Source organism: Aquila chrysaetos, chromosome Z (assembly GCF_900496995.4).
Source record: "Aquila chrysaetos chrysaetos chromosome Z, bAquChr1.4, whole genome shotgun sequence".
NCBI classification, from domain to species: Eukaryota; Metazoa; Chordata; class Aves; order Accipitriformes; family Accipitridae; genus Aquila; species Aquila chrysaetos.
In genome coordinates, this window is record NC_044030.1 from 20,247,242 (window position 1) to 20,535,599 (window position 288,358).

Sequence of the window (288,358 nt, forward strand, 5' to 3'; positions counted from 1 at the left end):
GGCAACAGGATGCTGCGTGTGATTCCCACAGCATTGCAGCTCCCACACAGTGGTGCTGGCTGCGTGTGGGCATGAGCTGGGTACTTGTCAGAGGTTTCCTGCAAAGCTAAAATGAACATACCAAAATTTATACAGGGAGATTGTGTGTTTCATCCCCAGAGCCAGCCTCAGATTTTCAGCATAGCGGTTGGCCTGACTTGTTTTTTATTTTTTAAGAATTGCTAACAAAATGTCTCTGCTTAAGACACTATTCACTCTTCCAACAGCAAGGACTCTGTTGAGTATCTGAGTAGAAGCATCTGCCTTTTCATAATTCTGTTTAGGTAGTTCAGTCAATCAAGTACAGTGACAAGTACACTGACCAGCTTTAGTAATCTTTATTTTTGTATAGATTTTTTAGTAATTTTAGGTTCATTAATTTACATGTTTATTGTTTCAGTATTCTTTTGAGAAGAGAGTTATCCAGTAAGTAAAGAAAAACCATACTTAGGCAATGTTACCAAAACCCAAATAAAAAGTAACTGTTTTGTTTAATCCTGAAAATAAAATAAAATTTAAAAAAATACAGACTGGACTTTTATAAAGCCTCTGTTTTACTATTTCCTACTTTCTGCCTACTTTGGACATAATTTCCTTCTGACCTGTTTTATAACTGAGGTCTGATCCTTCAAACCATTAATACCTGGAATGAGGTTAACTTTTGCACAGGCTTATTTTGAGGATCAGGCCACTTTGCAATGGTCAAAAGGCAAATTGCTGCTTGAGCCTTTAGTTGCATCTGTTCATTCCTCTCTCTTTTGTGGTAAATCATGCATATAATGTTATGTAAGAAACCATTAATTAATAACAGATGCCTATCCAGACCATACATTTTGTTAAGCACTGCTGCCTTCACCATACAGCATTGACAGGAGATGACCAAGAAGATAACTTGCCCTTGACACCTTACATGCTCATTCTCAGTCCATTATCCTAAATGCTGGAAGAGCCTGGACTGAGACCTCTTTGCCATCTGGCTGTCTTTCAATGTTTTCTCCTGTGACACCTACCTCCATTCTATTTATGGACTGAAGGACATATATGGAGCTGGCTCATCACCCCACAAACCCTTCTTGTATCTATGTCAGCACGTGGAAATATCTCATAACACAGACTCTGTGTACGCGCAGCAACAGTAATCCTAGCAATACTTTTAATACATATGTGCAAACAAAATTGAAAGCCAGAGAGACCCCTTCAATCTAGAGTCCCTGTTGTTCCCAAATGCAGAAAACAACCTGCAGCAGAGAATAATTCAGCTCATAAGCCCAAACAGTAAAGTCAAAAAAATCCCAGTATACAGACACATTTTGAGTTAAGCTGCACACAGTAGAGTTATTTCCACTTTTTTCCATTGGTAGTATGTTATCAGTAAACTCACAAATAAAAGTATATCACACTGTCATCAGCCTTTTCTTAATGTACTTTGAAAATATTCATCATCTAAATCTGTTTTTCTCTCAAGCACAGCTCTGGAAGTGAATCAAAAAGATTAAACAGAGTTCTCCCAGCTCAGGCTTTATCATAGCAGACTGACAGCAACGCTCCCTATTCTTCCTGTATCTTGCTTTTAAATGTTTTCATAAGTGAATTTATTGTTATTAGTTCTCATTAGCACTGCCAGTTTGGGGAAACACATTGCTCCTATTAAAATGCAGGCTGTCCACATGTTCCTTTCTGGGACTGGTGTAAGAGGTTTTTGTAAGGATTGTGTCAGTGAAAGGAAGAGAGTATATCAGCATTCTTCTTTTCTTGGCCAAGAAATTTCCCCAAGATTTTTTCAGCGTGCAATTTGCAAAAAATAGCTGTAATGCAGCTGTTGCATCAGACAAATGTTGTCTTCTCACAATGGATACTCTGTGTCTCGCTATTCTGTGCTTCCATCTTAGACCAGCCTAATCCCACATCATACAAATCTCAGCAGACTTCCAAGTGTCAGAAGTCTACAGGTACTCTACATTCGCCCTCCTATTTACATTAAATTGTTCAACACCGACCCACACATTGTCCACACAAAATATTTCTTTGCCTGTTCAGCATACAGCAATGTATTGGGGTCAAATAATGATCACTTGCAAATTATTAGTATTATACTGTTTTCATACATTTTTTATCTTCCCCTCAGAAAAATAATTTTTAAGCAATTTTACTCCATAGTGAGTTTGACTACTCTCAACATCTGTGTCTTTTGCCATTGTGTCATGTAAACTACTCAATATTACTACATAATATTGTCCTCTGTCAGAATCATCATATTTTCTCTCACTTAACAAGTAAGTTGATAATTAAAAGCTGCACTTGTCCCTTAGCTCATAGCAAGCTTTTTCCATTTATTTTAAAACAATGAAACTCATACGACAGCACTCAGAAATCAAAGTCTGTTTCTTAAATGGAAAAAAGTTATAGCTTGGAGCACTGATTTGCTAATTCAAGTTTTCTGTCATTATTAGACAAGTGGGTCATTAAATACAACACAGAAAAAGAAATTCTGTATCTTCAAAGGAATATTCTGAACATGGATTTAAGAAAATTAACTGAGGGCTATGTATCCTTTTGGGAAAGCACAGACATTTTCAAAGAAGTAAAAGAAGCAAATACTCCTGATTTCTAATGGCATGTCAGAAACTTTAAACAATAATCAGACTCAATTAGGTGACAAGGTAAATTATTATTTTCCTCCTTTTTTTTGTGTTTAACACTTACCTATGTTTTACATCAGAGGATTTTTGCTGTACTGACAGCTTTACAAATCCAGTCATTGTAAACCAGGAAATTCAGACTTGGGATGGGGACCCATGAAACCTTACCTCTCGTCCCTGGTATTGACACTGGCCAATTTTTCACACACACACCAGCATTGGCCAGTGAATAGCTGAGTTACAGAGATGGGAGTGTAAGCTGGACCAGTTTGTCACAGCAGTGGTATACAGCTAGTGTAGCCCGGCCAGAGAGATCTGCCCAGGAGACTGCCAGTGGTAGCATAAGTGTGTTATGTCCTGTGTTGATGGCAAATAAATGAATTAGAAAGTAAGCCAGCAGCATCCAAAGCTACCACTTTGCAAAATGCAGGAGTTATGCTGTTCTTGTCTATGGGGTAAAGAGGTAAGAAGCTCTGACACAGCCAGGGACCTATCAAACTCCCCCTTACTGTGTTGGCATTTCCTAGCAAAGCTTAGCCTTCCTTCCTTAGCAAACAGGTAATGGACATGATGAACTAACAGCAGCAAATATTAAACAACTGAGATCCTCTGGGAAAATCTCGTTGCTGTGATTTAATTCCCTGAATGTGTCCAATGCTAGTAGCATCTCTTGTCCTTAAAAATGTTTTCTTTAGGAGCTGTGTTCCAGGAAGCTCTAGCTCAAATGGTTTCAGTTTGCCTTACTGACTATATGAGGAATCTCATCACGGAGTCTAAGGAATTATCAGAAGAATGAGCTTTTACGCTGAAAATGAAAGTCAATTATAATTTAGCTGTCACCAAAAATGGTGTATACTCTTAAAGGCCTAATCCCTCATTGCTCTGTATATATTTCACCCATTTTTTACCAGAACTCAGAAAGTGTAAAATGCTACCTGACTTGTTTGCACTGCACTTGGGTAAACTCTAATATATTTGGAAGCAAGTGATTCATATACTGTGTACACACATTTGAGTCCTGACACTCAACTTCTTCCCTTACAGTCACACCCAGCAGCTGAAATGTCTTGTCCCAGCCATGGGGAGTAAAAACACCCTTTTCCACTGTTCGCTGTTTTGTGATCACCCCTGGCTGTTGAATTCGCTGTCCTTCCCTCTCCTTTTTCCTCTCCTGGAAATCAAACTGGATATTTAGTCACCAAATCTTCTTCCTGCTTTCATGTAATCTAAGAGCTGCCCTTCTAAGGACGTAAACCACACTCAGGCAGCTATTGACTTTAGCAGAAGGTTGCAGAGTTGAGTCTGAAATCTGAAAGGCGCAGTGTCTTTCCAGGTTTTTCTCCCTGTTTGAGCAACATCAAGAATTTTTCATTCTATGTTTCTGATGAGTGGTATGATCTGAATGTCTGAAGAGCAAACCACTCCATCCCTGGTGCTGCAACAAAGCTCTTATAAAGAGATACTGTAATATCAGCCTGTGAAGACACTGAGAAGGTTGGCATCCTTAGTGCTTTTAACATCCCTGCTCTGATATGAGATCCTGTACTAGTCTGCAAGCATCTGGCTGCTGGGGGAAAATGTGCAGACATCCTAAGAGATTAGATATGCCCATCTGAGCTTCAAAGAAATGGAACCTAAATGTGACTGAAACATGTCAAAGTCTTCAGCTTCTGTCCCTTCTCAGGGGGCTCATCCCATACCCGGGCACTGGCATTTCAGCAGGCTCAAGCCGTGGCGAGGAGCAGGCCCCCATCCGCCTTCCCCCTCTGCCCCACGTGGTGCTGCTGACCCCAAGCCCTGTCTTCCCTGCACGGTGTCACCATCCAGGGCACGAGGCAGTGCTGGGTCCATGGGGAGATAAGGGCTGATGGATGGCATGGATGGCCTGGGGGACGAGATAACAGCCTGGGACCTACCCAGCAAGTATGCGGTGGGAGGAGATGCTCCCTGCTGCTGCCACGGCCCTATCTCCCACTGCTGTTTGGGAAGGAGGTGAGGGCCTGACCCTGTGTTTATTGTTACAAGAACATTTCCACCTTCTTCTTACCTGAGAAAAAGGTTGGAAAGTGAGCTCATACCTTCAAAAGCCTTTACCGGGCTTCCCGACCCACACATGTACTCCTCCATCACACTTCTGTGGTTCCTCGTCTTCCTGCTTGTGCAAGCACAAGGTGCCTGATGACCACAGGTGTGTTTGGCAGGTTATTCCCCTGCCTCACTGCCACTTCACACATATCTAATTTCACCTCTTCTTCGTATTGTGATCCAGGGAAGTCTTCCATCCCTTGTTTGGTGTTTTAACATCTTCAAGAGAAGCCATTGGTTCTCAGTGTTTTATAATATCCAAGTCATTCTTGCAACTGGCAAAATTCCAGATAACCAAACAGGAGAAAAGATGTTCTGTAACTCTTTTGAAAAAACAGTGCAAAAGGAGATTTCCACAGCTGTGCTTTCACCTTTTTTAATTACACAATTCTATCATCTGGTACATTTAAAAAAAAAAAGCCAAACCAACCCAAAAAACAACCTTCCCAAACTTGAGAGTAATCCTTTGGACCTTACTAATAGGTTGTTAATGTTGCTGCTGTCACAAAGATATCTGCAAAGATGAGGTGGGGGGGTTTAATGAAGTTGAAAAAAACAGGTGTTTATAAAAATGTGAGGGCATGGAATGTGGGAAATAAGAGCAGACCAAATTTATTGTTCTTTGAAGAGAATTTTAACATTATCAACTAAAGCCAGTTGACGGTCTCTTTTCAGCAGTGAAGTCTCTTCAGCAAATGAGTGTTTAATAATCCTCATGCTCTTATTTTTGTAATCATTTCAGTCTGATATTAAATACAACTTGTTCAGATGTCTCTCCGATACAAGGTATGTGTGTCAGTGTTTGGACAGAGAATAATTGGATTCATATCTCTGTTATGCTTTCAAATTGCTAGGTCAGATTTGGGTCTCTGGCTGTAAATTCTTCAATTCAATTCTAAGTCAAAGGAATGTGACGGATTTAATACCTTGAATAAGTTATTAACTGCAATGATGCATAAACCAGTGGCACTTTCAGAAATAGTAGTCCATACTGCTTCTGTTTTCTAAAGAAAAAATTAAAATATAATCTTATTTCTTTGTTTCTTGCAGTTCTTGTAAATATTTTTCTTGATTAATCCATGAAGAACTTGAAACTGATGTGCCCATAAATACAATCTTCTGTGACTTTTTTTATTGCAGTAATAATTTCTGTTGGGATTAGTTTTCCTTTCAAAATTTCAAAATACACACACATGCCTACCATGAACTGTTTATAAAAGGCTAATATAGAATTACAGGCTGTGTGGAAAGAAATCAAGAAAGATTGGGCGAGTAGGGAACTTTGCCAGCCTGTGCATGTGCTCAGCTGAAAAATAGATAAAAAGTGACCTGTTGACTTTGTAAGACTGAAAATTCTTGAGTTCGCTTCTTCTATAGGCTGATTAGTTATGGTGTGCTCCATGCTTTCCAAGCCAGCCTGTTTTACCCCTGCTGTTGCAGAGACTGTGGTATGGACCTTTGAGGCGGAAGCTGTGGTTCCTATAGACAATTTTGCCACAATTCCCTCGGGCTTGTGGCTTGAGGGATATCTTTTTCTAACTCTCCTAACTGGCATTGTTTATAAGGATAGGTTGTTACACTTCCCTCTTTAGGTAATGGATGATCATCTTTGGTGATTACTGAGGGCTTAGGAGAAGGCAACCTACTATTCTTGCCAATAAGTATGTTTTCGTTTTAAGATATTGTCTTAAGGAATTTGTCCCTATGTAATGGTCTAAAGGATCACTGGGCTACTCTGAATTACTGTATTTGGAAGAAGGACTGTGGGAAAATGTAGTCATTTTTTACTGCCTAAGCTGATATAACCAGAAGAAAAGAATAGAGTAGCACTCCAGCACACAAACCAGGTCTGGGAATTTTGATACATGAAATGTAGCTGTATCTCTCTACAGTTGGTATTTGCATAATGTAAGCTAAAAAACAACCACCATACATCACATTCCGCATCCTGATATCCCCAGAAATTGGCTAGAGGACTGTGCATATCATTATTGCCAGATATCTGTGTTCTCTTTGCAGCTATTTGCATGAATAACTTCAGAAACAAGCCAATTTTTAATTTTTGAGGAAATAAGGTATTTTTTTCAACCAGGATGATATTGTCTTCCTTTGTTGTCAAAATGTTGGAACTGGTCTTTCCTAAGTTAAAGAGAAATGATGTAGAGTGTGGACTTGAACTTAGGGCTCCTATGTCCCAGAAGAACAGCATAATTTGAGAATTACGTCTCTCACTTTGACTGTAAAATTTACCCTAGACCTGAAAAAATTATGTTTTTCTAAAAAGTTTGCATCCCAGTATCTGCTTTCAGAAAAAGCTTTTACTGAAATGTTGCCAATGAGCCCTAACTAGAATACAGAATATAGTATATAGCATAGAGCAACTCTAGAAGAAATCAACTTTTATGAGTGTTATATCGTTTCTTCTGCAACTGTGGTGCTTTGGGAAAACTGCCTACGAGGCTAGAGACAAGAGAATTTATAAAGCTGTCATGAAAGCCTACAAGAACTAGCCCGATTTACCTATAAAGGACAATTCTGCTTATTAAGTAGCATAATAATCACAAGACATGATGACAATGTATTGTCCTTTCAGGAGTGCTCTCATGACAGTCTTCATCCTTCCCATTCAGAAGCCATGTTTAACAAGTATTAAATATTTTCCCTGAGGCAGGCAGTGCCAGAAGGTCTAACAGCTGTTAGCTACTACCCAGCTAAGCACTAGTGAGGAGGGCAAATGATTGGGAGATACACTACTTAATATTTTTATGATCGTGGTAATGTCTTTATATCCTTTTAATCGTGCTGATAGTCTTTCTGCAATATTATGCAAAGTAATTTAATATATATATGACATCATCATGGCTAAGTGCTTGGGCCAAAGTGATAAATTATAGGAAATCTTGAAGCTGAGACTGCTGTGCTATCTTTAATTCACCATGTTGTGTCTAGTTACAGCCTGGACCCCAAAGCAGTGGGGAACATTCTGTACTTATAAATCACAACCAGTCATGTGCACACTTATGTCCTCACTCTTATTTTGTTATGAGAATCACTTTCTGCTGGTTTAGGTACCCTTGGCATTTCTGAAGGTTTATGAATAGTTACTTTTATACCGAATAATATATTCTGCTGTGACAGTGCAATGAGAGACAGTTTGGCATTCACACATTACACCAGGTCATTGCATGGGGCACAATTTACGCGTGGTGTCAATACTGCTCTACCACCAACAGCCAGTATGAAAGTAGGAAGTACACAGAATGGTGGAAACAACTGTAAAGGAGTTTATTAGAACTGCTTTAATATTTTGCATAATCAAAAACTGTAGCTGCTATAGGGAGGCAATAGGTGGACTGGAGTCCATAAGGAATGATGGAAATCTGTCAGTGAGTTGACTTAGATGTAAAGGTCCACAAAATGCAGGAATGAGAATCATCAGTGTGAAAGAAAAGGGAGCACACAGTTCAGAAAATTGGTACTAGGATCCTTCAATTGCTATTTTGTACTACGCACAAAGCTACTATGGTGAACTTGATGATTTGAATGTTCTGTTTGGTTTTTTTAAAGAGTGCGAAAAAATCCAGTAACCTGGGAGGTACGGCCAACTGAATTGAAATTAATTCAGTAAGTATTGAGGTTCCAAATTTTGTTTTTTAGAAAAAAGTAGCAAAACCAAGTCATATCTTGGAATAAATGTTGAAACGGGCTTTCATTTCTTCCTATTTTTGATGTATTGAGGGTAGTTTTCATGATGTCATCCAGATAGTTTAAATAAACTGTTTGCATATAAGGTTAACAAGCTGCAGTGGTAGCAGGGTCTGTGTGGGATTATATTAGAATTAATTTGATCAATTACTTTTAGTTCCAGAGGTCTCCAGATGAGACAGAAGCCAGCATATGCAGTTTGGCAGATGAAGAATCAGTGCAGTCAACACATGCCGTGAAGGTAATGAACATTCTTTCAAACTTCATTTTTCATCCTGAGCAGAGAAGACAACTAAGCCAAGACACTGCTGCTCAGAGCAGCCAAAATGATAACCATAAATAATCATAATAGAAAGCCTGTGGCTTAAATGCAATTGAGAAGGATAAAATAAGTATTTTGCCATTAAAATGATGTTGTTAAACCTGGAATTTTCATTATGATTTGCCCTGGAGCACATAGAGATTCCTCTACCTTGAGATGCAGCTTCTGAATTAAAAGATTGCTGAGCATTTTCTTTTGATAAACTGCTTGCAAGAAGAAGCTGGGATAAATAACATTTAGTCAAATCAGGGGAAATCTCTACGACAATGTATTTCATTTCCACAGCTGAACTGAAACTCAGGAGGATCGATTCTGCTGGCCAGCTCTCATGGAAGATAGTGGGAGGCCTGTGAAAGGATGCCATGGTTCAATTCTGTCTGACACTCACACTCTGATATACACAAAACTGATGATTCATTAGGAGTTTTTAACTGGGTTAGAACTATAAAATAGGATCACATATTTGCAACATTCAGCAACAGCAGCAAACTGCCTGCAGTCCATATCCTGAATCTGTTTCATCCTAATGAGTGAAATTTGTTAGATTCTGAGCATAACTAAAATGATACCTCAGTGAAAATTGAAAATCATGATAACAAATGCAAAAATGTAATCTGTCATGCATTGCATTATACATATAGACTCTATTTTCTATCAAGGCCATTTTCTGTATTTTCTTTCTTTTCCTGGCTCTCACTAATGACTTCTCTCTATGAGCAAGCTTGATGTACTTACACCAAGTCATCCATAGGCCCATGAATACCAAACAGTTTGATTTTTTTTTTTAATAAATATAATAATGTTGCTCTTCTAAAAGAAGGCCATTATATATTAAGTGCCTAAGTGTAGATTTAGAATGTTATACCTTATTTACATGGGAACCTGCTATAAATTTTCATTTAACTGTAGGTGCCCAGTTTCACGTTAAGTTGAAATTGTCAGGTGGCTTGTATGTGTTAAAACTGTGAAAGTTCAGGATTCAAGTTTCATGTTATGTAAGATTAAGACAGAAGTTAATACAGTTTTAAAAATCTGTCTTCATTATAAATCTGATGTATCTGTTGGAAAAGAGAAATAGTCTTACTGTTTCAATGCAATTTTTTAAAATGACCACATTTAAAAGTAAGATAATGCAGAAATGAAGCACATTAGCTCTGCTCAAAATTTTGCTGATTGGAATTTCTTATACCTTCAATTTCTTTCCAAAAAATCTGTGATAGCAGAGCTTGCAATCCAGTAATTTTTTTATTTAAAGGTATTTAGAGAACTTTATCTTTTTTTTAAATATCACAGGTAGTTAAATTCACTGCAAGCCATACTGCTCTGATTTTTAAATTCGGAGATTTACAGTCTTGCAGTATTTTTGCTTTACCTGCACAAAAGCAAATTTCAATCAACCAAGTTTTGATGGCCAGATGTCCTGTTTCTCTCACTTCTCAGTACAGTCCACTCATCCATATGCAGCTATTACCAAGTGATTCACTTCACATTCATACCTTGGCATTTCTCAGCCATGCAGCCATTGCACTTTGTTACCTTTGAACAGAGATTCTGGGCAGAAATCCTGCAGTTCACCTGGCACATTGATTACTGTCGAGTAAGTTTTAATCTGCACTGTAAGAGTAAAGATGGCCTTATTAGAGGTTGTATTATCCCTGTCTTCTTCCCTCACATCTCCCACTGTTTTCTCAATAGCTCAAATAAATGCTTTCTCAGCCTCTTCCATCTGCAGCTCCTCGAAGAAGCGGCAAGCTGTACATAGCCCAAGCATACCCGGCAGCAGGTGGCCATCAGGTATACAGCAAACCAGGTCATTAAGATTTGCAGTTTGCAGGGAGAGCAGGGAGCTTGGTGTGTGTAATCAACACCCACAGTTCTTTAAATGCCTCTCAGTTGTCATAGGTGATGTTGCCTGCCAAGTGGTAGCAACCCACTGCAGTCAATTTTGATAACATTATTTCCCTGTTGAAAATTTGGCTATCACAGATATAATGAAATGTTGACAGTAGGTGGTTTTAAATGTTTTCAGTGTTCAGGTACTGGATGATACCACTCACAAGAGACAGTTGCTTTCACTATAGCTTTTACTAGATAGGAAACTCTACCTTCACCCTGCGTCAGCAGCGTTATTGGCTGTCAGGACATGCTCCTTTAGGCTGTCTTGCTTGCTCTGTCCTATCTGGATACATAAGAATGCACATCTGAAGAAATGTTTATTGACTTCAGTGAGATTAGAGTTTATATGTATGGCAACACTCAAGAAAACTAATTCAAATTAACTAAAGGTGTGAATTTAAAGTTGCGATTGCTTTAGCTGCATTATGTGCACATTCTCATTCAAAATTAAAGTGGCCCTAATTTGATTTAACTATATTTACTTCCAAAGTAAATTAATACATTCTAAATGAGAGCTGGCTACACAGAAATTTAAAGTGGTTTAGCCAATCCATTTAAAAAGTTAATTCAGATTGATTTTTCTGCATGTTCTAGACAAAACCATCAGCTCTTAAATCAGCTCTGAAATGGAATGTGAAATCCTATTTCATTTAGATGTGTAGTCTAAAATGTTACTTGCTAGCTCCTCTACGAATTATTCTGCATGACTGAAGCCTATGCATTATACCTAGAGATATTTTTTAAGAATCAAAATACTACTTTTGTCATTTGAAGAGTTTCTATGTTACAATTACTCTGCAACAGAGGATTCCTACAGGAATGCCACTCAATCTCTCTGGACCTTACATCAGTTATTATTGAGTGTTTTTAAAATACATGTTTTCATGTCAGGCTTTGAGGGCTGTTGTAAGTCTTCATAAGGAAGAGAAATTAACAAATTTTTGTTATATCATGAACCAGTGCAGAACAGAACTCAGGACCATAAACAGTACGTACGTAAAAGAAGGCATACCTGGCTGAATTAGAGGAGTTGTTCTGAAGTTAATACAGCACACCTACATACAAACCCAAGCTCTCCATAAATTAAAAGATAATGGTTATGGACTATAATGTGTAACTCCAAAGATCTACATTAACTGCTGGGCCACTGTCAGAATGTCACATGCTTATTTGCTGGCTCTCGTAACAGTGGAATGAAATGTAGCAAGAAAGATGGTTGCAGATGTTTCTTGATAACATTAATACAGAGGTAGTTAATGGTATTTTCTTAGAGCATGGTATCATGTAGTATGTTTTACCTAGTTATCAAATTCAGAGCAGGAAAGGCACTATTATTTTTTACAAAGCTGAAGCATGCTTTATTCTTCTGGAGAAAACCGTTAGTATATCATTAGTTCACCATTAGCTCAAACAAACCCATTTATTGATTGATTGATTGATGGATGGACAGAAGAACAATATTTATTATATGTATAACCTGTAAAGATAAGTTAGAGGAAGACTTATGAAGTGCCTCTGAGTTAGTATAACAAATTTTACTGGCAGTCAATAAAGATTTGTGCTCCTAACCTTCTTGGTGATTTTGATGAGAAAGTAAAGATATGTCTGCCTAGGGAAGTGCAGTTGTACCACATCCTAGTATACCACTTCTAATTTAATTAAGGGTCCCTGGAGAGTTTCTTTTCTGATAGTGCACACCAAGACTGTGCTGCTGCAATGACTGTTACTGTTATCAGTGCTTGCCCTATGAGGTTGGTGTGGATAAACTGTGTAGGAGCCATACAAAAATTTAAGCTCTCAGTGTGTGCACAAGCTGCATTCAGAAACTAAAGCCAGCTCTTGTGTTTTCAACACTGCATTTTCATACTTATTTGTGGCTATTTATGAAAGGGATGTTCCATATTTGAGGAACTTCCTACCACCTCTTGCAAAGACTCATGGGAACAGGAAAAATGAAATTATGTATGATAAAGAATGTACACATGATAAACCTGTTGTTCACATTCATGTCATATTTTGTGTCCTACCTCAAAGCACCTCATGGAGTGCATGCCTTCTCCAGAATTCCTTCTTACGTTGATAAGATGAGGATAATTTGATACACAATAAAACACACTGAACAAATGAAAAAGTTTTAAGTAACTAGGGAGTAAATTGATTCAATTTTCTATTTGGTAAATATTCCTCCCTGAACATACAAAGATTTATCTGGAACTACTTAAGCAAAATACTAATAAGCAGGGCACATTCACTGAAACGTCTAAACAGCACTACCAACTCCATGACACAGAAGGTTTATTTAAAGTACTGTTGGTTACGTGATCTGCTAAGGGTATGGCTGTATGAGCAGCCAGCATGGTCTGGTTCAAAAACATTTGCAAGCCTTATATCTAGTGTATACTGTAGGTGTGTAAACTGTAGTTAAGCTGCAATAAAGCTGCACAAAAAGAAGTTAAAATTAGAGCTCCATTTGTGAAACCGAGCCTGCAGTTCTGATTGTGAAAGTGCAAAGAGGTCGGGGCTGGCAGCTCAGTGGTTGCAAAAAGAGCTCCCTGATCTCTCCCTGAACAGTGTCTTACTGTTTAGACTCTGCTTCAGTGCAAGGGTGTTAGTTTAAACCACTGCCAAATACAATGATTTATCAGATTAGCACATATCACAGGACTGAGCTCAAGATCATGTTGCAGCTGCACAGCTAGTGCTGTCCCTGAGGAATGAACGGCACCATTACTGCAGCGATGGCATGGAGTAAAATTATCTTTTGTGACACGTGAAGTCTAACTACAGAGTAAGTCATTAGCAATGACAAAATTAAGAATGAGGAACACATTCTCATTAGGATCAGTGAAAAAATGTAGGGATACTGAGCTTTGAACTTCCTCTAGATTTTGCTACTTAACATATTATAACAAAGGAAAGGAAGATGTATTAATTCCTCCTATCTCTGACATCTGTGAATAAAATTTAGGCCTAATTACCATTCTTCTTCAAAGAGAACTAATCAGTGGGATAAAGCTTGTTTACATCCAATTGTACCGCAAGCAACCACTTGCTCCGTTTGTGGCATCTTAAACACTGAACTTAACAATTTCCTACTTATGTGAGTTTTATAATTTTTGGATCATAAATGGATTTGGGGGTAACTCCATGAAGCAAGCAATTATTTTAAGGTCACTGTTCCCTTAGTCATCTGGGAGGCATGCATATACATTGGACCACCAAGGAGTACTCCTCAATATCAGCTGTAGGTGCTCTGTCTTGCAGCTCGCTGGCTCTTGGCCCTGTGTAAAGTCTGGCCCTTCCTGGCAGGCTCTCACCACATTTCTCTGATGCTGCTGCAGCTGCTCTCAGTTCCTGGGCCACTGACAGAAAAGGAACGGGGTTCTTCCACTCTAAACTTCAAAAGCACATTTTATTTTGTAGCTCGGGGATGCAGCAAGTAACTTCTGATGTGTCCACTTGCTCCTCAGCATGCTCTCTCCTGCTGACCCTCCTTTCTCTATGCCATGTGTGTACATCCCAAGTTCTTCTTCAGTATAGCCAAATATTTCAAAAAGGTTCAAGAGGGTATTTCTAGATTGCTCTACAACACTCAGCCTCCCTCAGGACCTTTTATTAAGGGGTCTCTCTCCAGGCAGATATCTTACTCTGTGTCAGAGGGTTTAATTCCTGTACTAAATAACAGAAATGCAAGCATACCACGGTAAGTTCTTCTCCTCCAGTAGAATTCACAGCACCTGTAAAAGTTTTCTTGCTGGGTTTCAAGTTCATTTTTCAAATCCTAAAGTTGGCAGCAGATTAGTTTGGTTATCTTTTTATTATTTTTCAGGATGGAAGGAGTCATTACCATAATGCAGTACAGCAGTCCCTCTGATAGCAGGTTCTGTAAGAACCAGGTATCTTCTATCTGAGTCACAGCAAATCTTCCACAAAGGTATCTTATAGTACTTTGAGTGCCTAGTCATAGATAGCAAGTCATAGCTCTTTTGGCACTGGATGAGTGCATAGAGCACAGAAAGATATCCACTGAGTTTAAGACAAGAAACAATAGGTAGTTTAAACAAATGCAAAAGGCTAATGAAATGGTACAGTAAACCTGACAGACATGAAACATTAAAAAAAAATAGAAACATTATACACCTGTTTTCCTGAATGTCTTCATGACATCAAAAAACTTGTGGATTGTGTCAAGGGGCTAGTGTTGTAGTATACATAATTCCTGGCTAAAGAAATGGTAAAGGGTCATCTCTGAGGAGGAGCAGACTTTATTAAACCTGAGGCTTCATTTAAGGTACTGTAGCTGCACTCTCCAGCTTGCCTTCTGTTAGGAAGCCTGATTTGTTCTCTACATCCCTTCAGTCATTCACACATAGACACAAATTCTTACACACTGAGAACAAAAACTTCCCTGTATTGATTTTTAGTATGATTCAAAACTCATTCAATGTACCTATCCAAACAAGCACCATTAGGAAATCAGAATTAAATAATAGCCCCTAACAGTTGTGTTCAAATATACACAGAAATTTTTTAATATGATAGTTCTACTCATCAAAATAGAACTTAACCTAAGCACTGAAAGAGACTACTGGAGTTTTAAAGGTGTTCTTATGCCAGATGTACATTTTCTGACTTCCTAGGCTTCAGTGTTAAATCTGGTAAGAAAGAACACCCAAGTGTTTTCTTTACAGTAGCAGCAGAAATACAATTTTATTTTATTCTTCTTAAAAGTGCATATGTTGATTTTGTTCAAATTTCCAAGAAAACCTGACTGTTCATAAGAGAACAGAATATTTCCGCCTAAAAGGTAAGAATTTGATATTGTTAAGGAAGAAAATACCTCTCCAATTAAAGGCTGCTAGGAAGTTTATTTGTCTTAGAAGAATTCCTGCTCCAAGATGTTTGCAGACAGGGGAATGTATATTTGCATGTTATATACAGCACAGACTTAGAAGGTTACCTATGTCATTTCAAGGACTAGACAGCCTGGTCTAAATCTGTGACTGTGGCTGAAGAACATACCCACTGGTTCAAAGGAGCTGGTGGTCTCATTAAGGTGGCCTCTACACTCTTGTGTTTTGGACCAGGCACCTAAAAGTCTTCTCTCCTGGTACTTTTTGAAGCTGAATTAGCTCTTAGCAGACCTTAGGGATGAAGACAGCAGCCAAAGTTTGCAGGCACAAACAGTGGCCATCCTTGTGTGCTATCAGTCAACCAGAGGCTGACACCAGAGTTTCTCTGCTGGCTCTGTGCTGCCAGATGGTGCTTACATTGGGGCACTCCACTCATGACAGACAACTCTACCGTTAAGAAGCTATCCACACTAAGAGTGGAGCAATAAAGACACTTACTGTAAAGGAAAAATGAGCCTTGTTGTCTCAAATGCTGCTTACATTCTGAGGCAGAGTTATGCAGCAAGTCCCAGAAGGTGTGGAGTTACATGGGAAGTTGACAGCCTCAAAAAAAGCCCTTTCTGGCTCAGCCTTGCTCACTTAGACTGTAAGACCTTTGGGATGGAGCCAAAACATACGGTGTTTGTACAGGACCTAACCCAGTGGGCTCCCAGTGGATGATGTGGGCTCATATATGCTATTGCACTGCAAAATACTAAGAAGCTATTTGGTTATATTATTATTATTCAGTGGATGCCAGAAAGTGCAAATGGTGCTTTTGAAAAGCCTCGGAAAAACTTAATCTAGCTCTGTAGTGTTGCAGCGTAATGAACAGTCACTTTCCAGCTAGTCAGAAGTCTAATTACAGCTCACTCCAAGCAGACAAATGAATTTATCTCAGTGCACTCAGTTTGCAGTGGAGGCACACACATGTACATCGAAGTACTTGATGAATGATGATGAATCCATGATCCCCTTCTATATTCCTTTCTCAAAGCAAGGGATCTGATATCTGTCCAAAGCACAAAAGAGATGACAAACAAGCATCAGTCATTTTTAACAAGAGAAGTTCAGTAAAGGGGAAGCAAACAAAATCTGTCCTCAGTTTATGCTACCCATAAAAGAAACAAATTCAAATGTTGAGCTTTTGAGGGAAAGCAATGAGAAAAAAACAATCTTTAAGTATAAAAAAACGCAGACCAAACCAACAAAAAAACCCACCACATCTTGACAGAGTCTTTTTGGAGAGGGAAATAGAGAAAAATAGATGGAGAAAATCACTTTGCTGTATCCTCCACAAACAGAGCTAGACAAAATAGCCTGTTAGCTCCAAACCCTCCCTTCTCTGGTCTGTAGAGGGAAGTGCCATTCATATCAGAATGACCTTTGCGGGTACAGGCAGAGCAACCTCTCTGCCCAGCCACTTCACCCTGCTGAGATGCATTCCAGATGCAGCTGCCTAACGCCAGGCTTACTCCTCACTCGGTAGCAGTCAGTGCATTCAGACTGAAGTATTTTGACAGGTAGGAGGATCCATGGCACAAAGCCATAGTACCGGTGCTGAAGAGAGAGGGGAGAGGCCTTGACAAAATATACTCCCTCAAAGCTAGCTGCTTACTGTAATCGCACATAATTTATTGAACATGAAAGACAGGCTGATACAGGCAGGGTGTGATGACCTTGCAATTTATTTCACTTTTCTTTGTCACAGACAAGACACAGCTGGGTCAGACCAAGGTTCTTATCTACTCTGTGACCAATATATGCTTTTTTCCCCACCTAACATTAGTTTTCTTTACACAAACCAATTAGGAGAAATTCCTATTCAGAAGTTAGCAGCTCAGATACAGTGCAGGTGTTTACACTGACCAGGCTCAACTGCTCACTGCCAAATCTGTCCAGAGCACTATCCAGTATCTCTGTGGTCTCCAGATACCGTAGGGACCCTGCCTTGCTAACCCTGCCTGTGCTTGCTCGGAGAGGGAGGGGAGACCACCAGGCCTCCTCCCACAGCCATTGTAAATAGCGCTTGTCCTTGCTTGGTGCATCCTGACACTTACCAGCTTGGACCACCAGAAAAGCAGTGTTGAGGTTTTTTTCAGATACCATTTTGGGAACATCTTAGGGTATCACTCTGAGTTTCTCACTATTGGAATGTACAGCCCTTATTACATATGTCTATGTGATTCCAGGCATTGGATGGTTTTCCTGAATTCTAACAGGTTCATTTCTTTTGTCGCAAACAACATTACCACGTGTAAGATATTTATACAGAGTAAGACGGAACATGTATAAAAATACTAGTCTTGTCTGAGCTCTCCTCTTTTGTTTAAATAATTAGTGTGTTTTGTTGACATTGTTAGGCTTGAATGACTTAGAAAGTTTAAAAGTATACATTCACCTTCTTTCACTACACCCAAATTCCCTTGCACTCTTTTCATAGCATACAAACAGTGCTATACTCCTTAGAAACTTGACTGACTTCATTTAACTGTAGACAACTAGGATAAGTATATTATTGACACATAGGCAGATAACAGGGTATGAGCAACTTTTGGCAGGTGACTACCTAGTGACATGACAAATATGCTGCTTTCATGCCAAGTGCCATAAACAACCATGTATGAGCTCTCTTTTTATAATCCACAGGGCAGGTTACATAGATAGGACAGTTCAGAGATCTATTCTTATGAAATACATATGCTGTAGGTAGTAAACATAGATTTACTTACTTAATGGGCTTACCCGCAGAAGGTCACTAACTCTTAACACACATAGCAGCTTAGGATGAGAATGCACTGTACATGTATTCATTTAGCAGGTACTGCAGTACTCCTGTGGCAAATATCCCTTTGTTCCAAGTATACTGTAATTTTTTTTGTTTAGTTCTGCTAATTAATATTCAGACAGTGCTTACTATTATTCTCCCAGGAAAGCACTGTATTATTTCCTTTTGCCTGAACAGATCTTCCCCATTTGTTAATGTACTCTTTTCTCTTTGTGTTTTACAGGTCATTAATATGGTTCACCTGTACTTGCCTGATCTCTTGATCTGATGCTACAAAATTTCATAGTGCAAAATGCAGTCCAAGGTTTTTTTCCTCATAAATGAAAATGAAAGCAAAATATTCAGCTCTGTAGTGCTTTCACAAATCAAAGAGTAAGTGAAGGATTTGGGATTCTCTCTGATAAAAAAAAGCTTGCAGATAGTACTAAGAGTCAGGGATAAAGTCACATAAGGCAAAGGCAAATAAGATAAGAAAAAAGTTGTGTCTTCCTCCCAGTCTTCACAACCTTTTCTCCCAGGCACTTGGGATGCTGTTAAACCATAACAAGAAGCAGCAGATTATTTCACCTTATGATGGTCTTGCAAGAACGAAAGGAGACTAGCTTCAACAGTATTAGAGTCATCCAGTCACTTCTGCGTTCCCTAGCGAGTTGGGATCCAACCAGTTTGAGGGCTTTCCCAGATATCACATGGTGGATGTGGCAGAACACAGTGTATAGGTCCCTCCAGAGTCCCTTCTATGTTTCGTAACATTTAAAGCCATGCAAAGAGATGTAATGCTCAAAGAGTTGGAAAAATAAACCCAAACTGATGTGAGAATGTGGCTGGGGAAAATCAGCTCATGAAAGCCAAATCTGACATTAGTTTTGGACTTCATTGAATTTATTTTTTGCACAATCATAACCTCAGCAGGTTGCTCTGGGAATTATAATGTAATGTTTTTCTTCATAGCCTTTAGGCCATCAGTTAATGAATTCTTGGCGATTGTTACTATTTGTATAACATAAAATATATCAAGTTTATCTATTTTCCCATGGTGTCCAATGAGAGGATGATGGAGCCGTTCTCCTAACTGAACTTTAATTCTAACATCAACGAACTAAATCCTGATTCACAGGCACTGCTGGTGTAGATGTCCTGAGTACACTCCATGTCAACTCACAGTGCTTCTTAGAGAAAAGCTTGCTAGAAATTATATTTCTAGCTGCTTGCTGATGAACTAGCTCATTACTTTCATCAGTGGAGCCTTTGACTCCTCTACTTATTTTCATCTCTGTTTTAGCATATACATTTATAGACCTTTTTGGATGGATGTTGTGGAGACAATATAAGACTGGTGAGAATCCTTTCTTAGCATAAAAGCTGGCTAACAGCTCTGAAACAGATCCACCTCCTAGGAATGATGGGAGGCCCTGCATATAAAGAGAATTCCTGTGAATTTTTTAGATTGGGGAAATACAGAACATTTTTATATTTATCAATTTGTCTTCCTCAAGGGCCTACACGCTTTCTTTGTGGTAACTATTGGAGTTCCTTGTTACTGCATCTGACTTTTCTTGCCTACTGAAAAGAAAGGTACCCTACATAAGTCCCAATATTTTGGGGGAATTCCCCAGAATCTTCACTGAAATGGATGGGTGTCACCCACACAACTGCTCAGAGCAGATCAACATAGATTTTCCATTTATACAAGCAAATGTCACATGGCAAGTTACTATATGTGCACTAAGCTCTCTCTTGTTCCCTACTTTCAGGGCAAATGAATCTTTTCTATCAGACGTTCAGAAATACAACACATTTCTCAACTATTTTAATTCTTTTTCTTGAAAATAGAGTATAAAATTAAACATAAAGGTCCAAGTCTAATGAGTTATGTTATAAATAACCCAGTGCTTGACATTTCTTCTTTGTGCATAAACTTTTTTTCTTCTTTTCCATTTTAAATCATGATTTATAAACTGAGTTTCACAATCCAGCTGCTAGCCTTGGGGATCCATTCCAGAACAGTACTGGAAAGGACAGCAGGTCATCTGGAGCAGAGGCTGTCATCAGTTCTTCCAGCTGGTCCATAACCTGACAATAGCACTAGCTGCAGAACAATGCAGATGTAGTAATAGTTACTGAAAGAGAGTAAGAGAGAAAAAAAAAAATCACAAAGGAGGCTGAAAATTGATTACAAAAAACTCTGCAAGAATTTACATTATTGAAATCCAACTTTAGCATATCTAAACAGCTTTGGTAACACATGGGTAGCCTGTACTGCATCATCACGGAGTTTAGAAAAATGGGATTCTATTCTTCAGGCAGATTTCATTAATTTTAAAAAACATTCTGATTTACAGAGTTATTTCCTGCCTTCAGGTTTACATCGGGTGTGTGAGCACCTTCCAAGAAACAGGCTGGATTTTTCACTAGGAGTTTTTTTTCCAGCAGATCAGATTCCCACAAGAAGTACCCAGGTGGGAGGTCAGCCATGACTTTTGGCCCAGCTTTCAGTCACGCTCCTGGCATCAGGTCCATGCTGAAAGAGCGGAGAAGGGAATCTGATGTCCAGGGGAAACAACAAGCAGCTGCCAGAGAACTGAGGGCAGGAAAGAGCTGCTTGGATGCAACACAGAGTAATCATTGTGTCCTTATGTGGCATGTCCAGACCACAACATAAATGCAATCAAAGCAGGGAAAAATGGACTGGGAAAGTTTTGAGATTATTATCAACAATTACCAGCATCATTTCTGTGCTTATCGCATTTCCATTTTCTTCCGTGGAAAGATACAGTGCTGCTGATGGCTCTTCTATAGCAAGTCGTTTCATTCAGTTCTTTTTGCACCACCATCTGTGAAGATAACAGAGGAAATAAAGGCAAAAGAAGGACAGAAGCTAGAAAGCAACAATTCTAGAAAAATAAGCTGTAAAACAGCATAAGGAGGAAAAGGAAAACAAACCACATAATTTAATAATTTAATAGAGCAAAATATTGGAAGGCAGGCAGGGAGGATCACCATATTGTCCCAGGTTCTGTTTAGGCATGCAGTATTTTTTCCTCTACCTTGAAGGTTTCATGACAGTTTGTTCCAAAAATTAGAATGAAAAACAAAAGATAGTATGTTCTAAAAATGGATCTGTGCATTTTGTCAGATAGGAGACAGATGAGCATAAGGCAGTGGGATGAACCAGAAATATCTTGAGCTCCATTCCAACTCCATCTCCTATGATACTATGATAAGGCAGAATGTTATTACAGACAGATACATAACTGACAAAAATAACTGATCAGGTTGAATGAATGTGAGAGACAAGATAATTTTTTAAAGAATTCTTAAGAAAATACTGTATACAGGATTTATATTGTGACAGAATGATCTAAGTGATTTTGGTGTATGTTTCAGGATTACTATCTTGCTTCACATGAATTGGAACACTTGTTTGTGTTGGATGCTTCCCTTTTAAAAAATCCCCTGTGGCTTCTTTTTCAGATATAAATAAAGTTGAAAAAAACATGTGAAGTGTGGATGAAGGAGTAAAAACAACCAATCCAGACTCCCTGGTACCATTCAGTGGCAGCAGATGCCAAACATAACAAATAAGTTTTACAACAAGCTTTATGCACTAGTCACCTTTTTCAAAAAAACTCTGAGGCAAGAAAAAATGAGAGTTTAATTCTGTGCCCCTTGATAAGGACTTTTCAACAATCCATGAAACATGGGTATCTCCAGTGCAATGAGAGAATCCAGTACTTGTTCTTACGTTTATGGCTACGGTCAAAAACCAAGCAAAAGGAACCAGTCTACAGAAACTGTGTAGGTCCAAAGGTAACAGATGTCACCCTGCAACCTAGAAGAAAGGAAGTCACCCGGTCTTCTCCCTATTCTGACTAAGATCACATATATACAGACCACTCTTGAAAGACATTGTTCAGACTAGTGCATAGTGTCTCATGAAAGAGTTGATCCACACATGATCAACTCTGCATGTATTAGAAAGCTTTCTTATTATCTGCCCAAAATTTGCCCATATGCAAATAAGCTTTTACCTCTTGCCGCATTATGAGGGAAATGCAGAATGGTTCACGATCACTTTTCTTTACACCATTCTTTACAAATTCTCATAGATTAGTATCATGTCCCTCATTGTTTTCTCGGCTTTTCCTCACAGATCATGTTATTTAGCCTCTTATCCTTCTTCTTGCTGTCCCTTGAAGTCCCTTTAGTTTGTCTACACCTTTCTTACTGTGCTCTGCAGACACAATGTTCTTGACCTGGGGCCTGAGCACTGAGTTGAGATAAAAAAAACCCTAATCTGTTTCTCATGCCTCACATAAAACGCTCCTGTTAATATTCCCAGAATGAAAATTGCCTGTTTTGCAGGTGATGCCCTCAGGATCAATCTGTGGTCTGCTCTACACTCTCAATTTCCTGATACAGTTTTGTTTCTTCACCAGTTAGTCCTTGTTTTGTATTTGTGCATTTCATATTTGCTTCCTGACTGTGATACTTATTTTTTTTAATTCTAACAGACAATTCTCAAGCTCTTTAATTTCAGAATTTAATCCTCTTTCAGCTCCTCTCACTTATTTATAAAGCATCTACAAATTTATTAAGTCTAAATCTGTTTCATCAACTAAATCACAGTTGAAGGACTGACCCAGAATAGATACCTGTGGTATCAACTTACAACGTCTTTGCATTTTGGCTGTGAAGCATTGACTATTCCTTTTTGATATGGCTTGTTGACTCCTGTTGTGGTAGATGGATGAGATAACAACTTGCTGCCACTTCCCATCAGTTTCAGATAGCTTCTCTGGGAAGCAGTTGTGTCTTTGAAATTGCATATTATGGTAATTACTCAAAGCTATCAAGTGAAATGCTTTTTCTAAAGACAACAAACTACTTAGGGTTGCTGGTCAGTGATGTGCAATGGCTTTGATTCAGTAGATTAGCATTTTTCAATATTGCAAGTCATTTCTTACTCTTTTGTTTGTTCATATATTCCTCATCTACTTGGATGGACAATGTGTGAAGCATTTTTTATCTAAGTGGTGCACAGGCTTTATGATGCTTTTCTGGTGTACATCTCTGTGACTTTTGTGACTGAATTTGGTGTCAACCTTATAAACAAGCATGAAGACAAGCTCCAGTCGCATTACTTTCACAGTAAGTTTTCATGCACATAGTTCTCTACCAATGTAGCTACTTAACCAACCTAGAGAAACGGTGGTCCCTGGACAGTCGAGATTTGAAGTTAGCCACCAGAGGGAGTCTACCTTGCTCCAAATGTCACACAAAATACTCTGTGATCTCATAAGGAAAAGACAATTTCAGACCATAAATTTTAAAAGTCTGAGAATATGGAACATAAGGACATGAGTGGCAACCTTGAACTACGTTCTGGGTATAAACTGTGTTTCCAAGCGTAGTTTACACACCTGTGTTAGAAAAGGAAGTCTCTTAATTTACTGAATTCATAAAGTAACATGTTCCTTATGCCAGCTTTGACATAAATGTCTCAGAAAAATTAAATCCAATGCATTGTTTTTCTTTGAGGAAGAAAAATACAAAATCCTTTGACTGAGACCAATTAACTTTTCCAGAAGTAACATGCTCATCTAAAATAATAGGTTCCATGTCAACATACTGCCTTAGCAAAGAGAAATATATTCTTGGCAATAGCTTAGAGCTGTTATAAGAGAACAAAAAGCTCACTAGTTCAAAATAGCATTTGGTTCATTTTTTTATACTTCTGGTTAAATAACAGTATGGGAATTTCCTAAGGCTGATCGTTTATGTTCATGATTTTTTAAGAAAAGTGGCTTCTAAATAACATTTGCTGTCTAAACCAGAAAACCCGCAATGCATTCTTGTCATACTGAAGTCATAATTACAAATCCACTAATGTTTTCCATTTGACTTAATTTGGATATTCTAATGCTTGGATGTAATAAAGAGTACAATGTCAGCATTTAAGTTTTTCATCCATCAGAACCTCAGAGAAGACCTTAATTTCCTCTATGTTTTAAAAGGCTTAAGTAAAAATATATTAGCCCCTGAAAAAAAAAATCAAAGGAATTTATCCCACGTAATTTCAAATGGGTTACACTAATCATGATCTTGACTCAGTATCATATATTGCGTAGATCATAGTGAAAGATGAAGATACATTAAATACTTTTAATTCTACCCTGAATCCCACATTGCCTCAGGGCATACAGAAAAACTAAGCAAATGGCCATACCTTTATATACCTGCCTATGTCCTCATTGCCAGCTTTCAAGATACCTCCTGAATGCTCCAGCCGTATCCACAGTATGACACAAGTACAGGGGAGAGTGTACACAGTGCCTCAAGATATGCCACCCTCCCCCAATCCCCATCCACTCCTCTGTACCCAGTGGAGGGATGTAAGGACCGTTGCCAGACTGTTTCTTGAAGCCTGGAACAGGGACAGTGCTGAGCAGGGGTCGGATCCAGTTCTTTGAGAGATGCTTAGCATTCCTCGTCCTTTCTCCATGACCAGTCAGTGCCTGGACCTGGCAACCTGTATTGGATAGCACAGCAAACATCTGTCTTCATAGGTTCCTGCTGCCTAAACACCTGCACAAAAACATTGGTGCCAGTGCTGTGCTTGCATTTCTCCCAGTCCTCCCAGTCTTCACCAGTCCTTCAGGTAATGTTGCCTCTGGGACGAGCCCTGCTACATGAGCAGCCTGCTCACAAAAAGGATGTGCCAGCATAATTTTTTCAGCCATTCCTTGATGAATAGGTACACAGAAGTCAGCCTGGCACACGGACTGGCTCAATGACAGTAAATGCTGGGGCACATACCAGAGTCACAAAATGAATAAACTGCAGCTGCCAGATGTATACTCCTGACAAAATGCTGTCAGGGACAGCAGTGATGGTGAGGACCACACAGACTGCCCCAAAGTCTGTTTCTGGACCACGCACCCGCAACCACCAGCATCCTTTCCTGTGGGGTCACACCGTATCCTGTCGCTGCATGGGCTGTGCTCCATCCTCTCCTCCTCCATGTTACCTGTCATCTGGAGAGGGGATGGGACATCTCCTGTGCTCCAGACAGCATGGATGAGGCAGCTGCTTACTCTGGTCATGGCTCCTACTGCTCTGAGAGCCCCAAGTGGATTTTTTTCCTTGATGGAGGCAGGCACCTTCCCAGCAGCTGCCTATTGCTAGCACAGTAGTGTGCACTTCTAGGAATTCTCTGGAGTGTTTAATTAAAAGCCAAAGAATAACTAAACCTCAACCCACACAGGTGTGCAAGTGTCCAACTCTTTTGATCTCATTAGAAAACAGGTACCTGAATGATCCTGGGGATGTGAGGTAAATTTTTAGATAACTAAAAGCATGCAGATAGTTGCTGGTCTCACTTCACGTCTGTGCAAATCAGAGTTGTATGCACTGCCTTTCTGTCTATTCTGCTGAAAAAACTTAGCCAAATGTAGGAACAGAGGAATCACCACAATAAAGCAGAACTACGGTCCTATCCCAACCACTGAAAAAAATTCTTCTCCCACATAATAAAATGAATATAGGGTAAATCTTCCAAATGTCAAGAAGCAGATTATTTATATTTTAAAACATGAAGACTAATTAACCTTATAAATATTTAAGTTAGTTTAACTATGGGTGACACTACACCATATGAATGTCTAAGCCTTTCTCAAGGTTTCAACTAGCATGTCTACATTCAGATTTTTGTGCTGAACCAGATTTATTTAATTTTTATAGATCAAAAAGTACTGCAACTGAATAGTAGTTTAATCATTTGGTATGACAAAATAAATATTCTCTAAACAGGAAACTTAATTCTTAACTATTGTTCCAAAACCATCATGTTTTCTTCACCACTTCTTACATGTGCTATTCATTACTTATTTGCCATGCAAGACCTGTTTAATAATTTTAGTCCTGTATTTCTGTCACCAAGTATGTGGGAGTTGTTTCCAGGCCACCTGGGGCAAAATCAGCCAGGCTCGTTCAGATGGCAAACCCAGCTGGATCCTGCCTGGGCTGGAAAAAACCACTTCTGACTGCTCATCTCAGCTGGTTGGTTGGAGGATCAGCACAGCAATAACCTCCCGTTGGACACGGCAACAAAAAACAGAGCACAATTGCATCCTCTGCTAACACAGAGGGAACGGAGCTAGACTTTTGGGCAGAGCCAGGTGACCCATCTGCATTGAGCAGGTACTGCTCCCAACACACACCCTGTACTGCCCATTGGCACCAAGCAGTTCCCAGCATGTTGATCTTACTCATTTGGCTGTTCATCTGATGGCTTCCAACAGCGATCACTCCCAACGGTACTGCAGGCAGGTCTGCTGTGGCAAGAGGTCAGCAACCATCGACAGCCAGGTGAGCAGCTGGGAAAACATAGTGTCCTGGTTTCAGCTGGGATAGAGTTAATTTTCTTTCTAGTAGCTGGTACAGTGCTATGTTTTAGATTTAGTATGAGAAGAATGTTGATAACACTGATGTTTTCAGTTGTTGCTAAGTAGTGTTTAGACTAAGTCAAGGATTTTTCAGCTTTTCATGTCCAGACAGCAAGAAGGCTGGAGGGGCACAAGAAGCTGGGAGGGGACACAGCCAGGACAGCTGACCCAAACTGGCCAGAGGGGTATTCCATACCATGTGATGTCATGCCTTGTGTATAAACTGGGGGGTGTTGGCCAGGGCAGAGGGGGCGCGGATCACTCCTTGGGAACTGACTGGGCATCAGTCAGTGAGTGGTGAGCAATTGCATTGTGCATCACTTGTTTTGTATATTCCAATTATTTTATTATTAGTATTGTCATATTATTATTATCATTATCATTATCTTCTTCCTTTCTGTCCTATTAAACTGTCTTTATCTCAACCCACAAGTTTTACTTTTTTTATAATTCCCTCCCCCATCCCACTGGGTGCGAGCAAGTGAAAGAACGGCTGCATGGTGCTTGGTTGCTGGCTAGGGTTAAACCATGACACATAGCTTTGAAACACCACAAATATGAACATCTTTTGAAAACAAATGCTTCAAAATAGCACATATTTTGTAGAAACTGAATTGGTCTATGATGAGGAAGGCGGGTACATTTGTTGGAGGAAATTACTCAAAATAATTCAAAGAGCTCAAATATGTTGAAATAATTAATTCCGTGGACTTGATGTGTTTGTTGTTGTGGATAAATCATCTTGTCAGCTATATATGATCTGTATTCCTAGCATCAGGCAGGAAGTGGAAGGCTGTTCTTCCTTCTTCCGTTTTAATCTGTAGAACTGCAAACAAAAAGGAGGAACCGAGACATCAGTCCACTATCCTTACATTAATGTGCCAGTATACTAGCAGCCACAGGAAAAGAACTTAGTGATCTCCAGGACAAACAAACTTTTTTTGTTATACACTAAAAAATTTGCTTTTCAAATGTTTGACTGAGAGAGAGAGAGAGAGAGACTGATAGATATATATACACTGATATATATATACAGTCTGTATATAGAGTACCAATAGATATAGACAGAGTATATATATAGACAGAGAATAAATATATTCTGTTTAGAGTATATATAGAGTGTATATATATAGTCTTTATATACCACATATATATACTATATATCTATATATATAAATACCCTATCTATATATCCTGAGATATATATATTCTATCTTCCCACCTTTCCACTCTCTATGTATTGTTTTATAGTGGCTTTTTCTGTGTGGATCAAAGAGGACATCCACCTGAGTTGCCCAAGATAAGAGCCAAACGTAAGGTAAGACTCGCTATAGGTTTCCTGTATGGTCAATAGAAAGAGATAAGAGAGATAAATGGGGGTGGTCTACAGTAAATTGGAATTGCTCTCTGAAGGTGTGTATCTCCTGCCAACTAAACAGGGAACATAGAAATGAGGATGCTTGCATTACAGGCAATTTAATATCACGCTTAAAATTAGGTAAGACAAAGCTCTTTACAATCTGGCTTTATCTGAAAGGGAAAACGTGCCTAGGATAGAAAGTCTTTCCTTACAATAGTGCTAGGTTTTTTAAGGAGGACTGTCTAGGTGAAGTTAAGGCAATCCCACCATGTGCCACTCTGGAATGCTTATGTAGAATTTCATTAGTATCACTTTATGTTCATACTAAATTCATCCTGAACAAGTTCAGCAATTCACTCATTAACTTACTGCCAGAATCATACTTGTAATTTATAGATTGAAATGAGATGCTTGATGCCCTGATTTTTGACATACACAACACTAGGTTAATCAAAGCAAAGAAAATATATTGTAGGATACAACATAAACTAGATAAATAGAAGATTAGAAAACCTCATGCACTTTTCTGTAGCTAAATTTCTAGTTTATCTGGGTCAAGCACTCGAAAAATCCCTTCTAAGACATCAAGTGAATCTCAACAGTTTGTTTCTGAAGCTCCCACCTCTTTACCAATGGATTCCTCACTGTCTTATGACTGCATGCTCCTCTAAGGACTTCCATGAGGTCTTGAAGATGTTTTCTTACAAAAAAATTTGAAAATGTGAGTATTAACTTATTTAGACAATATGTTGATTGCCTTCTCAATGCTCTTGAGAGATTAATCTTTTTTTCTTACTCTGTGTTTAGCAACTGTTATCACTTGAAGCAGAAACTTGAAGGAAATAGATTTTCCAAGCCCAAACTTATGCCCCCACAGGATAAATTTAGCTGGAGCATTGTGAAATAAAATTTGTCAAAGAAAGACAATCTTGTAAAGCCAGATTTTGGCTTAACATGTCTGAAAATACCTTAAAGAAAACCAAATATGTGTATTAGATATGCAAACATATGTATTAGATACTGTATTAGCTCTAGTGGCAACAGTGCCAGACTTTTGCACTGTTGTTCAGTAGATGTTTGCAAGCTTTCCTGTTACTTACTGGGAAAGCTGTAATCAACATTAAATTGATAAACTAATTGTTATAACAGTCAGAGACAGTACTATTTGGTGGAAATCAATTATGTTAGAAGTTTTTCATTTTTCCTACTTATCTTCTGCCTGGTCTGGCTATAATGTAGACAGATGCCCCAAGTCAGTTTACAGCAAAATTGTAAATGATGCAAATTACAGCTGCATTTGGGCTATGGAACTTTGAATTAAAGCAAATACTGGTTCGTGCATACTCACTGCACAATTTTCAATGAAAAATTGCTTTCACATGCCCTTATCCTATATGTTCACAAAGTGGGAAAAAAATCTCAGTGGATTGTAGATTATGCTCCGAAAAAAATGACTGGAGACATTTGAAACAACTTCTTCTGGCACCTAGTTCTCTCAATCCATGCAAATGCAAACATTTTGAGAAATATTTTTAAGTCTGAGTGTGGTGTTTGTTTTCTTTAATTTTAGGGCTCTGATTTTTCTAAAGCAGCAGCAGTACATGTGCCAGTGCATCTGCAGGGGAGGGAAATAATTTTTTCTCAGACTAATTTTGGATTGAGTATTATTAATAGTATTTTGTGTCAGGTTAATTCTACAACCACTTTATAATTTTTATGATGATAAATACCATAATCAGCCAACAAGCCACATTTAAGATTAAGGCTCAATAACTTAGAAAGTTTATAATTTAGGATATATGTGTATGCTTTGTTGAATGAGATTTTCTCACCTAACCGCAGCTGTCCTGAAGTCAAACATCTATCTATGTATTTGTATAAGCATGCTGTCTAGGAAATGGAAATAAGCACTCATCAGGCAATCCATCCTAGTGCAAGAGTTAAAGACAGGTAGGATTCTAGAGACATCGTCTTTTCCTTTGACTGTCTCCTGTAGCCTACAAATTGAGCTGCATAGCTTAGACTAGATTCTTGCCTTTTAGCCAGCTAAAGTTATGAGGGGTAAGCTGTACCCAAAATGCATATGAAAATGCTAAGGGAGAACCAAAGGGCAGGGTTTTGGAGCTATGTGTTGGATGTGCATGTTCTTAAAATTCCAACAGTGGTCTCAGAGAGATTTACGTTTTCTTACTTTCTGTTTTAAAATCAAAGTGAATTACCTCAAATGAACCACACACAGCAAGCTGAGAGGGGCAAACTATTTTAAAGCACTGAGCACCTCTGTAAGAGCAGACGCAAAACTTCCCTCCTTTCGCAGATACGTAATTCCAGCAGAGGAATGGCTGGAACCCGAAACACCAACCCTCCACAAGCTCTTTGGAGACCCTCGCGACAACTCCCTAGCAATGGCTTCAAAGTCATGAGAACATACAAAATACATTGTCTCCAGTGTCTGAAACATAAATAACAAATATTGCTCCTTATCTATCCCAAAGAACTAGTTGCAATGTCACCCTTGCCTTTTAAGCACATTTTATAAATGGATGAATCAGCCAGCACTACAGTTTTATGTTTTAAGAATACAGCTCTTCTTTCAGAAAAGTCCTGTGATCAGTAAAACCTGCTTTTGTTCCTATGGTAACAACAGAAAACTCTCAGCCACCTTAGGATTTAGCAAGGCCCCCATCACTGGGATCCCACAGAATAGGAGTAGGGTGCTGTACGCGAGTATCACAGCCTCTGCTTTGCGCCAAGCAAGCAGGAAAATAAACTTCCTTCCCACAGGCTCAAGACTTGGCAGAACAATGCAGTGCTCCCAAGGTTTATGTTTATGATGGTGAGCTGGAGGGGCGGTTACACTGATTTTTGCTGCATGTCGCTTCCACTTTCTTCCATGATGCCATCTTCTCTACCTTCAGGCTTTTGCCATGATTCTCCATAAGGTTCTCACACATGCAAAAAGCTTTCTCTTCATTCACATTCTCCCCTACTCCCTCCTCAAATCTTCTAAATGAAGATTAGCTGGAGAATTGTAACTCTTTGAAAGAGAAAGACAATATAAACTTTCTTCACCTACCAAGTGATAACACATAACTATTTTGAGCTCTCATCTTACAAAGTCCTACACTAGATGGGGATAGTACTGCTGGCTAAAAGACATACACTGAGATACAGCTCTGGTTACAGGATTTTTTTAACAAAGTGTGTGCTTTCAGCAGGTGATTTTTTTTATTCTTCTAAAAATGGACATTTGGAAAGGGATTTGTTTGGTTTTTTTTTCCCCTGAAACTGTCTTCATTATGGTTCTGACCCTAATGTTCTCACTAGATTAAATTTCCCCTGGAGAAATTAGATAAAAATAAATGGTAATGTTAAATTGTCCCCTGGTGAAGCAGAGATGGTAAGAGTTAGGAGGCATTTCTGAGCAGTTCCTAATACAATACCAGAAACTAGCTGCAGAAAAAGAGGATTACCTCTGACCCTGTTTCCCAGTTGAGGAATAGAAAATGGCTCACAGTTGAAGAAACTTGGAATCTGTTAAAGAAAAATGGCATAATAGCTACATGAAACCTTTTCTCCGACTGGAGGGATTTTCAAATGGTAACACTTGATGTGCCACACAGGGATGGCACCAACAGAGACTGTGCACTTACTCATCTCTGAGACTGGGCTGAAGGTCCAGACTCATTCCCCACACTGTTCTGTTATTCTAGGTACCCTTGCATTGTCCAGTATTGGTTGAAAGAATGAAGACAATTCAAAACATCAATATAAACAGATAGCTCTAAAAAAGGAGTCAAAGAATATGTATTGAAATTAATTGCTACCCAGCAGCTAAGATTGCATATGAATCTTTAAGCAGACTGACCACTTCTAGTGCTTCTACCTCTAACTGAAAGTCTTAGCAAGTTAGAGAATAGTAAAAAATAGATGTTGACTTTATTGATTTGTCGTCAAAAAAACTTGTAAAAATTTATCCCTCATAAAATGAGATAAAATTGATTAATAAAATGCTGTGAAAGTTTATACCTTATGTGGGACCAGCTGCAGACTTTACATGATTTCCTTACATTCTCTGAAAGTAGGAAAGCAGGTCAAGACAGCTTTATACTTATAGAAATATATCAAACTGACTTATGCATGGACCATGGGCTTGCAGTTACATGACCCAAAAATTTTGCTGGGCTGCAGTTGAACAAATAATTACTCGTCATTTAAGAACCCTTAGCACACTTTGATGTGATTAAGACTATACTTCTCTCTGTGGCCATAAGCAGATGCTTAAAGAAGGGCTTGCTTCAGGCAAGTGCATATGATGCTTCTTCCAAGTATTGTCCCACCTCCAACCATTCTGGGGCTTTTTAGATGCACAGCTTCTCCTTTGGCAAGGAATGCCTCAGGTCTACCACCTACTAACATCCTTATATTTGTTTTCAGCATGACGTCTGTTTTGGGACGCAACTCCTTATGGGCTTTGAGAGACAGTGGTCAGTGAACAGGTGACTGAAGCCCGAAGCAAATCAGGATATCTCAGAGGTTGCTGTGTGTCTCTCATCAAGTTGCAATGGCCCAGTTTAGATTTAAGGCTAGTAGTGCCAAAATAAAAACAAAGCTTTGCTGGAAGGCATTCTTTCCTTTGTGAAGCATAAGCAGTGAAGGACAATCCTGATAGCAGATAAATGCATGTCAAAGTAACCAATATTTCTTGCTCAGTACTCACCTGCCACCAATGCTTACGAAGATGGAAAAAAATTACTATTCTTCTACATCATCTTATTATTGTAACAGGATAAACATACCCAACTAATGTTACTAGAGCTTTATATTTTAGTGTACTGCAACATTAGATGAACTGGGGACCAGAAATTCCCATCCCATTAATTGATTGAGGGCACTACCTGTCACTACTCCAAAGGTGAATGAAGTTTCTAAGTGGTAAAAGAACTGGCCTCTTTCACATACATAAAGATTATTTTTCTCTAATAAGTGAAAAAAACCTGACCACTCACTGGCAAAGAATAATACAAAGGTGACAGAACAAATTAATTTTTTTGTAAAATATGCAGTTAAATACTCAGATGGAAAGATGGCATATGTTTCACAGAAGAACAATCATCTTGATCTGAAGTGTAATGTTCATTTGGCTGACTGGATGAGTGGGCATATGTGTCAAATGCACAGACTTTGCAAATATTAGCATTTTGTAATTTTTCTTAGGAAGGCTGACTCACTGAGGACCTTTACTGCTGTGTGCAAGTGCAGGCACCACACAGCTTTACTGCTGTGTGCAAGTCCAGGCACTACACAGTATCACATTATTCCTTTTTAAATATTTTATAAATGGGAAAAATCAAATCTCCAAAATTCATCTACTCTAATTCTAAGCACTCTAGTGGTTGTTGTTCCCTCACTGCACTTAGCCATTTTCTTACAATACCTCTTAGTGAGGAAATATTCCTTTAGTATTTCTTGAACATTCATCTTTTATGACATTTTCATAAGGAAGCTAATGAAACATTATATGTTAAGCTAACATAGAGTAGGTACAAAATTGGTTAAAAAACAAAGTCGAAGACTATTTTTCAGTGATTACCATTTTTATGGAAGGATGCATTGAATGAAAGATGACAGTGGTCTACCGTAGGCCTGATATGATTTAATATTCACATCAGTGATGGAACAGGGAGATTGCATATTGCATTTGCAAGTGATACCAAACAGCTGTAGCATAGCAAGAGAATTCAAATGGTCAAAACAGATTGGAGTAAATGTCGGCAAAAATAAAGACAATATTCAGCAGGGAATGTGAGATTTTACTCTGAAGTCTGACTAAACCACTTCATAGATGCAAAATTAGGCCAGTATCAGTTCTGAATATGATCACAAACTGAAGGAATCCCAACAGCACCATGCTGCTACAAAGTCATACTTCATATGAGGATGTATAACTGGCAGCATAGCGGTGGAATTTTAGGTTAGGGATGAGGAATATCTTTTCTGGTGCTAGATAGCAAAGCACTAAAGCAGCTTGCCTGCAGAGGTTTTGGGTCTTCATCATTGGAGATGTTTAAGAAAAGGTTTGACAAACATTTTCCAGCAAATGGACTAGAAAACCTCCTGTGGCTCCCTGCAGATCCAAACCACAGGGGCTGACCTAGAGATTGTATAACTCACTATCACTCTCTTCTCCAAAATAGCTTCTTCTTAGTCTTGAGTTTCTTTCAGTTTCATTGATATTTTCATTATTGAAATGACATGATACTGCAGTGGCTATTACATTAGTACAATACTAAGACAGAGTCAGTGAAGTCTGACACATGTAAGAAGTTACAAAAATCTGACATGTTTCATTACAAAACCTTGATTCACATTGCTTAAAACTTTGTCATCTTTATTTTGCATGTAATCTAAGTTGTTTTGGACAGATGGACAGAAGTATATCCAAGCTAAGCAATAAATGGTATATTGCCTCCCTCCAAATAACTTCTTGTAACTATTTCACCACTTCAGCATCTCTGTGGCCTGAGCTACGGAAATGATGTGGAGCCCTAACACTGTTGTATTGCTCCTTTTAAAAGCCATTTAAAATGGACAAGATTATAGTCCTCAATGAAACTTGTTTCTGCATGATGAAAGGAAGGGGGGTTTTGCGTTACAACTCCCAAGAGTGATTATGCAGAAGATATTTTTGATTTCCACATCTCCTCTGAAGGGCTGGACTGCAAAGGCTCGCAGAGCCCACAGATGCTGCAGGCAGAAGCAGGAGAGGTATAGTGAAAGTTTTGTGCAGCAGATGTATTGACTTGAAGGAACTGCTGGCTGGTGGGCCAAAACCAGAAATGACCATTTTTGGAGGATTCTCAACTTCTCTCAAGGCTAATCAAGAAAGTGTGGAACTGACAAGGGCTAACAAAAGGAAAGGAAGGGACAGAATAGAGAAGGAAAGAAACAAAAGTTCACCCCTAAAGATGGGTGTGGGTAAGGCTAGTACTGTGATATTGAGGCTTGCTGCCTAGGTGAAGAAACTGTTGAAATGTTAGGTACTCTAGAAAAAAACAAATCCTAGCTGCCTCAGGTCAGGCATCCAAATCAGTAAACGCTTTAGGTTTTAAATTTTCAGTCTCTGCTCATTGCCTGTGTAATGGGCAATATACTCCCACAGGAATATTCTGAAGATAAAATTCATCAGTGCCTGTGAAACGCTTAGATTTTGTAGTGACGAGCCTCAGAGAAAAGCTCATGAGGAGACAAATCTTTTTGTCTTCAGAGTAGGGTTGGAACTGCATATAACAAATTAAGTAAGGAGCTAACTGTAAGGAAACAATAAGGAAAAACAGTGTCTGTAACTGTGCAGTCACTCTTCTTGGGAAGAAGGCTCCTATAGAAACGTTAGCATGTAACCAGGTAATTAAAGCAGGCACACCACATATACACAAAGGGCTGAAACAAGTTCCACGTGTAAATTTAGCCTTGATGTTTCTACTCTTCATGTTCTTGACTTTGCAACCTTAATATCCTTCTCATGTAGCATTAGAGGTGGCTTTATTGGCTGCAATGGAATGGGTGGCTGCAGTTTCCGTTAGGATATGTGGGCAGCTTCCTCTCCTCTCCCTTAGATTCTCACTTACTAGCATGAGGTAGAGTTGACAGCTATTACGTATTTGTTGAATAACACACATATTAATACCCACATTGACAGGGGTGAGGCTTGGCTTTAAACTGAGGGGGTTTTTGCAGTAACACATCACAATCTCATGTGTGATTGGCTTTTTGCAATCATCCTAAGTTTTCCTGCAGCATTAATGGTTTTCCAATTTTTTTCCTTGATTGGCTTTCTCTATTTTAGATTATTTTTCCACCCAGATTTACTAATCCACAGTTTTTCAAACTGAAATCTCAATTAGTTAAAAATCGAGGTCCTGTAGTTACCTTTGTATTACTCCTTGACCCCACTGCCACAAAAATATCTGTAATAGATTTCTGTGGCCACACATCCCAGAAGCATTAGAAAAGTAAGTTAAAAAACCCCAACCTATAAATACACTGTTACTTTGAATCAGAGGAGCTAAACTCCTTATATACCTTTCTTAATGAGTCACAAAAAAAAAAAAAAAAAAAAAAAAAAAAGCAAACCACCACAGCTGCCACCTTGTTTGCTTTTTGCTTTATTCTGCTTCTGTAGCATACTCAACTGGTGTGATAGACGACTACTTCAAGGTATTTGAGAGAGCTGATCTAGCCACAAGAGTGTTGAAAGCATGGGTGTGAATCCTGATGAAGTCAGAAAACTAGTCAGCCTAGTGGAAAACTATTAAACACCTAAGTACTATGCTAGATTAGTACACTTGCCAGAAATCTAAAAAATTTAATACATATCATATGATCTTTCTAATCACAGCAAATAAAATTATGATGACATAGCTTAACGTATAATGTCAAAGGACACAGAATTGTTACTGAGGTGATTGTATCATAATTTCTAGATAAAGTGTGCACGTGCCAGTTATTTGAAAAGCTTCCAGGAGCAGCATAGTGGAACAGGAATACCACAAGAAATTAGAAAAGCAGTAAGCATGTAATGATAGTGCCATCCACAAAAATGTAGATGCCAGAGAACTGCACTTCTGGATAGAAAATGTTTGCATATTTTGAATAGATTTTTTTCAGTTTCTTACTCTGCATTTTTAAATCTTAAAAAGACCTCTGAATGTTATGCAGAGATATACTGAACAGCAATGGGCTGAGTTAAGGAATGGAGTAAATATGTGAATAGAATATATTACATCTCATAGTCACTGCAGACAACCTTAGCATCAGTACTGTTCTTGTTATGTACAGAAAAAGGAAACATGGATATGCTGGAAAATGTCCCATTCCCATGAAACTTAAAAATACTATTCAACCCTGTAAATGACATGCAAGTTATTACAGCTTCTAGTAACAGTGATATTGTAGCTATGTTGGTCTCAAAATACATCTTTTACTCCAGTAGCAGACAACTTTTTTTGACCTGAGGAAAACGAGAAAGCTTGGCTGTTCCTTCTCCATCTACTTCTATATGTCTAAGAAGACAAATTGTTATTTTCAATTGAACTTTTGCTCATAAATCTCCTCTGTTTGATAACTTCTTTGTTATTTGCAAGCGGAAACTTGGAGTTCTTGAGCCTCAACACAAATTTAGCTCTCCTGAGTGGGAGATTTACAAGGTCTCACTCAAAGCACTGAGGCATGAAATGTCCTCAGACATCAGCGGGGACAAGGGACATTCTCTCTTAACTCAGCAGTTCACATATCCGACGAGAGAGCTCTCCACAATTTCTGATGTCTTGAGCTTCAACAGTACAGGTAAAATTATGCACGGCACTTACATGTTTCTAAGATGACATGTATTTCTGTTACATATTTACAACTTTCTCATGATGTGATTGGCAAGAGGCCAAAGGAAAACAGTATGTAAGACTGTATTCTTTCCATTTAGCCTTTACTAGGCACTCTGCAAACACTAGAGAGGTGCCACCCTTGCCCCAAAAAGCTTACAGTCTGTAGAAACAGACTCATTTTTCTACGTGAAGAGTGCTGTCCCCATTAGAGACAGTTTAGAAATTAACTTCAACACAGCAAACATTAACAAAGTTCTTACGAAGCATGAGCGTGCTGAGCGGATGAAACCTGTGGTTTATCAATGTGGAAGATCAAGATACTTTTTGAAACTTGTATTCAATATAGAAGAAGCAACAATAACATCTCAAATCAAGTGTAAGTGCCCTAGGTAATGCTTACTATATAGACAGTGTTGACATCCGACTTGGTCTTTTTTAAAATGAGTATTAGAACTTAGAATTTTGAAAGAATTGGTATCATTTGTGAGCTAACTCCCAAATGGAGGGAGGGAAGAAAAGCAATTCGGGAATAGTAACTTAGGGAACAGGCTGGCAAACACTTCATTTGCATGAGACATTACTTCAGTGGTCGTCAATAGTACTGCACCTGACCAAACGACAGCAAGAGCGGGGCATAACACTTCTAATCCTCACTCCCTAAGATCTCGTCTGAAACAGTGTGATGAGTGGAGTTTCCTCATGGAAAACCTGTTCTTAATTCAACGACTGACACGAGACGGAACATCAAATTTCTTGGAAGTTCCTCCCAGGCCCGTGGTGCAGGGCAGGGGATGGAGGGTCGCAATGGCGCCAGCGTGCCGGCTCCTCGCGAAAGGGGGACAAAGTAAAACGCCCCGCAGGGTTTCAGCGGGGGGGCGGCGTGGGGAGGGACGGGAGCTTCCCCAGGCTTCGTTCCCAGCAGGGACCTCACGTCCAGGGCTCACGGCTACCTCAGGCTGCACCCACGCCGCCCCGCTGCAAGCAGGGGGACCCCCGGGACAGCCAGCTTTCCACGCCGGGGCGGGTCGCCTAAAGCACAGACACGCGTGGACGCTGCCTCCGTGGGACGCAGGCTTTGAGGGGTTCCGCAGACAGCGACCGACTTCACGGAACTATTTCACGGCGACGGCGGACCCCGCTGCCCCGGGAAAGGGAAGCTCCCGTCCTCCCGCCGCCGCCCCCGGCCCCGCTCGCTCCCGCCGCCTGCCGGCCCCCTCCAGTCACGTGGCTGCAGGGGGCGGTGCGGCCGTCACGTGAGCGAGGGGCTGGCGGCCGGGCTGGAAGGGAAGATGGCGGCGGAGAGGGAGCCCCCGCCGCTGGGGGAGGCGCGGCCCGCCGACTTCGAGGAGCTGGAGGAAGGCGAGGACCTCTTTACCAGCACCGTGTCCACCCTGGAGGTGAGAGCCCGCCCGTCCACCGCGGGGCCCGAACGCTGCGGCCGCGCCGGCGCCTGCCGGGCCCTCCCCTTCCCGCCAGGCCGCCGGTGCCGCGCTCCTGGCCGGGGCCCCCGGCCCTGACCGGCCCGGCCCCCGGCTGCGGCCCCGCCGCCTGCCTCTGTTCCGGTAGCGGCGACTCCTCGGCGCTTTCCTTCCGGCGGGCGAGTGGCCTCGGCCCCGCGGGGGCTCGGTGGTCCCCCTCAGGTCTTCTCCTGCCAAAAGAAACCCGAAACTCTTTCTCCAAGTACTGCTGTGCCAGGTCGCCGCTTTCCTTCGTCTTACCCCCTTCTCGTACAGCCGGGGAAATAAATATTTCCACCTTTCCTCTTCACACAACGCCAGTTTTGCTGGTCCTGTCGTGTCCCGTCCCCCCCCCGCCCCCTTAGCCTTTGTGTGGATTGATAACAACCCATTTTCTGTCCGAGGCTTCACCCCCTTCCCGTTTGCAAAAAAAAAAAAAAAAAAAAAAACCAAACTTGCAGAAACTTCTTATTTCTCTCTAAGCCTTCTGCCGCCGGAGCCGGCGCAGCGCGGGGCTGCCGGTGGCTGAGCCTGCCGTCGCCGGGTGGCCGGTGACTGCCGTGCCGCCCCGCCTGCCGCCGGTGCTCCCCCCACCGCCTGCCGCCGCCGCCTCCGAGCAGGAAGGGCCGTTACGGGCGGCTGAAGGCAGGAGGCATGCATGCGTGTAAGGCGTTGTGAAACGTGCAGTTGGTCAGAGAAACCAGAGTCTGGAAGGTCTGAAAACTGGGGGTGAACGCATCTCCAAACCGTGGTTGCTTTCCGTGCGTGCAAGGCAAAAAAAACAAACCAAAAACCGGAACAACTGGATGCGTAAATAGGTCCTCGTTCTGAAAAATGCTTCTGCGTTCATTCACTACAGCGGGAGCTTTTCTTGATGAGTTGTTGTGGTCATGTTTCACCTGTGTGTTTTGCCAGTACCTTGTGGAACAACTTTGTTCTTCCTGTATGCAGTTGCCCTTTTAAAAGGAAAATTGTTCCTGTTCCTCCTTTCCTAGAGATTTTCCTGTCCCTGACCTTTACAGTAATAGGATCAGTGCGTGGTTCTTTGTTTTACGCTGGCTGTTGCTTGTCCTTAACAAAAAAGGCCTGTATACAAAGAGGCTCTTAGAAGGCAAGTGACTTTAAAATACATTTCTCAAGTCACTTTTTTTTTTTTTTTCTTTTTATCGATGCATAATCTGTGCATTGGTAGAAAAAGACCTGTGGAAATATGCTGTGAAGGAATAGCAAATGATGTGAACCTGCAGTTGACAAGAATTGTATCAATAGATTTCTGTGTATCTCTGTGTGATACAGTGTGTGTTATTGGAGTCTTGGTCTCTGTGCTAAGAAAGGCTGCAGTATAACATAAACGTCTTTACTGATGTGGTCTGGAATTAAAGCTGGAAGAGATAAGATAGATTTAGAGTTTAAATCACAGTTACAATGAGAAGTCCTCATCTTAATGATTAAAAATATTTACTGAAAACTTCTCTAACTGCAAAAACTGGCAAAGAAATGCACTTTGTTTTGGGTGGTTTGGCTGACAGTTATGTTGTGCTGCTTTGTGTTTGCAGACAGTCTATTTGAAAGAAAGGAGCTAAGTAGAAAGGGGAAGCATCTTTGCTTAAAGAGAAGCTTTGAAAACCTTTGTCAGTAAAGCTTTTTTTGATGTCTAATCAGCTACAGCATTTAGGGAAGAGCCTTAATCTCGTGATTTTCCTGCAAATTTGGAAGGAAGAGATCATGAAAATTGAACTTCTCACTAGCTTGAATGTAGATTATTTAACTCAAGTGTATAGGACACCTTAGTCCAGAGAAGAACAATTATCTCTTGGTGTGGGCCTAATTAAACTTCTGTCTTGAGTGTTGTTTTAGTCCTGTAAATATTCATGAAGTAGCTGTTTCTAAATGGCAATAGAAGTTCTATAGTAAAAACAGAATGGCATCCTGCTTTTCATAGTTGATCAGGTATTTGTTTGCTGACACCAGAGGAGAGAGCATGGCAAGGGACGGTGAGGTCCAAAGCCAACTTAGATGAAGGCTATGGTACTTTGAAAGGGTTCCCAACTGGTTTATCTTGGAGCTGTCTATTTGCTTTTTGCATGATTAATTTCAGCCCCCCTCCTATTTTTTCTTGTTTTCATTCTCTTTGCAGCTCACAAAAGGCTGTTCCTTTTTTACCTATGATTTTGTTGTGCAGTAGAGAAGCTACAAGATTTCTAACATGTCTTCCAAATAGCTTCCATGTTAACGAAGTCTCCATTTAGAAAACACATGCTAACTCATCTAAGTTTCACCTGACAAAATACAAGTTCAGTGTATATTATGAACAGCAAATATGAAATATTTAAATACAGGAAGGCTGACTGACTTCAGTGGCTTATCTGTATAATGAAATGGAGAATATTGTTTATTTCGAGTTGAATTCTCTGATGCAAAGAAAAAGAAGCTGGAGTTTTAACTTTGTGCACTTACTAAAAGTTAGTGACTTAAATTTAACCCTCTTAATTCTAGAATGTAAAACACACTGAGCTGTAACACCTGGCATTTCTGGGGTGCGGTGGGAACACGTTTTAGGACTTGAAAGCTTGTTGGATGTAAGAGGATGAGAACGCTTCCCTTTCTGTGAACGTAGGGCACCTATGAACTCGGCACCTGGCTGAGCAGCAGCTTGTCTGAGCTGGTGGGGTGCTTATTTCCTCATCAGATACCCACAGTGCCTAAGAGCAGTAGAAGGATTGTTTGGTTTTCATTGTGCCAACCATATTGTAATGTCTGGAGGACTGCCTCCATTAAATTCGTGGTCACTGAGTGGTCTCCCTTTAGCTGTCAGAGTTGGTTTCATCAGTGGGAACAGCCAGACTGAATCAGAAAAATAGTCTCAGCCAAGATTGCATTTACAACGATACTCAGTGGTGGATGCCGTGTGAAGAATATTGCTGATGATTGTATGTATGTGCTGGTGGTCACCTGCAGTGCTCTCTCAGATACCAGTTTTTTGTAGCTCAGGGACCTCCTGAGCCCTAGGTAGCATTACAATATTAATAATCTTCCAAGGACTTACCTACTTGCTGAATTTTTAAGTGCATGGGGTTTTGTTTTGGTTTGGTTTGGTTTGGGGTTTTTTGTTTAAAAAAAAAAAGTGTCTATGACACACACAGCAAGAAGTTCTGGAAGTTAACTGTGCATTATGAGAAGAATCATCCTGTTACAAGTTTGTAATCAACAAATTGCTGATTTGCTGTCCATGTCCTCTGCCGCTCTTAGGAGGGACCACAAACAACTGTATGAAAGTCACTTTTGGCAACATATATGAAAAAAGAGTATGTTAGATTTTCTGAAAAATTGTATGTTTAGTGTTACTCTCACTTCATCAGTTCCCCCTCCTCCTTCCTCCTTGCCCTAGTCTGTGTTTCTGCCACCTTCCTTGCTGCACCACTTCTTACTTCATTTCCCCTAAACTTCTCACTCATTTCTGTACTGTCTGTCTCTGTTTTGTAAAGCAGGTGTCGTGTGAACATGTAGCTAAGCTGCCACATATTAATTTCAACTGGTATTTATATTCCTGGGTTTTTTTCTAATGGAAGAATACATGGAGGCACTTGAAACCAATCAGTAAGCAGTAGATGTGGTAATCTATCAAGGACTGTCATTTAGGGCAGGGTGTGTATATAATCTCATTGCCAGTTTATCAGTTTATGTCAAAGATCTGCAATATGCATTTGGTTTTTGCACAGAAGGCAAAACATTAGATAGACACAGAAGTCCAGATGTCTTTAATGATATCCATTGAATTTAACAGTGACAATTATAGAGGAAGCAGTAAAGATCCCGTTGGAATATCTGAGAGGAAAATATTAAGTCCTTCAACACTGTACTCGACCTCTGCACAAAACTAACTCTGTATCCAAGATTGATTGGTGTAATTCTACTGGAAATGTGTGTCTTGTTCCTTGGTGTTAAATCCAGGCTGTAATGGAAGTACGTAGGCATTCGTTCTAGTGTGATTGCTTGTGTCCTCTTACTTTCTGCTGAAAATGTTACTGTCCTGCTGTTGAGTCTATTCTGTCTGCCCATGCTGTGATGTGTGAGCTTCTGTAACCCTGTTTCAGACAATGAGCCTGGTTAACTTGAACAATTAGAATAGTATGCTGGTTAGCTTTTGTCAGCCTATTATTGTGTTCTGACCGAAGGAGGCTAGGAGGGGTTCAGACAAGTAGTTCAACTGGTTTGGGGGGGACTCTACTATTAAGAGAAGGGAGGATGTCCAAGCATCTAGGGCTGTAATTTCAGCCAACAGAAAATGTGAGAAGTTGTTCTTGTTTCTTCATAAGTCAAAGCTATAAAACAGTTATTGCAGCTGAATGTAATGCACAATAAAAGAGGAGAAAATTGAGCTTGTTGTTGCCGTTACAAATTGGAATGGGCCTGTAGACTTCTCACCAGAAACTTGTTTTCTAGGAAACAAGTAAAGCAGGATCCTGACTGCCCTGCATATCTGAAAGTCCTGGACATTGGGTATCTTTGTTGTTGGATGCTTCACCTGACTTACTTTCAGCTCAGGAGTCTCCCAGAAATTTCACAGGCCTGTACCTTTCAGGAAATGGACATGTTTGTGACATCTCATGAATTGCTGGCGTCAAGTCAGTTTAAAATCTCTAAACAGCTATGCCATCCATGTGTGTCTGGGCCATGAGGTTTTTTGTTAGGCTCATCTTCCATTTCTTGTCTGATACTCAGATTTTCACTGCGCTAACTACTAACTCTTCTAACAGCTATTTTAATCACCTTAATCACCTTTTATTTTAATCACCTTTACTCCACAGAGATAAAAGAGCAAAGTTGGGGTCCTGTCTTTTAGCTTGTACCTGTAGTAGGGTGTAACTGGAATAGCTTAATATGTTAGTAGTTGTTTGGGTGCATGGTTGCTTTTTTTGAGAAGCTGAATAGTACTCTCTGACCCACTGACTATGTAAAATAATCAGATTATTAGGAATTAATTGACTGTAGTTTCTGATACATTCAGAGCTGTGGCTTTCTGGGTTTTCATAGTTCCCTGAGGACTATGTCTGTTCTGAAGATAACTTTTGAAGATAATGAACTGAACTTTGTTGCAAAACTCTTAAAAACAAGCTGATGCTGTGTTCAGACCAGTAATGTTTTTTAGTAAGTTTCTACACATTATCTTTTTCATATAAAACCCCAACTGTCTGTGAAGTTATTTAACCCCATCCTTAATTTATCTTGTTTGAGAATGACAGCTGTTTAAAAATACCAAAGAGCCACTGAAAAATTAATAGGCCAGGAAATACCTTGTCAGCTTTTTGCGGTTGAACTCCAGCTGGCAGCTGAGCCCTGCACAGCTGCTCACTCACTCCCCCCTGCAGGATGGGGGAGAGAATTGGAAGAGTAAAAGTCAGAAAACTTGCAGGTCGAGATAAAGAAAACTTAATAGGTAAAGAAAAAGCTGCGCGCACAAGCAATATGTAATGAATTCATTCACTTCTTCCCATTGGCAGGCAACTGTTCAGCCATCTCCAGGAAAGCAGGGCTTCACCACACGTAATGGTTACTTGGGAAGACAAATGCCATTAACCTCAAATATCCTCTCCATCCTCCTTCTTCCTCACAGCTTTTATTGCTGAGCATGGTGTTACATGGTATGGGATATTCCTTTGGTCAGTTGGGGTCAGCTGTCCTGGCTGTGTCCCCTCCCAGGTTCTTGTCCTCCCTCAGCCTTCTCTCTGCAGGGCAGTGAGAAACAGAGAAGGCCTTCATGCTGTGTAAGCACTGATCAGTAATAACTAAAACATCCCTGTGTTGTCAACACTGTGTGCTCACAAATCCAAACTGTGGAACTATACAAGCCATTATGAAGAAAATCTATCCCAGCCAAAACCAGTACACTGAAAGGGTATTTCAAAGGAAAGACATTTTACTTGTAAATCATCCACATAACTAAACTAATATCCCCGATTCTTAAAAACAAAACTTGAGTTTTATAACAAATATAAATTTATTATATCTTTATAAAACAAATAACACACAGACAGAACTTCTGTTTCACTGGAAATCTTCCTGAAAGAGTCACTTCTAGACTTTGTATCTTCTATACAAATTATACCAGCTGCATGAATAAGCTTTGCCTCTTGAGCTTTCTGAGGTGCTCCTAAGGTCTGTTTGAGTCCTTTCCTTTTGCAAGTATCCTCCAGTTGTGGTTTGTGGAAGTGGAGGTGTGTGAAATTTGGAGAAAGCCATCTGTAACCGGTACGCTAACAACAGCTGTGAAGCCAGGTATCCAGAGCAGAATTCTTGGCTTTCTTTAATTGTGCCAATGGACAGGCTCTTTCCCATCTGTTTTGGGTTTGTGTGGTGGGGTTTTGGTAGTGGGGGAGGGGCTGCAGGGGTGGCTCCTGTGAGAAGCTGCTAGAAGCTTCCCCGGCTCCAAGTCGGACCTGCCGCTGGCCAAGGCTGAGCCCATCAGCGACGGTGGCAGTGCCCCTGGGAGAACAGATTTAGGAAGGGGAACCAGTAGTGAGTAGTGGGGTTGGAATGTGAGAGGAGCCCCTCTGCAGACACCGAGGTCAGTGAGGAAGGAGGGGAGGAGGAGCGGGGGAGGAGGGGATGCCCCTGCAGCCCATGGTGAGACGGCAGGCTGTCCCGCCCCAGCCCATGGAGGGGAGCGGGGGAGCAGATGCCCACCTGCAGCCAGAGCAGGTGGATGCCCCCAAAGGTGGCATGACTCCATGGGAAAGCCCGTGCTGGAGCAGTCTGTGCTGGAGGGACTGCAGCCCCTGGAAAGGACTCATGTTGGAGGAGTTCATAAAGGACTGTCTCCCGTGGGAGGGACCCCACGCTGGAGCAGGGGAAGAGTGAGGAGTCCTCCCCCTGAGGAGGAAGGAGCGGCAGAGACAACGTGTGGTGAGCTGACCCCAACCCCCATTCCCTGTCCCCCTGTGCTGCTGGGGGGAGGAGGTAGAGAAAAGCGGGAGGGGAGTTGAGCCAGGAAGGAGGGAGAGCTGGGGGGAAGGTGTTTCAAGATTTGGGTTTTACTTCTCATTATCCTTGGTTTGATATGATTGGTAGTAAATCAAATGGATTTTTTTTTTTCCCCAAGTTGTCTTTTGCCCATGACCATAAGTGGTGAGTGTTCCCTCCCTGTCCTTGTCTCGACACATGAGCTTTTCTTCATATTTTCTCCTACTCATCGCACCCCGGGGCGGGGAGGGGGTGAGTGAGCAAGTGGCCTCGTGTTGCTTTGTTGCTGGCTGGGCTGAAACCACAACACCAGCTCAGTGATAGAAAGGGATCCATAATCCTACGGACCTGGTGGCATGTATTTATAGCTATTCCTAGAACGAATCTGTTCCTTTTTTCAAAGTGGGAATAGCTTTGTATTGGCCTTGGTTAACTTGTTGCTTTAGGCACGTAAATGTTTAGTTTTTCATATTATGCCATATGTTGATCAGGTTTAAATGTTCAAGGTGAATTTTGTGTCTTGTAGGGTTTCTTTTTGTGATTAGAAGCCAGGTATAGTCAAAAATAACCATCAGTAATGAAAATAGCTACCTCAGATAAAACTGAGAAGATAGACTGAGGGAATAGCTTGAAGATGTTAGTCTTCTCTAAGGGCTCTTTTCCACCACTTGTTAATCAAGAGCACAATTAAGGGATAAAACAGAAAGCCCTTTGCTATGTGCAAGTGTGCAGGAAGGCTTTTGTTCCCTATGTCTGGCTGTATTACAGCTGTTTTTCATGGAGGTGAATTGACAAGCATGAGCTACATGCCATTCTGCATGTCGTAAGGTGGGGTCCCCACTATGTCCTAAACCTCAGAGCTATCAAAATGTAAGTGGGCTGCTGTTCAAAGTTGAGTAGCAGCAAAACTGGCTTGGAATCAGTATCTGTAACGTTTTTGTGAAGAGTTGCTTTTGCTGATAAAACTTTAAACTGCTTGAAACTCACAGGGAAATCAAGCATTTCCATGCTTTGCTGTTCTAGCTGAAGTACAAGATCTTGAACTTGCAGCTCTGTGCAGCACTGCCTAGAGAGACAGACTTGTTTCTTCTGGAATATGCCACTTCTGAGTTCTGAAATCACTTAAAACTATCGAGTATTACATGTGACATACTATCTGTAGTATCATTTGTAGAATAATAAAGCATGTCAAGTGGTGAGGTTTTCTTACATTTCCTAGTTAATTTTGTCTAAATTAGTTGCAAATCTTGTGATACAACTTAAGGATCATACTTCACAGAGTGAACAAATAGACCTTTATTACCTGAGAGCACTCTATTTGCTGTGGGATCACTTCAGCCTTGGTTTAGTATATGAGATGAGAAGTGTACGTGTGGCTAGTGGATTGGTTCCTTGTAAGGTTATAAACTCTACTACCTACATACAGTTCCCAAGTGTTTCTGCTTTGACTTTCTTTGCAGGCTCTAGGGCAAAATCCAACAAGCAGTCTGAAATGCTGCTCTTTCATTGCTCATCACTTTGATTTGTTTATTGGTTTCCCCACTTTACATATGGGCTTTTCAGAGAGTGGCAGCCTTTGGCAAAGGGAAGGGGGTATAACCTCTTCTGTCATTTGAATGGAGCGGTTCCTTGTTGCAACCATAATCTTGTTTAAGAAATATAAATTTTCTGGTGTTCTCGTATTTGCTTTCATCTTCCTTCTGTCCTCAGCAGGGAAAACCTTGAGCTAACACCTTTCCAGGTCAACAGAGCTTTGATTTCATATGTCCTCTGAAAAAACATTTTGTACTGTGTCTGAATTTGTCTGGCAGGATTTTTACTGTTTCTTGCTTAATTCCTCTGCGCCAGAATTTCAGGCGGCTGAGGTCTGGATAGATGCGGGGGCGAGGATCTTGCTCTCTGCTGCTTGAAGTAAAGCAGCAGTGCCATACTCTGTGTCAGGACATACACTGTTCTTGGACAGGCAGCTATAAGAAAGGCCTTCCCTTAGAACTGCTGCCTTGCTACATTTATGAATGTGAAAATACAATCTGGACAGACTTTTTCAGTGGCTTTTCAGTATTTTTCAAGCTTTTTTAAATCTTTCGTAGCCTGTGGCATTTGTTGCCACAGACATGTAGCCTGAAACATTTACTACCTGTTTTGAATTCTGGTTATGAACTTAAATTATGACAACTCTATGCAAAAACTAGGAAGCAAGTAGTGACACGGTTTACAAATGCTCCTTTTAAAGTGGATGCATTAATGAATAAATATGCTGTTGTTGAAAACTCCTTAGCTAGCTGTCTTGGATGAAGTTGTGAGAAGTAAGTCTTGCAAATTTTCTAGTCCTATGCAGTAAACATAGTTGATACTTGTATTCAACAAGGATTTTCTAACTGAAGCACTGATCTTCAGTCAGATGTTTATTTATTTTGTGAGTAAGCTATAAATTGCTTTAATTTTCCTGAGCATCTGCAAATATTTCTCTTTTTCACAGGGCAAGTTCTAGTCTTCAGTGAATTAAAAGAACTGTATCTATGGCAAGCCTAGCTTCCATGTACAGTACAACGTGACCCTCTGGCAATAATCCCCAAGTTCAACCTGTTGCAAAGCTATCAAAATTTCTTACGGCCACAAGCTGCCTTGAATTGTTTGGATGGCATTAACGAGTTATTTTATCTCTGAAAAACTGGTATAGAGCTCTTGGAGATTTCTTTATTAATTTTTTTCTATGTATAAATCCAGATTTAAATCTAAGCCTTTCCAAAAGGAACTTAATCAAATTACATTCAGCAATACTAATATAATTATTCTATATATTTCTGTAGCAGCTTTTGTTTCATGTTACTTAAACCTGAGGAAACGGGTGACTTTTTTTCTCTCTGACAAAGAAATGAAAAGAGCTGTTGACTAGCTCATATCCTTTGTTCATTGTTACCACGCTAGGAGTAGGAAATGGAAATAGCTGGCAGGGTTTCCTTTCTGTACATCTTGCCTTGTTTCTTTGCAATGAAAGAATGTTTGTTCCAGTAATTCTCATATACTGACACGTGGCAGCTGGTTCTCTGCTAATTACTTCACTTTTTTTTTTAAACAGTCAAGTCCTTCATCTCCAGAGCCAGCAAGTCTTCCTGCAGAAGACCTCAGCACAAACTCCAATGGTCCAAAGCCAGCAGAAATCATGCTAGATGATGACAGAGAAGACCTCTTTGCTGGTAATTGCTCTTTGCTTCTAATGTGTCTGCATAAACTCTTTTGCTCTTGGACTGAAAGAAATGTGCTTTTCTGTGAAGGAGCGTTAAAACCTTTTAAATAGTTTGACAATGATGTACAGTTTTTTTCTTGTGGTACTTCGTAACATTAGTTAAGTTTGTTTACTAAATGCAAGTTTCTCAGTGGTGTGTACTGTCAGTGGCAGTGTGGCAGTGTTAGCTGGTTAGTAATGTGTTCTGCTGACTATAATAATAGTATTTGTCATTATGTAATTAACAATATTCAAATCTGTGTGTAAAAAGTGACTTAAGTTGCATCCTTGTTTTCTACTTAACCACACACAACCTGTCCCAGTCTTTTCCAATTACAAAGATAATTGAGGTCGTATTGCAAGCTGGAGGGTATTTCCTTTTTCCTGAGACTCTTTTGTTACAATGAAAGGGTAACAAACTGGTGTATGGGACCAGTCATATCATTTCACTAGGGCATGATTCTGTCTTTGATACTTGACAGATTGCATGTTTTGGAGAAAGATGTGTGAAAGTTCTGATAAGTAATCAGTCAATAGACAACACATTTCTAGTGCTTCATTAATCAGTCACTACTCTGGTGTTGGTTTTCGACTGTCTTAACATGGGTTATGGTTGCTGTCAATTACAGGTGTAGGAGCATTAACTATTCAAGAAAGGAGATGTAATATTTGAAGTATATTTTGTACGTCAAAAGATAGTTTTGAGTGCTGCTTCTCAATACTAACACTTTACCTATTCCTACCTATTGAGTGAGTCAGTTGGCAGTCTGCTTTGAATACAGTCCTCATCTCAGTTGATTCCCTGATGTAATTGTTTGAAAATAAACTTCATAGCCTTTAGTTCTGGGCTATTTTGTATAGATACACGTATATACATGCCTATTACCTTTGTTCTGAAATTACTAAATTTGTATTTGCATATATTTGAACTTGTATTTGCTCATGACAGTGTTAGAACGTATTGACTAGTTTAACTCTCTGAAAGGGTTTTAAGAGAAAAAGTGAATAAAGAATAGAGGGGTAATCTTACTTCTTTTGTATTTATATTACCTAATCTTATGACTTGCAAAGACCAGCAATGCTTTAGTTATGAAACTTTCTAGTACCAGTAATTTAGTTATTTAGCTTCAGTATATAAAACCAGCTTTTTATAACCATAGAGCCATCTGGAATGTATATTTTAGGAAAGCCAATTCTCATTTGGATGATATTAAGAAAAAAAGTGGCTGGAGTAAATATTGAGGGGAACCAGACAGAAGGAGCAAATGTTAGCAGCCAGATTGTTTCAACTGAAATGAATGCTGCGAGGAAAACACACAGAACTGATTTAATGAGTTTGAGTTTTGCTATGGAAGACATTCTCTTAAATGCATGCAGCACTGAACTAAAAACATCTAACATACTGCATGTCTAACACAACCAAGACTGGTCTTTAAAAGGTCAATTTATATAGAGACAGAGGTTAGTACAGATGCTCAAAGAGGGGAAAAAAACAAGAGTGATTTATGCAGCCTAAGACAGAATATGACATCTTTCACGGTGTACTGTTCTAAGCAGGAAGTTTGCGTACTACAGTTGTACCCTAGTGATGAACTTCTGTCTTTGTATCACTGTCAGCATAGGCGTTCTCAAAAACAACATCTAATTTGTGTTCCAGTGCTGTGCACTCACAAGTATAACTATTCTTTTCTTTCTTAGGACTGTTTTGCTAGACAATGATATTAATCCATCTGATTAAGTTTCTGATACTGATTTGCAATGAATAGAAACAATGTGAGAAGGCAACATGAGATACCTATTTTCTTGCTTCCAGCATGATTGCATAAGCCTGGCTTTCTATGAAAGCAGGACTTAATTAACAAGTGAGCATGACTGGGTTTTTTTCTTCAACATGTTGAAATTCCAGAGGAACCTATCTTGGCACAGCTTGTAGGAATGCTTAACCGGAGAGGAAGAGAACAAAGTTCCACAGGTTTCTAACTTATGTTGTTCCTTCATACTGAATTATTAGACCCTATAAAATCCAGGTAAAGGAAATCCTATGGGTGGCTCCTGAAAGGAGGGACTCTGATGCTTTGGGGGCATAAACAATTCTAGTTTTGCAGACTTATTTGTAAAAAATATGATGGTATGCTTCTCTAGCTATTGTAGGCTTGATAAATCCTTTTCATTATTCCATCTAATATTGCAACCTAATAGAAAAGGAGGTAAGGGAGAACAAATTATATGATTTCCTATATTGTTTTAATGCAGTTCAGAACCTGGGATTTTTTTAGGCTATTTGACTATGCTTAAAGCTTCTTTGCTATTGTGTTTCTGCGGCAGCTACAGGATAGTATGTGCAATAAAATGTTTTAGGTATTCATTACCTTGTCTCTGGTGACTCATAAGTACTTTGGCTGAACTATTAAAACTGGGTTTCAAAGGTGAACGAAAATGAGTTTTCCAGCTGTCATTGGAGACCAGTAAATTTTGCTGCTGCATTTATTAGTATTGTGGTTCTTAGTTCTGGAAAAAAGCAAACTGTCTTGCTAAACCCACTTAAGCACTTTTACCCTTAGAATAAAAGTCAGTGTGTTGATTATTTGGCCAAAAAAGAATTACTTTATCTTACCTTGTAGAGCTTTTACATGTGGAGGCAGTAATGGTCAATGCTCCAAACCAGGTAGTTGTCGTGGTTTAACCCCAGCGGGTAACTGAGCACCACGCAGTTGCTCACTCACTACCGCTGCCCCCACCCGGTGGGATGGGGGAGAGAATTGGGAAGAAACAAGTAAGACTCATGGGTTCAGATAAGAACAGTTTAGTTGAACAGAAAGGAAGAAAATAATAATGGTAATAATGACAATAATAAAATGACAAGAATAATAATAATAAAATAACTGGAATATACAAAACAAGTGATGCACAACAGAATTGCTCACCACTCGCTCACCGATGCCCAGTTAGTTCCCGAGCAGTGATCCCCCAGGCCAACTCCCCCAGTTTATATACTGGATGTGACATCACATGGTATGGAATATCCCTTTGGCCAGTTTGGGTCAGCTGTCCTGGCTGTGTCTCCTCCCAGCTTCTTGTGCCCCTCCAGCCTTCTTGCTGTCTGGGCATGAGAAGCTGAAAAATACTTGACTTAGTCTAAACACTACTTAGCAACAACTGAAAACATCAGTGTGTTAGCAACATTCTTCTCATACTAAATCCAAAACATAGCACTGTACCAGCTACTAGAAAGAAAATTAACTCTATCACAGCCAAAACCAGGACAGTAGTCTTAAGAGTGTCTATGAGGCTTTGGGTTGTGTCTTAAAACCTGGCTGTCCATAAGCTTCTGCTGTAGAGTGAAGAACTAAATTTTGAATTAGTCTTCTAAAATCTTGGCCTAAAGTTCTGTGTGTAGCTGCAGAAATGTGCCATGGACTGCCTGTGCATGACATAGCTGTCTGTGCCTTCTCACTGTAGTGCTCATAGATGATGAGCAGGTCTATAAAGTTATGTCAGTGCTCTGTCACCATTTTCAGAAAAATGGAAAATTATGATTTTTTCCTCTCCCTTAGTCTGGTAAAAGATTAGTTTTTATGTTCTTTTATTTTTTCAGCTCTGAAAGGTGTTTGGGAATGGATCATCTTATGCAAGTATCTAGTTACTGTGTCCTGGGGGAAAGTCGATGAGGTGGAGGGGGGTGATGTTTGTTTTTATTAGGTTTTTGTTTTGTTTTTCTTCAGGTCCTGATAGGTTTGTCTTACGCTTTTTTCCTGGGAGTTGATACAGAAAAGGAGATGCTAATTCTGTGGACCAGACAAGACATGTACTTAAAGACCAGCTGAACAGCAAAAGTTTCTACCTGATGTTGTCTGTCAGGCTGCTGTCATGGGGTGTGTCTGATCAGAAGAGATTGGTGCAGATGCCTCACTGCTTTATAGAAGCTGGTTGTTCAGTTCTAGATCTCTTCTGCAAGAAACAAATGCACAAAAGCACGTGAACCTGCAGTTTTGAAGTCAGAAGGCAGCCTTATTAGTGGCTGACTGTTCTGTTAAAACTATTTCTGTTCTCATTAAGATTATCCTTAGTACTCCTGGTGTAACAGTAAGGGTCATGGGCTATGACTTAGGTGTAGTAGTTCTCACAGTTCTGTTAGGGTATCTGTCTCTGAAATGTTGCTACACCTGGAGAAGCCTTTTTTTAATAACTTGTCCTCTGTTATGGACAACAGTTTCTACTTCAGCTTACTTCCACATTTATGTGATCACCTGAGTAAACTTTCAAAGATAATCAGCCAATTTAAACAGTCAAGCCATGTCAGAATGTTAGAGGTCTGACATTTAGAAGTGTGACCCGTAAAAATAACTTAGCTGAAGTGAGCTGCTAGTGAGGAATTGCAAACTTGCACTTTCTAAGATGATGTTTGACAAATACTAGTGGTGAAACGTAAAGAAACAAGAGCTGTCTAATGCTGAGATTGAGCCCCATGCTTAAGTGCTGATTAGAAACTTGATGTAGTTGGCTGTAGAATGTTAATTAAGCATAAATAGTTGTCTTCTGCAGCAGGATGAGATGTTTCATATTCTTTTGGAGTTAAGCATCTTGACAGTGATCCATAACAAAGACTGTTTATGGATTGTAGAGTAGATATTTATGTGTAGAAGTCTTACAGCATTAGATTGGTGGGAGTGCTTAACATGTGCTGATAACTGCCATGGCTGATGTGAGTGTTGGATCTCAATGTTTTCCTCCTAAAAGTGGGGTAGAGCAGTTGCCTCTCTTTATGCAAGAAGAGCTCGTGCTTTTGAGAACTTTCCAAGACAGCAAGACATCTAGATTTCATTTTTCATGCAAATATTAATACAGAATATTTAAAAAACAAACCAAACAAAAAAATGCCCACAAAACCACAACCTAATACCGAAGTTTCCAGGGAAAAATCTAAAATGAATAAATCAAGCAAATGTTTCTGAAAGTGCCATAGCTTCTACTCTGAAACCTACCAAATTCATCTTTCCATGAAAAAAATACCAACAAAAAGTAAACAGAAGAATTTTCAATGACACTTTTTAATCTAGACCATGTAATCTGATTTCTCAAAGTGAAAGAATGTGAGTAAGAAGCATAAATGCCAGAGTTCATCAGAACAATCTATTTCTTGCAAAATAGATCTTCAGCTTATGTACTACTCAAAGACTGCTTTTCTGATGGGGAAAAAAATAGAAAACGTAAGAGCCTGCTGTTGTTATATAAAGCTAATACTTCTTCTTCCCTTCAGAATCTTTTAATACTTTTGTTTTAAACACAAAGTACAACATCCATGTCTCTGTCCTGCTCTGTCCCATCACCCCCTTCCACTATCTTTTGCATTTCACTCTTCTAGATTTATGTAAAAGTTCAGGATGCATGAAAACTTGGGGGTGAGAGGTAACAGGAGGGGGGGTGGCATAAATTCTCTTTTCTTCTTCCTAAAAGAACTGACCTGCTGCTGTCAATCAAACAGGTACTATTTTCTCTGGGTAAGTTCCTCCAGGAAAATAGAAAAGGAGGGCTGATAGGCAGCACCTTTAAAAATTTGCTAATGCCCAACCAACATGGGGTTGCACAGCTTTAAAAATACTGGTGTGGACGAAGTCTAATGTTGCTGGTCTTGCTGAAAAGAAACCTCCTTGCCTTTCCAGCTGCTTTTTCCTGCTGCTTCCTCTTTTACAGAAATAATGCACCAGCTCAGCAGTAGCTTCAGCTATCTGCTGAACAGTAGCAGGGGGCTAATCCTGGTTGGAGTTCATGTGATACACAACCTGGATCAGTTCATGATATTAATGGGTGTGTAGATACAAGTCTGAAAAAGAGGTGTGCTGGGAAGGAGTGTGCTTCTGTTTCATCAGATAGCAGTGCTGGTTTGTTACATTGAATTCTCGCTTTTTTCATGAAGTCATGATTTTACAGTAACAGGAATGTTTTTTCAGCTGATGAAAGTGAGAAATCTGGGTGCTTTGAATTGTTTCATGGCTTGTTTTATAAGCCTGTCTAAAATTTGAAGGTACAGAGAAGTACTTAGTGGTGATTAGTAGTTTGTTTCCCAAACACACATGCTGGAATATAGCTGGTGATAGAAAAAGGAAGAATTGAAGTGGAATGGCTTTATTTTATAATTTTTAAAATATTTTATATTATATCATATTACATATATGACATGTTACATGTGTATATATAATTTTTTCTGTTTCTGTGACATAGTCATTTGTATAACACATGTTGAATGCTGTTAGCCACTAAAGGAGAGAATTACCTCTTTTCCATGTTTAAATATTGTTCTTCTCCCAATCTAAAAGCTTTTTTTGCAACTACCTCAGCATGACTTCCCACCTGATTTGAGGTTTTGAAATAAAGTTCTTTATTGGTGTAAGATGCCTCCTGTGGCATCTGAGGGCAGGAAGATTCAGCAGGATTCTTCAGAAAGATTTAGAAGTAAGAATAAAGCAATGGTAGGAAAATAAATGTTTTCAAAGAAAGCTTTAGGTACTTGTTTTAAAGTTTAGTTTGAAAATACTATGGAAATTTGTAACTCGAAATTAGGAAGAGGATTGCCAGCAGATTGAGGGAAGTGATTATTCCCCTCTGCTCAGCCCTGGTGAGGCCACGGCTGGAGTGCTGAGTCCAGGTCTGAGCTACCCAATATAAGAGAGACACTGACAGGCTGGAGTGAGTCCAGTGGAGGGCCATGAAGATGATTAAGGGCTTGAAGTGTATGACATATGAGTAGAGACTGAGAGAGCTGGGGCTGTTCAGCATGGAGAAGAGCAGGCTTGGGGGGAATCCTACAATGTGTATGAATACATGATGGGAGGGAATGGAGAAGAGGGACCCAGACTTCTCTGTGGTCCCCACTGACAGGACAAGAGGCGATAGGCACAAATGGAAATACAGATAATACATAAGAAAAAAACGTTGGGTTTGTTTTGTTTTGTTTTGTTTTTTTTTAATGGTGCGGGTGGTCAAGCACTGACACAGGTTGTCCAAGGAGGAGGTGGATTCTCCATCCTTGGAGACGCTCAAAACCCATCCGGATGTGGTCTAGCACAGCCTGCTGTAGCTGACTCTGCTTGAACCAGAGGGGTTAGGCTAGATGATCTGCAGAGATCTTTTCCAAGCTCAGCAATTCTGATATACTCCAAAACAAAGTGATGACAGCAAACTTTTGTCAGCCTCAAGCCAGAATGAGCATCTGCTTCAAACCAGGTTAAGGCATAGTGACCTTGAAGTTTGGTTTTCAATTTATTTTGAGCTTTGGTATTAAACAAATTTTAGGTACAGAGTAATTTTCATCCCTGAAATAGAGAAGTGTGGTTTTGTTCATTTATGAAAAAAATCAGGGACTGGCAAAAAAAGTGTTACAGAAGAACGGGAAACAGAATTGACTAACAGAGTATCTCTAAGCAGCAGCAGGGATAAAGCTGAGTGGTTCTGATGTATTGGTTATGAAAGATCATAATACTACTTTTTGCAGTAATAAATGATACGGTTCATTGGATGCTATTCCCAGTTCTATTTTTACATTGCTAGTAGATTACAGGCTGTTCTGGAGAAGCAAACAGTCGTCCATGGGACAAAAATTGGACTTTTTTTTACACACAATGTAACTATCTCACAAATTTTAAAGTAGATCTGACCTTTAAAGCTCCTCTTTTCTTAACTGTTGAGTAAGGAGTAGTTCTATGCACCAGGCTTTAAAAAAGTTTGGAAGAAAGATGGCGTATTTTCTCTTGAAAATGTAGTGGTTCACACAGACAGAAGTTGCAAGGACAGGTCTTTTCCAAATTGCATTGTGAACCTTTTTGGTAACTTTGTGTAACTTAGAGAGGATCTATTTTAGTGCCTTTTACCTGCTTGGCAAAGTAGTTGCCACAGGAAGTCTAGTTTGTAACAAGACTTGAGATCAGTTGGGAAGTCAATTTTGGTATCAAATGACTGTTCTGTGGTCAATGTTATCTTCTAAGGAACTAGAATTCTTGAAAATGCACATTTAGTGACAACAGCAGCATTAGTTGTTTAAACTAGAACAGGAACTTCTCTATACCCAGGAAGTGTGTAGTTTGCCAGTGGTCAAAAACAGTGGAGAAAAGCCCGTGGGATTTGTAGAGCAGAGATTTACCACCTCTTTAAAGATAGATGAACTGTCTGAAGAAAGTATTCAGTTTCAAGTGAGTAGTTTTAAGCCCCAAAGAGACTGAAGATAGATAGAGGCTAAAGGTAGTTAGTCTTACTAGTTGGAATGTCTCACCTGCTAATATTTCTATTTTACAGGTTGTGGGCTTTTGGCAGGGGTCTGGGCGTGTTATGCTTATGTAATTTCATTTAACACATGGCTTGGTCTGCTCAGTTATCAGCCTATATGACTAAATCAGCTGTTGTTCAGAGTGCAAAAACTAAAATTGGTACAGGTGCCGAAAAAGAGCTGCTTGTGGTAAAAAAAAAAAAATCATTAGTTTTCACAGTAACTCATGCAGAAATAAATGACTTATCACTTGTGACTACTTTAAAAGGCTCTTTACCAAACAGTATATATATTAAAAAAAAAAAAAGGGGGGGGCAATATTAATCTTACTTTAACCCGTTATGCACTACAAGCTCAAATGTTTAGCTATGTATTGAAAGAAATTATCTGGCACAAATGGATGCTGTTTACAGATGATCTTATTAAACTTGTATATCTTTATTTTTTAGTGTGCATATGTGTTATCTTTGTGATGCATATCCATCTCTCTTGCACAAAAACTTCTTTGCTAACTCAAAATGTTTATCTAGAAGCAACAGAAGAAGTTTCACTGGACAGTCCAGAGAGGGATCCAATACTTTCACCAGAACCTACTCCTGCAATCACTCCTGTAACACCTACTACATTAGTAGCTCCCAGAATGGAATCGAAAAGTGTAACAGCCCCTGTGATTTTTGATAGATCCAGAGAAGAGGTACACAGTAAACTTCTAAAATATGAAAATGCCTTGTTTGTTTTTTGAAGTTTTTTCTTCTTTTAAAATCACAGTTCCTAAATGTTGACTCACGATCATCCTTTGCTAAGAAGTATGTAAAAGAAGACCTATTCTGTTTATTTTGCATATAAAGTTTAGTGTGAATTTGACTCATGAAAATACCATAAGATTTCATTACTTAGGTGATTATATTGGAGATCTGTAGTGTGAGGAGTAAGAAGCTTCATTCCTTCAGAATAGATATTGTAAAGGTGTATGTTACAGCAAGCCGTGAGCTCGATACAGCAGAAATGTTTATGATGTATAATAACTCTTACTAGCATGTTACAGGTTTCAGCTTGGATTTCTAAAGCTGCTGTTAATGGGGAAATGGAGGAAGCACTTTCTAGCATTATCCTGCATGCTAACAAACAGCTGAGGCTAATGGTGGTTTTAACATTGCTATTTACATTTGGCATTCCATTCAAAGCCTGGGCATTGCCGAATGCCATTTATCCTGGAGTGTTTTCTTACTAGACAGTGCCTCTGCTAAATGAGTTTACAAACAAGACTTGCCTGTCACTCAGTGACGGCTGCTTCCCCAGATACCACAAGATGCCATTTTATTCTGATTTTCCTCCCCTTTAGCCCTGGTACACTGTCCCTTCTTCCACAGTGTTTCTTAATATCTCTGGTTTTATCAGTCTTCTGTGTATTACGTGAAAGATTATGAAATTCTGCATGATTAGAGCTCAGGCAAGTATCAGAAAATTCTGTTACTTTTCCCTTCCCAAGTTGTTCTGCTACAGGTACCATTAATAAAAAGGAATATCTGTCCTTTCATTAGAGGCATATGGAAACATCGCAAACGAGAGTGGTTTTTGAACCATTGTATCTGTTGGCATTGTAGGAGATACAATGAACATACCCCTAAGATAAGTATTTACTAAAAATTTTGAAGCCAACAAGTCCTGTGAAAAGGCTGCCATACTAAAAGCTTTTGCAGAAAGGCTTAAAACTAAAATCATAGAATCATAGATCATTTAGGTTGGCAAAGACTTTTAAGATCATTGAGTCCAACCGTAAACCTAACTCCGCCAGGTCCACCACATGAACTTTGTTGCAGTGACAGTCAATGTTAGAAATTATATTTACTTAGCACTGGACGGTGGGTCTGGAATGGTTTTTTAGTTATACAAACGTACTGACTTCCTCCTTCCTCTATACCCTTATCCTTGTAACCATACATAATATGAATGCATATTACCTGATTATATATGGCATATCTTTTTCCTAGATTGAAGAGGAAGCAAATGGAGATTTATTTGATATAGAAATCAATGTATCTGACCCAGAGAAAGTTGGTAAGTTCCTTGAGCCTAGTAAGTCAGATGGTAGACTGTCTTATCCCTTGAAGACTATTCTGAGATTTTAGCATGATTTCTTATTCTGTTATCTTTTGGCATTTTTAAGTATCTAAATGGAAAGCTATTTAATGTATATTTTGGAATAAAAAGTGTGTGGAGGGATTAAAATAACTTGACCTAGGATAAGTATCTTAATTTTCTTACAGGAGATGGCATGAATGCTTATATGGCATACAGAGTAACAACAAAGGTAACTAGTGCAACAAACGTTTGCAGATAACTTTATCGTAGCTAAGTAGATGGATCAGTAATTTATAACGAATGTTTTTTTTTTTTTTTAAGACGTCACTTTCCATGTTCCACAAAAATGAATTCTCCGTTAAAAGGAGGTTCAGTGATTTTCTTGGCTTGCACAGCAAATTAGCAACAAAGTACATGCATATTGGTTACATTGTGCCTCCAGCTCCAGAAAAAAGTATTGTAGGTAAGTGTAGTGCCTGTAAAGTTGAATTTAAGCATGTCATTTAAGTACTGTAATACAAATTAAGTATTTTAATACCTGTTGGGCTTGTAAAATAAATACATTTCTCTACAAATGTTACTTGCTGCTTATCAGGTGGTCCAAACTATTAAATACTCTTCCTGTTCTGTATTTTTAAAAAGTTCAGGTTAATTTGGAAAGGTATGTACCAGCCTTTTCCCAGCTCAGGCTGGCATTGATAATAATAAGGACATTTGTCTTAATACGTGGCTGCCTGTTTCTTACCTATCATTCTTTCTTCACTGTAGCCCTTCAAGAGCTGATTAGTCTATCAAAACAAAGACATTAAAAGAAAGTTTTTTAACTTGTGCTGTTACCAGTTGCCTGCAATATGCAAAGCTTCATACATACTCTACCTTTCAAATACTTCAGTTTGTTTCTTTTGGTTATGGTGAACACTAAAGCCCCTAGTTAATTCTTCAAACTTCTAATTCAGAAAACACTTTTGAGTGATGCTGGTCTTCGTGAATGCCTTGAAGGATCAGATCCTTTCTTCATGAACTAAGAAGCACGCCAGATGCATTGAAGCAACTTCAGTTTTATAAGCTCTAAGTAGTAGAGGTTCTTTCAAAATAACTGAACATTTAAAACCGTAAAACCTGTTGAAGTCTTTTGGCTTACCTCTATAAATAAGTGATTGGACTGTAGAATGCTGTTTGATATGTAGGGAATGGCAGGACTTCTTTTTTGGTAGTTTGTCTGTAAAGCTAATTGAAGCAGCAGCTTTTCATATGAGTAGGAATAGCCAGACTGAGTAGATGTAGGCAGCAGAAAGCTTGCGAAAATCATGCTTTTAATTCTGTGGAAAAGCACTGCATTTTTCAGTCTGCAAGATTGAAAATTTGATCAGAATTTTTGGTACTTCTTGAAAGTAATGTATGATTCTGTAATAACCAATTTTTCATGTAACAAGAATAAGTTTAATTACAAATGCTAATAGGGCTTATAAAGATGGAATGAGGCTTCTAGTCATGTCCTTTGGATGATACAACATTTAAGGCATTTATGACAGTGTGCAGTTACATGGAAATACAGTACTTGCATCACAGTCAAAGTCATCTGTAAGACCAAGCTTGGACTGGATTTGAAGTACCACTTGAACAAAACCAGCATAAATATTGATAGACCTGGAAGTGTGTAAAATGGTGGGACTTACTGCAGTGTAAGCAAGCACTGGCTGTCACTTCAGAACCTCATATAGAGACTTTGTAAAGCTATGGATAAGTTGGGAAAACTCACAGACTCTGTAGGACATTTTCCAAAGAGCATGAAACTCCTGCTTTAAACCTGGAACTTCAGTGCATCTGTGGTATCTAGTTCTGCCCCAAAATATGTAGTCCGTACCTTTCTAGTTCTGGAGAAAATAAGGAATTCTAGGCTGATTTAAAATGTGGCACCCTAAAGCAGAGAGCTGGCAAAACAGCTGAAAGTGAGATGACATATTGTGTTTACATCACAGGTGTATATTTTTAAAGTCTTAATACAAAATATCATACATTCAGTGTTATGGAGTGTGTATTGTACAAAAGCCCTTAATCTGTTCATTCTTTTACACTGTTGATAACACCTGGAGTTTTAAGCTCCAAGTTTATTTTGGTGACTGGTGGGAGCAGCTCGCACTTCAGACCTTAGCCACGAATTCAAGTCTTTAATTACTGGCTATGGAGCAACAGGATAAAACTGAGTCAGTGGTGAGCTAGAGTTGGACGTTCATCCAAACTGATGAACTCACTACTTACATATATGTGTTGGAAAATCACATTTTCTGTTTTTAAGAAAATAATCTATTAAGTCATGGATCCTTTCCTGCAAAGGATTAGAATGTTTGGGCTACCAAAACTGCCTTTACACTTGCATTTAAATAGGCTTATATTAGCAGCAAAAGAAACCTGACATGATATCTAGAAATAACTGCCAATATCACAAGCTAGGAATCCCTCATATTGGTCATTTGATTACATATTCAGGTTTTTTCCTATGAACTTCTGTTGCTATCAAATGTGAAGGATCTTTTGAATTAAACTGCAGCATTTCGTGCTTTCTGCAGTGAAATATTAATGAATAGTAATACTCTAATGCAAAATGATGAGGCATGTGAATTACCTCACCTTTGTTTCAATACTTTAATCCTTGTAGTTAAAGACACACTCAATTTTACAGATAAATTTGTGGATTTACAGCTACATTACACTGTGTAGTATACCTTTGGGAAAAAAAAAGTCCGATCGGATTTATTTTTATCATGTTACAGAGAAGGGGAAAAACTAAGGCTTCACTGAGAGGTTAAGGGTCCCTCCTTGTTCCTGTAGGGATGCTGTTTGTCCCCTCCGTGGGTTACTCTGTGAAACTTCTAAAGCCAGAAGGGAGATCGGGTGAGGAACAACTTTGGGAACTGTTGACCTAGCAGATCACAGAGTACATATTCAGAATCTCAGACTTAAGAATTTTTACTGGAGAAGCACAGAACTAACAGAGCAGGAATACACTACAGGTAGAAATAAGATGTTTGGACTGTATCATAACATACCTCTCCAGTGTTTTAGGAAACAATAATTATGAATGTTCAGTGTTTCATGGTGGCTTTTAATAGGACTCAGGTTCCTAATCTCTCTGAGTTTGGGTCTTTAGCATGAAAAATATTGACCTCAGTCTGACAGTTTTAGAGTTCTTCCATTGCTGAGGTTGAATGTATTTCCCATACCACGATCCATTAGTAACTCTGGCTCCACTGTCATAGGTTTTTGGCCACTCTTGACTTGGGCAGAGGAAGTGATGTAAAGCTGCATACATGTTATACTGCTAATTTTATTCTCCATTTGGTTTGTAGTTGTTCATATGCTTCAGAATTTTCAGAGCTGGTTAGTTTGCCTTGGTTGACTGAAAAACTCTTAAAGAACTTAAAAAAGTAATAGAATGAAATTATTGGTAATAAGCTTACCAATTAACAGGCTCATAACCTGAGCTTTATTTTCCTATTCTGCTTTATTTGGGTAACTGTTGTCTTCTTCTGAACATAAGTGACCAGTAAGACTCTGATCTTCATTTAGATTGTCTTAAAAAACGCAAATTAAACTAGTTTTGTGTAACTTATAGTCACAATTAATATATTACAGGAAATTGCATATTTCACAGAGCTGCTTCCACAAAACCATGCAGCATGCAGTGTTGATATTTCTTCTGTTCCTGTCTAGTGTTTTTCATTGTAATTTGACTTAAATACATAAACTTAGGTGAGCTATATCTTCTAATCACATCAATTATGTTCATGATTTATTTATGATAAAATAAAATCAATATGATGCTATTTTCTTCAAAGGCATGACCAAGGTTAAAGTAGGCAAGGAAGATTCTTCTTCTACTGAATTCGTAGAGAAAAGAAGAGCAGCTCTAGAAAGGTAATGTATATATCTAACCAAAACTTGTTTAGCCTCAGAATGACTTGTAATACACTACATGGGCTCTGTATTTGGGCTCTGGGCCATCTGTGCTTAGAAGGACACTGGGGGTTGTATGCTGCTGCCAAATTTCTCTGTAGAAATGGAGTAATTCCCATTAGTAATGGGAAATGTAGCCTTATTCATTGAGAGGATTATAGCTAATTCTTTCCAAACTGGTTGGTGCTTAAAATTAAGATTGCAGAGATTCAGTAAGTAAAACTTTATCAGCTTACTTAGGCATCTTGGGTTTAAGGAATTAGGGCACTTCAGTATATCTGTGTTGTGGTTTAACCCCAGCCAGCAACTAAGCACCGTGCACCTGCTCACTCACTCCACCCACCACCCAGTGGGATGGGGGAGAGAAAACAGTAAAACTGGTGGGTTCAGATAAGAACAGTTTAGTTGAACAGAAAGGAAGAAAATAATAATAACAGTAATAAAATGACAATAATAATAATAAAATAATTGGAATATACAAAACAAGTGATGCACAACAGAATTGCTCACCACTCACTCACCAATGCCCAGTTAGTTCCCGAGCAGTGATCCCCCAGGCCAACTCCCCCCAGTTTATATACTGGATGTGACATCACATGGTATGGAATATCCCTTTGGCCAATTTGGGTCAGCTGTCCTGGCTGTGTCCCCTCCCAGCTTCTTGTGCCCCTCCAGCCTTCTTGCTGTCTGGACATGAGAAGCTGAAAAATCCTTGACTTAGTCTAAACACTACTTAGCAACAACTGAAAACATCAGTGTGTTAGCAACATTCTTCTCATACTAAATCCAAAACATAGCACTGTACCAGCTACTAGAAAGAAAATTAACTCTATCACAGCTGAAACCAGGACAATCTGTTACATAGAAAATCAACTGTTGGGCAGAGAGATGGGAGAAAGAGACCTTCAGTCACTTGGAAGTAAAATGGCCTTCTGATACTTACAGTACATTGATGTGACTAGCTGAATTTTGGCATGAGAGAGACTGACATATTGAACATATTCAGCTCATTTCTCCAAGATTTCCTTTAATTCTAAAACAAGTCAGCCAGAATTATCTGTAACAAAAAGCCTGTCCACTGCACTGTACAAGAATGTTTTAACAAGCTCATCTGTTTTTTTCTGGCATAAATTGGCTTTTATTAGGGGAGGAGGACTTCACTCAGCTGTTGAAAATATGAAGTACAGTATTTTACCACTGTGCAACATACAATTATGGCAGGCCCCACTTTAAGGAGTTTCTGGTATAAACAAACTATATTAGAAACCACTGCCCACACCTCTGGTGTGTTATGTTGTGGTATGGAGTGCATGGGGCTGCATCACTTTCAGTCAAAAGTTCCAGGTTTTGTGGCAGCCTTACTGGAGTAAGGCTTCAGTGAATGTTTCAACGGATTAGTGGTCCTAGCTTGTAACTCTGTGTAGGACTTAGCCTAAGTGTTTGTTGGAGGAAGGTGACAGATTGCATACATATGGTTTGAAGAGTCAGCAGAGAGGCAAAGGATTGAAGGGGCATGGAGACTGAAGTATAATCTTCAGTCTTTAGGGTCTTCAGACCCTTTAGAGGTGACTTTTTAAGAGTATTCAAGCCCCATTAGATAACGAGGGAAATTGTGTGCTGCATTGTACCCGTTTTTTAGATGAAGGACACTTTTCAATGCTGTCAGGCATATTAAATCTGTTTTGTTATCTAATATTTTAATTTTTAAAATCACAGGTATCTACAACGAACAGTAAAACACCCAACCTTGTTACAGGATCCAGATTTAAGACAGTTCTTGGAAAGTTCCGAGGTATTTAAGTTTGTTTAAGTTGTCCTATTTGTTTCTAGATATGGTAACCTACAAAGCAATATATTCTCTTTGTACTGAGACCCAATCCCCTAAACTCATATGAAATGAAATTGGATTGTACCCTTCATGGGATAGAATGGCAGAGGCTACTTAGGTAATGGTGTGCCTCTGCCTCGGATAAAACTTGGAGTGGTAATGACCAAAAGCTATTTGCTGTTCAGCGATTTATCAAGTGAGTTGGTCTGTCCAGTTCTGAGTGAAGCTTGTCATACATGGTGAAAACCCATAATTGATGTTACTGATTGTTAAATAAGATCAAGAATTAAACTGGCTTGGAAGCAGCTCTCTTGCCTCTAGGAGTCCAACCTGAGGTGTATTGGTAGGATAATGTGAAAGCGCTAGCAATGCTGCAGGCCAGGCTAGATGTTTTGTGAATAGAGGACTTCAGTCTCCTGTGCTATCAGTTTGGCACCTTTCGCAATATTAAATATATTGTTAAAGATACATAATATCTCTTTATAAATGTACATAGCGGATTCAGTGTAATACTGAACTGACCTTTGGCCAACATCAGTATCTTAGTTATACTAATAAGTCACAGAGACCTCGATACTGACAAAAACATCGTTGATAGATAACTTACAGTGGATTTGTCAATGCTCCTGACAGAGAAGACGTCTCATGGAGGGTAAATGGTCTGACATAGGGGCCACCTTGTATGGCGTATTCAGACTAGCCTGAATAACAATATCAATTAAATTTAAAGTTTGTTAACTTACCCCTGAGGATTTCTAAGTACCTAAGCAAATACAGAGGTCTCTTGATATGCATGAGGTAGGTTTTGAAATCTGGCCTATATTGAAAAGCAAAAAGATACTAACCTTTTATAATCAGCACTCAGTGCAAATCTTGCATTACAATTAAATGTGTTACAGAATTTCTTTCGTCTAATTTGTTGTAAATCTAAGCTTTTCTGTTCCTGTAGTGGCAGTTTGTTCTCTGTAGTGTATAGGTGGCTAGTTAGGACCTTTGGCTAGTGCATAATAACTTTGGACAAGTGGGTTGTTTGTTCCATTTAAATGTAAAAATGTAGAAGAAAAGTAAATAGTCTATATTTTTAAGTTTTCCTCTTGAGAATGTAAAAGTAGTAAATCTGAGAAATTAGATTCCACTATATTGAAACACATAGGAGTAAAGAAAACCCTATATCCTTTTCTTTCCCCCTTGTGCCCAGTTAAACCTCCATCCTTTTAACCAGTCTGTTTGCCCTTATTTGTCATTCAATTCCAGCTGCCGAGAGCGGTTAACACCCAGGCTCTGAGTGGAGCAGGAATATTGAGGATGGTGAACAAGGCTGCCGACGCTGTCAACAAAATGACAATCAAGATGAATGAATCGGATGCAGTAAGAGCTGATTTTTTGGCTTGAATAATGAGACAAATTAATGAGCCACAACAATTGCATTTTAAAGCTGTAGAAGTAGAAAATGGGTTATTAATTTGCTTATTGGCTGGAATTCTTAGCTGTATCAGTTGACCACCCTGGCAGTATGTGGATAATTTGCTTCTTTAAAACCAGAAATGTTCTTGGTAATCTAATTTGTAATGCTTGACTCTTTCATCTTTTGTCAGTGGTTTGAAGAAAAACAGCAGCAATTTGAGAATCTGGATCAGCAACTTAGGAAACTTCATGCCAGTGTCGAAGCATTAGTCTGCCACAGAAAAGGTAACTTTACTTTTATGTGGCTGCATGAACTGAAGTGCTTAGAACTTTAGGAAATGGTGATGAAACAAGAGCTTAGTATGTCAGAGCTCTTAACTAATTGGTTATGCAGTATATTTTAATGCTAAAATATTCTAATTGTACCTTTTAGTTTACACTGCCCTAGCATTTTTCTATACCTGTTTTTAATCTTAATTTTAACCAGAATATCTGCCATTCCTAAAGTCACTGTATTGATTTAGCATATTTATCTTTTTTTGCAGAGATTCAGTACCATATCTAGCAAGTAATTCTACTAGAGTAGACATCCATAAATGTATCTGTAGGTCTCATGGCAAGAGTAGTTTCCTTCTGAACAAAAAGTGGCTGTGTAAATCCATTTAAATATCCTTTGGTTCAGTGTTGTTCTGTTAACTGAGTTTAAGCTCTCAAACAGGAATTTACTATTCTTAACTTGGTCCACATAATGATGCATCATCAAGTTACTGTTAAGGTAAACTTTTCTGGAAAGATAACTAGTCTCAGAATGTCGGCTTTTGGTTTACTTATTTTAGAGAGAAGCAAAGCCTGTAAGTTTATATTTTAATCACCTGTGCTGCTGTTTTGTCAAAGATTGCTTTCCATCAGATGATTTTAAAAAAAACTAAAACACCAAAACTTTGACTTGTAGTTCAAGGGAGACCATAAATGTGCCTTCTGACACTACTGTGTTATGTTAAACTATGGGGTCACCTTCCAGCTCTGCACTTTCAAAAGTATATGAAAATGTCACAAGTTGCTTTCTCATAACTCTGTCAGGAATTATTCTCCATAGTAAAAATCTTTGGCCAGATGTCGTCAAGGCTAAGGAGTATTTTAAGAAGAAATGGAAAATGGAAGTGTTTGTTTACTGTTGATTTAACACCTGCTTATAGATCTGAAGAATTGGTTTTGCTTTGGGTTGTTTTTGAAGAGTTGTGCTTAAATTGTAAGGGTTTTAAATATTTGAAGACATTTTGCTTCTACAAACATTTCAGGTGTTCTAATGATTCCACAGAAGCAGCATGGTTGCAAACAAACCTGCACTTTTAATTCTGAAGCAATTTGGATTAAACATTTGCTCAAAGTTCCTTTATAGGACTTAACTTTGTACAGGATGACTTACATGGGATTTGATGAGACAATTGCCCTAGTATTTGTTAATAAATAAGCTCAAAACTTGACATTCATAGATGCCAAACATGCTGGTGTGTAGGTTTTTTTTTTTTTTCTTTTAAGGCATGTCAGAATGTGGCAATACATTACAGTATGCACAGTTAAAGGTACTTTAGTCAATAAAAAAGTCCAACAGAAATAAATTCCATTCATGGGGGTTGTGGTTTTGTGAAATAGTTAGGTTTTTTCACACTCTGAACTGCATGGAACAACTGTGCTGTAGACCTGTTAAAATTTTTTCGGATTTGCTATGTAGGTGACTTGGCTTTTGTTTTGTGGGCTTGCTTTTTCTCTGAACTAGGCAGTTGGATAATAGCAAAGTAACAGTTTTTTCCATATCTTTTGGTAGACAGAGTAGGCATGACATTAACAGGTTCAGCAAAACATTTACTTGTGCAGATTTTTTTTGTGCAGGAGTTGTTCTCCTACATGTGGTTTCATTGTGATCTCCTTGTGTATTTTATCATGAGCTTCAGGAAATGCAGCTAGTATTTTCCAGTTGGTGAAGTTAGGGTTGAAATAGGGCAGAGGTCTCTGCTCCACTGATCTATGCTACAGAGTAATGTAACAAATTAACTATATTGTACTGAACATTACTTCTGTATTTCAGAGCTTTCAGCCAACATAGCTGCCTTTGCTAAAAGTGCTGCCATGTTAGGTAATTCTGAGGACCACACTGCTCTGTCTAGAGCTTTGTCTCAGCTTGCAGAGGTTGAGGAGAAGATAGATCAATTGCATCAAGAACAAGCTTTTGCTGATTTCTATGTGTTCGCAGAACTTCTTGGTGATTACATTCGTCTCATTGCTGCAGTAAAAGTGAGTACTACTAGGAAAAATACTGATTTTTGTGTTTAAAGTCATATTCCTCAACTAGTACATTTAGGGTAAATGAATGTGTGCATTTGCACACATCATAACACAGTCAGGACTAAGTTTTTGCCTGAAGTTCTAGCTGAGTAAAATGAATGCATCCATGATCAGTTATTCCAATGATAAAAATGGTTGTGATCAAAATTGGGAGTGGATTAATAACATACAGACAAAATGTAAGTGGTGAACACCTTCTACGTTGAGCAGTACTAATTGTACACAGTATTTGGGGATGCCATACACTGCTGTGACTAAGCATAATGTACTTGTTTCTTTCAGGTTACTTATTTTTACAGTATGCCCATAACTTTTCAAGAACGTAATTTGGCTGTATTCGGTAGATAGCCAATAGTTTCTGTAAATAAGAAACAAATACAATTTGTGGATCTACATGTCATTAAAGAAAATACTCAATTTTGGTGTAAGTTATGCTGCACAACATAATTAGGTTTTGACATGGGAAGGTGTGTCTATGACTTCTGTCCAGAAATAGCTTTGAACTTGCCAGGTTGCTGGGAGTATATATTTTTCTTCCTAGTTTCCCCCTTTTTTTTTTTTTTTTTTTTTTCCCATATGTGTACTTTAATTCTGCTGCATTAGTCCATTGCTAACAAAAATGTATTGCTGAATATGCATGTAATCTATATGCATGAAAAGTTCGCTAGAATCTGCATTTAGAGAAGTATTTGCATAATAGAGCACTTTGTAGTTGTTGTTTTGGTAGTGTTTTGATGGAATGAGGAACATAAAATGGTCTGGAGCACTAAGGTGACTGCTCTGAAAAGGCTTCTTGAATACCCTGTTATTTGTGGAAGGTATTGAGCTGTGCAAGCATGCCGTCAAATGAAATGCAAGACGACATGTGGTAGGCGTAGTGACGTTTCTTTGAGTATACTTGTTCCAGCTTTATCCAGAATTACCTTTTCCTACTAGGAATTTAGCTGTAACAATTCCAGTTGTTTAATAAATTTGTCTATCCTTGCAGGGTGTGTTTGATCATCGAATGAAATGCTGGCAGAAGTGGCAAGATGCTCAGGTCACTTTACAAAAAAAACGTGAAGCTGAAGCAAAGCTCCAACTTGCCAACAAACCTGATAAATTGCAGCAAGCTAAAGATGAGATAAAGGAGGTAATGTCTGTTATCAAACATTATTTTGGAGGTCAGACTTTCTGCATTAACTCATTCATTCTGCATTAATGCACTACTTTATAGCATTTTTATTTACAAATCACTTACTCATTTGCTGTTTTCCATATTTACTGAAATTGTTAAAAGGAATTTATTTAAAATATTAAATGTATGCAATTGTTACTCATAAGATCTGTAACGCAGTTAATACTGTCTCTACAGAGTCTGGGAGATGGGAGGAGGGGAACATGGACAAGTTAAATAATGCTTTTAACTGTTAACAGAATGCTTGGGTAGGCAGAGAAACATCTCTTGGCTTCTAAAGCTAAAATCCAGCTAAGATAACTAATGGAGAACTGTTCCCATGTTTTGCTTAATTATGCAGCATATCTACCCATATATATATATATGTATGTATATATGGTGTAATTTCAGTAAAAATAAATCTAACATGTTGAAGTGTCATAATTTATACATTTTTTCTATCATGCTTCACTAAGGAAATTGAAGAGGTAGGACAACTTAATTATTTAACATTAATGCATTCTAATTACACACCAGTATTCTCCCATTAAATAATGGGAGAACATCATTACAGATTTTAAGCTCTCTTACACAGTTACTTTGTTTGGCTTCTTCATTGGTCACTAACCACATGCTGCTTTGTTCATTCTGCCCTTCAATATATTTTGCATACAGTGTTGAAGTTACTCATTAACTTGGCTTTCTTTTTCTTAAAAAAGGCCTTTGTTTACTGGGAAAACTTAGTGTCACTCTTGTGTGACCACGTTCTTGCTGGTTGCCCCTCTTGATGTCACCCATCCATCCACAATACAAGTGAGCTGGAATGCCTTGCTGAAAATACTTCCCGAGTATTGGAAGTAGTAGGAAATACTTGGCGATCCTTTCCTAGTCCCAGTATTAAAGAATTAATTATGTTGTTCCTGAAGATTTATTTTTCCTACTTTATTGGATGATTACAGAAGGTTGTTAGTAAACCCACAGTTTGAATGTGCTGATTGAAGTTATTGCTGCCATTGAAATATGTTCAGAGTTGCTGAATTCTGTAATAGTAGTCCCTTCTGGCAGAGAAACTGCAGAGTGGAAGCCTACACAGCTTGAGCTTCATCCATGACTTTGTTGCTTTTTGCCGATAAAAGGCCAAAGAACAGTCCTAGAAACAGCATATTGAATAAGGAGAAATTTCTTTTTGTCAGGAACTGTAAGATGGCAGACTATTATCTAGTGATAATTCATCTAGGACCTGGCATTTGGACATGATGAAACTGTGGGATGTTGGATCCATTAGGCCTACAGAAGCTTTCACTGAAGTCGTAGGCGCCTCTAGTTGCTGTGGTAGGAAGACACAGGCAGTCTTAATCTACCTTTTCCTTGGCTGAGTTTTGTATTGTTTCAGTTATTAGATAACTCTTCAGGCTGTTCTTTCGTGAAGGACATCCTATTATGACTTACTGCATAGCTTCATAATTGTCGTGGTTTAACCCCAGCCAGCAACTAAGCACCACGCAGCCGCTCACTCACTCCCCCCCCCACCCAGTGGGATGGGGGAGAAAATCGGGAAAAAGAAGCAAAACCCACAGGTTGAGATAAGAACGGTTTAATAGAACAGAAAAGAAGAAACGAATAAAGATAATGATAACACTAATAAAATGACAACAGCAATAATGAAAGGATTGGAATGTACAAATGATGCGCAGTGCAATTGCTCACCACCCACCGACCGGCACCCAGCTAGTCCCCCGAGCGGCGATTCCCCCGCCCCCACTTCCCAGTTCCTATACTAGATGGGACGTCACATGGTGTGGAATACCCTGTTGGCCAGTTTGGGTCAGGTGCCCTGGCTGTGTCCTGTGCCAACTTCTTGTGCCCCTCCAGCTTTGTCGCTGGCTGGGCATGAGAAGCTGAAAAATCCTTGACTTTAGTCTAAACACTACTAGCAACAACTGAAAACATCAGAGTTATCAACATTCTTCACATACTGAACTCAAAACATAGCACCGTACCAGCTGCTAGGAAGACAGTTAACTCTATCCCAGCTGAAACTAGGACAATAATGTATATCTGAAAAGGCAGTAAGGGGACTCTTAATAAATATAAACTAAAAATATAAATACATAGAAATCTGTTGGAACATAGATGATGTTCATCTCATACCACAATAGTAACTTGGCACTGCACCACAAAATGCTGTTGTGAATAAGTAGCACCCCTGGACTGCTAACAGGAATATGGTATATTGAAGTATGTTGCTTCCCTGCTGCCTTTTTCTGAGGAAGATAAGTGTTACTGGATATATTGGCTCCCATGACTCGGTTAGTATATTGAGGTGAACAAATACAACTGCATTTTAAATATGGTAGCCTGCATGCGTATGAAGTGTGAGGCTCATAGCTTAAATTCAACAATATTAATAGGTGTATAAAAGCAGTTATAAGGTAGTGTAGATGATGATGATCTCTTATTGTGTAGCTGGATGTCTTTTCCCATAAACTAAGGAGAAACATAACCTAGTGTCATATGTTGTTACATGAATGCCACACTCCCAATATGGCAAAACCCCACAAGCAGCATCACTTCCTCTGAATTTTCCTTTTGTGCTCTTCTTAACTGCAATAACTTTTGTACTCCTGCTTTCTATGAAAACAGTTCCCACAGAACAAGAAAGCATGTGCTTTGGCTTGCTTAAGCAACGTGCATTTGTTCTGACTGGAAAGCCAATAAACACATTCTCAATAGCTTGTCACCTGCAACAGAAACATGATAATCATATACTTGACTATAGGCAGAGATGAAGATCTAATCATCTCTTCTGGGATTAGGAAAGTACAGGGAACTGACTTTTGAGACTCTTCCACACTTGATGGGACAGGTAGTCACAGAAAACTTACAGGTTTAGATTCCTTTTATAGTGGTGTTTGTAAATGGAATAGCAGGTAAAGCATTAGAGATCCTTTTTCCTTTCTAATGAATCTTTAAAGAAATGTTACTAAGTGTTTCTGAACAGCAATACTAAGATATTTTCACATTTCATCTACAGATAGCATTACCTTAGAGATACTATTGTTCTAACTGATTTGATTACATCCTATTACACAAATTGTTACTTTGAAATTGTTATTTTAAGACTCCCTTAAGTATGCCAAAAAAACCAAATATGTCCTTTTCAGCTCTTGAGTGACTATCACTGATATACTAAAAAAAGTTCAGATACTGATAGACTGAATGGACAACACAAAGTCTTATTATCTCTGCATGTCTTTCCTTTGCCAGTGGGAGACAAAAGTTCAGCAAGGGGAAAAAGATTTTGAACAGATCTCCAAAACCATTCGCAAGGAAGTGGGAAGATTTGAGGCACGTATAATTTTGTCCAAGTAAATGACAGTTTTACTTTAGATAATATTGACATTCCAAGTAAAATTGGTTAAGAGGTTAATATGCCATAATTTATTTATTAACAGAAGGAACGAGTGAAAGACTTTAAAACTGTTATTATCGAGTACTTAGAGTCGTTAGTGCAAACACAACAGCAGGTAAGATAAATTTTAAGTTTTGTACAAGTTAATATTTAATACCTTCCATATTAGGTTAGTTAAAAAAAGACAGGCTTTAAGTATAGCAGTTTCTAAAACACAAAGAACTACTTCTAGTCTGTACTGTATTGGAGAATAACAGTGATTGCAGTTTCCCAGCTATTGCCATGCTCCCTTGCACAGCTCTAATTCAGGGAAGCAAGGGAGAAGCTCCCGTAGGGATACATACGGGCAAGTGGAGGGTCTTGTCGTCTTCTGAAACTGAAGTAATAATTTCACTTGTAGATTGGAGTAAATTGTAATGAATATGTACTTAGACTGACTGAAGAGACTTGAATACTTAAATGTTTAATGCTCTTTTTTAAAAGTATAAAATATCACTGAATATTGTGAAGCAGTAAAACAGTTTCCAATGACTCAGAAGTAGACCTTGTTCTCAAAAGAGTGTCTGGAGGTTTTCCTTTGTTCTTTCAGGGAATATAACCCTCTAGCTTTGTTTAATTTAAAAAAAAAAAAAAAAAAAAGTGGTACCCTTAGAGGTACGAATAGCAAACTGAGCTTGCAAACAAATTCTGTGTAACTGTATTCTATAGCATTGTGTTCAACGTGTGGTAACGCCTCTGTTGCTATGAGCAGATTTGTCTATTTATTACTCGTATTTTTTCTTGCATTATGTAATAATGTAAATGGGTAATATGAAGCACCTGTGTTGTTACTTTGTCCAGTGGAGACAAGTTTACCACAGGAGGAAGAAGGTATATGTGTTTTCTTTTCCAACATTTAGTACTTAATAATGAGTGGTTTTCCCTTCTCTTCAAGCTAATAAAATACTGGGAGGCATTCCTACCTGAAGCCAAAGCCATCGCCTAAAAGAAGAATATTCCAAATGGCAAGACACTCTGGATGTTTGTCCTGGATAAAACTAAAATCCACAGTGAAATCACTTTAAATCATCCAAATAAACTACTATATATTTTATGAATTAACATGTGGCTTTTTTATATACTACAGCATTTTATTAACAAGCTGCACGTCCTGACCCTCTTTGAAGTGGACTGTGGCATGATGTTCTGCAATACATTGCTGAATTGAACACTATTGTGTCTTAATACTTGCACTAAAATGTGCACTGCAAGGCCAGAAAGCTGATATTTTTTTCTTTACAATACAATGTTCTGTAGTATGTTTACCTGATCTTTATGAAACAAATTTAATTGCATTGATTAATGTTCACTTAAACATTCCTGTACAAAATCATGTTTTTGTGATTACAATAATAAAGGGATGTACCTTGTGAAACATTGAACACTCTGGGTTTGTGTCTGTAGATATTTACTGTTGTTCTTAGAAGTAGCATTTAAAACAAATTGAGATTATATCAAAGGCAGAAACAACATTTAGTAAAAAATGCTGGAGATGGTACTAAAGATCCACAAAAAAGTATTTGTGGTAAATTATTCTGGTTTTTAATTCTGAATCTCTTCATTACAGGTATTCTTTTCACCTGCAGTTATCACTGCTTTGGTAAACTGTAATGTGTTAATACTCATAGGGTCAAAAGACTGATGCTTGGACAACAGACAGGCATAAACCAAAATCTCTTCCGAGTGTTTTACAGAGCTTCTGAAGGGCTAAGATCACCAGCATGGTCAAATACTGATGTCCTACTGGACTCATAAATTTCTTCAGTCGTCTCAAGATACAAAAAGAAAAAAAATCTTGCAATAATTCTGGTAATTGGGGAGTAAGAAAAGTAGGTAATTCAGCTGAGTGTTGTAAGCTAGTTATAAGAGCTAGCATTCTGCTTGGATTTTCTTGAGTAGAAAATACATTCGCAGGGACCAGTTATATCTTTTTAAGAAATCAGAGCAGCTAAACATCTTTCTGAAATATACCATCTTAACATAGGATGTGCCTCCCTGACAGTTTAATGACATACTGAGCTTGTAAATGGTGTGTATTAATATTGGTGGAAGGTATTAATATTAACAAATTTTAGATAAATGTCAATCATATAAAATGCAAGAGAACCTGTTGCTTTCAGCTAATCTAAGACTGTAGGATAAGCCCATGAATTTGGATTGTTTGTGGTCAAGCATAAAGAAACACCCAATACTAATTCTGAACAGAATGGAAACCTAAATTCAGCTAGAAGATCATACACTGATTTATGCAATGAAACTAGTGTAAACTTTCCAGCTTAGAGTCTCCTATTGTTTCTCTACAGAGTTCTGTTGACTCAGTATTTCTAGGAATTTTCGAGGAAACTAGTACAGAAACTTGTTATTTTTAAAAAACATTTATCAACCCTTTATCAAGCATCTTTTTAAATGGTGAAATGCTAAAACCTTAAGCTTGTAATACCTTGTGCATTAGTGTTTAAGTCATTTAGCTTGTAACTGCTTTTTGCAAAGCTCAAGTATGCAACAGGTTTATGATGAAGAAATGGATCTAGGTGTAACACTCTAAGTGTTACGATACACTTGACTGTGGCTTGCTGGGTGCAAATGAAAATTGACCAACAGCTCAACATTAAACTTCAGATTTGTTCCAGTGAGAGTGAAAGTGGGTACTTCCAGAATTAAAGACTCAATTTGGACATGCAGAGCTCAAAATGGGTAAAGATAAACTTTCATGATCTTTTTTCTTTAAGTATTTTATCTAACTTTCTTAGCTGTTGATCTTTTTTTTTTTCCTTCTAGCAGGATTGTAATTCAGTTGAATTATGGATCAGATTTCTTCTCTCTGTGATGAGAGAATGGGAAATAGCTTTTACATTAGTCTCCTAGCAGGGATTCGTGTGACTTTCTTTGTGTATACTAGACAACTGAAAATGAGAATGAGTTTTGTAGGTTTTTTTGTTTCTTAAAACGAGAAGCCTGTTGGAGAACAAAAGGATAATACCATTTCTAGAGTTCAGTGTCACAGAGGGTTGCTAATACAAAAAAATTGTAGGTTTTTTTGCATCACAGGTGATTTTTTGAAAAGAAGACCCAGATCAGCTGTCACGTTAGGCTAGCATACGACTCTTGCTGTTTCAAGCAGGTGTTAATTTATTTTGTGTATATTCCCCTACATTATGAAGACTGAAGGTTTGCTTATTGTCTTTCCTAGTACAATTAACATCCGTATTAGCAGATGTTTCTCAAACAAGTGAATGGAGGTGTTGCTGAACTGTTTTCTCTGTGGAGCTCACTACAGGATCTTGTACCAAGTTTAAGTGTTTCTCTGAAACAACAAGCCAGCATACCACTGAATAATCATAGCGTGAGCAAAATGAATGTTTGCAAAATGGTGAACTACTTTTGGAATACTGTATAAAAGACAAGGTGCTACTGAAGTCTATTTTAGTTTTTAGGTTAAAATAAACTCTGTAGATGTTTACAACAATTTTAAATCATCCCCATTCTTGTATCCATCATGTCCATGGTGCTTTTTGAATTAAAAATATATGACGTGATGTGGCTCAAATTGAAGACATTGTTCCCTCTTTCTTAAACTCACATTCAGTCTGCAATAAGTCTCTGATTCTTTAGTCACTGTCCCTTTTAAAATGGAATATTCTGCTTCCCTATCAATTATTCCTCCTTTTACCTCTCCTAAGATATTTCCCTCTGAATGCCTCAGATGGGAGTTTTTGTTCTGGCATCTCTGGAATTCATGCCCCAGATACATCAGTTTCTTTCAAATTCTGGTGGAGATGAGCTGCTGGCTAGTATATCCTATGCATTTAAGTGAACAGCCAACATCCACTAAAATGATGTGTACAGTGAAATGATTGTCTTAAAGAAAAACAAAAATTAAAAAAAACCCAACTTTTTTTATCTCTGTCGTTCCACTTTATAGTAGAACAGGCTGTGTAATAATTTGAATCTTTGGCTAAGTATGAGTCCCTTACAACCTGTGAGGGGAAAAAAGTTCAATATTAAAACATGTAAGGAGCTGAAGTTTCAGGTTGTTCACAGTGTTACTTGTTGTCTGCTAAGGGGATTCTTCCCTTTTTTTTAAATTCTTGTCTTCCATAGTTGAATGGGGGGTGAGCTTGCTAGTAAGTAAAATAACTTTTAACTTCACTGCTCGAACACCACTTTTTTTTTTTTTTCCAAATCAGCAAGGAAATGACTAACATAGGGAAGGGATATAAAATAATCCAAATCTGTTTTCTGTCATAATGACAGATTTTCTTTAAGAAAATCTTGTAAGAGTATGCAAGGCAGCTTAGGCAGAATACTTCTAGGAGGATATTTGTATGAAAACTAAAGTAAAAGAAATATGCAATGAAAATGGAAGGGCCAGAAAAGACTTGAGGTAAACCATGTATCTATGGCTTAGAGAGATCAAGATAAGAAGAGCACAAGGAAGGAAGATAGCACAGATCATGAGAAAAGAAATGCTTTATCTTAGCCTCACATCTGATGTGGAACTTCCAGGGAAGGTCTCAGCATGGTAGAGGTGCACAGCACCATATGAAAACCTGCAGTTATCATACATCGTACTAATACATTAATTTCCCCCCCTTGCCCCACCCACCCATGTGCACACACACTCGAGCTGTGCAGGAAACTACCTACTTATCAGCTCCAAATGTTGTGGCTGTTAGAAGTATTGAGGTTTTTATTTGATTCTGCGCACTCATGTAGAAAATTGACTAACCTTTCTGGAGTTAAGATTCAGCCTTGTCTTCTTTCCAAGTGGTCTTATACTCGCTGGCTGATGAAAGTGCTTTGTGATGTTTTAGAAACAACTACACTGCTTTAAAAAAAATGCAACTAAATTTTTAGAGGAATGAGGAAGACATGAACGCCTTAAAAAGCAAATGCTGTTTTACTCAAAAGTTTTATCAAGTATGTTGAATTTTGCTACTATTTACTTAGGAGACCACCATCTGTAGGAGTGCAGTAAGGTGAGGTGCAAGTTTACATAAAACCAGTCTTTCTGGCAGGAACTGAAAAATCAGCAAACTGAGGTTGTGATCTTATAAGGACTACCTTTTTTTTTTAATCCGACCTCTTGTTTTGATGTGTACTTTACTTATCACTTTGATTAAAATTTTTATATGCATTTCTTTGCCTACTTCTGGAAGCTAGCTGTTCAGAAAGTCCTTGAATCATGACAATTAGGGGAAACTGATCTTTCAGAGTTGCCTATGTTAATTCCTTTTTCTCTCTCACGAATCATTCCAGCACGATGAATGCTGAATCCCACCCTATAGGAGGAATTGCACAGTGACAACTTTGGAAAAAAGGAAAAACGGCAGTGGCCAACAAAGAGGGAGTTTGGGGTTTTTTTGTTTTCAAAAATATGTTTCATTTTTCATCAGGTAGTCTGAAAGATTGGTTGTGAAAATGCCACATTCTTATTCAATTATTTAAGTGTGGCATACTTCACTGATTGGACCTGATTCTAAACAGTGATGATTCATAGCTTCTCTAATGGAAGGTTAACCTGGAGTCTAATGACAGGTAACAGTTAAAACTGGAGTATATTTATTCATTGATTTTTACATTCTGGATCAAGTTAGCTTAATGATATAAACCAAGATACTGATAGCTGTAACAAAAACCAGCATTGAAGGCAAATACCGACAGTTCCTAGAGGACCTTTTGGGGCCTGCTTAACAGGTGAATTTGACAGCAGCCTATGTAATTGTTACCAGTAGAGCTCAACCCCTTTACAGTTTTGCTTTAAGATTACTGGCATGATTTTAATACATGTAACGCCAGTTCAAATCAAGCGACATTTAAAATCTATTCTTGCTTTGTTGTTTGTGGGAATCATTGGATTATTTGTGCAATTAGCTTTCAAAAAGAGGAATCCTGAATGGTTTTCAACACATGTTGATAGAATTTTATGAATTAATGTTTCTTAAATTTTTGCTCCTCAAAGTATGAGACAGAAAGACAATGTTGGCCAGCCAGCCATGTGGAGAAATCCTATTTTTTCTTCAGATGTAACTTTAAAGATTAGCCAACTAATCATGATATATATTGTGCAAATTAAGTATTTAACATTCCAAAACATATTGACGTATTTGAATTCAGCTCACCATGTAATCCTCCTGGTTCCTCTTGGCTGATGCACAGTCAAAAGTTCCATTATGTACTATTGAATTTGAAACCAGATTAATGTCTCAAACTTTTCTTTGTTAATAGGTTATATGATTTTAGGGAGAAAAGTAACTTTTTGTAATAATTGGTTATGAGATTGCAAGCAACCACAAATAGTGCCCCTATGCAATTTTCTGCTGGCTTCTCGTCAGCATAAATGCATTATGGCATAAATGGTGTCATTAGAATTGTCCATACATTTTGTATTAGGGGAAGAACAGAAACTAAGGTTAAAGACTGGAATCTTAACCAGAAACTAACAATAATGATGGCACAATAATTATTCTGTAGCATGCCCACATTTACCAGACTGATTAAATGATTATTATATGGCCTGTCTTTCCTTGGGATATTTGTAATGTATTTATCAAGAGTATGCTTTGGGGGAAAATGGGCCTCCTTATTCACTCCCTTCAGTCATCACCGTGTTCCAAGGACATAGTCCCTACAGTGAGAGCACATGGGCACTGGAAATCTGTTTGCTGTTGTCACCGCTACCACGGACCAGCGCTGGGACTGTCCTGCTGGTCATCAGCAGTTGAGGACACTGGCAGAGGAGCAGGGTTGTGCAGAAACAAATGTCAGAGGACTATCATGCTTTGATTTCAGGTAATTTTTTATTATGCATGTTTGTTACTTTGCTTTCATTTAGCAAAGTGAACTACTGTTAGTTTGCTTTAGTCTTCTTGGTTTTAGTCAAAAGCCTTCTATTTTGTATTGAATTCTTCAGGTCACAGGTCTTTGCTTAGAGCAAAATATAATTAAATTTAGCTGGCAGTAAAACAAAGAAATGTAGGGGAAAAAAAGCTTGTAATGTTTTTCTCCTGATGTTACTAGTCTGGAAGGAAGCAGGTTAGTTTTCAGAAGACGTTTCAAAAAGCTGATCTTAGAAGCACTGAGATAACGTAACCGCAGAGGTCAGATAAAAGTAATCATTTGTTTTCTGTCCATTTTTGAGGTATATTTTTATACTTGACTCTGCTTATGCAAAATCAAACCCTGCATACACATGAATTTATGATGGTAGCTACTCTTTAAAAGGTCTGTGAGAGATGGTTCAGTTGCACATCTTAACCATTTAGCCTCTGAGACTCTCCAGCATTCAGAAAACCTTACAAGGTGAGGTTTAAATTACTGCTATCTAATTAATAGAGTTGTGGTTTGTTGTGATCTTGTAGGGCTTCCAAACGGTTTGAAGCTTGGGGTCAGCAAATTCCTGTGAGGTTGGAGTACTACCGTGTGCAACAGCATTGCCTACGAAACGCATGTAGTATTCCACCTTCTGTTGCTGCCTCCATTGCTTTTTAAGTCATCAACACAGCTGCTTATTTGGGGGAGTAAGAAGTTTTTATTTCATTTCCCCAATGACTAGAAATCACCTGCACTTCGCTGAAAGGGTTTGGTTCGCTCTGCTAAGTAACGAACTGAGAGGCAGCTTCTCGGGAATAACCACAGTACGGGCAACTTTCCTCAGCGCTGAACTTTTTTTTTTCTTTTTCCTCCTCGATTTCACGTTTCGGTTCCCAACGGGCACTGTGAACGGTGCTCTCTTTGCACGGGAGTTTGTTGGCCAAGCAGGCACTGGAAGTGGTTCGAGCGGCGGTGTGCACTTTGGACTGGGTAAATCCATCCCTGCGGAAGTTTCTTTTTTTCCTCCGGGTTCTCCTGCGCTCCAAAGCAACGCTGCTGCCCCGGCACAGTAGAGCGGGTGCTCCCACCCTCCTGTTTTTGAAGATGCCTGCGCCCTTCCTGCCGCACACCCCACCCACCAGGCCCTCCGTAACGGGGGCGCAGCCACTCTCTGGCCGGCGGGCAGCCCCCCGACCCGCCCCGGCGGAAGGCGGCGGCCCCGGCCCTTCGCGCCGGCGGCACCGTTTCCTCGCACCCCCTCCCGGCGGGTTTCCCACCCCCGGCGCGCCCCGTCGCTTCCCTTCCCGGCCGGTGGGAGGCGGGACCCGCCGGCCCCGCGCCCGGGCTGGGGGGGAGGGGCCGCAGCGGCCGAAGCCCAGCGGCCGGGCCGCGCCCCGCCGCCGCCGCCGTCACGTGCGCGGCGTTACGTGCTGCGTGCCGAGGGCCGCGGCGGCGGCGCCGCTGGCGAGGAGCCCGCGGCCCTGAGGGAGAGCCGGCGCCCCCGGCCCGGCCCGCCATGGAGGTGTACATCCCCTCCTTCCGCTACGAGGAGAGCGAGCTGGAGCGGGGCTACACGGTGAGGGGCGGCGGGGCGGGAGACCCCCGCGCCTCGGGGGGGCGATGTGGCGGCGGCGGCGGCCGCGAGCGGGTCCGCGGCGGGGGCCGGGCCGCCGTGCAGGTGCCGGCCTGAGGGGCCCGCGGGGCGGGGCCGCCCTGCCCTGCCCCCTTCTGCGCAGGAGGGGTGGTCTGCTTCGGCCCGCCGGGCGTCTGCTGTCCCACGCGAGCTTCGTGTCGTGGAGCGGTGGCGGTTGCGACAGCAGCTAATGCAGCGTGGCCAGCGGGTGGGGAGAGGTGGTGCTTCCTTGCCGCTCGGCCCTGCTGAGAGAGGCACATTTGAGCCTCTCAAATGTGGGAGGTCTGGGCTCCCCAGCGTAGAGGTTGGAGCAAGTCCAGTGCAGGGCCAAGTATGATGCAAGGAGTGGAGCATCTCTTCCATGAGGAAGGGCTGAGAGAGCTGAGACTGTTTAGCCTGGAGAAGAGAAGGCTCAGGGGGATCTCATCACTATGTACAATAATCTGAATGCATTGAGTGAGGAAGAGGGAGCCAGGCTCTTCTTGGTAGTGCCCACTGACAGGACAAGCAGCAATGGGCACGCATCAAAATACAGGGAGTACCATTTAAACATAAGACGGAACTCTTTTGTCACCGTGAAGGTAGTCAAGCACTGGCACAGATTGCCCAGAGGACGGCGAAGCCTCCATCTTTGGAGGTTCTCACAAACCTGACTGGACATGGTCCTGGGCAGCCTGCGCTAGCTGACCCTGCTTGAGCAGACGAGTTAGTCTACACAATTTTCAGAGGTCTTTTTTGACGTCAGTGGCTTTCTCATCCAGTGGAGCTGTTGAGCTGTAACACTTTTCCACATGTTGCTGGCTGGAGACAGGGGATGCTCTGGGCTAAAGCCCAAGGCGTTTGACTGAAGGCGGATATTCAAAGCTAGCTTCTCTTATTAAATCTGAACGTTCAATAGTTCTGAGCTGTTAAGAAATACCAGGAAAAAATCTAATCCTGTAGAACTGCCAGAAGATTCATTCATGTAGGCATAGTTGCATGAGGCAAGTGCATCTGCCTGATGCTAATGCTGTATATTCTTTGGTCCTCAGTACTGGCAAGTATTTAGAAGCTTTGTAAACCACTTTAGATGTGCTAATGTGGGAGTGTAACTGCACTAATGTTTCTGCCCCTCAGTTGAACTTAAATGCAAGTGGCCCCCTACAACATGTCTTTGTGATTTTGGGGAATGAAACTGGCTTTAAAACATTCCGATTTAGTGTGGTTACAATAGCACATACTGATCCCAGCATGTCCCAGTTGGGCAGGCTAGTTAGGTGGCAGAGTGATTTCTAAGGTGTGCATATCACACTAATAGGATTTTTCATGGCAATATATATTTTTAGTATTTGCTTTTAGTGTGTTTTTTATTTCTTTAATAGTAATTCTGTCAGTGAATCCTGCTATCTGGAGGATTTGTTTTTTTAAATTTTATAAATGTTAAGCTATATAAGCTTCAAAGAAACCAGAAATGAAACTGCGTCTTTCTAGAAGTCTTTCAAGAAAATGATCTTGAAAGTGAAAATTTTCGATTATTACAACCCTGTCGGTTATTACAGCACTGTTCCTCTCTGGTCACTGGTGATGAGTCAAACTCATATATGTGAAACTTGCTGTACCTCAGTAGAGTATGGTAGTTGTTCCTGTGTGATTACTTTGCCTCTTCAATCAGATGAGGGGGGTTCTATACCACATTCCATACAAAAATTATTATGCTCTATGCTGTCAGGTGGATCAGTTCAGGGATTTCCCTGACCACGAAACTGCTAGAAGCCATAGCTAACGTTCCTCTGGGTTAGGCATGCTTGTGGGAGAGGGTATGGAAGTCTGTTCTGATAACATGGTGCATTTCCTTTATGTTTTAAAGAGCTTATGGGCTATGCATGAGCAAGGCTTATTCTAATGTAATTGTCAATTTGTTACATTGCCAAATAATTTGCATAAGTATTGTTCCAAGCATAAAAATTCCTGGTCAGTGCAAATGAGTACACTATAAGCCCTCCCTCCAGCAAAACTGAGGTTAATGAGAGCTTACCATTGCTCTGTACTAGCTAGGAAGATACTGTGTAGGCAGAGATATTTACCTAAGAAGAAACAGTAACACAGGAATTATTTTGCATTGAACAAAAAGGTGATTTTACATGGACGGTTGGAGTTTGTGAATATTTCCGTGTCCAGACCACATCAGCTGTCATTCTTTTGAACCCCATTATGTGAGGGTTAACAGTCAGAAGCTGTGGTTTTGGTAGATACCACTATAAAATACGGGGGTTGCAGGGTCTTGAAGACTTTGTGATTAAGTAGATGTTTCACCAGTTCTGTGCTACCTGAATCTGATGAATTAGAAAAGTTGAGATAAGCAGAGGAAGTGACACTGTGAAGTATTGAATCTCTTCGAAATGTAACCTTCAAATCAAAGGGGATGGGTACAATCCTGGAATAGTGCAGTGTGTCTCAGTGAGGTATGGTTTTCTTCTATGAAATTATATAGATAATTCAATTTCATGTATTTTGCATCATGAGGCTTATATATAGTATTAACATTTAAAACAGTATGCTGATAAAGGTCAGAGAAAGTGTACCTGCCTGGTGAACATGACTGGCAAACTTGTAACAATGGCTGAGGAGAAGGCTGAGGTACTTGAAAATTTCTTTGCCTCAGTCTTCACTGGCAACCTCTCTTCCCACACCTCTTGAGTGGATGGACTTCAAGATGGGGACTAGGGGAGCAAAGTCCCTCCCACTGTAAGAGAAGATCAGGTTTGAGATCACCTGAGGAACCTGAACATACATAAGTCTATGGAACCCAACAAGATGCATCCCAGAGTCCTGAGGGAATTGGCTGATGCAGTTGCCAGGCCACTCTCCATGATATTTGAAAAGTTGTGGCAGTCAGGTGAAGTCCCCAGTGACTGGAAAAAGGGAAACATCGCACCCATTTTTAAAAAGGGTAGAAAGGAAGACCCTGGGAACTACTGACCTGTCAGCCTCCCCTCTGTGCCTGGGAATATCATGGAACAGATCCTCCTGGAAGCTGTGCTAAGGCACACAGAGGACAGGGAGGTAATTCAAGACAGCCAGCATGGCTTCACCAAAGGCAAGTCTTGTCTGACCAACCTAGTGGCCTTCAGTGATGGAGTGACTACATCAGGGGACAATGAAAGAGCCACGGAAGTCATCTGTCTGGACTTCTCTAAGGCATTTGACACGGTTCCCCACAACATCCTTCTCTCTAAATTGGAGAGATATCGATTTGATGGATGGACTGTTTAGTGGATGAGGAATTGGTTGGATGGTCGCATCCAGAGGGTAGTGGTAAACAGCTCAACGTCCAGATGGAGATCAGTGACGAGTAGTGTCCCTCAGAGGTCCATATTGGGACAAGTACTGTTTAGTATCTTTGTCAATGACACAGACAGTGGGATCAAGTGCACCCTCAATAAGTATGCAGATGACACCAAGCTGACTGGTGCAGATGATTCACTAGAGGGATGGCATGCCATCCAGGGGGACCTTGACAGGCTTGAGAGGTGGGCCCATGTGAACTTCATGAAGTTCAACAAGGCCAAGCACAAGGTCCTGCACCTTGTCAGGGCAACGCCCTGTATCAATACAGGCTGGGGGATGAAGGGATTGAGAGCAGCCCTGCGGAGAATGACTTGGGGATACCGGCAGATGAAAAGCTGGACATGAGCCAGCAATGTGTGCTCACAACCCAGAAAGCCAACGGTATCCTGGGCTGCATCAAAAGAAGGGTGGCCAGCAGGTCGAGGGATTCTCCCCTCTACTCTGCTCTCGTGAGACCCCACTTGGGAGTAATGAATCCTGCTCTGGGGACCTCAGTACAAGAAAGACATGGACCTGCTGGAGTGGGTCCAGAGGAGGGCCACAAAAATTATGAGAGGGCTGGAGCACCTCTCCTATGAAGACAGGCTGAGAGAGTTGGAGTTTTTCAGCCTGGACAAGAGAAGGCTCCAGGGAGACATCATTGCGGCCTTTCGATATGTAAGGAGGCCTATAAGAAAGATGGAGAGAGACTTTTTAATAGAGCCTGTAGTGACAGGAGAAGTGGCAATGGTTGTAAACAAAAAGATGGGAGATTTAGATTGGAGCTAAGGAAGAATTTTTTTATGATGAGGGTGGTGAGACCCTGGAACAGGCTGCCCAGGGAACTGGTAGATGTCCCATCCCTGGAAGCATTCAAGGTCAGGTTGGACAGGGCTCTGAGCAGCCTGATCTAGTTGAAGATGTCCCTGCTCATTGCAGGGAGGGTTGGACTAGATGAACTTTAAAGGTCTCTTTCCAACCCAAACCATTGTGTAACTGGTCACAGTGATCAGGATCACAGTGTCCTGGTTTCAGCTGGGATAGAGTTAATTTTCTTTCTAGTAGCTTGTATAGTATTTTGTTCTGGATTTAGTATGAGAATAATGTTTTTAGTTGTTGCTATGTAGTGTTCAGATGAAGTCAAGGATTTTTCAGCTTCTTATGCCCAGCCAGCAGGAAGGCTGAAGGGGCACAAGAAGTTGGGAGGGGACACAGCCAGGGCAGCTGACCCAAACTGGCCAAAGGGATGTTCCATACCATGTGACATCCTGTCTAGTATATAAACTGGGGGGAGTTTGCCTGGGGCAATTGCTGCTCAGGAACTAACTGGGCATCGGTCGGCAAGTGGTGAGCAATTCTGTTGTGCATCACTTGTTTTGTATATCCCAATTGTTTTGTTGTGCATCACTTGTTTTGTATATCCCAATTGTTTTGTTATTATTATTGTCATTTTATTATTGTTATTATTACCATTATTATTTTCTTCCTTTCTGTTCTATTAAACTGTTCTTACCTCAACCCACGAGTTTTAGCTTTTTCTTTTTTTTCTTGATTCTCTCCCCCATCCCACTGGGTGGTGGGGGAAGTGAGTGAGCAGCTGCGTGGTGCTTAGTTGTTGGCTGGGGTTAAGCCACGACACAGGAGTACTGCTTTACACAGTTGATCTTTTACTATTCTCTTTCCCACAAGTGCTAACTTGCTTAGATTTAAATTGTTTTCTTTGAGTAGCTGAAACAAGGAACTATCAGAGATTATTTGATTAGTTGCAGAAGAGGATGATGGAGCTTGGGGCAGGTAGAAGATTGTTCACATGCTGGCTTCCCACCAGCCCAGTAACCTGCCAGAGGGTTATAGAGGGTATCTTCTGCACTGTGACTGTCAGGGGCCATTGGAGAGAAACAGTGCTGAAGAAGGGTTTTTCTGAGAAGTGTGGTGATGGTTGTCCTAGTTTCTTTGCTAGAAACAGTGGTAGTGGTGACCTCCTGCATGAAATGAGAGACTGGAAGGGGACCGCTTCCTCTCTATGGTGGGTCTGCATGGCTACCAAAAAACACTCTTTCTGCACATTTCTGGTTCCTTTCTTTAGCAGAACAGAATACAGTTGTTCTTGGATTCAGCCTGCCACTATGTATTCTCACTGCCTGGAAAGTCACAAAGACAGTGTTTGTCCTTTCCTTTAAGGAAGCTCATTACCAACTTGCTCATTGATTTTCAGCTTGCTTTCCCTCAAACCTGTTGTTTCAGATGGTTTTCTTTTTCTCCTTAGTATGGCTAGGCAGCATTGGGAAGCGGAATGGACAGAGACCCATCAGCCACCAGCTAGCTGTAGAAGCAGTATGCAGTTCAGGGAAGAGGGTGGAAGTGACTTGCCACAGAAACTGGAAACTTCTCCCTAGCTTCAAAGGGAAAACTACAGAGAAATTAAGAAATAGAAAGGGTGGGGTCTAGACCAGTGAAAGATCAGTTTAGGGAAATAAAAGATTAGAAAGAAAAATGAGGGAAAAGTCTATAATGCAACACTTGAGATAGGGCTCTGTCAACAAAGTAAATGGGAAGCACTCTCAGTCCTTGTTTCAGGAGCTCAGCTTTACTAAAGCACTATTCCTCTGATATAAAACCTTGAAAGCCTTTTTTCCACCAGCACCAGCCCCCGCAAAAAAAATACAGAGTAAACTTGCACTTCCAGTTCCAGTTTGAGGTATATATAAAATGATGAAACACAGAATAAGGAAAATGTCTGTTTTCCTTGTGGACAATTAGATTTCATTGTCAGTTTAAATTGATGACATGAGCTTCCAAACTATTGAGCCTGTGCTAATAAATGCAACAGTTGTTCATAATTTGGCAGTGAATGACCTTTAAATGTAGACGCTTACTAAGGATGTCCCTAGGGAACAATTCAACTTCGAAATGACACCCATGTGTTCTTGTTATCATTTAAATATGCTCCCTTTGTCAATAACAGAATAATAAATACTAGTTAGATTTCTAATGTTGATTCAGATGCTAGGAAACTTACTGAATAAATTAGTGTACATTTGATTTATATTGACCAAAAAAATTTTACAGTGGTATATTGCAGGTCAAGGTGACATACATTTAAATGTGTTGTAGAGCAGAGGGCATACTTGACTGACACATGTGCTTACTACGTTTTTAATTAACGCTTCCAATACTACTCCCCAAATTTCTCCTGGAGTTGCAAATGTTGTGGAAGTAAGATATGACATGTAAGATCCTAAAGTACTGTGGATTCTGTGAAAGCCCATAGACTTTACCTCTGTAGAAGAAGCAGTTTAATAGGTTTTACTCTTGTTTGTGGAAGTACAAAGCTAGAAGGACTTAAAGTCTGGTATAGCTTATGTATTTCAGCATTTTTTACTGTTAAAGTAAATGTGCATAGAGTGAAAAAGGTTAGATGTTCTTCCATATGAAGCCTGAGAGTAAGCCACAATAGCAAGTGATAACTGTGAAAAATAAAGTGGGAATATTTATAAGTATTGTAGTTATAAAGCATGAAGGGAGTAATTATGTGAATGAGTTTATGTAAAAAACACTTCGAATTACTATGCTAATCCTTTCACTGAGTCTCTGGACGGTGTGAACTTGGTATTTTTAAAACATCTGAACAGGCTCTGTGCGCCTTGGGTATGAAATCTGCCAGTATGAAGACTTCTTGCTTACCCATCTGGCTTGTACAAGCCCACCATGTGTTACCTTGTGTCACAAGTCCTGTTGAAATCAGTGACAGACCAGTTACTCCAAGTTCAAGGAAATTAAACAGAAATATTAGGTCTGTTAGATAAATTAGACTTTTTTATTGTCTTATTGTCTTCATAGAGAATTTTTAAATGTCCTGGTTATTCTACAAGGGAGTCAGAGTAGGTCTGTACAGCCACTTTTCTCTCCTACTTGGGAAGACGAAGAGGATAAAGATAATTTGACAGATGCCAATGATTCTGTAATGTCAGAAAAATGCTACTTCGACCATTGGTTTTTTCATTTCCAGTGAAGGAGCATGTATTAGTGGAAGAAATAGATCTGATAGTTTAGGCCAAAGATAGCCCTTGGTATGCAACAGGAACTTGAGGAGTTTAAAGTAAGACACAGAGGATTTTGCAGTGCACATGAAGGCAGCTAAGGCAGAAACCAGAAAAAGGTAAAACCAAAGTAAAAAACTGACTGAATGTATACATAACAATCAGTTAAAACTGTTTCCTTTTTTGTGTGTTTGATCTGCTTTCGGGTGTAGACAGATTAGACAGAGACATATAGCTCCAGTGATCTCTGATTGTTGTGCAATTGCTCAAAGCCCCCCTGATTCAGAGTCAGGAAATCCTAGTGGAAAGGGCCATGTAAGATTTCTCTGAGCAAGGAATCACTTATGCTGTATTCCTGAGCGTGGGTCAGCAGTAGGATAAAGAAGCAGCAGCATGATTGCCTATATCAGTTTACCGTCTGAAAGACCAAAAGTTGACACATTCTGTCAGTAAACCATAACTGCAAAACATGCATTACCCAATTCTCTCCCAAAATCTACGGATTTATGGTTTTGATGAGGAAGTTACATTTTCAGAAAGATAGTGGGTAGCAGAGCATTCAAACATGCATCACAATAAAGATATATTTTAATTCCATTGAATCTTTGAGAGGTAGTAGTGTGTCATGGTTTAAGCCCAGCCAGCAACAAAGCAACACGAAGCCACTCGCTCACTCTTCCCCACCCTGGCCCTGGTGGGATGAGGAGCAGAAAATATAAAGAAATGTTCGTGGGTCGAGACAAGGACAGGGAGGGAATACTCACCACTTATGGTCATGGGCAAAAGACAGACTCAACTTGGGGAAGAAACAAAATTAATTTAATTTACTACAAATCATATCAAACCAAGGATAATGAGAAGTAAACCCCAAATCTTGAAACACCTTCCCCCCAGCTCTCCCTCCTTCCTGGCTCAACTCCCCTCCCGCTTTTCTCTACCTCCTCCCCCCAGCAGCACAGGGAGATGGGGAATGGGGGTTGGGGTCAGCTCACCACACGTTGTCTCTGCCGCTCCTTCCTCCTCAGGGGGAGGACTCCTCACTCTTCCCCTGCTCCAGCGTGGGGTCCCTCCCACGGGAGACAGTCCTTCATTAACTCCTCCAACGTGAGTCCTTTCCAGGGGCTGCAGTCCCTCCAGCACAGACTGCTCCAGCACGGGCTTTCCCATGGAGTCATGCCACCTTTGGGGGCATCCACCTGCTCTGGCTGCAGGTGGGCATCTGCTCCCCCGCTCCCCTCCATGGGCTGGGGCGGGACAGCCTGCCGTCTCACCATGGGCTGCAGGGGCATCCCCTCCTCCCCCGCTCCTCCTCCCCTCCTTCCTCACTGACCTCGGTGTCTGCAGAGGGGCTCCTCTCACATTCCAATCCTACTACTCACTGCAGGTTCCCCTTCTTAAATCTGTTCTCCCAGGGGCACTGCCACCGTCGCTGATGGGCTCAGCCTTGGCCAGCGGCAGGTCCGACTTGGAGCCGGGGAAGCTTCTAGCAGCTTCTCACAGGAGCCACCCCTGCAGCCCCTCCCCCACTACCAAAACCCCACCACACAAACCCAATACATAGTGGCAAAACTTTATTAATAATATAATGCTACCAATGGAGTTATTTCATCAGAGGATTCATGCTTAACTGCTCCTGCTGGTGTTTTCTGTCCGTATAGCATCAAGTCGTGATACTTGTAAAATCTTGTCAACAAAGATGGTGTTAAGCATACATGCGTTCTTTACTTCCCAGGAGTGAGAATACACCAGGCTTTAAAATGCAACATGAGGGAAGATGTAATAGATCTCTCCCTTTTTTATTACTGTAATGCATATTTTAATTCCTGATGTGTGGACACATGTTTAGCTAACATCGGTCGCAAGAGCATTCCAGAGGCCTTTAGAAGACCTTGAACAGAATAAACAAGAAGACTAAAAAAGAAAGATGCCAATTAGAAGAACACAGGTGCGCATTCCACGATAAAGGGAACTTGGCACAAAGAACCTCAATTCGGCAGTTTATCTTGACCAATTAGACTGAGACAAGTTTCGCGTGTTTTAATTGGTATAACCAATTATGTCCTATGTTTATGCGCGTGTACAGAGTTAGTATAACCAATTATATCTTATGTTTATGCGCGTGTACAGTGTTGATATAACCAATCATATTTTATGCTTGTGCGCGTGTACAGTGACTTTGCAGAATATGTGACTATAAGTATGTGTGTGTTTTAGCAATAAAGTGTCGTCTGTTGTCTGCTCTCAAGATTACAGGCGTCCGTCTATTTCAATCTCCTCACTGATGTAATTCATTCCAGGTTTAATTGATAATTAGTCATCATTGTCATGGCATTTATGAAGATATCTTGGAATTTCAGTATATGATACCATTTTTATGTTAGGTGGCTGGTGAGTCCTGAAGAAGTTGAAGTTATGTTTTTCATCTACAGCAGTGACTAGGTTATTAAATAAACTAAGTTAGGACTGCAGGAGCAGTTTTAGAAAGCTGTCTTTTTAATATCAGGTATTTATTTTTAGAATAACTGAAAAGTTTAAATGACAATTCTTCAAACCATTACAATTCAAAATTATCCATTGGAAAATACCACCAGATATCCACCCACTTACAGATTTTAATTTTTGCAGTCTTTGTGAAGAATGTTGTCTGTGCTGCTAATTTAGATGAATGCATTCTTAGCCTTAGCTGTCTCTCTTAAGTTCCTTTGTGAATTTTTTATATGGAGGAATTTAAAGGATTGCTTCTATGGTGGCTGAATAGATGTAAATCTTAGTGGTTCTTGCAATGATTATCTTTGAATTCACAAGAAATAGGAAAGAAATTTGATGGGACTTTGTACTGCAGCTTAGTGACCTAATTGTGTTTCTTACTCAATAGGCCACTGAGGACAAAGTTTAGTCTGCCTGAAGCTAGCTCTGCCAAGGTGGAGAAAGGTCTTTCTGGCGCCCTGGCAGTGAGGAGAACATAGAGAAGACGGGCTTGCATGGCAGGGTGCTTGGTGGTAGAATTTCAGTGCTGCGTCTGGGTACAGTGGAAGTACTTACATTAGGTATGCACCATGGAAGTGTGCTAATGGAGGCTTTCCAGCTACTGCATTTTGATTGCTGTCATTGTAAGCAACCATTATTTCTCCTGTTTACAAGAGTTACATGAGCACTTTTATCAGCTTTTCATTTTCACTTTTCTAGAAGTCTGAACTTTCTGTGGCTTGGGGAAGGCTAAAATAGCATTTTGTAGAGCATTCTGGAAGGGGATTTTGGTGATGAAGCATTAAGTATCATCATTACCTTTGAAAGTGGCATTGTATTTTTAATGGGAAATGAAAGGAGAAGTGTGTGTAGTATGTTAACAAACTATTTATTCATAGATGTCGGGATGATAAAGATATTGTGGCTAGAACACAGATACTCTCTGGGAGCAGCCTTTTTTTTTTTTTTTTTTTTTTTATTATTTCAACCTATGTATCATGTTATAAACATTTCACATTTCATAAACCAATGAACATTGTGTGGTTGTTGGGTCTTTTTAAAATAAATATTTGGGCACAACAGTAATGCTTGGATACTTTTAGGCATTGAAGTAAGACGGGACAGAAAGAGCATACCATGAGAAAGGAGCACTATCTCTACAAGTTCTAAAGAAAATATGTTTCCGCTCATTCCTCCTCTCCTGGTGTAGTGAGAGCTCCACCTCCTGTTCAAAACAACCTTCAGTTCTAAAAATGTATAAATAGGAAATCTGAGAAGATGCTTTTGGATGTTGAAGCTGCCACCAGTGTAGCTAGAGTAAGTAGTTTATAAGAAATGACAGCCAAACCTCCACTGCATCTTCCATTTTGTATATTATTTATTTGTATGTCACAGTGTTTGTGGGTCCTAGTTAAGACCAGGGCCTCTAGGTGACAGTTGTTGAATTGTGTACATGGTACACAAAGTTTCAAAAATCGGTCTTGAAAGGGGTTGTCTACAGTTGGTGATAGTTGTTTGCCTGATGAGATGCTGTGAAAAGTAATGTCTATCCAAAATGGTATTACTCTTGTTTTACTTTAATTCTTTAATATAGTGAAAATGGTATAAAACTTCTGTGAAAATCTTTTCTCCCACTAGTCTACCTTGAAAACTGTGAGATAAGAATTACCGATCTTCATTATTTTATTTTTTATATTCCTTGTGTCTCGTGTAATTGATTCACTTTTTAAAAATGGATTCCCTTTTTATACCCTGGCAGAAGGTACTCATGTGCTGCAGTATCTCTAAATTGGAAAATAATGAAATCTAAAGCTTTTACTACCATCTTTTACATAAGGACAAACAAAGAATCTTGATGACGTGGTGAAACAATCAATTGTTCAGCAGCAAGTTTGTATTGATTACAATGAACTGCTTTTATGAAAAGTGACCATATGTACTTCAGCTAACTGCCTTTACTTTTGGTCTTGCACAGGACTCTGTTTCATTGCATGTAGATTCCCTTCCATACTCTTTACTTAGTAATCAAGCCCTTTCCAGGAATAGGACTCCCTGGTCATGCGTCTTCCTTGCAGTCAAGCTGTGATGGTAATTACAATCTAACTTTCTTGTTCTTTTGAGATGTGGAAACATAAGAAATGTGTCTTCAGTTTAACCATAAATTAATGGACTAATAGATTTATAGTAATGTCAGGGAATGTTATAAAAATATTTACTTTGCTTGAAAGATGTGAAGAAATTAATATTCAGGAAAAAAATAAAAACCCAAATTTGGAGTTGAGTCCTACGCCAGTAAAGAATCAGAAAATATATTAGCCTGTTGTTTTTCTGATTTCTTCCGAATTCTAAGGAAAATTATGTCCCACGATGACATATGCTACATGAAACTCCAAAACACTCCATTCTTAAAAGCAAGTTAGAGAACATTTAAAGGCTAGGTTTTAATTAAAGATCCATTCTCACTCTAAAAGCCAAAGACCTAGCTTCAATTTTTATGTTGCGGTGAGGGAGCATAAAAAGTTAGTAAATACTGAAAACATCTATTTTTGGTACTGAATAGAAAATGTCAGAGGCCTTTCCTTTTGCTGAGTGTTCAGAATGTGGATGTGGATGTGTGATTGGTAGGAGCACAATCTTTGCACTATTTCATGTTTTAAAAGTTCCTGCTTGACACAGAGTTTGAAAAGCTCAAGTAGATTCTGAAGTACGGCTGAGTATGCTTTTTTCTTCCTTTCCATATTTCTCCTCTATATCAAAATTTCTTCCTTTGGTAGTTTTGGTTTTACCTTCCCTTGGCAGAAATGTTACGATCTCAGACTTCCAGGTTTTGCCATAAATTCCTAGTGCCAGCTGGGAAGAGGGAAAGAATATTTTTAGATGTGTTTTAAAACAGCTTGGTAAGAACTTGTTAGGAGTGTTATTGAGGATAGTAATTGTCTCCTTTCAAATAAGACCATCCTTATGTTGACCTGAATTAGAGACAAAGTAGGAGACTATACTGTAAGTTCAGCACTTGCAGTTAAGAAGTCCTTTAACATTCTCTCTTTACCTTTTGGTGCCTGCTTACTACTATATGTTTATCTGGAAAATAAACATAAGGAGAATACATTAATGGGAATCAGAAACAGTTTTAAGGTACTTCGTAGAATCATTTTTTTCTCTACATGCATTTAGTGTTTGTATTTGAATTTTTCCTTTACTGCTAGATGGTTTGTATCTAATTGCAGCTTTAGAAGACCTCTAAACATAGGTTTAAGGCTGAAAAAAACTGGTACCATCTGATGTGTAATATGGAATTCTAAATTAAAAGCCTGATTTTTGCCTAGACCATGGGAGAAAGAGGGAATTGTTCTGTAAACTAAGAAAATATGACTAGAAGTTAGTTCCGTAAACCATGAAAGCCACTGCTTTTTCTTTTGCCTTTGTTTTGTTTGGTTTTTTTTGAAGTGTGAATGTTATGAATGTCATTACTCTTTTTAAATTCAGTGGCTAGGATAATACCACAAATGCAAAACTTTCCTAACTGCATAGGTGTTTAAATAATACATTTTGTGAACTGATACAGAAAATGCAGTTACTTTAGTTTCGAAGTGTATTTGGTGTTTGGGAAAGAACTGGCAACATGCTGCACATTCAAAACTATTTTTTGCTACTCGCCAACTAAATTGTCAAAAATTGCTGATGTGAAAGGGGGTAAAAACCTGCTTAAAGTAATCACAGATATAACTGTTATCTGTTACAGGCTAAGAACTTAATGCCCCATTTCTCAAATGAGTTTTTACAGTAACGAGATAGCTGTATCACACTCCTAAGTGAAAAGCTCATGAACTTGCCTGCATGGTTATTTCCAACCTCTACTCTTTTAACAAGCTCCCAAAGTTGTTGCTTATAAAAGTGGAAAATGGACCTGATAAAAATGTTTAGTCTGCAGGGCTGTGTTTTATTTATCATATCACAAAAGAACAATGTTTTGTTGCATCATGGTCAAAATAGAAGCGACCTTGCTTGTTCATGAGTGCTCAAAGCCTAGAGATAAGAGGCAAAGTAATAGAGTACAATAGAAAGAGTGTAGTGTAATTATTTGTGGCTTGTCAAGTGAAGCCCTCTCAGGCCCCAAGTGATTCAAATCTGGGAACTCTGCACAATTCTGTACACTAACCGTAGCCAGCATCAGAGAAATCTCACCCAGCTTCTCCGACAGTACTGAAATTGCATCAGTTTGTCATGCACTGAGCATGCCAGCTTCACACAATACCATTTGCTTGCAAATGGGCCTGGCCCCAATGCCCTGAGACACATTCTTTGGTATCTGACTCTTGGCCTGTGATTTGTCATGTCTCTAGTGCTATCGGCGTAAAGTAATTTTAATAGATTCTGATGGTTTGCTTGTGGAAGGTAAAGAATGCACTACAGATTGTGTCAGGTAGCTTTCTATGGTATGTAGCATGGTAGAGGCCCTCATGATGGCGATAAGCCAAACAAAGAGTATGGAGAAATGAGAACCCTATTTTGAGTGGAATTTTAACGCTCCCCTTCTCAACACCCTGCTGTGGACATCCTTGCTAATTCAGCAGGTTCAAGAACTTAGCAGCTCAACAAAGCAGTGTTATTTGTGCTTAAGAGTTGTTTATGGATGGAACATATAGCCAAAAATCAGTGGCTTTGTTTCTCCCTATTCAAAAGGAAAAGTGTGTAAGATGTCTAAAAATGTTAATTAATTTCCAGGGACTAAACTGTATATATTTTTTTCTTTGTGTTTAACTCTGTATTAATTGTTTGGGGTTTAGCATTCTCTAAATAAAATCACTGGATTTTTTAGCAAGTATGTTCTTTAATACTGTAAAAAAAAACCCCAAATTTGTGTAATTTATACTGAAATGTATCTTATATGAAATTACATAAATATGGTCTAGAATATAGATCCCTGATGAATTTCTTCATAGATTTTAATTGCAATAGTTATTTGACAGTTACTGGATTACTGAATCTTTGGAATAGTTTTCTTGCATTATGAAGTATGTGGCATTTTTTTACTCTTCCTTTGACACCACTGAGATGAGATTATTTTGCCATTGACAACTCTGATCTTTGCATCATTTTTTTCAGCTGACTTCCTTAATTGATTACTACTTTGGTGTTGGAGCCTGCAGCATAGCTCTCCAGAATTCTGCTGACACTAATCGATTAATGTGAAGGTGTTAATGTTAGTGATTTCATCTAAGAACCATTCAAAACCATGTCAGTAATCTGTTCTTAAAATCTGCCAGATCATTGAATCTTGTTATTTTGAACATGTTAGTTTAGGTTAACAAGGATTTCTCTGGAGAGCCAAAAAAAAAAAAAAAATTAGTGAATCCTGTGGGAAAAGCAGATTTTTATTCAATTGTTGTACATTAGTATAACATACATGCACATGCCTTAATACTTAACTGACTTTTAAAATATGTTCTTATTAATATTTATGGTATCTCTGAGGAATTTATAAAAATGCTTGAGCACAAACTATTTCTTTTTAGTTTTACCTAGGGAATTTCTGACAGCAGTGTAACTCTGGGCACCCCGCTAGCAAGTCTGTGCAAGTCTGCCACTTTCTTTCCCACTGTAGCTTCCACATTTGCTTAGCAGTTTTGCATAGCTAAGCAAAATTTTAAAATGAGCCTGCATTTTTTCCTTTTCTGTTCTAAATATATTCAGGAAAACACTGTTGTGTTACACAGTTCCTCAGATAAATTCTGGGTTAGGATCAGAAGTCGCTGTTCAGTATTGCACATAAAAAGAAAGAAGGAAAGTTTCTTCTTAAGCTTGACGTAGAACAAGTTTTGAAAGTATGTTTTACTTTTATTTCTTGGTGGAGTTTTTTGTAGGACGACTTCTTAAAACAATGTAGATTTTTGCAATGTGCTAGCTTATGTGTATGTTATTTGTGCATCAGTAAAGCACCTCTGCTTATTTCCTAGTTAAAAAATGTGGTTGGTTGTGGAAAGTACAAGTTAGTTGAATCCAGTGAGCATGCTGTTAACACAAGTTTTGTTTGTACTGAAGGTAGTCTAAATCCGTTGCCACTAAGCATACATCAAAACCAACAAAGTACTGTGGTCAGTGTAATCTCCTTATGTTCAGATAGGGGCAGAACATAGACGTGCATACGCACGCGTGTTTGTACGTATGTGGGTGCAGGTACACAGAAGCACGAGCATATGTCAACAATGGAAGGATTTATTGGGCTGTATTGCAGAGGGGTCTGTTTGTGGTCCTGTATGAGTTGATGTTTTAATGACCTGGATGATAGAGTAAGAGTGTCCTGATTTAAATTTGCCATCAACACCAAGGTGGAAGTGACTGTGAACGTGCTGGAGAACAAGAGTGGAATTAAAAATAATTTTGGTGAATTGGAAAGATTTTTTAAGAAAGGAAATTGGGGTGCTAATTCAATAGGAACTGATGTCAAGTGCTGTATTTATAAAAAATAATCAGTAACACAGAGTAAGATCCAACAGGTTAGGTAACACATATTCCTGAAAGGATCAGGGGCTTATCATGCATTGCAGGATGGCCATGTCACTGACGTCATGCTATTGCAGAAAAGTCAAATGCCTGTTGGGGTCTCGAAAGATGAATATAAAAAAGAGGTCAATGATGAGGAGTGTATGCTAAGCATGGAGTACCATATCCAATTTTATTTACTGCACTCTAAAAAACATATGAGTGTACAGGAGAAGGCAGTGTAGGAGATGTGATGTGTTACACAGCTTTCTGGATCTCTGATCAGTGTGAGGAATGCAATACACCGAGGGCTGTTTAGATCAAAAAGAAAACACTGAGCAGGAACTTCATAACAATCCTCAGTAACATAAAAGGCTGTTGAAAAAGGAAAGAAGGCAATCAGTCTGTGGACTGGAGATGCTGTGGTCCTGTGCTGTGCAATTTCCTGTCTTACCCACCAGAAGCAGGAGAGACTAATTACGAAATGGTGCTGAATAATAAAGATACTGCAGCACCAGAACACCCTTCAAGAGTAGGGTATGGAAACTCTCTATGAGGCTTAGATGTTTCTGTCAAGAGTAAGAAGTGTAGTTGGTCCTGCCTGGAGGCAGCAGGGTGAGCCAGATACCTCCCAGAAATACAGAGCCAGAATAGACCTGAGGTCTTTCAGTACTGGGAGGTAATATGCAGAAAACACATGTAAGAAAATTCTGTGGGTGTTCTGAAGCGCAGCTGTCCATCTCCCAGCAAGCCTTCCTCAAGCTTCTTTTTGTGAGCCTCCCTTGACACTCAGCAATTGTCCTTTGCATTATTTCAAAAAATTTACCTATATCCATTCCCTAACCTCTTATTACTTATAAATTTTGTGGCTTTCTAAAACTCCTGGGAGTTCACCCAAAGTAGCTCTGTTCTCTTCTCCTGGGAACTGTAGGAGCATCCCATAGTGGAACAGTTGCTGAAACAATCGTGAGCTGCTTCATCTCTTGTCTCTCCATGCAGGAGAAGAAACATCATTTGTTAGTTTGCTCAAGAGAGCCTTTTGCAAGGTCTTCCTGGGAGGTAATCATTCTTTTCTGCTCCCAGCTTTAAATTTTGAGATGACAGCAGTGCTTGGAGCAGACTTGTTACATGAGGTTTTTTTGTTTTTTTCAAAACACTGCTAATATTATTCAGTAAAGCATTTGTGTTCAGTATGTATCTTTAGTACTTCAGAATTGGACCACTAGTACCTGTTTCCATAACTGTAAATGCATGTAGCAATGAAGGGAGGTGCAGAAAGAACATTAGGGACAGCATCTCCCAGTATAAGCTAGTCGAGAAACTGCAAAAATTCAGTGCCACTCTTACTCAGAACACCTCTTCCTGAGTGTAATATCTGCCATAAAACAAAATCTTTCTAAATGTTTAAACTGCTAGATGGGTAGCTTATTAAGAGGTGGCTAGATTGGTGGCTTAGCTGTGAGGCAGAAAGCAGCACAGGTACAGGAGTGACAGGAATCCTGATCAGAGCTCTGGGTCTCCAACCCCAGTCCAGCCCTTTGTCCTCATCCGTCTGTTAAAAAAAGGAGACAGGCACATTTTTGTAGGAGAGGAAAGCCATGCAGGCGCCGTTCCCAGAGTTAACACCTGAAGAGCACAGACATGTTCCACCTCAATCCTGTCTCATCTGAAGGGGCATGAAGGTAGACTGCACAAGTTTGAAAAGTTAGAAGGCTCTTCAGGTTTACTAATGACAGAGATAACAGAACAATGACCAAGTGGTTTGTGCCACTGACTCCCTAATATTTTCAGGACCTGATCAAAGAATTGTATTTTTTAAAAGAGTATTTCGGGGGGATTTGTAGGGCAACCATTGTTGCCAAGTTATATACCTTTATCTGCAGAACTTGCTGTAGATATCACCTAATCTTGTATTTGGTTAATGAATTAGTCAAGCACATATTTTTAACTTTGTGGGATGAACTGCTGCTTGTCAGTGAGCTTTGGTGCTCAAAGATCACTGTCATCTCCTTTTCCTGATGTTTCTTGCATGTTCACTAGTAACGCAGACCTTGTCTCTGCCCTGGTGCAGGAGGCATTACATGATGACTTGGTAAAGTTCTTGTGTGCTTGTTGCCATGTGCTTTCTGTCGAGCACCGATGTGCTCCATTGTCACAGACTGTATATTTTGCCAAAAGTTGCAGACAGAGCAAGGCAATACAATAGTGCTCTGCCATATGCTACTCTGGTCCTCTCTTGCTCTTCTTAGCCAGAGAAATCTACAGATACGTTAGCTTCACTTAATTCTTGATGTATGTCATTCTTTTATTGCTGGTGATTAGATGTAGCTTTTTGCCCTTAACACCAAGGAAATGACCAAAGAATCTTCTGCAGCTCGTGCGAGAGTAATACCTTAAAACAGAAGACTTGGTACAAAATACAGGGTGTACAGCAGTTTGGTGATGTGCCTCTGTGCAGAACACTAAATATAAACCCCTTGTATTTCACTGCTGTCCTTGGCATGTTTGATGTTTGATGCTGGCTGATTTAAAAATCCCTGGTATGCAAGAATCATGGTCACTAACAAGGAATACGATTATAGTGAAAATTTTTTATTTCTCATGACTGAGGCAGACAATTTCTGTAATTCTTAAGGTAGCAGGGTGAGATTATGGTGGGCAGTGTGATAAGTAGGCAACATGAGTCAACGTTTACTCAGTCCCCAGTTACAAACCCATGTTTACCTCCTACATTACAACAGTTCTTTTCTAGTTTGTAGATAGTAAAACATGATTCCATTTACAAATCATGAGCAGACTTGCAGAAGAGCATTGGGGACTAATCTATCATTCCCCAGCAACGGCAAGTTAGTAGCCAGGTAAACTATCTGATGGCTGACATACACTGACTGTCAGCCTTTTGGAGGCCTCAGTGCTGGATCACCCAAGCACTGGAGACAGAAGATTTAACTTTGATTACTGACTAATGTCCTCATGGGTGGTTTTAACCTGAGAGCTCAGTAGGTGCACGGACTGCCCAGCCACTAGCAGGGGGCAGAAGAGACAAGGTGTCATGAGATCATACTCTGAGGAGGAGTTGAGTGTGGTAATCCCCAAGTCAGCCAAATATGCTCTTACACCCATGCTGTCACACTGTGGCATTGCACTGCTGTACAGAGATCAGGGCTTTGAAACTAATACAGATAAAAAGCTGTAGTTTGATCAGAGCAGCCTACTGATGTAGTAGTATGTCTGGTACTGAAGCTGACTTGGCAATACCTTTGGCATTGTGTTACTTCCTACTACCACAGAGAGGGAATCTGGGTTTCTGACAGACTTAGGGCCCTTCTCTTGGTGTAGACAGCTTGGAAGTGTAAAAAGTCCCCTTTCATAGAAACATAGAATGGTTTGGGTTGAAAGGGACCTTTAAAGTTCATCTAGTCCAACCCCTGCCATGGGCAGAGAAATCTTTCACTAGATCAGGTTGCTGATTAGATCCAACCTCATCTTTAGCACTTCCAGTGATGGGACATCTACCAGTTCCCTGGGCAGCCTGTTCCAGGGTCTCACCACCCTCATCATAAAAAAATTCTTCCTTAGCTCCAATCTAAATCTCCCATCTTTTTGTTTACAACCATTGCCACTTCTCCTGTCACTACAGGCTCTATTAAAAAGTCTCTCTCCATCTTTCTTATAGGCCTCCTTACATATCGAAAGGCCGCAATGATGTCTCCCTGGAGCCTTCTCTTGTCCAGGCTGAAAAACTCCAACTCTCTCAGCCTGTCTTCATAGGAGAGGTGCTCCAGCCCTCTCATAATTTTTGTGGCCCTCCTCTGGACCCACTCCAGCAGGTCCATGTCTTTCTTGTACTGAGGTCCCCAGAGCAGGATTCATTACTCCCAAGTGGGGTCTCACGAGAGCAGAGTAGAGGGGAGAATCCCTCGACCTGCTGGCCACCCTTCTTTTGATGCAGCCCAGGATACCGTTGGCTTTCTGGGTTGTGAGCACACATTGCTGGCTCATGTCCAGCTTTTCATCTGCCGGTATCCCCAAGTCATTCTCCGCAGGGCTGCTCTCAATCCCTTCATCCCCCAGCCTGTATTGATACAGGGCGTTGCCCTGACAAGGTGCAGGACCTTGTGCTTGGCCTTGTTGAACTTCATGAAGTTCACATGGGCCCACCTCTCAAGCCTGTCAAGGTCCCCCTGGATGGCATGCCATCCCTCTAGTGAATCAACTGCACCAGTCAGCTTGGTGTTTGGCTCAGTTTTGTGGTTAGATGGTACTTAGAAGGTCTGGGATCAAACACGAGCAAGACTGACCACAACAATGCTAGAACACTTGCTCACTGAATAGCGCCAAGATCTTGAGAAAAAAAATTTTAATTATCTCTTGAGGCATTCAGCCCAAAGGGATTGATTAAGTTTTGCATGGACAGCATTATTTCATTAATTCCCTGAGTTTGGAGTGCTTGACTTTTAACCTCAGTGTTCTTTTGTTGTATTTTTTTTTGATGTAATAATGTCTAAGTTTATACTTTTACGGAGGATGTCGTAGTACTCAGTATTTCAGTGAAAACAATAGCAAAGTTCACTGTATAGTTTTTTTTTGGGGGGGAAGCCAAGTTACAGGCTTCTTAAATGTTTTATAGCATGTCACTGTTTTTTTCTTTTATTCTCCTTTGTGTAACATTGTAAATATTTAAATATGGCTCCCAAAAATAAAATCTCTATAAAATGTTGAGCTCCTGTTGAAGGCTCTAGGGATTTGGTGTGCTAAGTTAGAGCTGGTTGAATGCATTTTAAAAATAACTTCTGGCTGTAATTGTTCGCTTCAACAACTTCGACTAGTGGTCAGAAGTAAGAGGCTGGGCGTAGGCCAGCCGGCCGGTGACCATGGATAATCTCCAAGGTCCAGGTTCTGCCTCTGAGTTCCAGCTACTTCTGAGCAGCTGGGACAAGGGATTTCTTTTGTAAGCTCTGTGTATGAGCACATATTGAGCAACACTGGACTGACTTGGTTTAGACGCAGTGGAAACTTGCAGTCGCTACAGAATATTCCTTTTAATTTGCAGGGATTGTGAAGCAGAGAGAGGAGTGGACTTCTGTTGCTTCAGCTTTCTAAGCAAAGGTTTCCTTCAGGAGTGGGAATTTGCACTGCTTTCTCTTACTAGATTCTTGTAATTAATCCTGGCTGAAATGAAGTCAGAAGCAAATGTTTGCTTTGTTTGGTCAGTCTCCTCCACACTTTATGTTGTAATCATATGTGTATCATTAAAAAGCCCAATGGTCAAAGAAATGCACTTGGAATTCACACTTAGCATAAGCTTTGCTGCTTTCTAGTTGTTAATCCTAGCTGGGTACTGATTTCACACGTAAGTGTATGTATGTGTGTGTCTAATATATATATTTATAAAAAATAAGAGAACATTCAGTATGTCAAATACACAGCCATACTCTTGTTTTATTAATCTGTGAGTGTACTCATATTAGTGTTAAGATCTTGATTCTCCTACAACATTAATTGTTTAAATTAATAAAATAGTGTATTAGGTGATAAAGTGTGTGTATTACAGAGCACATTATTGGTTACCTGGCTTATTAGTTAGTTTTGTATTAAAGCAGACAGTATTTAGACAAATAATTAGATACTTTTGTGACCTTGCTTTTTATGTATAAAATAAAAGAGTAGCAAGCACAGTCTGATTCATGGGGGCTTATTGTCATAGTTGCTATTCATGTTTAATTGGGAAAGTACAGGAAGTATGCATTTTTCTCATTTAAAACCTCTAGTAGACTGACGTTTGTTTCTCCTGGGTGTTTTTTAAGAAAATTTTTGGAAAAAATTGAAACTCTTCATAATAATGTGGCTCCCAGCTATAGATACTGGTATATGTTAAGTGTTCTTTACAAGCTGTTCACTTGGTTATTTTGTTATTTGTAATAACAAGAAGAATGAATGTTTAAAAGTCCATAGAATGCACTGGAGTATTTTTGCCTCTACTTACTTATTAGTATTAGTCATTCTGTAACTTGAATAAAGTATGCATGCTCTTTATCTGAGGATTGTCCACGTAAGTTATCTCAGGTTTGCTCCTTAAAGTGATGGTTTTTGTCTGTTTGTATCTTTGCTGGGGTGCCTAGCAGGCCAGTAGGGGTCACTCTATGCATTGAATTTAGGAAATATATAAGTCATTTTAATTACTTTTTTTAATTGCATACGCTAGCACACTTGTAAATAATAAATCCTAGACAAAATTTGTACTCATTATTTATTGTATTATTCTATTGTCTTTGAGTTGGGAGTATCTGTACAAAACATATATATACTAGTTAACATTTTATAAGCTAACTGCAAAGCATGGGTATGTCAGAGACTGGATGTCTAACAATACAGTTTCAGGAGGGTCTGACTTTGAGAGAATCTTTTCAGCTTGCTGAAAAACAGAGTGTGCTGAAAAGAAAGTGGTTCTGGTTGGAGCTGCCGTATTTCCATGCCCTAACACAATAAAAGAGGCTGGAAAATCTGGTGAGGCAGATGGATGGGCCACGTAAATGCTTCAGTAATGTTTTCTTCCATTTCACTCAAAACCCCAAACTTTTAAGGCCATTTTAACAAGCCTAGTGGAAAGATACCAAGCATGTTTTTCCTTCTAAAATATGCATTTACTAAATGAAATAGATGGCTGGTAATATCCTGCCTTTCTAAGTTGGGTAGTTTATTGTGCAACTGGTTGATAATCAATATGGTCACTTTCAACCAATATATGAGATCCATCTGTTCCCAGTTTTTCTGTAGTGGCAATGTTGTGAAAGATCTCCTTCCCTCCTGCCCTCCCCTAAAATCTATATCTTTGGATTTGAAATATTTTCTATATAAGGTTGAAGAAAGATGAGGGGATATAAGCATCTTAATCCTTTCTTAAATGGGGCATTTATCCAGTTTTAAATTAAGTATGAAGACTGAGATTTGTTGTTTGTAATACTTTCATTACTGAGATTTCTTAATGAGGGATGTATTGCACATAATTAGATGGAACTAGCTATGCTGTTTATTTTCATATCCTTCCCATGATCTCCTCTTCCAGACTAATTGTGGTACATGTGTTATTTCTGTACATGGGTTATTCTGTGCCACAGTTGTGCCTTCAGGAGCTCACATATGGATCTTGAGCCTTATTTGAAAATATTTTGAAGCCATTGAGAATCTTCACTGTAAACGGTCTGTGGAGAAAGCCCTGTTTTCCAGGAGAAACCACCCCAGTCTGGTGCCCTAGCTGAGATGTAGGACCTGAGAGTTCAGTGCCTGATTCAGGCAAATCACAGTGGTCTGGTAGTTTGCTTCAGAAAAGCATGCAGAACCATGTGGAGTCAGGTGAAACTGATACAGAGAATAAGAGCCTATTTGGAATACTCATAGTCTTTGCTTCAGAGGCTGCCTGTAAGGATGAAGTGATTAATTTCTGTAATACTGGTACAACAGCAGATGGGAGCAGAAAGAGGTAATAGCAAGATAGTAGGGAGCAGCATTGCTTATTTTGCTGTGCGTGCTGAGATTTGCTTAATTTGATTGATGAGCAGGATCTGAAAACTTGTGCTGATCACTTTTGCACACATTCCGCTCTGACCCGAGAACCAAAGCTCTGCACAAGTGTGTGTCTTTCTCCCTTTTTTCAGTGAATTGATTGAAATTCTAGTTATATTGGTAATTTGTGCATTATAATAAAGAATATCTTTGTTTATACCTTTCCTTAACTGTCATCTCTTTACTAAGAGTTGTATAGTATGGGAGAGAGGGAGTGGTGGAAAAACAAGTGGTGAAAAAGAGTGTCAATCTTTTCCTTGTATTTTTATTTTATAAAATTGATAATTTGCTTGATTAAGTAGTCTAAAAAGTGGTATCTTACAATCAGAGCAATGTCTTCAAATGACTATGATACGTTTTTGATCGGAATAGAATAAGAAATTCAGTAATCATGTTATGAGCATCTTTTCAGCAAATCTTATTTGAATTAACAAAAGAACTTCAGCTTCAGTGTATTTTTTAGTGTAGCATTAGACTACTTGTTTTTCCTTCTTCTAATGTTTGTTCTCTGCATCTCCAGTGAACTCATTGTTGCTTAAGTGAATCACAGCTTTTCTTGATTCTCTCTGCCCCTAGGTACAGTGGTTGTTCTGGTCATCTAAGCCTAACCTATTTCAACACCTTTATATGTAGCCTTTATTTCTTCAAAACTGATCTTTGAAACAAAAAGTTGCTCTCCTTTTCATTTCAAATACATTATTATCTTCTATTATGCTTATCCAAACCTTAAAACATTGAACATGTGAATATTTCCACCTCTTCAGTTGATGTGTATGTAGCAAAATTCTGCAGTGGCTCAGGTTAATGGTATGTAGCTAACATGATAGCAACTGAGACTATTACTTTCAGTTAGGTAACACTAATAGTTACCATAGCATGTACTACTTAACATGACCTACATAAGATTTATTCTGATGGTTGATGATAAATGAGTAGTGCTAATTGGGAGATTATAGTATGGGGTTTTTAAAAGGCAGTATTTGGATAGGGCAAATGATTGTTGTATTACTCAGTGATTAATTTTATTACTTCTTGCAATTTTTTTCTTCAGAAAAGCTATCCTTTCTGAGGTAGATTGAAATAAGGCTTTCCAGGAGACTTCAGGGTTTTGATGTGAATTAGGAATATGATAAAATGTCAGCATACTGAACTACACTTTCAAACAGCAACTTGGTGAATGAGATACCAGAAGAAAAAAAAAAAGAAGATAAATCCTTTTGCTTCTTCATCTATGGGGGGAAAATACACTCATCTCTCTTCCAAATATATCCAAAGAATGGTTTTTGAAGTATGTTGACAAGATCCCAAACTTGTATGTTCAGACCAGATAAAGGGAACAGGTTCCAGCATCTGAGAAGATAAAAATATTTTATCACTTTATTGACTGAAACAATGTTTCTGTGGTTTTAAATGAACCTGTGATTCTTTTTTAATTTATGTACTGCTTTTCTGTACATACATTTTAAATTTTGATTGTATATGGGCTTTTTTTTTCTTAAATCACAGATGTACCTTTTTAAAACTCAATCTCATTTTCAGGTATACTTGTATTTAACGTAAAAAACTTAAAACTTAACTTTAAAAAAAGTTAAAATTAGTAAAAAAAATAAAAACAGTTCACAGGCCCAAACAGTTAGTAGTATAACTGAGAGTTGCTAACAGTGGAGCCACCTGGGCAGGGTGAAAAGACTTGTTACATGGTATAGTAATAAATGTCGTATTCATTTTGGAAGTTACTGCTTGTACACTGAAATTTGTACAGAACACAAATCGGTCGTTTTGCCAAGGAGCAGAGTAAGAGCAGTGAAGCTGGAGGAGGGAGCAAAAAGTGACATGGAAGTGCCCTGCAGAAGTTGTCACAGATCCTCAGTGTGGAACCCTTTTGAATGATGTGTATTCAGTGCAAAGATGAACCCCTGCTCAAAGGAGCCCTCTTACGAGATGTGTTTTCCAGTGGGAAGATCTGGCTATATGATGCAGTTTGTAGTGTCTTATGCTCTGGGATTCAAGACAGAGGAGAGAGAACTATAAATTACTGCAAATTAGTAAGCACTGTAAGTGTTTGTGACTACATGCACTTGTTTTTCTTAGTCTTTCAGGATTCCTTTTAAAAATGTTAGGTTCTTGGTTTATTGTAAACCTTTTATAAGACAACAGCCAATGGGACTAAAATCTATACTTATCCACTAACAAAGAAAGATGCCTCTAATGCATAATGAATCCAAATATTAGTTTTTCTTTTGACTTTGACTTTAACTCCATTGAGTTTAACTAGGAAAACAGAAAAGTCATTGCTTCAGCTTAGTGTGCCTGTCTAGAAAGAAGCGATGATACTGCTACAGGCATGCTTTGAGCAATGGCTTGGGCATTTACCCAGTTCATATATCCCTGTCATAAAGAGTCAGTTTCTGTTCTTTTGAAGTCAGATGCAGTGATGTAGGCTTTCTGTGAATTATTCACAGGGAAGAAAAAGTCTTCTGTCTCTTCTAAAATGGAAAGAAATGCCTGTGATGGTTTTTGTGTAATGAAATAAAGGAATATTAAAATAATGCCTAAATATGAGCAAATAATTTAGATTACTGCATGTTGCAGTTAGGATCTGCTTTAGGAAAATAAAAGCTGAATCTGAAAGGAATTAAGTAGTAACATCATCTGATGTGAAAGTCATTTTATGTTATCTAAAGATTGAAAGAGCAAAGTATGTTTATTATAATTCACTTTAAAATTCTGCACGTCCTCTATGCATCCATATGTCAGCAGCCTGTCATACAGTCTCTGTTTCCAGTCCTCTTAGCTTCTATTCTGTTGCAGTGGAAATGTATGGCTTCTTGCTTTTCCTGAGAGAACTCACTCCAAGATATGTCCAGCAAAACTTGGGAACAATTAATACCAAGTAGTGTATCCTTGATTTTCAGGGTGTCTCAAAATAGATTAACTTCATTGAATGAAGAGAGATGTTTCTTGTGCTTTGGTTAGATCCTTTGCACTTCAAATAAAGCAAACAGTTCTAGATCCAGGGTTCATTTAAAAGTAGGTTCACTTGGGTTTTTTGTTTTTTTCATAACTGGTTATGAATTGCTGCCATCATCAGTATCAGTGTCAAGGCTTTGAGCCCAGATATTTATGCATATCAGACAACTGAGATGAAGAGAATTTCCTGTTTTCTGTATAAGCACAAAGTACAAGAACCAGACTTGGAAAGGACAAAATGTAATTTGTCTGCAACTTCTTTTCTAAAGATATTCTTCCTGATAATTTTGAGTTCTTATGAATAAAAGTTTATGTAATAAAGGATTTTATGGCAGAATGCAGAACACTTCTTTGTCTTGATTTTCTTTGTTTAAAAAAATAAGTCAGTGCTAAAATAAGTTTCTTGAATATACATAAAATAGCATTATATCTATACTGTCCCTTGTCTGGAGTACTTCTTCCCTTCCCACTAACTTCAAGAAGATTACAGAAAGTTCACTTTTCAGACATTTGGCATCACAGACATTGAATGTGTGACTGTTTCTTTATCTTCTGTTTTCCCCTTAGATCTGTACATATTAAAAATGCATGATTTTGTGTATGTGCAAACAAATGCTGACAGCTAACCATAGTATCTGAGATGACACAGTTTCTGTCAGATGTATACCAAGCTAGCTGTGGAAAAGCATTGAAGACATTTTTGAAAGCCATTTGGTAAGATCAAGTCCTTGGTTTCATTTTCCTGAATCATTGTAAATATTGGCTTCTGGGCTGAAATCTTCCATCCCAAGTAATTAGTACACATTGAAATTCTTCTTAGGTTTCAGTGAGATCAATTCATCTGCTTCTGAGAAAAAAGAACAAAGGGGGGAAAAAAGTGTTTTGCCAGGGTTAATAAAATAAATTCAGTTTTGTAACTGTTGTGCTGCTGCTTTCTTTTTTTTTTTTTTTTTTTTTTTTTTTTTTAATAGAAATTGGGAAGCTTTATTAGAGTTGGGTTTTATTAGAGTGGGAAAAGTAATTGCTCTGTACCTGAAACTTGATCCAAAATTAGCCAGATGTCCCCTGAAAATCTCGGTTTACCCCAACGTTTTTTTCAGTCTGAAAGCAAAATTCTTCTAGACTTCCTGCAAGTGTGTTACAAGAACACCAAGAAAAGAACGAGACATTTCTAACAGTTACTCTTTTTGTCTGAAAGAAGTTTCAGTGATACAATTGAACTGAAAATAGCAAGACTGCTGTCATTTTTTTCCTTTGTTGTAAGTCATATGTGATAGTCCATGTTGTTTCTACAGAGAAATAGCAAAAAATGTGCTCTGCTTAAGACATTATTCACCTGCATTTCTCTGTTATTTTTAAACCTTGGATTTCTTTAGTTATGTAGGACTCGATTTAGTCAGCCTCTGGTCTCATGCTGCTTGTCTAGGTCAAGGGATAGGAAACGCCTTCTCTGAGAACTAAGTCTTTTATCTCTTTCCCCTTGAAATGGAAAGAATTTTCTGAGTGTCTGAAGTGGCCAACAGTTTTGTTTTGAATCTGAAAACTGTTTTCAATTATAAGTAGTTAACCTGAATGCAAGGCTTAACTTAGGCTGAGCAACACTTCCCCATTGTGAAGAGCGACTTTTGGACCATCAGCATCTTTTCCCCCTCTGGATTTTTTTCTTTGAAACAAAGACCTACTGCTCCTGTCTGCTCTAAGATATGAAATAGAAAGCAAGTTCTACTGAGGTCTGTGCTGTGATCAGTGTACCCCTAGAAGTTTCATGATTTCAAGTTATTCAGGTACTTTTTGTAACATGCTGGCTTTTTGGAATCACTGCAGTTTACTTGGTGCTAAAACTGCTTTGAGTTTTCCAGTTAGACTGCTAATGCAAACATAGATTCTGTAACGAATGGTTGTATACTGTAATTATATCCTTACAGGTTCCTCTGTGTAAAATGAGTTTACACTGATGTGGTTTTCTACTCAAGATAACAAAAAGAAGAAAGTAATAAAAATAAGAAAATTAATATTTTAGCTGCAGGGCAGTTTGTAGGGAGAGCCTCTGCCCAAGAACTCTTCAGCATTTAAATCAATAGTGTTTGAAAGACTCTCATGCAAGTTGATATAATAACCTCTGAAATACTAATGATCAGTTATCACTTCCATTGGGAAACTGTACCAGTCCCAAGCATAAAAATGGTCATTTAAAATGTCTTTACTAAGCAGCACAGAATTCTGCAGAACTAAATCTCGAGTAGGTCTGGCTCCCTAAATGGTAATTCCATCTTTTTTTAAAAGGTCAGCTCAATTAGATTTTGGCAAGATTGAGTCTTCAGTGTCTCTTAGTGTATTCATCAGGACACATTGGCTGGTAGTTTGCAAGTGTTCATGAGCAAAACAGGTTAGTAATACATTGGTACCAGTACAAATAGATTGTCCTCATCACCGCATAGACAAAACACTCATGAGAACTGTGCAATTCTTTAAGCACTAGTGGCATGATATAATGAAGTTGTATTCCATTAAGCACTTGTATACAAGGGAGCAAAATGTCATCACCTGAGTGTGGCTGCATTTCTGTGATACAACCTCATCTGTTCCATCAACTAGTTTTGCTCTGATCAATAAGCAGTTTTCTGTGGCCTTTCACTACTGTCAGATGTCATTGAATGATGTAAATACACGTCAGAAACTAGAAACTTGACAGCTCACCTAGACTAAAGAGGGAAGTGTGGGAGGGGGTGTACTGCTGGGATAGACAGAAATGACAGCTGATGTCTGCTGTGTATAAATGATTTGATGTTGCTACAGACAAGATTTTTCATTTTCCATAAGCATGCAACAAAATGACCGTGGCTTGTACAAGTCAAATCATTCAAAAATACTGAAGAGGAAAAAAAAGGCTTTTTATATTACAGGACAGCTTTGAACACAGTGTTTTAAATGGCCCACTTACAAGTTACCTCTTATTTTATTCTTGTCTTTTAATACTAAGTCTTGGGTCCTACTTGCTCTTAAAATGAAGGAAGATTAAATAAATATTGTAAATGTTCTCGTAGGCAGTGTACAATCAGTAAAATGTCTATTCATGCTAGCATACTCTTTCAAAGCATCAGAGAATTCAATTCTTCAATATTTCACCACAGAATCAAGAAATGGAGGGGTTTTGGTTGGTTGGGTTTTTTTTCATTTGTGAAGAAACTTAAAAAAACTTTCAAAATTGACAATAGGGGAGTAAAGAAGAAAACAGTTACATTCCATAGTGGGGTGGGGAATTGTAGCTGAAATGTGCAATATTTTTCTAATTTGAATTTTTTTGGTTATACTTCATGATTCCAGTGAGGATCAACTGTCATAGGAGTTAGTACAAAGAGAGGAGAGGTTAGTACTATTCAGTATTTCATTTACAGTTGCTGTATTATGGGTCTTACACTGTGGAACAGACTCGTGCTCCAATTTTACCATAAGGAGTTTACAACGCAAGTTCCAGACCACAATTTTCTGGGAGGAGAGGAAGTTTCTGTAATAGATCATTGGGGCTAGATAAACATTTAAGCTGTTTGAACAGGAGCATGGTATTTGGCTTTTCGTCTTGAGGGTTGGTTTAATCTTTCCTATGCAGCATAGACATCTTTACTATATTTGCTACAGCATAAGACGGAAAATGTGGAAGTTGTGATTTTGAAGAGAAAGTAAATACATTAGTAAAATGAAATATGTTTCTAAAAAATCCATGGTTTTAGTAATCTAAATTAACACCTGGTGGTGTATTAACAAAGAGATCTGTACTCTAGTCTACTTACAATAGCAATCTCACTGATACTAGGTTGCCCTCCACCCTGCTTTCCTGGCCACTGGCAAAACTGCTGAGAAGGTAGGGATGATATCTTTGTGTGATGGTGCATGCTTATGTATACAGGTGTATAGTGAAGCTACCTATCTGTCATATCCAGTTGAGTCTTCACTACCATAGTGCCATTACAATGAAGCATGATTTTCATGAAGAAAAGCTCAAGAGCCCTCAGATTTGGTACTGTGCTTCCACTGCTACCGGCTTTGGGTGTGTGCCATGTGGCCAGTGCTTACGTACTGGAGATTTGGTCCTCACCAGTCACTTGCTGTGCTGCCCATGTGTACCAGGATGTCCCAGCTGCAAGGCCTGGTCTGAAGAGCAGGAGTCACAATTTCCCTTGACTTCTGGTCACCTCTGCGTCTCTAAGGGGTTTTCTACAGGCCTTTCAAATAGTTGTCCTCAGCTGGAAAACTTAGACCAGCTTTCTTGAGAGGGGCATGAATCTTGGTTAAGAATAGCCAAGAGCCAAGAAAAACCACTGTGATTGTATTCCCTATTTTCTCAGACAGCAGGTCTTACCTCTACTTTTCCTTTATATTGGTAATTATTTGGTGCAACTTAACTTTGTGTTGTATACAAGGAATGGCTAGGTGCTCATCTGCTGTTACACATATGTAATGAGTACAATGGAGAGTAAAGTAGGTGATGCTAAGTCATTAATTGCTACTCTGCTAGCACACTTGAATTAATTTACTGCGTATGATGAACTATTGTGATGAAAGGGAGGCTGCTGGAGAGCTCTGTGATGTTTAGTTTAAATGAGAAAATTATTTTGAGTTGATTTCTAATTTGGCTTATGAACTCACTCAGAGCCAGTAGTGTTGCCTTGCAAATGAGAAACGTCACTCTTTCTGATACCTAAAATGACCAAAATGATTTTACAACAAAGTTAGTGTGTGTAGAATAATTGTCACAAAACCAGAGTGGTGTCAAGGTGTAGCTGTTAAGTGGGACTTCTGTTACTGACTTCATTGTGGCCAGGATATTACCCACTTTTATGTGGGGGAGAAAGGGAGATGATCGACTTGTGGGGTAAGGGAATTCATTACACAGAAGGAAAATATTCTAGCTGCAGTCTTGTGTGTCTGGACTCAAATCTTGAGAATGGTTATTGAAATTCTCTAGAATATAGCAAGAGGCTCTCCTGCAACTTAGTGCTTTCCTGTGCTTTAGGATACTTTTTAGGTTTAAAACAATCTACTGTGTATTTTCTACCTATTAATTATTTTTTTTGCAAAAGCACCTTTATTTTACTTTGAATACTTGGTTGCCTGTACTGGCAAGTGAGATTAGGTATCTCATAGTCCTGTATAACGCCTCCAAATATTTTAACCTCCAGAATACATTGAAAATCCCCAAATGAAGAGGTGAAGTGCCGCTTTCCCATTGTTCACAATCCCACTCTTTGTATGATATTTTTAAAATGCTTTCTAGAGCTATTTCTGCAACAGTTCTGAAATACACTTGCAATCCTAATACACTGCACAGTGATATAAAGATTAAAACTAATTTGTGACAACAGGGAGTTATGTGGTCACCCCAGACTTATACTGATCATAGCAATTTTCCATACCAGTCTGGTTTTTCTCTTTGTGTATTATATATATTAAAGTAAACACATAGCCAGGTTTGTTTGTTGTTTTTTTTTATTTACAGCTTTTGCAGTGTTTCTGTCACTTCAACTTCTTGTTCCTTATTAAGACTTCAGAGATACAAACCAGTAGCTCAGTAATTGCTTTCTTGAATCTGCCTTTAATAATTACATTTAGTAAAGCTGTATCGAAAATTAGAAAGGCAGAGACTAATGGAAAACTAGATTTTTCACTGAATTAGAAAGCAAGACAATCTATATATTGACAACATTTCAAGTTGAAACAGATCAGGAAAACTGTTTTGGACTGTCTGTGCAAAGAGGCAAACACATGCCTGATGTGCAGTGGCATCTGCATTTTATACAGGCTGAGAAACTATAAGAGATTTCATGTAAATAGGTGTCTTGAGAGGGGACAGTACAAATCTGATTTGGAAGCAAGTCACTTGAGGTTTTTTTCAGTCAGAGAACCTCTTTTTTCTTAGCATTAACAAAAAGTCTAGAAAGTACAACTTTTCACTGATTAAAATACCTTGAGATGGGAGGTGGGGAAAAGAGGAGACATGTTTTAAGTTCTTATTTTAGACTGGACCATAATCTGTGGAAGAATGTTTGTTGAGGCTGGTATGACAGCACTGTGAGCCAGCTTGTATGAAGGGGGTAGAAGAGAGAAGGTATTGGGTCATTGTTTAGTCATTACTGGGACTTTTCACCAAAAATTTAAGGCATTTGAATTCCCATTTCAAGAACAAGCAAAAACATGAAAACTATTTTCAGACTTCTTTTCCTGATATGTTGAATATTTTAAATGCCTCTCTTACAGGCAGGAAATGTACTTATTTATTTATTTATTTATTTATTAGCGCAGTGTGCTCATTGAATAAATGAATGCTCTGTGCTACCTTAAAATTTAAGAAAAAAACAAACCAAACAACTTTAAAATATATACAGATCTTGCAGTGTATTGTGCTTACAAGATTTGTGTTTTAAAGCAGGTTTATTTACTGTTCTCTCTCCACATGCTTTCCCTTTTCATGTAGTAACTGAGGTGTTTTGTTGATAATGATCATTCAGGTATCTTTGCATCTTCTGTAGTATTTTGAGATTGGGCTTGGCTTCAGTTGTCCTCTAAATAGGCACTGTGCCTAACAAAGGTTATTTTAATATCTTCAGCATTTTTGGAGAACCTTACTTTTACCCAACAGTACAGTCCCACTTACATGCTACACATGTAATAATAGTTTGCTTTGACAGCATAATGCTTTCTTCTGCTGCTTTTTAGGACATATTCACAGAATTGGGCACATGTCTTGCCTGAATCTTTGTGAGATTTGGATCAGTGTGCATCAATAGAGCATAGATCCTGTGATTTTATGACACTGTGGACCAATTTCAATAAACAAGAAAAAAGAGAGTTTTGCTTATGTAAATTTATACAGATTATTTATTGCATAGTAAATTCATTTTACTGTAAATTGCTGCTGAATTTTCAATTTTCAGTATGTTTCATTGAACATGCATTGATGGTTTGAAGGCTTCTGAACATAGAAAAGCATTGATCTTCTCTTACTAGAAACTTCACCTTAAGTCCTAATCACATAAGATAGAATTTAAATAGTAACTTTCATTGTGTTATATACATGTGTTAATCATTATGTAATTTTAAATGCATGATTAATACATGTTGGTAATCTGATAAGCTGCTTTATTAATCCAGCAACTTTTATGACATACAGAGAGTGCTTGTTGTTGCTAGTTAGCTTTTGAACTTTTTTTGAGGCAGTGTGCTATACTGTTCAGTGATAACAACAAAGACGACACTATTATATCACCAGCAATCTGAGAAATTTCTTGTTTGTAGAACCCGTAAAAGCTAATATTATCCTTGTTTGGAATGGAAATAATGAATGTATAAGAAAGCACTGCTGGAGTCACAGAGGAAATTGAGAGAACCGCAAAGGTGAGGAGGCATGCTTGAGACTCTCTCCTGGCTCTCTGGAATTGTTCTTTGTGCAAACCAGCATTATTTGTAATTTAGGAATGATTTTGTCAGTTGTAAATAAATTACAGTTTGAACAGTGACTTTTGGACCTGACTTTTTTTTCCTGTACCTGGTGGGAAAGTTGAAAGGCTCTTAAGAAGAGAAATAGTGTGAAGCTAATGGGAATATCCATCATCTCTCATCCCACACACCTTCTTCAAAATATTGCAACAGGATCTTCAGAGAAACAACAGGTTGAGGATATCATTTGATAAATCAGAATAAATTTAACTTTTCAGGGTAGTTACTCTGCAAAGCTGAAGGGCAAATTGCTGCTCAATAGCACAAAAATGTACAAATTTGTGATGGAGGAAGAGTTGTGAATGTTTAACTGGATCTTCTGTCTTCCAAACAACAAGCACAGAAAAGGAAGCAATTTTTTTTTTTTTCTTTTTACTTTTCCTCCTGACTTGGAAGGAGCTTTCATAGGATCATAGAGTCATTTAGGTTGGCAGGGGCCCATGGAGATCCAGGCATCCCCCCACCCCACCCCTGCTCAAAGCAGGGCCAACACAGATCAGATTGCACAGGGTCTTGTCCTATCATGTTTCAACTTTCTTCACCATCTCTCTGGGCCCCAGCTCCAGTGTTTATTTAATGTAGACTCTCTGATGAAACTATTAAATAGACTAGATTTGGCACTAGATCTGGTGATAGTCTTACTTTTCTAGAAAAGCTAAGTGAGCTTTGCATGCAGTAATTTTGCTTTGGTTCTTTTAAAAAAATGGATAGAAGGAGATTTGATAGAAAATGTTGTTTTCAGTGCAAAGAAAGATTTGGGAATAGTATTATACATTTTACAATATTTATTTCTATTTCTGATGGGTAGAATTTTACAAGCTATTTATTTTACAGATTGATGTGGTGATACATCTTGGGGGAAGACTTTTTTGAAACCCAACATACTGGGTAATACATACATAAAGCAACAACTGTCCTAAACCATTCAAGTCCTAGTTTTTTTCTGAAATTATTCTATAACTATTATCTTGTCACTGTAAACTACGGTAATACTTCATATCTTCCTTTAAGTCAGTTAGAAATCCTATTGGTCTTTATTGTCAGAAATGCTATGTCCAGTTTTAGTAGGGCATTACAATTTCATGTAGAATTAATGGTCAAGATCTTGCAGAGCTAACATGTAATACAGGAATAAGAAAATGTCACCCTTTTAACACAAGCAGTTTTTTACCTACACATTTTAATGAATTTGTTTGCTCTATTTTCTATGGTCTTAAAGAATAAGTAGAGGAGTTTGTTCTACTTAAAAATCCTCCACTGTTTTCATTCAGTATTTGTTAGTAATTGCAGTGATTAAGAAGTTTTGAGGAAAAATAACTTTTTTTCTTTTATGTATTTCAAGAATACCTGAAGTATGAATACTATTTGATGATTTTTCAGTTACATAGTGTCAATGTATGCCAAAAACACTGGCTAGAGCAAAATTCTGCAGTGGTTCGTGGTTTTGCTGGTTAATGTCTTTTTTGAGACTTTTCTTCTCTCATGAGGTAGAAGAGCAAAGAGGTGTTTTTCACTCAGAGTCTCTTTCCTCAGGTAGAAAAATCAATACTGCATTTTGTGGAATAGCTCTTCTATTTCCTCCTCCACCTCTTTAATATACCCTGGAAGGAGGAGTTGAGAAATGTTGGATATACGTGTAGAACAACAGTGGTCCCTGCAGCAATACAACTTCTCATGTTAAATCAGCTAGATGCCAGCACTGGCAGTGCATGGAGGAGCTGACTTTAGGAGATATTTGGGCTTGTGTGTGCACTTGCCAAGTTTGGTGGTGGGGTTTTTTGTGTTTTTCTTGTTTTTTTCCCCCACATTTTACATGCAATCTTTATTGAAAAGCCTTCCTGACAAAATGAGAAAGAAGCAAGTAAGTGCCAGGGTTAGTTTCTCATGTCCTGAAATAGGGACCTATACAACAGTATGCAAGGTGGGATGAGTTTGCTGTCTGTGTGGGTGTAAGCACATTGTACATCTCTGCTCTGCATGTGCTGGGTCTCTCTGAGGGCTTGGGCTTTTAACCTTGGGCCCCTGAATCATTCCCAAGTGGGTTCTCTAAGTAGGTTTTCCTAGGAAAACGCATTAAATAAGTTGTTCAGCATTGCAGAAGTACTTGGATTTTAGATCTAAATTTTCCAAAGTGGCCATGGTGTTACCATTTGCCTTAATTTCGAGGCCATACTTTCCGTACATACGGTTTTCCTCCCTTTTTAAATGGTTTTTAGTTCTTACATGGAAAGAGCACCTAAGGACATTGTCCTTTGCTCATTTGTTTCCATGACACTGTCAGTCCCACATGCTGAGCTAAGCAGACACTAAGGGGAGAAAAGTAACATGGGCCAGACTGCTGCAAGTAAGTATGTTCAGGGATGCTGGATTGCATTGGGTGAAAAGCTTAAATTACACTATGAGTACTTAAATTCACAACCATTGTTTCTTAATGGTTTCCCCTTTTTTCTACTTTTTACCCCTGAGCAGGCAAATGGGAATAAAGGGAAGGGGATATATCATTTGGATCGGTACTGCCCCAGACATACGACTGGTGGACATGGAGCTTTTAGATCCCTAGTATAGACCTCTAGATGAAGAGGCGCTTGAGTTTTTATCATCCAGCTGCCGCACCAGCAGTGGAGGGAGGGAGAGGGATACCATGCGTTACCAATGGGTTTTCACAGCAAGCAGATGCAGTGACATACGTTTCTGATTCATACACGATGAAATCGTGGGTTTCCTTCAAGGTTACGGGAGCCCAAGTGATTTAGACTAGAAGGCCCTTCTCCTGCTCTTCGTTGGCCTGCTTATTTTAATGGTAACGCAGCATGGTCTTTTCAGGTGGTGGTCCCCCATGCCATAGTGTAGATTCCTGTCCAGCATCTCTATCTTACAAAAACTTAAAACCATCTTCCAGTCTTTTTTCTGCTCCCTAACATCATAGTGGCTCCTGAACCATACAAAAGTATTCTGTAGGCCTGAAATTTTCCCTGACTTTGTGGAGATGCCATAAACTTTCAGTCAGTACGCATGCACTGTACAAGTAACAGAGCACCAGCAGCACTGATGCCATTGGAAAACCTGCATTATGCACATAGTCTGTGCAAAGTTTTGTTAGGAGTTATCCTTTTTTCCAGAAGTTTATGGGTTGGCCAAATTTGCCTCCCAGCTATCTTCCTGGTCTTCTTGTCCATGTCTTGGGGGAATTTGTTTGAAATGGTTTGGGTTTTGGTTTGGGTTGGGTTTCAGGTTTTTGATTGGGTTTTTTGGCATGGGTAAAGTAGAATATATTTTTCTTTAAGTATGTGTTTGGACTGTCTCAGCTGTAACTTTCTAAAAATATTTTCTGTCTGAATCACTTACCTGGTATGGAAAATCTAAGCCCAAAAATTAAAGGTTGGCAAAACTGTAAGTAACTGAGAACAGTCTTGTAATGGAAAATATGAGATTATTCTAATTAATCCTAGTACTGCCGTTAACTCCTATGATAAATTTTATTAAATTAACTCCATCTCAGGTCCTCTTCAAATGTTACTGAGAAGTTAATTAAAAATAGCAGTAGTGCAAGTGAGCTGTAGCGTGAAGCAGGAAGGTGAAGAATCGGCTGATGGAATGTGAATGTCCCTTCGTTACCCCTTCACATTTCTTACCTGTGGAAAACATATGTGGGTGGAAGAACAGGTAAGTAGGAACAGAAGCTGTACAGAAAGATGAGCAGTTGCTTGTTGAGGCAGTTGGAGATAAGATGGCACCTCATCACATACAGGATGAGGTAAGTTGCATTTTCTCTGCCCTGTAAATAGAGAAGTGGCACTTTCTGTAAATACACAGAAGAATCAACTTTTGCTGCAACTAAGAACTTAAAGTAAACTAAGCAAAGTTTACATTCCTTCTGCAGGGAGGCACTGGAAACTCCAATAATAGAGCCTTTGTAACAAAAAAAATATTTGAAGAAGTTATATATGGCAGTGTTTTGTGTGAATAGAAATGGCAAAAGTTTTTCTATTCAGTACAAAAGGTGAGAACCAGGAAAATGCCAAGATTTGATGAGGTTTGCCTACGGGAGTGAAGTTTTCAATAACTTCATAATAAGGCAAAAAGAAAATTTGAAGCCTCAGAATGAGGGAAGGAGTGATATCTATGGCAGTATCACATTGTATCTGTAATGACATCTTATTGTTATCTTTCTTTTTTTTTCTTGATAGTACTTTTGAATTTATCCAACTGAGTTTAGGGGTTTAAGTCTGTATGTATTTAAATAGGAGACTTGGTTGGTATCTGCAGGTGATGAACATCCAGAATTTTCTAGAACAGTAAATGATTTCTTTTACACCCAAGAACCAGGACTTGAAATGTGATTTTCAAATTTCAGCTAAAAATTAGTATATGGATATTGTTTCCTCACAGTGCTGTGTTCAGGAATCTACTAGCTTTTATTACTGAAGTGTTCAAGGCAAGTTAGTTCTTAGGCAGTCTGTGCTTGGCTCTGTCTTTAATTTTTTTCTTCCTTGAGGAAAACAGTGGCAGATTTTTAGACCTGTGAATGATACTTTTTTACTCTGATGCTTCTAGTTAACATTTGAAGAGATTGGTACATTGTGTCATCTTCAGTTCAAGCAACAGTCAGTAATTAAACATTTAGCACAATTTTCAATCATCTGTTGCCTATCGCTTTGTTTGCAGTATGCACACTTTTATTTCCATGTTTCCAGCATCAGACTCAATTTATAACAACTTACTTAAAATCTTTCTGAAATGTGTTGGAAACATAATACTTCATCTGCCTGAATACATGTGCAGGCATGTAATTACTTGATGTTTGCCTCACTATCTTCCAAGTGATGGAGAGGCAAGTTGCCAATTAACATAATTCTCACTGAATCAATTTTCATTGTCTTTGAAATGATAAATATTTAATTGTACAACCAGTGTTCTCTGATAGGTTATTCAATCTTTTATCGCAAAATTGCTAATAGGATACTTTAGTTATATATATTATTGTGGATATTGGTTTGTATTAGTATTTCTACTGCCTTTGAACCTATACAATATCTTGACATAATTGCACTGGATGTAGTATCCATAAGCAGTTTAGATGTTGCCTTTTCTCAGACCTGGGTGTTTGAGTCAAATTCTGTGCTGCCTTAGCTCTTCCACTAATGCCAGTACAGTTCTGCGTGAAGTGTCTACATCCAGCTACTTGCTGTGTTTTATACTGTAACTCTAAGGAAAGCAAATTAGGAAATATTTTTCTCTCTTCCCTGCATTCTTCCGTTGTGTTGAAGTCAAATCCGAACCCTGCATCCCCCTCAACTTGACACTCCCTCTGCTCCCTTTTATGGGACACCTGCACCTCGCTGACTGCAACTCCTGCAGATGTACCCGGGATAGAGCCAGGATCGCCCCCTTTGCACTTGGCTTTGTTCAGCCTTTGCCATGAGTTTTGCAGCTTGTGCTGCCCACGCTGCTGCTACTGTTATGCTGCCAGCAGTACCTGAACTAGTTTAAATCTGGCTCGGGCATACCTGCGATCACTGTGGCCACCAAGCCAACTACAACATACACACTGTGACTAACAGAGCATTTAAATTCAGAAGCTTAAAGACTTAAATCTTAGTTTGGGCACAATATTTTATTATTTGGGGCACTGTTTGTGGTAGCTGCTCTTGCATTTTCTTCAGTAGCTGCGCAGAGTTTGTTGCTCCCATTCTCTCCACCTTCCTTGCACATGAAGAACCACCTGGTTTTCTGCCGATGGATGTATCAATAACCACATCCTGGTAATCTGTTTCAGGTCTTGTCTCAGTCACAGCAGGCTTAGTCCAATAAGAAATGAAACTGCCTTACAGCTATTTGAGCTTACTTCTTCTTCCCACTTTGAATTACCATTCAGAAGAGATTAACCTGGCAAGGGAAGCCTTTGGTGAGCAGGATGGTATTCTTTGATAAACTGATACAATGACTCTTATTTTCAGAAATGAGTGCTGATGTTTGAATAGTGCTGTCAGTTGCATGTAAGAATAACGCAGATGGGAGGCAATAGCAGAAGTAATTAGGTTTCCATTTTGGAAGGCAGACCAATGCTAATTTAGTGAAAGTTTGGATGAGTTAACTCCTTGAAGTGCCAGAAAACATTGCATGCATCCTGACTGCTCATCTTCGTTATTAACAGAATAGCATTTGAATCCTCCATTTTGGGGCTGAAGACAGGCTGATCCCAATATTTAAATGTAATATATGAAGGATCTTTGCTAAGCTGCACAGACATTTGGAAAAGCAACCTCCTGTGACTACAGGTAAAGAGGAGCAGTCTTCTCAGATGGATTAATGCAGAGACCCTAGTAAGAAAAGATGCAAGGTGGATATACAGTATTTCTTTCCTCTGGTATTTACTAACCATGAGGAATGTGGAGCTGATTTTTAATAGCTTGTGTATACTGTAACCTGACTAAATACTGTTGTGTTTCCTGTTCATATGTCTTTAGTTAGTCACTAGCAGAGGAAAAGGCTAAATTCACATACCATGGTAGACATACCATGGAATATGAAACAGTACAAAGCCAGCTCCTTTGAAGTGTAGTGCTCATCACCCTGCTGCATGTATACTTTTTTAACGTGTTCTTTGACACCATTTGATGTTTTTGTTTGTAAACAAAACATCTGTGCTTTGGAGGTGTTAGGTGGCCCAGGTGTTCTCCAGATAGCAAATACAAGTTCAAACAAAGTAACATAGACTTAAAGTTTCTGGAAAAAACTTAGTCTTGTGTCTAGCTTTTCACAAAAAAGAGTTTATTGCAGCTAGTTGGCTGCAATATGGGGGCACTTCCATTGTGGCTAGGAGTTGCATCCTGCCTTGGGAAGTGAGAGGACTCTTTATAGACTCTCCAAAGGATTTTGTGACAAAACAGAAGAGTCCTTATTTTTCATCAAACTTAGAATTCATCTTTTTCATGTAAATACACTTTTGCCATCAGTTATTTTTTTGTAATATTCATGTATTTTATCCTGATGTACTATTTCATTGGAAAGTTCATCTTTTCCATAAAAAGGCCCATCGTTGTTCTATTAGTAGAACACTTCCGATAAGAGACATTGAGATGATCCAGATGAACAAATAGAGCAGAGCAGGCTAATTTTTTTGTGTCTGTGTAACTGTAGGCATTAGCATGTGTTAGGAACTTTTTCCTTTTTCAGTAAAAGATCAACACATTTTTCCTTAAGTTTCATTCTAAGGAAGTTAGCCAAATAGTTGACCACAGCGACAATGAGATTTTAAAAGGGTGTCATCTGTGTAACACTTGTGCTCTGCAGGGCTAATAAAGAAAAATATCAAAAGCAAGTCAGACCTCGTAGCTTCTTGGTTTGGTTACAAATTAGATTTCCATAGTCAGTGTTTCACTGGCAAGGGAGAGGCTTTTTAGCTTGGAAAGCCAAGTAAGTTATTTTTCAGGAAATGACAGAGAAGTTCCTATGGGATTTTATGAACCATGTGTTTGGAAAAGATTGGTTTAAAGAGAGTTTGAAAAAATCAGAAAACTACTTACTCTTATATGTCAGCTACTCTTTCATTCAACAGTGACAGCTCCGTAGAAGCCTCCCTCGAGCTTCCCATGTTGTAGGAATTACAAAACTGTCTGACTGGGTTGCAGTATAAATTGTTTTACTAACTCTTCCTATAAACCCTAGGAAATACGACATACAATTCTCAAAGGCCATCTTCAGAAAGAATACCACTGAGTCATATGCATGCCTTTTGTGCCTAATTCCTATCAACACTGTGCCATTTTATCAGTGGAAGAGGCTCATACTGCAAAAGAGCATAGGAGGGGGAATACCCTTAATTATTTTGTAATACTGGTGGGAAAGAAAAACTGCATGCTGAATGGTTCTTGAAGAGACTGTAGTCTGGTTTAGGTAGGTACTGGTACCAGTAGCACTGGTAAGTGTTAGTGAAGAGGCAGCTTTTTCAGTAAATAAATCGTTGAAGGTTACATAAAATTAGTAAGGAGACATTTGAAGTCGGAGCCGCATTTATAAGAACATGTCCTTGTGATTGTTCTCAGGTACGCATCTTTTTTTTTAGTAATGAAGGTCCAAGTTAGATTGCAGTAACATGAGATTTAACAGAAGGAGTCAGTGAAACAACATACTTGTCCTCTCAATGGGCTTATATCACAGCAGAAAATCTATTTATTGTATTATAAAAACAGTAAGGCTGCTTCTCCAGGCCAGGAGGCATCAGGTAACTGCTTCACACAGACTGAAGCTGTTGGGAATACTCGCTGGAAATCCTGCAGGGAATGTTTCACTTCTCTGACATGGTCTTTCTCCTTCACAGAGTCTGGACAAAGCAATGTCATAATTTCATAATGTCAAGGCTTGATATCCATAGTTAATAAAACTAGGTACTTTTTCTCTTGTGCTGTAACTTAATATTGTACATTGTAATTGGGACTAAGTGGAACAGTCTGATTTCATATAACAAACATGACAGTGCTTGGGGTGGGGGAAAGGGCCTGTTTGTGGGTCCAACCCAACTTTTGAGCTGACTTACGTAAGATAAGCCCATCTTGTAATGGATAACGTAATGGATTTGAATGTCTTTGGGGCCCTTCCGTGCAAGCAAAACACTTGTGCTGAGCAGAGCTGTACTGCTGGAGGTCGAAGCACAGGCGGTACGAGCGGTGGCCCAGGTCAGCGGCGGTAGCTGTGGGCCCATTGCCCGCCTGTGAGGAGGACTGGTGCTCCAAATGCCTGCGCTAGCTGAGCTGCCCGTCTGCAGCTCCTGCTTTCTGCCTGCTCGCGTGGCCATCAGGAAGGAGGGTTCAGCATGTGTGAGGACTGCTGCTAGAAAGGAGGGATGACTCTCAGCTCTGTCGCTGTTCATCCTCCCCCCCAACACTCTGATTGCTTTCCGTTTCTAATACCTAATCTTTCACTTCTTTTCCTTTACTGCCTCTTGCAGCCACTTTCATCCCTTCTTAGGGCCCTAGTGAAACCAAGCGGAGCAAACTGAGCTCTTCAGGGCTGACCTGTTCCTTTCTTTGCTGTGCCCCAACTTGTTTCCCACTTTTGCAGCAGGAAGGGGGCCCTTTCCTTATGGGAAGATGGTGCAGGAGCTTGTGTAGGGGCTGCTTGGGTAGAGTGGGGAGAGCAGTTGCTACAGAGAGGAGGCAAAGATGTGACTATAAGCAACCTACCTAAGGCACAGAAAGTCTTAAGTCTCGGCAAGTGGACATCGTGGGGATGACCCAAAGTAAATAGTGGGTGCAAGACGGGGGGAACTGGAACAGGAGGGAATGTGGTTGGAGAGGAGAGAAAAAGGGAGATTTCCCTCGCCTCATGCCTCCGTGACCCATGTCAGCCTGTCTCTGCACCCTTGAGCTGCCCTGTGCCCACTGCAGAACTGAGTTTTGCTGCACCCCCTTCCAGAGGATGAAGTCAGAATAAGTTAATTTGTTTTCATTTGGGGGATAGCGAGATTCAGTTTTATCAAGGCTGTTCTGAAGTTTGAGTTGGCTCTGAATACTGTCCTCGTCTACGTCCCTGCTGTGGAGGGCATTCAGAAGCATGGAGCATTGCCATGAGGCTATTACACCCCTGAGATACCAAATTGCTGCTATGTACAGTTCTGGTTACCGCCACCACGCAGGTGCTCTTACGAATTCTGTGGAATAATTTTTTCCCCTGGATCAGGTGGGTGAGAATAGGTTTAAAGTCATCTTTTGATCTCTACTATATGCCGTGGTCTTGTTCTAGTCATAGCACAACTGAGACAGAAAATGTGCCATTGTGTGAACAATAATGAAACACTAAACACGTGGAAATCCTATTACTGTTTCGTGGACCATAGCTGTCATTTCATTTGCTCTGGAATTCCTTCCATATGGCCAGGACAAAGGTTTAAGGTTGAGTTTCTTGACACTTTTGAATGCATTAGCTGTTCCTCAGACAAAAGTCTGTCAAGCATACTGAATCATCTGAAGGGATGTATTTATTTCTGTAAGTAATATGTTAAATAGAACTAGTGTTGGTAAGCTTGGTCTTGAGAGAGAGAAGCACAGTACTAGAATTTTGTGGGGTTTTCTTTCCTGGTGAATGTTAGACAAATGTATCTGTTTTTTGTAAACTTCTCTTTTTCTGCTGCTGGTTTTTGTATCTCCTCATTCTAAACAAGGCTGCCCCAAATCTCTTTCTCATCTGTAATTTTTCAGAAGTTTATGTACTTTGCAATTCATTTTTCCATATATAAATATACACAACATGATAGTATTAATTTACCATAATTATGAACTCTGTGGTTAATGTAATTTCCATGAGTTAATATAAAAGTGCCATCTGTGTATTCCTTACGTAATAGAAAACCAAGCTGAGAGGTTACTATTCTCTGTAGTTTTCCTCCCTATTCCTGGTCATGTTTGTCATTCTTGTCTGTATTTTTTGTTAAACTGGTCATTCAGGGGTTTTTGAGACAAAGGTACTGGAGATGTATGTTTTCGTATCAAATTATCAGATAAAATATGTCTTTTTGTATCCAGTGTAAGCATTTGACATAGGTAAGATCTGAAGGGGGGCAGTACCAATGTTATTTACCACACAGTTCTTGATGTGCGCTTATAACACCGGTGGGTTTACAGGAAGACATGGGTGGTTCTTGTATGTCTTATTGGTTCCTGTTTTCTTCCATTTGTGCTTTCTGTCTTGGAAATTCACAGTGATATAGTACCAATTATTTGCCTGTATATAATCCAATTTAGTTACTACGTAGTACTGTCCAGTTTCTGCAGCAAGAAGAGAAATGTTAAGTATTCTTCTTGAAAACAGTGAAAAAGGATCATTCAGTTAGAGGTTTGCTAACAATCAGAAATGGATAAATTCAGGGAAATGGCAAAATTAGGCTTGCTAACAATAAGAAATGAAGAAAATGGTTTCCAAGATCTGAATATAATCCATACCACTGGAACAAAGTGAAGGCAAAGAAGAGGGACAAAAAAATTTTGCGTTGTTTTTTTTTTAAAGTCATATGTAAATCTCTTTTGTAGTTGGACCTGAAAATTTTTACTGTCTTATTAACAAAAACATTAGGAATTCTTCTAGAAGACTTTCCTTCACAGGTTTGATGGTTATGAATTGTAGTGGCAGATCTGCAGTTCTGCTAGGCAGATCAACATTATTCATACTGATATCCAATCCAAAGGTGTTTGTCCCATACATCACTTGTGCAGGTTAAATTCTGTTGGAAGAATGCTTTTAATGGATAATGATCTTCTGGCTTTGTGCAAACATTGTTGATAACTGTTGTGGTAGTAACCAAGAAAGGTGAGACATTTCTACTTTCAGAGTACTTGTAAAGAGTTTTCTAATTGGTGTCTTCAAATCTATGGTTCCTTGTGTCCTAGTCAGGATGAACTGCAAAGCTTTCAGTGCAGTGTAATTTCTGGTATTTCAATGACTATGGGAAAAGCATTTTACTTGTCTTATTCAGTGATTAATTGTTGCATTTTTCATTTAACTAACTGTCACTTATACAAAGTCATATGTCTTTCCAGAGTTATCTGTTCATAGAACATGAACATTTTTACAAGAAAAGTAATTTCCTTGCAGTGTTGCATTTTTTCCCCGTCTTTATTTTGGCACTTTCATCTATGTTCACCAGTTTCCTTACATTGTTTTTCTGTCAGGGCCTGCAGTTGCTCAGTTAAATTTGTGTGAGATTTGTCTATAGCTATTTTGAATCCATGAAGAGATCCTATCTCTCTCATAAGCTAATGTATCTTTCTGTCTTTCACACAAAGCCATGTCGTTATATGAAATAATGGCACAGAAACTCACTGCTGTGCTTATAGTTTGCTCTTGTGAATTGTGATCTGGTAAACAGTGATGAGGCAAACTTGGAATTTATGCTGTCTAAATAAAGTCATTTAATAATATGAAGTTCATAAGCACAATATGTGTTATTTCACTCACTTGCATTTCTGCTTTATAAGTTACTTTGTAAATCAGTTTAGTATTTAGTTTTGTATTAAACTAAAGCATTTACAGATTGTCCCTTTATTTATCACAAGTTGCTTTATATTTCTGGAATATAGGTGCCACAGGGAGTAGATTAGAAATGCCATTTGCAGCATTTTGTTTTCAAACAGTAATTTTCACTTCAAGCATAGCAGATCTGTTGTCCAGCTTTTCAAATTTTAGATGGCTGCTAAAGCTGGATCCAAGGTCTGTGGACGGTAGGAGGCAAAGTTGAAGCCTCTATACTAGTACAACCAGTTGAGGGTGTAAAGCTAGCAGATATGTGGTTTTGGAAATGACATCAGTGTGCATGGGAAACTGTGGTTCTCTCTTCTCACATCTTCTGCGAAAGGGACTGGCAAATGTATTCTTTAGTGTCATGTTGTTAGCAAAAATTATGAAACAGTAATTAAAACTTCACTAAGATTAAAAAGGAGGATGAATAAATGCTGTATACTTTTTAGTGTTCTGAAGCCATTTCTGTAATTCCTTAACCAGTGATGAAACACAGAACAAAATAGGTAGATGCTTTGAAAAGAAGGTCCACAGAGGGATTTATATTTCCTTTCTTCCCCATATTCCAACTATTTTCCTTTGTGAAATGACATGTTTATAGACTTCAGAAGGAAAGACATTTCTCTGAAGTGGCACATATATGACTAAAACCAAAATGGGACTGCACAAGCCAAGCCATGATTCACAAGAAAGTTACCTGTCAAGGCAGTGCTTATAGCTGAGGCAGGAGCCCCTTAGACTTCTCCGAATTGTTTGGCAAATCTTGTAGCCAACAGAAGTGCTGAACTAACAGTGGTGCAGTGGCTGTTAGCTGACTGAGGTGTAAGAGGGTGTTATGAGTTGCTCTTAATTCCTGGAGATTTAATATCGAGTTAATTCAAAACTGTTGCAACACCTTAACTAGTGACTTATGGTCACTTCTAACTTAACTAGTTTCATATTCTGTTATCCATTCTTCCCACCAAGTTATCCTTGAAACTCGTAGTGGCTTTCCTGTGCAATCCAGAGTATTTTGTTCCTTGCAGAACTATTTCTTCATACAGTGTGTAGAATATAATACGTAAATAATGTTTTCCTCTCATATAATTAGGATGTTAAGTCTCAACTAAAGAAAAAAGCCTACATTGATTTTTCTTTGCATGTGATTCTCTTTACAACTCTAAACTTGCAACATATTCCTACGGGTGCCTTGGAGTTTTTTCATGTATAGAGGAAAATTGTTCAATAGCCAATAGCTGTTCTCCCAAAATAGTCTAAATAGATAGGAGGGGAAAAAAAAATCAATGCACCCAAATAAGGTCATCTGCACACCATGAGTGGGACACAGAAATAGTCCTTTTCAAAGAGGTAGAATGTAGCATAAGTTATTACAATGATCTGAACTAATTTTGGTAATGTAAACATTGGTGTGAAATGACTGCAGTCCCATCCATACTGCATTCAAGCAAAGGTAGATGCATTTCAGTCTGGATTAAATAAAATGCTGTCTGTTTCTAATGTGGTTTGGCTAGCCGGTGAAAACCATAGCATTTTGACCTGTTTGAAAGGCAGGTTCTAGTGGACAATAGAAAGTGTTTATTCAGCATGGTTTCTGTGTGTTTGCTCTGATCAATGCTAGCTGGGCATGTTGTGACAGAAACCCCTTTTTTCTGCATTCAGGCATAAACACTGTTTGTAAATTTATTTCAAAGAACTTTTTATTTGGCCTGAGTCTTGGGTCTTGATGTAATCGTCTGTCCTGAACATCGTCTCTCATTGTCCTGGAAATAATTATTTCCAGCATTTTCTGAGCAAAACAGAAAACAAAGAACTCCTAGATAGACCAGGCACCTTTTCTGTATTTCTTTTCTGCTGATTTTGTCTTCATTTAATAGACTGTGTTTTCTTGAGTACTTCAAAATATTTCTCATCACTTGCCCTCAGAACTGACCCAGTGACCTGAGAATCAAGAAAATGTCACGTTAGTGACTGCTAATTAGTGGATCCAGAGAGCTGCTTCTCCTGGCCTTTCAACCTTCCAGAGGCAGCAACAAAAGCTGTCACATGTATCATACAAAGAAAATAAGCATTTGCCATGTTTGTTTGTTTTTTTTTTCCTAGGGTGTAGATAGTAGCACAAGCTCAATTAAGACTACAGATGAATTTGTAGGTTAGGAGGAAATTAACCCACAATATAGTGTTTGCATTTATTTCTTCTTTTCCATGCATAACATACTGCATCTGTTATCCAGTTCTTACTGAACATTTATGAGTGTGTTAGTGTGCCATATTGTAAGAGGAAAAAAGAATGAATCTTTATTTCTTTTCTCTCTTTTTTGTTTGTTCTTACCATCCTTTTTTTTAATATTTTTAAACTACTTCAAAATGTATTAAATGTTTCTAAAAGGGAATATTTTAATGCTTAGTTTTTAATGTACACTATACAGTCCAAGCTTAACTTGTCTTTTTGTATGTTTGTTGAGCAAACTTGTTAACAAAAGATTCAGCCATATTTCCCATTAATCACTGCACTTCTGTGCCTCATGAGTCATCACGGGTTTTTTGGGACCACCTACTGGAATGGCTGTGGTAAAATGTGCAGTCACAGCCATGTCACAGAACTGTTTGTGCAAGTAACGTTAATCTCCTTTTTATTATTTATAATTTTCAGGTCTTTAAGATAGAAGTGCTAATGAGTGGAAGGAAACATTTTGTGGAGAAGAGGTATAGTGAATTCCATGCACTTCATAAAAAGGTAGTGATCTCTTTCTTTGTAAAATGTAACTTTGTTTTGCCTTAGCTGTGATGTTTTCCTCTCTCTTGAAATTGTTACTATACATGGTTTATCTTAAATGCATCTTGTGATTCATGTCTCTGGAAATGAGTTCCCAACTAACTCAGTTTCTTCTCTATTTTGTGGAATGGGATGATGACTTCTCAGTTATTACTAACTCTCCTTTTCTTTTTGATTATTGTTTACATGCTGTATTGCTTAAATGCTGTCTGTAGTATGTTTTTTTCTTCTTGTAAAATCACAAAATAAGACACATTCCTATAGCAAATAAATACGTTTTTGGTTTTTATCCAATTAGACAAATAATTTGTTAGTTCTATAAATTGTGTTGCTAACCGGCTATACGTAAAGCTGAGCAAACAACTTGTATACACCAGGAAACTAGACAAGAAAAAGACGGAATAGACCATCTCACTCTGCTGCGCTTCATACAATGAATGTGATATAAAATATCTGCTAAGCTTGTTTACTAATCATCTTTCTAATATATAGACCAAAACTCTGTACTTTCAAGATTGGTTATCCACTAAGTGTTCTTTAAATTGTTTTGATCACTGTTAAAGGAAAAGTATGATTTCTTCTCTCCAAGCTGAACTGGACGCTGCTATACAGTTGTGCAGCTGAAAGGCAAGTTTTACATTTTTTCTGCCTTAGGGAGGCCAAGTATTGTGAAAAAGAATTCTGGAAAAGCACTGCAGCCAGTTGCCAGTGGTGGGGCTGCAATGAAGGGCTTCAGTCTGTTCCTAGGACCTGGGTCAGCTGAACATTTGTTGGTTTGTAGCTCTCAGTGGTAGTGGAGCTTGTGCACATTCAACTGCTTTGACTGGTGCTGCTTGCCTTCAGTGTGGAAAAGCTTCCTCTGCAAACAACACAGAGGAGCACGAACATTTACAGCTTCTGCCATTGCAGTGTCAGAAGAGCTTAGCCACACCAGCATGTTTGCTGGTGACCCCAAATCAGCTCAGGAGTCATCTCATTCAGGGAAGAAGCATTAGCCTGGTGGCAGAGAGGATGGATTTTGCCAGCCTTATATGGATATAAGCAAACCTGGGTCAACAAAAGGCAACTATTGACCCATCTGCATGTTGGCCCTCAAAGTCCAAAGAACAAGAATGTATTTTGCTTTACTGCACCATAATTAAGATGTGCTAGTATTTCTTGCCTTTTTGCTTCTTGCTCCAGTTGTGGTATCAGCTGCCACTTTTTAATACTCATTTCCATGTTTATTGTGTTAATTCAGATATGTCTCAGATATTTGCCCCCTTGTATTCACATCTAATATGATGCCACATAAGCAACAGTGTCAGAATCAGTAGTACAATTCACTCACCCACCACCAAGCCTTGCAATACATGTGTGCTTTATTTAACGTATGAGGATAATCCTGCAGTTGGAAGTAAAGCAGATGAGTAGAGATTATACAACTAAATAAGTTAGGAAACATTAAGAGGGGAAAATCAGGATTTATATGCTTAAAACACACCCTACCCTAGTAAACCATCTCCTGTAGTTAGAATAGAATAGAATAGAATAGAATAGAATAGAATAATTTCAGTTGGAAGGGACCTACAACGATCATCTAGTCTGACTGCCTGACCACTTCAGGACTGACCAAAAGTAAAAGCATTGTCCAAATGCCTCTTGAACACTGACAGGCATGGGGCATTGACCACCTCTCTAGGAAGCCTCTTCCAGTGTTTGACTACCCTCTCAGTAAGGAAATGCTTCCTAATGTCCAGTCTGAACCTCCCCTGGCTCAGCTTTGAGCCATTCCCAGGCGTCCTGTCACTGGATCCCAGGGAGAAGAGCTCAGCACCTCCCTCTCCACTTCCCCTCCTTGGGAGCTGTAGAGAGCAATGGGGTCACCCCTCAGACTCCTTTTCTCCAAACTAGACAAACCCAAAGTCCTCAGCCACTCCTTACAGGACTTGCCTTCCAGCCCTTTCACCAGCTTTGTTGTCCTCCTCTGGACACATTCAAGGACCTTCACGTCCTTCTTAAATTGTGGGGCCCAGAACTGCACACAGTATTCAAGGTGAGGCTGCACCATCACTGAATACAGTGGGATAATCACCTCTTTTGCCCAGCTGGTTATCCTGTGCTTGATGCACCTCGGGATGCAGTTTGCCCTCTTGGCTGCCAGGGCACACTGCTGACTCATGTTGAGCCGGCCATCAACCACCACCCCAGATCCCTTTCTGCAGGGCTGCTCCACAGCCACTCCTCTCCCAAGTTATACTTGTGCCCGGCATTACTCCATCCCAGGTGCAAAATCTGGCATTTGCAAGATGCAAATAAAAAATAAAATACAATTGCACGACTAATTTACTTGTGCATGCTTTTTCACAAGCTTAGAAATTATACATTAATTAAAATGATAAATAAATAAGCTATAAATGAAGAGGACTGGCCATTTACAGGTGCAGTTCTTCACATTGCACTTAAATCACTGAAATTGTGCATTCAGCCTAAGGACTTTTTCAGATCTGAACATTTTATAATATATATCTTAAAAATTGCAAGGTTAAAGAACTAGGGAGTCACTATCTATTTAAGGCTATCTACCAGGAGCATTTCAGGAGAAATAACTTCTATATCTAGAAATGCAATTTTGTATTTAAATTGATCACACTCAAGGTCACGTTGGCTTTAGCTTCTTTAGCACAAAGAAAATATTTTTAGCAAATAAGCACAGTTAGCAAGGAAAGACAATTTGCTGTCAGTTTACAAAAGAAGAGTAGAAGTCTTTTAAACTGGTATGTCATTCTAGGGATTATATGCTTTTTTATTACAGAAAATCTGGCCACCAGAAAAGCAGGTGGATTTGATCAGCATCTACATCCTTTTCATAATGCTGCATACCGATAAGATTTTAAATGTTAAAATATAAAACTGAAAATGCTGTGTTTATTTCCCTGCAGTCTGCTGTGTATCAATAACTGCAGTATAAAATAGATGAAATCAGATAGGATGAGGGATACGCTGGATGTGATCTAAAATTTGTCATAGCTAATTCCCTTGCTTAGTATGTCCAAGAGAAGTTCAGAGTTCTAGGCAAGGTGCTTCCTATTCATGCCAATGATGATTGTCCAATGCTCCAATCTATGTAGATCCCTCTGCAAGGCCTCTTGTCCCTTGAGAGAGTCAACAGCATCTCCCAGTTTGTTATCATCAGCAAACTTGCTAATGGTGCATTCAACTGCTGCATCCAGGTCATTGACAAATGTATTGAACAGAACTGGCCCTAGAATTGAGCCCTGAGGAGCACTGCTGGTGACCAGTCACCAGCCAGATGTAGCCCCACTCATGACAACCCTTTGAGCTCTCCCAACCAGCCTGTTCTTCACCCAGCACAGCGTGTACCTGCTCATCCCACACATGGACAGCTTGTCCAGAAGGATGCTGTGAGGACAGCATCAAAAGCCATACTAAAATCCAGAAAAACTATGTCCACCGCTTGCCCTTCATCCACTGGGTGGGTGACCTTATTGTAGAAGGATATCAAATTAGTTATACAGGACTTCCCCTTTGTGAACCCATGTTGACTGTGCCTGATGATTGCATTGTTCTTTAAATGCCTTTCAGTAGTATCCAGTGTGATCTTCTCCATAATTTTTCCAGGTACTGGGGTTAGACTACCAGGTCTGCAGTTTCTTGTGTCATCCCTCATGCCCTTCTTATAAACTGGACTAACGCTGGCTAGCTTCCAGTCAGCAGGGGCCTCCCCAGACTCCCAAGACCTTGGTAGATGATAGAGCGGGGTCCTGCTGTAACATCTGCTAGCTCCTTCAGTACCCTGGCACGAATCCCATCAGGGTCCATGGACTTGTGAACATTCAGCTGATACAGCTGATCCCTTATAATTTCAGTGTCCATGAATGGGAAGTCACTGTTCCCACACTCGTGGTCCTCCGACTCAGGGGACTGGGCAGCCCAAGGTCTATCAATATTATTAAAGACTGAGGCAAAAAAAAGCATTGAATGCCTCTGCTTTTTCTTCTTCCCTTTGTTGTTGTCTAATTTCACTGTAATTTCTGGAGTTGCACAGCTACTCCACACAGAAGTCACAAATTACTACAGTCTCCCTCTCAGATTTGTCTCGTACACTGCTTCCTCTGCAGTAACTCCCATTGCAGGGATTTCTCCTTGGAACACCCGAAAAAACATAAATGATGGTCCCTTACTATTTCTCCAGAAATAGCAGCAAAATAAACAAACCTGAAAAACAGGTATTCTAACCAGACTCTTTGCACCACTCTTCAACTTGTTTCATCTTACTCCTCATCTGCTTGCTGTCTGTTTATATCACTCTGCAAACTTGATAGTGACTTTTTCTTATTTGTTCCCCGTACAGATGCAAAGCACCCAGCGTATTTTGGCAACAATATACTTCTTTTCTTAAGTCTTATTTTTTGAAGTTGTAGTAAAATTTCAGTAAACATGGTTGAACAGATAGTGCTCTGAACCTTTCAGTGTTACAGAAATCCTGAAGAAAGCATTCTCTGGTAATACAGTATGCAGTTTCACCCTTTATTCTCCTCTCTGTTTTGTGTTAGAGCAGAAAATCTCAACGCCCTTAAAAAAAGTAGGATGTGTATTTGAACAGTTTTTACTGGAGAAGAATATTTCGAACTTGTATCTGGATTGTTCTTTGTGAACAATTTGTTCACATCCCGTGACACTGTTTATACTCAGGTCCAGATACCAGTTTGCTTTCAGCATGCCAATAGGGTATTTATTTTTTTGTTCCTCTCTTCCCCTTTAATTTAAAATGTAAGTTCCACTCTAGACTGCTGTGAGTACATGGCAATTGGAAAGGTATCTTTAGACTTAATGCATATTCAAGGTGCCCTTAGTGCTGGAGTTGTCCGTAGTGAGCAGGAGAAGCAAAGCTTCTGTAAAGAGCAACCATGGTAGAAAATGGGAATAGAGGCTGAAAGGGAGATTGTGCCTTTCACCGGAGATCGACATGCTATACTGGCATTGTATGGAGGAAGGACGACTCCATTGCCGTATAGGACATTATTCATTCATCAGAATGCCAACCAAGGTTTTGATTAATTTTGATTTTTTTTTCTTTTTTTTAAACAAAGCCATTTCCAGGAACATGGCTGGATTTGTCTCCTTCCTGGGTTCAACCTTTCTTACATTCCAGTGGTGTAAAAAAGTAAAGCCCCACCTCCTGTGCAATCTGGCTGCAGTGGAAAAGGTTTACAGTCTTTTCAAGACTGTCATGCTACACCAGAAGTACAAATTATTCCCTTGAGAGAGACCATCCACTGCTGTTGGCTTTTTTGAAATAGTTTGCATAGGCCATTATACTTTGCCCTGCATATGAGTGACAAACCAGACCTTTCAGGCTATGCACCACTCACATTACAGTATGGTATTCAAATCTGAACAAAAGTTTTATTATTCTCATATGGAGAGTTTTTGAGAAAGAATTAAATTCATTCAATGTATATAACATAGTACAACCATTTATTCATATTATTCCCTAATTCCTTTTTATACTTCTTTTCCTTTACATTTTTAAATATTGGTAGTTCTTTTTAAGCACCAGAATGCTAGAAGGTGACAGCATTACACTACTGCAGTGAAATCTGCAAAAACCTTAAGTTCTATACATCTTGTTTGCAAGCTATTTATAATTTTAGAATAATTAGTGTACACTCTAAATCATACTGACATGACACTTGAACAAATAATTCTTTACTTGATAATTTGAGCCATCTTTTAGTCTTGCAGGAGATAGAGACTACAGTATGTCAAATAGGCGTTAGGTCAATGTTATGGACAGGAAGGTATTACAGACAATAATTGTCCTCAGATAAATATTTCTTGTATAGGGACAGGTCTGAAGCAATATAGCTAACACATACGTAGATTTGCTTAATATTCTTTGGCATTGTAATAATTATTTGTTGCAATACATTATTAGATTATTGTAAGCGTAAGAAAGTGGATTTATCCTTTATTCTTTGTATATCTGTATAGCATGTGCTTTATACCTACACACAGCACCTATGCTTGCACATTTAAACAATTGGGTTTTGGATGCTTTGTATAACAGGGCCACAGAACACAAAAGGATTGCTACTCATCAGCTGAGGTACCAGCCACAGAGTATTTATCTTGTAAGCAGCTAGGCCTTGGTGGATGCTTGTATTGTTTCAGATTTGTCTCCCCTCATCTGGAGCATTCTCCTCATTTGTTACTCATCTGCAGGTGCTGTCATAGTTCACAACAGCTGTGACCATAGCTTCTTCAACATTCTCAACCAATTTAGAGGAAAAAATGGGGTTTCATATTCTGGCTTTAAGATCAGTCAGTAAAAGTAGATGGGTTTGGGGTTTTGTTTTGGTGGGTTGTTTTTTTCACTTCACGTTTAATTGTAATTTAGCACTATTAAGGAAGTTGCAAAATGTTTCCAGAGCAATTGAGGTGTCCTAGCTGCAGCTTCGTTACTTGTGATTGTAGAGACGTTGATATGTTGGCACTGCTTTTTCCTATAGTGACATCTCAGCAAGCTCAAAGATGAAATGTAAATTCTCAAGTCTCCCATGGGTATGCATGTCAAAGTCAATTTTGAGTTTCTTTTCTTGCATTCCTTGCCTCGGATTTACTCAGAGGCAATATCCAACAGAAGGAATGTCTAATGTCACCTTCTATTAAATTGCAATGGAGTCTATTCCAGTTATTATTTTTGCTCTGTAGTTTTGAGGAAAACAGTAATATTTTTTTGGTTTTGGAAAAAAATGTTGCTCCAGCAAGAGGATTCTTAGTGTTGTCAGATTGTGTGCTTGTGTCTATGTACATGTAGTTGTGTATGCATATACACATTTCTGTATATATTTATAAATATAAATATATACAGCTTTCCTGTATATATTTATATATAAATTAAATATATAAAAGCTTTCCTGTGGGAATCTTTAGAGGAATAGTTATGGAGATGTCTTGGAAATACATTCAGTGGCGATCTTGCTATTTCTCTGTATAAGATATTAAACACAACCGTCAATATCTTGGTGCAGTTTGAGAGCATGGATATTTTGCTGTCTTGATTGCCAACTCTCCAGAGAAATGGTTAGCTCTCCTCCCTGTATTTCTCCCACCTGTTCATAGTTGCCTAAATCTAGAGTTAGAAATCATCATGGTGTTTTGCCACTGCACTTAGCAAGGTAGTATCTGGGTACATTGTGGTGACATTGTGTGGTATCATCCCAGGTTGACTAACGGGGAGCTCATTTCAAGTATTCTCATGTAGTTGTTGCTGTTTTGTTTCAAGGCTGTTAGTCACAACAAATTGTTTGTAGCATCTTCACTGTCCAGGGCAGCTAGACATGGAGATTTTTAACTGCAGCCTATAGGTATGAAGTCTGCTGTTACTTCCGTGAGCTGATGGTGACTTCATTGCCGTGTTGTTGTCCTTTATACGTGGTTATTTTACCTGTACTGCCTCATCTCTAACATAAACATGTTTACTTTAAAAGGATGCTATTATACTGTGTTTCTGTCTGCATTTCTTTTCATTTGCAGCTCAAGAAGTTCATAAGAACTCCAGAGATCCCCTCAAAGCATGTGAGAAACTGGGTCCCCAAGGTCCTGGAGCAGCGACGGCAAGGCTTGGAGTTGTACTTGCAAGTGAGTCTCTCTTAGCACTATGAAAGTAAAAGCGGCATCCATTTTCAGAGTGGTAGTATCCAAAGCATTTGAAGGTATGAAGTGGGGTGTTTTACTGATAGGCAATTTTAGAGGTGGGAAATGAGCTGGATACTTACCAGCAGTGATGATCTCTGTTCACTTAGCAAGACTAGCAGCTAGAAATCCAGACTGTTTTGCATTTTTTCTTGATTCTGGCAAAAGGTGCTGACTGACTTTGGCAAACATACTAGTACCCTCATTTCCCTGTGCCTAAAATGGGGAAAATAATGTTATTCTTTCCACAGTTGTTGTGCCTGTACCAATCAAAAGTATTGCAGAAGAGATCCAAGGAGGCTTTATTTAATTAACATCTATTTAGACAGGCTAGGGAAGAATCAGCTCGTCAAATTCATATACGTCTACTGTACATGCCTGTATCTGAACTGTTCATCTAGTTGAAATAAGCACCTGTCATCCCATATTCATCTCAGTTGGTTTGGAAACTTGCATTTGAAGTCCCAGATCCTACCTATTTGGGTTCTGATTTTGCTACAGGCTGTAAAAGGAGTCTTCAGGAATGACTCAGACATGTAGACATCTAAATATACCAGTGATAAATCCAAGGCTTTTTTAATAAATGGAATTTCTACTCTCACCATGATTGCTTTAAAAATGCCCTGTGGTGTAGTTTCACAGCTGTTTCTCTGGTGACAAAGCCAGATTAAGGTGTTCCTCTAGACATGTTCCCAGTTCACTGCACCTTCAGCTGTACTGAACAGCAAGTGCTGTTTTATTGAAGGGGATCATAGAAATGATCTGAGTCAAAAAATAATTTACTCAGATCAGAGTAGTAAAAATAGTAAAAATTTCAGAGCTCTGATTTATGTCATCATCCACAGCTGCAGTGGCACAACTGAAAGAATGATGAACTGCAAAGTAATAGACAGTGAGCTGCATTCATAGAAAAAAGATGGTAACCTGCACTGCTCAGGAACCTCCCTAATTCTCAGGAAGATTTGTAAAAGAAAACTGCTTAAGGAGGAGAACAGAATTATAGTGTGACACAAGACAGTATTATTTCTACCATTGAACTTTTTAAAAGAAATTTGGAAATGAGGAGGAAAACGCAGCTTGGATTTTGTTCTGAGACATAAGGAGCATTTCAGGCAACATAGTTTATTTTTTATTTTTAAATATTTAGTTGATGTTGTTAAATTAAAAAAACTAATCCTTTTTTCCTTCTTGCTCTGTGATATTTATAGCATCTTTGTCATCTAAAAATTACATTTATTGTGTGGGTGAAAAAATATTGCTGTTGGAGAGTCTTTGGTTTTGATGGCGGTCAGCACAGCTGCTCAATCATCAATATGTTTTTCTTTTACAGCCATTTGCTGTGAATTTTTTTTTTTTTTCTGATTTTCATACAACTGCCTTTTGGAGGATATCACTCCTAAGGCACATGTACCAATTTCTTTTATGAGGTTGATTTTGTTAAAAAGATACAGGGGTAAATTGGTTAGCACTTTTTAATTGCTGATAAACTTTAAAAGAACATCTCCCCCTACTGGAAAAGTTAGTCAACTCTTGTTCTTGTAACAGCCTTGTACATTCTTCAATCACCATTGGCTATCATAGGAACATGCAATGGTTTAGGTTGGAAGGGAGTACTGAACACCATCTGATTAAAACATGACAAGCGTCTAAGTTGCATCTATACTGACGTGCATACTGAATTAAAACAAGAGCAAAAGTCATTAATATTCTTGTCAAAGTCATTAATTTTTGTTCCTGCTAACAGAAAGCAGAACTAATCATCAGTGAAATTTTAACTTTTCAAATAATGAGAGCCTGATTTTAGACAATTAAAAGTTCATATTAAGGCACTTCAGTTATCAGAAGGTTTTTAATAGTGCCAGGCATTTTCCAAGACACAGTGTAGTAACATGCTACAATTCCAGAAGACATGATCAGTTTTTAATTTAACAGCATGTATATAAAATATTGCAAACATATTTTCAGGTGATACTAATGAGAGTTAATCTGGAAGAGCAGTTTGGCTACTACCATCACTAGTCAGTGGTGGTACTAGTAGCCAGCCATTTGTGCAGCTGGTAAACTATTATAGAGTCATGGTAGTCGTTAACTGTTTTTTCAAAACCAGCCAGAATCTCATGCAGAGATTGAGCGTTTAGACAGGTGTTACATTCAAATAATTTGTTTTATGCAATACATATTAATTTCTCATTATTGGACTTTGCACCTTGAAAACCTGTACAGGCAAGAAGTAACATGCCATACAGATAGCAGTCAAATACAGACCTGCATCTGACATGGTCTAATCATATTGGGTTCTTAATATATTTTCAATTAAGTAGTCTTCTATAGTTAAATGCAGATAAAAATAATGATATGAAATTAGAATAGTAGAATCAGTCTGTATCAAGTAATAAAGAAAGCAAGAAATTCCCCTGTCTGAGCTGGAAAGTGCTGCAGTTGCCAGTACCTTGTTACTTCTTTGTGACCTTTTCATGGTGAAACTGCCTCCTTAAATCCTTTCAGCACAGGTTGGTTGTTTCTTGGAGTGGATGGACAGGAGCTCAGAAACATTGCATTACATCTTTCTGAAGAATAGCAAAATTATGAATAAATCAAATCTTATTAAATTGTGAGATACAGATAGTCTTTTTCTTAAATTTATCAATATCCACTGTCAGCTAATATTCATCAGATGGCTTTATTTTCTCTTGTTTTTGAAAGGTTGAGTGGGGATTTTTTTCTTGTTATAATAGACCGATTTTCATGGAATTGTGAAAGAATGATTTATCTATATTATTTTTAAGTGACTTTCATAGTTTACAAGTTTGACCAGAATTTACAACTTACGTTTTTCATACTGTGGAACAATTGACTAGTAAGCACTAGTATGTGTAGTAATTCGACTGCATGTATAATAACACAGAGCCCTTGTGAATACTAAGGACAATCAACTGACTGACGAGAGGAAAGAAGGATTATGTTTAATTTATTAATGAGGAAACAGATGCAAAGATAAGTGAATGTCAGAGTGTGGCCCCAAACATTCAAGCAGATTAGTATGAAGCAATAAGCTGTTGCTCCTCTGCTGATCTGTGGTAACCGTCTTTCTGCGTGATCTTAACCTACAGCACACAGGACTTAAGTTGAGCTGGTTTAGTCTTTGCTAAATAAGAAAATGCCTGTTACTGACAGTGGAAGATGACTAAACCAGCTTTAATTACCTTGTGGTGGCTATCAGCTAAGAGGCACTATAAATCAATTAGTGTGTGATATAAATTCTGACTTAATAGTTACTGCTTTGTATATCTGAGCTTGTAGCTTGTAATACAGCAGAGATGAGAATCCAGGTGGTTTTGATTTAAAATTTGTAAAATAAATCACTGGATTACACTACTGCTGACAAAATCTCTATGATAGTAGTATTAGATGGCAGCAAGATTTTTGAATTTCGCTATGATTTGTTTATGGCTACGAAATGTTTTCTCTTTATATGATTCCTGAAGAGTTTGGTGTTGAGAAAAGCTAGAAGATACAGATTTGAGGTAGCTGGTTGTGTAGGGGGCTTCTAATTTGAGAAAGGCTGCCAAGTGGACATGCACTGAAAGTCTATGACTCCTGATAGTATGTTTGTGAGCCTGGAGAAATATGTTTGTTTGAGAGTACCAGAAGGTGAAGGTACATGTGGAAGATGATAGGGCAGACTGTTAATCAGCGTTGTAGCTTCTCAGTGGTGGTTGGTTGTTTTTTTAAATCCACTGTATAATCTTGGACTGACTGTTTATCACGAAGCAATACAGAAATATAGTCCGCTTTGGAAGTGTATTTAAAGGAGTTATAGATCACTTGAAATACTCCCTCTTGCACAATTATTATTGTGTATGAGTTCAGTAAGTCATCTTGTGGATGGACCAACTGAACAGGTAGTTGGGGTTTTATTTTGGACATTGAAAACATTGCTGGGATTCCTAAGGGCAGCACTGAGGGACATTATCTAATTGGTTATCGAAGTGGCTGCAGCTGTGTTGTCAATCTGATCAGTGTTTGTTACAAATAGATTTTATATGATGTACTTTTGGAGGAGCAGTTTTTATGAAGCTTATTTCCAGTGAATTGGTAATGGGGAAGAATTTGATCTAGGCACCTGCTCTCTCCTGATTTGGAGTTAGGTCATATCCTTGTCCCAGCAAGCTGACACTGGATGTTATTGCCATCCAGTCTCTCTGCCCCAGGGACTTGCCCTTTGACAGGTCTGCCTTTTAAAGTTCAATGGAATAGATATTTTTTAACCCCCTTGGGCAGAAGAAATCTCATCATTTGCTGATATCATCAGTCCAACAAGATAACAGGCATCGTTAACAGAATTCACTGTGAAATGGCACCCACACCTCAGCATGAGTCTGTGTAGCTGCTGCTAGTCTTCACTGACATGATTTGGTTATGGCAAGAGATTTTGGAGGAGGCCTATATTTTTGATGAGCTTCAGGATACTAACTATTTTCTTGTGGTCTGGGTGACCTGAAGAAATTCTTCTGACTGGCAAGACTCTAATAAAAAACAGAGGGCTGTAAACCTTCTGAGCTGCTCTGTATGTATGTAGGGTCTGTATGTATGTATGTCTCTAACCAGAGTTAATATGTAGAGCTAATATTTCTCTCTCGGCTGAGGTCAAGAAAACATATTTGCCTTTTATTTATTCTTGAACTTTTTACAAAAAGAACAGTCCTGATTCCTGGAGATAAGATTGGTTAAAGTGCTGCTTGGCTGTGAGACTTGAAGACTTGATGAACTTGAACATTCCAAAAGTTTCAGGAATCCAAATCTTCAAAATAAATTATGGAGTTTATGAAACTGGACGAGAGATTTGTTTTCCATTTAAGGAAATAATCTGGAGATCTGAGAAGCACTTTGACCTATATTTCAGTATTCTTCAAAATGCAATTCTCTTTAAAAATATTTTAACTACCAATCCTTCCTGAAAAAGATAAATAAAACCATATCTGTTATGATTTTGTTCTTAAGAAAGTAGAATCCAATCCTATACTCCTTAGCTGTCTTAATTTCCAGCAGGGTGGAGTTAGGAAAACAGTGGATGGGGTGATGAATAATATGTAGTTGCTTTATGAGTAAGTTAATCAGAAGTATAAAGGAGAAAATCTCCCATTATTATATTGCATTTTTTTACTCTTTTTTGGAGAACAGTTCAACAGCAACTGTAAAACAATGAAGACAAATGAGCTACTTCTGCAGTTAGTGACTGCAGAAGAAAAACTATCTTACAGAATATTTGGCTCAATGTGTCATTTCTTCATGGGCCATGACGATTTTCTTTAACTACTTCAATAACTGTTGATAGTAAATTCCTTGTGGTAAAGTTTAAATAAATAAATAAATAGCCTTTTCTGACTGGACAATGGGTATGAGCAAATCAATAAATCTGGATAGAAGGATTAAATAACCTTCCCTAGCCCCAGAAAAAAACCTTCTGATTTTAGTCATCAATCCAAATTGTATTCTGAAGCTTTTGAACTGTCTTCTTTTAAGTTGATCTAGTTGTGTGCTGTTGCTTCATAGAAGTTTTAGATTCAATTTAAAAAATTAAAATACTGAGAGGATCTTTTTGTTGATTTGGTAACACTGTTGCAGAGCATTTCAGAGCTAATACAGTGTTTCATATTGCAACTGAGGATAAGAATCTTCTGCTTTCTTTGTCAGTCATTGCCCCTTTTCGCTATCATTCTGGGGAGTGAAATAATTTGATTTCTCAGGCTTTTTTATCTAATTGTGAAGAAAAGGAGTTTTCCATCACCCAGTGGGAGGTTTCATTAGTTCTTCACTGCTTAACTGATTCAATTTCTGTTGGCCTCTTGCTATTCTAACAAGGAGGAATGTGAACTCAAGTCACTTATAACCTTGTCCATCCTCAAAAGGACTGGAGAAGGCTCTGCTCTAAGAAAAGCCATCTAGACTCCTGATGCCAGTCTGCAAGTACTCCACATTGTTCATTGGCTAGAGCTTTGCCTTTCCGTAGCCAAACACTCCCCTGTAACTGTAGCTGAAATACTGCTTCACTGCTGTGTTGGCTGGAGTAAGATCAGAAAGTGGGGAAAACAAATTCTTGGTGATGCACAGGATTTTTCACTGTTTTCTTTTCTCTTTGTGAATTGGAGGAAAAAGTGTCCCATGGTAGTATATAAAAGTCAGCCTGAGCTCTGCTAGGCGGAACAAAAGCTAGGATTTCATTTAAAGACAGGGAGATCTTGTTTTGTGGGTTGGTTGAAGCTGATGTAGTTCTCTGGGATCAGAAGCAATCTGTAAGTGCTTTCCAAATGGAACAGTTCTTGACATTCCATTATCAATATTAAAGAAGAAAAAAAATGTAATGTCTGTAGAGGTAGACGTTTTTGAACCAGTGCTCTTAGAGCTATTTAGAAATATTGAGATCTCTGTGTGTGATACGTGCATTTTTATGAGATGTGTGATATGTGCACTTTTATGAGACATTTGTTTGCTTTTGCCCAATAAAAATAAATCAAGTTGGTTACTATTTAATTCTGGAAATGTAATGGCAAAATGATCTTAGAACTATTCAATGATAGTTCAGCTATTCAAATTTTATTTCTGTGCAGTTCACATTCATCACATTTATGCACTCTGTCAATGTTAATATTCATTACAATTGTTCTTCCTTTATAGTCTCAGAAATGCACTCTGTGTCAAGCATTAGTTATTCCTATATACCTGTGTGTCTTTGTCAAAGGGTGTTGTGAATGCAAAATTTCAAATTGGTTCAAGGGAAGGCTGGAAAGGTTCATGGAAGAGCAGTTTATATCAAGCATAGAAGGTCCTCAAGCTGGAAATAACTATTGAGGCTGCTAGAGTATTGAAGGAAAATGTCTCATATGTTACTCTTGCTCATTTATACTCTTCCTTGGCATCCATTTATAGCCATTTTTGGAGACAGGATACAGTGCTAAATGGACTTTTGGTCTGAACCTTTCTTATATAGTCTTTAAAGTAATTAAACACATACTTGTGCTTCAGCTTGTTATTAGATTTGATTAAACATGAATGTGTTTTCATGAACTGAGCCCTGTATGTATCATGAACACTGTTCTTAAAAGAAAAAAGATGGAATCATATGTCTCAGAAGACATGGGGTTGAATCATGTTGATAAAATGAAGATGTATGCAGGTCAGATGCCACTGTGCAAAGCAGCTTGTAAAGGCTAATGCCTTTTAAGACCAAATGCTTTATACATAGGGGGTAATTGGGTGTATATTTAAAAGCTGAGCTCAGAGAAAGAAATTTTAAGCTATAAAACTTTTGTGCAAAATGTGCGCCTGTTTTTGTTCTTCTCCACCTTATTCTGTGCATGCCTGACCTGGGGTTTTTTTCCCACTAGGCTTCTGTTTAACCATTCCCCATATCTGAGAGCAGGAGCTGGATAGAAATCACTTTGACTTCCTTCTGTCATTCATTAACCACCAGAAAGATTTCTGCAGAGGCAGTCGTTCCCTTTGTCCTATGTACACATTCGCTGTTGGGATCTATTTCTAACTAATTTAAGACCAAATTGGCTTATTTGCAGAAAAAAAAAAATTCCCATCAAGTTCAGAACAGATGCTTATCTTCCTGATTGCTGTTTCTGGAAACAGTTTTGTTTTAAATGCAGGTGAATACGTTGGGAATGAGTCTAGCCTTAGAAAGTTGCAAGCAAACATTGGATACAGTGAAATAAGATTTAAGTGATGTTTTGCTGGAAAGTCTGTCGAATCACCCACATCTATTAATCACATTGAAAATTCTCTCCATTATCCAAAATTATTCAGTGTCTTCATTCTCTAACTCCATTTAGTCTGCAGTAATCAAGGTTGAACTGTACCTGTAAGGAGCTCTAAAAGCAATGGTATGATAAGTAAAAAAAGACAAAATGTTCTTTGTCCTCATTAAAGATTGTAAGCAGAGTGTTAAATAATATTAATGGCTGGGATTGTCAGTACTTAACAGTACTTTCCTAGTACAAGTGATTTTATTGATCGATACAGTCTCAATGTAACAGGGCAGATTATTCTACTGATTTTATCGAAACCTTAACTAAGTTTGTTAGTGTACCACATATCTTTAAATAGATCTAGATGATGATGTAGATTAAGAAAAGCAGACCACCATCCATCTTTTTTTGATCGGTTAATAACTTAAATCCATCATTGCTGCGACCAGCTTTTTTAAGATTCTGTTGTGCATACATCTTTCTTTCTAAAACCAGATACATAGCTGGTTCTAGGTGGCTGTGGATTTTAAAGAAGTGTGCTTGACACATACAGGATTGCGTATTTATTAAGAATAGGCAGAAAGCAAGAGAAAATGGGAAAGCAAAATAATTTTGTAGATAATTTAAAGGAGAGCCATTTATTAAGAGTGTCTGTTTGCAGAGGTGTTCCCTGCAGAAATATTCCAAGCATTTTTCAAGCATTCTTAGGAAAATTACCTGGTTTATGTTTTAAGAGTTACATTTTTTGCTTTTCAAGTGGTGCTGCATTGTGATTTATGATTCATATTTTTTCCTTCATCTTCAATAATCTGTTTGGGTTTTGTGTATAGAATTGTGCTGCATGAACTTCTCTCTCATTTCACTCTTACATGTTAGAGCTCATCAAAATAAATTTTGCTGAGTTAAAAGCAGTATTTATGTTAGAATTCATGACAGGTTTAGAAAATGTCTAAGTCCTCGTTCTCTTTTCATTATACTGTATATCATAATGGTATTGTATCACATACTTTTGCCCAAGTTAAGATGAACATCGAACTGTACTAATTGTGCATTTCTATACAGTGAGAAATGGTCTCTGTCATGACCTGCATATGCTCAGAATAACTGTAAGATATTTTAAGAGGAGGGAGAAAGAAATTAAGTCCTTTGCCTAAGATATCACAGCCTGTTAAAGCAGAACTAGGGATATTAAAATTCGAGTGTTGGTGCATTGCTGTAGTCACTATAGTCTGCTGATGGCCAGTTGTTCTAATAGCCATGATTCCTTCTAGAGCAATACCAAGTGTGAGATACTTATTTAATTTAGCCATGATGAAAGAAAAAATGGTCACCTTCCTTATCTTGAAAGCAACTCTTCATTTGATATGTACGCATTAAATTTTCTTTTTCCTTAATAAATATTTAATAGATTTTCTTGAGCTTCTTGGCGGGACGGGGCGAAGTCAAACAATTTTTGTCCATTATAGTAAAGGAAGGAAGGAGGGAGCTGTAATTCCTGCAAAGAGTCTTTATTATTACCACCTGATGTATGGTAGAAAGACTCAGTTTCCCCCATCTTTTTACTCGATCTACAGCATTTTAAACATAGTTTCGTTTCCTACTCTGTGTTGTTTTACATATATTTTTTGGTGTACAAGTAAGTATTGCTTTTTTAAATTGGCCTTTCAAGGCAAGTTAAGTCTTAGGGGCTTTTTCTTCAAAATTAATCTGTAATTGTACTTAATGAATTGCCAATGAAGGGAAAAACTTATTTTCTAGTGAAAGAGTATTTTATTATTGCATGTGTAGTGCAACACACTGTGTTCTGTTATGGTTGTTCAGTAGTGTACAGCACTAAATTAGCATGTAGTTTAGACCTAGGGCTAGCAAATCATTGCCTTTATGCAATCTGATAGTATTCTTTTGCCTACACTCGTTGTGTGACTAAAGACCAATCATTAATATTCTTTATGCATTTATAAACTGCATATGAGGGCTGGGGAAAAAAGTTCATGAAGAAGTGAACAATTTTGTCTTTATAGCAGGATCTGAATTTGCACATAAGACACAGGCCACATTTGGAGGTGAGAGGAAGAAAACTAAATAGTGAATATATGCTGAATAACTGAATACCATCCCTTTTGTGCTTTGGATGAAGAACTGATTGTGGGGGAAAAAGTAGTATGGGATCATACTACATAGGTAAGCAACATTAAATAAATCCTTACACATAAGGAAGCTGAGTTAAAGTTTGATTGATACTTAACCTGACTTCTTCATTTTGAAGTGTGCCATAATAACTTTAAAGTTTTTATCTAACATTATTTGTATCATTTAGTGTAGACCATTCTGAAGGGACAGAAAAAAAACAACAAAAGAAAAAACAAACAAACAAACAAAAAAAAACCCCACAAACTGTGGAACTAATCACAGGGTTTTACCAGAAAGATACTGAATTAAATAAGCAGTAATTCTTGAGCTTCTGCTTTAGAGATGTTGCAAGGAAAGAGCACAGGAACAGAAAAATTATTTTCAAGAAGAGCTGCTTCAGCAAGAAGAGCTATTCCATCAGTAGCTAAGAGAGGTGAGCAGAGGAGGAGATGACTAGTCTTCCTCAGATTGGTTGTGTGAAGGTGGTCAGTGAGCCTTCTCCTTTGGTGCTGCAGTAAATTGGACTCTCCTGCATTAGATACAATTCCCTTGTGTGTGTTCCCTTTTCTTGGCTTTTATGCATCTTGCACATCTCCTTTCTGAAGGATATGTTGAAGGATTTCAGAGTGAGCTAAGGGGAGAAGGTCCTGTGCTCATGGGTAGCCTAGGAGAGTAACAAATGCTTGTTATCTTCTGCTAACGTCTATCTCCACACACATCAGCACTGCTTGCCTTTATTTTTATTTTCACCTGCTTATTGTCCCTGTAATCTGAATATAATACTGATTTACCTAAGTGTAAAAAAGCTTATTTTACTGAAACTGTTAATTGTAGAATGTCTTGACTCAGGCAGACTTGAATTTCAGTGGAGGTTCATTTACAAACAAATATGCATTACTGCATGATGCCTAAATTTATAATTCAGGTATGGATTTTTCCTGTTGACTTTAAAAACATGGACATTAAAATAAGAAACTTTTGTAGAGTTTCTTATGATAAATACAATGAATTATATATAAGAAAATCTTCAAGAAGTATTGATGTAAAAATTGAGTTCTGTGATGCAGTTTCTTTTTAATTTCTCATAACTATCGTCTTTATCTAATATACTTCTTCTTCTGTAGATGAAAAAAGTTTGCAGAAACAAAGTGTGAAGTAGAAGTAGAACCTTTAATTTCATTAGGCATGTTCTAACTGGTGAAGATTAATGTATATATCTCTTGCTAATTCTTTTCAATTACTCAGTTCATATAAATTCCCAAACCTTGTTAATTATGCTGAAGTCAAGTGGTAATTTTTAACAGTATTTCCACAGCAAGGGAATTTTCCTGGTCTAACCTTGCCCTCCTGTAGAAACTCTCAGCAGATTAGGCATCCTGACTCTAGTCCATTCATTTTCAGCACAAGCCTAATTGCTGCCGACTGCCTGCCACAGGTACCCTGGTTATCGTGCATTTAAGGGATGCAGGTTCTTCTGAGAACAAATAAGGAAAGATTAATTGTTTGTTTTGTTCCATCCCAAGAGAAATGTGGGAGCTTAATCAAGAAAAATAATTTCTTCTGTTGATTTGGCTTATTTGTGGAAAGGGATAATTGTATAGAGGCAGGCATAGAGCTACGCATTTTGAAAGAAATTTTGCCATTTACCTACTTGGGAGGGAAAGATACAGCAAAATGAATGTAACACAGCATTGGAATTGATGGGGATGGTTCACATTTCTCATAGTAAGTAATTTGGCTGCTGGGCTTTTATTTGAACCAATATTGCTAGGTGGTATTGTCATTTGTTTTGTCTGCTTCTTTGGATATCTAATCAAGGAGACAATAGGAGGGGGAAAAACGCTTTTCCAAATTGTCCTTAATTGCTAGAGCACGAAGTGAGCTAAACACTCTGGTATTTCCAATTAAAGAACTTGTTTCCAGCAAGCACCATTAAATCTATCTTTCCCAATCTGATAAATAAGCTATCAAAGAGTGGAACAGATTAATTGAGAGCAATTAGTTCAAAGCTCAGTATAACAGTCAGAGTAAACCAACGTTATCAATGAATGCAAATTCTACGTAATGCAATAAGAAGCACTGATGCAACAAAATAGAGTTGAGAGTAACCACTAAGCACAAAGGAAAATTTTGTCTGCGATACAGAAATTATTCTTGTTTGTTTCTCCTCACAACAAAAGCACTAAAAGCCATTTCTTTTCAAGATGTCTGTTACAGGAATGTCAAATTGTATTTGACACCTTTGCTACGTACATTTCTCCTTCAACATGCTGCAGGAAATTACAAACACGGGAAAATCACAGATCCTACAATTCAGAGCTGATCACAAGATCTACTCCAATTGCATCTAAAGCTCAAGAAAGCCCTGCTTGTACTACAACATTTGTGTTTGTTACTGTCTAGTAGATACGGTAATCTCTAAGTGTGGTTTGCTTATGTTAATAACCAGTAACCCCTGCGTTTGGTAGAGACAAACCTAGCACGTTGGATTTTGATTCCTCTTTAATACAGGTGGGTGTCCCTAATGATAGGTATCTAGACATTTTTGATGGGTGTTCCTTTCTTCCAGCTGTCTGTGCATGCCAAATGGTATTGACCCACATGGTGTGAGCATCAGTCTGCACATGGGTCCTCTGGATATTTCCCTTAATGACAAACCATAGGAAAACCACCTGGATACTCCCTTTAAGTCCCAGCCTTTCCCCTTTTGAGAATGAGTGCATCAGCATGAGGAGAAAGCCTTTCTGTCACCTTAGATATTGAAATAAATTTATAGGCTTTGAGTATTAGTATGTTCAAAAAAAGTATTGCATGTTGGTTGAGTTGTTGATATTTGTTGCATATATAAGGCTTTGGAGTAATGTGCTCCATCAGGAGGGCGGCAGGAGAGGATACGCATAGTCTGTTACACACTAAACAGACTAATTTCTAAGTCAGTTTTTACAGAACTACCTTGGCTAGGTAAGTTGTATCACTGCTGTGTGTGTTGTCATCACTCACATAAACTGACAGCACAAATATACCAGCTGCCACAGCTTTTAAAACTGTGCTCTTAGAACAGCAGTTTGTGTGGTGCATCCCTGGCCTTTACAGCAGTGATGTGGCTGGAGTCTGCTTTTGTAGAATCACAGTTTTAAAATGGTTGGATAAAAATCTTATTTCTTATGCTGTTGCAACCCACTGGGTATGTCTGTTCTAGGAAAATGAAAAGGTCAGTGATAACTTTCCCAATAAAACATTCTGAGAAAATGTCATTCCAGTTATGTCTATCTGACTGGGGGAGTTCATCCTCCATTTTTCAAGCGTTGGGTTTTTTTTTATTTCCAGAATATCATCATCAGTAGGGAAATACAGCATTCATAACTGTGATAGTACGGTGTCATATCAGCTCATGAACTGATGATAACAGACATGCTGCAACAGACATAGCACTTTGAACACAGGTCATTTACAGTATTTTTCTTTATATCCTTGCTGGCAAGTCACTAGGAGATCACAGTTGTATTTTGAGTAACTGTGGTTTTCTGAGCAGCTTCCCTGTAATGTTGGCCGCTGGAAAATGTTCAGAATGTCCCCAGGAAATCATGAGGAAGATATACGAGTGAAACCTCTCCCAGTTTCTCCATATGTCAGGGCATCCAGACCTGCAAGTGTGCTTTTCAGCGTGGGATCCAGCTCTCACACCTGGTTCAGTGGAGAAGATTCCTAATGTAACATTTCAAAAGCACTCATAAAGCAACAGGAGATTACGGAGGAGCAATGACCACACACAGGATTCACAATCAGCAGTCTTGCAGCCACCAGCATTTAAGCAGCTGTCTTTACATTATCCCATCAGATCTTTCTCTATGTATTTGGACTCAGTCAAGGTCATGCAGCAATACATGCTAATAGTTTTGAACAGCAGCAGTTGTATAACTTCAGGGTTAGGAAGCAGTTTGCTTTTTTATAACGACATTGTATTTATATGCCATGCAATAGTGCTTACCTGCTTTACAGGTGGACTTTTTAATAATTAATCAAATTCAGACAAGTTTAATCGTGCGACCTTAATTAGTTAGCCAACTTTAAATGCTGGACTGATGAAGACATGTACTACAAGAGTAAGTTACCAGGGGTTATTGGGGACTTTTTGTAGTATTGGAAATAAAGGTTAGTGGGTTTTGTGATGAATTTGTGCTCTAATGATGCAGGAGGCTGTTGTTAACTGTAGACTGATGCAGATGCTCAGCAACAGTATTATTAATGTAAAAGTACAGCCAACATTTCAGTGAAGAGTTCTAGCAGCCAGCCTTGGCATCTCAAAAAAAATTGAATGTGGCCAAAAAAAAAAAAAAAAAGGAATCCCAATTACTCTAGTATGGTCAATTATTTTTGCCCAATTTTACAAAGTGGTGATGTTCACCAAGAAAGTCAGGGGGAAGTCCACCATCAGACCATTGATGCTGAGTTACGGGACAGGTTGAGAAGGCAGGCTCGTTAATGTGTGGATGGAGACATATAAATTATTTTCCCTGTAGTATATTTACCAGTTATAACCAGCATGTTATCATTTTTGTATCTATATGTTATCTCAACCACCATGTTATCATTTTTATATCTATAGCAGATTCTTTCAACTTCATATGTCACTACCTATCTTCCCACCTTTTCTCTTTTTGGTTTTTTTTCCCTGAAATTTCATTTTGTCCCCTTGACTGGTTTATTCAGTCTACATATCAGTCATAGTGTTGTCTTCTGATGATCATGTGTTGAAGGTCACCTCTGTGTCCAGTCAACAGAGAATGCAAGGTTTTTTGGAGACTTCAGTTCTACTATAAAGCCTTTCTGAACCCTTATACTATATGCACATCCTCTCTGATTTCAGGGTACCACTTCTCCAGGCGTACTTGCACTGATGGCATACTCTCTTTTATTTGCTTATCATGGAGTCTAGAGTCTGATTAAGCTCTCCACACCACAGTATTATAGTACTGCTCTCTCCTTTCATTGAGGCACCAAGAAATGTGACTTAAAAAAACAATTTAACCTTAGGTTCAGATGCCAAGGCTTACTTGTAGGGTAAACCAGAGCCTTAGGGAACAGAATAACCACAGGGAAGGAAGGGTGCCACACAGCCTTTTTGCAAATTATTCTTGCATGGGAAACCCAGAGACCAAATATCTGTGCCAAAAATGAATAATAGATGTAAAGAAGATTGCTGTCTAAAAATGCCAGAATACATGATTCATGAATTCACGATTCTCGGTTTCAACCTCATTTGTGGACTTTACTGGCCAAAATTAAGTAGTTCTCCAGTTGCTGAGTAAGGAACATAAAGCAATTGCTAAGTGTGAAGATAAAATCAAAAACATGAGATTTATAGAGAGCAGCTTGGCATTCTTGCAGTATTTTAATGTTATGATAATTTTTAACAGAAATCCAGATAGCTGTGTTACTTCTGTTAGGGGGCTAACTTGCAATCTTGTTTCTCCTTTCTGGAGAAGTCATCCCTCTTTCAATAACAAGAATGTGGAGAGTTTTAGCCAAATCAGAACATTACCTGCAGAATTGCTATGCTGTGATAAATGCAGCCCTCTGACTGATGCTGCTTGTCTGCCATCAGCACAGAAGAAGTAAATAAGCATTCACTGACCAAGTTAGGATGGTCTCTTTTCACAAGTAATTGCATTGTTCCTCACCTTTATCAAGTACTCCCTTGCTAGTAAGTTTTGGGAGGGACAAGTGTCAAGGAACAGAACCATAATGAAGTACCTGCAATTGAGCAAGGATTACATTGCTCTGTTAATTCTGTAAAAACTTGTCAGTTTGCCACCCAAATAAATGCCTAGAGTGCGTAAAACATGGAGCAGAGTGACCTCTAGAAGAAAAATCAATGGCAATTCATATTTCATATGTCTATAATTGCTTGTGAGAGCATGGCAGCAGTTTGTTTATAGAGCAGCTCTTTCTACTAGGGATTGTTTCCTGACTTTTTCTTCTTTTCAGTGGTGATGCCTCTCACGGACTGTGAATCACAGCCAGATGCAGCAACAGACAAGTTTTATTGGTGGTGATTTTTTATTATTCTTTTCACATTACTGTCTTCAGAATTGCTGCACCGTGCTCTGTTTGAACCAGTGCACTAATCTATAGTCACAAGTAAATCGTGTTCACAATTGTTTCCTTGGAGGACTCCTGAAGCTGTTTTTTACCTTCTTTTTAGTAGGCAAGGCTTTATCCTCTGTGAAGTTATCCATTTGCTAGTATTTTAACCATCAAACTGAATCCATTGTGTGGCCTTCATTTTAAAACAATTTGTCAGAGAGGCAAGGAATTCTCACAGTCTGCTAATTTAAAGACAGAATTTTGAAAATATCTTTTTTCCCCCTGCTTTGCTTTGCTTTGTTTTTTTCATTTTCTTTAAGAAGCTGTTGTAAGATTTGTATCCCCACTGAGGACCGAGATGTCATAGGGATAGAGAAAATGCCGCTCACTTTATGGATTACTGTTAGGTCAACAAAACTTTGGCAGCATTGATTAACTTGACAGTGAGTACAGCAGTACATTTATCACTTATGGCTGTGCTGTAGAAAATCTAATAAGAGGCAAACAATTCCCTTTAGAGCAGTAACAGGTTCACTGTGGCTAACGGTGCATGCACTGGAAATTTCTGACTTTAAATTATACCCTTGCTGCTAGTTGGGTCATTGACTCAAAGCTACTGCACTTTCACTACTATGTTCTGTATTATTAATTTGATCAAAATTGTTTTGGCTTCTATAAATGTGATCAAACTGTCTATTGGAGTTCATAGAAACTAATAAGCATTTTTGAAGAAGGCATGCAGAAGGAGCTTGATCCAAGCTTCGTTATGTAGAAGGGGCAGCTGCCTGTTATAACTACAAATGTTTGGGGTCTTACAAGGTTATAAAAGAAAAATTTTGAACTCTTGCTTACAAATCTGCCTCTAATTCACAGATTTAAATAAACCCAAACCTATCTTAAATTTAGCAAGTTTCATTGGTTGGTCAGAAGGACTTTTTTCATATGTGCAAATGTGTGCTTTGTTAATTACTAGTAATTACCTTAAAAATTCTATAGAAGTTGATCTGTAGATATGTTCTTGCATTTGTCTTGGTTTTGTAAGAATTATGAGAATTGAACAACGAACAAGATATTTTCTGACTCTCCTGTGTATAAGTGCTGCTGCTGGACTGCAAGTTAGTGTTTGGTTCTAACCTGATTGTGAAATTATTTTTTATTCAGTATTGCTTCATTTCACTTTAATAAATCTGTTCTGGAAGTCCATGACCACTACATTGGGAAGTGTCTTTGCATTGCAAATATAGAGAAAAACAGTATTATTTTTTTTTTAAGTCTTGTACTTGATAGTTCTCTTAAATGGAAGCCCTGCAGAAGATATTCTTTTACAGAAGTGTACTAAGCTTTTCTTCAGTTCAAATAACCAAAAGTGAGTAAAGGCCGCCTACCTGAATACTTGTGTTTCTAGGTACAAGCAGGAAAGAACAATGAAGAAAATACAGTATTAAGTGCAAATCAGAACATGCATTGTGCAACTGAATGTGTGGCTTTATCTTTGTGATATAATCTGCAAAACTGCTGATCAAATGAGAGAGTAGTTAATTTTTTTTAAATATTAGGATGTATGTCTCACTAGAAAGCCTTTGCGAGTAGCAACTGTTATTTCAAGTATTTTATGTTATTTTAGGAAACTGTTTAAATTGGAGGGTTTGTTCTGCAATATCTGTAAAAATGATGTCGTTTTCTTTGTTGGGAGAGAAGTATTCTACTTGAAACAATTGTCAGGAGGCTTAATGTAATAAGGCAGTTTGTGGTCTGACTAAAAGAAACACTGTGCAAAAGAAATTCCCATAGCAGTTTGTTTTTAACAGAAAAACTGAGTTCACCTGAAACATAAATACATTGAAGACCAAGACTTAATAAGATAGAGCAGCTTTAGAAGGAAACAGAGTGGGTTGCTGTCCAAAGTATGTCTTGTAATGGCTACAATTTAACCGAGTATCTGTGTTAATGATGCTACAGCTCTATCAACAGCATAACAGCAGATTCTTTGCAACAAATGATCGGGCAAGCTGACATAAGTACCTTTCGCATAATGAGGGAAAAAAACCCAGTTAAAATAGTACTTCCATTTTCATTCTCCTTTTTTTAATTTGCAGGATAAAAGTTGTGTTTCTCACTCTCTTATTGCATTTTAGAGGCAGCAAGACACATTTCCACACTTTTTCCTGGGTTCATACAATAAAGGAGTTACCCTACTGCCTGCCTTACTGAACAGAGACCTGATATTGATTAACTATCACACTGGCATCAGAACTACTCTTAGGATTCAATTTTTTTGTTGTTTTGCATATTTTATTGATCAAAAGTGGTAAATGAGCATCAAGCGTGCAAGAAGACGATGAATTGTTTACTTGCATAAAATAACCTTTCAATAAGGGAAGATGCATTGCTCACACTTTTGGTGCTGTTCTGCTGCCCGAAGCAGATGGCATTCAGCTGCTATTGATTTGCTCCTATAGTTACAGAGCAGCATGTAACAAGGCATGCTCATTTCTCTGAAAGAGAGGTGAGGTTTTTTGCCAGGGTGGTGGGAGTGAAAAAGGAAGGACAGTGGGGTTTGGGGATTGTTTTGGGGTTGGGTTTTTTTGCAAGAAAAAACAGGGAAAACATTGCAACTTTGGTTAGTAGCTCTATGCAAACAAAAAGCAGGGTTTGTATGCTTGCAGAAAAAGGGACGTACTTTGTCTAGTTCTAGCACTTCTGGTAACATTAATTCCCACTGCAGATTGAGTCCGTGCACAAGCAAGTACTTAAGATTGTAAAGAGCATCCAGAATTTAGCATCGCAGACTCTACACTGCACTTCTTAGCTGCTGTATTTTTTATTTATAGATGTTTTTTCCTACTTGTGTAAAGACTCTCAACTCCTTAGCCAGACAAAATAATACTGCAATATGCTGGGCTTGATTCCGCAGTTTATTTCACTGATGAGTAGAGAATTTAATAATTCAGTATTGGATCTCTCCTGTAATGGTGAGGGTGGGGGAGCAAGGAACAAAGAGAGCTTTCTCTGAAAGTTTATTTGAAAGGGTATTTGATGCAGAATTTTGGCATGAAGAAGATCTTTAATTATTTGACAGGTTTTCATGAAATGTAAATATATGATAGAAGCGGGTTTCAGTAAATAGAGCATAGGAATGGTAGTTCTAAGACAATACATTTTAGGTAATTTGAAGTCTTATTTCTGGAAGAGCAGTATGGTGGGTGGTACTGAGAAGTGGGGTGCCGTCCTCAATCAATCTGTTTTAACATAGAAATAACCCATCTGTCAAGATCCACAAGTGTGATAGTATGAGAATTAACAAACTCAGCCTCTTGATGACAAAACTGGACCAGTTAAATATTTTGACAGCACACATTAAAGTCTTCCTTGCCCACCTGACTCTTCTGCAGTGACTCTTACTGCTGGAACCGCTTACTGTTGATTTTTGAACAGTCTTGAGCATCTTCCTGCTCTGATGTTGTTTGGGAAAATAAAATAATTTACTCCATTATGACTGCCCTGCTATCCTTCATGTCATCTATATTGTCATCCTTTTTAATGAAAATAATCCATGAATTATGACCCCTGACAAAATAATCTCACAGCATAGTTACTGGCTATTTATCAAGAATTTAATTTAAACATGCATATTAGTGTCTGTTAAAAAATGTCCTACTTCATCTGTTCAAACTTCTGTTCTCTGACATTGATTCCAACTTGCTTGTGTAATTTATGAAATGCTGTCTAAGCTTTTTTTAATATCCATATGGGTAGATGTCACTCCATCTTGACCATTTGTTATGCTGCTTCTGTAGCATAAGCAGGCAAGAGATCGTCTGAATCTTTGACTTTAACCTGTTGGTTTCTATCCAGAATAGAAATTTCTTATGAATGTTTTTCCAGGAGAACAAACCTTGATGAGTTTTTCAGAAAACAGATGCTTTTGAATCAATGGCTAATGCTGTCAGCACAGCATTTACCACATTGTTCTAAGTTGATTGGGTCTTGCTGTCCTGTGGGGCTAGGGAAATGTTTTAAACATAAGAATTATTACAAACAGAGGTTAATTTAATGGGACTTGGAAAAGTGCATATTTTTAAACAGGGTTTTCTCTGTTACAGTGGTTCTAGGAGAAAGCCAGTTGCTTTCACAAATACATTTATATTATTGTTCTATTCCTGTGGTATCTATTTTGTACTATTAGGTCTGACTCCAGTTTTCCTCAGCACCCCCATCTCTAACATTTCTGAGTTTGTTAGTGGTCAAGACTTACTTTGCACTTCTTTGCCCTTGTGTAAGCAACCACCTCAGTAACTACAGAATTAGGATATCAGAGTAAATTGTTAGTATATGAATAATTCAGGAAAAAAACAAACTAGATTTTTACCTTGCTTTTGCTGCCAAAGGTAAGTAAATGTCATGCAAATGCAACATGTATTTTCTTGTTAAGCTGATTAAAATTTATGTAAGCTTCAGAGTTTTTAAAATTAAGCTTACCAATTTCCTTGCAGTTATTCTTCCAACATTGCAAAATAGCCTAGAGTACTTATGCAACACCACATTTTGTGCTGAAAGGGCTACCAACACGCAAAACTAAAAAACAAAACCCCAAAATAACCCCACCACATAAATCTAAATATATTTGGTCAGTTATGTTACCCCTTCTTTACCTCTGCAAAAATGACACAATTAGTTCATGAACCTCAGGTGTGGTGAATTCCCTGTGCTTTCTACATTCTCTTGTTTGGATTTTGGAGTGGGTACCTGCTGCTTAGTCTAATTAGTTTCAAAGGGAATGTTGAGCCATTTCTCAAGAGTTTACTCTGACCAAAAACCTCTGACAAGAAAATATCAGGGAGACAAAATAAGAAGTTATTGTAGAGTTGAATAGCAGTTTTGTTACAGTACCTTGTGGAAACAATGCAGATGAGGAAATCATCCTCAGATGATTTCTAGATTTTTGATATGACATTTGCATGAAATTGTCATTGTTGTGGAGAGCAAGAGTTGTTTTCATAGCTAACTTCCTCAGACTTCGTCAACCACCTGACTCTTTCCTTGTTCCCAGCAAAACGCCCAAAATGAGTTAGAGCTGTGATGTTTCTTATGAAGCAAAAAAGAAGTATAAATGCTGTTTCAAGGCTATTCTTAAACGTTTCAGTATTTTTCTGGGCTTTTTCGGTTCTCTCAAAGCTGTGCTATTTGACCAAAACCATGTTATCCAATGAAAAAATCCAACATCCAATCCAACATCTGTATCTTAATGGAATAGTCTGTGACATTATCCAGAGAGTGCGATTTTGGGGGGATCTAGAGAAAGTTGGTAACGCTGCAGAGTTATTTCTCTGTTTCTCTCACTGCTGAGGTAGTATTCTGTTGCATTTGGCTCTGAAGAATGGAGTACAGTTTAGTTCTTTAATCCCTGCCTTTTCTTTAGGCTTGCTCATACCTTTCCTCCTTATAAAGGACTATTTACAAGCATAATAAATATCGTAGATAGAAAATATAGCAGCGCAGGAAAAAATAGTAAATATATTCTGTCCAGAAATAGGTGACAATTTGTTTCAAACTTCTCTTTGAAATTAAACAGTATCAGGAGAAAAATTATTTTTTATATATTTTAGAATGTCTAGAAAGTAAATATGCAAATACAAACACTGCAGCCATTCTGCAGCCAAAACTTTATTCTCTGTCAAGCAGCATTTTTAATGAAATGTGAATTACTTTAATATATCTCACAGCCTGTCTATGTAAAACTTCTAGTGAATTGAAATAACAGTCATGTCACTTTTATTTTACATTCAGAAATGTATTTTCTCTCAGATAATTTGCATTCAATATGGGTAAAACAAGGCAAACAATATTTGGTTCCAAGTGATGTGTTAAGTTTTCTTAAAGTATTTGTTGTGTTCCATTAACTCTTTTCTGGTTTATATTTGGTTTGACCTAGTATTATTTGGCTTTGCAAATCTTTAAGTAATATGTATATTTCTAAAATAAAACTTCTTAGACTTGACAGCAAGAAAGAAGTGTTGCATTATCGTTCCTCCATCACCCCTTTGTCTTCACTGCCTGGAAATGGGGATGCTGGCTGCCCACCAGCTCAGCCTCCAGCTCGGTCCTCTGTCCCCAGCAGTCCTTCACGTAGGATCCACAAGGCAGAACAGAGCTCACATGTCCCCTTAGCATATTTCCATCCTCGCTAATGCTGGGAGAGGAAGGAGGTAGAGGGACTGTGGATGCACAAAAGCCGACAAATTACCTTTCACTGTGGGGATTTGCTGGTGAGAACTGGCAGGTGGGAGCAGCCTCTTCCAACCACCTGAATGGCACAAAGGATGAGTGAAAGGGAGGGAGGGAGGAGAGAGTGAGCTGGCCATCTCCCAGCCATGATCCATCCTCCTTCTCTGGGAGAGCCATCTGCTACTGCGGACTAGTACAATTAACCATGTAACTCAGCTGGCATAGCATAAAATAATTGTTGGAGCAGATTAGACCAGAGGTTCCTCTGGGATGAATAGCCTGCCTCTAATAGTGCTCAAAAGCAGGTACATGAGGGAGAACAGAGAGAACATGCTTTGATAATTTCTTCTGAATAAACTCTCCATTTCCATGCATTTTCAGTTCAATGACCCTCTTCCATCAAGATTCAGTCTCTCCTTAAACACATATAAATTTTCAGCATCTGCAATGTCCTGTGGCCCATGGTTCAACTACCTGTTCCATGAAGAAGACCCTCCTGTCTAAAGCACCTCCTTTTTTATAATAGTAATATATAATAATAATAATTTCTAATGACTTCTTGAATCCTTTTCTAATATTTTCTAATAAACTTTTGCTTTGCTGTTTTTTAATTGTTGCCAAATAGCAAGCTTATCTTTTGAGGGATATATTGTAGCCCCCAGCATCTCACTCCTCTGATCTCTAATGGTCAGTCTAAAGCCCATCGTTTGTTATTTTCTTCTGATATGCTTTACTCTGGGCTGTGTTCTCCTAACCTGTCTTTCAGGACTTGTAACTATTTATCTTTGCAAGGATCATGGCTGCTGAGTTTGCCATAAAGCCTTTGGTGGGGGGCTTTGTCAAAAGCCTTTTGGAAATGAAAGTAGGCTCTATCAACAGGGCCAAATTTATCTGTGCTTTTTGATCCTTTCAGGGATTGCAGTAAGTTTTGAAACAGGGTCTGCCTTAATAGCAGCCCTGTGATTCTTTTCCATCCAGACGTATTTATCCATGCACCCACTAATTCTACTCCTTATTGTAGTTGTTGCAACTTCCCTGATACAGGCATACTAATTTATAAATCCCCAGTTCTCTCATGGTACCTTTTTTTTTTTTTTTAATTATGTTTGTCAGTTTTTTTAGTTCTCCAGTTCTAAAGCAGTCATAAACAATACAGTATACACCAATGTTAGTTCAGAAAATTCATCAGTGGGTTCTCTTAGGCCCTTTGGAGGAATACTGCGTGGTCCTGCTGACTTGTACTGTAACAAGCAAATGCTTTTCTGTGTATTTTATGACCTCAATTAGAGACATCCTTTGATGAGGATCCAAAAAAAAAAGGGCGGGGGGAAGCCAAAAGTATATGCAGAGGGTTCAGAGTTTAAATCTGGCAGTGATGAATGCTGATGGCTTGATGATGGCTGCTCATGGCTTGGACGGCCATACTCTTCACTGGTGTCATGGTTTAACCCCAGCCAGCAACTAAGCACCACGCAGCCGCTCACTCACTTCCCTCCCGACCCAGTAGGATGGGGGAGAGAATCAGAAGGAAAAACATAAAACTCATGGCTTGAGAGAAGAACAGTTTAATAGAACAGAAAGGAAGAACCTAATAATGATAATAATAACAATAATAAAATTACAATAATAATAATAAAAGGATTGGAATATACAAAACAAGTGATGCACAATGGAATTGCTCAACACTCACCAAATGATGCCCCGTTTGTTCCTGAGCAGTGATCAGCCCCCCCATCCCCACTCCCCCCAGTTTATATACTAGACATGATGTCACATGGTATGGAATACCCCTTTGGCCAGTTTGGGTCCTGGCTGTGTCCCCTCCCAACTCCTTGTGCCCCTCCAGCCTTCTTGCTGGCTGGGCATGAGAAGCTGAAAGATCCTTGACTTAGTATAAATGCTACTTAGCAACAACTGAAAACATCAGTGTGTTATCAACGTTATTCTCATACTGAACCCAAAACATAACACTATGCCAACTACTAGAAAGAAAATTATCTCTATCCCAGCCAAAACCAGGACAGCTGGGTGAAAAACTGGCTGGATGGCTGGGCCCAGAGAGTTGTGGTGAATGGAGTTAAATCCAGTTGGTGGCCGGTCACAAGTGGTGTTCCCCAGGGCTCAGTATTAGGGCCAGTTCTGTTTAATAACTTTATCAACTGTCTGGATGAGGGGATCGAGTGCACCCTCAGTCACTGTGCAGATGACACCAAGTTGGGCGGGAGCATTGATCTGCTTGAGGGAACGAAGGCTCTACAGAGGGATCTGGACAGGCTGGATCCATGGGCCAAGGCCAACTGTACGAGGTTCAACAAGGCCAAGTGCCGGGTCCTGGACGTGGGTCACAGCAACCCCATGCAGCGCTGCAGGCTTGGGGAAGAGTGGCTGGAAAGCTGCCTGGCAGAGAAAGACCTGGGGGTGCTGGTTGACAGCCGGCTGAATATGAGCCAGCAGTGTGCCCAGGTGGCCAAGAAGGCCAATAGCATCCTAGCCTGTATCAGAAATAGTGTGGCCAGCAGGAGCAGGGAGGTGGTTGTTCCCCTGTACTGGGCACTGGTGAGGCCGCACCTCGAGTGCTGTGTTCAGTTTTGGGCCCCTCACTACAGGAAAGACACTGAGGTGCTGGAGCGTGTCCAGAGAAGGGCAACCAAGTTGGTGAGGGGCCTGGAGCACAAGTCTTATGAGGAGCGGCTGAGGGAGCTGGGGCTGTTCAGTCTGGAGAAAAGGAGGCTGAGGAGAGACCTTATCGCTCTCTACAACCACCTGAAAGGGGGTTGTAGCGAGGTGGGTGCTGGTCTCTTCTCCCAAGTAACAAGCAATAGGACAAGAGGACACAGCCTCAAGTTGTGCCAGGGGAGGTTTAGATTGGATATTATGAAAAATTTCTTCACCGAAAGGATTGCCAAGCACTGAAACAGGCTGCCCAGGGCAGTGGTGGAGTCACCATCCCTGGAGGTGTTTAAAAGATTTGTAGATGTGGTGCTTGGGGACATGGTGTAGTGGTGGGACTTGGCAGTGTTAGGTTAATGGTTGGACTCGATGATCTTAAAGGGTCTTTTCCAACCTAAATGATTCTAAGAAAGGGCTATCGCATACTAAGACAACAGGAACATGCACTAAACCCTGATATTTGGAGGAACAGTCTTATGACTGAAGAAACACTTGCAAACTTGGAAAATCTAGAACTGACATTTTCAGTACCAGCTTTATTCACCTTAAAGTAGAGTATGTATTTATTATAGTCTTTAATTACCTGATCAGATACTATTGCGGGTTTTTGCTTCTTTTTCCCATCCGACTTCCTCAGTGCACAAGGATCAGCATAGGAGGAGGGCAGCATCTGACTGTGCAAGAAACCAAAAAACCTTCCAGTTTCCAGATTTTCCAGGTGTTGTAGTTTGCAGCCTGAATGTTGGGAGTTTTTTTCACTACAGCATATTTGTATTTAGTTTCTTTAAGCTTTCAGAAAACGTTACTGCAAGTTTAAACCTCCTCTGCTTTATCTATTGTTGTATTGTGAGTTCTAAATGCGGTTGCTGTTTTCCAGACCTTCTTCCCCTGCACCCTTGAGAAGACTTTTCCAAGCATAACTACCTAATTTCTTTACCATCCTAGCATGTGTAGTTCTGGATCTACTGATTGATGTATGTATTATTGTCTAAGATATTCCTTCACCTGTTTGTTGTCAGCAGCGTTATTGACATGGTCTTAATTACTTGTTAATTGTCCGTTGTCTTAGTGGTCCATTGAGTTTTAAAAAAACACTTCAATTCAGCCATTTTAGAATCAACGTTTATTTTTGGTGTCTGTCTTTGTCATTAACGGATCTGCTTACTCTTTGTACTACTTTTCCTGTTACTCAGTTTTAAAAGCCTTTCTTGTCTCTACTGGCTTTTTTAAATATCATTAACTCATCCTGCCCTTCTGCTGCTTTTCCTTTTGCTCTGTTGATTTCTTCATTTCTCATCCAGCTTTGTCTTAACCTCCAATCCTTTGAGCAGTGTCTCAGGAAATGATATTGACTGCTTCCTTTCATTTTTATTTTTCAAAGGAACTGTAATCTGTTGCACTTTGTTTCTAATCTTTCAAGGGCTAGTCTTCTATTTTGCTGCAGAGAGATTCACTGTTTGCTCCCACTACCTTATGTTCCCAGTTTTCTGAAAAAAAATCAATATTGTATTTTTCACACCAAATGGGTTATATTGGTACACTTAGCCTCAAGTCAATCTGCTCTGCGCTTAGTAGTTAAATATTAGTTGGAAGTGTAAATGTGTAATTAACTAGCTTTCTAACTAAAGTACTCACTACCTTAAAACTTACTTGTTAGTATTTTTAATCAAAATTAGTAGAGTGCTTTAAAGTTAGGTTAGGTAAGGCTAAAGTAAAAATGTTAATAGCTTATAGACACTGTCATGAATTTCTGCATACATATTTTCAGTGATGATCCAGCAGTCATTTCACCTATTGGGCTTCCCTTCCATCTAGTTCATTCATCCTCTGTGTAGCTTGAGAATGCTGCGATAGATGGATTTGTCACTCAGGAAATATCTGGTGAGTTTTAAGCTCACTGGAAGTATAACAAATTGATCTGAAAGTTGGTGCAGGAATTTTTCTACTATTCTCCAGTCTTGAGGTTCAGAGCTGCAATTCCCCTCTGTGCTTTTTCTTTTTTTTTTTTTTTTTTAAGTTTTGTGACTTTACATTAACTTCTGGATAGTAACTTACGTATCCCTGTTGGAAGTATTTTGGTATATAATACCTACAGTCACATACCTTGTTCCATTTCAAGCTCCACTGTGTAGATGGCACTCATAGTTTTGACTTCCCTTTGATATGCAGCCTGGGAGTGTTAGCTAGCTCATACTTCATATAGAACATCACTTCTGTGTCCTTGTATGTGTGTTTGTGTGCTTCTTGTATCTTTATACAGAGTTTTAAGCATGTTTGATAACCTCCTCCTGTTCTTACGAAACTGTCCATCAGTGAATGTTTCTGGTAGTAATGAAAAGTGGAGAGTCCTCACTATGATAACTTAAGTGACAACTTATTTAGAAGGAATTCTTGTTGATAACCTGTAACAACATCCTCACTGAAGAAGGGACTGAGTTTCTTCATGGTTCTTCACAATGGGTAATATAAAACATTTTATCTGCTATTACTTTAAAAAAAGGAAAGCTTGCTCTTAGAAGTCTGGTTCCTTTGTCTACTTGGTTTTTAGCTAATGTGTTCTTTTGGTAACCTTTTTATCATTTCATGGGACTGTGTAACGCAGTTCAGGAAAAGCAGGTTAATAGAAGAATATAGACTCTAAAGTGTTCTAAAAGATGGGGGGGTTGGTCCCAGTGGAGACTGACACTCCAGCCTACTTACTGTAGCTGGTAGGTATTGATTTTTCTTCTCCCCCATTTTAGCTGCACCAGTGAATTAGGTATTGTGAAGCATCTTTCCCTGTGAAGAGGGGAAAAACTGTCATGAACTTTTTCACCCTAACAGTACAGCATTTCAAACTAAATCCGATTGAATGGAAAAGTCTGTAAGGACTCTTAAAAACCTTGTAACTCATGTCCCCACTCATTTCTCCCCCTCCAACAGCTGTTCCAGCAACCCTGAGAAAGTATGATAGATGATTGTAAGAAATTAATTCTAAATCTTGTTTCATTAAAAACAACAACAACAACAATAATAAAAATTGTGAAAATGATGCATTCCTGTGGCATGATCTCCTAAGGTTAGCAAAATGGTCTCGTTCAGGTTTTCAGCAAGATGTTCAGTTACTGTTATAATTGGCTGATGAGTAGGTTTGGACCTAACTAGAATGCCAGTGTTCGATTTTGCAGTGTCCTCTGTGAAGATATGTCACCATTTACCCTGGCTTTAGTGACAATTTTCTAAAAAGGAAACTCGTGGGAAATCATTATGCTGTTTATATGTCTCCCTTGTTGGAGAGCATTATCCTGTGATATTTTAGCACTGTTTTCCACTGCATGATGGCATCTAGCTAAGGTTAAGGCAGAACAAGTCCCTTTGCAATTTTGTGACTATATTTTACTTGCTGAAGGAGAAAAGATAACCGACAATTAAGTATTTCAGATGTCACTGAAAGAACATGTGCAACTAATCAATGGCATCCTTAGGGAACATGATTTTATGAAACTGATAAGGTAGAAAAATTGGGATTTTTGTGATTTGTGTTACATAATAATAATCGCACCCTTTTGATGAAAAAGACATTTCTGCTGATGTAAACATCAGGCTTTCCCTTGTGTTTTTTCCTGAAGCACGGAGTAGTTCATTAAAGTGTGACAGTAACAGATAAACACCCTTTATGATTTTCTGAGAAAATATGGTGCTTATACTCTTAGTTCAGCTGAAATCAATGCCTTTGAAAAATGTATTTCTAGAGTCACTTCCCAAATCACTTGCCAGAGGTTGTGTTAGGTGTTTTATTGAGGGGGGGGGGGGGGGTATTTATCTTAGGAAGGAAATACACATGCTGGGTTTTTTCTTAAGTTAGTCTACTTAGCACTGCAGGGCCCATATTTGAAACTCATTGCTATGATCTTGGTAGAATTCGGACGTATTAGAAATTCACATTACTAACAAACTAATTGTAAGGTTTTATTTCTTTGAAAATACAGATCTTTAAGTTTCTGACTGCAGAGCAGAAGAGGTAGTAGTCACGTTTACAAGCCAACGTCATATATTCACTTGAACAAAGGCTATGTCTGAGCATGTTACATCACAAATTATAGGTAGTGGTTTAGAGACTTTACCTGCTGGTTCCTTTTCTGCTCAGCTATTATTTAAAGATCACCAAGTTTGCAAAATATGTATTTCTTACAAGTTTTCATTCAGAAGTAAAAGATCTGTTGTGTTATGGGTTGTTCCAGGTAAGTTAAACCAATTATGATAACATTTATTTCTGATTTAAGAGTATTTTTTTGAACAACTTAAATAGGAAGTTGAGAATGCTTACATTTTCCTCTGGATATCCATTTTGGGCCACCACCAGAGGCAGGAAATGCAGTTAGACAGACACACCTAATCCAGTGTGGCTGGGTTTTTTTTTGTCGTTGTTGTTTTTCCCAGGTTTTTTTCTCTTTTTCTTTGGTTTCTACAATGTATATTAAACATCTGAATTATGTGCTGGCCCGTTTTTGTATCGAAGCCAACGAAGTCAAGCCAGAAGATAATTTGTCCCCTTATTAGTATATTAACTTGTACTTTCATTTATTTTTTAATTCCTTAAAATGCATGTCACATTATGTTACATCAGTTGAAAAAATCCTCCTTTGTTCAATGCAGTCATTCCTCGCTTCATAAAATTCTGGAAATGACAAAACTGCAAATCAACAGAAGCAGCATCCAAAATACAGTACAGTGCAAAATTACCTTTGCTTCTCTGCAAATTCTACATTTTCAAGTTTATTGATCACCAAAGCAGAGTTATTGACAGTTAACAAACTATACAGATTGACACACTAAACCAGATGGTATTTGCTTACGCCTTTTCGTGAAATAGATTTGGTCAGGGCAGGGTTAGCAGGGGTTGGGTTGACTTGATGCATGTCATGAAAAAAACCTAAAAGAAATAGAATGAGATATTAATCTGGAGTGAGTGGAAGTAGAAACAAATAGGTTTGTAAGAGCTGTCAGGAGTTTTCCTTTTATACAGTGATGTATCCTTCTCTTCTTCCCTGACAATCACTGTTCTGTTCAGCAGCCTCAACAGGCAGCTCAACTTTTGGAAAGACCTGTCAGGAAGTGTAAGTATGAGGTTGCATATAAGCATTGGATGCCCTTAAACATGTTTATACAACTTTTTGTAGTTCTTCATTGCATATAATTAGTAAGGTGGTTTTATTTGAGCAAATCATACGCATTGTCATGCAGTTCACGCACCCTCTGAATATGCATCCACCTCCACCCCTCCTTCTGTGCATAACCTGAATGCAGAACAGGACAAATTTTGCAGCAGCAGAGTGCTGATTTTGCAGAATGCAAATGAAGTGGCATTTTTTAATGCAGCATCTTCATATAGAGGTGAACTGAAAGGCTTAACACTTGCCAACATTTCAGACCTCCCTGTTTGTTACATCAGTTAAAATCTAGAACAGAAAAGTTCAAAAGCTGCATTTTTCCCAGTTCTTTTTTTTCAAACTTGTTAGTGATGGCCTCAGCTGTTGAAGAAATGTAGACTCTGAATTCAGATTTGCAAATGTAACATAAAAAAGAACCAGTCCTCAAATATCTTTCTTTTCAAATGTGTTTCTCTCTTTAAGTCTATGCACATCTTATGCAATTTTTACACTATCTAGGTTTTCATTACACAAATAACCAAACCATTTGCTATAAAACCTGCTATAAAATCTAGATGACCTCTAGATGTCTCTTCCAACCTTATTTTTTTTGTGATCCTGTTATCCTCTACATACCATTGCATCTCCCTAGTGATACTGCAGTGTAAAAGAATACACACACAGGAGTAAGTTACTTCCCGAATGTTTCTTCTAACATAGGCTGTGAAAATGAACAGGATGAACATGGATAGCTTTACTTGTACAAGTCATTTTATTTATAAATCTAGTGAAGTTTCTTCCATGCATATGTTCACTCCAGATCAGGCTTTTATGAAGGAAAGCTCTTTAGGGAAGAGCTTGTGGCTTTCCTTGGCATGTGAAGTACAGGTGTTATCAGAACATATGGCAGTATGAACAGTAGGGGCTTAATCTTTCAGGTGAGACATTGGTTGAATTTATGAACTATTTTGTTTGCCTCATGAAAATTAAAGATCAACGATTATTTTTGGTCTGCTTCTATGAAACTGTCAGAGATCTATTGTTTCCTTTAAAAGTCATTCTTTCATGATGAACACACCTAAGCATCTCATTTATTTGCTACATATTTTTAAGTGTACTTGCAATTAACTTACTGAAAATTGTAAATCATCTCATCAATGGAAAAACAAAGGAGGATGAAGTCAGGCCATTACACCATTGCTGTGGAAGAATGTGGCAGGTCTAGCCAGTAGCTCTTTGCATGGAGCTTTGTCATTAGGAGTCACAGCACAGATATAAGGAGTACCTTGTAAGCTGACCTGTCAAGCCAAGCAAAGAGTTTCCCTTGTTAGCATTTACCAAGGCGTGCATTAATAAAATTGCACAAAATGGAGACTTCCTTTTTCCACTGATGTGCCAGGCAGGAGTCTTCTGTGAGGTGAACATGAAAGCACTGAGCTGTAGCTGCTTTATTTTATGTTTCAAATAAACAGAATTTTATTCACAAATGAGTGTGCCAGTAACTTAGTTCCAGAATCAGACATCTCTGCTTGAGAGGCAGCTAGCTTGGCACCAGTGATGGCAGGTGAAAAAGAGTGTAGTAGCATAAGCTGAATGTATTTATATGTGATTCATTAAGAAATGTGGTTTTCCTGTTGAAATGAAGCACTCCGAAAGAGGTGTAAAAAAAATTGGAGAAGAATTGAAAAGTGTTGCAAGTGGGAAATATTTTGGTAGCTTGAATAAAAGTGCGTGATATCTAAAATACTAAAAAATCTTGGGTTTCGATTGTGCCTTTTTTTCTTTTTTTTTTTTTTCACAGACAGTCATCTTAGAAAATGAAGAGCTCCCTAAAATATTTCTTGATTTCTTGAACGTTCGCCATGTACCTACCTTGCCAAAAGCAGAAAGCTGCGGGTAAGCTCTCATTTACTGAAAAATACATGGAGGCCAAAAGGCCCATATCCACTCAGTGCTGATGCAATTCCATTGACTTAAAATGGTCTTGCTGCCAACTCTAACACTGTAAAATAAATGGGCATTAGGTTCATGTTTAAGTATGTTTATATATCCCCAAAAGGTGGTAAAATAAATCCAGCCTGTTCAAAGACAGAAGTGAGGTTTAATGTAATATTCTTGGAAAGCAAGGGAGAGTTTAGATGAGAAAAATATGATTTTCTCGTAGATCTTGAAGTATCTACTGAGATGTAAGATATTCATAAATGCTCATTAAAGTTGCATAGAAAGCCTTTGCGTGTGTTTTATGGTCATAGTATCTGCACAAAATAGAAGTTAATTCTTTGGTCTTTTTATGATCTCCCTCTGTGTGTTTGAAAATGGGGTATTTCACCTTTCTGATGACATCTACCCCAATGGCCCCATTGCCCTTCCCCTGGGAAGGGTTCTTGATCGGGGTGGGAGAAGGGAATCTTAGTATGATGAGTGTAATGACTACAGAAATACCCAAAACAGTGTAACTGGAAGCTCTCTTATCATCTGCAGCTCTAAGCTTTGTAGGGAGAATAATTTCTTTTGCTGTGCAAGCTGACGTAGTTGATAGTCTAGTAGCGTTACCACAACTTGCTCCCCAGAAAGCTATGTGGCCCTTTTCCACTTTGGGGGAGGCTGTGTGGATCTGCAGTGGAGAGAAAGTGGGTTGAAAAAAGTGGAGATAATTCGGAGGCCCTCTTATACTCAGAGGTGTCTATGGCCCAGGGCGGTCTCCAGAGTGATTCAGAAGCTAACAGACTTGTAGTTAATGACATCAGCCAATACCCTCACTGGGACCGTACCCCATTACTTCTTAGATAGATAGATAGATAGATAGGTAGGTAGGTAGGTAGGTAGGTCGGTAGGTAAGTAGGTAGGTATGTTTGTGAATCTGTTACAGTAAAACGGATGCTGTCATTTCCAAGTAGTGGTTGTTGTAAAGTGATAATCTCCCACATTCATTTCATCACACTGCATTATGCAGCTATTGACCAGAAAAAAGGTTGCTCCCTTTGATGGCTCTTAAAGGATTTGGAGGGTTTTTTTATTGTAGAGTTAATTTTGTTGTAACCAAAGTTTCCTCTCACTTTACCTTCAGCTCTTTTGATGAAACAGAATCTGAAGAATCAAGGTGAGCTTGATTCCTACTCTTTTTAGGACACCAGATTAATAAACTACTTGAAATTATTGGCATTTACTGTATTTGTTCCTTGCAGTTGACAAAATAGCAGTGGTTTAGCATTAAAATTAGATGTGCTTGTTAAATATTATGGCTAGTTTCATCTGCTGTGCTAGATCCATCCATTTGTAGTGTGAATTGAGCATCTTTACACTTGTATTGGGAAACTCCTTACAAAACTGTAATAGAATACTACTAGCTCTGAAATATTTCTGGGAATGTTTTTTACCCATCAAAGTGTGTTTTTCTTAGCAAGAAGATTCAGCAGAAGGAATTAGAGGTTTGGTTTCTCCCCTCTGTGTTTGATAGACCTTTGTAGGTATCTGGTTGCACTACTTGGTATGTGTATCTACAGAGCAGAGTGGAGAGGGTTGGCGCTGGCTGGGCGAGGATGTCTGTACCGTAACCAGGGTGCGAGACAGCCCTGTAAGGGGCTTCCAAGGACTTTCTCTCCATGGGTGAGGTGTACAGCAACCAGTTTGGGAGCTGGAAGAACGTGGTGAAATTTTGAGTCTGTCTGGTGGCCTGAAGAGCCTGTAGACCATGGAGCCTGGTTGTAGGTGATCTTGTAGCCTGCATTACACCAAGTACCAGGGAGCAGAGCAGGATCGGGAGGTCTCAAAGCCAGCTGCAAGCCGCCCCTTCTAGATGCAGCCCCTGCACCTCCAGCTTCACACTGAGGGTTTCAGTGTGTGGCTGAGGGGCAGCTTTGCTCCCAGGAGATGGAGCCTGCCCTTTTTGGGCAGCGTGGGTGTGCAGAAACGCACCGGCATGGCTCCTGCAAGGCTCAACCACCTCACTTTGTCAAAGCTAGTTTGTAGAATATTCTGTTTGCTGTCCCTTGATACTGACATCCCTGTTCTTGACCTTTCCAGCAAACTGTCCCACCAGCCTGTGCTGCTGTTCCTAAGGGATCCATATGTCTTGCCTAAAGCCAACGGTAATCAAACCTGTCATCTGTTAACGGCGCTTTACTGATCTGACCCTGCACCGCATAAACCACATTATTATTAATACCAGCCTAGTCAAATGACACTGGTCCAAAATCTAATAACCTGCCAATAAAACGATAGTTCTTGCGTAAGAAACCATTAAAACACTAAGTGGGGTGGGTGATTTATAAAAGGGTGGAATTTTCTCCCCCAGTTGTTCTCTCAGACAAACCTACGGAGAATTCAAATCAAAAGACAAAGAACATTGCTTTGCTTTTCTTGTTGACCCTTTGGTCTGTTTTGCCTGAAGGATTTGAACTTAGAGGCCCAGTCCTTTGTAAGTGCTTTTTCCCTAAACACCAGTCGATCTACTACGAGCATGTTTGTATTTCCATTTGGACTATTACTATTTCTTATCATTTATAACCTCTAGAGCTCTTTAGGGAAAAAAAAAAAAAAAAAGAATGTATACTTTAAGTATAATTGATGTGTTTCACAGGACATTTACATTAGCCTTCATCTCTTAATACATGGTTCAAAAGAGTTTGAAATAGCTTGTTATAATCCCCCTTTTTTTATAGAAAGTTCTTTGCATTATTAATTCAGAAAACTTACCCTCCGTCTTAAATTAAATATGTGCAGGAAAAAAAATATCATTTTTCGTAGTGTGTTCCTCCTGGTTTTGTCATTTTACTTGTTTGAACTGTTATTTATACTAATTTTTGTATTAAAAATGTAATGCACTTTCAAGGGAGAATTTTCTCCCAGAGCTGCAAATTAAGATTTTTTTTTTTTAATGTGGCATTTTGTTTGATTTTACAAAATACTGTGTTGAAATCAAGAGTCAGGTTGTTGAGCTGCCTGGAAAATCATGACATTTTTAACAGTAAATTTAGGAGAGAACACTTGTTTGCTGTAATTTCTTGGCCAATGAAGTGTACTTCCTTGAGATTTTCTGAAGTTGTATATAAATACCTGAAGGGAGGATGTAAAGAAGACAAAGGCTCTTTTTAGTGGTGCCCAGTGGCAAGACAAGAACATCAGGAAACACTCTTTCACTGTGAAGGTGCCCGAGCCCTGGCACCGGTTGCCCAGAATGGTGGTAGAGTCTCCATCCTTGGAGATACTCAGAAGCCATCTGTACATGGTCCTGGGCAACTGGCTCTAGGTGTCCATGCTTGAGCAGGGGGTTGGACCAGGTGACCACCAGTCATCTGTTCCAGTGCAACTGTTCTGTGATTCGGCTGTTTTTTCAAGCCGTAGGGACTAGGCTCATGTATTTTGAGATGGTTAAATAGTCTCTCTTGCAGGCAGTGTCCACTCTATCTAGTAGTGTGGCTCAACAGCATTAACCCTATGGAGTCTTACTGAACTTAAAGTTGTAGTTCTAGAGTGAAACATTGAGTGCAGAGGTCCTGTGTGACCAAGGTCCATGTTAGAAGACTGTCAAGGTTTAACACAACCACACTGAGGTGGTTATGAACATTATTCTCATACTAAATCCAAAACATAATACTATACCAGCTACTAGAAAGAAAATTAACTCTATCCTAGCCGAAACCAGGACAAAGACATATTACAGGGTCCTTCTGTTTTTATTTTGACTTAGTACTAGTCTGATCATGTGGACTGAACGCCCATTTGAGGCTGGAGTGCAAATCACAAAATCAACGAACTGAAGCAGAGTAAGGGGATATGGTCACTTCACAAGGTGACTCCTGACCCAAGTGACAACAGTAATGCAGAAGCACCCACAGAGTTACCTCTGTCTAAAAGTTGGTCCAGACAGTGCCTATACTGAGAGTGAGCCACATGCATGTCTTAATCTTACTATTCAATGCTCCTTGTAATTGCAAACTTGGATTCCTCAAGAGCAGGGTGTAAATTATGAACATCGTTTAATTCCATACCATTCCCGAGAGAGAAAATGGATTTCATATACAGTTATCCTGAAGAATGAAGACAGTGCTTAATGTTTCCTGTCCACATGTAAGGTTTTGCTGTTAAGACTGCTATTCAAGATTTTGCAGTTCTGTGATGGTATTTATCTTCCTTCCCTAATGTGTGCTCTGAGTAAAGCTAAGCTTCTTTTTCTTGAAATCATTAGCAACTTTATAATGAATTTTGTAACTGCTCTTTTAAGTAGTGCTTTACTTGGAGTAAGATAAAAGTCTCTTCTAATGCGTGACATATTTAAATATTAAGTAGGCCTCATTAATGACATCTGCAACAAAGGACTTTTCAGGCTTTTGCCAAGGCATTTTTTGGCCTTGACACACAATATTTAGAATTAGGTGAATATTCTTTGTATTTGAAGACCCTAAAACATCAAATTTATTACTAGTTATGCTTTAACAATGGATTAAAACACAAATTAGAATGTGAGTTGTAGTTTTAAAAAGGAAGAAAACCAAGCTGTAAGTCTAGAGGTTCTACAAGTTGACTTAAGTCTAGTTAGAAAGAAACAAAGTTTTTACACAACTACCATTGCCTTTAATTCTTCTTGGTTTTAGTTTGCAGCAAAGAGAAAATATAGATGAGCTTTCTAAAATTTTCTCTCTCAGATCAGTTCTTACTTTAATAGACTCTGATTCCTTTGTAAAAAGCAGCCAAGGTTGTTCAAACTATGGCCAGAAGTAAGTGTCCATTAGCAACTAACCATTCATTGTGTGTACTCTCTGAAGACGGTGAATTGTGACAGTTGATTGGATCAAAGATGGAGTTGTCTTTCCTGGATACAGGAATGCCTGTGTTAACATCTTCCTATAAGATAGGAAATTGTGTATTTGTGGGATTTTAATGAAATAAATACTTGTTTTTCAAACATAATACTCATCAATTTTTTTTTCCCCTCATTGCACTGTTACTTGTCTTCATAAAATACAGTCTTGCCATTATTCTAATGACTGGACTTTAAGCATTGTTGAGTTGCAAGGCAACTTTCCAAAAATAAGATTCACAGTTACAAACCACATTGATTTTCAAAGTCACTTTTTCATGATGTATCTAACACGGTCTGAGCGCATGAGCACATCACTTTTTTTGTGTAAAGTGGCCACTTCTTTTTGAGGGGGTGGAAAAAAAGTTACTTACTATTTTGAAGAAAAATGAAGGAAAAATCTAAAATTCTGCAAATTGAATATGATACCTCAGAAGCTAAAAAATGGAATCTCAGATTTACTGTCACTTGTTTGAAAATTGTTCTGACAATTCTTTAAGCTGTGCAAGTATCACAGATCTGCAAGACTGCTTTGACGCATTTATACATTTAACTTAAATTAATATGCTTGATTTTTTTTAAGCAACAAAGCCTCACAGTAAATCTGATGCTGTAAAGTTGCATCATGTTTTTAATCAATACTCATTTTCCTATATATACTGTATGTTATAGAAGAACCAGTAAAAACTGGTTTCTGGAACTGCAGCATTTAATTTAGAAGGAAAGCATCAGATTGCCCTTACAAGTGTATTTTTAATAACATTAATGACAACAGCATATGGTTATTCTACCAGGGTGATTTGGGATAGCTGAGCTTGCAGGACTTGGAGGAATCATTATTGGATTCAAAATATGAACAAGTAATTTATAATGATGATTTACTATGAGAAGTTGAGGAGAATTATGCATATATTGTTTATGATGGAGGTTGCATTTCATTAAAACATCCTAAAATATCTCTGTTTGTAATATCTTTAGTATAATACCTATGAGGTAACACCTTTAAGCAAATACAGATTATTTTTTTTCCTACCGAGTCCAAATCTACTTTTTGCTCACTATTTTTACCTCCAAAATGATTTCAGCAAAAGAATTAGGGGCAAAACCTAATTCCCACCCACATTAGGTGATCTAATTTATCAAGTATCTAATGATTTTTATGAAAGTTGCATCTCCCCTTTTTGAATATCCTGTAGGCTGACAGGTGAAGGAAAGATGTGATTAGTGTGGAAGTTCTGTGTCAGAAATACTCTGTTCTTCTAAGCAAATCCATTTCCTAGTGTACTAGCAATTTTAAGATTGTAAGATGTCAGAAATTCTTACTCTTAATGCCCAGTGATTTAAGTAAACCCTTCATTAAAAACGCAGGAGTTGGTGCATTTGAAAAGTATTTTCACTTCAGTAATGTACATCCAGCCATTCCTCTGCGTGGATCTATTATTGTGCTCTATCAGGTAATTCTTTCATGCTGAATTTAACATGAAAATTAAGTGCCAGTTTCCTCTACATCTGTGGTAAGAACATAGTGGGTTTTCTTCCTTCAGATATTATAGGATGCCTTTTGTAACACGTGACACTTTATGTTGATTAGACAGCCTGAAATTTTCCTGCCTCAAATAATCATCTCTGATTGTACAGGCATCCTCAAGTCTTCTCAGTCTAAACATTGCTGTAAACCACAATGGAAAAACAGCTTTGAAGTATTCCCAGTAGCAATCTTGGAATTTCTTCAAGTATATTGAGATTTTGTTAGAAATTGAATTGCCAGTGTAATCCATCTTCCTTGTGAGAAAAGATTCAGATCAAGAGCTGGAGCCTAGCAGCATTAAGTGTTAGAACATCCCTTTAAATCAATAAGCTACAAATCTGGCAGCGCATTCATGCAATGCCCAGTGCTACACTAAAGTGGCTTTAGTGCTGAAACAGCATTACTAACAGCACATCCCCAACACGGATAAACAGTTGAGTGATGCAGTAACCCAAATTATACAAGGCCTTACCTAGTTAAGTTTCACAAAAACATTTATATTTTACTGACATAGATAAGAAAGCAAGGTTTTTTTTCTTTTTTTTCAGATGACTTTCCAAACGTAGTTATAGAAGGCATTCTACATGGAATATTTTACCCTCATTTACTGCCCAGGTAGAAGTGATGTGTGGCTAGAAGAAGCTGAAGCAAATCTCCGAGACATGTTTGATGGAATTAACAGGAATAAAATTCTGTGATGTAAAAATTATGCTCAGAAGCAAGAGCCACAACCTCAGTTTAAGTTCAAGCATTATATCTTTTTAAATAAAATCAATGTCACTACAATTGCTGCTTTTAAAAAAAGAAGATACAAAAACAACAGTATTGAAGTTAGTGATATATTCTATATATTGACATGCTCTAACTATTTAACACTAAAAGCTGAAAGTCATACACTGAATTACCCTAACCTTTCAAAAGAATTGAAAGCTTTACTAATTATTTCTATAATTTCTATCATAAATGACACTAAACATTTTTACACCATGATTTTTCCCAGCACATTACCCATTGCTGGCAGTGGATGGATTAAAAGTGCTGGCACTGAAGTGTGTAAGAAATTGCCAAAAAAAAAAAAATTAAAGCAAGAAGAAATTGAAAGCAATTTAAAGAAGTATTTTGTTCATTTTTCTTAAATTGTTTTGAATCTGCTTTTTAATATCAGGTTGGAAAAGAGCCAGTGTGGGTGTATGGAGAGTTTCCAAGGGAAAAACATGCTTCCACATTCTGAAATAATACATAGCTCACTCTCAGGAAATTTTCTAGATTTCAGCTGAAATAATTTTATCTAGCAGGAGATTTTACATGGCATTTATGCATCTCCATTCAGTTACGACATCCAATCTGTGTGTATGTTTACTCGTCACATCAACTTGCAGACTGTATTCCATATCTTAACATTTTATAAGTCACAGAGCATACAACTCTGTGGTAAGCTAAAGCAAGAATATGATTATGTAGTAAAATGATAAAACTAAAACTGATACATATACGTATAATTATATATATGTATTTGTTCAGGTTTAACTGGAAATTTTTATGTGTGCTACTGGACATTACAAAATAAATTACTACAACATGAATGTACTGCTTCAGTGTATTTTTGGTGCGTTTCTGTTCAAACAAGACATTTTTCTGAGCTTGTATCATCAGAGGTGGGTTTTACAGATACTCCACATGAAGCATGAGAAAATACCTGGGGGTCTGCTCATTTAAAACTCTCAGCACCATGCTATCCAAACATCCTAGGCTTATAAAAAGTGTATGTCTTGGGGCAAAAAATTCAGTGTAATTGAACAGCCAGCAAGTCATTGGGTTCATGAGAGGAAGGGTGTTGCATAAAAGTGGTAACAGCAGAGCTAGACACAAACAGAAGTCTGATCCTGGAGATGCATGGGTTGCCTCCCACTGACTACTAAATCTGTTTTAAAGCTGCTTGGGGATGGTGAAAAGCTGGGACTTGTATAAAAGGTAGGCCTGTGACTGCAGCACTTTTTCAGGTAGCAGAATTCTCCACACTGTCTCCAGGATCAACCTCCAGGAAAGCTTTCAGCTACTAGTGGAAAGCTATATGCCTCAGACTCCCTTGCCCATTCTCACTCTTACTTCCCAACACTGCTTCCCAGTGCTTTTTTTCAGAGACTTTTACTTTAAGCAGTTAGTAGAAAGAAAAATGAACACGGGCAAAATGCAAGTCTGACTGCCTAGTACTAGGCAAATTTAGAGGCCCTCGACACATTGTCCTCTAGCTCTGTTTTTAAAGAGGACTGTAATCCTTTCACAAGTCTCTGAAAAAAGTGTCGGTATTTACCCTCAGGAGAGGCCCCAGGTACGGATGGTGAACCACAGAAGCACCCTTGTACCCTTGTACGGACAAATGACATGTCAGGAGGACCTGATTAAATCCCTGCCCACTGCGTTTTCCTGTTTCCTTGGGAGGGGGTTGCCAGTAGGCACCTACAAGCTCTGTGCTGTAGGTACTCGCTCTTCCCCTGCACCACTCAAAGTCTGGATACCTCACATGGGCTCCTGGACACCCTTCAGGAAACTAGTCACTGCAAAGATTAAGTGATGTGCTGCCTACTGTGCAGGTGGATGAGTCCTTCGTCAGATCTTGGCATTGACTCTTCGATCTTCGAGTTCTACAACACTGAAAACTCAAGAGAAATAATCCACATCTTCCTGTGGAGTACTACGTAACTCACTAAAGAACCTAACAAATACAGCTGTCTTTAAATGGTACCTTATGGTGACCTTCTTTAAAAGCTACCAGTTAAGTTGTCAGCTTAAGAGTTATTTTAGAAGCATTACAAAAATAATGAACCTAAAGTTGCATCTCTGATATACAGCAAAACTGCAATAAAAAGCATTCCAGCTTTATCATAAATAACATTAGCTTGGTGTCATAAAATTCCCTGTGCTGTAAAACAAGGGACTCTTCTATTTTAATCAGTTTCTAACTGATGATCTTATTTAACAATAGACAGAGCTGCTCTTTCTTGGTTACAGGATTGTATCTGAATACTGTGGGTTTTTGAAAGACAGCCTGGACTTTATCTGACACATTGAGAGAAATTTACCATCCCTGCTCTAACCTTGCAACCTCATTTCCTGGAAAGCAGCACCCCCTGCTTATTTTGCAGAATTTACTGAGGTGAGAAAAAAGGCCTTTGTGGGGGGAAATAAAAAAAACTCTTCATTAAGTATTTATTTGAAATCAAAGTTTATTTATTCAAAACAGTCCTGTATTTAATTTTTTGTTTGTTTTTAAAATGCTGATACTGTTACAGAAAATATTTTCAGTTGAAAAGGCAGAAACAAATATTGCAAAAAATTTCCAGAGAACCTTGAAAAAACAGAAGTACTTCTAAAATTTTTCATTAAAGACTTTTTCTGCAAGATCTAGGATTAAGTGGAGTATGTCCTGAATTTCAAGGAGTGACAGCTCCATCAAGTTGTTATATTGGCAAATGGAAGTATTGTCTAAATATAGCCTCATATGTTTTGAGACAAAAACTCAATGGATAGTTGAGATCAGTCAAAAACAGATCTTAAAGAAAAGTGATCAAGTTTTACTTTCCATTCTGCCTGTTGGTCTCACCAGTCGCCTACTTCAACTACAAATGGTTCTTTTACAGCTATTTTGCCACTGTTCACAATCACACAGTCTTGAAGGGGCCGGTCATGTTCATCTGTCTGCTGGAGTTCTATTGAGTGCACCACAGACTGTAAAAAAAAAAAAAAAAAAAAAAAAATTCAGTTTAGCCAAAGAAACTCCAGTGGCTCAAGTCTGGTACCAGGTAAACAATTAAGTGCTCCTAGCATTACAATTTATTAAGCAACTTCTGAACAAAGACCTTTACCCTGTTGAGTTCCCATGTGCCTTTTTCCCATCCCCCCACATTAACAGTTGTGCCACTCTACAACCCACACACAGTTGACAGAAGCACATGGAAGGCTGTTTGCCCTTCTATAAAAACTTTCAGCCAACAAAAATATCATGAAGAGGCAACAAAATACCCTTTCAGCTGATCGATCTAGCATATGCAGGGTCTATCTATAACCTATGAGCAGAAAGTGAATCCAGAGAACATAAAGGATAAGCAATAATTATTTTTCTAATCATACAGCATAACTGTACATGCTTCAAGAAATCTGATGACTGCTTCTACCTTTAGTGTAACACACACATGCACAGATTTTAAGTGTCGTACAAAGCCCTCCAGTCAGACAGGTACAGGTAAACTACAGGCCTCATGCTAGGCAACTAATTAAAGTAGTATTTTTAAAGGACAAAATTTAGTTAGGAATACTGACTACCTGGCTTTGGATATCTGTTCATTAATCTAACTAAACTAAAACTTAGTCCAAGTCTCTCCTCACAAATTTTCAGCTGCTACTGTAGCTCATGAGAACAGATTTCAATATGAATGTCGGAGTGCAGTGCAAGTGTTCTAATGAGGTTCTCAAACTCCTCAAAGAACTTGTCAGTGCAGCAGGTCATGTTTCCTCTCTTCATTTCAAAACACAGACTAAATGGAATAATTTAAAAGGAAAACCAGACTACTGGAAGTATAATCAGTTGGAAGTACCATTTTTAAACTTAAATTCTATTTGGCCCTTGTACAGTTTGCAGCTGTGTATGGTTTGAGGGAATTAACTACATTTTTTTTTTCTCCACAGATCTGAATACATGTATTTGTAAACTTTGTATTTACATGCTTCTAAAAACCGTAACAATGAAAGTGTTATCCATAGCTAGCACATGCTACAAAATCAGATTTTAGCTTGTAGAAATACAATTATTTCATGGCTAACAGTGTTAGTGAAAGGGGGACCTGAACTTACTCCATTTGTAATCTGCAAAGATGTCAGTGTTGATTTCAGTGGTTAGTGGTCTGAAACAAGAGCTGTGAAAGCCAAAGGCATGATTTAAGTTCCATTTCTGCAGTCACCATTTGCTATTTTAGTTCTAAATCATCCAGCTCCAGGCTCTTCACTATCATTTTCTACCATATACATATTAGATAAACACTTTTGAACCACAACGGTGTAAATTACACTAACACAGATAAAATGCAGCAGAATTTGTCCAGATTTTCTTGGATTAACCCTGCCACTAATTTTAGCTTACCATTCCATCAAGGACTTTGCCAAATACTACATGTTTTCCATCTAACCAAGAAGGCTTTGTCACACTGATGAAGAATTGGGATCCGTTGGTGTCTGGGCCAGAATTAGCCATGCTAACCCATCCAATTCCATAGTGTCTGAGCTTGAAGTTCTCATCTGGAAACCTTTCTCCATAGATGCTTCTTCCTATGACACAAAATACGAAAGCAAACCTTAACAAAAAAAAAACAAAAAATAAACCAAAACAAAAATCAAACACACACCCCATCCCACCTTTGTTCAAAAATGGGAAAAACAAAGTAGAAATTCAGGACTTGAAGATTCATTGTTTGAGTAAGTACAGCAACATCACTTCCATCATCAGTGATTCCATAACTGAAAGCATTTTGTGTGTAAAGAAAAAGATAGGTTAAAACACCACATATAAGAGGAGAGTGTTTAAAACTCATGATGCTCTATCCCTCGAATTTAACAAGCAAGCCAATTACCTTCAAAGGTCCTGCTTACATACACCACTGAACAACAGCATACTTCACCCTGTTGAACAAATTTAAATTATATAATTATGGCCACTAAAAATAAGGTTGCCACGTTTTGTGACAATTTTAGTCTTCACTTTTACAACTTTTCCTCCTGATATGAAATTGCTTTAGACATGTTTAAATACATGAAGAACAAATGGAAGTTAGCTTAGAAGACTCAGTGTGGAATTTCTGAGTGGAATAATAATAATGGAATCATTACATGAGGATTTTGATGTTTCTAAAATTGTTCAGAAGGGAAACCATTTAAGTCCTGTTCAAACGACCACCACTTTGAAAACAGAAGGATGTCTTCCCTCATTCTTTACTTGTACAGTGCCTACCACAATGGGTACACTGCTTCCAACACCACCAGCTACCATCCCAATAAACAGTATTAGCAGGCAAACAAACCCTGCCCACCTTTAATGCTAAAACTGTGTCTTTGGTATTTTGGCCTTCCCCATTGTTCTCTGCAAGGAAAAGGAATGTGTGTTTCCCATTCTGTCCCAGCGGGGAAATCACTAACATTGAATGTACGCATAACGGAAGAGAAGAAATGAGAAGCCAGACTGCATGCAATGCACGAGATGCTGCGCTGGGATTGCCCTCCTTAGCGGACTGAACTGGTCTTCTGGAGGCTCAGGAGGGAGAAGTGATACACACAGCAAAAACTCACACCACCAGTAAGTTTATGGTTTTAAACTTAGTAAGAGAAAAAAAAGAGGGCAGAGGGCATGACCCTCATTTTCTAATTTCTCTACCCCTGATTTGCAATTCCCTCCCACAGCACATTTCAGAAGGTTCCGCAGAACTGGCTGAGCCAAGGGCAGAAAGGACAGCCTACTCCTTCCCTACCTGCTTTCCCTCTACAGGCTTTCACTGTTTTCTGCTGATGACTCGAACTGGTTCACATATACACGCAATCAATGAGTGCCTCAGGGAAGGAGCACTGTCGCAAAGCCAGAGAGGGGAAGGGCGGAGACATCCGTCTTTTGGAGACAGTATGTTGTAGGAGCAGCTCAGCTGGTCAAGTGGCTCCAGCCCACCACACAAAGCCATGCTCCTTGAATGGGGACAAGTCACAGACAGAAGAGAGCTAGCTGCAAAAATTGAGGACAAAGGAAGCTCTACACATACTTATAATCAGAAAATCCAAATAATTGCAGCCTTATGTTCCAAGATGCTTCGAAAAGTACTAGATGCTCCAATACAAATGTTTGGGTTTTTTTTTATTTATGGGAGCTGAAAGAATGAGGGAATACGCTGTTTTGCCCATCTTTTCAGCAGACATTCGAAAAAGGAGAAGGAACCTGTAAGATACTAAGCATGTTACCTCCTGATCCATCTCCAGCTGTGAAGTCTCCTCCTTGAATCATGAAGTCTTTGATCACACGATGAAATTTACTTCCTTTGTATCCATATCCTCTCTAAGAAAATGAAATAATTCTTTAAATGAATGTAACATCCAATTCTATACAGTCACATGGAAGTATACATGTAGTGAGTGGCCAGATTTCACAGAATATACCACACCGGAGACAAATACTGGCAAGAAACAAATTAAACTGAGATACGGGTGAATGGAGCTGGGCTACTGCCACAAAGCAGGTTATTACTCAGGTGATCAAAGCCATTGTCTTTATTTGACTGGTATCTGACCACAGTACCTCTACATGCTAGATCTGCATGGCAGGGACAGATTGAGGGGGTGATATCCAACATCTTGTAAGTACATCTTGTGAACCAAGCCCCAAGGACGTGAGAAGACACACACCAGTGCACAGCCTTGGGGATGGCACTCTTGCACAAGCTCCACTGAATTAAAATCGACAGTTCACAATTGAAACAGCATTAAACAAATATTTACTTCCCAATCCAAACTTGAATACACAGTGGAAGAAAACCACAAACGTACTTCTCCAGTTGCCAGCACAATGAAGTTCTCGACAGTCTTCGGGACAACTTTTCCAAACAATCCAATTACAATTCTGCCAACATCTTTGTCTCCAATCTTCACATCAAAGAACACCTGAACGTTTTTATGAAAAGAACAAAAGTGATACAAACGTGAGCACAACAAAAAGCCCAAGCTTTTGAAAGCATAAGGTGGTAACAAACTGCTTCTGGCTGGTCTGTATTAACAGTATCCTTCAATTTCTGAGGGTGCTGTTCAAGAAAAATCCTTTCAGAGCTACCAAAATCAGATTATGCAAAAAACTGTTTGAGAATTGGTGACTATACATTTTGACTCTTACTGCTTTTAAGGGCTCAGTGAGACTGCTGTATCACAAGTTTGAAGGTAGTGTTCAAGAAGATTTTTCCCAGACACGCGCGTCTTCAAAGCTGTACAGAAAAGATGAAATACGAAAATAAGGAAGAACAATAACGCTATTCCAGTGTGGTGCACAATAACAAGGAACTACAGTACTGACACTCCCCACAAACAATATTGCTATCCACTCATAATCTTCACTGTTCTAGGCATTAGTATGCATGTGATTAAGTGTAGGTGAAAGCCTAAATTTTGTTAAATTGACAAACAGTGGGAAGAAAATCCTACGGCTCAAGCAAGGAGTTGCCTTCCCAAATATGAATTCAAACCTGATAAAAGAAATAACCAGGCTACATTATTTAGCTGATTACCTAAAAGCTTCAACATAGATGTTGCTAAAATGCAACTTTAAAAAGGCAAATGAGTTATGAAGCATTTTAATATAGTTCAGAATATATGAATGCATATTTGAACATGCAAAAATGTTCCAACAATTACTGAAAATAGGAACAGCTGTCAGGAAATGAGGCATTTTGAAGTTCTGAAAAAGTTACATAGAGACTATTACAACTTCTAGGAAACAACAATGTGTATTCCTATGATGTGGTATTTGCTGTTCCTTGTGGCGCTTGACCAAATATTACTTGTCTGCAACACTCAGAAATTAGTCCAATAATGATAATAAATGGCCACAGTCTCTCCAACGTGAATGCCTCTTTCACGCTGTCCTACTAAACATTTCTACCGTTTCTTGATCTCCCATGTGGTTTTGACTGTTGAACTTTTGGCTAATGCTATAAAAGCTCTATAAAGAAAATAAAATTCCTTTTGATACACCTCATTCATTTCCTTGGCACTTGGCACTAAATAACATACTACTTAGATGTGTGGCTCCCAAAGTATTAACAGCACACTTTCACTAACTTCTTAACATTTTTATAAGCATACCTCTCTGAATTTTGCCACCAGGGTTATCTAAGTAAGCCGTATTGCCTGCCTACATTTTCTAAACACACCTTATTTTGCCTGGAAATGTTGTCCTAGTAGAAAGACTGCCTGAAATATATAAGCATATATAAGTAACACAACCATGGCTACCAAGCTAAGACCCCATATAGTAGTAACATCAAACACTTGCACAGACCACATGCAGACACATCCGCCATATGTTGTAAACCTAACCCAACCTGAAGCTTTCATTCATGGCAGAGCTGCTCGCCTAAGCAGCAAACCCAATACTTCCAAAAAGCATTGCTTCAGGTTATTCTGTGCTTGTAAATGAACAGTAAGTTCCTGGCTTCCTGTTAGCATTCCACATACCTGTGCTACACGCTTGGTGATTTTCTGAAAGCTCTGAGCTTCTTAATTACGCACCACATAACATGTCTGTGCACATTTCTGGCCAGGAGATCAACTACAGGAATATTTGGTACCCCTAGATGCCATTTTTGTGTAAAGAAACCATGTTCTTTTAAACATATTTTCTCAAGTTCTCTGGAAACTCAGTAAGCATAGTCAACACAGCAAACTCAAATCTCAAAAAACATCTGGCCAGATTCTTCACCAAAAACTCTTAAAGAAAATAAATATTATAAATTTTCAGTCTTATTAATATTTCTATAAATACTTAATCTTATTTACAATTTGCAGTAAGTATTTCAGGACTGAAATGAAAAAGAGTGCACCAGTAAGAGCGGCTGGTTCTCATGAACTTATATATAATTTACACAAGATGGTGCATATCAAAATGAAAAAACAGCCAAGAGTATTCAATTATTGGGGGGGGGGGGGGGGGGGGGGGGGGGCAAAGACTCCTAGACACCAGGCAATAAAAGAACAAATGCAAAATACTACATGTGGAAGAGGACTATATAGCCATAATAAGGGGTCCTAAATTGGCTACCACTCAGAAAAGACATCTGGAGTCTGATTTGATGAGCAGTTTGATGGAAAGTTTGGCTCCGGACTTGTGAAGGTCAGAGAAGGAAAATGAATGTTAAAAATAATTAAAAATGGATAAGGACAAGAGATGGGCATAATTACGCCACGGTATAAATCTGTACTGTGCGTTCATACCCTGAGTGCTGCATGTAATTCTGGTTTCTCTATTGCAGAATGGTAAAACCAACCTGAAAAAGGCAGAGAAAAGGGCAGCACAGATGCTCAAAGATCTGGCATACCTCTTATATGAAGAAAGATTAAATAAAACTACGCAAGCTGAAAGAGAGAAAACTGGTGTGATTTGCTGAGCTCTGTAAAGTTATGACTGGCTTGGACAAGGAAAATTGGCACGATTAAACTGGACTACATTGCCAGAAGATGATTTGGAGGCCAAAGCCTACGAGATTTACCCCCCCAAAAAAATTAAATTCATGGACTAGAAACTGTAGACAGTTGTAGACAATGGTGGCAATGAAGTTCAGAGAAAAATGCACAGCCTGTGGCTTAGGAAGCTGAGGCTGCGCCAGAGGGAGCAGCTCTGCCCCTGCCCTGCCCTGTCACGCTTTCACCAGTGCAGGCATCTTTCACCAGGAACAGGGCACTCCCTCGTGAGTGCAGGTGGAGAGGTTGTTGGGGGCAGAAACATCTAATCCCTACTTTATCCAAAGCCGGACCCCCTGCACCAGCAAAAACTTTCTGGGAAGGGATGCCGGTACGTTGCGATAACAGGGTCCATCCCCGCCCCGCTGCCAGGCCCGCAAGTCCGTCTCTTGGGCAGTGCCATCACCAATTACCGCACACGCCTCCGGCGCAAACCCCGTCCCGCCTGCGGAGACCTGCGGCGCCGAGGCACGCAGCTTCGCTGGCAGCACGCTCTGAAGGACGACGGGGTTAGGCTTAGGTTCTGACCCACACCAGCTGCCCAAGCCCGTCCCGGCAGGGAGCGAGAAACAAGGGGGCAATAAAATGACAGTTCACAACACCAAGAGTTTCAGCAAAGGCGGGGGGGCACGACAAAAATAAATACAGCACAACCGAGCCCCAGAGCGGGTAAAAGCCCACTGCTCAGCGCAGCGCGGACACCACCACGCAGCCCCCACGCTGCCTACGGCAGCAGCAGAGACCGCAGAAGCAAGAATGCAATTACCAATTGTAAAGTTACCCTGCCTGTAAGCCAGAGGCAGGCTGAGCTGACTAGCAAGTTTGAGGTGTGCCAGCGCCTACAGAAAGGGGGCATGCCCAAAGGGGTTGAAGAAAACGCAAACAAACCACACAACGCATTTATAAAACGGGAAAGTTAAGGCGCTTGTCCGAGCGCTCCCCAAATCCGACCCCCGCAGGGGCCTCCTTTCTGCCCGGAGTCCGGCCCGGGAAGGAGCGAGCCGGCGAGGGACCAGCTCGACACTCTAAAACCGGGGTAAAAGGCAGCCAGGCGGCCCACACACCCTCAGTAAGCGCCGACAATGGGCGCGGAGCCGGCAGGGAAAAACAGCCCCTTCGGAGGCCCGCTGAGGAGACGCCGCGGCCCCTTCACGACCGACCGATCCCGACTCGCCTCAGGCCGGCGGCCGGGGAGGCTTCCCGGCCGGCGGAGCCGCCCCGGCCGCGGGCGAGAGTCACCTTGGCTGTCACGCTGGGTCCCCTCTTCTTGAAGCCCTCAGCCACCGGAGCCAGGAAGCAAAGGCAAGCAACAGCGCCGAGGAACGCCGCCGGCCCCCCGCGGCCCATGGCGCTGAGGCGAGCGCTGCGGCGCCTGCGCCCGCCGCCGGGCGGCTCCTCCCGCGCCATGTGGCGGGGGGGTGGGGAAGGCGGCGGTAAGGTCACCCCTCCGAGCCGCGGCCGGGGCTGGCCCTGCTTAACTTTGGAGGGTGGATGGGAGGGGCGAGGTGGGCGGAGGCTGTCGGGCGCGCGGCCGTCGGGGAGCCTGCCTGGGCTGAGGTGGGCGCTGGGAGGGGTGCGGTGGCAGCCGCCCGCCCTCAGACCCCGCGGCTGTCTTCCGAGCGGGTTTTCCTCCCTCTTGGGTACGGGGGCCCGCCAGGGTGAGCCCCGGACCCCTGGCTGGGTTTCGCGTGGTTACAAATGCCGGAGGGGTCGCGGTGCCCGTTGCTTGGCAGGGGGCGCGGGGTGGGAAGGCGCGGGGGCTCCTCGGGGGCTCGGCCTCGCCGGGCAGGAGCAGGGGTTACCTGTAAGGGGCCAAGTAGCCCGGCTTCTGGCTTCAGCCAGTCCGTGTGCACGGGGGGGTTCCTTGAGGAGCCCACAAGTGGGTGCCAAAACAGTAGGCGTTCAGGGGGTTTTGACAGCGGATCGTTGGTCCTTCATCTCTGAGGTATTAAATGTGGTGAGCAGAAACATGACCCTGTAAGGCACTTGTAATACTTCTAGTTTCCTTTGTGTTAGCAGTACAGGTGCAGTGCTTGGCACCCGTGTCGGCACCCCTGCTTTGAACAGTAAGGAGCTGCACCAAGCAAATTCAGCAAACGCAAATGTCTTTCCCAAGCCATTGCCTACCAAGACAGGGAAGAGGGATCCCAGCCTAGCAAATTACTTTGCCTTTGACACTAACCTGTTACCTTCTCTGCTCTAAAATCGTTTGCATTCAGGACCTGTCCCAAATGGTGTCGCTGCTACAGTAGTCCCTAGAAAATTTGTAAATTGGAACAGCGAAATTTGTGGCGTCCCAAGTGCCAGCATGTGGAAGAAAAATAATTAGTAGATACTGATATACTGCAAGCAGGAGGCCGACAGTGGCCTGTGTAAACACACGCAGGATTAAACTCCACAGTGCTGTGTTTCTGGGTATATGGCACAGCACCTATGCAAAGAGTTTCGTGCTGGTTGCAAAGCCACCCCAGAGCTCAGGTGGAGTGCCTGAGGGAGAATAAGCTCCGGAATGGCACAGCTACACTGTCACTGCCACTGAGCCTCTCAGCTTGAGGCTGTGCCTCAGTTAGCAAGTAGCAGACACAGTAGTTGGTGCTGAAAAGTTGGTATCTGCGCTGTGTGCTTTTCAGGTGGTCTGTCCAGCTGACCAAATGCCCACTAGCAGCTGAAGAGTGCTGGGCATGCTTCTGGAACACAACTTCTGGTTTAGTTTCATCTGACAGAAGTCTAGTTTGTGCATGGCAAGACCTCTCTGCATTGAGAACCAAAGCACAGCAAGTGGGGGTGTTGGAAAGATCCACTTCAAAAGTGCACTCCTGATCCAAAATAAAATGTACCATAGACACATCCTAATGCACATCTTTGACTACAGATTGGTCATAGACTGTTTTTCGCAGGGGATGTCACTTCTCCGCTGTTTTCCATTCTGCCCCACATGCTGTCTACACTAATGCATCTGAATGCAATGAGATTCTCATCAGGCGACTAGTAAAAACTCATTTCCCAGGCACAGCAGAGTGGTGATTACTGATTCTGCATCACATAGTGCATGAGCAGAAACACGGAATGATCATCTTGCTTAGTTGTTGACTGACACAAATAGATCCCCTTTCCTCAAGAGGTGTAAAATATTTGTGGTTGTAGCTCCTCAGTCAAAGAACCACCTTGACTAGTCTGGGGCTTAACTTTGACATCTGACCTATGTGCTGGCATTTTGTAAAACTTGAGGGCTTTACTGAAGCCCTGCCCGTGGGGACTCACTGTCAGCACTGGGGGCTATGGGGCTTCAGGGCATGGTTCAAGACATTTACCCAGTTTCCCTGTAGCTAATTAGATCTGTTCATCTTAGTGCTGAAACAAAAGTAGTTCATGTGTGTATAGGTGGTTAAAGCACTTCTTTGATCCTGTTGTTGTTAGTCTTTGCTATATTTCACACTGACATTCTTCTTTAAATATCAAAGCAGACCCAGACCTTCACTGTCTCTTATGGTAGATTCTTTCATATATCAGTGCACTGTCAGTGAGTATGTGAGCATGAGAGTTTACTCAGAGTAAACTGAGTATGTGTTTATTTTCTCTCCCTGTTTGATAAGGTACTAAGAATTTAAAATTATGATTCAGCTGCCTTCCTTGCATTGCGTCACCACATAATAATGGTGTTTGACTAGCTCTGGAGATAAGATTTACTACAGAAATATAACAAAATCCAAAGATACACTGATTTGTTGCTGCAGTTGGTTATAAAATTTAAAAGGACTGTATTATTTTACAAATATGTTAGAAAATAGTTAGGGATTTTAACTAAACACTAACAGAAACGTTTTGCAGCCCACATATATACCTAATCACATAAATGTCAGTAGTTAAAATCCAGAAGGAGAAAACTTGCCATTTCCACCGCTCTTTATCACTACCGTCTACCTTTATTACAGCTACCTATTCAGTATTTGCCTGCTCTGAAGTTGTATTCATTATGCTTACACTAAACAAGGTATGTTACAGACTGTGGGATGTTCAGAGGGATATGATGAAAATGCAAAAAGGTTCCTCTTGGAACATATATGAGGGCGTGTTAAAATTCCTCAGCACTCTGCAGGTAGTATTTTTAGGTATGGAGTGAGTGGGAAGAGACCTATGTGGGACAGAGCATTTTTGATGCTCCAGATGCATTCAAGTCATAAGATGAATGTTGACAGAAATGTGGGAAAAGGTGGAGCCATAACTAATTCTAAGTTTTGAATCTGAAAGAACACAAATACAGCCTGATGAGACTGTATTTTCTTAGAGCAATTCAGTCAGAGTAGTACACTGGTTCAAATCATGAGGTGCAGAGGACCAAGCAATGAGCTGTGAAGACAAGAAAAGGTGATATGGCTGGGCAGCTCCTTAATTTGTACTCCTTAATATAGAAGGGCCTATTCAGTGTAGGTATGCTGAACAATACTATCCACAGTACTCCCCAGAGTTCCCTTTCACTCTCTCTCAGTAAAAATGTTGGTGTTTGCAAGGATGACTTCCCTGTTTATTGAAGTGTAAATGTGTTTCATCCATGTACAAGATGGCAGTATGAGGCAGGAAGAATGAAATGAGTGGTTAATAGCACTGAAGAGATTCAAAAACAGCAAGATGAGACAGAATCTGGTTTACATTATCTTGGGAAGTTTATGCACATTGGTGATGCTGCTAAATAATTTTTGGAAGCAGATAAAACAATGTTTAAAGAGGAAATCTCGAAAAGAGGCAGAAACTTAATATGTTCAATGAAAACTCAATTTTACATGGAAAATCTCTTCCTGACGCTGAAAGAAGTACATGTTCTTTTTGGAGGAATCTGATGTCATAACTATCAAATGGAAAGTACACAAAAGCCAGACAAACAGTACGCTGTGTACTAACTGTGAAAAGAAGGAAATCCTCACAGTAAAATTAGGGACTAGTATGTAAAAATCCGTTATGACCTCTTCATTTGTCTGCTTTAATTGTTCATAACTATCTTAAAGATTTTGGAAGTCTCCACAAACTCTCTACACAAACTGAGAACTACACTGAATTCACTGTGGCTTTGTACAGGCACGGTTTCTCTCTATTAAAAAAAAGTGCAAAATCAGGAGAGGGTCTGCTACAGAAGACCATTCTTTCCTGTTCCATCCTCCCTAGCCATAAGCAATTTGTTCACCTCTTCGGTGCAGCTGATTTGAAGACTGTTATCGTTTCTCCCCTCAGTTTTCTTTTCTGTAGACTAAACAACCCCAATTCCTTCAGTCTTTCCACATGGATCAAATATTAAAGCAGGCGTCATCTGGCTGCGTAGTTTTTAGTTGAAATATTACCTTTATCCTTAAATGTGAGTAGAAGTTACAGTTAAGCACATTTTGTCATTTCTTTCTTTTTTTTTCTTTTTTAAATTAATCAAGGGACCTGAGGCTATTGTGACAAAAATTACGTAGCCCATTAAAAGAATATGTTCAAACTATCTTGTGTTTGTAATATGGTGCACAGGACATTTTGCATCTTAGAGCTAGCAGACGTGTTATTGTGGTGCTTGTTGTCTTCTGAAGTAATCAAGCCCTTAAAAGAATAATTTGCTACTGTTTGATGGTCTTCAATTTAAGTAATAGTATCTGTAATGAGGTGTTTCATTGCTTCTGATGGGCTCTTTACAATTTAAAATGGGTACAGAAGAAAGATATATTAAGCATATAGCATCTGACAGATTTTGATTTCTAGTAGTACTAGCATTGGCAGTAATTCTAGCACTTCCTTTCAGCACTATGGCATTTTAGTGAGCTATGATTTATTGTAGTGATATAGAAATATTTCATATCCAAATTGCTCTAGTATATCATGTTATACAGGTAAAAAGAATTCTGGGCATGACATACGTAATAATAATGCTTTATGGTTCTATAGGCACTTTCATCAATGTTAACTGCTTGACAGCTGCCAGAATAAAACTTGGAGTAAGCACAGTGTTCTGTAAGCCTACTGTAACTGAGCTTTTATTTTTATTTCCTCGCTTTGAAATGGGATTTTGATTCTCAAACCCAAATCACTGAAAGTGTGTAATCTTTCCCAGGCTTCACAATGCCATCGTATTACTTGTCTTGGGTTTTTAGTGTATCACTGGCAGCGTAAAGTCATATATTTAAACCTAAACTTTAATCCCACAAAGACTAAGAAATTACACCACTTCATATTATACATTGAATTATAAAATGGTTAAAAGCTAGAACACATCAGGGCCATTGTGATTGCATATAATTCTAAGAGACCACAGTCAAAAAAAACCAACTTCAGGTCCACAAATTGTAAGTCTCCGTATATGGTCTTCATGAATAATGAAGAAAGAGGTTTATGGGGAGTTTTGTTTGTGGTTTTTTTTGTCTTTTCGTTTATGTGACTTCAGAAAGATGGAGTGTATCATATGTACTGTCTCTTCTATTAAATCATTGAAATAGCTTAGACTTCTGTCATCTGGTGCACTTATGCAAAATAAATGTGTCCTATGCTCCGGATAAGTGTCTTCCTTTGGTGAATAGTTTTTAAGCTTTTAAAATTTTGAATCCAAACGCAATTTGAAGTGTTACCCTTTCCACTCTAATGGTCAAAGCATTTATTTAGGTGATACCAGCAACGTGTTTTCAAAATAGTGCAGCTGGAGCCAGAACCATTTTTGCTTTGAGCACATTTGTTTACAGGATATCAGAGCTATCTGTAATTGCATATCTCACTGCAGTGAGCATTTAGCACATAGTCATTCATTTGAATTCTGTTTTTCTTAACGTCTGCAATTGCATAAGATTCCTTAGGGGAAAAGAAAAAAACTAGCAGTAAAGCCTAGCTGTAAGGAAGCGTACAGTCAGATTTCTTTGTTTTCAGGCAAAAAAGCTAAAACTTCATAGCATTTTAAAAGTATGTGGGGTTTGCTTTCTCTGATTATTACTTGCAATAAAGATTCTAGTTCTCCAAACACTTTTGCACATGCCTTAGCTATGGCTGTGGTCTCTCTGCCATGGAACTACTCACACTTAAAGGTAAGTACATAGGTGTTTGAAAAGTATGTCTTTGTCAATAACTTTAAGTTCCAGTAATCGATACTTCTAGCCTGATAATGTCCAGAGGTGCAAATCAGGATATACAGCCTGTGGCTCTGGGCTCTTAAGAGGAAAGAGGAGAGAATTCCTTCCTTAAAAATGCAAATGGGAAGTTGAAAAAGCTGTGGAGCAACATCATGTCGTATGACTATTGTGAAGAATTGATCCAGCTTTGATCTTTTCATGTGAGGTTTTAATTATTATTAATATAGTTGTTGGGGCTTTTTTGAGCAAAGTGAAAGTAGGGGAAGAAGGAAGTTGGAAGAGTGAAACAGAGAAAGCTCATTAATTTTTTAGGAGGTACATAGCAACTCAGAAGTTAACACTTGGAAGACGACTAACATGCTCAGCATTGAGCAGGCATGTGAATGAGATTGATCCCCACCTTCCAAATACCAGAGGAGACTGTAGTATTCAAGAGGAAAAGTGGGGCTTGCAACTGTTCAAGAAGAAAATGACAATGACAAGTACAAGAGTTTTTCCTTTATGATTCGTAAAGATACCGGTCAGATGTTTAGAGAGCTTTTGTAGGAAAAGTGGTAATTTTAGAAAAGACCAGACTATCTAGAACCAGTGAGAAGGCTCCTTCAAGGATGGTTTTAAATGGACAAAAATATGTTGGTGGTTTGTTTCAAGATGAATGAAAGGTTAAGATAAATTATATTTCTCTCTTCAACTCACTCTGCAGCCTGCTGCGCTGACGGAAGTACAAAGTTAGCTTCATTAGTGCAGGAAATATGGCTTAGAAGATACAGAGAAAACAGATATGTGTAATTTCAGTGTCCCTGAAGTTCAGCATTGTTATTACCCTGCTAAAAGTACTGTCTGATCAAGGACCCCATCTACCTAGTAGGTTTCTAATCAGTACGATGCAGTGTTACTGAAAAGATGAATTAATTTACTATCTTACAGAATACACTATGTAAGAAAGATATCTCAAGCTGCCCACAAAGATTTGGGGTCAGTTCTTCACGTGCATATTTTTTTTAACTTTGAAAGCCATTTCATACTTACGCATATGCAGTTGCCTTGCATACACTTGACTTAGATACCACCCTATTTGTTGCATGTTTCGGGGTCATTACAAAAATATACACTGAAGTAAAGAAAATATTTTATTACAGCTGTAATATTCTTCCTGGAGATGTTGCCAATCAGAGATCAAATTTCTGAGAAATACATACCATGATCCTTTGTCTATATGTCTATATGAAATAATTTTGTATAAATTTTTGTACATTAAATGTATGCAGTAGCTAAAGGAACTCTGTCAGGATTACATAAGGATCTAGGAAAGGCTGCTAGTGCTGCTTACAAGATGAGCAGTAAGTGCTCAGCTGTAGGCAAGTATATATAGTTGGTGTTTTTCCTTAGTATCTTTTGTTTGAACAGTGTTACTGTCAGTCATATGTAAACTCCTGTACAGTGATCCTCGTTAAGAATTTCTGTGTCACAGTATCTAGGAAAGTGTGATGGTTTCTTGCACTTGAAAAAAAAGCAGTATCCTGACTAGCGTGGTACAATAACTCTGCACGTATTGACATTTTAGTGGTGTTTGCATGGGTTTTGCAATATTCAAATGAATGCCATTGAAGCTAGTCTTCTTTTCTTCTCTGTTATCTCTTCTAAGTTGATTCTCTCTATTCTAAGTGATCTATTTTATAAAAATCCTACTCTAGAGTGCTTTGAAAATTCTACGTTTTGTGTCCAGTAACTTATTACAGCAGTCACCCTTATATTTCATCATAGGTTTATTGTAGTGCTGGTAATGAGTGGTAATGTGAGTGTGTTATTTTTGAGAAAGGAATTCTAGATAATTTGGAAATAATTCTGATTCTCAGTTTTGGAGAGCTTCACTGATGGCAGTGGGACCCTTTTGTGGTGGGTTGGCCTTGGGCAGATGCCAGGTGCCCACCAAGCTGCTCTATCACTCCCCTCCAGAAAATGAGAAGGAGAAAAAACTCATGGGTCAACATAAAGGCAGTTTAATAAAGCAAAAGCAAAGGCCATGTGCAGAAGCAAAGGAAAAGAGAAGATTTATTCTCTACTTCCCATCAGCAGGCGATGTCGGGCCACTTCCCGGGGAGCAGGGCTTCAGTACACCTACCAGTTGCTCCAGAAGACAAATGTCATAATAATGAATGCGCCCCCATCCTCCTCCTTTCTCTTACCTTTATTGCTGAGCAGACATCACATGGTATGGAATATCCCTTGGTCAGTTTGGGTCAGCTGTCCTGGCTATGTACCCTCCCAATCTCTTGCCCAGCCCCAGCCCACTGGCCTCTGGGGGTGAGGGGGAGATGTTGGACAGAGACCCTTGTTGCTGTGCCAGCACTGCTCAGCAGTAGCCAAAGCACTGGTGTGTTATCAACACCTTTCTAGCTACCAATACAGTGCACAGCACTATGAGGGCTGCTATATGGAAAATTAACTCAATCTTAGGCACACCCAATACAACTTTATATTCACAAGTCAGATGTTCAGAGGTGCCTGAAGAATCTCAGCACTGAACTCCCATTATCAAAAGAGGAACCAAGAGGCCTGACATGAAAAGCTGGGGATTTTAAACACCTTGTTCACTTTTGGGAAAGGAGCTTTCAGCCATTGGGGAACTTTTCAGTATTGTTTTTCAATTTCACAGGGTTAAGCTAGTGGAAAAGAGTAGTGTTTTAAAGATTTTTTAAAGTGTCAGCAACGCCCTAAGCCCTGAAGACTACACAAAGCATTTTAAAACAAGAACTTCTTACAAAATACATAGAATATACATAATGCATGGAAATGCAATTGTCTGGAATGACAATTTGCTCATACTGCTGTCACTTCTCAATATTTAATTCATCAGAAACTGATGCTGATGACATGTTTTCCACTTGCCATTTGTGTTCTCTGTATTTCCTGTGAAACAAGACTGCTAAGCCTTAACTGTAAGTATTTGTTCTTAGTACGTTGCCATTAAATGTTTTACTGCTTTTTGGTTTTATCACCCATTGATATGAAGCACTGTAACATGTCAGAAGAAGTGGAAATGGTCTGGGAAATTTAAACTGGTCTGGAAAAACAGAGCAGGCCTCTAAGCAACCTGATCTAGTTGAAGATGTCCCTGCTCATGGCAGGGGATTGGACTAGATGACTTTTAAAGGTCCCTTCCAACCCAAACCATTCCATGATTCCATGAAAAGGTATCAAATTTGTGACTGCAAGCAAAGGAAATAGCTCAAGGATCAGATGTGTTAATATCATTTTACTGGGAAATGCTTTCAGAAATATGACCTCACATTGTGTTTTATATGCTGAAATGCTTAGTGTAATTGTAACACCATTGAAACTTTTGTTATTTCTTCAGTCTTTAGATTGCTTATACTTTGCTGGATGCCATGTTTTCTCTATGTCTGGAAGCATACCTTAATTACATAATGTTTTGTATGGCACATCTCACAGTTTTAGTTGACAAAGTAATGATTTGGATGGTGAAACAGATTACAGAATCCCATTTATATTATTTAATCCATTAAATTCTAGATAATCCTCATTAGAGCCCCAAAAGCCTTACATTGATTATTGTTTTTCAGTTCAAAATGGACTTTGATGGATTAAAATCAAATCCCACAAATGCTACCTGGAAGCTGATTTGTTTTTATATCAGTTTTTACATATCTTAAAATATGGCCCTGGTTTCTACCAGAAGCAGCGGCAGAGTAGAAACAGACCAATGTTTCTCTGATTGTATCTAGGGATATGTCAATGGTATTCTTAGAGAAATTTTGGCTTGGCAAACTACTGGTGGCATTTTCTCCTCATTAAAACATCAGATTGATAAAGTCCATGTACTGCTCTGTTCCAAAATGTTCAGGCTTCTTTAAACATTAGCATTCTTATGATTTCATTGGCACTGCAAGCTTCTAGGGAACTCACTTTTTACAGATCTCTTCCTTCACATCTTTCCTTCCATCAACCTGACAAGTGAGAAAAAAGTCACCCCTAAGATTGCCAGTTGTGGCTGCTGCTGAAGGCAAGGGATTACAGTGAATACTTAAAATTCAGTTCCAGGAAAGCTTTTTCCTTTTGGGGGCTATGCCCTGTCTCTCCCCCAGTTGACAGAAAAGCCAGCACTTGCTTAGATTTAGCAATGTTCTGTGTCAAAATTCTCTAACTTCGGACAGCATAGCCAGGGAAGTGACAGCTTTATATGTATGCCTTTTTAGAAGACCTCAGTAGTGTTGTAAATCTGGAGTTTATTCACAACTGTTGTGTTCATACATTGCTATAAAAGCAGACTGATATATTGTGTGATGTGCAAACTACTGTTTTCACACTTAGGACACCAATCTGTAAATTTGAACCAGTAAATCTTCTTGAACATGAAGACAAAATTGGTACTCATTTCATAAACACATTGGCTATGTATATTATGCCTAATGCAGCAAATGTTCCCCTAGGGGATAAACAATGTCATCCACAGCTGAAGTGTTGTCTTTTAATGACATGGTTCATAAATTATAATGTCATTAGGAAATTAGATTCAAACCATTTAGAAAACCAAAATGAGTGTTTGAAATGTAAATTAGAACTTGGATCTTTTTTTCTGCCTCTTTAGCATCAGTGTAAACTCAGTTCTTACAAAGTGTTGTTTGCCTCTGTCAAAGCAGGATACTCAAGAGCACATGAACAGCGCATTGGTGAAGCCTTCCAGCAGGGGTGTCCTTTTTGGCTGACCTTCTCTCCTCTCGGTCTTCTGTCTGTGATGCTTCCCCATTAATTCCATTTTCAGTCTGAGTAGGATTTTTACACTTGGTAGTGTAGGATTTGTGTATTTGGCAGCATGTAAAGATCAACTTGGCTAAGGGTGTTTTTTTATTGAGACTAAGAGTATCCACATGTGGTCTTTTCTGCCAGAAGGTTATGGGTGGTAGAAGAGACATTTCACGGCTATGATCTGATTATATGAAGCTTATCCATAGTTGTGTCTAAACCTCTTACCAATTCATAGATAGAGGCGTGATTCACGCTTCTTCCTTCAGACCTAGAATAGGTCTGCGTGACTACAGATATTATCACAAGTTGTATTTCAGCCATGACCTGAATAAGCAAAATTGTCAGGTGTCCCAATCCTATTTTTTAGAGGAAAATAAGATGACGGTGGCTTTCAGATCAATTCATTAGAAAGAACTCCTCTGTGAAAGCTGGGACAGGAGCAGATCATCTGTGAGAGACAGCTAAGAAGGAAGACAGGCACAAGTTCATACTGTGGCAAGCTGGGATAAACATGAAGTTAAGGCTTCAGGTTTCCTTTCCTTCGCTTCTCTTCCCTTCCCACTGACTTTTTCAGAGATTTACAAGAAGTTTTAGCTCATCTGCGTGCACAGTGACTTGTATCACTACATCATTGCTACACAGAGATCAGTGGCTCAGTTGCAGGGACCGTCTGTATTTTTCAAAAGTTACTCTTGGGAGAGTAAGTGACAAGTCCTCACTGGAGCAGCTTCCAGCAGTACAACGACAACTGTGTCTCTATCTTCCAGTGGATGCTATTGTCTCTGCTATTAAGACATCAGCATGCTGACAAGAAATCAAGTGCAGCTAGCTCATCCTGAATCACAGCAAGGTCAAAATTGTGCTGTGAGATGATGCTTTGACCACCTGTCTGAGATACTGTTTCCAGCAGTATACAGACCTCTGTGTCACTCTGTGAAGCCGTGGCATCCTGCCTGAAATTGGATAACCAGGTAGCATCAGTATCTACAAATGCCTAATGTAACATTTATCTTTCCTGGAAACTTTGTCTCTCCCTGCTGGGTAAGGACGTGATAAAGAAAATGGTGAATTTTGTTGAGATCTTGAACAAATCTCAGCTGCTTCAGTTGAAGCTGGCTGGCTGAGGCTGTTAGAAGCCCAACAGTCACTGAACTCCTATCCAGCTTTGCATCTGCTTTTCCAACAGGATCATCTTCAAAATCATGAATTGTCTGAGTGAGTTGAATGAGGTAGAAAGCAGTCGTCCTTCCCTAAACCTGTGCTTTTGTCACCTACTGATATTGCCTTTCTTACCTACCTAGCAGTAATGTCAGCAAAAGTAAATTCAACAGAAAGTATGTTTTCAAAGGATCTTCCCAGGCATTCAAAGCTACAGAAGCTAAAGTGATGCCTTGGGGGCAGGGCTGGGGGGAAAGCAAGCTTCTGGCATGAGTAATCCCAACTGCTGTCAGTAATATCATGTACTGTCAGTAATATTATGCAGGTAATGGCTATAAGACTGAGCACATACTCAGGATTCTGAATAAGTAGTTGAAATTAGTTAAACTACTTGCTTGATTCTAAAATTGTAGTCCCCTAACCAGTTGCAAATTATCTGTATTTTTTTTTTTTCTGAATAACAGATGTGTTTGGAAGGCATCACATTTCAGAATAATAGAATTGTTTTTTAACAGAACCCTGGGCTTCCCAAGGAAGTGTTTTTCAGAATTGGATTGGGGTGGGAAGAAGAGGTCTTTTAGATATTCCAGTGTCTTTCCAAAATATGCGGCTACAACTCTCTTCTTAGGGAACTGAGAAATGATCATACATGATTATAGGTAGCTATAGAGCATGAGCTGTTTGCTGTTTTATTAGGAACATTATCCCTACAAACTTTAAAGGGTAGCAGACCCTAGTTGTTGGCAGCTGCCAGTCCTGGAGCAGGAGAAATGAGTACAATTCATGTAAGAGGATTCTGTGACTGAGGAGCAGGAAAAAGGCTTCACACACTGTCACAGCCATTTCTGACTCAGACCCAACTACTTATAAAAGCTTAGAGGCTGCAGTGGCAGTTCCATTTCTCTCATAAAAACATTGGCAGTTGAAAAGAGAGTTTGGTATTTTGAGGATTTGGCTTTCAAAACAGCCTCAGAATTTTATGTACCAGCCTGGAAAGTACTGCAAGAAACTCTGAAGGAAATTGTCTAAAAAAGTAGCCAGAAAATACACATGGGAGTAGAGTGAGTGGGCTAACAGAAGTGGTGCATGCATGTCCTGACTTCAGGTGTCATCAAAGCTGCTATTGACTTCAGGGGCCTTAAATGAGGAGTAAAAGTCTGATGTCAAGAGCTGCGTGGTGACCTAGTTGAGACTACTATCACCACAACACCAGGAAAGACTATGTTCAACTACATCAGATCTTGTGTACTTAGAGACTACACACCACTTTTAGCCCCATCTCACGATTAGTGTGGTAAATTCAACAGGACTTGGAGAACAAACTTACTCTAGTTTATTGTGGAAATAAGGGTGTAATTATGAGGAGAAGAATCAGTGAAAAGACAAGCAGTTCATGTATATTCTGTATGCCTTTTTTCCCCCAAGAAATCCCAACAGCACAAAAAGAAAAAGATAGACTGAAAAAAGTAATAAGAACAAGGCCAAATTACACTCAGAAATACATATTTTTAGTCCTGCCTTCTGTTTCCTTTTTCACTTTAAGGCAAAAGAAAAGTGTTATTAAAGTTTCCCAGTGACAACACATAGCCCTAGTGGCTACTACCATTGACTCTGAAAGGAGTAAGGATCAGAAGGGATGACATAAAATGCAGTCTTTAGTCAAATTCTAATTGACAGGATAAAGCTGAGGTACTTTGTTTTAGGAAGAAACAGGTTCAGAAAGTTTCAAGGGTGAATGAGCTTTTTATTTTCAAGAATTCTTGGTATGAATCATGTAGGCATAACCTTTTTTGTGAATGTAGTTATGGATTTCATATTTCCAGTATTTTAATTTTTGTTTAATTCCATTTTCCTGCCTTGGTTTAACCACATAGGAAACAGGAGTATCAATATTGGACTTTGAGAAAAATGTAGAGAAATAGGGAGAAATCACTTTGATTAGACTGGAATACTCTTTGGAGACCAAAGGATTTTTTTCTGCAGAAGGACTGAAGTAGATGTGTCAGAAGTTGCCAGTCAAGAGACACCTAAAAACTAAGAACAGAACTATCTTGCTCTTCTCTCAGCATGGCAGAACAGTAGCCTGAGAAATGAGAACTGTAGATAGGGAGCTGGTTTTGTAGTTCAACTGCTTTTACTGACCCCTTTTTCCCTTCCTGAATGTAATGTCTAGGGGCCAAGAACCATGATTATTCAGCAAGACAAGAACTGCCAAAACTTTTCGTGGTTTCATCAGCCCAGCATGTAACTTCAACATATCTGCAGTGATGAGGCTGTCATTATAGCATTACATCCAAAGGTCATCAAAGAAGCATTTCCTATTGAATTTCAGGAGAAGGGGGAAAGGGCATTGGATCAAGATCTCTTGTGTTTACTCATAATTACTCAGAAAACTTTTCAACAGAAGACCTCTGCAGTAGATAGAATTGGAGAGGAAAAGGTAATAAGTCTGAGTACTCACTCACTAATGATAATACTAGCCCCTCATTTTACATTAGGCCCCTGCATGTTACTGTATGTTATTGAGGATTAGGCAATGAATAACACTGATGAGGAGATTATCCTCTTTCTCTGTAACTGGAGCTACATGTCATTTTTTTGTTGTTTCGTAGTCTACACTCCTTAATCTGCTTATCTTCAAGGCCTTTTCCCCAGTCATTGAAGAGGGGAACTGATATGTGTGTAAGAACCAGAGATGGTACAGGGCCTAGCATATAGTTCATGAGATGCTACTATCAGCAAGAAGTCTGACTGTGGTGAGGCAGGGTCTGTGATGTGGTATAAAAAAAACCAGACTGATGGGAGTCCTTATGGGTGCAACAGGACAAGCCAGATTCAGAAACTTTATTTATTGCACTGTGAGGATGCTTTTTTGTGTTCCACCTAATCTGACTTAATTGTGGGCTGTTGCCAAAAAGAGATGATCCCATACTTTCTTCTCTCTTCTGTGCATCCCAAGTGGCAAGCTCTGTCCAGTCCTTTAGGTCATATGAAATAATCATACAGCTATGCAGTGAGTCAGACAAACCTGCTGATCTGATAGAGAATGTACCCTTCTTTTTTTTAGAGTATTTATCTGGTGGATCAGTGAACCAGAACAGCTCATTCTAAAGTCTCATAATTAATAGATCCAGTTTTACACTGGTGAAGGAAAGACAGAGAGTAGAAAAGTGGGATAGTGAGAGATGCCTGCTGTTATGTAAGATTAAACAGCATGTAGATGCACTGGAAAAAACAGCAGGTAGCTATCTAGGACAGACTCAATTCTAGGATCTCATAGTCTATTGGACCTTTCTGTACCTATTCTCTTTCCACTCAACAGATATGTAAATGCTTTTGTATTTTTCTTTCCAAAGCATTGCAAAAACAATTGACTAATTCAACGACACAGTCCCTCTCAGGATTTGTTGTAGATTCTGGTGATGACTTGCCCATGTTGCCCTCCCGTACTGTTGCCAGCTTCCTTTTGTCTGCTTTTGTACCACTTCGGGTGTCTTCCTAGGCCTACAGAACGGGGCTGACTGCAGTGGGCTTTTTGAAAGGAATAGGAGTGAATTCCTCTTCCTCACACAACTGAGGACTGAGACAAAAAGGTTAAGAGTTATCTAGGTGGTAAATGATGCTGTTGGATTTTTTTGATCAAAACATTCAGGTAGTTGAGCTAAAGCATGCAGCTGTGCTCACACGTGCAATTCTTGCTGACAGCTTTCTTGCTGGTCTGCATTTTTCCTCAGAACTCTTCCCTGTAGCATCACTGAAAGTTACATTATTAATTTCTATTATTAATTAACATACTAAATCAGGAAAACCAGCTACTATTTGGCATAATTTTGATTTTAAAAGTTTTTATTTAATGCAGTTTTAATGCTGGAGTGGATGATTGGACCCCAGTTCAGGACTCCGCACTACAAGGCAGACATGGACATGCTAGAGAGAGTCCAGTGAAGGGCCACAAAAATGGTGAAGGGACTGGAGCATCTCTCCTATGAAGAAAGGCTGGAAGAGCTGAGACTGTTCAGCCTGAAGAAGAGAAGGCTCAGGGGATCTCACCAATGCATATACATACCTGCAGGGAGGGTGCCAAAAGGATGAAGCCAGGCTCTTTCCAGTGGTGCCCAGTGACAGGACCAGAGGCAATGGGCACAGACTGAAACACAGGAGGTTCCCTCTGAATGTCAGGAAACACCTTTTCACTGTGAGGGTGACCAAGCTCTGGCACAGGTTGCCCAGAGAGGTGATGGAGTCTCTGTCCTTGGAGATATTCAACAGCTGTCTGGCCACAGTCCTGGGCCACCGGCTGTAAGTGTCCCTGCTTGAGCAGGAGGTTGGACCAGATGACCTCCATCTGTCTCTTCCAACTTCAAATGTTCCATGTTTCTATTAACCTCCTGTTTTTACTGAGAGTTTGAACTTCTATCACTTACTGCTTACGACCCTTTCTGATAATAAAATACACAGTAATATGATTTCCCAATGTGTCCGACTGTTCTGTATGATTCATCCACAAGAAGAAATACCAGAATTATTGCCATATGCACTCTGTCTTTAATCTTACAAAAATAAACACTGAAGCCATTGAGGGTGAAGCGAATTGTTCAGTTTCCTAAAATAGAACAAACAGCAACATGTTATCCCCTTTGTCATCATGCAGAAGTAACTGAAGAACTCTCTGCTAGCAATTAATATGGAAAAAGCATAAGAGAAACAAGGCAAAACCTATATTAATGTGGAGGCAATTTAGGAAAGATTTTGCAATATGTAGTTAAACCCCCAAATCTTAAATGTCCCATTCTCAGAGTTAGCTCCAAGAACAACATTTTACTCCATGATCTAGCTGCCACGAATGAGAGTTTCAGTAGCTTTACCAAAGGCTCTATTCATCAAACTTAGGGGCACACGCAAAGGAAATCGATTCGCTTCTGGACCACTTTCCACTGAATGACTTTCCACTCTGAAATTCATAAAATAAACAGTCTGAATGCTGCAGTAGTGCGTCTACTGCCAGTTGCAATTGCATAAGACCAATACACAGGTTTTCTCAGGCTTTTAGATGAAGCTGTGGTCTTTGTGCTCCATCCTCTCCTGATGAATGTCGCTAGTTCATTGTGAATTATTATTGCATGTACACACCACATACTTTGTACAAGCAGAGATAGCTGAAGAATATCTAGGACTCTTGGATCTTGCCTCCCAGACTCGTGTCCCTTGTGGTAGAGAGGCACTGTTACTGCATTGGAACAATTTTTGCTATGTCTTATGGTGGTGTATGGATTGCTGTTTGAATTTGTTTTCCAAGTTTAAGCTTTCTGGTTATTTCAATACTATAATAGAAATAGGGCTATGGCTGAAGTATGGAATCAAAATCACTGCAAAAGTTAAAGTTACAGGTTGTACAGTATCCTCTGACAGTGCAGAATTCCTCTACAGAACATGCCTCCAAGGCTTTCTGTAGTCTAAATCAAATCGTCTGTCCCTGTGGGACTTCCTGAAAGATCAGTTGAGATCATGAGCTGTTTGGGACAGACATGTTATAGAAGATGCACCCATAGGATAAAGTAATCCATTTTCCTGTGTTGTCAGTCTGCCTCAGTCCTACACTATCAGCAATGGCGTCATTTTAAGGCATTGCTCTTTTTTTCATGCTCATGTTTCTTGTCTAGGCACTAGCCTGCTTCCTGTATCGTGCAGGAACCTTCTCTCCATGTCTTCTGTAGGGCAGGTTAACTTTTTTGTTACCCCACCAACACCTTATTATTGAGCTCATTTTAGATACTCTTACAGTATGCCTGATTTTTCCCTTGTACTTCATAATTAGCATCCCTTTTATCTTTAATACTCTGCTAACATCAGTTAAGCAAGTTTTGAGACAGCCCACTTGAAGGAAAACAATATAAATAAAGCTGTTCTGACATAGGTTGTCACCTCAGAAGTGCCAGAAGTATGGACAGTACTTTATAAAGTCATCTGTTCTTCAGCTGCTGGGAATGAAATGTGACAGTGCAATCTCTATTTGCGGTTGGCTGTAAAAGGCAGAGGCAGTGGGAATGGGAGATTCCAGTGTCCTAATTCTGTTTTGTAACAATTATGTTTGTGTCCTGGGGCAAATAACAACCCCCCCCCCAAATACTGCATGTCTCTTTAGCTGTTCACATGACATTTGTTCCACTGATTTCAAAGAATATATTGTTATGCACGAAGTCTAAACCCATACTTACTCCATGTAGAATCAAGACCTATTTTTTTCACTGACTTGGTTTCTTCATCTGCAGGAAACCATCTGCTATGTTAGTGACATTGAGAAGAGGCTTTGTAGGTAAAAATTGTGAAGGAGGTGCTAACTATTGCCACTATTTCTTTTTACTTGTTCCTACCAGTTATTCTTGGTGAAATAAAAAAAAAAAATCTTAATGGAATAAAGTCTGAGTAAAACTTAAATAAGGTTTGTGATACCTTACCTTTCTATTCATTTTTAACAGTACATAACTGTCTGCCAGACAAAAGCAGCTTCCTGTTATACCATTGATTGCTTCAGGAAGTTCCAGATTTTCTCCTAAATATACAATAGCTGAACCACCCTCATAATGTCCTAAAGGGCATACCACTTCTGTAGACTTCTTTTTGGCAGATGTACTCAAAAGTGCATGTTCTGGGCTGCAAGTTAAATGCTGTTTGAGGACTTCTTGACTGCATGTACACTTAGAAGTTTGGACCATATAAATGGGTACAGAGATGTTTTGAAACAAGCCAGATCTGCTTATTATTCCAACTTAATTGCTGAACGGGCAGACTGCCCTACTCTCTTATAACATTTATTGCAGGGAAGCTGACTAATCTGGCTCTTCCTACATCAACAGAACTTTGTGAACTGTTCACATCCCACTTTGAGAACAAAATTAAGATCATTGTGAGTCAGCTGCCCTCTAACGAAGCTGCCAACACTAACAATTCTGTAATTCCAAATCTTGAGCCTGTCACAATTCTCAAGCTACAAATACTTTTGGCATTTCATGCTCCAACACCTCAGGGCGCTATTATGTTTTGCCAAATCTTTGGTCTAAACAGTTATAGTTTTTCTTGATTCTCTAATCCCTCTGGGTTCTCACATTGTTAATCTTTCTTTGATGGTGGAGAACTTAATAATGCCACAAAGTAAAACAATTATCAGTCCAGTTTTTAAGAAAAAAAAATCTGTTATCAATAGAAGATCCAGCATGTTGCCATCTAATATTCAATCATCATTCTTTTTTTTTTTTTTTTGTATTTTAGTGATTGTAACACATTGCAAATGTGGCAATATCTTTCAAAGGTCTCCTGGCTTTCTCTCAGGCTGGACCCTGTCCTCTGCACTGTGAAACAATATTCTTAAGAGTTTATTTTTGATCTTCATACCCTGACTGATGATTAATTTTTTGCTGCTGCTGCTTGACCTCTTTATTTCCTTTGGCATTATTTTCATCATAATAGAATATTAGGTCTCTTGGCAACCCAGATTGATTTAGCTCTTGTTTTCACAGAGATCTATTATGTGCATAGTCATTCTGCCTTTCTCTTTCTGTCCCTCTCTCTCATGCATATATTCACAGGCACACACATTCAAGAGTATGTTGTACATACCACAGCCCAAAGCAGGCAAGCAGAAGTGGTCCGATGGTTAATAATCAACTCTCCTGGCCAATGAGTGGGTTTATTCACTGTAAATCAATTCACAGATGTAATACCTAGCACATACACCATTTGTCATCAGAAGGTATAAAAGCTTTTTACAAAGATGAGTTAGAACTAGTATCTCTGTAGAGACACTATTGCTGACAGGGAAGTTTGCCTATAATATTATTAGGGAGAGTAGCTAGTCTGGGAACAGAAACCAAGCTATCAGCATAGAGTATGATGAAGAAAGGGGTATCATTACTGAAGTCTCATGGTTTTTCAGCCATCCTGTCTCAACCTATTTATACGACATAGTTTTGTGCACACTATTCAGGATATAAACAGGTTTAGGTCCTGTTTTTTTTAGTCTCTATCTGTCTCAGTGCAAATCTTGTATGTCATTTGCAAGATGTTTGTTTCCAGGCCATTTTTTGTGTACAGCACTGTCAATTGGGTATTCATTTGCCCAGATGTAATTTAATGCTATACAGTCTGGCAGGTCTGCATAGGTATTCAGGTGTTAGATCACTTGATTTCACAGCGCAGCGTCTATTAGCACAGGTCTTTCGCTCAGCTTTTCCTGACATGTGTTGTGGTTTAACCCCAGCCAGCAACTAAGTGCCATGCAGCCGTTCACTCACGTGTAAAACAAAGATGTGTAAAGCTAAATCGCTAGTCACTGGTCCCAGAAAGGAATTCCACCTAGTTTTCTTGTTTGCATTCTTTATCGATGCTCTGGGTATTCCTGCCTCGTAAATCAAATGCCCTTTTTTACCAGCTCTTATGGACAACTGGTAGGTATTTTTCTCAGCCTTTTTTTGTTGTTGTATTTGGTATTTGTTGTGTTTCTTGAAAAGACTGCCCAAATACCGGTTCATTCCTCTTTGTAGATTATATTAAGTGTTCTATATAGTCAAGTCCTCTTAATGTCAACATCTACTCTCCAGAATGTTTTGAAATTATCTGGGATATTTCAGTAAGTGATCTGACTTTCCTCAAGTAGAAAGTGAAATCTTAAGAGGTTAGAAAAATGAAATCTTAATTCCATTCTTCTTGGGTCATCATTTCCAAGATTTGTAAGAATACATGAAATATTATGGGTGTATTTAATCAAAAATATATTTTAGGTGAGTCCAGTAATCAGGCATTCAAGGTATCAAATACTAGTGATTTTTTTCAACAGACTTTATGTGTGAAAATGCTTAAAATATGGCTTTTAAGTGGCTGTAACTATAGCCTAATGAAGGTTGTGTTTTTCATTGTCTCTTAGATTTTCTATGTTGCATTTGTTCTTTTGAGAGGCTTCAGTGCAGCCAATCCTGAAAACCTAACCTGTGTTCTAAAAGTAAAGCTGCTTTTTTTCTCATCACACCATATCACAGATAATAAAAATTAAAGAATCAGAGGTTAGCTAATAAATCTGCTTATCTTACATAAATGGAAAAGTATCTAGCTCATTCTCCCACAGCTGTGTTGATTCTACACAACTACCAGGAATTAAAAGTGGTAAAAAATATATTTTAATCACAGAAAAACACAAGAAGGAAAAGCAGCTATGACTCAATGCAGACCAGGAGCAAGGCTGTTGGAAGGTGCCATTTTTATATAGTCACTTTTCTGACCACAGTCACACTTTGATTTTAAACAGATACAATTGTACCAATCTTGGTGTAAAAGGCTTGGGAACTGTTTTCAGTACAGTGTAAACTTCCCATTGAATAAGCTGAAATTAAGTACACTTAACTATAAAAACTTTTTTGAAATCATAATTTCCACATGCTTGTTCAAGTTAGCAGGTGACTACATTTGACTAACTAGTCTTTTTCTCAGGTATATACTTTGGTCATTCATCACATGAAAATATGTTCCAAAATTCTAGTGAATACTAAACCAGATCTAACAAATCCAGTATCATACGCTGTTTTATGCACAGTCTATTACTTCTGACTGAATGCCTATTGATTTTCAATCTACTTCTTAGGATACAAAGGTAACATATTACAGAGCTGTCAGATTGATTTCCAGAATTCTGTATCTGTCCATATGTGCAGATCTTAACAGAAATGAATGGAGAGACTAGTGGTTTGTGACTCAAGTTCAAATTGTATTCAGGGAACACTATATTGCTGACACACACATCAGCATACCATTTCCCTTTTTGGAAAACTCTCTTCTATAAAAAATATTACAGAAAATAGCCATTGAGCGCGCTCCATGGAAGACACACTCTGAAAATTTGGTCTTTGAATGTTGTCTTGTTCAAAGCCTAAAAAAGCTTTGTGGAAAAAACTGAATTCTCCTGCTGACCCTGAAAGAGGTTCTCAGGTTATTCTGAATTCAGGCTGTGACTGTTATCACCCTTTGTACATGATTAGGCAAAGTTAAAAAGAAGTAATAATGATTCTGCCATTTCTTCAGGCCGTGTGGTTTTAGCTGAGGAATCATTTTCCCTCCAAATCACTATTCAAGAGAATTACTGTAGTCTTTAGCCATGGCATAAACCTATATTAAAATGATTCTTACTGATTTTGTCTAAACTATGGATCAAAGCATGCAAATCTTCAGTGTTTTCCAGCAATGGTAAGATGGATGATAAGTGCTTGATTTAAAAATGGAAGCTTTGTACTCTGAGTGACTGATGGTGTTTATTATAGCACTTGTCCTGCTGAAATCAGTGAGACTTGGGATGTGTTTGATGGCATCAAAATTTGCCCATTCTTATTATCTCTTGCTTACCAAAAACTTAAATAAAAAAGAAGAAATTGTATATTAAAGGAGCTTCTCAAAGAGCATGTTTTGTCTTTGCTTAACATACTGCTTTCCTTCCAGACCATTATTTTTGCTTTGGAACTATTTATATAATCATAAAAGAAATGCTTTAATATAACATTTTTTTATGGTCTGTGCTACTTATATTGTTCTGCATGCACTGAAGGGAGTCTAATGTTGCAGTTCTGTGTTAAATCTGTAAAGCCATTGTTTTGAGGGTTCACAGCCTGAAAGAACTAAGAGGTGCTCAGAAGAACATAATCTGTACTTTTTTTTTCTTTTTTTTCCGTACACTACTTCTATAGCTCTACATTTCCTGATGCTTATTTCTGAAAGAAGTGTCTCTAGGCTCTCTTGCTAGCTACTTAGCTCTTCTGCCTCTCCTCTTCTGTGATTTTTTCACAAATCTGAAAAACTGTCAGGAAGTTTGACGAAGAGCAAGACTGCATGGTGGACAACTAAACTAACAGTCAAAATGGCAGGAAGAATACATTTTGAAAGGTACATGCCAGGGTTACTTAGGGAAAGGGAAGTTTAACAGAGCAGAAGAGTAAGATCAGGAGTGTACCCGCCTCACCTCCTTGAGATGTAACTACAATCTGCTGTTCAGAAACAGAAAAGACAGCAACCTGGTGACAGAGAAAGTAAAGTTAATTTCTTGCTAGAATCAGTCTGAACTTTAAAAATATTGCAAGTTTAATTTAGATGACTAGGACAGGTCATGGTTTAGATTAGGTTGGATTTGTGTGATGAGTCCATTTGTTTCATCTCCTTAATGAAGCTCACTTGTACCCTAAGTGACTAAATAGTATAAGCTAAGTCACTTAATGCTTTTTATGTTATCGGTGCTTTTTAGGGCATCTTATCTTAAGTAGTGCCATTGTCTTGAAGTGTGTGGCATGTTTTAATAATCCACATAGGTGCAGAATAGACAGGAAATTATTCTGAAATGTGGAAGCTTTTGAACGTCTGTCATGGTTTAACCCCAGCCGGCAATTAAACACCACACAGTCGCTTGCTCACTTCCCCCTGCCCCCAGTGGGATGGGGGAGAGAGCGGGGAAAAAAAGTAAAACCCATGGCTTGAGATAAAGACAATTTAATAGGACAGAAAATGAAGGGGGGGAGATAATAATAATAATAATAATAATAATAATAATAATAATAATAATAATAATAATAGAATATACAAAACAAGTGATGCACAATACAATTGCTTACCACCCACTGACCAATGTCCAGCCAATCCCTGAGCTGTGGTGCGCCCAGGCCAGCTCCCCCCAGTTTACATGCTGGACATGATGTCATATGGCATGGAATACCCCTTTGGCTCGTTTGGGTCAGCTGTCCTGGCTGTGTCCCCTCCCAGCTTCTTGTGCACTCCCAGCCTCTGCTGGCAGGGCCTTATGAAATGCTGAAGTATATACTTGACTTAGTATAAACACTGCTTAACAACAACTAAAACATCAGTGTGTTATCAACATTATTCTCATCCTAAATCCAAAACGCAACACTCTACCAGCTACTAAGGAGAAAATTAACTTTATATTCGAGCTGAAATCAGGACAATGTCAGAGGACACTAGGTTAATTGACTTGCCTGGCATGTATCAAAAGTCTGTTCTAACAGAGAAATGGGTGGTTTCATATCAAAAGTAGTGATAACATTCCAGAATGTTATGAATCCATTTCAGATAAATAGCACAGTAATCCATCCATATTTAAGAAGTGTAATATGGGTTTGTATGTCTGAAAAGAAGCAACACAAGCAATGATTAATCAGGCTTTTGAAAAAGCTCTATTGAACTGCATATACTGCTTGTCATTTAAGTTCCTAATCAGTCATTACATTGGCAACACAACTTTGACTTTTTTGATATTCCCTGGAAATATAGATGTAATAGGTTGAAAATACTCACATTTGGAAAATACAAAATCATAAAGGCTCTAGTGGAAACAATAGCCCTTACCAGGAGCTTTACAATGAAAGAATAAATGCATTTATATGACCAATTAGCCTAAAATAGGGTAGCAATAAACAAATTTTCAAGTTTAGCACTAAGCACATTCTGTTCAGTAGACCTTTTGTTGGAGAAAAATATCTTGAAGTTATCCCAAATGCCTTTCTGGTAGAGTGGTAGAGGTCATTTTGCAATTTCTTCCTGGACCCATTTTCTTTAAGTGACACAGGCTGTCACAGCCTTCTGTGTCACACAAAGAGCATACACAGAGAATTTCTTCCCGATGTAGCTGTATGAGTGAAGAAATTACCAACTATGGTTTATTTTTATCACCTGACAGCTAAAAATTACAGCATGTTCAGCCAGCACAACAAATAGTGTGGGAGGTCCCTTCCATTCAGCACAAGTCTTAAATTAACCTGCCTCTGAGGGTATTTTACATTAGGCTGGCTGATACAGACTGAATAAGGATACGATTCCTTGCCCTACTTCTGTCTGAAGATTGTAAGCTTCAGAAGAGATGTGATAAGTTATTTGAGGACAATAGCATCTTATGCACTAAGAACAAATTGCAAAGTGAAAGTATGATACTGTGGTTAGATTACCAAAATATGAAACACCCGTACCTTACTACTTACATGTTGTCCTACAAATGTAATGTGTGAACTGCTGAACCTGTTTTAAAGTGCACTTTCTCATATTGTAAATTAAATAACCAACATAGAAGAACATCAGAAAATTGAATTCCATAGTTTGCAGACTCCAGGACCTTCAGTCTATGCTGTTGTGACAGTCTGAACAACATGTCTTAAGATCTCCGTAGTGGGCTTCTCTCACTGGAATGAAAGCAGCAGTGGTAATCCTTTTGCGATTAAGTGGAAGGAGATATCCCATACATGTTGCTAGATGAACTGTTTGCATACCAGAAGTGGAGCGTGGGAGGAAAAGCATTCTGAGATTTGCTCTTGGCTTTGGGGAGGAACCGCAGTCTTGTGATCACAGCAGTGGCTGCAAGGGATGAATGGTGTATAGATCTGACACTCTTGCAAGTGAACACGGTTTAGCCAGTGGCTTTGATATGTGACATTTGTCTACAGTGGTTGTCAGGCAGAAGTTTAAACTTTTGTTCGTGCCATTTCACCCAGTCATCCACACAGAGCAGCAAGTGAATGCCATCTAAGTCCTCCCATTCTGGGCAAGTTCCTTCTACGCCTTGTAGCCACTGGCTGTTCTATAGACAGTTTGCACAGCAGGGGCACAGACAGCCAGTGCCTAAGTCTCTGGTGCTTTCCTGCATAGTTTGTTGTCAAGAAGTTAGATGCAGTTTTATAGCTTTTTGTTTGATTCTTAACCCTTCGTTTTCCTCAATGGTTATTCCAAACTGCCAGCACAGGCATTACTTGATCCCAGCTGCTCTAGGCTGGCTCCCACTTCCTTTGACCTTCCATTGTATCTATATATACCATAATGGGGTGTTTGCCCTCGTTTCTTCTACTTTTTCTTGATGCAAAATCATGTTCTGATAAATTATCTGTGTTTGTCCTTCTTTCAAGCATCAAGAATTGCTGCAAGCACACTGATGTGCTTAATATCTTGGAGGGTTCTCAATTTTAGCTGGTCACGATTTTCTTATGTTTATGAGATAAAATTGACCATTATGTTTTGGTCTAGTGGAACCTTTCCCTGTGGTTACCAGCAACTGCTGGAGACATTTTGATTTCCTCTGTTCTCTACGGAGTATTCACTTTCTAAGGTCCCCTTGGCATTTTCACTTGACCAATTCCTTTCCCAGTGCAGAGGCCCATAGCATCCATTGTCTTTCCATTTCTTTACCTATGGTACATAGTGTTCTGGAGATTTTTTTTTTTCTTCTTTTCTACTAAAAGTGTCATGTTTATTTTAGGGTTTTTTGGGGGGAAGCAGGAGAGGGCAGGGTTCCTACATAGTAGGCCATACAGTAGAAAGAAGTGATTTATTTTTTAACATTTTTGGACTTAACAGCTCTTCCACAGTTGTCTGCAGTGGTAGTGTACTGAACTCAGTGACCAAAGTGTTTCTCTCCAGCCTACACTTTCCACCTCTTCTTTCTAAACCCAAGAATCAGTACTTGCATTGCCAATGTAGCCAGAAAACCTAACCTGTTCCAGCCAAAATGTGGCATAGCTCACAAAATCATTTATCTGTAAGAGCTTTGGGTTTTAGGGTTGTGTTTTTTTAATGTCTCTTCTGCTGGCTGGAGGCTAAGTACCTGGGACAGGATACAGAGATCCTACTTGTTTTCTCCAAACAGGGGAGTTAGCTCGCAGTATAGATTTGACACGGATGCACAAGGTGAGATAATAAGGCCAGTCTGGTTGTCAGAAGGCAAACCGGAAACTCTAAAAACTGCTTCTTGTTAGTCAGAAGGGAAGAGTGCAGGTTTCTAGCGTAAGGTGTGTGGTCGCTCCATGTATTTCCGTACACCAGCTGTTTTGGTTTTGGCTCCCTTGCCATGAATATTTCACACTGGAGGATGTCAGAAAGTAAGGCTTGCTGAAGAAAATTTACAACTGCAGTATGATTGCTCTCTATTGAAAAGACAGTTGTTTTATCTATGTCATTTATTCTTTGAGCAGCTGTATTTCTTGATTCAGTTCTGGACTTCAGTTGCCATGAACCCATAGTTCTAGACAACATTATGGGAAGTACTTAACCACGTGAAGAACTGAAACAAACATTTGTCTGGTAAAGCATCAGAAATTGAACTAAAGCAACTATTGTGGAGTGGCAAGAACTCTACCATAGTCACTTAGTTATTTCACTTGTTAGTTTTGATATTTCGCCTTAAGAGTTCATCTTCATATGCTGCTCTGTTTTATTCACTCACCTAGTAAACTCCATTGGTCACGAGGTGCTATTTATTAATACTGCTGTAGCAGTCCGAAGTTTTCTACTTGGTGCTAAATCTGTGACCAGATGTTTTTCACAGTATGCACAGTACACACCACACACCTCTTCCAAAAGAGCTATTACTCTCTCCCCAAGTCCTTCTCTACACAGGAAAATTTACCAAAACAGCTATTCCTGAATAATCATGTCAGAATGAACACTTGTACTCCAGAATTTGACTTACTGAAGTAAGTCCCATGTATGGGCTTATTTTAAGCAAAAAATCATCTACCAGACATAGTCCAACAAAACCCGAAGGGCAGGTATTTCAGACCTGTTCTTGCAGCCTTTTACCACATGGTGCACAAGGCAAAGGAAGACACAGTCCCTGCTTTGAACTTTTGTTCCCTGGGGCTGTCAGTCTTTTCCTTTCTCCATCAATAGATTCACTGGTGACTTATGAAGGGGGGGGGGAACTACCAGAGTGCAGGCCTAGAAAAATCTGTTAAAAAAGTACATGTTATGAAAAAGCAGTTAAGTGGGAAACAAAGTGTAAGGTTTTTCTGCTTTTTTCTGTTAAAAAACATTGAGTCATGATTATGATGCTAAGCCAAAATTGAAAAAGAACCCCATAATTTCCATTTATTTCTGCAAACATTATGGTAAAACCATGGCATTCTCATGACAATACTAACCATTGAAATGCTACTATTCTTGAGTTTTGTCCAGACCTTATCATTCTCATGTCACATGCAAACAATCATATTTAATAGATTCCTTATTTATGAGAGCTATTTTTAGATAAAGTACAGGAAAACTCTCTAGACTATGTTTTGCTGTTTGAAGCAGCCACCCAGTGTTGCTTAAGCATTCAAAATGTTCAGTTGCTTAGTTTTGGAAAGCTTGACATCAGGGATTGTAAAGGAGGTCTGCCTTTCAGCGTGCTCCCTTACACCATTTCTGAAACTATGGTGAACGAAATATGTGTGAGAAGATGCACTCAGCCATGCAGGAATCAAAAAAATCACAAAAGCTGTGCTGAAAGATGTCAGGTGTGCTTAAAGTATTCTGCCTATTAATCTTGTGATCACCCAGAGAATGGATTTTAAATTGTATAATCCTATCTGGAAAACCGTTGTACTATACTGCATTACAGATTAAACTGCATCTTTGGTTTTTTAAAAAAAAAAAAAGAACAAGGCGCCCAAAGACGAAACCTACATTTGAATAGTTAATTTAGTTCTCAAATAATTGAGAATACTTTCAGATGGGCTGTGCGTGAACGTGGGAATGAAATTAACCCAAATTTGTCACGTTTAAGTTCAACTTTATTTGTTCTCTGACTTGATTTATTTTTACTTGGTCTTTACAACTGAGTAATTCCTTTTCTCATCCCATCTGCAGCGTGCCTTGCTTGAAGCAGAGTTTGTTTTGTTGATGGACATAAGTATTTGAATCTGTCCGTGAGAGGGATTCAGTGGCTCGGGGAATTGGTAATAGACCATAGAGTGTTTCACCTCAGGGGTCACTAGTTCACATCCGTATCAGGTCAACAGTGGCAGAAAGTCGTTATGCATCTGGCTGGCATCTGCTTGGTGGCCACTGCCAAACCACTTAATAACCTCAGTCCCATCGCACGTGGCCAGGTGCTTTCTGTTCTCCCCGAAGCAGCGGCCTGCGGCACACCTCCTCGGCCAGTCTCTTGCTACCTGCTCCCAAGGAAGGACCCCCATCCCCCTTTCTGAGGGACCTCTTCATCCCCCAGACACCCCAGAGCGGGCTGCCCCCGGGACCAGCACTTCCCAGGCTCTGCCCTCGCATCAGCACCCCCAGAGAGAAGGCAACGGGGGCCGGCTGCCTCAGGCGGGGGGCAGCCCCGACCTGCCTCTCCCGAGCCCCCCCGGACCGCCATCCCGCGGCGGGGGGGGGGTGGGGTGGGTGTTGCACCTCAGCGCCGGCGCCGGGAGCGACCCCCCCCCGCCCCCGCGGCGCCTCCGTCCCGGCCTCGCCCCGCCGGCGGGGGCGCGGGCGCCCTCTGGGGCCCCTCCCGGCCGCTGCACGGCCCTGCCGCCGGGGTCTCGCCCTCCTCCGTCTCGCCCTCCTCCGCCTCCCCCCCGCTCCCTTGCCGGGGAGGGCGGCGGAAGCAGCCCGAGCGCAAGCCGCGCTGCGGCGCGTGCTCCTTCACCTGGCCGCGGGGCTAAGCCTCCCGCGCCGGGCGCCCGCGGCGCGGGGGGAGCTCGGCACGCCGCCGGCCGCAGGTCCGGGCTTTCGGCAGCGGGGTGTCCTCCCTCCGCCCTCTTCGACCCACGGTGTTTGCCACCGCCGGCCCGGGGCAGCCCCTTCGGCTCCGCAGCCCGCCCTTGCCCGAGCCCGCGGGCGGCCGTGCTGCCGGCGGGGGGCGGGCGTGGGGGAAAGGGCTTTTTTGGTCAGTTTTACCCACTCTTGCCGGTCTTCGGTCGCTTTCTGGTTTCGGGGAAGGAGGAGGGAAGCGCCTGGCTTCAGTTCAGGAAGCGCTCGGGAGGTGGCGAGTGCCGCCGGGCCGCCCCTTCGCCCGCCGCTGCCCGGGGAGGCCCGGGGCGCGGCCCCGCTCGGCGGCGGCGGGGCCGCGAGCGGGGCCGGGGCCGGGGCCGGGGCCGGCCCGGCCGAGCGGGGCTGTGGCGGGCAGGCTGAGCTGCCCCGGGCGGGTCCTGGCTGGGGGTAACCACGTTTTAACCACGTGTGTAGAAATAGGTCCGTGCATTGTGTAGAGCCTTCCATCCCTTCTCCTCCCCCTCGTCTTCTCTTCGAGGGAAACGTAAATCCAAACGGTGAGATGTAGGAGAGCGCGAATCCCCGTGAATCCCATCTGAATAAATGTCTATATTAATGAATTATTAACTCAGCTGCTCATGACCTTAAAACTGGAATGAGGAGACGCCTAGGGCAAGAAGGAAAGCTGCTGAATCCTTTATCGGACTCCTGTCAGAGGTAACCGACCATTTGTCTTCCCCACATCGGGAGAATTAATTAATATGAAAGGCAAACTTTTTAATTGTGTGTCAAACGAAATCAGATAGGGTGTCCCCGATTCAATCCCTTCCGAAAAGGGATTTAGCTCCCTTTTCTACCCCCCACCTAAAATAAAACCTTCGAGTTTCCAAAGAGACAGACATCCTTCCTATGGGTTATTTACAAAACAAAAAACCCCAAACAAACAAAAACCAAAGAAAAAAAATCGCAGGGAAAATGATGAATTTGGGTAGTTAATTTATCGATCTTGGCTCCTCTTCCCGCTTGTTTTATTTTAGAGGTCATTAATCAATGAAGAAAAACACCACCGTGTTCCCCTTTTGCATTTAATACACTTACCCTCCTTATTTATTTCTTTTGAACAAATTCCTAGCAAATATTCACCAATCGATTCGTAGGCGATGGATTTTTATAAAGGTTTGATCGCTTTCTAAACGGTCAATGTGATTTGTTTCAGTGCTCGTCCTCTAAATAATGAAAAAGCCTGAGAGAAGGGGAAGGAGGAGGCAATAGTTAAAGAACTCCTTTCTTTTTTTCTGCATCTTTACACACAGAAGTCACATCCAGGAGGAAAAAAAATAATAATAATAAAAACCCCACCCAAAGCAACCAACCAACCAAGAAATAGTAAGAAATAGACCGTAGACAAACTCGGGGGAGACAAAAGGGACGCACATAAACAGCTCTGCTTCGGAAAGCCAGACCAGAGGTCAGGGTTGGCTAAAGCCATCCCGGGGAGGGGCAGGTTCGGGGGCCGGGAGCTCTGCCCGCAGATCTGGTAGTTCTGCTTTTTCCGACGGGCAGAAGGGGCCGGGAGCGGTGGTATTTTGGAGAGGCTGGGGCCGGAGCCGTTTTCTGTCCTGGCGCGACACGTCGCTGCCTTCCCCGCCAGCCCGCCGGGGTAGGGAGCAGCGCTCTCCCCGCTCGGCACCGGAGCTGCCCCGCTGCTGGCTGAGCTTCCCCTCTGGCGCTCTCCTCCCTTCCCTGCGTGGGTCGAGCGAGTCCGGCGCAGCGGGGGTGCTTGTCGTTAAGGTCAAAACGCCAAACGACGAGGCTCACCGGCTCCGCCGCCGCCCCCCGCCGCTCCGGGCGACGGGGAGCGCCGGACGGTGCTGCCCGGCCGCCGCGCCCCGGAGCTGCGGGCAGAGCCAGCGGGCGGGGGGCCGGGCTGCCTGCGGGCACCGGCTCCCTCCCGCCCGCCTCCCGCTGCCCGCTGGCCGCCCGGCCCTGAGGACGGGCGGAGGTGGCGAGCGTCGTACTTGTTTATTCCTCTTTCCTCCGGTCAGGCTGGGTCCCAAAGTGTCAGGGGGTCTATAAATTTTACTCAGCCACCTCGATCCCTCGAAGCGCTTTTATAGCTGAAAAAAAAAAAAAAAAAAAAAAAAAAAAAAAAGACCCAAACCCTCAGTAACAGATTAAAGTCCCCCAAATATGAACCCGCATGGAATATTTCTGTTAACAACTCAAGGCAAGTGCAGATATTGACAATGTACTTAAGCCCATTAGCTAGGAGCTTTTCCCCACTCCATCACGTTTTTCTAGCGTGAAACGAATTTTTAGAGATTGCTGCCACTAAAAGCAATTCAGTATTTTTAAAAGATGTCCGGTAAGGAAAACACCAATAACGCAGACGGCCACATTTAAAAAAAAAATTGAAAAGAGTCGGGAAGGACGGAATAAAATTGTGACCGGGAAGGAGCTGGCCAAGGACGAGACACTGTTAATGCGGTAAAAACAGAGAAAACCAAGCGCGCCCCTCCGCAGATGAGTGTACCCAACACCGCACTCTGCGCACGCTAGCGAGCGTGCAAGCAGCCCCCCCACCCCGCACCTCCGTCCCTCAGCTGAACGGCAGCATGTCAGAACTTCAGAAGGTGGATTAATAGAGCGAGGGGGCTGAAAATTCATTACATGTTGCACAATGGGATGGATCAAAGACATAAGGAAGGTTTTTATAGCCAACTTTATAACCCATAAAAATCGGGGGGGGGGGGTTGTTCCTACTCGTGTTTGCCTTTAACTTAGGTGTTATCAATCTATAGAGCAGATGACGGATGACCTTGTCAAAATGACGCCAGTCAAAACATTTTTTGCCCCAGCCCTGTTCAAATTCGTGTTAAAATGTCCTGCCTTAGACACAGACAAAGTCTAAACAGCAGCAGCTTTCCCAGGCTCTGCGAGAATGAAGGGTGGGAAAGAAATAAACTACAAACAGGGCGGGGGGAACGGCAAAAACAGTTTACACGCGGACACGTTATGTTTGTAAGCAAGTGTGCATTTAGTGGCAGCGTGACACCTGGCAATGGGGGCTTTTCTGACACCAGACAAATGTTTTGGTGGCATAAACACTTTGCGTTAAGTATTTTGTCTTAAACGCATGGGGTACTATGTACACGCGATATACCTAAGAGATTATAGTTCTCGTATATTTTTTCATACGCTGTAGGAAAGAAACTAGAAAAAAAAAAAACAACAAAAAACCAACCCTGTTAAATACTCACTGATACGTGAGCTCAATAACTGAGCAGCGGGGCGGAAAACGCCAATTTTTAAGCAAAGTGGAGAGAAAAAGTCGCTAGAGATGAGAAGTTTCCCGCCACAGGTTGCATCTCCGCCTGCATACTGCTCGCTCTGTGCTGCAGCCGAGCACAGAGAGCAGGAGAGAGACGTGCTGGTGCTCGAGGGGACAAGGTCCGAGGAGGGAGAAGTTCTAGGGCGGTGAGTTCCCTCACCTGCGCTGGGACCTCCTGGGGCAGGTCTCGGGTAGCCGAGGGGAACGGGAGGCAGGTCATCCCAGGAGACACGTTAAGTAGGTGGGACGGTATCAGGACAGCGAAATGGGCCAGGAAGGTCTCTCACATCCACCTAGCCCCCCAGGGGCGAAAGGCAAGTGAGGCAAGGCCGTGTCTCCCGGGAGCCTGGCAGGGTGCGAGGCGCTGGCTGGCTTGGGTCGCCGCCCGGCGCTGGAGACCGCGCAGCGGCGCGGATCTTCCTGGGGACTGCGCGGGGCCGCTGCTGCCCTTCCTCCAGGGTAAGAGCCCAGCTCTTCCCGGGGTGCCGTGCTCCGGGAGCTGGGGAGGGAGGGAGAAAAGGAGAGAGGGAGGGAGAGAAGGGGGGGGGTAGGAAGGAGCCGGGGGAGGGAGGGAAGGAGGAGGAGGGAAGGAAAGAAAGGGACACCTTTAAAAGTTGAGCAAGGAACAAAGTGGGGGAAGTTGCCAAAAAAAGGGCGCTGCGTTCAGGCTCGCTGGTAACTTCCCGCTCCCTCCCCTCCCTCCCATACACACCACACATACTTGTATTTTGCGCTGTCGTAAAACCCACGTGTCCAGCCGGAGTCTGCCAGAGCCGAGCAAAGAGCCCGGGGGCGACCGCGATGCGCAGCCACGGCAGAGGGAGCCCGGCGGCTCGGAGCTAGCCGGCCCGCCGGTCCCCGGCACCTGGAAGAGGACCGCCCCGCTTCCCCGTGGACAAAGACCAAAGAGAAGCTTCTCTCAACCCTCCTCCGGCTCGAAGGCTCCCGGGGCTGCCTACACCTCCGCACGCCGACCGCGCAGCAGCCGCTCGGGCGCACCCCGCTCAGGTAAGGCAGCGACAGGCCGGGGCGGCCGGCGAGGGGCGGCCGCGGCCCCTCCGCCTCGCCCGGCACAGCCAGCCCAGCGGGGGCCGCAGCGGGGTGCTTCCACCCGGGGGTAGGGTGCTGCCGGGCCGTGACCCTGCACTCCTGCAAACGCTGGAGCGGAACGCAGGGGAGCAGCAGGAGCGGCTGGAGAGAAAAGACTCGCGCCTGTGTGCGTGGGGCTGAAGTTTCTTCCTCCTTCTCCCTGTTGTCAGCTTGGAGAGTCGAATCCGCTCCCGCGGAGAGAGGCAAGGGAATGAAAGGGGAAGGCATGGCGTGCGCCGGGAACGGGGCGAGCCGCGCGCCGCTCGGGGCGGCTGGTTCTCCGGCTGCGGGCGTGCGGGGCTGCCCGCCGCCCCTTTCGTCCTGCCCGCCGCTCCGGGGCGGGCGGCGGGGGACAGCCTCGTCGCCCTGGGCCAGCGCGTTTACCGCGTCTCCGCCCTGCGGCTCTCCGGACCGAAGTTTTTCTTCTGCCGCGCCTGGCACGGGCAGGGAAGCGGGGCGGGACGGTCCCGCCGCCGGCCCCGCAACGCCGGCGCGGGGAGCCCACGCGTGGGGCGGCGCGTCCCAGCGCGGAGGCCGCCGCGGGGTCGGGGCGGCCCGGCCGGGGCGGGGCGGGGGTCTCACGCCCGCTGTCCCCTTCCTTTCCGCTCCACAGGCAGCGCGATGCTGAAGCCCGGCGACCCCGGCGGATCCGCGTTCCTGAAGGTGGATCCCGCCTATCTGCAGCACTGGCAGCAGCTTTTCCCGCAGAGCAGCCAGCTCAAGACCAGCGGGGCCCTCGCCCAGCTCCAGCCGCCTGAGAGAGCCGAGCCTCCGGCTGACAGCCTCCGCCAGCGCCCGGCCTCCCTCTCCTCCGCCTCCTCCTCCTCTTCCTCGTCCACTCCGTCTTCCTCCTCCACCTCCTCCTGCGTCGCCGCGGCGGCCGCTTCCCTGGCCGGCCTGACCTCCCTGCCCGTGACCCAGCTCCCGGTCTTCGGGCCGCTGCAGAGCTCCGAGCCCCCGGCCGGGGGAGCGCCCGCTCCCCTGCAGGGCAAGGACTTGTGCGGGGCCGGCGGCGGCGGCGGCGGCGGCAAATGCGGGGAGCGCGGCGCCGCTCGGTTCCGGTGCACGGCCGAGGAGCTGGACTACTACCTGTACGGGCAGCAGCGCATGGAGATCATCCCCTTGAATCAGCACACCAGTGACCCCAACAACCGTACGTATCGTGCCCCTTCTGTCAGCCCCTGACCCCCCCGTCCTCCGGCCTCTCCCCGCACTGGGCCAGCCGAGGGACGCGCCAAGCCGGGCGGCCGCAGTGGGCGCCCGCACCGCTCTCTCCATGAGGAGCATCCTCTGCCCTGCCCTTCCCTGCCTTGAGCCGCTTTTGCGTTGTTCCCAGCGCTTTCGGGAGGCGGGTGGTAACCCCTCGGTAATGGCTTTTCTTGTCTGAGACCCGGGTCCTTCCCTGGAAGGCACGCTTCACCGGGAAGGCTGCTGTGGGGCTAGATTTCTCTCGCGGCAGGGGGGGCTGCTTAGGAAAATGGATTCGGAAAAGGTTCAGGGCAACTTGCTGTGAAGCTGGTCCTTTCCCGCCTTGCTTGTCTCACCCCGTTCCTGCCTGGTAAGCCCAGGCTTCGCTGAATACCCAGAAATCAATTACTCCTCCAAGCTGGGCAAGGGAAAAGTTGCAGTTTTCATCAGATGGACTAGGGCAAAGTTTTCCTCCCTCTTATCTCGGAGTATCGTTTTCCTTTCAGACCTCGTTAACACCTCACTGGTTTTAGTTTTCACCCCTATGGAAGAGCATGATGTGGTCATTTAATAAGAAAAGCTGGTTTTCTAGATGAAGAAGGTCGCCTGCCTGAGTGTCAGAATTCACTTAGGACTTGGTGGTTAGAAAACGTTTAATACTGCTGTTGCCAATTATAGAGGTTTGGGTTTTGGGGGGAGGGGGGCGCCCCTATTATTAAACTGTCTGTATCGACTAGAGGTTTGTGATTGTAGAAATGGGTTCTGCCTGTCTTTTGTTCCTTTATCTGTTGATACTATGCAACCGAGGAAATTCAAGGGGTGAAAATAACTAGATGAACTATATTAATTCATCAGACTTACTACCAACATTCAGAGCACACGGGTCTGTCCCTGTTAAAACACTGTAACATGGCTTCAGCGTGTGCACTTTCTTCCATTGCTTCAAATACCCTCTCTTATCCTAAGGTTTCTTAAAATTCTTTATTTTTCTTGTCCTCCCCCTCGAAATGTCTATTTAAAGAAGGCTGTTGAACAGATAAATGATACCCCAAACCAGCGATCTGTAAGCACATTCCCACGCAAAATGCGGATTCATTTAATTTCATTTCAGATGTGGAGCTTGTTTTGAAAGTTTCCATGAAACTCTGTTGTATATTAATTAAACTGCGTGGATGCTAGCATAGCCTTAATCATTGTGTGTACGTCTTAAGGAGTGAGAGGAAAGTTGACTCTGAGTTTGGTGGGGATTTTCGCCCCCTTCTTAACACTGCAAATCTTTCTATATTGGATACCGACTTTGTTTTGAGCGACTTCCTCATGCTTAGTTTTAGCCTTTAGTGAAACGTGCTAGTGTATTTTCTATTCTCGGGTGGAGAAAACGTGATCTCATAAATTACATGCACTTAATGGAATCTGAAATGCACTTTTAATCGCCAACCGAACCGTTCAGACAATACATGTTTTACTTCTTGGAGCAGCTCAGTAAATCTGCAAGATAAAGGTTTTAAAAAGAGAAAGGAAGATAAAAAAGCGATTTGGGGGGAGCATTTTTAAGGAGCGAGTGGAATAATAGCACTCCGCAGAGTCGCAGGCGCAGCCTGCATAGTTTCTTCCCAACCGTGACATTAAAGGTGGATTCGAGAAAACAAACGGGTCGATTGCAGAAGGGACGCTTGTGAATCGCGTCCGGCTGGGACGGGGCAGTGCTCGCCGTCTGAAAGACGGGGCAGGGTGCTGCCAGCACGGTCTCCCATTTTTTTTTTCTGCAGCGAGGTCTAAAAAGTCCTATCATTGAACTTGTTTACTAGGCGACTTTCGCTCCCGCCGTTATTAGTTCTCTGAGCAAAACTTTTTAACCGGAGTGTTTCAACCTTCTGGGTCCAGGTGCGTTTGCTTTGGGCAACTCGTTCTTAAACAGAAAGGGAAAAAAAAGCGAACTGCAAGTGAGGAAGGAGTCCGGGAGTTGCAGTCCCTGCCCTGCCACGCACTCCCCTCGCTCGCACGATCAGAGGCGCAGCAAGGCAAGCTGCAGGGCACCGGCCTGGCTACCCCTGCGCGGCTCCCCGAGTGCCTCGGGGGTCACGCAAGGAGTCCGTGGGCAGGCGGGATTTCCAGTTGCTTGGACTCCGTCCCTCACACCGGAGGTGACCGTTTGAGGGAAAGGAGGTCGGGGTTGCGGGTGCGGTGAGGGAGCGAGCGATCGACTTTAGTTGGAATTATACTTGCTTGCTGCACTTCCAGCTCCGGACAGCCCCACCGAAACGCCCAGGCTGACAAACGGGCGCCTTGCGGGCAGGGGGCTCTCCCCGGCCTGGCACGGACATCCACCCGCAGGGACCGATTCCCCCCCCCCCCCGCCCCCTCCCCGAGCGGGGGGCGCAGGGCCGCCGCCTCGGCCTTGCCCGACTGCAGCCCGCCGATTTAGGATTGGCGGCAGGCTCCTGGCTGATGCCCGCTTTTGGGATTTTGATTTTACACGCATCACCTTCGCGAACCAAGCGAGCGCCCCGTTTCCCCTGCTTTCCCAAATGCGCGCGCGCACACACACACACACACACACACACTCCGCCCCCCCGAGCATCCCCTTCTTCTCCGGGGCAAGCCGCGTCCCCCCGGGCCCCCACCCCGCCCGCTGCGCCGGCAGGATCCACCCGCCGGGCTCGGGAGCAGCGCCCGCAAACTTCGCCGCTGCCTTCGGCCGCTCTCCGGCTGGCCGCCCCAGGGCCGCGGGGCAGCGGGCGGGCGGGCGGGCGGGCGGGCGGGCAGCTCCCGCGGCGGGGGGCGGGGGGGCGGCGGTGCTGCCCCCCGCGCCGGTAAATCCCATGGGGCGGCGGCTGCGTCCGCCCCTCCGCCAGGCTCGGCCCGGCCCGGCGCCGGGCGGCCGCCGTGGGAAGGTGGAAGGGTGGCGGTTTTCCCGCAGACCCCCGCCTTGACCGTCAAGTACCAATGAGTACGGCACGCTCCTGGGCGAGGGAGGGGGGCGAGGGCCGCCAAGGAGCTGCGAGTTCAGTGACTGTATGTGACTGTTTTAAACTGAAACGGGTTTAGTTAGGGGATAAAAACAAAACAAAACAAAAAAACCCCAACCACCAAGAAACAAAACCCTAATTAGGGCCCTGCAGTCTCTACTCCCGGGGAAGTAAAGGGGATTATGTTAAAATCCTGATAATGTGGCAGGCGGCTGGGGACCGTTTTCTTCCCGGCTCTGAATCTTGAAGGATGAGGGTATTTCTGGGCGCTGGGGGAGGGGCGCTGGCGCGCCGAGGAGGAGATCTCCGGGGGTGAGTTTGGGGGGTGCGGGGCCGGCTTGCTCCCGTGTAGGCTTTCCCCTCGTTGCTGGGGAGAGGCTTTCGCGACGGGAGGCCTGCGACTCCTCTACCTTCACCAGAAAGCGCCAACCTGCCACTGCAACAAATATGCAGTGTAAAACTGAAGTGTCACGCGAGCAAGCCGTTTGCACGCCTCTTCCCGTTCAATTTACGGGGAGACAGTGTATATATAACACGCTGTGAAGTGGATCGGTGTGGGGAATATTTGGATTTTTTTTCTCTAGACTGCTGGTAACCTGTATGATTTAGCTATTTTACATCATTAGTTACCCAGCACCCTTAAACATAGCAGATAGCCATACATTAGATTGAGGTTAGAGAAGGTGGTGACTGTTTATTTAGGGTGATAAAATGGTCCATCAGCAGTAATCTCCATCGATATGTGCCACCAGGAGATGAAGGATGAGGGGACAAGCCACAATTAATTGCCCTATAGTTTTGTAGGAGAGAGTGGAGCCGGTGCGGACTGAACTTCGATCTCCTCTCCCAGAGCCTATTCATCATCTCTACATTGTATATGGGGGTCTCTCAGGGGCAGGGGGTGGCAAGGTTTATCTACACACAATATTCTCCTACCCTTCTCATACCTGACACGGAAATTTAATTCATTCATACCTTCAATCGAAGGCAGGGAAAATCAAACCCGCCTCCCCCAACCCGGCCCCCACGCCCCCGACTCGCAAAAAATAACCCGAAAGCCGCTCCGCCAGCGGGACGGCCCCGCCGCCGCGTCCCCCGTCCGTCCCCTCCTCCCCGGGCGCCCAGGCGAGCCCTCGCACACCGTCTTCCCCGGAGGAGCCGGTGTGAGGTCTGCCTGACCCCCCAACCGGGGGGGCTCGGACCCCGCGGCAGCCCCTGCCCCCGATGCGGGAACACCGCCGGGCGGCGCGGCCGGCGGGGCGCAGCGGGGGCGGCGGCTCGGCCCCGGCCCGGGGAGGCGAGCCGAGGCGAGGGGAGGGGGTAAAAGCCCGGGGAGGGGGGCGTCGGGCCCCGGGAAGGGTCGGGCAGGGCCCGGCGGGGGCGGCCGGGTCCCGGTGCCGGCCGTGGCTGGTCGGGCTCCGGCGGCCGGTCCGCACCCGAGCCCCGCGATCCGGCCCCCTGGGGCAGCAGGCTGGGCTTGGCCCCCCCTCTCCGCAGCGAGTCTTTAGAACAAATAAACAAACAAGCAAAAGGAGCCCGGGGGGGAAAGTGCATCTGTGTTTCGTCCCCTCCGAAAGCCTGCCTCAAGTCAGGCAGTCTGCGAGAAACCGCGATTAATGTCACAAGCAGAGGTTGATGCCAGCTCTTCGACGAGGAAACTGAGGCACGAGGAACCCGTGATCCGTAGGAGAGCTCCAGCCCATTTCCAGCAGGAAATGAAAGGGTACCGTCTTACCCAGCCCACCCTCCCTCTTAGCTGGGTACCCGGGCCCAGCCAGGGATGCAGGGCCGGCTGCAGTGATTTATACTTGCAAGTGAGTAATACCGTGAGAAATGATGGCCACTTACACCGGATACCTGCATGCTTGCGGTGAATTATGAAGCAGAGGGTCAGAGGCCACCCTTCTTTAATACCAGCAAACTGCAGGTATCCAGTATAACTGCACCTTTGAAGCATATTATTGCCGAGACAAAAATGTATTTCTTTCATTTATTGTTACAGCTGGTTTGCTGGTTAGAACACTATGTTGGACTCTGCCTTTCACGGACAAAAGCTTTCTCCTCTTAGATTTCCTTTAAAATACGCAAGTAGTAGTGTTGTTTAGGTTGGAGGGTGTTTAGAATTATATTTTGGGGGCAATGATGTGTCCTTTGCCTTTTGCTTAGGTTTAGTCCTTTTAAGTGTACTCACATGAAGTTATAGTGCTGGCATTACACTGTGTTCATTTTTATGGAGGCAAATAAACGATAACATATTGCACTCCTCCCCAAAGAGCTATACCAAACAGCTCCGCTAGGAATTAATTTAATATTTTTTCTTGCTTCTTCCTTGCCTTAATCCTCCCATCCATAGAGCATGAACGTATAAAGTGAGAAAATGATCTCCTTCCAAAGAGTCTGGCTGTATCTGGGCCTGCAATGGAGCGTTCCTGGTGACCTTACCTTCTACATCGCCCGATTTCATCAGGAGATACTCTGCTCTGGCTGCAGTCCTCCTTGCTTTTTCCATTTTCAGCAAATCCCTCAATTTTCTCACATTTCTTCCTTCTTGTCTTGATTTGGGGCTTGACTGATGCTATTACAGCCAGTGGAAGTATTAATTTTGGTGGTCCTTGGGGGAGGCGTGTACTCACACAACTGCTCTCTGAGATCAAAATAGGAGGAAGGCCACAGTACATCTCTCCTTGTTGCCCTGTGTGGCAGTCCTCTGGAAAGCTCACACTTGTCCCACCATGCCCCTTTTACGTCAACTTCCCACACCTGTGTGGGTCTTAATGGTTGCCATTTGATTTGGAGATTCTAGTGTTGTCAGTGGACCAGAGCAGTCTCCCTCTCACCACCACCACTCCCGCTCCCCCCCCCCCCGCCCCGATTCTTTTCCATGCATTATTAAGCAAGTTGGTGCACTGTATCACACCTTTGCAGTAACCATGAAGATGATGCTGTTGATCCTTTCTGTGAGGCAGGGTAATGTGCAAAGTTCTCCCTTTTTTCCCCTATCTGATATTAAGGACTTTCTTCCCTTGTCCTCTGAGGGAGAGGAATCCACTACTTGCAGTCATTGTCTTTAAGTGGGTTGTCCAACATTACTGAAAGTGTGCTTGGGTCAAAGCCTTCCACCTATCATTACACAAAAGTTAGTCACAGAAAGGATGCACAGTAACTTTTTACTCAAGGCATGATAAAATATGTCTAGTAGGGCTTCCACTCCTTATAACATTTATGAGGATTTTTCTTTTAATTTTATTTGTATGATTGCATAAAAAGCTAAAGATAGATGTATAAAGCATGCAACTGAGACAAATTTCAGTACTGCTTAGTATTAAAGACAGACTCCTTCCCTCTCATCAACAAGCCATAAGCCAAAACAGTTTCAGAAGATGTCCCATTTTCCAAATTTTCAGCTTTGGCAGGACAAAGGGAAAGGAACACAGCAGGAGATCAGATACTGCCTCTGCCAAGCATTAAGACATTACCAGTGGTTTTGGATAGTGGAAAATAAAGATCACCATGTGTGACTTTCTGTAAGGGTAAATGATAGTGACACAGGGTTCATTTACACTCCTCTTCAATTTCTTAATTTCTTTTCCTTGAAAAGGTAGAAATAAAATGTTTTATCCATATTCATGCACACATATTGTCAGGACAAAGTGAAGAAATCCTTGTTCTAGGCAGGTACGAAAAGTTGTGTGCATGAAAAGTTACGGATACCTCTCTGGTGGCAGGATGCAGGAAATTGACACTGAAATTGCCTGAGTGGAGTCCTGAAGATGCCTTAGTGTGTTTAATGTAAGTTGGTACAGAGACACGATGTCTCCAAGAAAGCCATTAATAATCAGGTAGTTGGGAGGAGAGTTACGCATCTGGAAGATGGTCAACCAATGCAAACAGGTCAGACTCAAGGCCCTGCCCTGCGTGCTGATTGGCATCATGGTTAGACATGCTTTCTGTAAGCTCTCAGTTTTCCTGTCAGATGTTTTCTTTTTAACTTGAATGGTAAGATGCTGGATTTGTTTAAAGTGTGCTCACATGCCAACCTGTTTGGGGTTGGTTTTTTTTTTTTTTTTTTTTCCTATTTGAGATCCTTTCCTGTATGATCTCTGATGCCAAACTCCAATGCAGCCTCTGAGATCTGTAGATAAGCCAAAACCACAGGGTTCCTTGATGACTGGTTTAGAAGAGGAAAGAAAAGATGTTGTGGTGATACCTCTCTTTCCAAAGTAGCTGTGGAAATAACACCACCACCGCCACCACCACCCCCCGGCATGTACTTGCTGCCTTTTATTTATCGTGCCTGGGAATGGCTGTAGGAATATCTGCTGCATAATAGTCTTCTCTCAGGACTAGCCAGAAACCTTTTCCCTGGGGCCCTGCAAATCTTATCCTCCAGCCACCTCTAATTGATGTGGCTGAGCGAGCAAATCCCCTCTGCAGTTGCGGCTTCACCCAACAAAGGAGTCGTTTTGCGACAGGCATTACATTGTTAAGGAAAGGCTTTAACACTCCAGCCAAAAGGCTTTTTTTTTTTTTTTTTTGCCAATATGAGCAGGGTCCCCACTAGAGGGCTTTGTCCTGCAGCTGCTGCGGTGCCGGTAAAGGCTCTTCTTCCCTCCTGCCTTCCTGCCCCTGCGCTGCTGCTGGTCCTGCTGCTGGTCCTTCTGGTATTGCTGCTGCTGCTGCTGCTGCGTGACACCGTGGGGGTGGCGTGGGGCGAGCTCCACACGCAGGGGCCGCCTTGTGCAGGGGCACCCGTCAGAGTAATGCCCAGCGGCTCTGGGCTGGCTTGCTTGCTTTCTGCTGAGATTTGTCACCGATGTTACGGGTAGGGAACTTGCACTGACGAGCGCCGAGTAGGGACACGTGCCTTTCCTGCGAGGCTGGACAGGGTAACGATTTCGAGGGAAATTAGCTTCTGCGTGTAATTTTCAAATATTTTCATAGTGCCGAATGCATCATTTTTGCATGGTACAATTTAAAAGAGGAAGACAGGAAATAGTGCTTAGAAAGTGTGTCTAAAGTTGGACAATGCAAATAGAGGTGATATTTTGAAAATGCCGCTTTTATTATCCTTTAGCAGCTTTTACTGAATAGAGAGGAAGGTTTTCCTTTGAAGGCTCTGTAGAAAAGAGGCCTACATAACACATAGTATATCCACCTTGGAAAGAAGAACCGCTGAATCAGTCCCCCTGAGAATTAAAACTGTGGTTACAGGCACTCTAGCAATTCTAAATCCGTGACTTAGACCAAGAAGCTCCAGCTTCTATAGTGAATACTGTGCTTTATTTTCATAAGAATGGGTGTAGGTTGTATAAAATTATTAGGGGAAAGATCTAGGACTTGCTACATGAGTACTATGGCATAGTTATTGTTTTTCCTTTGTATTTCTGGAATAAATTTATATGAAAACCTCTACGGTGCTACAAAGGTGAAATGTGCAGAAGACAGTAACCTATTTCGATAGATTTATTGTTATGTTAACTCAGCATACCTTGAGAGAAGTGGATTTCCTGAGGATGAAACGTTTTCCTGGAAGTTGTATATTCATGGCACATGCAATAGTGTGCAGTGGAAACATTTAACCAAAATTTTCTTTGCTCAAAAAAGGAAAAACACTGTAGGATCTTCCCAAAATAGAGAAACATCATCCCTTAATAACAGCAGTTAGGGAAATTAACATTTTTACGAACTGGTCTTTTTCATGGGAGCTGCTCACAAAACCGGACATGCTGGTTTTGTTCTTAGCCTCAGCTACATGTAACAGGCAAAAAACATGCATTCCCATTCAATAAAAATTTTTAAACATGTGCTAGGAATCAGTAATATTTGCTACATAAGTTCAATTTAGATTAGTCTATATAAAAGTAAATGTCCATGCATGCTCTGATTTGTCATTCATGAGGTTCTGTTCTATTTATTTTATTTTCTAAACAGACAGGCATGCACACACATGTAAAATGTAGAGCGAATGTTCATTTAAAATAAGGATGAAATTAAATCCTGTTACAATTAAACCCTTGGGCTGAGCTGTGGTAAGGCCAATGAGGGGGACTTGTAAGGTATTAGGACTGTGTTTTAAAAAGTCTCACTGAAACACACTGGGATGGTTTAAATGGGCTATTTGTATTTGTCAAAAAATGAATCTTAAGAAACTGTGTTAAAATAAATGAGTCTTGGCAGGTCTGTGAACATACCAGGCTTGCAAAATGTCTGCAGGTATTGCTCAGCCTTTGGGATTTCTTATTAAGGGCTTTGGCAAGATTAGGAAAACTATCCTAAGCAACATGCAAAAGGGCAACGGTGTGTGTGAGTGCTGAGCTGCCATGAAATGATAGGAAAATTAGAGGGGTCTGCATGGTCTTGTCCGTGGCAGTGATGACAGTGGTGGCCACCAGCACCATATTGATGGTGTTTTTCCCTCTTTGCCCCACAGGATGTGACATGTGTGCTGATAACCGCAACGGCGAGTGCCCCATGCATGGGCCCCTCCACTCCCTGCGCCGTCTGGTGGGCACCAGCAGTGCTGCTGCAGCAGCCCCTCCACCTGAGATCCCAGAGTGGCTCCGGGACCTGCCCCGGGAAGTGTGCCTATGCACCAGCACAGTGCCTGGCCTGGCCTACGGCATTTGTGCGGCACAGCGGATCCAACAGGGCACCTGGATCGGGCCCTTCCAGGGAGTCCTGCTCTTGCCAGAGAAGGTTCAAGCAGGAGCCATCAGGAACACTCAGCATCTCTGGGAAGTAAGTTGTCACCTTTCCTTCCTTGTCAGATTTTGTTGTTTTGAAGTAGACATTGAGTGTAATTATATGTAGTACTAGCACTGTTCACTAGCCATGAAAAAAACCCAACACAATTTAAGTAAGCCGACCCAGCAGATTTGAAAATGTAGACAGTGCAAGCAAAAGCCTTGCTGCACTAGAGGTATCCAGAAAACCAGTGGACACCTCAGAGCTCCAACTGATTTGCATGGGAAGAGCAGATTGTTGCAGGTGCTGTACTGCAGAATAGAGAGATGTGGCCAGAGAATGATGAAGGTTACAACACCCAGTGCTCTTTACCTTTTGACCTGAGTAACAAGAGCTGATGGAGCTCTCAGGTCACAGTACCAGCTGTGTCCTCTTAGTGTGAATAGCACGTGTGGGTTGAGGTGGCGTATTGTACCACCACTATGGCCTACAGACAGTCCAAGAAAGCTGCTGAAACAAATGCAGGAGCTTATTCTACAGCCCTACTATTTGCACAGTGAAAGTATTAGTGCTTGTTCACAGTTTAGGTCAACTCTGGTCCTGCACTGACTATGCATTCCCCTAATGATGCTTTCAGTGCTTTTGTGTGAAAGTCACATTCAGCTCTCTGAAGATGTTATTTTTTTGTATTTGTCACCATCTTAGAGAGGGTAACAGCGATAATTGATATTAAAACATTCAGGCTGTGATAGTTTGGTTTATTTTGCGATGAACACTGATTGTGGTTTGGCAGAACAGATCATAAACCCGCTATTGTATTCCTTTGCTGTACAGGGTCATCCATGGCTGTTACTGTTCATGACCATGTACATTTTCTCCAGTGAAGCACTGGAGTTTGTGCTTAGGTATAGTTTGTACGCAGATGCTAACAACAGCATCTTGTGGTAAGTTAATTCAGAAAGAAAAGACAGTATATGCTCATTTTACACACAGATGTAATAATTAATAGGGAACACGTATAATCCCTGTGTGTGTCAGTACTTCTTATTTACAGAAACAGCCTACTGTCTACCTAGTCGTCTACCATTCATTTCTTCTTTGCTTTGTGCTGGAAGGTGTCGTTTCTTAGTTCTGCTTAGTCCTCTGTAGCTGCAGCTTCTGCTCACCTCAAGACTAAGTGCTACGGAGAGTCAGTAGAAACATGCCTTTAGATCTGCAGGTGATATTTACTCATCTAGACCAAATCCGAATCTTCAGAATATAAGGGGACATGCTTGCTGATTAGAAACCCGATAAGGAGTCCATGAAAATGCAAAGAGTGTTTTTGCTGTCTTCAGTGGGTATACAGTAAAAGTGAATGGATTTTTAAAAGATATTTGGTGTTGTGGAGCCAGGAGGTTGTGTATAGCACTTGTTCACAGAAAACCTGTGAATATTTAGGGTGTCAGCTCTTTGGGACTGATGATTACCTCTTTTAATCACTGTGGTCTATTTTTGCATATTATCTAATACATGTGACTTCTTTCTATGAGTAGGAGCTCCTATGCATTTCCTATACACAAACAAATACTAAATAACACATCAGGGTCTTTGTCCCAAAATATTTACCCAGAAGAGTCATTGCGGCAAGAGGGAGATTTTCCCATTAAAGAGTGAAATACCAGTCTCAGAACACACCTAAATGTACTCAGTAAAATTGGATGACTTGGAGTCATTGGGAGTTTTGTTGCTGCCTTTAGTGGGGATGGAATTTCTCTTGTATAGCAGAGATTAATAAATTGGACTTAAATCTGTTCCTGCCAAAGCCCAGTGATTATAATGAGAGCATTTTGGGATATGTTATTAATAATTTTTTTTTTTTTATGGAACACTCTATAATGATGTTGGAGGCTGTATTTTCATTGTTAAGAGGGGGTTTGTGGTTTATACTATGCTAATTAACAGAATATAAAATAATAAAATAAGCTTGCCAGATCATCAAGCTACATAAACCACTGAAATTTAGCTAAAATAAATGGAGTTAAGAGAATTTTATGTTATCCTTAAATATTTACAATATCAATTTTTTTAATTACAAATCAGTTTTATGCAAGTTAAGTTGCAAATATTGATAATATATTTTTTAAATAGACAAGAATTTTTTAGTCTAATTTCAGATGAACTTAAAAATTGTTTTAAAGCAATAAAGGAAGGAAGGTTGCTGGGGGGAAAGCCAAAAGCAAGGAAGAAAGAGATGTTAAGTAAAAATAAGAAGTAGTACTGATGTTGGCTGGCAAAATGAGTGTGTGTATTTTAAGTGAATTTTCTTAAAAATAATAATTAAATTTAGGGTTTTGGGGGGAAGTATTGTGGGCAGCTCATGGTCTCAGGTTATTTCTGTTAGTGGCAAAAATTGTTAGCAAAGAATCACATACCCTAAGCTCTATCTAAAAGTTTTGGCTGTTTCTCATTTGTTTTGTCTTTCAATTTGGTAAGTTTTATCTATCAGAGAACTGATGTTTAATAAAGAAAAGGTATAGCAAAAGAAAGTAATCAGAAAGTGTGTGGGATTTTACAAAGCTGATCTGTGAAAATAAATAAGAGCAATTGAAAGTATGTATCTGAATAGTCTGTATTCTTTTAGTCTATATGGTATAGGAGTGTGGATTAAATCACTGTAAGCATTAAAGGAATGTCTCATCATTGTCCTTTTATAAAGTTGTGGATTTAGTCAACTCTCTTCCACCGATCTTTTCAAGATAGCTGCAAATATAGATCAGTTATTCATCATTAGGATTTGATGGACCTTATAGAGAGAACTTATCTTTCTTAGTACCGTAAATAGGATTCTTTTTTTTTTCTCTCAGCACTGCAAAGTAAAGTTGATAGATTTTTGTTTTCATTTACAGTTCTTTGTTTTCAGTGTACGCCAGATAAATAGAAGGACTATTGCAAAGACTTTTAAGCATAGTTACTGATTTGGCGGCTTTTTTTATTCTCTTTGTTGTGGGAAACATCAGAAGCACTGCATTTGATGTATAGTTCAACACTATGGAAATATGCTTCAGTCTGTCTGCGCAAGTGTTCCCACCACGCACTCAATGTTTGCTTTGTATGTAATCCATGCAGCATAACGTAGAGGAATTCAGAGTAAATTACATACCATTCCATTACCTCACAACAGGCCTTGACACCTATGGGTGTTCATGGGAAATTATAGAGTTCTCTTGCAATCAGCCAAGATAATTTTTTATAACTTACAGAAAGATCAGCCCTTCAGAAAGCCAAAAATATTAGTCATTTTTAGTTGTAGTTCTTTTTTTTTTCCCCTTTGGCCCACTTCTATCCAATCTAGAGTTTGCTTGTATTTTATAAAAATACAATAAACTCTGATTTGTTTAAAACAAAAACAGGACTGGGTGTATTAAATAAACACTCTCTTTGGTAATACAGGCATTTATTCCAGCACTGCTTGATAATAATTCTGATCTTTTTTTCTTTCTTTTTTTTTTTTTTTCATTTTGAAGAAATGAGAACAATCCTTTTGTTATTGCAAAGAAAACAAGAGACTTTCTCAGCAATTAGGTCTTACTGATGAAAATGAGATAATTTTCCCCTAATGTGTTTTCTAATAAAGAAGTGAAAAGGCACACTTGATTCCAACATATATGAAAACATTATCTCAATTATTAATGTGTCCTTACTCCCTGGAGATAAATTAATCTAGTTGCACATGGTTTCCCCTTTCTGTTTAACATCAAAATTTAATAAGAGTAGACTTAAGGAATGTATACGATATACACTTAAATTCTATTAGAATAAAATACAGAAGTTTAAACGGCTTATACATTTTAGTAGTAGAAGTTTTTCAGGCTCCAAACTTCTGGAAGCAGCTAAATCATGAATGGTCTTTTCCCCTGAAAATGCAGTTTAGAAGAAAAAACTTTTACTGACAGACATAACAAAGGATAGAATCTTACAGTTTCCTTTTCTTCATTTGCCTGAGAGTTTGCTGTCTTTCTTGATTTTTTTTTTTGTCAGAGGTCAAATATTTTTTTTCTTGGAATAGCCCAAGAATGTAAAATATAGTATTTCACTTTATTTTAACTTGACTTAAGTTTTGCTTTTCTGGAAGAAATGCTGTTTCATATGTTAGTTTTTTTACAGGGATGAGCAAAATACACGTACAGCAGGGCGTTCATTAGTAATTACAAAATGCTAAACCTGTGTTACTGATTTACCTCTTAAATGGACAGGATTAACTGGCACTACTAGAAAGTGTGCATGTCATTTTAATAAAATACCATTTTGGTACTTATTGGACTTTTTTTACCTCATCTGAAGTCAAAGAAAACATTGCATTTGACTTCATCTGGACCAAGAACAGGCATTTTGCTGGGATGCATCCTGGCCAGAGTCCATGCAGCGGTACTGCACATTTTTGTACAAATTAATATGCAGAGAGAATTCTTACCTTTCCAAGGCAGCACTCATTCCAGTTGTGGTGATAGATTTCTATTCAGATTCTCAAGGCTGTAGTTTTGGACTAAATTCGCTGTTACAGCAAAGCACTGGGGGATAGAATTACGTGCATGCCGTAGTTCTATTAAAGTGAAAATTATGTTTCTCAGCAATCCATCATCTAGTATTCTAGACTGCTCGTCAGCCCTGTTTCAAATATGTCATGTTCATGAAATTAAAATAATTTTGTCTTGAAAAAAACCTTAGTTATATTACTATTATATCTTAAATTATGCATAGTAACAGCTGGTGCTGTCCTGTTGTTTTCTTTTGCCTTTTCTGAGGATTTTGTGTGTTGTACCACCCTTGCGCTTATTTTCTATTAAAAAAAAACAATAATTTTTACTTTTACATGGATTTTAAGTTCACATACTGCCTACTGGAAATATCCCTAATGTTGTGTTCAGTAGCTTACTAAGCTGAAAGTTCAGTAAGAGCACATTCAGCGCCACAGCTCCTTTAATTTATGTAGCTTAGAAGAAAATTGCGCTAAGCTGCTATAAAGCAGCTTGCTAACACTAGTATTTCTGGATCACTTAGTATCACATTTTTCCAGATAACTTTTTAAAGTTAAAGATTCCTTACTTAAGGTCAATAGAAACTTAGTTTGATCCCAAATATAAAATCTACTTTGTGTTTGATAATTCTTATTCTTAGAAAAGCTAAACTAAACCTTGATGTTTCTTTTAGAAACCCTGTGATTTTATAAGACTTTTTCACACCTTATCTTCATGTATCTCTGTGTCTTTGGTGTGTTTATTCCATGTACACAAGCTATCTTTTGTATGCCTGACCAGATAAATAAGCCTAAGCACATGTGCAACAAAATAAATCTAATTTGGTACAGGGACTGATTCTCTTCCTATTTAATGAAGTGAAGTTTGGAATAAACTTTGGTGAGGAGTTGGATACAGCCCCAGAATCTCAACAGTGTTACTGAAAACAATAATTCCATGGACTGCACGGAACATGCACGCGTCCAGACACACACTATTCTCAGAAAAAAAATATTTTCTAAATTGCCAGATCACACAGGGACCATCTGTTTTTCCATGGCACATAATCTCACCTTGGAGATTTTATTATGTAATACGCAAAAATACTGAAATGGAACACAAATAAATATAAAAGCTCATTTCTGTCCTTATTTGACCACTACCTTTCCATATTGCTCAAAAGTGATCCAATCACCAATATTATGGAAACGCTTGACTTTTTTTTTTATTAGTTAGTAAAAAACTATTTCCTTTGTTGGATGAAATCTAGTTTGTAAGGCCTGAAATAAGTCATAATTTATGGTACCATTAACAGTGAATTATTTCTATTGACTTTTGATTCAAAGTGGGAGAATAAAGACAGTATTTTAATGAGATATATGGATATCCAAAATGTGTTGCATACCTGATGCCAATAATATATTGGTTATAGATTTGATAAGCCAAAACTGCAGCATACGCTTTTCAGGGTGGCGGTGATGTTCAATATTTTGCAGAACTGTCTCAATCACTGCTTTATGCGTTTTGGTCCCCTGGGTTTCATGTCATCAAACACGCATGGCCTTTGAAACGCAGACTTTTAAGCAACATAAGAGCTGCAAAATTCAGCCCAGGGTATACTTTCCTTCCACGCATTTGGCACCTTTTCCACATAAGTTACAGAATTCCATTATCCAAATTGTTACACATGTGTGACAGAGGTTGACCTTTAGTCGTGTCAATCCTTTTTGTGTAGGCCTCGGGCTCCAGCCTAATGGCTCAAAGCCTGATTTACTCACTGTAATAAGGGCAGGAGGTCGAGCAATTGTCAGCTTGCCTGCTCGTACTCGTCTCAGAGCCTGGTTGAAGGCTGTTAACACAAAGCTTTTCAAAGTGAATTTACAACCACCACCACTGACAGAGGCCAATCAGTACACCATAAATGTCAAGTTAGTGAGATTGAGCAGTAAGTAAAGTACTGGCAGCCCTCTATTGGCTGAAATCAATTGCTTAAGGTTTAACTGAGGATAGCAATTCATGCATAACTACGCCTGCAGAACTGGCTTAAGTATGGAGAGCGAGTTGGAGAGTGGATTAGGTGGAATTATCCACCAGCAACAGCCATGGCACCAAGCCCTCCATTTGTTCTCCTTCCGTATGGGTGGTGCCTGCACTGATGTGATTCATGGTCAAAACGTTGTTGGACCTGCCTCTTTGTTACAGAAATAAGATTATTCTTTTTCATGTACGGAAAAAAAGAAGGTGGTAAAAGAGTGTGATATCTTACCTGGACAAAGAAGGCTAGGAAATTTTTTAATGTATTAGTTCAGTAGTACTCAACTATTTTTAGTCCTTGGTTCCAGAGAAGGCTTTTTCATAAGGAAACTGTGGCTTTTTGCTGTTGGCTTGTAACTGGAAACTATCACAGAATTCACTAATGAGTGATTATGTACCTGATGGTCTGAATAACCATGAGATGTAGTTACCCACAAGACTGAATGTTTTTATCATTTTGTGTAGTGACAGTTTGGACAACAATTCATTTGGCTTTGAAAGCATCAGCATTAAAATGTAGGAATCCATTAAAATGCTGTATGCCAGGATTTATAAATTAGGCAATTTCCTTGATTATTGCAATCATTTACAAAATTGATTGTCCCAGTGTGGTATAGGCAGATTTCAGCAATGAACATTGACAACAGGCACATCCTCTAATATCTATACTCATTGTTCCCTAAAAGAAAAGCCACTCTACCACGAGGTTATTCTCCATCTCAAGGTCAATTATGCATTGAAAAAGTCTGCTAATGTAGAAGATCACACATCTTTAAAGAGAACCACATCAGCTATTTATAGACTGTAATGATAGCCGGAACACTTATTTTTTCTTCTGTTTGTAATTTGTTTGCTGATGGCCAGGGCATTCACTTGAGTCTGTAGTGCATATTCTCTTTGTGATCTGTTATTGAAAGGTAAATAATTTTGGCAAATTGCAGCTGTAAATATTTATTTGATTGAAGATTTAAAAGTCAATAATGTGTTTTATTTGTTGCATCTTAAAGTTCTAATTTACCAATAGATATAGTGTATAGTAACTTGATTTGAGTCAATTATTTCTGCAAGACATAGTAAAGACATTATGTCACAAAGCAAATATGCTCTAGAAGTTTTCCTATATTAAAACAAATACAATAAAGCTGCAAAATACTAGCCACCAACCACAAAACCACAGTGCTTTCCACTTGCATGAAAATAAACAATATGCATGGGAAAAAACCATAAATGCTAAACCTTAAAATGCAGGTGATTACAGGAGATTCTTTTTGCAAACTGCAGATGAGGTCCAGTCATAGCTAGCAACAAGCTAATTTGTGTCAGGCCTCATGCAGATCATGAGCTTCCAGGACTAATATCCTGCAGTTGTTAATCAGTCCTTGCTCAGACAAGATAGCCATTGATGTCACTAGGAACTTTGATTTAATGAGGTCTTCAGGCATGACTGAATAACACAGTATCATTTTAATCACAATTCTTAAATAATTTTTTTCCAAGATAGGCCAACGGTTCTTTCAGAACCGCAGAGCCACCTGCATATTGTCTGCCACAGTAACACACGGTTAACATAAAGGTACCCTTGTATAAATGCATTCATTTGACCTAAAGATAATATTTTACTGTGAAGAACGGGAGGATTACGTTGCCAGTGACAATGTAGTAGTGGATTGTATTTAGTTAGATAAATATTAGCATCAAAGAAAAACATTTTTTTGGTATCTTGTAAAAAATCTGTAACTCATAAATTTATTGTTTGTATTACATTGCATATTTGTTGCATGGCTTTAGCAAGATGTATGTAAACAATTCCATATTTTAACAGTAATTCAGTCTGGTACTTTCTGTGTAGAGACCTACTGATGTATAAGCAAGCAAATTTAGTGACCCCAGGGCATTTCTAAAGGGGTTTTGATTTAATCTGCGGAACTACAAAGTAGAGAAAAGTGGTTTTATCATGAGTATGAGAACCTCCTATTGAAATAGAGGCCATGTGAAGGCTCTGTTCTTCATGTTGTTCACTTGTAACAGAGCCCTGAATTTGGAATAGACTAGTGGTCAGTATTTGTTACAGTCCTAAAGTGGAAAAAAAAAAAAAAATCCTACATTAAGTGAAGTGTCATGTATAAAGCAAATTAAGTAAGCAAATCTAGGGGTCACGATTTTTACCTAGGCTAATCTTCCAGTTGTGTAAAGGTCAGTATTTTTTAAAAAATGGCTTATATGTACTTTTTGCTTTAGCTTATATGTACTTTTTCTTGATGCCATGTCAGCATTCACTGTGGAAAGCAGGGTATTAGTTTTTACTAATCGGTCAAAAGAACTTTTATAGCAGTATGGATTGGTGACTGATACTATTTTTGGACCACTATTTTACAAAAAGAGCTTAACATTGAAGTAAAAATAATTTTCAAAAAGTGTTCTATTTTCTGTTGGCTTGTAACTGGAAACTATTGCAGAATTCACTAATTCTGAATTCTAGATAATATATTCTATTATCTCTATTTCTATTGCTAAGTTGGCTTGAATTCTGTCCCCATTTCCATTGCTCCAGTAAAAGAATGAGATGAAAGAGATGCACAGTTACTTAGAGAAAAATGAGGACTTGGCTATGTTCTTTTTCTTTGTAAGATCAGTAAGATAAGTTGCTAATAAAGCACATCTTAATTTCCAATTGGAGATGTGAAGTTTTGCTACAGATATTTCCCTGAGTTTGTGTTAATTCATTTTATAGTGACCAGCAAGATTTCAGTGACAGCTGCAGTAGCAAAATGACATTTGTCCACCTCTAAAAAAATGAGTTGTCTTTCAGAGCAAGCATTCTGAGAAAGATTTGACATTTGATGGAAAAAAACCCCACAACTTTTTAAAAATTTTGTTCTCATCCATGACACGGGACCATTCTCCATTTCAGAGCAGGAAAACTGGTGTACAGGTTGGTTAGGTGCCTCTAGATGGCATGCATTTGGAAAGTTCAGGAAGAAACACTAATATTTCATCAAAATAAATACGTTTCTTTTTAACTCATCCAAAAATATCATCAGAATACTTAAGCTAAACTGATAGGTTCCTGAAAAATGTTTAATTTTTAACAAGATGGGTTTTTTCATGCAGAAGAGCGGAGGTTGCAGATTAGTTTTTGGCCAGCTGTAACAAAACTGCATAAAAAGTTACATAGACTTACAAATTTCACTTAAAGCTCCTGTGACCCTTTGGGGCAGTTGGCAAAGTGTACCAAGCTAAGATCTCAGCTGCATTTTCAGCAGTGTTCTCTTTTCCATGGTCACAAACCTGCAAATTACTAAGTACCGTACTCTGGCTCTGTGGTTAGAGGTGCTTCCTGAGAAATTTGAGGTCTTGTTTCTGTGTTGGGACAAAAAATTTTCACCCAGCTGAACCTCTTCTGTTATTCACGGACCAACACAGTAGAGTTTAATTTGCTGTAAATCTATCAGCAGATTTGAAAGTGAGGTAAGGAGTTTAGGAAGCTCAGTTTCTGGTGCAGTTTTATCACAAAGATAACAGAAGTGAAGATGAACTTTGGCATTTCCTTAGACCACACACTAATCATGAACACGTTTAGGAAAAAAATTAAAATCTTTGCATCAATGTTGTCTCATCTGAATTTCATTGTCTTTGCTTTTCTGATCAAACCAGAATCACATTCAAGTTACTTGGAATAAGAGCTAGTTTTTCAGCAACATTAACTTGCTTGCTTGTTTGTCCTGAATGGTACCTATTGTGTCCCCAGCCTAGTGATTTGGTGAATTTCCAACATGAATTTGCAGTGACCATTCTCCAGCAGAAAACGCGTGGCCTGAGCTCAGGGGTGTCTGTAGACCACCATATCGTGGTGCATACATTAGAGTAGGCTATATATCTGAGCCTGGGTGGGCTCAGACAGTAACTCTGGCTGAGTAGCTGTTTGACCTTGGGGTCTGCCATTGCCAACAGAAGATGGCTGAGGGTCAGGCTGAGGTCTGCAGCCTCCCTTTCCTCCAAAGGAAGTCTCTATTCCTGACTTTCCTCCAAAGTCTGTCTCTTTTCTTAACCTTTGTGAGTTTTTGTTTATTTAATAAAAATGTTAATTTTTATGCCCCAAAAGTGACATGTCCCAGTGGCAATAATGTTGCAGAAGTTTTACTTCATTGTTTGAAATAGATTTTTCCTTTACTTTTGAAAGGCTGATTTGTGTACAATTTAATTGTTTGCTGCCAAGCCAAATCAGATGGCTTCTTTTTTAAAGATATAGCAACTGTCATGTTGGATCATTTTAAGGACTTCATAGGGTCTTAATCTGCTTAATCCTTCATTCTGAGTTCATATTTCTTCCACATTATTACTTATCTCTTCTCAAATCTCACAGGTCCACATACTATACTTTACGCTGTTTATTCCCACTCGATGGCCTGCATGTCATAGTGGCTGTATTTATGATCAGGACTAGCTAGCAATGCCTCTCAGGACACTATCAGTCAAGGCCTTCTCCCCTCTCTGAAGCTGAGCAGCACACTGCTCCCGTACCGCACCCAGCCACTGGTTGGTGGGTAGTTCAGGAAAACTGCCTCTTTCTGTGTCACATTTGACTTTCAGATCATCTGTTTTAAGCAGTGAAAGACATCAAGAATTTAAACTTGCCACTGCATCCACAGATAAAACAACTGGCTACAATGATAGTTAAGCCAAGGCAATTCCATGTCTTGGCAATAATTTATGATTAGAGCCAACCTAGTGAAGGTATGGACCACCATGGTGTTTATTTTACTATTTTTTACCTTTCCTTTCCTTTGTTCTAGTATTTTTTTTTTTTTTTACTTTTTAATTATTTTTACTTTTTAATTATTTTTACTTTTTATTAAATTCTTATTTTATTATTTATTACAGTAAGAATCTTACATTAAAAATGCTTTTTATGATTTCTGGAAAGATGTGCATTTGTCTCAGTGCTTTCTACAAAGAGGGCAAACATTCCTTCTGTGTGGAAGGTGTTTTAATTTATTTGGAGAATTAGCAGTAAGTTTGCTGTTGAGAGCATCCTAGTTCTAGCTGTCATCCTACATTAACTGTGGAAAAAAAGTTTTCTCTTTTTCAGGCAAAGCTGGACTCGATGTACATTAATATTTTGATAGTTAATTCCATTGCTTTATTTAAATAATGCTACAGTCAGTCATTGCAACTTGGTATTAAATTACCTGGTCAATCTCTAAAAGAAGTAATGTTGAGAAATTTCTAGGCAAGAAAGACTTTTTAGTGCACCATCCAAGGATCAGATTGCCACAGACTGAAAGTCTGACTAAATTTCTCCCTCCTTCATACTCTTTGAATGTCTCACCATAAAAATTGGAGAGCTAGATATCTTATCTTCCACTTTCCCTCAGCAAATTCATGTATCTATGGAGGCTGAAAAAGTGGACTTTTAGATCATAGGGAAAATTGGGGCAACAGAGAAATGCAGGCTACTAAAAGAGTGTGTTTGAAGAAGATGGAGAATAGGACAGCAAGGCAACATAGTGCCAGTGAGCTTGGAGAAAGAGCCAGGGCTCTCTCAGACCATGGCTTTTGTAGAAGATTACTGCCATTCTTTCTCTTTGTTCTCAAAGATTACGGGTAATTTTACCACTCTCTCACAAACCAGGCTAGACTTGTCTCATGAGCATTACAGTGCTGATCTATCTATTATTCAGTTTTTGAGCTGGTGCTATTTGATGATGAGTTGTGGATATCCCACAGAAAGTCACAGGCAAAACGTTAAGCAATGCTAGGATTCAGAATTAATCATTTTATCCCTCATGTTCTCATGGTATTCTGCTCTGGATTTTTCCCACTCTCTTGTTGATTAATTGAAATATTTTATCTAGTTTAAGGTTTCAAAAACTTGCAAGTACTACAAAAGGTAGCTTTGTGAATATTTTTGAGCATGCAAAGCTTTTCTTAGAGATCTTTCAGCATGTCCTTAGTGTTGCACTAGGAAATAAGGTATCGCGCCAAGGGTGGACCACGGGCAGGCACAACCGGGCACATGCTTGCCATGTCTGTGGTCTAAACTGACCAGACAGAAGCCTGCTGTGGACTGGAAGCCAGGTGGGAGTGTGTCTGCTAGCACAGTGCCACGCCCAAGGGAACAAGTCCTAGCAAGGTTAATTGTTTTATGGGCTGAAACCAGATTATGCCCAGGTAGTGTTTATTATTATTAGATTGAGCTGAATCTCTGTGCCTTCTGACATGGCTTTGTACTGTGCCTGCTAGGGACAATTTTTGTGACAATTTGACCAACACCTTACTAGATTTTCTGAAAACTTAAGATAGGCTTCCACTTTAGCTGCAGGTGATTTATCCTAGCAGTACTACTGACAGGGCTTCTTAGTGACTCCAAGTCAATCATGAGCAAATGGTGCAATTGCAAATACCAAAGAAGGTCTTATATTGTTTAATAGGGCAGTTTTGCACATAAACACAAGCCAAGTCGGTACTAATGATTGAGAAAACTGCTCACAAATCATAATGTTGAAAGGAATAGTTTCATATTAATGACTTGAAAACCAGTAAACTTCACTATTTAAACAAACAAATAATAATAAAAATCCATTGCTGTGCCTAGCTACAATCAATTGGGTAAGAATATTCTTCTCTTGTGTGCCTGACAGCTCTAAATAGTACAAGTGGAGGCCTGGGTGCTGTAAGCTCATACCACAATGCTGCTGCATGATTCTGAGCTTTCATTTACTTGCTGGTGGTGTTGAGGAGCTTACAGAAAGCATGGAGTGGCTTCCAAGATCAGGACTCCTGAGCTTTGTCGCAGTGTCAGATTGCTGGATTTTTTAGGTCTTTTCATTCTATATTTCATGGTGATTGTACGCAATAATGAATAAAAAGACTCCAGTGTTACACCCCATTCCAGCAAAACAAAAATGGTAGGAGTTTCAAAGAGGGCAAATATTTTAAGTTCATGTATCAGTCTCTTAATCTTTCCATCGTGGAGGAGTCAGTTGGAAAGGCACCAGGGGATGAAGAGAGAGATCTTGGCTTTGTGCATGAGTATAGGAATTTGTGTTTGAGTTGCCCATGAGCGTTATGGCATTTAACTCTCCAGCAGAAGGATTATGGTAGCTATAAATTGCATAAAATGAACAGTATCATGTGACTGAAATATCTTTGAAGAGTTACCTTGTGTCTAGAGACGACAACCAGAGAACTGTGGGAAAAGAGAAAAGAGTACTGGTGGCTGTGGAGGTAATCGGCTTCTGGAAAAAAAAGCCTATGAATGGAGTTGTTAATGGAGCTTAATATATTGTCTTCATCATAGAAGAGGTTAGAGTTGATTTGACTTCTTTGTATGGCCACTTATATATGGAAAAAACTCCAAACCTAGCAGATGGGCTTTTCTATTCAATGGATGAGATGGGACAGGCAAAATACCATGGCTAGAAGCTGAAGTTAAGACAAAATGCATCTTAAAAGAAGGTGGTAATTATGTTTTGCAATAGTTAAACATAAGAATGTCTTGCTAAAAGAGGCAGGCACCTTACTTACTTTGACTCTTTAAAGTGTCATTAGATGTGTCGAGTTCTGCATCTTTAGGTTGGAGGATCTGAGCCTTTGGCTTCACGGTCTGTGAACCTCCGAACACTTTGCTTTAACTGCTAGGCCACACATGAGGACAGCAAGACTGCCTGCCTCTTCCTCATAGCACTTTGCATAAGGGTCTCATCTTCAGTGGGGCTCTTACTGGGAATTTCTTCCCTCAGCTGTCCAGGTAGATCTGTTTTCTCTTTGCTTTTTTGTGGGGCCAGAGAATTGCCACAGGGATTGGGTCAGGGGCAGTGGTTTGAGGTGTTAGTCTTTCATTTCACAGCTAGCATATTTGTGCCCTGGGCTGACTGCCACTGAACTTGCAGGTTTGTCATGATCTCTGCAGCTTCAGATGTGGCTGTCTTGGCTTGCTGATTCATCTGGGCATTTCTTGCCTTAGCAATTCCCTGCCATTGTGGGGCCATCAAGTACTCATGGCACACTGGCCCTCTCCCTTTTTTCTGTGCCTTTTCCTGGATGGAAGGTAATGGTCTATGAAGTACAGTCTTGAGCAGATGATTGAACAGTCCCTTCTGGCTTTAAAATCCATGAAGCTATGAAGCCAACCAAGAAAAGTTACTGTGTCTGTGTAAACCTTATCGAAACTGAGCTCTGCTCATTCTCCCAAGTAAGAGTTTCTGTGCTTATAAATTCCTCTCAGCCTCCTTTTCTGACACAGTGCAGCACATCAGAGGAATTGTCTGGTAAAGATGGGGAGAGAGGAGAGGGATTATTATAAAAGCCAGCCATGTGGCTTCTGCCCGGAAGTCTGCCTATTTCTCTTATACATGAAGTGGCGTATACAGACTGCAGCTTAACCCAGAGCTCCAGAGAAATAATAATATGGAACAAAGAGCAACAGTAGCTCTGAATTTTCTTGCAATGATCCTATTGAAACAACACTGAATGGACATGCAACCATATACCACAACCCCCACAGCTGTCACTTTGGCAAACCTTTTGATGAATTGGATCTTGATATTTACAGAATCTATTAAAATACAGCCCATCATGTGTTTGTTTATATGTTGACAAGATGATGTACACCCTGCAGGTCAAGGGTGATGTGAACTGTTTTGGTGTTCTTGTCAAAGCAGCTAAAAAAAGAGCATTTAAATAATTTTTGTAGAATAATTGTCTAAGAATGTAAGAGCAATGTACCGAATTCTTAGTTTGAAAAAAGTCTCCACTGATCTGACACAGAAATCTGAGCTTGTTATCAATCAAAAAGACTTTCCTACTTCTTCTCTAATATGTTAGAAAATTGGCAGCTCAGATAGAAAAACAAATAGAAAAATTAAACAGAAAGAAATTGATTTAACTACTTGGGTGGTTTATCTTGTACCATATAAAATTTTTCACTTGGGCTTGTCACTTATAAAATATATTTTTTTAACAAATGAGGCTATACAGCACATACAAAATCTTGCACTATTTTGCTATAAATATTCTAAGTCAGCATTAGCTTTATGAGCGTATCAGACGTGTTTCTTTGAACATCATTCATATGTGTTTGATTTTTCTTTGCAGTTATGAAGAAAAAATACTGTCTGAAATTAAATCATGTCAATCTAGTTGTCCTCACACATACGCCTTGTAAATCCAAATGTGGCTGTATCAAGGGTGTTACCTGTGTAAAATTGGACACCAAACTCATAGGCTGAAGGATTCCAGAGCATTCTCCTAACTTCATTGTATTGTTATTAGATTATATTCTCATCAACTGGGCTAAGAGGTAAGAGAACTTATTGTAGAAGAATCTCTTTCCATCTCACATTTTTATTACTTGTTTTTTTCAGCACCTTGGAGTCATGTGCCTCAGAAATAAATAATTCCTGTCCCAACATAAAACTAGCACATGGTCATTTTGGTACCATAAAAGAAATCACGGAAGAGAGCAGATAAAGAAGATGAGTTTCAAGGGAACAAAAATTATACAGTTGTCTCAGATTTGTTATATGCACATTGTCAAATTGCTGAGGTATCCAAATGCTTCACTGTTTTAGAAAGGAATGGGTGCATTTGGAACACAAAGTGGAGCTGGGATGAAAAGCCTGAGAGAGAAGAAGAGTGTGTGAAGGTGAAAAAGAAAAGATGGGTGGATAAAGGGTGGGAAAGGAAGAACTGGATCTAGGCAGTGTAAGACAGGAGGGATCAGGAGTGTTGCAGATGAGGAACACAAGGTGACTGCTGGACATGAGCTGTTCTGAGACGTTGTGCTGAAGAAGTGGTATTGCTGGCCCTCATGTCCCTGTTGAGAAGAGGGACCTGAGAACATCTCATATTACGTTCAGATTTCCTCTTCCTAAAGGGAACAGGCTGTGATGGTTTGGTTCTGGTGAAAGCTTATTCCTGGGCCCTGGGGTTCCTCAGAAAGTTGCCCCTTGGATCAGGTCTGGGAAAGGAAGCAGAGCAGCCTGTTGTTTTACTCATGTTACAGAAAGGAGGTTCAGGACTTTTCTAAGCTGAAATACTGCTAGCTTTTCTTCTTCTTCTTCTTCTTCTTCTTCTTCTTCTTCTTCTTCTTCTTCTTCTTTTGTTATATATTTCTAAGACTGTTCTGGCAAAGAAAAGTGCTTTTAACTTTGTTTCAAAATGAAAGCCAGAAGACTCCTTCACATATCTGGGAACTTCTCTCTTCCTCTTTATTCCTTCAACTTGCCTCAACCTTGCTCCAAAAGCATTACTTTAAATACTTTTCTCCTGTTTTTGTTTTTTGTTGGTTTTTTTTTTTTTTTTTTTTTTTTTTTTTTTTACTTTTCTGTTGGGACTGCCAACAATGAACTGGTTAGAACTAGTGAGATTGGGGTCTACAGTCACTTGCCCAGATGGAGCTGAGCTGAAACCACCAAAAGCAAAGGCGTTGCCATTGGATGCTAGTGCCCTTTGGTCACAAAAGATATATCTACCCTCTACAATGAGGTGTTTAGCTGAGCTATTTCTGAATGAGCTATTGCACCTACATGGTACAATATAGCTGAGTTTTCAATATAGTTAGCCTGGATGCATCATTGCAGTGTGCCCAGGTGTGACTCATTAGGCTGCATCGCACAATGTTAGCAAGGTTTGAGATTCTGCTCCTGAAGCCACCTAAATCAGTGATCATGGTTCTGAGCAGAGCTCACTGATCAGACTGAATGCAAGAGGTTAGTGTCCTACGAATCAAAAAAAACCCCAACTGTCCCAATCTGCCTGTTGTGCTGAGCTGTTTATTATGATGGTCTCTACTTAGATGCCACAGATCTTTCAGGTGCACGGTATATGCAAACCTCAAATAAGAAAATCTGAAACTGGATTAATTTTTTTTTTTTACACTTAATTTTGAGTGTTAAGGTCACAGCAGGATCAGAAAAAATTCATTATCAAACCAATAATAAAACTTGTGCTTAATTTTCTGGAAGCTTACATTAAGTTTTGATATGTAACATTTAAAGCACTTAAGCAGTACAGTATGAAGCAAAGGAAGGAAGTGAATGTGATTTGAAACTCAAGGTATATGCAAAAAAATCCAATTCTCTTAAACTTAATTTTATTTTATTCTATTTTTATTCTATTTTATTTTTATTTATAAACAGCTAATAAATGTTGCAGTGTGGTTTATACCCCTGTAAACAGGTACATGAATTACAGACAAGTGTCACACTTGCATTACATTTTCCAGATTTTCCAAGTTTGTCAGACTGAATGCTCTTTGGACAATGTTTCTGGCAGTTTAATTAATTATAATGGAAATAGAACAAAATGCTCATGCCTTTAACTGTATTCTTTGGCAAGTATTACACTTTGTGAAGAACTTCATAACTCTAAAAAGGAAAGAATCCAATATATTAGTTATGCTTTTTCATTTTTATTAATGGTCTTTGTTATCGAATACTAGAATCACAGAATGGTTTGGGTTGGAAGGGACCTTCAAAGATCATCTAGTTCCAACCCCCCTGCCATGGGCAGGGACACCTTCCACTAGACCAGGTTGCTCAAAGCCCCATCCAACCTGGCCTTGAACACTTCCAGGGATGGGGCATCCACAGCCTCTCTGGGCAACCTGTTCCAGTGCTTCACGACCCTCACAGTCAAGAACTTCTTCCTTGCATCCAAACTAAATCTACCCTCTTTCAATATAAAGCCATTACCCCTTGTCCTATCACTACATGTCCTTCTAAAAAGTCCCTCTTGGGCTTTCTTGTAGGCTCCCTTTAGGTACTGGAAGGCTGTTATAATGTCTCCCTGGAGCTTTCTCTTCTCCAGGCTGAACAACCCCAACTCTCTCAGCCTGTCTTCATAGGAGAAGCAGCTTTCTTATGTGGGAAACAGACTTTCAGCCAAGAAGAAAGGAAACAGGAAAGAATCAAAGAAGCATCTGTTTGAGCATCGTGCTAATGGGCTCTCATTAACCTTATGAACAGATTAGCTCTCATTCAGTGAGTGAGCTTAGCAATAAGGAGGTACGGTACAGGATTTAGTCACTGGTTATAGATACATCATCCTTGGTGTTAGGGTCAGATGTTAAAAAAAAAGAAAACAGCCAAGTTGCCTACTCATAACTGTGGTTGCTTCCACCAGAGGCTACTAAGCTGTTGTCCAGGGCTCCCTGGTGATCTGCAGGACATTGCAAAATGTTCTGCAGATTACATGGAGGACTAAGTTCAAAGGAGTCTCACTAGGTGGTATAATTGTGAGCTGTATGTCAGCACCATCATGACAGATGCTTTCCCTGATGCAAGACAGGACCTGCACCATGCCTGGCATTGGCATTCCACTGGGATTTCCACATATGCAGTTAAGGATGTCCATGTGCTCATCAGACACTTGTTTGCAAATGTCATATTTGTGTATGCAGGCTCTCAGTTTGCCCATGAAATCTTGTCATAGCTGAATGCTAAGTGTCAATATAGAGCTCACTTCAACAGGGTAAAAACTGGCCTTCCTGGTAGCTGGTTACACTGTCTGGATAATAAGATTATGGCAGGAGTCACTAGATGACACTGTTACATAGTTTCACACAATCTTTTTTCTTAGTGCCTGTGTTCAGTCTTTGAAGATATGCTGTACTGTCTCCTGTGCCTCAGTTCCTGTTAGTTTATACTGCTGCAAGCACCAAGACAATTTTCTGTGTGATTAAATCTTTCTGACTAGGCTTTGCTGGAAGGCAGAGTTGGTCCTTCATTTTGGACAAGACTGAATATAATCTGCATCCCAAAGACCCAATTTTGCCAGCAGTGATTTCTCCTCTGTTAAGAAAGAGACCTGCAAAGACCTCTGCCTTTGGAGAAGTCAGAAGATACTTATGTCCACCATGAGACAAGGCTGTGGTGTTGCAGGAACTGCTGGGTGATCTGGGGTGGTGCCTTCGGAGAGAGCAGGGCAGCAAGGGAGCCACAGCTGCTTTACTGGAAGCCCACCTGCCCTCCCAGTTCAACCTGCTTCTTCTGTGGCGTGATAGACTGCTTGGAGCCACTGTCATCTTTCCTGCGGAAACTATGCTTTCCCTTGGCCCTTCTCCCAGTGGAAGGATAAGAGCCTCAGGTCTTAAGTAAAGCCTTTTTTCTCCTCCATCTGATAAGGTTGAAATAGTTAATCTCACCAGGCTCTATTATTTTATGCTGTTGTTTGCAATGTCAAGATTTTGCTGCAATGCAAGCAGTGGTATGCAATTATTGTCAGGCTCCAGACATAGTCATATTCCTGCCACTTGCATGCTATCGCAAGGCTTCCAGAGAATGACGTGAGGCATCCCAGCCAGTCAGGTCTTGAAATTAAAATTGAGTGGAAGTGGCATGCTTTTAGGGGTTTTTTTTACTTTTAAGCATGTGTCTGAAAAGCTTTCCCAACACAGTAGTTTTGTGAGCAATATGACAAAAGTGATTTTTTTTTTTTTTCTTTTGCTTTTGACTTCCCCTGCTGGAATAATTTACTGGGTAGGAAAGGTCATTTTCGGGAAGGAGCTTTCAGCAGCATTACAACCACAGCTCTGCTAAAAGCTGCTGTTGCTGCCGTTCACTGTACCAAAAAAAAAAAGTGAGAAGTGTATTTTGGAAAGAAAGCTAAAATTTAAAAAAAAAAAAAAAAAAGGTGGAAAAAAGAACGATATTCCTTGCATCATTTCTCCTGATTGGTTGACAGCATGCTTTCATAATCCAGTCGTAATGGAGGCTAAGAATTTTTAAGACTGATATGATGCTATACATTTACTTCTAGGTGTATTTATATAAGGAATCTATTCTTGTTTTGGTAGTAAAAAATGCACTACAATAGCCACACTTGAATGTTAGGATGATGAAATTTGTTTATACTTTTTTTTTCTTAAAGAGCATTAGAAAGCAACCAATATAAAAGCAATACAAAAATGGCTGACTTTTCTGAGCAGTAGTCTCAGTGAACTCTGTCCAGGGTGTGGCAATTTATAGCAGGTTGTCTTTGCACTCTCAGTCACTAACATTCAATATCAGCAAGTTAAGTATCTGGTCTAAGTCAGTTAACCTTGCTTATGATGTGTTGCCCTCTGACGGTGCCTGTTTCTCTCCATTGTCTCTACAAGGCCGTTGGGTAATAGGGTTAGGTTATATACTTAACCTTAGTTGGTTAATGTTATGTGAAGAGAATTCTACTTTCAAGTCACTAACAAACTTCATTTTACACTGTGTGTGAACAAAGGAAACAATCAATAGTACCCCAATATTTATTATCAGTTTCCCCCATTGTAAATGCACTAAGGGCATGTTACACTGCAGCCAAAGATGTGTGTGCACCTCTGGGCAGACACAAGCCAACTAGCTTTAATCGAGGTAATTATATCAGCCTTACAAATAATGTAACTAACTCCAGCAATACTGAGCTTACCATGGGATGCAAAATTCACAGTAAAGTGTGGTAAATAGTCTTAAGTACATCCCATGCTGCTGTGATTGCCCTGCTGTTGTGACCCAATAGCTAATTTATACCTAGAGAACAGATTTGTCTGCATTAGTCCCAGTCACTTTGATTGCACTGTAGACATGGTCTAAATCAGTAGGATTTTTGATCTGTGATTATACTGGATATATATGAAAGCAGAACTGGGCTGGTATCTTTTCCTATGCAATGCATCTGATATAGCTACTAAAGCAAAGGCTGCTCAATTTAAGCATTCTCTGTTTTGCAAATGCAGAGCCACCAATATTTTTCTTGGATAACATTTGTTCCCAATTGTAGCCATCAGAAGGTCAGAAGAAGTTCAAAATGACATGATGGAGTTTATCTATTTGTTTGGAAAAATGATCTGGCTATTGCTATAGCAAGCTATATTAAATTGTTTTGGTTGTATGGTATAGGATTTTTATATTAATGCTGTATTTTAAATGTATTTATAAAACAGTTGAGCTTTGACTATTATAGTTCAGATCTGTGCATTTTTATAATTGAGACATTTGCAAATTTACAGTTAAAATTATTTGGGCAGGGACCAAACATAGATGCATTTTAAAAGAAAAACTTTGGATAATTGCATCATGATGGATCTTTTGACTCCTGTTCATTTCTGCTTTCAAAGATATTAAATCAATACAAATCTCAGGACTGACTGTATACAATATGTGAATGATGTATGTGATGAGGTTTGGATTTTTTCTCATTTATGTGTGCAGTATATGTAGATGTGCCATTAAAGTTGACAGAGTGTTTAAGCAGAATTGCAATGTTAATGGCATGGTTTACCTCAGGTGTAAAATGGGAATTGCAATACATATCTTTTGTAATATTACAGGTGAAAAGTGCTGCAATCATTTGTTTTAAGTGAGGTAAGGTCTTCCTGCTCTTTCTTTCCCATTACTACAACCATTTAAAAATCTGCCAGCTATCTGCTTGCTGCTGGTTATTATTGTACTGACTTTCAGAGGACTTACTTACACAATAATTAAGAGACTGAAGCATAGATGCTCTGCATTGTGGAGGATGATGCCTTTTGACACTATTTGTCGTCCTTGCATGGAATTTTGTGTGTTAAGAGTTGCTCACGTCAGTATGATTTTGGGTCTGATTCAGATCCTATTTACAATGTTAAAAACTGAGGGTTTTTTTTTAGTGTTCGTTGATTTTGAACATCTTTAGAGAAATCGCATTTTAGATTGAGAAAATATGTCATAAAAATGACATTTAAATTTAATGAATATGAAATGTATCTACAATTGAATTATGTTATTGCTAATGATTTACCTGTAGTGATTGGAATTTATTTAATTCATAGTCATAACTATAGCACTAGGAAAACAGTAATCCCTCCTTCATTTTCACTAAATTTGATGTAATAGGTATATAAGTTAAATCTCCTGAAATGTGGAAAAAGTAGCAAAAAAGTAAATGACAACAGGAAATGTCACATTTTCTTCTCTCAGGACTGCCAGACATTCTGTGTAATACAGGATATCCTGTATATATAGTGGAGTCAAATATGAAAAGCATACAGGGCACACTCTTTTCTGTATTGTCATGGCAACTGTGCTTTTCCAAACACGCAGCAGCTTAAATTTCCAGAGATTCAGGAAAACGGCAACCACATCTGGACTATTGTCTGTGCAATTGGTCAAACACATGAGGTTTGTTGAGCGTGCGCAGACTGTGCATGTGACTTTTCTGTCCAGCACTGTTCCAGATTTCACCTTCTTGCTACTTCACATTTCATGATGTGGCTTCTAAAAGTAGTTATATGCTTTTGGGATGCTGTCGAGAAGGTTATTGAAGATGCAGGTGGGTATTAATGGGAATTAGCAAAGGTCACTGACCCAGTCTATATCTCACTGTCGAGCAAAAATTACTGTTTTTTTGTGTGCATTTTTTGTCACCACCATATGTCTTCTGTACTTACACATCACAAGGCCAGATATCCCAGGACACCATTCCTCCTGCATCCACAGTGAGAGACTCCACTGTACATTTTGCTCTTCCATGTGCTGAACTTCCACTGGTATCAGTGGCAGTGCTAAGTATGTAATAACTGAAAAATGTTTAGATATCAGTGTTATACACTGGAATCAGTGTAGAAGTGGAGCTTATTACAGCAGTGAAAGTTTTGGAGACAAAGGACACCACACATCCATACTAAAACCAGGCTTCATTAGTCCTGCTCACTGAGCAACTAGCCTTTAAATTATGGTATGCTCCTGAATGTACCTCATTATTAAGCCTCTGGTAAGTGTCTTTTCCTCTCAGTCAGTTTGTTTATTCATCCTTGATTCCAAGGATTTGCTCAATTTTCTAGTAAGTGTAATATATTTCCTATCCAGATGCCACATGGGATTACTAGACAATTTACTTATCTGGACAAAATAAATGTCTTTCCCTTGAAGCCTGGAGTAACTCACATCCTTCTCTGCTCTCTACTGGAGAATGAAAAGTCTTTGAGAAAAAGAAGCAAAATCTTCCACAGTGACATGCTATCATATTCTGTTGGATGATCCTCGGTATTTTTTGACAGAATGAGTCAGCAGAGGCTAGAATCACAGTGCATTAACCTCTCCCGTCTCAGTCTTCCCATACTCCCAGTTTCTTGGAGAGTTTTTAGACAAATTTTGAACAGGCTGAGATGACAGTCCTGGGATTGCAGCAGCTGTTTGGGCTGTCTCAGTGCAGTGTCTTATCTAAAGTTGGCCGTGACTCTGTAATAGCAGTGACTCCCTAATGCTAAAGTACTTTTTCATCTTCTCCTCTCACCTTTTACTTTGATTTTTGGCTGAAAACATTGGCCTCTTTAGTTTACTGTTGATAGGTGGAGTGAGTTCAAGATACTAAGAAACCAAGGGGTTTAAGTTTAGGAATGTTTTCAAAATAACTATAAAATATGAAATTTATGTTATCCACAATATGTTGGAGGTCAGTTTGCCCTCAAAACATAACGTCTGACAATTGTGTTTTCTTAGTGTGGGTTAGAAAAAGAATATAGTAGACTTAGGAAAACATCATAATTTAAGAAGTGACACATTTCAACAAAGACATAAAACTGTAGGCAGTACAGAAAAGAAGCAAAACCTTAGGAAACCATTACTTCATTAGGACAAATATTTTATGTCTTTTAAAAGACTCCTTATTAAAAAGGGTGAGCTCTAGGACATTCATGTTTGCATGAAGTCATAAATCTGCCATCTGTGAACAAGAAGCGCTTCTTTCTATGGATAAATTGATTTTTATTACAGCTTCATCAAATTCTTTGAAAATAGTTAATCTGAGTGTATGGCTGAGAGTCGGCACACATTTATTTTTAATATTCTCTTGTCTTACAAGTGCAGTGGTCAAGCCAGTTAGGAAAGTCAGCACCATACAGTAAGTATGCAGCCTGTGAGGCATAAAAGAGAAGCTGAACAAGGGCTCATTTGCTTGTTATTAGCATGAACATGTTCCTTTTGAGGAAACCCTTAAGTAAAATATACAAATATACTCTTATTTCACACATTGCTTAGCTTCTCCCGCCCTTTCTTTAGTATGGCTTCCCTTTGCCCTTAAATGTATGGGCTAATACATATGGCTTAGTTACCTACATTCCCAATGGACTGGCAGCCAGGGCATACTAGCAGGCCAAGAAAGGGCTCAGATTTTGGCTTGTCTGCATGTAGATTCAGGGTTTATTTTCTCCACAAATGGGAGTGAGCTGGTAGAGCTCTGTACCCCACTGGGAAACCCAAGGCTTTTCTCTTCTGGCAGAGGGGAAGTGCAGCAATTCGTGCTTAGCTTGGGAAAACTGTGAAGTTGCACTCCCTATTAATCTCTTTGTATTTAAGCAGAGATTTTTTGTGATTATGCATGAGAGAGAAAGAGACAAGAAAGGAGTGAGGAAAGGTTATGCTTTCATCATGTTTTCTGGGTCTCCCAATTCATTTAGCCTTATCTGTGTCTTTTACATTGCAAGCTCTTAGGTGCCATGACTGTTTTTATGTATGCCTTTAATAGCCTTTCACTGGTGTGCAACAGATAACTAGTTACAAATTGTTGGGGTTTTCCAAGGAAACCTATTTTTTTTTCCAGAGAATGCTGAGAAACTAAAACTGTTTGCATAAAAATGTCAGTTTCAGGGAAACTTCTGACAAATAAAATGGGAAAATGGTTCAAAATTATCTAAACATGTTGTTCTTATATTTTCTAAACAGAAAGTTAATTTCTCAGTTCAGAACTCCTTTCAGTTTTAAAGCTCAATAAGCTTATAATGAAACATTTTATTATGGTTTATAAAATCTTGAAATAATCCAAATTACTTAAAAAAACCCCAACAAACCAACCTTGCTCCAAAACATTTTGTTATTGCTTTAAAAATATCGTGAGGTTTTGGCCATATCCAGTAAAATAATTTTGCATGCAGCTCTTCTCAGTAGTGATTAATTTCCCCTTTGTGTTAAACTTTGAGGATGGTGGGAAAATAATCAAAATAAGAACTGGTTTATTTTGCTTTGTTTTTGGAATTTAGACTTGGGGAAAAAATAAAACTAGTTTTGGATGAATCATTTTACTGTTAAAATTTTTGACATGGATTATAATCACTGGTTCTATTGACTTCTAATTAATTCATCTGTTTTGAGTTCCTTTGTAAAAAAGTCAACATTTAAGGCCAGTACACTTGCTGCTCAAACTACTTTCCTATTTCTGAAATATACCTGCTGCATCTGTATTAGCCTACGTGAGCCGTCTAAATATTTTCACTTAAAACTATTTGGGATGAAGAAAATGCCCTTTTACCTAAAATTATTTTGGCACAGATAGCAGAGTTAAGAAAGGCTGGAATGATAAAGGTAAGCTGCATAATGTTAAAGATGAAACAAAAAAATGCGGAATGGAATGGAGAAAAAAGACGAACACAAACCTTTGCAGTTCACTCCTTGATTTTCACTCTAATGAGACACTCTTGGGTGTTTTTCTGCTGCCTTGATAAAATGAGGGACAGAAAAAAGGAGCATGATAAGACAGTGGCTGATGGGAGAGTAGAGGCAAGTAAAGAGAATTTTGAATAGCATTGGTTACAAATAGAAGGCAAAGTTGGAATTAATAGTAAGGAAAATGTTTCTTAATCTATCTAGAAGTAAGGACACAGAAGAACCATAATAGCATAAATTATATTCTTGTAACAAGGTGCTATACAGTCATGGAACAGCATAACACATAGATCCAAATGTAACCATTTATAGAGCATATATTTGTGTTGTATGTAATTTTAGGAGTGGCAGTGTCTGATTCATTCCAGGAACAAGAAACTTGCCTCCTGTTGAATTGCCAACCTTGTTACTGTCAGCATCTCTGTGTTGCTTGGACAGTTGCTTGGACAGTCCCAGTACTGTCTTTGTTAGATACCAGATAGCTTCTGAGAACTGACTGAAGCCCTGCAGAACATGGCTTGGCTCCTTGCTAGCCTCTTGGAGAAATGCTAACTTATATTTATTTGTAAATCTGTATCATTCTACAATTTTAAAAACTGAGTTCATGAGTTACATGTAGTGCAAATGAAGAGCAGGGTACAGCTTTACTGCTTATTTCTAGATCAAATCTTTCTGGACTATACTTTTTTTTGGCGTGAATCTAGAATGTGGATACCTGAAGGGAAGATGCTTTATTTTTGTTATCATCCATATAATTTTCCAAAATAAGTGCTTCCATTCTCATCCATTGAGGCTCTCAGTCAGGTTTTACTTTTCAGAGTGTGAAGACATGATGAGTACATGAGCAGTTACTCAGATTTGCTGGTCATAGTCTGAGATTAATTACAAAACAGGTTTGCAACAATGAGCTTGCCAAAATCTATCAAACATCGATCCTTTTCCATGTCAGCAAATATGGAAATGAAAAGGATGAAGGAAAGCTTGAGCTGAATAGCAGTTGGAACCTGTTGTGTTTCATCTACCTCAATAGATAGGCAGAACATTGTAAAGATGAATCCGCCCTTTATTTACAGTATACACAATTGTGACAGTGGTTTTTATAACTCTAAAAATTACACTTAATAAATATGAGAAGATACAGGTTTTCTTGATTGCATAAACCTAAATGTTTACTCAAGCTTTCATGAGAAGTTTGTCTTAATTTAAACAGAGCTAGGGCTGCTGAACGGATGCCATTTTTTTGATGTGGACTCAGTACACATGAAACAAGTTTTAATAACATCCACATTCATTTAACTGGTAAATATATTCTGTAGAGGCTTTGCTTCGGCATGGTTTGCCTACTGCAATCAGAATGAAACTGAAGTTGATTTTTCATAGGTAGATTGTATTTAAGGGTTTTATCCTTCATTTCATGCAATAAAATGATTGCTGGCTTTAATTTAAAAAATCAGGAGAAACGTATGTAAATATTGCTTCTGTAGTTCAGAGCAATGCAGTATTACTTGTATTTTCCCTTTTGGTGTTGATGTTATGTAGAAGTTGGAGACACTAACACATTGTGGATATCGCTGCTGAGAAGGAGAAGGGAAAAAGATAGGCTTGAAACACAGCCTGCAAGATGGCACAAAGCCAACGCACTGAAAAATGGCAAACGTCACATTTAACAGCTGGACGCAGAAATATTTCTCTTTAATTTGGAAGGAGAAAATTTTTTTCACAGCAGGGCACTCTCAAAAGAGCACAACATCAAAGAGGGTGGGTCTCCCCAGTCAAACATCATCTGGCTCCAGTGATGGAGCAAAATGAATGAACTGTCAGGACTTTTTTCCAGTGCGTATGTTTTTGCCAAGTGAAAAGTAAAAGGTTCAGTGGCTTGTCCTGATCACAGACCAAATCCTGATAATGGAAAGCTGATTCCCTGAAGTCTTCCTCTGATCAGCTGACAGGCAGTGTCTGAAGAAGACCCCAGATTGATTGATGGTCCACTTTGTATTGATGGCCCCTGCCACCCTTAGAGATAAGTGAGATATGCCAAATGCTTAACAGCTCTGGAGGGCTCCTGTGATTGTGACTCAAGCACTGTTCTAATCTAATGTTATAATCCTCACAGAAACAAACTCACTTCCAAGGAAACTTAACATGATACTTACCAATACCAGACCTGCACTCTGGCAAGGAAAAAACCCATTTCACATTCTCCACCATGCGTCCACTAGCAACACCAGCACTACTCCTTAAAGCACCCTTTTCATCTGCTTCTTGACTCTGACTTCAGCCCTGAAGCAGTTGCAAACTAACCATCACCATGCTGGTTTTCTGTCAATCCTATAATCTGACAAATTTGAAGGAATAATAGAGCACAGACATTTTTTCAACATAAAAATAATGGTGACACAATTTGTACAGCCATTACTCATTTGTTTTATGAGGAATCTCAGGCATAGTTTATCATATACTTTATTACTTGACCTTTTAATCATCATCTGGGGAACTTAGCATTCCAGACATTCCAAAATATTCCAAACTAAAAATATCAGTGCGCCTCATTATTTAAAACTCACAAAGGAATTAAGTGTATTTTCTAAAATATGTCATTTTTACTGAAATTCCTCATTTACAGTGAGCCTTAATCAGACATTTAAAAAAGGATTGAAACAATTATCTGTGGAGTCTGTACTGTAGTAGTAAATGGGTGCTCTGCTGAGATAGATGTTCTACACATACACTGTAAAGACAATCCATACCCATATTTACTTACAAACTCTGAGTGAAGATAAGCAAATAGGGCACAAAAAAAGGTATAAAACCCCCTGATTTCTACAGCCACAGGATCAAGACACGGAGTTTAAGTACTTGCTGTAAGTCATGTGACAAACCTTTTTCAGAGCAGGAGCTGAATCCAGGCATCTGTAGAGCAATTCCAGTGTCTGAACAGAGGTGCTTAATGCCATTTTAAATCCTGGAAAGTATCTAAGACATACAGGCAGGGCTGACAGGTAAGGCGCAGAACTTAGGGAGATCTGCCTGCCTTCTGGAGCAGTCACTGGAGGCTCGGTGGGATACTCAGGGCCATCAGAAACACTAGTGGAAACTTAAGTTTAGACACCTGAATATAAGTCTTTGCACCCTAGTCCAGTGTCATACCGTTATCTGTGGGTCACAACTATTACAGTAGGCAGCAATGCTTTTGTCAGAACAAAGTAATGTTCTTGACATAGCTTGAAAGTGAGGTTACTTGTGGACAAGCTTTCATTTCAGAGGGTTTTTTTTTTACATGTAACTCATTTCTGAATTGGGGGGGGGGGGGGGTTCAGTTCCTTTTTTCTCATAGAATGCCCATGAACCATGAGTCAGGAATTTCAAAGTGAAAGTGGTGGAGGCCATCACTATCTTGTGAGCTGACGAGATGATCTCCAGAGATCCTTTCCAACCTCATTGATTCCACGATTCCCTGAAGTGCCCCTGACTTCAAATGAGACCATGGCCTCTCGTGGCACATGCAAAGAAAATAGAAGAATTCCCTGTTTCAAGGCAAAAGATCTTGCATATAAATTTAGAGCAAATTATATCTGCTTTTGTGTGCCTAAAAAGCAGACAGACATGTAGGGTTCCAGAGTGTCCTAAGTCAGTAGGAACTTGAGTTCCATTGACTTCAGTGGCTGTTTTAAGTCTAACTTGCTAAAGCATTTTTGCCTGGTTTACTACAGGTTTGATAGTGTCCCTGGGAGCTCTGTGCTTGAGAAGATAAGTACCTTTCTAAACCAGTTCTTAAAATGCTTAGGGGGATATGGTATTGGAGCTTTAAAAAATCCTAAAGGTAAAGAAACGTAGGAGAAGCCCCAAGTGCTTCAAAGTGAAAACAAACAAAATCCCTAATCTAGCAAGCTTCATTTACAGAGTGATAGCTGTGCCATATATTCTATGTGCCATACCTTAATATGTCTGAAAGTATCACTAAGCATTGAGGCTGGGATTTGTAAGTCTACAATCTGCTACCTTCCTGGCAGCACTAATTCACACATAGACATGGTTTCATGTACAAAGCTGTGAAAACACTGTTTGGAACCATGGTTTGAAAATGTACTCAAGAGAAATTACAGGAGTGAGGGTTCAAAAACTGTTTTCTCCTTGTGCCATCAGCTTCCTCTTGGTCAGTAGTAAGGTAAGCCCCAAGTCACATGGACCTTCCCTGCTCTCCCTGCAACTTCCTTCCTTCTCACATATCAGAATCAGGGCAATTTAGAATTATTTCCATTTATGAGTGTCTTTTGGTCGTGAGTGATTTCTTTAAGGTCGCCAAGTTATCAGTAAGTCACCTTAGGAGCTATGTACCCACTCACTTGTTTCAGCTGCATTGCCTAGCTTGATGCTGAGTGATGAAATCTGCCAAAACTTGTTTCTGTACATGCTGCTTTGGAGTGCTGTCCTCTGTCACATTATGTTTGTGGTTAGCTATTTTGCCCTTTTAATTCTTTGTCCAGCTGGATGGGTGTATTGACTATATGGAAATGGGCTGAAAGAACGTCAACCGAATGACAGAGGACCCTTCTGGAGTGTTTGGTTGCTTGTAAAAGAACAAAAAAAATATGAAACAAACACTTTTAATTTCACTTTGCAATGTCTAAAGGTTTTGAGAAGCTGCAAGGAAATGGCCAAAGATCTGTCATTACCTTGCAAAGGAACCAATCAAGTTTTCAAAAGCACCAGGGGCAACAAAGATCACCATAACCGTCTTGATTCCATGGCTCAGAATATCATCTTAGGAGCCTTATTACAGAGTAAGTTCAGTGAGGCTTTCCAGATGAGTGAGGGTTTTCAGCAAGAGGCCCTTATGGTCGGTCTTCTTCTAACTCCCTCCCTGATACGCTTACTGGGATATCTATCTACCAGCCAACTGGTGTGAGAGTCTTTTGTTTGGGTTATTTCAGCTTTGATCATTTGCCTCCCTTTTCTAAACCATCTTTTCGTTTTTAGTCTGGGTTTTTTTTCTGGTCTGTTTGGATAGTGAGCCTAGATTGGCAACATCTTTTCTCTTTGTGCTCCATGTCCCACATAAATGAGACTGCAGAGAACAACTTCAGTCTGTTACCTCCCCATGGTCTTCTCCTACCAGGGCCGCATGAGAACACAGCAGAGTGAGCAGGATGAAAATACCCATGCCAAGCATAAATGTGTCCAACAGAATGACCTGTGGCTGGAGTGCCACCACTTTTTCTGTCCTATCACTGGACCTGTCAGGAGAGTGCAAAAGCACACACTAAGGAGGCCATGTTACGTCAGTGGGTACTGCAGGAGCACTGGTTGTTTACAGACCTGTTTGCATGTGTGCAAGTTTCCAACTTCATGTGTGTTTTTTCTGCTCTGTGTCTTCCCCTTTTTGCCCTGTTGTTGAGTAACACTGGTTTGTGTTAAATGTAATTCTTCCCTATTCCAGGACCTCCATGGGCTAGTGTCAAAACAAACTGTTGAGACTTGACTAAAAAAAAATAATTTAATGAAGTCCACATAATCAGCAGGGCATTGCTCTCATGACACTTTCTGGAATAAGGCCGGAGTCCTCCAACCGCTTACACAGATGCTTGATTTCACACACGAGTAGTCCCATTGAGATCAATGGGACTACAACATGTGTGTAAGTGTTTACTGGACTAGGGTCTAAGTGAGAGATGAAGCCTTTCACCTAGCACAGACAGTTCAAAACAATGTTTATAGTTTCATATGCTATAATCTTTTGAGAAACATTAAAACTAAATAGCTTTTAACATTAGTTGGCAACTATTCTCTTTTATAAAATTTGCTGGATGATGCCTGCTAGATTAAAGAGAAGAAACATTAAGCAGATATTACAAGATGTGCACTCCATATCAGATATGGCTAATTGTAGAAAATTGCTTTGAATAGTGTGAGCAGTTAAAGACCATTGGCTGTCAGGATACATTTCTGTGCATTTTCACAGAGGTGTTGCATCCCAGGGAGATTATTGCCAACAAATGTTGGAGAACATTTTAGTCTGATTTTAACCAGTGGGGCCTCCTGATGCTTCCTCTTTGCTCACTTATTTCAGATTTCTATTCTGTTAATGGTTCATAGCAATTCAGAATGCTTCAGTGCATTTTAAAACATTTGGAAATCTTCATGCTAGTTCAAAGTATAAAGAAATTGACACTATTTTGCATGTAATACAGAAATTGCAAAAGCAAAAATAATGGTTTAAATGAACTAATGCATTTTCTACATGAAAACAAAATTTTGTCTAGTTATTTAAAAAACAGAAGCACTTTGAAGTAATTACTGACATAGATTTATTTCACATACTTGTAAAGACTGTAGTAACTAGCTTTCACTATCTACACAATAATAAAAACAAAGCGTTCTTATTTCATCGTAAGCCAACAAGCTTAGATGTTATCTGTAGCATATTTATATTTTTAATTCTGATATCTGTCCATAAAGAATCTGAAGGCATATTTTAAGTGGCAAACCAAATCAGTTTAGTCTTATCAAGCAACTGTGGAATATAGGAGAAGCATTTATAACTAACTTCTTTCTGAAATAATGTCTGTACAGATGAACAGGGAACCTGTCCAAATGTTTCTGCTTACAGTAAAATGAGGTTGCTGACATGTATACTGCTACTTTCCATACCAGTTTTATGTGTGTGGCTGGTTATTACAGATTCAATAATTTTTATTAGGCATCAGTTAGAGTTATCACAATGTGATGAATAGACATTTCTTTATACAAGCTAAGAATAACTTGCCTGTTTACTGCATAGGTAATTTAAAAGATGGTATGTAATTTACAAAGTATTTCAATGTTTGTGATGTGGTCTTTGTAAAGGATGTGATTATATAATATCATTATCTGTCAACATCAGTGTTTCTTTTTAGTTAAGCTATATTTGGAGAGTTTTTCATGCATTGCAGTTTGCTTCTGAATTTCATTATATTTCATATTTTCTTTTATATAGAGAGACTAAGAGTTGTTCTTAAAATGTTTGCCGGATGGCCTGACTTGGTGACCAAGCTAGTGAAAGAAAGGAGAAAGCTGTGATGGCTAAATGCATGATTGCTTCTACACAGCTTTCTCATTCAGTGTGTAACAGGGAGAAGATGCATATTCATAAGAGCCCTCCTCTAAATCAGATGCCCAGCTCCTAATATTAAAGACATTTAAAGTCTAAAAGCATTCATTCTTCAAACAGTTGTTATCATCAAATATGAACCCAGCTGTAGTTTGTTTTTCAGCCTAAACTATGCTCCTTAAATGCAATCTATTCAGGGAATTTTGTCAGTTGTCTCCTCTCTTTCAGTTCCTGCAGCATCTTCTGAATGTTTCAAACTTCCTAGATAATGAGGTCCTTTGGCAGTGTGTTGATTTCAAAGGGAGCTAGGCACCAATGTACTACACAGAATCCAATCTAAATAAGTAGAGTTATCAAGTCATGCATACAACCCAGTTTGCTTTCAGTTTGACATGATTAGAAATGCTAACAAATAAATAATGTATACATGTCATAATAAATACTGGAGCCCATTGGCATTTTGCTTAACAATCACTGCCTTAGGCAAGTCAAATCACTGAATTTTACTGTGCACTTACCTGTGTGAGTCTCAAAGCTTTTCAGAAAAATGACTTTTTGCTATTTCTTCTGCTTTACGGAAGAACTAATCTTCCTTGTCATTTGTTAAGATGCCCATAGAGCTCTGTTCTACCAGTAATGCCACTGAACACTCTCCCCCAGTCTATCAAAGCATGGGTGTATTCAACTTTTCTTAGAGTACTAGTTTATTCCAGGGAATGAATACAGTGCTGCAAAGCAAATTAAAAAAAAAAAAAAGATAAAGAAATGGCAGTTTTCTTCAAAGGAAATAATTGAATAGTGGAACCAGCCCAAAAAGGACCATAGAAGACACACAAATCCTGGGCCTTTTTGCCTGTAGCTTTCTTCTCCAAATGTCCAAATGAACAAATGGACAGAGAGAGACGGCCCAAGTGACTGAAGAGTTATGGGCCCTAAGAAGGAAACTGGACTCCAAGGTTTAGGATGCATCAGAGAGATATGTGTCAGGCAGTGAGTCTTGCTGGCTCTGACAAAGGGACACAAGCAGGGCTGCTCTCTCTAGTGTCAAGAATAGGCTTTACAGGTCCAGGCTCAGAATGTAATCTTCCATAATTGCACACTTTTTACAGACTGTCAGCTAAGTACCCAGGTTTATACATGTTGCTCTTTTTGGCATTGTTTGCAACTTCTGTTTAGGATACAGTCACCCATAGAGGATGTTGTAGTGTTATGTCAAAAGCAAGGCCTCACAGTACTGAGATTTGCCTAATGTAGAGATTATTCAGTTCTGATATCCAAGCCAGTGAAGGAAGAAACTTTCAGTGTTGCTGTGGCTTGTAGGTTCACACGTTGTTATAGAGGGAATAAAACTTGTACGGATGTTACCATATCTGACATGTCAGTTTGTTTCATCAGACCGTTACCACCTTTTCCTCTGTATTTTCAGTAGTCTAGAGTACATCCATGGTTTTAAATACATGGCAGATGATTTATAAAATGTACGTACTCATCAAAAGTACTCCTTGCTATCTTGACTCTTCCCACTGAAGTCAAGGATAGAACTTCTTGTGGGAGGAGAAGGCTAATGCTGAGTTATTTGAAAATCCTGTGACCTTATGCATTTGATGTCAATGACAATAGCAGTGAACAGCAAAAAGCAAGATTCTCTACTAATGGTAAGAATTAATTCTTGCATGTTTTGTGGTTTTCTTCCTATCTCTTTCGATGTTTTGCAACATAAAAAATTATTCTAATAGCTACTTTTATAATACAAATGTACATGCAAAGAAAAATTCCACTTTCAGGACCACTCTTTTCTCCCTCTGCCTGCAAGGAAAATGAGGTGTCAATTAAATTGTATGCTAATACATTTTTTATTTCACTAAGTGGAAGAATAAAATGCAGGCAGAATTTCTAAAGATGCAATCCTTTACAGGCCATGGAAAGAGAACAAAGGAAAGCAACAGACCGAGGAAAGAACTCCAATGAACTAACCATTTTTGCTCTCCATGTCTCTTCTGTGAAATTGTTTTTAATTGCTTCATAGCTTGGCTTTCTCTGCAGCTGTGCTATTACATTTGGGCTCCTTTATTCTAAAATTCTGTGCCGTCTATACCAGAAACCAGAACAGTCTTTAGCAGTGGAATTACATTTGCCCCCATCTATCCAAGTGCGTAATACTGACTATGCCAGTACTGAAGTAATTGAGAGTTCTCAGAATGCTCTTCAGTGTTCTGCATTATCTGTTAATACTACTTAAATCTTACATGGTCCTACCTAGGCTTGGTATGTTGCCAGGGTGACGAATGTTCCAACAACTGCTGTTTATTTTACTTAGCAATGGTCACTCACAGATTTTAAAGCATCACTTATATGAGACACTGTGTGCTTTAGAAATGGTATTATTATTGCCATTATGTGTTGCTATTATCATTGTCATTCTAAGTTTTAGTATCTACAGCCTCTGAATAATTATCAATAACCAATCCAACAAGTAATAAATCCAGTCCTCCATACTTAATTTATATTTGCGTGCCATTAACAAGATGAACCTGACCAGTATCAGTACATTGGCATCCTACCTGCTTTTTCCCATATTTCCCAGTTGGAATGCATGTGTAGGTCATGAGGAGTATCAGTGGCACCTTTTAAGAAATTTCACTATATACCCCATGCCTTTCTGTATTTATGTCTTGATTACTGAGTAAACTGGTGTTTTGAGGAAAGGAATATAAAAAATGGTAAAGAGAAGACTTGAATCGTGCTGGTTACAGTTTGGACTTACTTTCTTGGAAAATGAAGCTGTTTGTTTCTATTGTATTCTGAAGTCAGAGGATGAAATTTGTAGAATAATAATATGCTTCACATTCTCAGTCTCTTGATAAGTAACATACCAGTAAACTACCCATAAATAGTCAGGAACCTATTAAGAAGTTAATTAATTATATGAGAACAGCTAAGGAGGAACACAAGACATGTCAAATGAGAAAGTGAGTGCAGTCTTCTTTTGTCAGACTCCGGTCACTGCCAGTAGTCTCGTGCATTCCTCAAAATTGGAACAGACAATAAAAAAGAAGTCTTAAAACTTTGAAACATTTAAAGCAAAAGCAAAAACCCCCTTAAAACTCAGCAAAACCAACAGTTAACTAGTACTTTGGGTCAGAAGAGGGAAAAGATCCAGTAAGCAGTTTATGGTAACACTTCTAAGTGTAATCAAAGTAGAAAAATGAAATAACTAGATTTGTTTCCACCACTTAGATCAATGGTTATTGTGAGATACAGAAAAAAATACATGCATTCTCCATAGGGAGTTGGAAAAATGCTATTTTACTTTGCCATGAAGGTCTTGCAATGTGTTAAAAATTATGCCAGGGTAGCATAATTAGCATAATTATGCCAGGGTAGCATAGTGATCTAGTGAGGTACTCAAAGATTTTCAGTAACATCAGTTTATCACAGGATTCTGCAGTAGTTTTTTTAATACATACTGTGAGTGTTTAAGCACATATGCACATGTAATACAGATGCAGGATATGGATATACATCCATATAGTTTGCTATAATGTCTAGGTTCAAGACTAGCACTACAAGTTTGCTTTTCCTGTGTTATGGCAGGTCATTGTTTGCTCCCTCATGATGGTTTCTTCAGGCAATTATATAGTGGTTGCCATATTTAGGCAATTGTAAAATAAATAACTGGTGCAAAATGGTATTATGAATAATAACAACCATATCAGTTAAGTTTTTTCAGATTTTAATGTGCATTATGCAATTTGACAAATAAACAGATACAATGTATTGTTCTATTTCCCTTCTAAGGTTAGGTTTTCTGCTTTCTTACAGCTGGGTTTTCATTCCTGCAAGAACAGGGTTAAGAATGCTGTGGGATGGATTCTGACTATGCAGCTTAATTTGCGATGTCAGTAACAGGAAAGGAGAGCATAATGTGACTGGTGCATCAGTATTTGCAAAAATAAAGCATTTGAAAATACTTAGTCCTGCTTGTAGAGCAGTTTTTCCTACTCTAGGCCAAGGCCTGAGAAAGCTCCAGTCCTGTATTTTCATGGCAGGCTTTAATTTCTCATGTTAGCTCATGACTGTCCATATATGCAAAGTTCTAAGTAGGTCCCTGTGTGTCCAGATATGGCTGTCAGTACCGCTTATGGCAGTCATCTTTGTCTCTCCAGTTTCATATCATCTAGGGATTATGAAGATATCAGCTCTTTATTTATGGGAATTGTTGTTGCCTCACATTAAGCCATATATTGTTATGTTAGTAAGTGCCATGTAAATGAATAGGTAATAAACAGTGTGCTGAGACTGTTTAGATAGATATTGCCAAAATGGTCCCAGCCAAGCACTGTTAGTCATTAATTTTTCCTTCTCTTCCTTTTTGTAGGCTGATTTCCTGTAAAACTTCTATTTCCGTTGCAGATTTTTATTGTTTAGCATATTTTGCTCATATATTCAACATACATTAACATGTTTACATAAGAGTAGGTCCTTGCTGATAATCTACAAGCTACCATATATAAAAAATAAACTAAATCCCCAGTATTGGAGTATTTGTCTCTGAGGACTCCTGATATCTCTGACTTTATTCCACCACTCAGTGCATGTTAGGGTAGCATCTCACTCCTCCAACCCACGAGCATCTGGCCAGGTTCTACCTGGTCCTTGTCACAGGCACTTGGGAACAAGTGATAAGGATCTCTGTAGACACTTGATTTCCCTGTCTCTCATGCTCTAGCAATGCATATATTGCTCCTGATTACTCCCAGTCCCTCTTGGTCAAAAGGAAAAGCAAGGCTGGCTCTTGAATTTGAGAGTTTCATGTTGTAAAGAACTAGATTCTGATTCCTTTGTATATTTTTGTGTGCATTGTAGGAAACACCTTTTGAATAAGTCAGAAATATTGAATGTAGTCACATAATTTCTGAGATTATTCTCTTGATATTGAAATAGAAATGCAAAATTTTTAATTTGCTTGCTCTAGAAATGTTCAATTCAATGTAATAAATTTGCTTGCTCTTTAATTAGCAGAATTAGTACTTGCAAGAAGACATCAATTTAGGCTTATACAATTTCAAAAATTTCATTTTTGGGGTAGGATTATTAAAGCAGGTGACGTCTGTGGAGGGGCAAAAGATCTGAAGATTAGGTTTGCTTGAGATAAGCACCTAATTGTTCAGATGCATTTCTGAAGTTTAACAAAATAATTGCATAACAGGTAAAAATCTTGTGAGACCATGTGCTTTTACTAGGATTAACATTTCCTAGATAACATTTTTTAACCAGTCAGAAGGGCAGGTGTGCATGAAAGATGTATCTTTTCTTTTCAGAGTCTCCAGAGCAATTTTATTCTGCAATTTCAGAGGGAGCACCCAGTGCCAAATAGAGACATAATAGTGTCTTTTTTTAAAATTACCATAACTGGCTCTCATGTCCTTAGCAGGGATGTCATGTTTAGGAAAACCATGATTCCCTCAGGACTGATTTCTCATTTACTACTTCAAAAAATTATATGTCTCAAGGGAGCTTCTAAAGGCATCTTCAACTCTCTTTTTCCTTCTAGTCTCATTTGTTTTGGTATTATGAATCCTACAACTCCCTAATATATCATGTGAGGTTGCTGAAGTACATGCTCTTGCTGCAACTGAGATGTGAAGGAAGGGATACTTGTTTAGGGATTACTACTGCCCCTTGCTCAGATGTTCCAACCATTTCAATGCAGGCTTTACGTCCAGATTTTCTTGTTTATCTGGCAGTTCATTATTTAAGGCCAGCCTGTCAAAATAGGTTAAATATTCTTTGGGAAACATGGTCACATCTTTGAGACACCACAAATATGTTTAATACAAAAAGATTGGCTCGATAAAAGAAACATGATAAACTTGCATCCCCCAAAATACTTTTCTGCTGTTCCATGTAGATTTCTAAGAGCATCAGTACGCAATGACAAATCTCATGACAATAAATTCCTGGAAAAGGCACAGAGAGACATCAGCAAAGCAGTGAAAATGATTGCTGATGATTTGTTCTAACTACTTGACCTTGTGACATCTCCCCCAGATATATGACCAAGACGGGACACTGCAGCACTTTATTGATGGTGGAGAACCCAGTAAGTCAAGCTGGATGAGGTATATCCGATGTGCAAGGCACTGCGGGGAGCAGAACTTAACAGTGGTTCAGTACAGGTAAAGTACATTTTTATTTACTCAATGCAACAAAATGAAAATGTTTTTAGTGAAAAGTCAGACTGTAACTGTCACCAGTACTATGGCCTTTAATTGCAAAGACACTAGCAGGGCTTTTGTGAACGTGCTCATGCAGAGCAATACAAAAGTTGCAGAGTGTAGTGAGGATGGGTTTGACTTTGGTTGCCCTGAGCTGAGGCCGTTGAAGTAAGCATGCTAGACCTGGAGCTCCTGGGAACAAGTACAGCCCTGAGTCGCTTGTGCAACAACCACACTGCACAGAGTCCTCTGCACATTTTTGAGTGGTCTGGTCAGAAGCAAGGCAAGGCAAGCAATCTTCCACCCTTAATAAAGATGCGCGTGTGAGAGGAAGGGCAGAAATGGCAGGAGAAGAGTTTTGAACCCAAAGGCTTTCTGAGAGTCAGTCATGAGACAAGTACACACCTAAAGTTTATATGTTGAGTGCACCTGCTAGCCAAGCTTGCTAGTGTTTGTGTCTCTTATGTCGCTGGCTAGAGAAAGTCAAAATGTGAAGAAAAATGTAAAGAAATTATGGTGCATTTTACTCTCTACTCGCAAACAGATCCAGAAAACGCAGACAATGCATTACATAAATACATGATCTCAGCTATAAACAAACCTTTTGCCTCAGAATCAGAAGCAACTGCTTGGCCTTATTAAACATGGTAGGAAGCACATCAAAGAATGCCCCAGGCTTGCCAGTCGCTGTGAGCAATCCCGATTTTCGCTAGTTGATTTAGAGAGTGGAGTTCCTTTTCTTTAGGAAGAATCTTAAACTTATTTAAAGTACCTTTAAAATTAAAAATAAAACATACAAAAGCAAGCTAAAATGAAAGATATATAAAGTTTGATTACCCCATAGGGTTCCAATTTAACAATGGTAAAATTGTTCAATTGCATTTTCAGCTTTTTTATTCTCTGGCCAGTTGACTAAATAATGCCGCAGTTAAAAAAATAACAATCCTATTTATACATTACAAATCTTTTATTATACCCTTAAATATCTGATATCTATAGCTAAAATCCCATCAGATTTTAAATAAACACACTGGATAATGAATAAAGATTGCTGTGATGAAAGGGTATTTTTGTAGGTATCTTGTGAACTATTTCTCAGTGTGGTGGTGTGTGCGCACACATATATATATAAAAATAAGGAAAAAAAAATGCGTACATATATATATAGATGACAAACCTAAATGAAAAGTAAGCATGAGAAAGTCATTACACATCTGTCAATATTAAGTGGATTTTACAACTCTCCTTTCATGATGCAGTTTTTACTTAGAGTTCACTCTGTTGATCTGTTTTCGATTACTTCAGATCTTTATAAAATGAACTACAAAAACACAATTTAAAAAACTGGCATCCATCACCAGTGACTGCATCCAAGTGTAAGAAAATAGAAAAGTTGGACACTGAAAAACCAGCCTAATTTTTATTGTACATGGACGTCCTCCTCACAGAAAGTCAGCTGGTTTAAATTCATTCTGTTATGATTTGTAATATCTAAATGGAATTTTCTTCAAAGTGCTCTTGATTGATTGACCCTTAGCTGAACGTTTTGTTTTTATTTTGAGGCTGACAATAATGTTTGTTGGCATGTGTTCTGCTTCAACTGCGTTGGGACGCCATGAAGCTATCTTTATGAGTCATCCAACCACAATACTAAATACATGTCAGCAAAGGAAATATTATCCGAAAAGGGAAAAATCCCTTTGATGTACTTCAGCATGCAGAGATTTCTGCGAGTTTTGGAAGCTCTGCACGCTTGTAAGGGACGGTGTACGCTTACACTTTTTTTTCCCTGCCTACTCCAAGCCTCACAGACCACCCATTGCTCAAAAACAGTTCTGCTCTTTCAGCGGCAAAGTGTGTCATTTGGTTTTAGCACATTCATTTGCTGGGCTGCTGTGTTTATGTTAAGGGAAGCCAAACTGAGAGATGAAATGTTACAAGGGTGAAGTACAAAGTAGACTCAATTTTTCTCAAGTTAGGAGATGCTGGTAATTTATAGCATGGCTCCGATTTTCATTTTTATGTAACAGTGGAAAGAATTAATGAAATGCTCAGCTCTGGGAAGAAAGAGAGGGAGAAGAGGAGAGGAGGAGGAGGAGGAGGAGGGAAAGAGAAGAGGAGACACAAAGGGGAGAGTTTTTGTCAGATATTCATAGAAGGGTAGGAAAACCATTCTGCTTAGCTAGCAGTGCCCTCCTGAGACAGGGTGGCAGTAAGCGAGGAAAATAACAAGATAAATGAAATTTTTGCAGCTGCTAGTAAAATATTGAGAATCTGCACTTTTTTATTGATCTTTATGATCCTGTTGCCAAGAGCCACTTTGCGGTGACAAAATATGTTGACAAGTGCATATCTCACTGCCATGAAAAATGTGGTAAAAGATTCTCCTTATGTCTGCAGTGTTATACAAGGAACAAATTGCATCGCTACAGCCAATTCTTTATAGAAAGTCTAAATTTAAGGCCTACCAACCCTAAACACTTTTATCTTGAACTTCAGGCTAACGTTTGTAGCAATTCTTCACTCAGAAAACCGGTTGAGGCCTAACATTTTTTTTTGGTCTATAGATGTTTTTCTGCCTTACATAAGCTGTTATAAAAAATGGTCATTTCTTGGTACTTTGACTGTATCATTTTGGTATGTAATCCTTCAGCGAGAGTGGAGTGTTCTTCTTGTATATATTGAATTTCTATCCATCTCACAGGAGTCTGTTTTACTGTTCCATGTGAAGCCTAAGGGAAAAGCCACTACAAACTGATAACATTTTTATTTTATCTTGTGCCTGATTCTAATCTTACACAGTTTTTGCCCCCATGTAAATCTGTTAACTGTAGAAGTATCACTCTGAAGCTATTTACATCAGTCCAAGATCAGGATAAGGCTCTTGCTTTTGATGCTAGGGACTCTAGTATTCCCCCCCCCCCCCCCGTCTCTGCCCCCAACTCCCAATTCAGTGGTGTAGGAATATCCACAGTCTTTTCCCACAGAGTGATGTGATAAGATATGACATTTACGGTAACACAAATTTATACTTACTGAAAGATCATCGACGTTACCCTCATGTTCTATACAGGGGAAGATTTTATGGTTGTATGTTCAGATTAACTGCATTTTTTTATTCCCCTAAGCCAAAGTCTCTTTTACTCAACAATCCAATATCTCTCTTTTTGGTGGTATATTGCTGTAATGAAAGGCCATGTCATGCTACTTCAAACCTCTTGCTAAAAGAACTTATTCAAATGAGAGAACTGTTGTCTATTTACCCTTAAAATATGTTAACTTTAGCTTAGATGACAAATGCAAAGCTGTTTAAATGGCTGAACTTAGTGAACTGTGCGTATGAGACTGATGTTTGTACTATGTGAGCAAAACGTAGCATTTCTAAAATCACTTTAAAAAGGACATTGCAAGAAAATAGCCGTCTTTTCATAAAATCTTGGTGCTTGTAAAATCTTAGTGTTTAAAATATGCTAGGTACAAAGTGCCTGTAAACCCTGTGCTACAGGAACAAAGTCCTTCCCTAATGATAGGTTTGGTTTTAAAATAATTGGTAAGTCAGTCATTCATTTAGTTATCTGCAGAAATCCTTCCAAAACAATGGATTTCTACTGTAATACTATGTATGATAAGAGGAGAATGTTCTATTCCTAAATTAGGCATTTTTTTCTTTTTCTCCCGATTAGGTCAAATATATTCTACCGGGCTTGTATAGATATCCCCAGGGGCACCGAGTTGTTGGTGTGGTACAATGATAGCTACACATCTTTCTTTGGAATCCCTCTCCAGTGCATTGCACAAGATGAAAATTGTAAGTTCTTCCTTTCATTTCTACCTGTGTAAGCCAGAATTCCTGTTTCATACCTAATCAGCTATATTCCTATAGTATTTTAAGACATATTAAACTGAAGTGGTTATATATTTAAGGTAAGCTTGATCTGTACAAAATAAAACCCTGAATCTGATACACTTAAGCTGTGCAAAATCATGGTATGGTTACCTAAATAAATGGAGGTGTTTGGAAGTGTGCAGGTATGTGCAATTAAATAGCAGATTTCCCACCATGGCAGTCCCACATAGCTTGGTAGTGTATAGAATCACTCTTCCTTCTAAGTGATTCATTCCTAGTCTATCCTTAACTGATTTGCTTGGCCCTCTCCACTGTTATCAGACCTGTCACAAGACACTGTCTTGCCAAAACAGTAATGCATTGCAGGTGCATGAGGCCTCTGCTAGTGGTTCTTCATTCTATTACCACTGAGAAAAGTCGAGAAAAGCTTTGTCTGACTTACTGTAGAGGTGAGGTCCTTGTGGTTAAAAGGTAAAGGCCAGCTTCTCTACATACAAACTGAGTTTAAGTAGCCTGAAATGACAATGAACCTCCATACCATCCTGGCCATCCCCATTTCCATCCATTCTTGTACCCCTTCTCAGTATTTTATGTTTAGTTTCCCAGGAATAGTCACAAAATTAAGCATGTAACTTATAACATAGACCCAGTGCAATCTAGTGCTGGATACCTTTGTCTGTAACGGGAATGGGTGATCCAAGCACACCCTTCAGTTTCACTGTTTGTGTGTGGAACTTGATTTGAGCTTGCATCAAAGACCTCTCTTCCATTTTGACAGCTATGTGTATCTACCTGGTGGAGGAAACCAATAATGGATGCCTGGTTGACTTTGGTCTAAAGTAACCTTGTGGCTGCCCACGCTTAATGAATTACATATAAGATGTATTTTTTTGGTCAAGTACTTGGATACTTAAACAGCAATGCTAGGATGAACTCGTGTCTCATAGCAACTTAAATACTGAACCACGCAGCAATAAAACAGCAAGATAGCAGGGATTAAACTGTCAAAAATAAACATCCTTTCTCATCTTGAGTTTTCAAATCTGTTAGGCTTGAGAAAAGTTTAAAAGAAATTTAATTACTGGCAGTAATGTTTGCTAATAAAACTCATGCTCTGCAGTGTGCAATATAGAAATATTATTTTTTCTTTCATGAGCTGAAGCTTACAAAACCTTTACTGTAAAAGCAAAGCGTTATGGCTAAAATCTCTAAATATTGTCACTTGCTATTTTGCTGTGAGAGAAACCAGAGTTTCATCCACAGAGAGAGTGACATGAGTAGATGAAATTCATCTCTGAGCATGGAGCCAGCTGCAGGCTGGTATATGACTTAAGTGCCACTTAAGCCCTCTGAATAGACCTTCTGCTTATCTTCTGCAAAGGGTAATTTTCACCCAGTACAAACTCTGCCTATATTCCTTAGGTCTTTAATATCCTGATCTTATTGCTTCTGTGGACTTTTATGAATACAATTTAAAAAAAAAAAAAAAAAAAAAAAGATCTGCTGCTTCTGTGAGAATGTTGGGGCAAAATGAAATTATACAAATTGCCCCTTGTACTGAAGAGACATAGAAGATGTATTATATGTCTGGAAGCTTGTAAGGGACATCCCCATGGATGTAACTCTACTTGGAAATCAGGTCCTCATATACTCCAGAAAAGAATAGCCTAGGAAGGACCTCAACTTAACTAAATTAAATAGCATGTAATATTATAATATTGGAGTCATTATGATTAATGGAATATATTAGTATATAACTCTGTGAAGTAACTGGCATTATTTAAGGTATTACCAAAACATTAGTTTGTATTACATTTTTATTGTATGTTAAATAATGTTGGATTATTCCAGCTCACGATTGAAATTTAATTCTCATATTTGCTCTTAGAAATCTGTCATGATGACTTAATTAAACAGAGTTGCAATTTCTAATCACCTGTTTAGTAGGTGCTATGTACCTACGTGTGGCTATATACATGTAAACACTTTGTGACAATAACTAAATGTGTGAATATATGTAGACGTAGACATATGCATACAACATATTTAATTTAAAAATCTCCATTAAAATATTATCTCATGAGGTTGAGCATGCCAAAATTAGAAAGCATGAGAAGGTACTGGGCCCAGGTGGCCTAAATTTTGCTTATTTTTGCAATGTGGTGCTGACCCCATTTTTCCATAGGACCCTTGCTTCATTCACTGCATAATCTAGATGGTACTCAGGGAGTGAGGCACCTGTTCAGATTTCTTCTACATGTTTGACCTCCTGCCTTCCTTATTATGCAACATCCAAATTCAGCACTAAATCACTTCTTTGTGAGAACAGCATATTGCACTTGTTGCTGAAATATCGGAGTGCCTCATAAGCCCTAGTTAATTGATGATCATAAGACCTTCATGGGACTAGAAACAGGTTTTGTTCCTATTTTGTAGGTGAGAAATTGATGCACAAAGATACGTCTGCTTATACTTTGCATTGTCTCATGGTGATCCAACTGCTGTTAGCCTTAATCACACGAGCCATGGTGAAGTCACTGGCTTGATACTACTGTATTGGCTGTGTGACTGTTTGTGAGATGTAATAGTATAATATCCTTAGTGGCTGCCCTTCAAGAAGATAAGGGAGCTATTGCTGCAGTAGATATTAAGCCCTGTTGTATCTCAAGGAGTGTCCAAGCAAGGATTTTTTCCCCTGTGCTCTCAAAATTCATGCTTGTCTGTGATATAGCAATTGGACATTCTGACTGCAACATGCAGAGTCAGGATATCAGAAGCACAGCAGCATTTTCTTTCAGAAGACAATCCCATTGTGCAATAAATGTATATCACAGTCAGTCTTCTCTGAGTCCTTTCAGTCTCAGACACCCCTTTGCATGAGTTTTCATTTCAGTGTCACAGAAACAGCATCGTCCATTCAGATCACTGTTTCATTCAAGCCCATTCTTTTGTGCATTGTTAAAATAAAGTTGTTTAATTCTAGTGTCAAGAAAATGGATGTTGGTATTTTTTTGGTGTCTCCCAACACTGTATTAGTTTTTGAAAGGCATAAAAAGGATCTTATTTACTTTTCTTGTTTTCTCCCAGTGAATGTCCCTTCGACTGTAATGGAGGCCATGTCCAGACAAGACACCCTACAGCCATTTAATAAAAGTAGCAAACTATCCCCTGCCACTCCACAGCGATCCATAGTATTTCCACAGACTCCGTGTAGCAGAAATTTTTCTCTCCTGGATAAGTCTGGGTCCATCGAGTCAGGATTTAACCAGATCAGTGTCAAAAACCAACGAGTTCTTGCAAGCCCAACTTCAACAAGCCAACTAAATTCTGAGTTCAGTGACTGGCATCTTTGGAAATGTGGGCAATGCTTTAAGACTTTCACCCAGCGGATCCTCTTACAGATGCATGTGTGTACGCAGAACCCTGACAGGTAAAGCCCAGGCTCTCTTTATTTCTGTATCTACTGATAGCCAGATCCACTGCTTTCTTCTTTTATCAAGCTGTTATCATTTCCAAAACCAAACCATTATTAGGAGGAGCCTGTACAACATAATTCATCTGCAGCTGCGTGAAGTAAGCCGATAAAAAACATTGCTTGACTTCACTATTTGTAAAAACATTTGGTGCCTAAGTGTACAGATAAAAGGAAATAGCTAAGGATTTAATCTTGTTTTCAGAATGGTTTGGTACATCTGATGGAGGCAACAAAATAGAAGGAAAATTTATGAATATCATAGATGGAAAAATGAGGTCAAGATAATTAAAAGTCTCTCTGTCTTCCAGAGATAATCTAACTTGCTGCTCAGTGGCTGTCACAGTCATTTCAGGGTTCACCTATAGTGTGCAATGTGTATGAACTTAATTAAGTACTAAGAGGTAATGAATTGGAATTTTTTGCTTAGTACTATTTTTCTTCAGAGCATGCAAACCCATAAATCGTGCAAAGCTGTCAAAAGGAAATACCTACTCCACTAGTGATGTGGAGGAAAACAGATGCCACTTATTCAATAAACTAATATCCACACAGAAGAAAAATGTTGACTAGATACCTCAGAGTCAAAGTTGGTTTGAAAGTTTGTCAATACAGAATTTTATGGCCGTGAACTGAGGATGAAATTTAGCTGAACAAGTGAATTAAAATTTCAGGTACCCTGACCGGTGGCACAGTAAATATAATGGAACCATTATTTATGAATCAAAGCTGGTTTATTTGACAATTTTGATAGCTAGCAGGACAAAAGACAAAAATCAAATTAATTCAATAAAAAAGGCTGCCCATGTTTTGTCTTTTCTTCAGCTGTGAAGAAGGTTTGAGCAGAACAGCTGAGTCCCTGGAAGGTTTTTCTAAAAGCAGCATTTAATTGTGAATTACATTTGACCAAACACTACCAAAAAATAGTCATCAGTGAGTCTGTGCATGTGTCTGTGCATGTCTATGTCTCTTTGTGTATGTGGTTATCTACGTGTACACATGTGCTTGTGTGATTCTGTGGGTGTGGAGATACTGGAGCATAAATCCAGTTTTCTAGGAAGAAACGTCAAGCATGCTAGGCGCAAACGGGATTCTGTGCAAATCTTCGTAGAATTTAAAGAGTTGATAATGTGAATGCAAACAAGCCTTTTAAACATTTTCTGAATTTTATGCTGGCCTTAGCAGAAACAAATGCCATGTTAAGGAAGCTTTAAGACACACGGCCAATTTAAGTGCCACAATGTAGAATGTAGGTCCCAAAAGCTCTGCTCTCCTAAGTTTCATGGACTCTTACATTTCCAGCATTAAAGCATCCTAAGCATACTGTAAAGCATTAAATGGTGCATCAGGGAGTCTAGAAGAGATATGTTGTGAGGCTCCCCTACATACTTTTTCAGTGATGCATCCAACCAGGTGTGACACCTAGATTTCATCCTTTCCTTCACTTGAACCTGTGTCTTCCTTTATGAAGAACCAAGCTGCAGATAACAGTTAATGCAAGAAGAGTCTCCCCTAATGGGGCTATTCTGCATTGTAAGGGATAGTTAAATTTTCTTTTTGCCAGAGAGAAGAAATGAGGATAAGTCTATCCTACAATTAGGTCTGTCATCTTGGAGGTGAGAGATTTGGGTTTTTTTTTTAAATTTTTATTTAGTTTCATTTATTTTTATTTATTGTCTCCTAAGTATCTTGTGTTAAGTATTGCCTGAAACACAGGCTGTGTTTTAAGTCTTCCCCATTAGAAGTGAACACCCTCATTAGTAGGTTGCTGATTCATGATGTGTTACTGTTTTTTCTCTTCCGTGCTTACCTGAATTGTCAATGCAGAATAGCTCCAACAAGAAAGTGTAGAGCATTTTTAGCTCAGAATACACTACAGCATAGTAGGAAAATTATCTAGATCAGAAGACAAGTAGGGTCCCCAGGAGCACAGAGAGCAAAGGGTGATTAGAGAAAGGACAGCAGATTTGGGGAGGATTGGGGTGGAGAGGAGGTAAGTGAAGACTCTGAGTTGTGTGTTGAATCCCAGAAGCTTTCAGGAAGATTCAAAACATAATAGCTAACGCCTTTTTCTCAATATTGATACTGGCTAATTTAGCTGATTTCCTCTTTGGCTTGTTGGGTTTTATGAATCCTTTCAAGAAACTTTTTCTCTTGTGTTATATAGAGAGCATAAAAGCTAAATGAGCTTGCAATATACACTTAGGATCAATCTGTTGCATAAATACTAGATAATGCAGTGCTCTGTTCTGTGACACCTGTGTTCCCTCTGTACTGAAAAATGGCTTACATTTCTATGTTTTCATTAAATAAATTGTGCAGACTCCTTGTGGAGGCTAGTTTTGTAATGCCGCCTTTGTTCCCGTGAGGTGTGCCATCAACATAACTGCTGTAAAAGCATTTCCCAATAGGTTGTCTTCAGAGCATTATGTGGGATGTCAGTCACATGAATCTGTTTAAGCTCACTGCAATTCATTCAGTGTTTGAAATTACCAGAATAACAGTTACTGCAGATCATAACTGCCCTAGGATCTGGGTTCTCATATCCCTGGTTAGAAATCATTACAGGTCGAGCTTATATCACAGGCAGATTTTTGTCTTTTAGCAGGTACCAGTAGATCAGCTATTTAGTGATACAGTGGCTGAAAAAGAGTGGTCTTTGGTTTCTTAACCATATTGCATTTCTCCAAATGAAAAATTCCTAAAGTGTTGTACAAGATTTCCTGGAGACAAGAAAATAGGGTATGATTTGTGAAAGAATACCTGCTTGCCAGCCTGAAGTACTGGGTGCAACTCTCTGGTTTGTATTTTCTCAACGATATCTGCAGCACTGCTCTGGCTGATAAACAGCTCCCCATTTATTGTCAGCAATTTGTGAGCACACCAGCCACTGTATCTTTGATGTGACTGAAGCAGCAGGGCCTGTCTTCTCTAGGAAATTACTTTAGACTATCTGTTCTGGCTTGGTATTTGTTTTTCAACAATGCTGACTACCTACAGCAAGAGGTGCAGGGAAAACGCCTTTGAATCTATAAAGGAGTCCAATTCATGGACTGAAATTTGAGAAAAACAGACTACTTGGGGCTTGAGAAATTAAAAAAAAAAGAAATTGCTTTCAAGCCACTTAGATTCAGAAAACACCTGAATGAGAGCAGACATTAAAAAAGGCCAAAATATACTTAATTCTGTTAGGTAGTAAGAAAGAAATGGTCCTATTTAACAGGCAGATGATTTAATAAATAAAAATAATTTAAAAAAATGATGAATCCAAAATAGGGAGAATTATTAAAATAATCTACTGTGTTTGTTATTTATTATTAAGATTAGGATTTTAATTCAAAATAAAATTAATTTTAAATTATTTACTGGTTTACTTATAATTCACTTCTCCCTTTCCAATGAGATTTTTTTAGCTTGTTATATTTTGTAGGGCTTCTCTTTAAACTTAATGGTAATTGGGGTTGGAGTGGGGTGGGAGGTGAATATTTAAAACCATCAAGATTTGAATTCTGGGACTTTCTCAGCCTTTGGGACTTTTTTTAAGCCTTGCCCAGACAGAAGCAGTTTGAATAACTACTTATTGAAGCAGGAGTCAGAAATCTATTTTCTCTTCTGTTTTGTTGTTTTGGTTTTGTTTTTTTCTTTCCCCTGCTGCAGAAATTCCCAACAATCCTATTTGGGGGGCTTCAGAAAGGGGTAATCAAAAGCCTTTGATGAGAGCGAATAATTTTTAGAGCAATATTTTAATTTTATTTTTTTGAACTGCAACCACTTTTCTGATAATAGTGCAGTTTCTTTTAATGACGTCTTTCTTCTTTCTCACTATGATCACCAGATTCAGGATGTATTGGTATTGAGGGAAGGCAGATGGCTGCAGTTCCTAAGAGCTGTCTGTGGCACATTTTCATATACAATATGTAGATCGGTGTGATCTATATTCTCATTGATTGCCATGTATTTAAGCTGATAATCTGAGGGAAGACCCACTCTATAAGTGTATCTGTGGCTGATAGATTGTGTTATCTGGCCCTCACAATTCTTATTTACTCAAAAGATATTATTGTACTCACATTTCGCTGTAGCACCTCAATATTAAATTGTGAGGTGTATTTAAAAGCAGGACCTTGAAGTTTGAAGCTGGGAATTTAATAAGTTCTTTTCTCTAAGATCATGGCTCAGCCCATTTTGTGTTTTTCTTTTTTTTTATAGGTTCTGTGTCTTTGACCTTGATGTTCTCCTCCAGTCCATTAATTAATTTAAACATCTCCCAAAACAGACGTAAAAAAAGTAAATGTTGTGAGCAAGAGTTGTCTATTTCTGTTTATAGAGAGGCTATGGAATATTACTCAATTAAAGAAAACTTAAACATCATGCTGAATTTAATGCTTGTTCCTGCATGATCTTTTCACAAAGGTTTGCAAACTCCCAGTACTCATAGTTAGTAAGAACAAAGTGTGCACAGAGCGGCACTTCTCACTAACAGCTTCAGAAGTTTGAAAACACTTCAAGTGTGCTAACTTTTTGCTTTTGCTAGTTCCTTCACAAACACTTGTAAGAGACGATCCCAGAACCCCCAGTGGGTCCAGCTTAGCCATCGCTGCTGCTGCGTGGTGCCCGAAGTGCTCGGGGCAGTAGCCGTGCTGCCTAAGGGGAACTCCAAGGCAGCAGGGGATATAGAGTCCAGAGGCAGTGAATGTAACACACCCATGGCCACGCTGATGCTAGGGATGCTTCTGTGTGCAAGCTAGCAGCATCCTTAGGTGTCACTTTGTTCTCCACCCTCTCAGTTCAACTTGCTAGAAGGCGGCATCCCTCCAAAATACCTTTCCATTAGGCAACTGTGACCTAACTCCTCTGACTGCAGCTGTGCTGTTAATGCTGTGTGTTGTACAAAGGCCTGGCCCTGAAAGCTGGTGCTGGTCCCCATTTCAACGTGCCCTGCTTTCACTTTTTTGCAGGGGCTGTGGTGTGACCAGCCTTCCCCCTATCACGCCGTGAAACCCTGCCCTGGGTTCAGTGGAGCCCTGTGTCCCACACTTTGAGACCCTGACATCAATCAAGTTGTTTTTTTACTTCTTAGTCCTCAACAAGGAGAAGCACTTTCAGCCACATGTCAGTCTCTCTTCTCTCAGCTGGTGCTTTTCTAACTTCTTCTAAGGAGAAAAAATTACAGCAATGTGCTATTCTGTCTCCCTGATCTGACAGTGTTTCAATGATAGTGTTACAGGTATTCAGGAGCTCACCATTACAAGCAATTCCTCTTCTAAGGATTGCGCTGGGATTCCACATCCCCCTTGAAAACAGCAAATTCACTTCTGAAGAGGCCTTACTAGAAACCTGTTCAACATAAAGGAAAGAATTTGAAAATTCAGTGGAAAATAATTACAAGATTTTTCAGGATTCTAATAATTCAGACCATGTATTATTTGCGATGTAGAAAAAAAATTTATATTGCCTAGATGTACTTAGGAGTCAGGAGTTGGAAAGTATATTGTTCTAGCAGAGGAATAGTACAAGATAAATAATTAAAGGCTATGTCACTTTTGCAAAATGAAAATCTAAAAAGAATCAATCTAAATGCACAGTTATCTGTCAGCAGCTATTCCAGGTGTAAAGATATGGATTTTTCTATTATTATCCCTTAACATGTTTTGTGCATGTCTCAGGATCTCCATCCCCTGCACAAAGCATGAGCTTTGGTGAGGTTCAATAAGCCTCATAGGGGAACATGGGTTTTGTACTGGTCCTCTATATGATGGAGTTTCACCTAGAAAAAATCAGCTACAAAAGTGAGAAAATTGTAACATGGGAAAAGACATCACCAAACATCAAAATCATTCAAGAGATTGTCTAAATTGGGGAGCAAAAAGTATTCTTATCTGGTTTCATTTTGAATATGTAACTTGAAAAACTTGGAAAAGCTCAAAATCTAAATAACTACAAAACCCGAAAACTGTTACATTACAGTTACTCCTTTCTGAATTTCATTTAAATGGCCTGTGTTCCTATAATGGGCCACCATATAGTCAGGACTATAAGATTAGGGTCTGTAGAAAAAGCTGGTGCACTCCATATGTTAGTAAACCTAGATAGCTGATTGATGGTGTGTGGAGTTAATGGCAACAATGTAATTTTTCTAACAGGAGAATTTGCTTCTAGGTAAGTAGATTTCCTTTCTTTAAGCTCAGACAGGAAGACAGAGAACTAGAAAAATATGTAGCTAGGTGTTTAGTGAAAAACATTAGAACTGCTTTTGATGGCTGTCAGCACATCATTCTCATCTGCACATTGCTATACATCAGTTTAGCTGTTCTTAAATGTAATTTAAAAATTCTATATGAGAAGATTTTGATCAGGCTTGATTTACGTCTGGAAGGGCCTACAAGATCCTTTGTATAAAATGCAATGATGAAGACATTCCAAACTATGTTGTTTCTGGTACATGATAGCTGGAAGACAAATTTTTATAGAAAAAAATATTTCTTCGGATAGTCAGCTGAACTGTGCTTTGAGGCCCTGGTACACCTGTTTCATCAAACTGATTACTTTCACGCTTGCAAATCTGCCTGTACATCTGCAAAGGAATATTTTAGTTATGTAGGCTTTCACATATGAAGTGACTGACATCCATGTTGTTTAAACATTAATTTTCTGCAGCATCAACACACGTCCGTGCTGTGACACAGCTATGCTTATATTCACATGGATACCTTGAAGCTAAAGAAGGTACAATATGTTCTTGGTTATTCCAGTGGAAATTAGTTTTTCTGGGCTGGGACTGCATTCAGTCTAGCAGCACATCTTTGAAAATACAGCCTATGAGGACCACCATTTTTGTCAACATGTCCCTGTTCCTTCTGCCTGCAAACCTCTGCTATAAAGAGGTCACCATCTTAATTCATTGTCCCATTGCAGACCAAAGTGATGGCAGAAGGCATAACTGCTACATCAAAGACAGGCCTGCTCTGCTTGTGTCAATGTACTCACTGAACCAAGCATTGCTCATGTCCAGTCCTTCTGCACCACTTTCATTTTTTGTAAAAAAAACATATTGATTTTATTTTCTGCCAAGAAAAATTTCTGAGCAGAGTAAAATGGTTACCAGAGAACAAAATGATAACTTTTATACTTACTGAATCACTTTTTTTGCTCTTGGAAAAAATAGTAGTATCCAAACGTTGTCAAAATTTGGCATATTTGAATCTGCAATTACGTAAATTAAATACAGCATTTTAAAACTGTTATAGTATTTCAATGCATTTATAGGCTTTCTTTTTAAAATGAGCTTTGTTTAATATATGCCACGTATCTAGCTTGGAAAAATTACTTATTCTGCCCATTTCAGTATTAATCAGAATCACCTGTGTATAAACTGGAGAAATGCATCCCTTGCAAAGAGGAGGGTAACTTCTTTAATAGTTGTTCTTCCAAGATATCGATGAATGGAAGAAATACAGTCAAAGTGATCTAACAATATGTGATTTTTTAAAGGGCTTTTTTTCTTGAGCATCAGCCAGTGAAATGCATTCTGAGTAAATATACTAATATCCTTTGTAAACAATAAATTTGTTTTGAGCCAATGTAGGGGGTAAAAATATTTTACTTTGCATCACAATGTTCAGTTATAACTTGTTTGGAATTTTGACTATTTACAGACAAGTTATGGTGTGATTTTTCACTGTATGAAATTAATCACATTGACTGTTAAAAAAATAAAAGATTAATTGGATTTATGTAGTGTTGTATCATTTGTTGTGGTAGCTGTTAAAAATAGATAACCAGAGGCTAATAGATGTTAATGGTCCCTTTCACTATTAAAAAAAATCAATGTTTCTTGGATACAGAATATCTTAATGTGTTCTTTTTGCTTAAAAATATTTGATTTGAAAAGACCCGAACAAATAAGTCTGCATTCACAAATCATCTTTGTTTTACCAGCACTTAAACTTTCATGTCAAGTTTGATAAATATTTTCTGTGCAAATTAACCGTGCACTTCAAGAAAGGAGAAGACTGGGCATGCTACTACTTGTCTTCCAATTAGAGAAACAGATACTCAGTACTTATTCGTTTCTTAAAATATTATTTTACATATATTCATGTATTTTTTTAAGGGCCACATCATCTAGGTTAAGTAACCTTTCCACAGCTTTTATATATTTCTTACAAACTTGTTGGAGAGCAGTTAGATTTTCAAATGTAAGTAATTAAAATTGTAAGCTATTGAGTTATTGACCAATACTGAGCTATTAATCAAGCTAAAAAATTCTACAATCAGGGTTCAGTGCTCTGAAGCACTGTAAAATAATGGTATTTGTGTTCAGTGATGCAAGTAGCCACAATTAAGCAGTTCACTTGACAAATGAGATTGTTCACTTTATTTTGCACTTAATTGAATTGTACATGCTTGGTCACCATTGTCTCCCTCCCTTTAGTTTTGGTTTCTAGCTATTTAAACATACACATTTATTAAAGAGAGAGCAATTAAGTTGGTGTTGGCCATTGGCTCTAGAAACATAGACATCAAGAGTTGTGCTTTAAAATGTTGTGCAGGGTAAAAATCA

General features: G+C 39.6%; 4 protein-coding genes across 9 annotated transcripts in view; 3 read left to right on the forward strand and 1 right to left on the reverse strand.

Annotated features, from left to right (window-relative positions):
- Positions 1 to 38,789: 38,789 nt before the first annotated feature.
- On the forward strand, positions 38,790 to 75,053 carry SNX2 (sorting nexin 2). Of its 4 annotated transcripts, XM_030004141.1 has the most exons (17): positions 38,790 to 38,950; positions 49,050 to 49,167; positions 51,103 to 51,168; positions 57,984 to 58,147; positions 59,445 to 59,511; positions 59,721 to 59,764; positions 59,857 to 59,998; positions 63,372 to 63,450; positions 65,206 to 65,281; positions 66,572 to 66,685; positions 66,913 to 67,006; positions 68,808 to 69,013; positions 70,053 to 70,196; positions 70,697 to 70,708; positions 73,488 to 73,568; positions 73,676 to 73,747; positions 74,567 to 75,053. In XM_030004141.1, exons 1-17 carry the CDS (start codon positions 38,843 to 38,845, stop codon positions 74,615 to 74,617), a joined length of 1,638 nt encoding a protein of 545 aa, XP_029860001.1. In that variant the 5' UTR covers positions 38,790 to 38,842; the 3' UTR covers positions 74,618 to 75,053. The 4 variants fall into 4 exon arrangements, with proteins under 4 accessions (XP_029860001.1, XP_029860002.1, XP_029860003.1 ...); XM_030004142.1 differs by lacking the exon at positions 70,697 to 70,708; XM_030004143.1 differs by lacking the exon at positions 51,103 to 51,168.
- A 6,836-nt stretch (positions 75,054 to 81,889) lies between these two features.
- SNX24 (sorting nexin 24) lies at positions 81,890 to 178,824 on the forward strand. 3 transcript variants are annotated; one of them, XM_030004210.1, is made up of 7 exons: positions 81,894 to 82,060; positions 131,096 to 131,179; positions 138,761 to 138,865; positions 170,716 to 170,810; positions 171,982 to 172,014; positions 172,938 to 173,002; positions 177,790 to 178,824. In XM_030004210.1, the coding sequence occupies exons 1-7, from the start codon at positions 82,001 to 82,003 to the stop codon at positions 177,858 to 177,860; spliced, it is 513 nt and encodes a 170-aa protein (XP_029860070.1). In that variant the 5' UTR covers positions 81,894 to 82,000; the 3' UTR covers positions 177,861 to 178,824. The 3 variants fall into 3 exon arrangements, with proteins under 3 accessions (XP_029860072.1, XP_029860070.1, XP_040976844.1); XM_041120910.1 differs by lacking the exon at positions 81,894 to 82,060 and adding an exon at positions 120,095 to 120,190; XM_030004212.2 differs by lacking the exon at positions 131,096 to 131,179 and having other exon boundaries at positions 81,890 to 82,060.
- A 1,678-nt stretch (positions 178,825 to 180,502) lies between these two features.
- Positions 180,503 to 188,914, reverse strand: PPIC (peptidylprolyl isomerase C). Its single transcript, XM_030004209.1, has 5 exons — positions 188,732 to 188,914; positions 184,814 to 184,927; positions 184,232 to 184,325; positions 182,376 to 182,560; positions 180,503 to 180,967 (listed from the first exon to the last, which is right to left on the reverse strand). Exons 1-5 carry the CDS (start codon positions 188,897 to 188,899, stop codon positions 180,839 to 180,841), a joined length of 690 nt encoding a protein of 229 aa, XP_029860069.1. The 5' UTR covers positions 188,900 to 188,914; the 3' UTR covers positions 180,503 to 180,838.
- A 33,054-nt stretch (positions 188,915 to 221,968) lies between these two features.
- PRDM6 (PR/SET domain 6) overlaps positions 221,969 to 288,358 on the forward strand; it is a 77,499-nt gene continuing 11,109 nt past the window's right edge. Inside the window, exons 1-6 of the mRNA XM_030005673.1 lie at positions 221,969 to 222,328; positions 223,023 to 223,562; positions 232,997 to 233,304; positions 272,310 to 272,437; positions 276,160 to 276,284; positions 279,411 to 279,753. Of these exons, the coding sequence (XP_029861533.1) occupies positions 223,031 to 223,562; positions 232,997 to 233,304; positions 272,310 to 272,437; positions 276,160 to 276,284; positions 279,411 to 279,753 (1,436 nt within the window). The 5' untranslated portion in view covers positions 221,969 to 222,328; positions 223,023 to 223,030. The remainder of the gene's footprint in view (positions 222,329 to 223,022; positions 223,563 to 232,996; positions 233,305 to 272,309; positions 272,438 to 276,159; positions 276,285 to 279,410; positions 279,754 to 288,358) is intronic.

What these genes read in the sequence shown, in the direction of transcription:
- SNX2 (XM_030004141.1), top strand. Translation starts at nt 38,843, where the DNA reads ATGGCGGCGGAGAGGGAGCCCCCGCCGCTGGGGGAGGCGCGGCCCGCC. An exon ending in AGAAGAGCAGCTCTAGAAAG is followed by an intron (nt 63,451 to 65,205) that starts GTAATGTATATA and finishes TTAAAATCACAG; the next exon opens with GTATCTACAACGAACAGTAA. An exon ending in AGATGAATGAATCGGATGCA is followed by an intron (nt 66,686 to 66,912) that starts GTAAGAGCTGAT and finishes ATCTTTTGTCAG; the next exon opens with TGGTTTGAAGAAAAACAGCA.
- SNX24 (XM_030004210.1), top strand. Translation starts at nt 82,001, where the DNA reads ATGGAGGTGTACATCCCCTCCTTCCGCTACGAGGAGAGCGAGCTGGAG. An exon ending in GCTTGGAGTTGTACTTGCAA is followed by an intron (nt 138,866 to 170,715) that starts GTGAGTCTCTCT and finishes TTTTTTTCACAG; the next exon opens with ACAGTCATCTTAGAAAATGA. An exon ending in ACAGAATCTGAAGAATCAAG is followed by an intron (nt 172,015 to 172,937) that starts GTGAGCTTGATT and finishes TGACCTTTCCAG; the next exon opens with CAAACTGTCCCACCAGCCTG.
- PPIC (XM_030004209.1), bottom strand. Translation starts at nt 188,899, where the DNA reads ATGGCGCGGGAGGAGCCGCCCGGCGGCGGGCGCAGGCGCCGCAGCGCT. An exon ending in GACCCAGCGTGACAGCCAAG is followed by an intron (nt 184,928 to 188,731) that starts GTGACTCTCGCC and finishes AAAAACGTTCAG; the next exon opens with GTGTTCTTTGATGTGAAGAT. An exon ending in GCAAAGTCCTTGATGGAATG is followed by an intron (nt 180,968 to 182,375) that starts GTAAGCTAAAAT and finishes TTTTTTTTACAG; the next exon opens with TCTGTGGTGCACTCAATAGA.